We start from the raw sequence: 215,728 nt of genomic DNA, 5'->3' as shown, positions 1-215,728 counted from the left end.
GCAGGCCGCCTTCAGAGGAGCGGGGCCTCAGGCGAGGGTAGGAGCAGTGTTCTCCAGTGGCCACCCCTGGCTTGCTGCCCAGAAAGGCCCCTTGCACAGACCAGATCGGCCAGTTCAGAAACAGTCACTGTGCATTGAGGTGGACAGAGACCAGGTGCCTAGGGCTGAGTCCCCAGGCAGGTGGGAGGTCGGGTGTACCCGGGAGAGAACCTTGTGGGCTTTTCCTCTGGAGGGTTCTGCTGGACATCCCTGTAACCAACAAAGTAAGCAGGCAAAACAAGACGCCTCCATCCTTAACTTGGTGCCACCTTGACCTGGAGAAGTCTCCCAATAAAATCTTCCCACTGCCCAGAAATTCCTTGCTAGTCGGGTTTTCCGTTCTTTAAAAAATCCGGCTGGTCCGCTCCCTGATGTTTTTTCCACCTGGTCCTGCTTCTTTCTATTGCTGCCTGGCTCTCCTTACTGCCTCATCTCTCTGGGATGAGGCCTAATGGAGGAGACCCTCCCACCCCCACTCCTGAGTTTTCAATATGAGGTTGTTGATGGTAGGATAGGACCAGTGACTCCCATCGACCCACACTTTATCTTGGGTTGTGGGTCCCCTTAGGAGTTACCCGCCCCCCTACTCCCCATGGCTTCCAGATAGGTGGGTGAAGGATAACAGGAGACTGGACAGCTGCAGACCTCTGTCCTGCCAAGCTGCCGATGACCAGCCATTTAATCACCCACAATCAGCTGCTGAAGTTCATGGCAAAGAAGGGGCAGGGCCCTCCAGGAACCCCGGCTCTACCTCATCCCTATCCTTCTCTCCTCCTCGCCTCCTTTCCCAATTTCCATCTCCATCTCCACACCCTAGTCCTTCTCCCTGATTATTGGAATCACCTCTCCTGCTGGCTGCCCCTCCGGCCCCTCCTACTAAACTCCATCATTCATTTATTTATTTTGAGATATATTCTCCACTGTGCCAGGCTGTTCCCTCCCCTAAGTCCTTCTCTTGGTTTATTTCCCTTCATTGATCTCTTCCAGCCTTGCCTTTCTATTGTCTTCCTTTTCCCCATCCCTCTCCTCTCTATTCTTAGCCTCCACTCTTTCATGCTTTCGGAGACCAGAGGCCAGCCTTCCAGATGCATCTCTTCACTTTTCTTTCTCTCCTCCTGCTCTGACTCACTTTTGCTGTTTGCTCCAGTTCCCACTCCCTCTTCGCCTCTTCCTCCAGGCCCCGGTGTGTGCTGTTCATCTCCAGAGTCAGACCTACTTAGTTGTCCACAGGTTGTTTTGGCCTGGGACACTGTTGCTCTCACATCTACATGCACACAGTAGGTGCTCAATAAATGTTATTGAACGAACTGCTGTCACATCTCTCTCTTTTGCTCTGGTCTCTCTCTTCTCTCTTTTTTATGAGATGGGTCTCACTATGTTGTCCAGGCTCGATTCCTGGACTCAGGTGATCATTCTGCCTCAGCCTCTCAAGTAACTGGGACACCAGGCATGTGCTGCTGCATCCAGCTCCCCATGACTCTTTATTAGGCCCTCAGGTTTTCCTATCCCAATGTTTCCTAATTTCAGGCTCATTCTACCATTATTTCCAATTCTTCCTTCAACAGACTTTCTCTGAGCATCCACTCTGTTGTGAGCACTTCGGCTAAGCTCTGAGAACACACTGAATGTTTACTGAGCACTTGCTGTGTGCCATAGTTTTGCTTTTAAGTCCTCACAATAACCAGGTACTAGTATTAGCCCATTTTACAAATGAGGAAACTGAGACACAGCGTTGAAATAGCAAGATCATTCAGATGGCAAGTAGGGAGATCAGGTTGATGCATTGGGCCTGGCTCAGATCTCTTACTCTGGTCTGGGAGAAGGTAAGCTGGGACTTCTGCTGCAGTGTGGAAGGTGCAGCAAGAGGCAGCGTGGTGTGACAGAGGAAGAACTGGGCAAACCGGGGCTCTGAGAGCAGCTCTGCCACATGCAGACTGTGTGACCCATGGGCAAGCCACTTCCCCCAGCGTTGATGTGAAGAGAAAATGAGATGATAGTAACAATAGTTAGCATTTAGTGAACCTGTGCCATGTATCAAGCCTTCTCCTAAACATTTTACACAGATTAGTTCCTTTTGCTCTCAACAAATTTATAAATTTAAAATGGGGAAACTGAGCACAGAGCAACTATGAAATGTGCCCAAGGTCACACAATTAGTTTGTGGCAGAGCTGGGATTCAAACCAAGGCAGGCTGGGACCAAAGCCTGCACACTGAACTAGTGTGCAGTACTGCCTCTGGGCAAATAAAATGCCGAGTGCTTTGTAGTTAGAGCTTGAACCTGTGCTTTTTTATATCGTGTGGTGAGTCTACAAACAAGGGAGACACCACTCCTCCAGGGACTGGGTAGGGTAAGGAAGGACTTGGGGAGAGAAGCATGGCGAGGGAAGGATTCCAGGAGGAGGCGCATGTGAGAATTCTCCTTCCCAATCCATCAGAAGGGCACACAGCCCTGTCTTGGCACACGGGACATGTTTTCCCCTGGAGTAGTCATCTGGGTGCATGGCCATCTCTCTCTCTCTAGCCCAGGGTCACTCCACTTTGGCCCAATTGACATTTGGGCCAGATAATTCTCTGTCATTGGGCATGTCCCGTGTAGGATGCTTAGCAGCATCCCCAGCTTCTACCCACTAGATGCCAGCAGCACACCCCCTCCCCAGTTGTGACAACTAAAAATGTGTCCTGACATTGCCAAATGTCTCCTGAAGGGCAAAGTCACCCCCAGTTGAGAGCCCCTGCTCTAGTCTGAGCGCCCTAACAGCAGGGTCTGCTCCAGGGAGTCTGTGAGTTTGAGCAGGTGTCAGTGAAGGGTGTGTGTATGCGTGTGTATTGGGGGTGGGGAGGCTGCTCTTAGCTCCAGGCTCTGCTATTCTCCCTGGCTCTTTTCCTCTTCTTCTCTACACTTCTCTGTCATCTCTTTATCTGTCTGTCACCTTCTCATTCACTGTCCATCTATCCTCCCTTCTCTGACTCCCTCCACTCCTGTCTCTGTCTTCTCCCTCTCAGTGTCTCTGGTCTCTCTGACTGTTTCTGAATGGGTGTCAGTCTCTTGTTACCTGCCCCTACATCTTCTCTAGCACCCTTCTCCCCTCCCCCGATCTGCTTATCTCCTAGCTGTGTCCCTGCATCTGTCTTTCTCTTTCCCTTTCCCCCCTCTCTGTCCTGTTCTCTCTGCCGCCGTGTCTGTCTCCCTCTCTCTGTTTCTCTGTCTCTTCTCATCTCTGTTTCTTCGGGGCACCCAATCTCCCTCTGTCTCCTCTTGCCTGTCCTACTCTGATTCTCTCTGTCCTCATCCCGCCCCATACCCCGCCCCCCGCCCCCGCCCCTTTTCCCTTTATCTCTTCTCCCCACACTTCCTTCTCCTCTTCCTCCTTCCCTCCTTCCTTCCCACTCCCCTCCTCCCCCTCCCTTCCTCTACGCTCCCCACTCTGTGCTTCCCCTCCCTTCCCTCCCTTCCTCCCCCTCCTCCCGCTTTGTCTGTGGGAGCTGGAAGTTAAAAGCTTTTCCGAACTTGCTCTCCAGTCGTTGTTCCCGGCGCCTTTCATCTCGCCAGCACATTTGTAAAACTGCGCAGACTGAAGGGCCGTGACATGAACAACCAAAGAAATGTCAGCGCGGGGACGGGGCCGTCAGCCCGCCGGGGGGCATGGGGAGCAGCCGGGGCACACCCCAGCCCCTCCCCAGAGGGACCCGGGACCCGAACGAGGGCGCCCACCGGGGACTCCCGGCGCTCTACGCCTCTGCGGAGCCGGCTTCCTCCGCCGGGGCCGACGGGAGCGCAGGGAGGGGGAGGGGACTCCGTGGGGACGGGGAAGCCGCCCATGGCTGGGGGCTCCAGGAGGGGAAGAGGCGAGCCTGCGGCAGCCACAGGGGCTGAGGCCACTGCGCCCTTAAACACCTCCACCTCATCGCGTTAATCCTCGCAGACCCCGCAGCCAGACTGCCTGGGTTCAAATCCCATCACGGCCCCTTGCCACTGTGTCACCCTGGGCAAGTGACTTCACCTCTCCACGTCTCAGTTTCCTTATAGTAAAATAGAGATGGTGAAGACTGGATGAGCAAATCCTTGTAAGGCACTTAGGATAAGTGTTTGCTCTAATTAATAAGAAGAACAGCAGCAACAACTCACAAAACAGGGTTATCATCCCCATGCTACCGCTGGGGAAACCAGCAGTAGAAAGTGGACTTGCTGGACGGGAGAGAAAATGCCTTGCTGGACGACTCAGACCAAGTCAGGGGACGAACAGGAATTTAAGGCCAGCTCCTTCCTCTCCTTTCCCCTCTTTCTCCTGAAGGAAGTGGGTGCAGGGATGGAACACAAGTTCTAGGAGCTTAAGAACTGAGTCTGTTTTGTTCACTGCACTATCCTCCCAATGCAGCACATAGTAGATGCTCAATAAATACTTGTTAAATGTATGCGTGAATAAATGAATGCAAATGCTGGAAAGGTGCCGAAGTTAGAAAATGGGAAGGCTACTTTGTCTGTGGTGGGCTGGGGTGGGGCCGGGTGGGAAAAGTAGGAGGCCAGCGCCTGCCAAGTTGCAAGCTTTGTGAACTTGGCACTCCATCCAGGGCCCGAGCACAACGGCAGCACCATGGACAGTGGCTATGGCCCAGGCCAGGATCCAGCTTTACACCAGGAGCTCTTCTGGGCATGCACATCTCAGCCCACATCCCAGGTCCCTAACCCTACTCCTGTCACCTCTGTTTGGGGCTAGGTCCCAACCTTCTGCCTCCTATACACACTCTGTCTCTTTTCTGTCTCTCTCTTTGGACCCAGATCCAAAGCCACTGGGAAAGACGTGCCTCCCCCCTTTCCCTCTCCCTTCCTGTCAGCCCTAGACAGCTTCTGCAGCCCTGAGGCCTGACACTGCAGGTGGCTGCGTGGAGATGGGAATAAGAGTCCCCTGAGCTTCCCTGAAAGGCCCTAAAGACAGAGCAGAGTAGAGCAGAAACTGAGCACTTGGACCTTCCCTCCTGAACCCCCTTCCCTGGGGTGGTGGGGTGAGACAGCCCTGCCACACTCCCCACACACACTTCAAACACCGACTCTCCCTGAATTATTCACCTGCCTCTCCTCAGGGCTGCTGCAGAGCGCCCAGCCCAGGTGCTGAGGAAGAAAAAAGCAGAAAGGCCCATTAAATTTAAACACCGCTGAGGATTGTCAGATGTGAGGTTCTATTCCTGGCCTGGAGAAGACCCGCCAGTGGGAAGCGAAAGGGGATCTGCAAGGGGATGAGGATGAGGGACCCACCCCGGGCCGAGTGACCTGCTGAGCACCAGAAGGGCTGGGGCCAACATGCCACAGAACCCAGGCCTTCCCTCACCTGCAGGTTCTCACCCATGAGGAAGTGGACTTTGCCGGACGATTTCATTCATCTGGTTCTAGCAAGAGGGGGGTACCCATCTAAAAATAGCTTCTCTGCAGCTACCTGAAAGCCCACCATTATGGCTTCAGCATGAGGAACAGGGCATTGCCTCTCCAGCTTCCTCTCCCACTGTTTCCTTCTTGCACCTTATATTCTGGTAGTGCCAAACTCTTTTAGCTTCTATCCACTCTGAGCTTTTTTAATGTTGTCCCTGCCACTTGGAGCTCCCTCTCCTCCTTTGTTTTGCTGGAAAACTCCTATTTATCTTTTGAAATCCAGCTTAAGTACTAAACCAGCAGGTGGCATGAAGTTCTCCCACCTCCATTGGACCTACAACACATGTCCCTGTTTGCTTCCCTCCTCCCGCCTCTCATGGGTAGCAGATTCCTTGACTCTCAAGCCTGATGGGGCCATCACAGATGACGACTTCTTAGGAACAGGCAGTTGGATGCCACGGAGAAAGTGCTAGATATCCTGAGAAGCCTAAGATCTTTCGGCTGTGGCTCCGACCTCAACTCTCTCTGTGTTTTGGGCACGTCTCTAGTTCTTTCTTTTCTTGGCCTTGGTTTTCTGTTGCATAAAATAAAGGAGGAGTGGTGGGGGAAAATGTCATGATGACCAAGAGCCCTTCCGGGATCCAGGACTCTCTGCTCCACACGTACTTTTCCAAACCATGTCTTGCTTCTTCCCTGTGTGGATGCTGCCTGGCCACCCTCTGATTGACACCTGAAGCAGTGGTGTGCTGGAACTGGTTTGTGTTGGCTTATCAAAGCCAATTGTTAGAGTCTTTTCCCAGGAATTTTGCAAGCCAGGTTGGCAAGCCCTTGAAATTGGCCAGGTTGAGAATATTTACACCACAAAAAAGAAATGATAAACAATACAAATCAGGGCTTGCTCCCTGCCTCCCCTAGAGCCAGCTCACCTCTGCCTGAAGGTCTCATTCCTACCTCCAGGCCTTTCACCTCCAGGCCTCTGCCCCTGTGGTCTCTGGCTGAGCCACCTCTGCTCCATCCCTTGCTATCTGTTCTCTCTCACCGAGGTTTCAGACTTCAACTCATACCTCACCCACTCAGAGCTGAGTGCTTCTTCCTTCACCCGATAGTGCTCCTTACTGCCAGGAATGCTCATTTTTAGTGGGGAAAAATACACGCTTTGGAGCAGACAGATCCAAGTGGAAGTCCCGGTCCTGTTCTGTGCTCACAAGGTTGTCTCCTTCTTGTCAGTGGTGCTCCTGCTCAACTGTTACCTGTTTACAGAGAACATCCCTGACCAACCCACGGCAAATGGCACTTCACCTCTATTCCATCTTGCCGTGACATCACACGATCTTTTCACCCTGCTTTAAATTCTGAGCTGTTACCACTTCCTAACATTTACATTTATTTATTAACTCACCCAATGCCAGTTTCTCTCTCTAGGATGTGAGTTCTGGGAGGGCAGAGATCTTTTCTGCCCTGATTGCTGCTACATCCTCGTCTCCTAGAACCTTGCCTGGGACATATTAGGTACTCAATCATTTTGGTGATTAAATGAGTGTGACCTTGGGCAAGTCACGTCACCTCCCTGAGTTTCAGTTGCCTCAACACCCCACCTGGAAGGACGTTTGGGAGGTGTATTCCTGGCCTGAGCTGCCTTAGAGAAGGGCCAAGGACTGGGATCCTAGTACCAGCCCTGCCACTAACTCGCTGTGTCATCTTGGGCAAGTCTCGCCTCCCCTAGCCTCAGTTTTGCCATCTCTCAGGGGTCAGATGAGATGACGAGAAGTAAGGTGTCATTTCAATCTGTGGCTCCCATCTGCTGCTCCCTCCCACTCCCTCCCCAACTCATTCATTCATTCAACAAATATTAATGAGCATCTACTACATGCCAAGCACTGAGAATATAGCACCAAATGTGGGGATGACCTCAGGGGCTCTTACATTCCAGTTGGGGAGGAAAATAGACAAGATAAATTCACAAAATACATATAATGTCAGAGGGTGATGGTACCAAGGAAAAATTAAAAGCTGGAAAGGAGCATGGGGAGAGTTGAAGAGGGGGTGTCAGTTTTAGGAAGGGGGGGTGGTCAGGGAAATATCTCACTGGGAAGGTGAAACATGAAGAAAGATGCAAAGAATGCCAGGCGTGGTGGCTCACACCTGTAATCCCAGCACTTTGGGAGGCCGAGGCAGGCCTCTTTGAGGTTAGGAGTTCGAGACCAGCTTGGCCAACAAGGTGAAACCCTGTCTCTACTAAAAATACAAAATTAGCTGGGCATGGTGGCATGTGTCTATAATCCCAGCTACTCGGGACACTATGGCGGGAGAATCGCTTGAACCTGAGAGGCAGAGATTGCACCACTGCACTCCAGCCTGGGTGACAGAGTGAGACTCAGAAATTTAAAAAATGATGTAAAGGAGTCATTCCCTGGGGTAGAGGGAATGGCAAGTGCAAAAGCTTGAAGCAGAGTGGGCCTGGTGTGTCTGGAACCCAGCGGGCTGAGGCTACAGATGGGAGGAAGCATCTTATGCCTCCCTCCATCCCTCATTAGGAAGATGGTCACCACACCAAAGAGTGTGACACAGGAGTCTCAAAAGGAGGATGGAGGGACTCCCCTGTGCCTCCCTCCCTCCCTCCCCGCCTGGGCGTCTCCTGAGTGGGGAGCCCGGGCTTGCTGCGGGTGTTGGCAGCTTTTGGATCGGCAATTTATCTCCTGATGCCTCGAGTTTCCTGGAGCTGGGCACTTCCTCCCCACTCAGCCCTGCTCCCCTGAGCGGCAAAGACAGGTGTGAGGAATTAGCTGTGGGGACTAATGCCATGACAGGAACCGGCACAAAAGAAGGGGACAGAGTGTAATGTTTATTACGTTTGAAGCAAAGCAAACATGCGGCCTATTTATGTATCTATAGAGAATTAATTGGCGAGTGGCAGCAAGAAGCAGATTATAAATTAGAATCATTTTCGCCAACTGAAACCCATTCATCTTGCTTCAGAATGGGCCTGTCACCTCCTCCTGACTAATTCCTTTTAAATTCGCTGCTTTTTCTCACCAGCCCCCTGCAGCTCTCACCTTGAGACCTGAACCCCACGAGGTTGCCAGCACCTCCGGGAAAGGCCATGGTCAAGCTCTGTGCTTCTCAGAGCCCACGCTCTTCCCCCTCCAGCCTCCTGGAACTCCCCCTGACCCCCTACAACTGGTCCTGGGCCTGAACCCATGCTTTGCACTGCTGTCCCTCCTTCCCCTCTGCCCCAGAGCATCCCTCAGCCTCTCTCTGGCTCTGGCCTGTCCCCTGAGAATCTCACAGGTTGGGACCCCCACCAGCCTCACCTTGCAGAGGCTCAGGCCAGGCTGGTGGTTAAGGGAAAAGGGCAGCATGGGGCTGCCATCCGGGGGATGTTGAGGCACTGGCCACTGCCACCTGCTTTTGATTCTGGGCTCCATGGGAATCAAAGGGAAGCCACGCTGCTGGGTCCCTGGCAGGTCTGACTCTGGCTTCTCTCACCTGGAGCCTGTGGAGATGAAAGGCCAGGGCAGGTGCCAGAGGCTGCCAGGCCCGTGAGTGGTGCTGTGCCTGCCCTGGGCTGTGGCCCAATTAACCCTTCCCTTCCTCCTGCCTGAGCTGCCATTGGCCCTTTGAGTCCAGAAGCTGCAGGGAAACCTTTGGGGAGAAGAGAAAGTAGCCAGAATGTGAGTGCCTGGGCCTGGGACAAGGTAGTTAAACATTAGAAGCGTAATGGTTCAAGGTGCAGACCCTGGAGCGAAGCCTCCCTAGGTCTGAATTCAGGTAGCACCTCCCCACTAGAGGTGGCACCTCTCTGAGCCTCAGTTTCCTTGACTGTAAAATGGAACAGATGGTAGTAGTGCCTATGACCTGAACCAATATTCAGCCGGGCTTGTTAAAATATGGCAATACGGGGCCGGGCATGGTGGCTCATGCCTGTAAACCCAGCACTTTGGGAGGTCAAGGTGGGCAGATCATTTGAGGTCAGGATTTTGAGACCAGCCCTACCAACATGGTGAAACCTCGTCTCTACTAAAAATTTAAAAAAAAAAAAAAATTAGTCAGGCATCGTGGCAGGCATCTGTAATCCCAGCTACTTAGGAGGCTGAGGCAAGAGAATCTCTTGAACCCAGGAGACGGAGGCTGCAGTGAGCTGAGATCATGCCACTGCACTCCAGCCTGGGTGACAGAGCGAGACTCTGTCACACACACACACAGATTGCAATATGTTTGTCCTGGCCAACCCATGGACCAAATGTTCTCTCCTGCTCCCATTTTACCTAGGGACACCTCCTCTCGCCAAGGTCCAAAAACTAAAGGTTGGCTCCTCTGGGGGCCATGAGGACCTGCTGCAGCCTCAGTGGTGAATGTTCTGATTGATCCTACGTGCTGTACTAAAGGTTAAATATTTTGTTTATCTGCCCTGTTTGAATCCCACAGATGTCATGAAGATTAAACAAGATAAGAGTATGGTGCTTGGCATCCAGTAGGTGCTTAACAGAGGTAGGTATCATTGGCGTTATTATTAATTTGGACCAAGGCCCTAAGCCTGGAATCCTGGCATTCCAGGTCCCCACTTTACCCCACCTCCCCACCTTTTAAAAAGATTCACCAATAACTTCCAGCCTCCCCCCAATGAATGCACTGTTCCCACCCCCTGTTGGGCCTGAGACTCTCTCTGTGCTGAGCTCCTGAAACCTGCCAGAGCACAGACCTCCTGCGATGGGGAACCTTCTTCTTTGGGGATGTCGAGTCTCAGAGGCAGACCTGAGGTCCTTAAGGAGAGCACCTCAGCCAACTGATCTTTGTGCTCCCTTCTCCACAGATTGGCCACAGCCTAAGGGTCTCCAAAAGTCCCAAGACTGAGACAGAGAGATAGGACTTGGCCCTGTACCACAGGGAGCATTCAAGCAGTTGTCAAGGGCCTATGAAAAAGTTTGACATGTGAAAAGGAAAAAAGAAAAGATAAGCTCCAAAATACAAAAAGAAAACTGCAAAATCAAAATTAATGGGTGTTTAATTAAATGTCTACAAAATCTAGCATTGTGCCAACTAGTCAGCACCAATTCTGTTCACCTCTCCTCTACTCATGCATAGGAGAGGTCTGAAGCGGGAGTTGGTGCATTTTACTGCATGTGGTGTGGTGTGGTGTGGTGTGGTGTGGGGACCTTCAGAGCAGGAGTGTGTTGGGTTCACCTTGGTCTTCAATCTCTTGGGTCACAGCTCTGTTCCTTGCTCACTGTGTGACCTTGGGCGAGTCACCTCCGCTCTCTGGGCCTGTTTCTTCTTTCTTCATCTGTCAAATGAGGAGAACCACTTCCCAGCTCCCAGAATGGCTAAGAGGCTGTAGAAGAATGTTTCAGGAAAGTCTGGCGAGTGCTGATCTTGCGTTGTGGGAATCCAGCAAGCGGAGGGGGCTTGCCAAGGCTGGCTGAAGAGGACTTGAATCTCAACCTCTGAGCCCCTCTCTGCCTCGTTCCCCTGCACAGGGTTATGGATAAGGATGATATTCAAAATGTGTAATAGTTAATAATGGCCATTGGAGCAAGACCCTGGGGGCCCTGCTGGGCAACTTGTAACCCGTTAGTTGCTGGATCCTGGGAAGACTCAGGTGTTCTGGGGTAGAGCTGGGTGTCAACGAGGTAGGCTGAGCCCTTGGGAAACTCTACACAGGTAAGTACCTATTTGCCCACCAGAATGGAAAGATGTCAACATTTAAACACCTGGCATAGCCCTAGTGGCATGTGCTGGCTCCACCCAGCCTGTTATGGGTCATCTTCCAAGATGGGCCAGGACACTCTTGTGAGTGACACGGCATTTAGAGATCATTATTTATATGATACCCCTATGGCCCAAAGATTCTGCTCCTGGTGTAAATCTCAGTGAAATTATCAGCATGACTGGGAGGAACAAGTCTGAGGATTCTCGTGCCCACATCGTGGTGAGGGGAGTTGGAGGCAACCCACCTCTTCTCCCTGGGGGAGTGGAGAGGAAGACATGGGAGACACACCCTGCAGAGGTCCTGGCAACTGTTAGACAAGTGCGGAGACGGCCATAGATGGATCTTTAAAACATGAGATGAAAGGAATGAGGAACCAACTGGGATCTATAGCATAATGCCATCTATTTGAATTAAATGTGCATTCAGATGGTGGTCTATGAATTTATATATGTGTTGAAATTTATAGAGCTATACACCCAAAGAAAGTCAATGTTACTTTATGATAATTGAAATAAAATAAAACAATATAAAATAAGACAAGTGACCACTTTCAGAGGGCTCATAGTCTAGGAGGGGAGATACATACGAAAAACTGCATTTATACAAAATCATGCTCATTTGCAAGAACACATACAAAACAAAGGATCTCTTGTGATCTTGCTCTGTTATCTTGCTCCAGGAGCTCCCAGGTTAATACAGAAGACAGACAGAAAAAACCTTACTCCAGTATCATCAGGGCTGTGCATCCATATGAGGCACTCTGGGACCACAGAGGAAGGAACAATTTATTCTGTCTGGAGGAACCCCAGAAAGCTGCCCCTGAAAACAATGATATGTAACTTGAGTCCTCAATGCTGTCTCCAAAGAGTTCATGGTATGATATGATCTCCCTACCAGAGAACAGGCAATGCTTAATCCAAGGGAATGAAATTGAAATGGTGGGTTTCAGGTGCCACGGGAGAAGATATAGTTGGCCAGGTGGCCTTTCAGGCTGGGGGCACTTCTTGCCTTATCAGCTCCTGGTGTCTGGCCCCTCTGCAGCTCAAGCTGGGATTGAATAGGCAGGCTGTGTCCCCATCCCGAGATGCCTAGCGTGTCTCCCTGAGGAGGAGAAGAAAGGTGGCCCTCCTCGTATCTTCCTAAGAGCCTGCTGTGGCCTTCCTGGTCTCCTCCATCCTGCTTCCACTTTCAATCCATCAGCTTTTGCTTGCTCCCCTTCCATCCCAGTAGCACACGGCCCCAGTGCAATCCCTGGCCAGCCCTTTCCTTCTTTATCACCAGTCTCCCTTGTCTGTCCTTCTCACAATTTCCTCCATCCTGTAGTCCAGAGGGAGCGTCCTGAAGTCAGGTCTTCTCTGCTGCTCTCCTTGTATGGATCTTCATGGCCCTCGGTGCGGTTCCAGCCCCTCTCCCGGGCTCCCCAGAGTGATCTCTCCCCATTCTCACTGCACTCCTTACCCTCAGATATCGCTAGACCACCTGAGCGCTGCCCTGCTTTGCTCACAATGTCCCATCTTTTGGAATTCCTTTCTACTTTCCCTCCTACTTCCCCTAGCTAACTCCTATGCACCCCTCAAGAACCAGACCTCACCCCCTCCTGGAAGCCTCACTCATCACCCAGGACTACAACCCCCAAACCTCTCCTATTCCAGACTGGTGCACACTGAATGAAAATCGTCTTCTTACTTCTCTGTTAAAGGGCTTGGGTTCAAAGAGCTGGCTTTAGATCCAGGTGCCTGAGTTCACATACTGATTCTGCTGTATTGCGCTCTTAGACCAGTTATTTGACCTTTCTGTGCCTTCTATTTCTCATCCGTACAATGGAAAAAAAAAAAAAAGACTACCTATCAGAAGAATAAAAACAAACAAAAACGCTCCAAACCACACAAGTACCCAGCTCATGGGGATTTGGGGAGGAATAAGTGAAGCAGTGGGCATAAATTCTTGGCTCAGTGCCCAGCACATAGTAAGTGATCGATAAATGTTGGCCATTGTTGTCTGTCTCCCTGCACCAAGCTAGGCGTTCCTGGAGATCAAGGCAGAGTCTGATCTGCGTTTGGGGACCCAGCACCTCCCCAGGGTCTACTTGTTGAACAGTCGTCTGCCGGACCCTCTCCTACTGTGTACTAAGAGGTTCCACATGGGTGCACCATTCGCATATTTGAGCCCTGGGTCTTAGAACTGGCACTCAGATTGGAGTTGTTCCATGCTTTTGATCTGGGGCCTGGCAGTGTCTATGATGGGGCTGAAGGGACCACCACTAGCCAGATCTCTTTCCCTGGCCTCCACTCACCTGCCCCCTGCCCAAGTTCCAGCCTCCCACTCAAGTCATCCTCTCTGGGTGATGTAGCATGTGAGGCAAAGGACAGGGTCTTGCCAGGGGCCTCCTTGGTGCCCGCCTGCCTGGCTCCTGCCTGGCTCCCAGCTGAGCTGCAACCTTTTCCAACTAGGCTTTCCTGCCTGGGTGGCCCTTGGCCTCATTAACAAAGAAGTTTTCCTTGGCAGCATTACTAATTAGCAGCAAAAGACGATTAGTGTCATTAACAGACTCAAAACATTTGTATTATGAGCTCCTTGGTGGTTTGGGGGTTGCCTGAACTGAGGTAGGGGTGGGAGCCTCCAGGGCGGAGAGCGGACTTGAGAGGGAGCTGGCAGGAGAGGCAGTGAGACAGAGGTGGCAGGAAGGGAGCCGGTGAGAAAAAAAAAAAAAACCACGAAATTTAAAGTGATTGAATTATTTACTGCAGGAAACAATCCCAGACTCACTCACTCTCACTCAGAACATCCCAAACTGTAATCTGCGCCATTTTTCACATCTCCCTAGTGTGCTGAGTGATTTTCTTTACGATTGGATACCAGAGGCTGGGGGAATCTTGTAAGAGATTGGCTTAGTATTGATCATGTGTGTCTTCCTGGGTCCCCGGCTCCCACCCACTCTCGAGGCTGGCATCTCCAGCTTGGATGACACCCCAAGGCTGGCCAGGGCCAGAGTCAGCCCCAGGTGGGAGCTAATGAGGGAGCCATGATCCTGGTGAGCATTTGGAGTCATGAGATTAGGCCCCTTGCCCAAAAATGAGCTGAATGTCCCTGTTTCAGAGTCATCTCGCCCCAGTGTGGTCACTAAAGGAGCCCCTGCTATGTTGCCATATGTTTCAGATGCATTATGTCATTATCCCTTCCAAGAATCCTAGGCTAGATATTATTAATCCCATTTTTCAGATAACAATAAGAGCTAATCTTTATCGACCTCTGCCTAGGTCCTAGGCACTGTGCTAATACCTTTCATTTATTATCTAATTGTTTCCTTACAACAGCCCTGGTTATGGAGAGACTCAGAGAGGTGACATGGCTTGCCTAGAGTCACACAGTAAGTGGCAGAATTGGCCCCAAATCCTGATCTCCCCATTGCCATCACGGGGTACACACTGACCCCCCCTCCCCCCAGGAGCAATGGAAGGAGGGTTGAAAGATAAGAGACATAAAACACATGGAAAGGAAAGACAGTAGGTGCTCCCTGCTACTCGGGTACCCCTCCCGGTGACTTCGTGACAGGACCATGCTTCACCTGGAAGGCCGTGTCTCCCACAGCGAGCATCAGGGGGCGTGGAGCACGTGGAATGCAGCATTGCTCACTCAGGGCCAGAGGCTGTCTTCAGAGCAGAGATGAGGAGTCTGGCTGACTGGGAGGACCAGGAGGACCCCGCTGGGCTGACAAGTTTCTCCTGCTGCAAGGTGCTTCTGGCCCTGAGGGTGGGGGATCTCCATGGAGTCAAGGAGGAGGAGAGAGGCAGCGCTGAGTGCGAGGAGCAGATAAAGCTTCCCAGCAACTGCAAAATCCAGGCTCTGGATCTGCCTCTGGCCTCTCTGCTTCCCTTCCAAGGAGGGAGGGAAGGAACCTGAGTCCCAGGCTCTGGTCCTGACGAGGCTAGGCAACTTTAAGTGGGTGCCTGCTCTTCTCTGGGCTTTTGACTTTTCATCTGTAAGTTGAAATCTTTGTTGCTTAAAAGGGATCCTTACTTGAGTTCCAGTTAATGAGGTCAGCAGTTGCCCTATGGTGTAAAGGTGGGGACATGAGAGATAGTAGGTGCCAAATCTCCTCCCACCACTCCCTACACCCCCACCCTCACCCCGGGATGCTAGCCTGTTGGTGTGGCAGTGACCTCCAATACCACTGGTGCCAACCCACCCATTTTATAAATGGGGAAACTGATTTATAGAGATGAGAGTGGAGGTCACACAGGGCCAGAGCCAGGATCCAAGCCTATGCATTCTGACCACTGGCCAGACTCCTCTTTAGTCGGCCTTACCCAAGCTGCAGGGGCAATTTGGCTCTAAGGCCTCTTTGTTTGGGACTGGGGGACCAAAGGCACAGAACTGGCAGAGGGAGCAAGAAGTGGATCCCACAACAGGGTTGTCACTCTGGCATTCAGCCACTTTTCTCTGTCATTGTAACTGTAAATAAGGCATCTGGGAGGACTCCCAGCACTTTAACAGATTTAACAAGCAGTAGCATGCGACCCACAGTCCAAATGGATTTTTTAATAATGAATAAGCATTTATTTAATAAGTAATAACAGTTTTACTACCCTCAGGATCCTCCGAAGTCCAAAGCTCTCGCATTAACTCCTTACACTGGCATCTTTTGCTGGTATCTTTTGTCCCTTTTTTGGGTTGTTTTTCTCTTATTGATTGGCAAAAGCTCTTTGTATATTAAGGCTATTAACCCTTTACCTGTGATATGCAAATATTTTCTCTTAAGTCTCTATAATTATTAATTTTTCCTTAGTTCATATAGAAGTTTAAATACTTTATGTTGCAAGATTTTTTTGTTGTTTGTTTTTGTTTTAATTTAGAGACTTCTGAGTTTTCAGAATGCTTGTGAGCCTGAGGAATTCTGTGGCCCTGTTGGAGAAATCTTTGGCTGAGTTCAAACACGAGAGCCCTGGCCATGGAGTGAACTGTGGGTGAATGCCTCTCTTGAGGCCTCGGTGGCCTCCATATAATAATGTGTTGAAATAGATAACCTCTCAGCTGCCCCCCTGCATGAATGTCCTATGATTATAAGATGGGATTTTGCAGGGAAGAGGCTACAGCGCACTCTGGGAGAGGTCCCAGCCATACAGCCTTTCACAGATCTATCTCCCCTACCACTTCCAGCCCCTTTGAGAACAAGAACTGTGTCTTTTCATTGCACTGTCCTAAGCACCTTGCAGAAGGCTGCCTGCCTCATAGTATGCCCTCAGGAGAAATTTACCCAACTGCACTGCTGATTGTACCTAGAAGTGAGCCCTGGCTCCATTTCATGCCCCTATCTGAGGCAGTAGAATGGAGTAGATAAGGCAGTGTGCTCTCTGGGTTTGGATATTGACTCTTTTGTTTGCTGGCTGTGTGGCCTTGGGTAAGTCGCTTCACCTCTCTGAGCATGTTTCTTCATCTGTAAAACTGGGACAAGTCCTCCCAGAGCTGTCTGGCAGCATGAATGAAAAATGGATCTAGGAGCCAAAACACATGATTCCTGCCATGTAGTGGGCAATCAATACACGTCAGGCCTCTTGTATCTCCACTGCTTAGTAGAGTGCATTCCATCTTGAGATGCTAAAAAATCTTCGGTGTTCCCACAGTTTGGGTTCCCACAGTAGACCCTGAGAAATGGATTCAAGGGCAAGTAATTTATTTAGGAAATGATCCCAGGAAGCACCAGTAGGACAGTGGGAAAGTGAGACAGAAAAGGCAGGCAGCCAATACTGGGTGCTTTATCAAGCCTGTTACTACTGTGGGCAACTGGAGCTCAACTCTGCTGGGGAATTCTGGGAGGGAGAAGAGAACTCACATCACAGAGTAATCCACTCCCACTCCCCCAACAAAGGGTAAGGGATCTGCGGTACCTATATTCTGGCTTCAAAGAGTCATCAGTTAAGAGCTGGACATTAATTTCCTGACTCTTTCAGTCTGCCCACTGGGCAGCAAAGTGGCTCTGGAGGCCTGAGAAAGTAAGTCAGCCAGGCATGCCCTGAAAGGCTAAAGACGAGGTCCTGACACCTTTTTGGAAGGGCAGGTGAAGCAGACATCTCAAGTGGGCGGGCCCCAAAAGGTTTAAAGGAAGGATTTGGTGGCAGAAGGGGAGTTAATGGGGCCTGATTCTTCGTTGCTCTCCACTCTGATGGCCGCCTGAAATTGATAGCTGGTACCAAAGGGCAGAAGTGTCACCTTTCAATAAGATGAAATCTATGTCTCGAGCGGATGGAGACGACAGGAAGATTTATCAAGGCCCTGGCAAAATTAACATTTGGACGGGGGACACGGCAAGAGCAGCCTCCAGAGGGGGTCTCTTTGCATTTATTCCGGCTGGTTCCTGCCAGCGGCTGGACTAGAAAGAGCTGCAGGGGTCAGCCATCCAGCTGGCCTCTCAGGGAGGGACGCCTGGACAGACAGATGCGGACACCCAGGGCAAAAGGAGACTGGAAGGAGAACTGTCACCCTTGCTGAGCAGGGAGGCCACCAGGGCACTTGGAGCTGAGTCCTTGCCCTGCCACTCACTTGTTGCAACCCTGTGCCTCAGTTTCCCCATTTGCAAGGCAGGGGCATTGTGCTCAATGCTTCTAGCTCTGGCAGTCTCTGAGACCATGACAAAGAGCAAAGCTCTGCCCAGGTGCTACCTTGGGAGGTGAGCATGAATACGTCCACAGAATGATGGCTAGCCTGGGTTGAGTACCTATTACGTGTCAGGCACTGTGATAAGTGCTTTGCTTGTACTTCCTGTAACACAACAGCCCCATAAGTTAGGCACTGTGGTTTCTGCATTTTACCCTTGAGCTCAGAGAAGCCAAGTGACTCACCCAGGACTACACAGTGAGTCTGGGGCCAGGTAGAGATCGAAACCCAGGTCTACCAGTTCCCAGTGCGGGACTCCTTCCACTGTAGTCATCCTGGGCTCCAGTTCCAGGCCCTCTGACACTGAACTTCCGGAGGAGTCTCAGCTTCTCTCTTGCACAGGAGGATGTATCCAGAGCTCAGGTTCTGGATCAAGATAAACCTGGGTTTGAATCTCAGCTCAATCAGGTCCTTGCCATGTGGCCTGGCCTGGAACGTTCCACGGGAGCCTCTGTTTCTTTGTAAAATGGGCATTGGAGCTGCACTGGCTTGTGGGTCTATCATGAAGATGACATGAGGCAACATGTGTAAAGGGCCTGGCTCTAGGGTCACTGGGGAACAGGCTCCCATGGACGGCCTCCTCCTGTCTCCATTATTCCACTGTGGACCTGCAGAGCTGTGTGGTTTGCATCTGGGGTACATCTGGGAATTAATTTGTGCTAAGGAGGTGAGGTTCTCCCTCCAGATGAGCAGTGTGGGACAAGGGACCCCAGCAGGGCTGGAGGATGCTGGGACAGAGGCCTCCGCTCAGAAAAGGAGAAAAGCGGGGCCTATGGAGGAAAGGCAGGTGTGTTGGGAGCAAGTTCCCCTGCCCCACCTCAGACTCTTGCACTGAACGCACCCTCTGAAGCCCCAGTCTCCTACCCTGGAAATGCCCTGGGCCCTGGGGTGGAGGAGAGGGAAGGGAGCCCTTGGTGGGAGTCGCAGAAAATTAAAGCTAAAAATACGTATGGGTCAGACCTCAGTTTCCCCATCTGTGAAATGGGTGCAGGCAGTAATACCCCCACCTCAGGTCTATTTGATTATAACTGGGATTTTAAAGTTGGGATTCTAGGCCTCTCACAAACCTGAAAGACATTCACCGAGAGCGCTGTCTGTACTCTGAGCAACTTACTTAACCCCTCCATGCCTCAGTTTACTCATCTGTGCAATGAACGTAATCATACTTAATGCACTGGGCTGTTGTTATGATGAGGGGGTGAGGAGTGCTGTCCTGAATAGCACTAAGAACAGTGTCTACATCTAGGAAATGCTATGCAAATCATGGTTGTTGTTTTTTATTATTAATAATATTAACATCATTATCATCATCTCAGATGAGGGAATGCAGGGACCGGAGAGGGGCAGAGGCTTAGGAAGGCCACGTGGTGGTCAGGACTGTAGCCCAGGAGTCTGGCCTTGGACCACAGCCTCAGCCCAAGTCCTCAAACATCCCCTCCCCCATCAAGGCTGCCACATCCCCCTCCCTCACCAGGGAGTGAGAGGAGGCCCAAATCCAATTAGCCTGGGAGCCAACTGCAGAGCGTCGCCCCTTTAATATCACAGGAGAAGCTGCAGAGATAAATGAGAAATTAGAATTCTGCTGGGGTCCCTGAGACCCGCCTGCCGGCCCGCCCTGAGCTGGGGCTGCGGCAATTCTCCTAGGGACCCATGGAGCTGTGTGAGCCCCAGTGGAGGAGATGCCCCTGAGGGGCCCTGGGCCAGTGCCTGGGTTTCTCCTTAGGCCTGCCAGCCTCCCATCGTCCACCCACCTTCCCTGCTGTTGCCGTCCCACTCCCCTCCCCCTCAACCATAGAATTCGCCTTTCCTCTCAAGAGACCCCTTCCTCTTCTCCTTTCACAGCCCCTCCCTCCCAGTATCTGAGGGCATCAGGCCAAGGTCTGACCCCATTCTTGGTACTCCCCTTTCTACTTCCCACTCCCCTCCTCTCAGTCCTGACAAAACCCAGGATCCTTCTCTCTTTGGGCTAGGACTGACTCTGTAGCTGAGGCCTCTCTTGGGCCTGGGGGATTCTGGGGAGGACACCACTAGTCCCCCTCAAGGAAGAGGAGGCTCAGGGTCTGCAACAGGAGCTCCTCCTGAGCGTACCAGAGCAGGTGTGCAAATAAGGCATCTGTGGCACTCTCTTCTAGAGGGTAATGGGCTGTCATACAAAGCCCCCAGGTCACCACCACAGCCCTGCTGTGGCCTTCCATAGCTCCCTGTCTTGCAGTGGACTCAGTTTCCCCTTCTGTACAATGGGGGAGGGGCCGACATAGGTGCAGGCCTAAGATCTTGGCTTAGACACTTGGCCCAACCCTGGGAAGCAGGCAGGCCCCCCTATCATCAGCCCAGCCCACTCGCCTCCCTTCCTCCCTCCCTCCCTCCCTCGGGGGACATATTTGCTGCTGGGAAAGTTAATCCATTACAGTTTAAAGGCTCCGTTCCTCGCTGGCAGTAAATTACCTGCTTTGCATTTTGCAGCAACAACTTAACGGTATTAATTTATTGTGCTCTGTCTTTAACAAACATCATTATCATATTGCCAGCCAGGATTATGCAAATGGGAGGGACAAGGGAGAAAGAGGCCGATTCTTGTCCCCAAAGTCACCTTGATTTATTAACTTTGGGGCCCTGCCATTGGCCAGGTCTGGGAGGCGCAGGTGAGTGCAGAGGCCAGGAGAACCCACAAAGTCTGGGCAGAGAGAGTCCTGAGGCTAGAGGGGGACTCCCAGGGGAGGACACCCTTGGAGGCTGGCTGGAGTTTAGAGGGATTCCCTTGTCATGTGACTTTGGACAAGTCCATTCTGTCTTGAGCTTCAGCTTCCCCACCTGTAAATGGAGGTTGAATTAAGAGGTCCCTGGAGCTGATAACATGTGAATTTGAGATTCAGCAATACATTGTGAATGAATGAGAGACAGAGAGTGTTTATGTGTTTGGGGAGGGTGGGCTGAGTAGAGAAGAAGCCACGTGGTCCTGGGGCTGTGGTCCCCCCATGCTGGGCTCCCTGGCTGCTGCAGCTCCTGCGCACCAGGCTAGTCACAGGTGGGCACCTGGCGGGAGACGGGTGAGCTGGGGCTGAGAAGAGAGGGCTTTGAGGGAAGGGGCTACTTCTGGGCTGAGGGTCTAAAGGCTGAAGGCAGGGGTCAGTTCATGAAAGGGTCTGAGAGTTTTAGGCTATACACCAAGATGCTGGGTTGGGAAGGGGAGGCAGGACCATGCCAGGCTGGGAGACAGCAGCCTTTAGCTCCTGATTTTGCATCTGGCCTGGGGACTGAGCTGACTGGAGGTCTACTCATGGGGTCCTAGCCCCCTGCACAGCCTCCGGCAGCTCATCCTGAGCCTCCTGGACTCTGAGGTCCCCTCCGAGAGACTCCAGGTTGGGCTGCCAGGGGAGCTGGAGGCAGGTGGGCCAGGCCCCCCTCTTCCCCTCCTGTGCGCCTCCTCGCTTGGGCTGGCTGTGGTGAGAACCCGCCTGATTACACAGCTGGCTGCCCCTGGCCACTGGGCCTGCTCCCCACCACCTGCAGCCGGGCTCTGCCAGGAACTCACTGGGACTACATCCAAGCACCTGTGGGCGCCAGCCCAGGGTTCTGCCCTGGCCATCAGGGCCCTTCCCGGGCCCTGCAGAGGCGCCAAGGTGGGAGCTGGAGAGGGGCCAACAGAGAGGAGATGACACCAACCTGGCTGGCCAAAGCTCGGGTCTGGTGGGTGCAGGATGGCACAGGAGTCCATGGGGAGGGTGGCACCCCCCGTCTACTGAATTCCTGAGTGGCCCCCTCTGTGGCCGCATCCCTGCCTTGCCTCTGGCTCATTGCCAACCCTGCCCTTGCCTCCTGGTCCCCCAATCTCTGCCCCAGTCTCTGAGCACCCCCACTGCCCCCTGTAATTGCTCTATCCTGCATCTCTGTCTCTGGGTCTCTCCCTGTCATGGGGGATAGGGCTAGGGAGGGAGCAGGAAGCAGAGGGAAGAGGTATTGAGGGGGCATGGAGTCGGGGAGCAATTCAATTTCCAGAGTTGGCCCTGGCAATCCCGGTTGTGTCGTGATAAGAAAGCCATTTCCCGCGATGGCTCCTAATCCACACCCTCCTGCCTTTGCATGCAGCAGCTCCCTTCATCTGCCTGTGGCCAGAGGCTGGAAGGGATCCCTGTCCACTATGGAAGGGGCCACGTTTGCTCCAAATGAACCATACTGAGCAGCATCCGTGTGGCCGTGACAAAGACCCATGCGGAAATCTACAAGCCCAGGAGAAACCGTCATCCCCGATGAATAACCCCTCGGACTGTTCTAAATTCACATGGGCAGGCACAGCTGTGATCTAATTTGAGCCATACATCCGCCCTTGAGAGAAGTAGGGATCACTCCCATTTTGCAGATGGGGAAAGTGAGGCTCAAAGTGGTTCGGTGATTTGCCCGAAGCTACACAGCAAGCACGTGTAGAGAGAAGCGCAATTTGATGTGTGCAGGGCTGAAGTGTGAGGTGAGGGTGCAGTGTGGCAGCCAGCAGCCTGGGCTTCGAAGGTCGGGGGAGTAGGGGAAGAAGGGGAGAGATACAGGCAGGGAGTACGAGGACAGCTGAGGAGAGGTACATGCTGGGCAGCGGCTTGGTGGGAGCCCAGCTAGGAAGGGAGCCTCGGGGTGGCCTCGAGAGGATTTTGGTGCTGGCTGGGCAGGGGGTCTGTGGGATAGAGACCTGGGAAGGATGGGGGCATGGCGGTCAGAGAGAGAAGCTGCTGGCGCACACAGGCGAGCCAGGACCACAGCCGGGGAGGCATCGGTGGCTGTCAGCAGGAACAGGGGAATCCTCTATGAGACACCCACACCTGAGTCCTGACATCAAAGGGGTTTCTCGCCTCTCCGGTCGCCTGGTTGGGAGCTCAGCTTTCCTGAAAACTCTCTTCCTGCCGGTCTCCTGCACAGACCCTGGACACTTCCTGGGGCTGTACTGGGCCCCTTTCCCTGCCACACCCTTCATTGACTGGGAGGGTTGCAGGGAGGCCTGGGGCTGAGCGAGGCCCCTCTGCTGGCTCCCCTGTGGCCCATGGGGGCAGAGGAGGGAGGGCAGCCGGGCTGGGGATTCAACAGGAGGGGCAGTCTGGATGAAGCCAGCCAGGCCCTTCTTCTGATTTGCTCCCCACCAGGAAGTTTTCTTCGTTTGTTTTATTGAGACAAGGTCTTGCTCTGTCGCCCTGGCTGGAGTGCAGTGGTGCGATCATAGCTCACTGCAGCCTTGACCTCCCAGGCTCAAGCAATCCTCTGGCCTCAGCCTCTGAGTAGCTGGAACTACAGGCATGTGCCACCCCGCCTGGCTAATTTTTAAACTTTGTAGAGACGAGGTCCCACTGTGTTGCCCAGGCTGATCTCAAACGCCTGGCCTCGAGATCAAAGTTTTGGCTTCAAGTGATCCTCCTGCCTGCGCCTCCCAAAGTGCTGGGATTACAGGCGTGAGGAGGAGAACTGGCCAGCAATACAAGCAAGGACGGATCCTGAATCCTGTTTGTCTCCCTCTGCATCCCCACCCCCAACTGCTGACTCCAGAAGGCCTGGCAGGGAGTGGTGGTGGGTCTGGGGGCTACAAAGTCGGCAGGATTGTTTACCCTCTCCCCACCTTCCCCTCACTGGCCCAATTGTGATGGGGGTGAGATGGCAGGCTGGGGCTGTGGGAGGCTCCTGGAACAGCTGGCGGCTGTGCAGGGCCGTGGGTGGTGGCAAGTGGGGACCTGCTGGAGCAGGCAAGCTAATCTCATTTGGTTGCTGCAGTCGCACAACCAGGGCTGCATGCTAAGTGGCCAGAGGCAGCAGCGGGACTCAGGGCCGACCCAGAGAGGGGACAGGCCCCACGCATACCCAGGAGCACCCAGAGGCCAGCCCTGGTTTGGATGAGGAGCCACGTTGGGCAGGGGCTGGGGAATAGGGAGGGGGAGGGTGTGTCCTGTGGGGTAAGAGGTTACTCCCTGGGGAATACCTGCTGGGAGACAGGGTGCCAGGGTCAGCCAGCTCCTCCCAATCCTCTGGCCTCTCCCGCTCTAGCCCTCCTCCTGTGGGGTCCTGAATCAGATGCTACTGGGCAGGAGGCATCTGGAGAGCAAGCTTCATCCCCTTTGCCTGCAGAGTTGTGATTGGAGAGATGGACCCACCTGCTCACAGCAGAGCATGAGGGAGGCATCGGGGAAGGTGCTGGAAGAGGGGAGGGGAGGGGGCTAGGGGAGACTTGAGCCTTGAGCCTTGAGGCCCTGCCCAGTCACCCCACTCCTCTGAGCCACTAGGAGCTTGTTTAGAGGCAGGGCCAGGGAGGTCCAAGAAGGTGCCCCGGCTGTAAAAAGGTGACTGGGCTTGGGACTCTTGTGAAATCATCTGAAACTATCTTTAGCTTAGATGGGAGTGCCAGACTTGCAGGGCCTGGGTTTGGCAGATGAGCCAGGCCAGAAGCCAGTGCCCTGAGGGCCTCCTGACTGCCACCCACACTCCCCGCCCGGCTACCACCTCTCGGAGCAGCTGGTACCGTCAGCTCCCAGGGTGAATCTGAAATCACACAGGTAGCTCTGGTCTTTGGGCAAAGGCTTGTGCTCTAGACGGGGGTGGCCTGAACTTGGGGCTGCATCACGGTGACAGATGGAGTTGAAGCCAGAGCTTGCAAGTGAGTCCAGATGGCCACAGCCACCATCCAGGTCTGTTTTTGGTACTTGCTGGGCCCCTGTGGGCAGCTCAATTTGCAACCCCTTTGGAGCTCCTTAGTTCAGGTCTTGCTGATAAAAATAAGCCCTGCCGGTCACAGGGGGCTTGAATCACTCTGTGACTCAGCTTCCCCATCTACCCTGAGGGGCTGCTAATGAAATGAAGTGAGGCATCTCAAGTGTCCTGCGCAGGAGCCAGTGCAAAGGAAGTTCTGTTTTCGTTTTGCAGCATCTCAGCCCAGTGGACCACCATGTTCTATCATTAGAGTCTGATGGGCCTTTAGAAAAATGGCTCTGCCTCACTTGCTGCGTGACTGTGGGCAAATATCTTTACCTCTCTGAACCTCAGATTCTCCATCTGTAAAGTGGGAACAATAATACGTACTTTATAGGAATGTTGTGAGGAGCTAAAGAAGAATATAAGCAAACATGAATAAGGCAATAAATACAAACATAGAACAGTATCCAGCTGGCAGTAGGTGCTTGATCAATATCTGTTGCCTGCCCAACACTTTGCTTTTCAGGGGCATACACTGAGGTCCAGAGAGGGGAAAGGGTTCATCCAGGATCCCAGCTGGATCAAAGGTCTCCTGATGTCTGCTGGAAGAACAAGACAGAGGAAATCCCTGGCCTTTTGTTTCACCAACTGTAAAACAAGAGGGCTCCACCGATCTATGGTTTCCAGCTGGGATCTGGGCTCTCAGGGGCCACCACTGGAGTCAACACCAAGCCCGCGGAGCTCCGGGACCACCTTTTCTGGTTCTCAGCCCACGTCTCTTTCACTGGTGGAGGGCTGCGGAAGGTCACTGGTGGAGGGCTGCGGCGGGCTCACTGGTGGAGGGCTGCGGCGGGCTCACTGGTGGAGGGCTGCTTCGGGCTCACTGGTGGAGGGCTGCGGACGGCTCACTGGTGGAGGGCTGCGGACGGCTCACTGGTGGAGGGCTGCGGAAGGCTCCATGTGAGCAAAGCTTCCTGCTGCTCAGCCTTGAATGTGTGAAAGCCCCGACTTGTTTATTTTCAGGGGTCCTGGCAGCGAAGACTCTCTGGGACGGGGATTCCTCCCAAGACCCCTGCCCACGTAGACCCCCTGTGTCCAGGCCTGGGTCAGGGTTGGCTCAGCTGCCTGGAGTGGGTGAGCAGACCAGAAGCGTGACCCTGCCCTACCCCCAGCCAGCTGCAGCCCAGGCCTGGGATGCTGGTTCTGCCAGCAGTTAAAGTCCCCCTGGTTGTCTAATTTAATCACAGCTGTGTGCACGGTGACTCTATAAATAATTTTTAGTGCGACATAACCATTATTTCACTAATTGCTTCACGCGCACCCCTGGCCTGTGAGATAAATTAAGGTTTGCTGAGTCAGCACCTTTGGCTGATGCCACTTTGGGGCTTGGAAGTGCAGCCCCAACAACTGGGCTGTTTCCACACCAGCCTCAGCCCAGCACTGAGGGGAGGGCGCCCCTCATATGAAGTGGCCAAGGGTGGAATGAGTGAGGAGGAACGAAGAGAAAGGGTCTAATAAGGGTGGCCATGTACAGTTGCACAGGTTGTGTCCTGCACCAGGGTGCTTGGCCAAGGGTTAGGGGGCTGAAATCCAGCCCATACTACACTTTTGCAATCCACGTGCCGTGACATGGGATTTTGTTGGCCCAGAAGAGGGTGGTACCTTCTTGTAATTTGCACAAAGGCTAGGAACGAATCAGCTGCTCCAGAACGAACTCTCACGTGGCAGGTTGTTAGGGCCACTCCTCTCAGAGAGGAGGCCAGGGAAGATATGCTTTAAGGATCCTTCTCATGATAGCAACAGTATGGAGACCCAGGCTCTAGATCTGACGCTGAGTAACCTTGGGCAAGTGACCTTCCCTCCTCTGGGTTTTAATATCTTGACAGTTTGATCCCATCCAAAGCCTGTGGTTCTTTCCTCTGCCTATCATACTCCAAATTCAGTAGGTGTGGCTGGAAAAAAAGGTTCACATGGTCAAGTACGTTTGGGAAACGTTGAGTTAAGTGGTTTCTTTCTGTAGAAATTTCCAGAGAGCCTACAGTGTGTTCAGGACCAGCAGACTTGCAGGGAGGGGTGGAGATGGTATAGCTTTTCCCAATGCATTTGGCTATGGAATCCTTCATTTTAGGACTCTTATTCATCCTGGGATCCCAGTGTCTATCTCTGGGCTTATCAGTGAGTGGATGTCATCCCCAAGGACAGAGAACGCTCCTATTCATGGCCATAACTCTAGACTTGAGGCACTTCCCTATCTGTCATCTAGATTTGATGCTGAGTGACCTTGGGCAAGTGACGCAAGATTGCAAGTGGGCAAGATTGCTAGATTTTGGCTTCCTTCTTTGATGGAAAGTCTAGCAAATATAGATCTTCCTTCAAATCGGTGAAGTGTGGGGGGAGCATCCTGAGTCCACAGGACTCGAAGTTCCTTCAGGGCAGGTGCTATGTCTGCCTTATTTATTGCCAGTTCCCTGGGGCTTAGCTTGGGACCATCTCTTGAGTGAATGAATGAGTGTCTATTTTGAAAAGAGACAGGAAAGGAGATAACTGGCTTCACATCCTGCCCCAAACCTTACTGACTGAGTGACCTTTGAGCAGACTGCTTCTGAGAGTCCATCGCCACCACAGCTCTGTGTCTCTTTTGTCAAATGTAGATCAAGGGCCAGACATGGTGGTTCACGCCTGTAATCCCAGCACTTTGGGAGGCCGAGGCAGGTGAATCACCTGAGGTCAGGAGTTCGAAACTAGCCTGGCCAACATGGTGAAACTCTGTCTCTACTAAAAATACAAAAAATTAGCGGGGCACGGTGGTGCACATTTGTAATCCCAGCTACTTGGGAGGCTGAGGCAGAAAAATTGCTTGAACCCGGGAGATGGAGGTTGCAGTGAGCCAAGATCACTCCACTGCACTCCAGCCTGGGCAGCAGAGTGCGACTCCATCTCAAAAAAAAAAAAAAAAGTAAATTAAACTCTCCGTCCTTCAGCCATAAAAAAGGAACGAGATCATATCCTTTGCAGGGATATGAATGGAACTGAAGGCCATCATCCTTAGCAGAATAACTAACACAGGACCAGAAAACCAAATACTGCATGTTCTCACTGGGAGCTAAATGATGAGAACACATGGACACAAAGGGGGAACAATACACACTGGGGCCTGTTGGAGGGTGGAGGGTGGGAGGAGGGACAGGACCAGGGGAAAATAACTAATGGGTACTAGGCTTAGTATCTGGGTGACGAAATAATCTGCACAACAAACCCTCATGACATGGGTTTACCTGTATAACAGATCTGCACTTGTAACTCCTGAACTTAAAAGTTAAAAACTCTCCATCCTCTCATTCCTAAAGTGCTGAAATTAGGCTCAGATGCAATGATGGTTGTGAGCGAGTGCTCTTTCTACAGTGTGAAACGCTTGACAAATGCAAGGCATTAATCCTGTGAGCTGTATCCTCCTTGGCTCCCTCTCTGGGCTGGGCTGTGATCACCTATTCCAGGCTGCTGTTGACTGAGTGCTGACCTCGGGTCAGGGCTTGTCCCAGGGGTCTTTCACACATCCTGTGCACACTTGTCCAGTAACTCTCACAGCACTATGAGAAGAAGGGATTATCTTTGTTTTATGAAAAAGAAAAGTGAGGTTCAGAGAGGTGATGTGCTTTACCTGAGGTCACACAGCTGTAACCTGCAGAACTTGGGATTTGAATCCAGACATGGTTCCAAAACATGTCTTTTCTCTTCACTCTCAGCTTATTGGCTCCCAGGTTACCTCCTTATTCTCCCCCTACTCCTTTGTGGACAGGGTGTTGAGGCTGGTTATGAGGGGATGCTGGCTTCAGAGGGACTGCTGGTCTCCTTGTCAAGTCATTTTGCTATTTTCACAAGGACAAGGGCAACCATTTGTTGAGCATCTACCATGCATCTGGCATTGAGCTGGCTGCTTTAGATCTGTTATTTTCCCACATTAAATCCTCACTCAACATCTATGATGTAGAAAAAACCACTCTCATTTTAGAAAGGGAGACTGAGGCTGGGCGCGGTGGCTCACACCTGTAATGGAAAGCCTGCTTTGGAAAGCCCAGGTAGGAAGATCACTTGAGTCCAGGAGTTATAGACCAGCCTGGGTAACATAGGGAGACCCTGGCTGTACAAAAAGCTAAAAAATTAGGCAGGCCTGGTGGTGCATGCCTGTAGTCCCAGCTACTTGGGAGGCTGAGTGGAAGGATCGCTTGAGCCCTGGAGGTTGAGGCTGCAGTGGACCAAGATTGCACCACTGCACTCCAGCCTGGGAGACAGAGTGAGACCCTGTCTCAAGGAAAAAAAATGGAGACCAAGGCTTGGAGCAGTTATGTGACCTGCTCAACCGCACGCAATTAGGAAACAAGCAGCCAAGCTGAAATTCCACCCAAGTGGGTCTGATCCCAGAAGCTGGTCATTTCCCTGGCTTCTCATTCATGACCCTGAATACCCAGCCCCAGTCTGGGAGGGGTGACCTGTGGCTCCTGGGTCCAACACACCAGGTCTGTCTGCAATAGCTGCCATGGAGACGTCCCGGCGGTGCATCATGACCTCTGGGGCTCTCCTTTCCCAAAGCCCCATGGGCCCTGCCCTTGGTGCCTGACACACTATTACTGCCTGGGAAAGGCTGAAGAATGATGACAGGGCTTTGAGTCTGGCTTCTCCAAGGTTCCTGCTTCACCTCCAGGGGACCAGAGGAGGAGCTGGGAGACGGGGGAGTGGAGTGGATGCCAACATCCACAGCTGATGCAGGGACTCGTGTGTGCCTGGGCCTCCCTCTGAAAGCTGCCTCTGGAACGTGGTAACAGCCAGTCTGCTCATGGCCCTAGTCACCCCACCTATTAGCCTGGCTGCCCTGGGCACAGTGACCTCTTCCAGGCTGGTGTCCCCTCCCAGGGTGAGTCCAGTCGAGCTCCCTGTGCGTGGCTTTCAAGGCCCCTCGCACCTGCCTCCAACCTCCCTGTTTTTCCAATCTCCTCTATTGCTTATTCATTTATTTAAAAAATATTTGTTGATCAACTATGTGCCTGGCAGGTGTTCTAGGTCCTGAAAATACAGCAGAGAACAGAACAGATAAAATCTCTGCTCTTCTGGGAAAAATTGACAGAAAGCAAGTTGACGAATAAATGTTTGATGTCGGGCAGTGAAAGGGACTTACAAAAAAAAAAAAAAAAAAAAGAGGCAGATCTTCCCCCTGCCCCAAGGGTTCTAGAGATAGAATTCAGGGGGTCAGTGAGGTTAGATGAGGAAAAAATTACATTTTTATTTCTCTAACCCGTAACTAAAATATTGCATTTTTCTTCAATTATAAATGTTGGCAACATACCACGGTAGTATTAGCAGTGCCTGTGACTTTGTCACCAATAGAAATCAGATATTTCCTATCACATTACAGTTGTTGCATACATTGTGAAATATCATTGACACTCATCATTGCTTCAAAATTGTGGTGGTTAATAGAACTGCCACTAGATCTTGTTATTTAATGCATTAATAAAGAAGTGCATCTGGTACTGTATCACTCATTTGTTTTGTACATATTTTGAAAACGATTTCTATATAATTGGCTGCCTTTGTAAATCTATGTATTTTCGTCTATGCCTTTAAAATCATTATTCTGAGAAGGACTTTGTAGGCTTCACCAGGGCCAAAGGGTACATGGCCCCAGATGCATTAACTCCTGGAGTGGAGATGGGTGGGGAGGAGGGGCGGGTTTTAACTGGAGTGGCCAAGGAAGCCTCTCTGGGGAGGCGATATTTGATCAGCAACCTAAAGTGGGCAAAGGAGCTGCTATGCGAAGATTTGAGTCAAATTCATTGCAGGCAGAGGGAACAGCAAGTCCAAGGGCTCCAGGGTAAGAAGGAACGATGAGGCCAAGGTGGCTGGAGCAAAGTGACCAGCAATGGGAGAGAACAGAGAGGCACAGGGACCACACATGATGTAAGACCTGGCTTTGGTGAGGACTTGGGATTGTATTCCCATTGAGGTGGGATGCTGTGGAAAGGTTCTGAGGCTGGGAGTGATGCATTCAGATTTATCGATTAGAAGGATCCCTTTGGCTGTGGGGCAGAGAATGAGGCACTGAGCAGTGGGTAGGAGGGGAAGCAGGGAGACCAGGAGCTAGAGGTCTACAACCATCCAGTGAAAGATCACGTGGCTTGGAGCAGGGTGAGACTGGAGAAGTGGCCCCATTCGGGATGCATCTTGAGACTGGAGCCTGCAGAGATTATGAGGAACTAAAAGAACCATTAACTTTCATCCTTTTGCTTTGGCTTATGCCACTCCTGGAACTCGCTTTCCTGCCATCTCCATCCTCCAGCCAGCTCTCTCCCCAGATTCTTCACCCATGTGGCAAAGACTGCTAGTAGCCTCCTCTTTTTCCATTTCCTTACTAATAATCTCCCAATATTACCTGAGGGAGCAATGTGCCCAGCTCAGAGGCCAATTCTCCCAGCCTCCTTTGAAGTGAGGGGTTGCTTTGGAGATACCGGAGCTGTCATCTGGTGAACAGGCTTTTTATAGGAAGCTGACTCCTCCTTTTGCTCCTCTTTTTCCTCCCTGGAACATGAACAGGATGGCTGAAGGCCACTTTCCCCAAAAGCATTTTGGGACGATGATATTCTTGATATCAAGGAGGGGCTTTATGGATTCAAGAAATTCTAGGCCGGGCGCGGTGGCTCAAGCCTGTAATCCCAGCACTTTGGGAGGCCGAGACGGGTGGATCACGAGGTCAGGAGATCGAGACCATCCTGGCTAACACAGTGAAACCCCGTCTCTACTAAAAAATACAAAAAAACTAGCCGGGCGAGGTGGCGGGCGCCTGTAGTCCCAGCTACTCGGGAGGCTGAGGCAGGAGAATGGCCTGAACCCGGGAGGCGGAGCTTGCAGTGAGCTGAGATCCGGCCACTGCACTCCAGCAAGGGGGACAGAGTGAGACTCCGTCTCAAAAAAAAAAAAAAAAAAAAAAAAGAAATTCTAATTTGCTTTTGTTATTAGCAGTACAATAAAATTCCCACTGGGTACAACTACAAATTCAACTGCTTATTGGACATCTCCTTCCAAATAACATAGCCCCCCAGACTCAGTGTGTCTAACTCTGGGTCTGCCGTCTTTGTCTCAAGTAATTTCTTTTCGGGGAACCCAGATATCTGTAAGAAAAGATAACTAATAGTGTAAGAGCTGCAACTATTTACCTATCCACCACCCACCCACCCATCCCTCCTTCATCCACCTCTGTTCATCTGGGCATCCATCCACTCAACATGCTTTTATTGAGCACCTACTATGCACTGGGCCCTGTGCTAGATAGAGGGGCTGGAGGTATGAATAACATATTTTTTTTTTTTTTTTTTTTTTTTTTTTGGAGACAGAATCTCACTCTGTCGCCAAGGCTGGAGTGCAATGGTTTGATCTTGGCTCACTGCAGCCTCTGCCTCCCAGGTTCAAGCAATTCCCATGCCTCAGCCTCCTCAGTAACTGGGTTACAGGCATGTGCCACCACACCCAGCTAATTTTTGTATTTTTAGTAGAGATGGGGGTTTTGCCATATTGGCCAGGCTGGTCTTGAACTCCTGACCTCAGGTGATCCACCTGCCTCGGTCTCCCAAAGTGCTGGGATTACAGGTGTGGGTCACCGCACCGGCCAACATATCTTATTTGATGCCCATCTGTGTCTATATGAGCAGAATATCTCTAGAAGAATCCACCAGATGCTGGGAACCAGGAGTGCCCCCACGGAGGGAAACTGGGCACATGGGTTTTTATTCCTTTCGAATCTTCTGAATTCTGTATTATGTGTATGTTTTCACCCTCTAAACGTTTTTAATTAAAAATATATGTACATCTCATTCAGCTCTTCAGAATTTGCCTTCTCCTGAAAGGATTTGAGGTAGCTTGTAAGAATACACAGAGATGGATAGACGCAGCCCTGCTGTCAGGGAGCTGACAGTCTCGTGGGGAAGAGAGATGAATAAACAATTCCAATACAGCATTGCAGGAGGGGCAGAGGGGCGCAGACACCAGGCCACTTGGCATGCTCTTGAGTGAGCGCGGGGCTGCATTTAGCCACTGCGTCTGAGTAATGACCTGACATGGCCACCTTCTCCTTATCCCTGTCTAGGCTTGAAAACCAAGATGCCCACATTTGGAACATATGTGATGGAGACACTCCCGTCCCTTCCTGCCTGCTCCCAAGTTCAGGCACTTGTGCTGAGCTGACCCCTAAGTCACCAGGCACCACAGTGCCCCTGTGCCCACATGTCCAGGTCGCGGGTGGCTGCAGTAGCACGGCGTGTTGTCTCTGTGTTTCTGCTTGCCCTGGGGATGAACGCACAGAGCGCATGAGGGAGGCTGTCTCTAGCGCCCTGATGTCCAGCACAGCTACAACCCCTTCTGCAGCCTCAGGCTGGCAAGTGGGGATGGGGGCTGAGGGAGGGCAGGAGCTGGGATGGCATGGCGGGGACGGCGGAGAGGACCAGCCGTGCTGCTTGGAGAATGTGGTCTTTTCAGAGCAGCCCTTTGAAATCGAGCAAGAATAACTTTAAACAATAAGATGCTTCTCTCTCCCCCTCAGCTGTTGCCCAGGCAACGCCAGAGTGCTCAACAACTGTTTAGTTTTTTAAGAAACCAAATCTCCCTCCCTTTGGTCAGCTACCGCCAGGAAGATGAAGAGGCGGTGACGCTGCCCCTTGCAGCCCATTGTGTGGGACCCGGGTCAGCTGCCTGCAGCAGTGACATTTAAATCTGACGCTACATATTATATATGAACCCCGAGCCGCACTCCTTCACGACTTGTGCTCCCTAACCAGGGAGGCTTCAGTCTCCCGCCCCAGACTTCTTGCCCGCCTGTGGTTCTGGCAGTCCCGGGGAGTCACAGCTGAGAGACTGATCTCTGCCTGGCAAAGCAGCTGGGAGCTGAGGAGGGCACTGGGTGGTGATCTGTCCCCAACCCTCTGCATCACGGATCCACGAGAGACCTCATCAAGCCAGCAGTCACCTCATCCACCCGGGCAGTGTTTAACCCCCAGCAGCTCTACTAAACTGTTTTTGAGGGGCCTTGACCTCTGCAGCCCACCTGTTTTACATTTGCCTGCTCGAAAGGCAGATTGGTGCCCTTTATCTCTGTGGGGTCTTCCACAATCCAGCAAGGGACTTTTTTGTTATCCCCAGTTACAGATAAAGCAGCCCAGGTGCAGAGAGCTCTGAAAGCTGACTACGAGATGTCAGGCACTTTCAAACGGAAGCCCTGATGGCCGCCCAAGGAGCCAGGTGCTACCTTGAGCCCATTCTTCTAGAAATGGAAACTGAGGCTCCAGGGGTTAAAGTGATGGCTAGTGGGTATGGCAGGATTTGCACCTGGGCCAGCCCAACTGCAGGGCCTTGCATCTCATCCTACACTACCTTGGTGAGACCCTGTGACTCAAGGACAGATGGGCATATCTCTCCTGGCTCCTGGGCTTGGCCAATGTGCCCTCCTAGAGTGGGGATCGGGGCTCCACTTTGCCTCTAAGGAAGGAACATGATAAACTTTGGCAACAGGAAGTTCTGGGTTGTGTGTCCTTAGGCAAGTTCAAAGAAGGTATTTAAATCCTCACTTTGCTTATCTGTAGAATGGGGACGGTCTCCAACTGGCAGCATGCTTGTGAAGAAGCAAGTAATGACAGCTGCCCCGTAGAGAGAGAGCTGACATGTTTTGAGCAGTGTCTAACCACTCCATTTAATCATCACAGTGACTCCAGACTCAGGTCCTATGATCATCTCCATTTTCAGATGAAGAAATGGACACCCCAGGAGGTGGAGTCACACGGCTAGAAATTAAAGCCAGTGAACATAACCCACAGGGGCAGGTCCTGGCACATAGTAGGTTCAAAGCGGACATTGGCTGTCTTCTCCTAGGAAGATAAATAGAGGGGATTCTGTCTCCTGGGAAACAAAACCTGGGAGAAAGTTAAATTTAGAAAAACCAAACCAGGTTAGCGCAAGCCCCTTGTCCAGCTCAGCAGCAGAATCAGGATGGGAAATCGGCTTCAGACACAACAAAAACTAGAAGGGGAAGTCTCGACATTTGTGAAATGAGAGAGCAGGGGTAGGGGAGGCAGGGGCCTGGATTCTGAGGAGGGAGGGCCTGGGATCTGCTCTTCACCACCCAGGGCTTGATGAGCAGCATGAGGGGGGACACCACCAGCAGAGGCTGGGGCAGGGCCAGTTCCAGGCCCAGATGGGGTGAGGGAGTCCCACACCTGAGACAGACAGCTTTGCCCTGTCTGGGAATCCCTGGAGGCTGTGAGTCCCTAGCAGTGACAGGGAACACAGGCAGATGACAAGCTACCAAGGTGCAGGGATCACATTTCCTAGCTGACGCTTCCGCCCCATCTCCTAGGGCCCTTTCTCTCCTAGGAAACCGGTGGACACTCATCCTCCAGTTCCCGCCTCCCCTTGCAGAAGGTCCTTGTCCCCGCGTGTCTCCCCTTCCCGCCCCCGCCAGCACATCTCGTTTAGCACTGCTAAATGGCAAACCCAGAGGTACAATGTCGGAAGGGGCTGGGGTAATGAACTCCCATTGGCCTCCTTCACGAGATCACTGCCTTAATTTACGAGGCCTGAGTGAGTCTCATTTCCCCAGTGCGCGTTGAGTAATTAACTATTAATAAAAGCATTACTGAGTTAACCACGGGGGCATGTTTAATTCATGGGGCAGCCCAGGAACAGGATGGGAGGCTTGAGCTCAGTGGGGGATTCCTCACAGAGCAAAATATTGTCAGCAGGATGCCGCCAGGCCCTGGGCCCCCCGCAGTGGGCCATCTTTTCTGTCCCTAGCCAGAGTAACCTAATCCCAGGAGGGTAGTGAGGCTGCCTGCCATCCCAACCGCAGGGCTGCTGAGCTCTGGGAGGTGTAAGCCCCTGCTGGGCTAGAGGGCTGTCTGCTTGGTGGCTAATGAGCTGAGTGACCTTGGGCAAGTCATTTAGCCTCTCTGAGCCTGTTTCATATCTGGAAAGCAGGGCTGCTCACAACCAATGGCTTCCCAGAGTGGACTGCAGGACTAAGGAACTCAAGCATGGAAAAGGATGTGGTAAATGACCCAATGCTCTTCACTTGCATGAAATTATTTTAGGACCTCCCTCTTCCCCCTCCTCATGCTAGAGATACCACTGTTGAGTGTTGTGGGGTGGGGAGGGGATCTACTTACTTGTTCAAAATAACATGATGGAACAATCCTATCAGGATACCTCCTCTTTTCAAAAGTGGGTCAGTAGCTCCCCTCCCCCTCCTCTTTCCAGCCACCTGGCCAGCCACGGTGAACAAATTCTCACAGCACCCAAACACACCATCCTGAAGCTCACGCACATCTCTGCACCTTCGCATCTGCTTTCCCCTTGCAGGGTACACCTTTCTTCTTTTGCCTGCTTAGCAAACTTCTATTTAGTCTTCAAGACTCAATTCAAAAGGGTCAGCTCTTCCTGGAGCTCTGCTCTTCTCCTGACCCAGACGGTTGCTCCCTTTCCTGCAGCCCCCATACATTCAACTATTATGGCATCTGTCCATCCACCCGCCCATTCATCCATCCATCATCCGTCTACCCATCCATCCACCCATCCATCTATACATCCATTATCCATCCATCCTGCCATCCATCATCCATCTACCCCTCCATTCACCCACCCATCCATCAATTATCCATCCATCTGTCCTTTTAGATTTATTGAGCAACTACCATGTGCATCTCTGATCACATGGTTTTGAATGAGTCTGGCTTTCCATAGACCAATGATTCTTAATCTTTTGGGGGTCAAGGTCAATGTCTCCCAGAAAAACATGTATATGCACACACATGCTGGATGTTGCTTTCTTCTTCAAAGATTTTTGAAGCCAGACCCTGGTTGTGGTAGACACTGTGATGTGGTGTTGAGATCTCCAGTTGGGAGTCAAGGACTTACCTCCTCAGTTGCTGGGAGTTCGGCTAACAGACAGCCCTTAGCAGTCAGCCTTCTTTGGGGGTTGTCTTGAAGACACTGCCTTATCCAAAGTCACATCTCCTTCCAGGGGCAGGCTCACTCCCAATGACAGGTCAATGCTGTGGTGTAAGGCCATGAGCCTCTCACCCGAACTCGGGACAACTCTGAAAGGCATCTTAGCTTTAGAGCTCCCTGTGGGGTTGGCTGAGGCTTTTGGCAGGACTGCCGTGAAGCTTAACTTCCCCTCTGCCCTAACCTGCCACCTTCTCCTTTCCACAGGTAATTTTTCCAAGACCACTTTCTAATAAATGTCCTGCACTCTAATCTCCATCTCTGAATCTACTTCCCAGGGAATCCACTGGATTAAAAAGCCCTGCAGAAGCCAGGCATGGTGGCACAAGCCTGCAGTCCCAGCAACTCAGGTGGCTAAGGTGGGAGGATCACTTGAGCCCAGGAGGTCAAGGTCACAGTGAGCTATGATTGTACCACTGCACTCCAGCCTGGAAGACACAGGAAGACCCCATCTCTAATAAATAAAATAAAAAGCCCTACAGAAGTTCCTTGAGGACAGAGACTGTTTTAATGACTTCTATATCTCCAGCAGCGATCACTGGGCAGGGCACATTGTAGATGGTCCAGAAACACTGACGGGATGCATTTGAATGCATTTTCCTCTGGTTCTGTGTTCTGTCCTTCTGTTGTTCCCCAGCAGGAGAGTTCTCATCCGACATCCAGAAGAAGATGGCCCCACCAGCAGGATGGTGGTGGGACTGGGGGCTGCTGGCTTGTTTCTGGGAAATATGTTAGTTGCCAACGAAACTAAATAACCATGGGAACAGACGTCAAGCAAATTGGTTACTACAAAGCAGGGGTGAAGGGACCTGGCTGATGTCAGGGCTGTGCAGTTAGGGTGAAGACTCCATGGGATGGCTGGGAGACTGGAGACCGGCAGGAATGGGTGGCAGTGGGAGGGAGCAGCCCCTTCTTACAGGGCAAGTCATTTGGAAGTTAGAACCTGTAAAATCCCCCACTTTAGTTTCCACTAGTGGAAATTCCTACAAAAAACAAGCATCTGGGCCAGGCGCGATGGCTCACACCTGTAATCCCAGCACTTTGGGAGGCTGAGGCAGGTGAATTACCTGAGGTCAGGAGTTCAAGACCAGCCTGGCCAACATGTACTAAAATACGAAAATACAAAATACTAAAAATACAAAAAATGCTGTGGTGTAAAGCCATGAACCTCGCACCCCAACCCGGGACAACTCTGAAAGGCATCTCAGCTTTAGAGCTCCCTGTACTAAAAATACAAAAAAGTAGCCAGGCATTGTGGTGGGTGCCTGTAATACCAGCTACTTGGGAAGCTGAGGCAGGAGAATTGCTTGAACCCGGGAGGTGGAGGTTGCAGCGAGCCAAGATCAAACCATTGCACTCCAGCCTGAGCAATAAGAGCAAAACTCCATCTCAAAAAAAAAAAAAAAAAAAAAAAAAAGCATCTGTTAGGTCCATGCTCAGTACCAGACATTGCAGCAGAGATGGGGCTCTCGGAAGGCCAGAGCTCCAACACTGGCTCTTCCTCTCATCTGGGCGAGTTATGTGACATTCTTCCCGCTCCACTTCCTGAGTGGTGATGACTATGAGCCCAGCACTGTGTGTTTTACCTACATTATTTTATTTCACCTTCACAGTAGCTTCCTTCAGGTATATATATTATTATTCCTTCTGTAGAGACAAGGAAACAGGCTCAGAGAAGATCAGCAACGTGTCCAAAAGCACACAGCTAATCACAGCACAGAGAGACATGTCTCTCAGTCTACGGCATCTGGAGGCTGTATCTTTAGCCACTGTTATGCTTACCCACTTGGAGCTTAGTTGCCACAGCTAGGAAAGAAATACAATGAGTCCTTACTGCACCGGGCTGTTACAGATTAAATAACCTATGGCAAAGGCCTAGATGGTGCCCAGTGAACACTCTGTTCTGTTCTTTCTTCCCCATTCCCCAGCCCACTGCCTCATCACTTCCCTGGGCTGGGAGGAAGGCTGACTCCAAAAACGAATGTCTCTGTCCCCTAGTCCAGCAGTGTCTGCCATGTGGCCAGCACTCACTGAATGCTGTCGACCTAAATGGATGGCCTGGGAGTTCCCACCCTCAGTCCATCACTAGTGTGTGATGCAGGAAGCTGCAGCAAGTACCATGAGAATTCTCTTGGTGCCATATTAACTACTCTTAAGCCACTGGGATTTGCAGGTTTTTCACAGCAGGATAGAGCAGAAACAGATGGAGACAATCCCTTGAGCCCTTAAGGCAGAAAAGGGTACTGGAGTGAAGATGAAGGTATGCCGGGGCCTGCCTGATGGCTCAGGTCCCTCCCACAGGCAAACTGCAGCCTGTTCTCACAGCCACCACAGCACCAACTGTGGACGTCCTCACATATTGGGGGCATTAACCTTCCTTCCACTGTGGGCTCCTGGGAGAGGCGGTGGTCATGTAAGCACTTAAAACTCGAATCTGCAGGTCAGCCCTCCTCTCTCCGCCCCCTTCTGCAGAAGCCTTGGAGCTGGGGGGCTGTGTGGGGACAGACACCACAGCCTTGGAGAGACAAGTCACATCCTCAGATTCCCTCAACCTGTGCAAGCACCGCGTTGCCATGGTGATGCTGCAGCCCTGAGATGCAATGACTGCAGACAGCATGGGTGGTTCTAGGGCTCAGTACCGAGGTGGACGCTGTCTGGCCTGTGAGGCCAGGTGATTGGGTGGGCCCGGTGCGGGAGGAGAAGGAGCCCTCCTTTGGGTTTGGCTGGTAATTGCTGCTAAATGAAGGGCTGTCACTGAACCCAACATGTGCGAGGTAAGGGCCCCAGCTCTGCACCTTGTAATTACTGCACCAGACAGCAGCGCTTTCTCCATGTGCTGGGAGGCGGGCAGTGGGGGAGCAGACAGGAAGCTCTCATCCACCTGAGCCAGCAGGGCTCTGGCAGGCTCCCCCCACTGCCCAAGCGGCCTGCATCCCAAGCAGCCTCTCAGACGGAGGAGGCCCTGGCCCCCCTCCTTGGCTGGCTCTCCCCACGTCATCCAGCTGGAGCACGAGCCTCCTTTAATCTTGGCCTCTGAGCTTGTGGAATCCAAGGGGGGCAGAGGTGCAGGAGCCAGATAACGGGCCGCTTCCGAGCGCCCTTGGTGCTCCACCTCCGCCTGCTGAGTCTGTGCTGGGAATCTGAATTAGAGACAGATCTCGGTCTGACTCCTCCTGAGCACAGAAGCTCTGAGGGCCTCGGGCTAGTCACCGCCCCCTCCTGGCTCTAGCCTCCTGCTGCAGAAGTGGAAGTTGGACTCGAGAATTCTTGAGGGTTCTCTGGCTGGCAAACTTCAGCCGGCAAGCTGGATCCTACTTTTGTAAATGAGGTTTCACTGGGAGAGCCACACCCTGGGTCTGTGTCATCTATGGCTGCTTTTGTGCTACAATAGCAGAGCAGCTCCAACAGATGCCATATGCTATGCTCCCCAAACCCCAAACACTAACTGGCCCTTTACAGGAAGTTTGCAGACCCATTTTTAAAGTATTAAAGTTCTCCTGCGCTTAACTGAGCGAGCTTTAGTGACTCCAACCTGTGGAAACAATTTTAGAACAAGTCCCATCCTTGTCCCCACCCATGGACACCCACTGTCCTCTTCCAAGCACCCCTTTTCTGCCTGTGTCTGGAGAGCCGTGGCAGGGCAGCTGGGCTCTGGGAGCCAGTGTGGTGCAATGGCGCCACCTGCTGTGAGTGCCTAGGAGCACTGCGCCTGGAAAGCTGTCTCCAATGGCTGGTGGGGTCTCCCAAGGCCCGGGAACCAGCTTACAGCAGACTCAGTCCACAGCACATCAGAATCGGGGTCTTGCCCCCTCCCTTCCTCATTTGAGACAGGCCTGTAGTCTAGAGAAGAGGTGTGACTTGGCCAAGGAGGAGTGGAAGGCCCAGGCCCCGGGGCCCATAAACCCTTCCAGGAGGCAGTGTGGACGTCACGTGTGGCACGTGCATGCAGAGGTACACAGGCCTGGATGTGAATCCCAGCCCAGCCACTTAGGCAGCTCTTTATCTTTTCCAGGCTTTAGTCTCTTAGTTGTTAAAAGGATTAAAAGAAACGCTTATATAGCATTTAATCTGTTACTAATAATGACTCAATCTTCAAAAGGACTCTCAGATAGGTATTATTATCCCCAGTTCACAGATTAAAAAACTACGGCACAGACACATTAGGTCATTTGCTTAGGGTCACACAGCTAGTGGCAGCCAGGATTCAAACTAGGCTGTGAAAACATGTAAAGTCTCCAGAATGCAGTGCTCAGTAAATATTCATTTATTTCCCGCCAGCAGGTGCAGTGGGGCCCCATGCGGAGGGCACTGGTGTTCCAACATAAGCAAGAAACGAAGGAGGCCTGGCCTAAGACCAGTCATTTGAAGGCGGCCCCAGGCAGGGAAAGGAAAGGAGAGGCCAGGCCCACACTGTCCCTCCCTGCCCCATCTCCAGCAACACGAGGTGGCCAGTGGACCGTGAACCATTTATTTCCAAACTATAAAGAAACCTGCTCTCTGAGAAAAGATGCCACCCAGGTGATGAGGCTCCAGTCCCTCGAGATCCAAAACCCAGTCCAAACCCAGTCCCCTTAGAAAGCTGCGGTGCCTTGGAGATGAGTCTTGGCTGTCAGAGCCTGGGAAGTGGTTGGGAAGAACCAGCCCACTCCCCTCTCCTGCAGTGACTCCAACTCCAGCGCAGCTTGGGCCCAGCTCTGGCCAGGTCCCAGGCTGGCCTGGTGCTCGCCCCTTGTGTGACCAAGCTCTGAAGGGAGGGACAAGAGTCAGGAGTCCCTGGCTTGGCCCCACCACCTTTGACTCTCGTCCACAGCTCCCAGCTACCATGAAGAGCCCCGGGGGCTTGAGCACAGTGAGTGCTGGCAGCAGGCTGGAGAGCGGCCTGCTTCTAAGCCATTTGCCCTGGCCGGTCACTGCTGCCCCTGGGCCACAAAGTACTCCTCCTCCTCATTGTCACCTTCCTCCCGCTGGCTGCTCCGGAGCAGCAGCTCCAGGTCGGGGCTGGAGCCCAGCCCCTTCAAGGCCTTGGGGCCACCATCACCTTGGGATAGAGAGAGATCACAGTTACAGGCCCAGTCGTTGTTTTCTTGGTTTGCTCTGATTTGCATGTGTGCTGAGTCACCCAGGCCCCACCCACCCATTCTGGAGATGACCCCGGTATCTTTCTAGAGAAGAGACGGCAGCAGAGCCACCGCGCACACTTCCTGCATCAGAATCACTAAGAGTCACAGGGAGAAGAACAGAAACCAGAGGCTTCTGGAAGGGGCTCCGGGTTACCTCTGGAATGCAAGGCTTTGAGGGCAACATGGAGGGATATTCCCGAGAGGCAGAGGGCAAAGCCTAGCCAGTTCAGGAGGCTGATCTGATCGCCCAGCAGATGAGCTGCCAACAGCAAAGTGCAGACTTCCTGGGGGCAGAGAAGCAGGAGGGAGTGTGATCAACAGGAGGATTTGGCCACTTGGCCAGGAGAGTGGAAGGTGGGGGTACTGGGTACACTCAGGTGGGTAGATCAAGATCTGTCTGAAATCCTGGGCCCAAGCAGGCAGAGAGGTCAGGGGACCCTGCCGGCTTGCGGCGCTGTCCCACCAGCCTCCCTCTGTGAGATGCAACAAAGGAGGTGCTTGTCACGGAATTCTGTCAGGAATAAAAGAGGCAAACCGGATCCCACGCTGGGGACCAGGGTGTCCAGATCGTGCTGTATCCACAAGGATAAAGGAGGCAGTTACAGAAGGGAGCCCTGAGCCTCTGCATGAGAATGCTGCATTACCCTGGGCTGAAGACACACACTGGTCCCGGGGCTCTCTATAAACAGAGACTGCAAAAGGGACTGGCGAGGCCGTTCATCCAAGAACCACAGCCATGCCTCGGCATGCAGCTGGCTGCCAGAAGACACTCAGAGAGGCCTGCATTTCTGGGTTTAGGCAACACTGTTTCGGTATTGGTGTGTGCCTGGCCAAAGAGAAAAGTAAATGTGTGGGAGGGAGAGGCAGAAGTGAGAAGAGGTGTGAGAGGGAAGGACAGGCCTGCGAGGCGGAGGTACAGCGAGGTTGGCCACAGGGGTGCTTGCTGAGGGTCTCACTAGCCCTGACTGTGGCCCTGGAGGACACCGCCAGTCAATCATGGAACTCTTTCCTGATGAGTCTGGATAGGAGCTGTTCAACCTGTGGCTCCAGGCCACTGCCCAATGCCAGAGTTGGCAGTCAAGGTAAAATGTGAATGCGCCCCAGGCCTAGGGGAGTCAGAGCTGGCTCTCCATCTGTGTCCCTGTCTGTGGGGTGCAGGTGATCACACCCTCTCAAAGGGCTGTAGTCAAGGCGGAAGGAGGGGCCAGCACAGCAGTCAGCAAAGTGCCTGGCACCTAATGGGGCACTTCCGTCTCTTCTCTGCAGGGCCCTGAGGTGCAGGAGCTGCTAGTGAGAAATCCCTGGGGGCTCCCCCTCTAAGACAGGAATGGCATCACCCCCGAGTCTGTACCTTAAAAATGCCAGCAATGGAGAGAGTGAGGCTGGAGGTTCTGGAGACCAGGAGGAACTCAGAGAAGCCCAAACCAAAGGCGAGAATCCCGCCAAGGAAGAGGCTCCCAAGTACCCGCAGGAGCAGCCCTGTGTCCTGGAAACGGAAGATTTTCTCAGATGTGGACAAATGGAGACCTGAAATCAATGGGGAGAGAGAGTGGGAGGCTGGGCCCTGGGCTGCCTCGGCCAGCCCAATGCCAACCACATGAGATCTTCCATTATCATAGTGAGTCCTTACTGAGACCTGCTAACTGTCTGCAGCCCAGAGAAAAAGCATGGGAGGTATAAAGTGATCCCACACAGATGGCCTGAGACCTGGAGAAACCAGGGAAGCAGTGATGGCTGCCAGAGAGCCTGGGGGCAATAGAAGCCAGATCCTGGCAGGATGATGGGTTCCTAGTGGGATGACGAGGATCCTAGCGGGACGATGGGGATATTAGCGGGATGATGGGGATCCTAACGGGATGATGGGATCCTAGCAGGATGATGGGATCCTAGCGGGATGACAGGATCCCAGCGGGATGATGGGGATCCCAGCGGGATGATGGGGATCCTAGCGGGATGATAGGATCCCAGCGGGATGATGGGGATCCTAGCGGGATGATGGGATCTAGCGGGATGATGGAGATCCTAGCAGGATGATGGGATCCAAGCGGGATGATGGGGATCCTAACAGAATGACGGGGAGGGCTCGTCTGAGCCTCTGGGGTAAAGAAGAGGGGGTAGCACTGCATGGAAAGACGGACGGAAGTGCCCTCAGCCTTTGGACGGTATTCACTTACTGGTCTGGGGGAAGGGGCGCAAGGCTGCTGACTTCATGGGGTCTTTGGAGCTGTGGTAACCAATGGGCTAAAGAAGGGAGGGCAGCCACCAAGTGAGGAAGGACCAACAGTGCCCCAGCCCACTCACGGAGCTCCTTGGTCTACAATTCAGCCAGGTTACCTACAAACAGGGTCAAAATTCTATCCCTACAAACATTCATTTTAATCTAGGTCTTGCTAGTACAAAGCTGAGGAACCTGGGCTGAGATGTGTCCCCTTTCTGGACCTTAGTTTCTCTACTGATAAAATGAGAGGCCTGGGACCAGACTGGTATTTCTCCAACCTGCAGTGCCACTTGATGAACATTTCCCAAAAAGAAAATGCAAACACATATAGCCATGGCCCCTTGCTCCAGAAACACAGGCATGCACACCCCCTACCCCAAATTTGGCTTAGACTTTCAGAGTCGTCATGGTCCTTCCAACACTGTCCATCTGGGAGAATGACTCCTGGCGTCCCTCCCACAGGAAAGTCCTTGTGGTGTATTAGCACAGGGTGAAGGGGGGCCCAGAACTGCGCACAGGAGACACCTGTGGTAGCTGGAAGTTGGTCGAGTATTTTGAGATTTTTGGAGGGAAGCACCAAAGAAATGCTGAGTGACAGTCCCCCCCAGGCACAACAGCCTCACATTGTAGGACATCTTGTTTGGTGCTGGGCTCAGCAGTACTGCAAAGGCGTCGGCAAATTGAAGGGAATTCGGGGAAAAGCAACATAAGTAATGAAGGCGCTTGGGGGATTAATTTACCAGAAAAGATTAAAGGAGCTAAATCCATGCAGCTTTGCTAAGTGACGACTACCAGGGGCTTTCAGATGAGGTTTTGCAGAGATGGGGCATGGTGTAAACACCCGGGAGGGGAGACTGTGGCGTTTGATACGAGGGGGCATAATGAAGGAATGGGGAGAGATTTTAAAGAGGGAAAAAAATGAGGCCCTGAATAGAAGTTTCCTGGACAACGGGGCTTCAAAATAATTTTCTTAGGGAGGTTCAAGATGCTTCACCGCTTGAAACTTAAATGGATGTGGGACAGAATTTTCTGTAATGACCCTGAAGGTATTACAGAGGGGACTCTGGGAGGAAGGATAAACAGAAAGGGGACAAAGGCTAATCCCAAAACATCAAAGAAAGGAAGGTGGCGCCACACCTCCCAGCCTACACAACTCTCCAGGGCTCTCCTCTTTCTTGGACAACGACAGTGGAGGAACAACTGACCATGTCCCCAGGCTCCTGTGTGCTGGCTCCTGGCCTTCAGCCCCCAGCTCTGGAAGCCCACCCTCTGCCGATCCCGCACGGTCCACACTCCCTGAACACACATCCCAATGTTATATGCCTGGACATGGCTGAACCTCCTATTCCCACTTCCCAGATGCCTTGCTCCCTGCAGCCTGCCACAATCCCACTCACCCTCCAAAACCACGGCCAGGAAAGCCTTTCTGACTTGCTTGATTACTCCAGCATCTTGGAACAATCCCTGATTCCCCACTCCTTAGAGGCAGGATAGGGTGGTTAAGAGGAGGGCTGGAACACTTGGAGCCAGGCTGCTGGCTTCAAATTCTGGCTCATTTATGAGCTATGGGACCTTGGGCAAGTTATCTTTACTTCTCTGTGCCTCACTTTGTTCTACCTGCAAAATGGGGAATAATAGTACTGCCACACAGGGTTTTTGGAAGGATGAAATAAGTTCGCATGTTTAAAAAGATCAGAACAGCCCTGGTGCACTTTCAGGGCTCTGTACACACTTACTGTTGTTACTGTTCCCTGGATTTTATGTGCTTTCTCTGTAGCATTTATCATGCTGGACTCCAGCCATTTTGTTTACGTCTGACCGTCCCCCAAACCACACGCTTCCGGGGAGGGACTGCATCTTTGATCTCAATAATCTCTGCAGCTCCCACTGTGCTGGGCTCAGGGCAGGGATCTGTGGTCTGCTGCACTGAGGTGCCCTCGAGAGGGAAGGCCCAACGTACCTTCAAATACAGCAAAGAGAGGGAAGAGCCCCAGGAACATGAGTGGCTGCAGGTGGAACATGGTGTCGATGGGATTCTGGAGGCCTGCAGGGCGGGGGACGGTTACCATCAGGTCTGGCCTGGCCCTGCCCTGCCTCCGCCCTGCCTGTGCCGCGGTTCCTCTCTCTGGAGGGTGAGTGGCATGTGCTCACCAAGTTCAGCCTTCTGCAGGAGCATCTGGGTGAGGGTCCAGCGAATGCCACCGATGAATGAGGCCCCCAGCACCAAGGCAAAGCCCTCCACGTTGAACTGTGTGGACTTGTAGGTGAACATGAAGAGACCCCCGGCGATGAGGAGGACCACCAGGACCAGTGCCGCGCGCTGGTAGGATGGGGAGCAGTGGCAGCTAACTCGGGGGTCTTGAGGGTCAACGGTTCGTCACATTTGGAGCCTGGGGTCAGCAGCCATCTTGGCTGCCCCTGGGGCAGGAAATCCTCCCACCCTCCAGCTCTACCCCAGGGGGTCCTGGACAGTCCTTGCCCACTAATGTCAGCATGCAGGGCTGACGGTCAGCTGGTATGCCAACAGCCCTGCCTGCTCTGCCACACTGACGGCTGTCCTAGGCCCCCAAGAGGTCCCACCTCCCCCTCTGGGCCTAACACACACGGCTATTGCCTCCCACAGCAGGGAGCTTCCTAGACCAGGCTCTGCTGGGACCCGCATCCTGCAGTGCTTTCACCTTTGGTCATTACCCTGCCACACTGGTTTCTAAATACTCCGAATATTGCCCATGTCTAGGTCCCTTCTCAGAAAGGGATCTACTGCCACCTGGACTGGGCTTATCTCTTCTGTCGCACAGCGGGACAAGTCACTGCTCGGACTCCTGCTTTATTCTTAGCATCTGTGGGGGCAGGAGGGACAAAAGAGACACTGGGCCCTCACCAGCTCCTCCAGCTTGAAGATCAGAGAGAAGATCAAGATGAAGAGGACAGCTGAGGATTTGGTCATTGTGTACCTGGAAGCAAAATTACCCACAATGCACTGATGGAGCCCAGGGCTCAGACCCATCACCAAGAAAGGAGCAGGAGCACAAATCACTGGGCAAAATGACCAAACAGAGCTGGGCTAAGTCATCTGAGCTGATAAGCGACCTTTAACCAGAAGGAATCTCTGACTAAGGGGCCTCTGGTTATCACCAGGGAAAAGAGGTTGCAGGTCTGACGCTGAGCTCCCTGAGTCCTGTTCTTTACCTGACCCTCAGCGGAGCAGGAGCGGGAAGGAAGGATGAGAAGTGGGAGGACGAGAAGTGGGAGGACGAGAAGTGGGAGGACGAGAAGTGGGAGGACGAGGAGTGGGAGGACGAGGAGTGGGAGGACGAGAAGTGGGAGGACGAGGAGTGGGAGGACGAGGAGTGGGAGGATGAGGAGTGGGAGGACGAGGAGTGGGAGGATGAGAGGTGGGAGGATGAGAAGTGGGAGGATGAGAAGTGGGAGGATGAGGAGTGGGAGGATGAGGAGGCAGGAACTGTGCTCTCTGAAGCGAAACATCAGAGGGAAGAAGAAACTCTTGTGCAGTCCCCAAGCCACACAGGGCTCTGCTGCGACTGCGTGTACCACCCGCCAGTGGCTGCCTGTCTATGGCCCTGCGGCCTGCCCTCCCCTACTCTGATGATGGGGTTCTGGGTGAGCTCCCTGGCTTCCCCATGCTGCCTGGCAGGTGGGCACAGCATCCCCTCTGCGCTGGGCTTACAGAAGAGGCTGGTAAATTCCCGGAGAGCTGCTGGGTGCCAGAGAGAGGCTGAGAGAGCAAGGGCTGGTCCCAGAGAGTAATGGAGTGGCTGGCCTGGCAGCCGGGTGTGCAGACAGCCCGCTGGACAGACAGAGAGCTTGAGCCTGAAGGGAGGCAGCAGAGCATGGCCGGTACTCACAGAGAGACGGTGACATAGAGGAAGCTCCAGTTGGACAAGCCCACGTCAAGCGCCGTGGCCAGAGCTGTGGAGACAAAGGCACCCACAGGACGGTGTGGGAGGTCCACACTCTGCTGGGTTGGGCTGGCACCCTGAGGCACCTGAGTGTCCCCCACTTCTGAACCATCCCGGGGCCTCCTCTGGGGCCCTCAGGCCTTTTTTTCCACCAGCAACTAAAGGGCTAATACCCAGCCCCAAAGCGGTGGGGGGCTGCTCTAGCACTAGGGCTGGGCCCATTCCAACTGGCTGGGCCAGCGTGGTTTGTACAAACACTCCGGCTGGCCCGAGCAGAGGTATTAACCCGATCTGGTTGATCCCTTACTGGAAACCCTTTTTTCCTCAGGATGGAACACCAACTCCTCCAAGGGGAACCCGGCCTCCAGGATGTGAGCCCCACCCACCCTCTCAGTTCTCATTTCTCCCACTTCCTCTGACCAGCACCGGGTTCTCAGCATCCTGAAACACTTTGAGTTCCCTTCCAGACTCCACAGCTGGCACTAAATCTCCCTCTGGCCACAAGGGCCCCTCCTCCCAGGGCCAATCAGTCCCATGCATCCTTCAGCCCTCGGCCTACTCAGCACCTGGCCTAGGAAATCTTCCTCCACCAGCCATGGGCCCCGGCCTTGGGTCGGTCCCCCTCCCTGGGCTCCGTAGTGCCCTCCATGTCCGTGTCACAGCCCTGCGAGGGCAGGGACCCTAACTGCTCACCACTCATCTCCAGGCCCGAGGCCACACTCCAGGCTCGGTGTCTGCTGCCAGGTGAGGGAGCTGTGGGGCCGTGGGTGCAGCAGGGGTTTTGTGGGTGTGTGGTGGGGCAGTGGGAAGGCACGCAGTGTGCAAGAGGCAGCAGCGTGGGTGGAGGGAGGCCAGGTCAAGAGGGCAGAGGAGGAACAGTGCAGGAAGAGGGGACGGACTCGGCTTCCAGACACGCGGGTGTCTCTCTTGTTCTCATCCTATGGTTCCCCAGCCCCTCTTCCTGCCCCGCCCTCACCGAGGTACCCCACCTACCTGTGGGAGCCACTCTTCTGAGGTAGTCGGCCCAGCTCAGCACCACACGGGCCCTGTGGCTGGAGCACTGAACCAGCGCCCTGGACAGGGCGGAGAAGAGGAAGATCACGGCCAGGTGCAGCATCGTCATGAAGAGGGGGAAATGGAAGCTCTGTACGGAGCCCAAAGCAGACACCCCGGCTCGGTTTAGACAGCCTGCCGCCCAACAGCTCCCTCTTCCTCTTCGCCCCTCTGCGGGAGTGGGGTTCATTTGGTGGTTCATGAGGACCTTGCTATGTGTGAAGGGCCCTTAGGTACAGTATCATCGCTTGGAATGACAGACTCCTAGGTCACAAAGACAAGTGGCAGCCAAGGGGCTCAATTCTAGCCTGGTGCTGTCTCCACCAGTTCAACACACCTGTGAGCTACCTGCCCAGCCCTCCTCACAGCCCATTCTCAGGTGAGAGCCACTGCGGCCCACTACGTTGTATCACTTATTAAAATATTGAAATACTTCTCTACTGGGGTAAACAGTTGCTGCTTGAGCCCGTTTCCCCAGCTCATCCCTTCACACCTCCCACTCTCCTTGGTTTCCCTGGATCCAAACATTGAAGGGGAACCCCGGCATGGCGGGCTTGGAGGGCCCTGTTCCAGCCCAGCTGTAACTGGCTTCCAGTTAGACTGGCTGAAGCTTGTGCCTTCCTGTTAAACGTGAAGGGCACTATAGCCACGGCTCCAGCCACCTTCATCCCAGCACCCTGCCCCAGCAAGGCCTCCCGGTACCTTTGTCAGCCATTTGTTGTAGAAGGTGATGCCGATGGAGAAGCAGTAGTAGAGAAGCACCAGCCCCAGCGTCAATACCGCCTTCCACACAAAGGCCACATCGAGGGCCCACCTCCCCATTCGTGGCAGCTGCAGCACCCGAGCTCCTGAGTCAGCGGGGGCAGGCACCTTTCTTGAAGACAATGTGTGGGAAGAGCCGGTGCAGCTGGACCACAGCTTTCACCAAGAACGTCTCCTGGCTGGAGGAGCTTTCTGCAGCTCCATGATTTGGAACCATCAGCGGAGCCCCAGGCAGAGTCCTCACCTAAGGGGCTGGTGGCTGGTGCTGGCCCTTCCCATGGTTAACTGGATGCAACGCTCACAGGTCCCGAGGTCTGCTGCTGGGGAAAAAGGGCAGCTTTGGAGCCTTGGGCAGAGACTGCGCTTCTCGTAGCCATGGGTGCCTCTGAAGGCTGCGTGACTCAGGGCTCCGGAGGGGCTGCCCACAATGGCACAAGGCACTCCCAGAGACCCATGTCATGTCTGCTCTCTTGTCGCCTCAAGTAAATCTCCATGAACTGCCACCAAAGTGACCTTTTAAAACACAAATCTGATCATGTCGGGCCACTGCTTAAAACCCTTCAGCAGTTTCCAGTGCTTTTCTCATAAAGACCAGGACCCTTCTTTGGGCTCCCATGGCCTGATTTGGCCCTGCTGGTCTTCCCAGTCTCAGCCACAGGCTCTCCAGGACCTGGCCCCACTGGGTGCCTTTCAGCTTCTCAAACACACCAGCTTTCTTCCCGTTGTCCAAAGGAACTGAACGAACACTGCACCCACCCTTCAGTCCTTCATCCATCCTACCTATCTTCAGCTCAGAGGTCACTTCTTCAGGGACCCTCCCCCCATCCCCTTCATCAGTCCCCTGAGATACAGGTGGCTTTCACGGCTCTCCTCCTCCTCCTTCATAGCACTTGTGCAGGGTGTGATTTGAGTAATGTCTGTGTCCACTGAGAGACTACGAGAGGCACAAAGATAGGGAACAGTGTGTCCACACTGGCCTTATGCACACCTGGCATACTTTAAGTTCTCCGTTTGGTTTGATGACTGACAGACAGCAGGCATGCGATTTTCAGGGGACTGGTCTGGTCTTTAGGGGTTAAAAGTGGAGAAGGAAACCACTCTAACAGTTGGAACACTCCAAGACCAGGCTCTAACCACTACTGCCTGGAAGCGGTGCCTGCCTTACAGTCTTGCCAAATGAAACCACTCCCAGCCTCCCTGGCAATCCAGCCAACCCGGATGACTGCCCGGAGCATGCCAGGTAGACCTGTCTGTGCCTGGAGGAGCCTCAGGTCCAGCGTTATGTGATACCTGCTGCTTCATCTGTGTGCCCCCAACCACAGCTCCTCCTCTGAGACATTCCCATCCTATTGAAACGCCACCTTCTTCTTGAAGCCTTCCTAGGCTTCAAGATCAGAAACACTCTCCATCTCCCACCCCACCATTTCCGAAGGGAGCCATTACATTCTGTTCTGCACTCTGGAACCCATGTTACTATTTCCCCTCTCCGGGGCAAACAGGGAGCTGGCTGTGTCCAAATGAATCTCCAGGGCTACAGTTGTCTTCAGAGTAGCTTTGGAAACCTGTGGTGGTATTTTGGGGATATGCTCCTGGCATTCAGTGAGCAGGGATAAAGAAGGGGCAGTCCACATAGCCAATTACTGCTCTGCATCCCGCATGACTTTCACATTCATATAGGTGAAAGATTAGCTTATAATCAGCTGAACCTAGAAAGTAACTGTTTACATGTAAACACAGGGCAGTGTTTCCATGGTTCTGCTGTGAACTAACATTTCCAAGAATACGATGCCTATGTACAATGAAGGGAGACTGAAAATGGTCAAAATTGGTCTCAAAATGGCACCAAAGTTCCCATTCTGGAAAAACCACATCATCTACGGCAATGGCACTAGTGGTTTTTGAGTTGTGACACAACACGACTGTGTCAGTCTGCGCCTGTGGAAATCACACTCCTAGAGCGTCCACACAGAAGGGACAGCTTCACTGCGACTTCCAGCATTGTTGTGCCCAGGAACTTACATACTGAAACTTACTTTGTTTTACTATTAATTACTTTCCTTTTTCATAGGCCTTTGTTGATTTATTTTTATTTTATTTTACTATTTTTTTTCTTTGAGACGAAGTTTTGCTCTTGAAGCCCAGGCTGGAGTGCAATGGTGCAATCTCGGCTCACTGCAATCTCCGCCTCCCAGGTTCAACACATTCTCCTGCCTCAGGCTCCCAAGCAGCTGGGATTACAGGCATGCGCCACCACGCCCAGCTAATTTTTTATATTTTTAGTAGAGACGGGGTTTCTCCATGTTGGTCAGGCTGGTCTCGAACTCCCAACCTCAGGAGATCCGCCCACCTTGGCCTCCCAAAGTGCTGGGATTACAGGCTTGAGCCACCATGCCCGGTCGCATTGTTGATTTTTCAAAAATTATGTGTAGGCTGTTTTTTTTTTTTTTTTTTTTGAGACGGAGTCTCACGCTGTTGCCCAGGCTGGAGTGCAGTGGCGCGATCTCGGCTCACTGCAAGCTCCGCCTCCCGGGTTCCCGCCATTCTCCTGCCTCAGCCTCCTGAGTAGCTGGGACTACAGGCGCCCGCCACCGCGCCCGGCTAATTTTTTTTTTTTTTTGTATTTTTAGTAGAGACGGGGTTTCACTGTGGTCTCGATCTCCTGACCTTGTGATCCGCCCGCCTCGGCCTCCCAAAGTGCTGGGATTACAGGCTTGAGCCACGGCGCCCGGCCGTGTAGGCTGTTTTTATTAATCATATGTTTCATTTTAGGGTAATAAAAGGGACTGTTACAAAATATTTGTAATAAAAAAGAGGTTCAATGCTGACTTTCCTTCACAGACCTGGCCCAGGTCCCTTGCCTCCAAGAAGCCCCTATGGCTACCCCGCCTACAAGAAGCACGTCTCAAAGTTAACTCATTTTCTTATTGGGATTCAGAAGGTCACCTGTGCACAGACACAAAGCCAAATCTCAGCTAGAAGGGTCCTTGGAGATCATCTAGGCACTTAATGGGCATTTATTAAGCGCTCCTGTAGGCCTACCACTGGAGACACAGACATGAAACTGAAGGTCCCCACCCTTATTTTATAAGGGAAACAAGATTTAAAGGAGTAAATCCTCTTTTTGAAATCTCATTTGCTCAGGAAACAAAGTCCATATTCTGCCCCACTTTCCACAGAGAGCAGCTTAGCTGGAGGCAGCAGTCACATCAAGGTAAGGCTGGCTGGTGCATCACTGTTGCACCTGCTTCCCTCAATCTTCCTAACTGTAACTTGGGCAGCATGGTTTAGCGCTTAAGAGTGTGGGCTTTGGAGTTAGAGACTGATAATCAAATCCTGGTGTCCCTGTGACCCTAAGTTACTTGACCACTGGACTCAGTTTTTCCAACTGTAAAGTGGCATCAGGTACAGCATTAAATGCTGGCTCATGATAGAGGCTTACTCCCCTCCTGGTCCCCTTAAGAGTGAAACTTCCCCAGAAGGCCTCGCACTGCCAGCCCCACTCATGCACTCCCTGCCCTCACTTCAGCCCATCTCTACTGCTCCACTGAGTCACCACACCCTCCTCTCTGCTGCCCCTTCAAAGGCGTAGTCTCTATTCTTTTTTTTTTTTGAGATGGAGTTTCATTCTTTGTTGCCCAGGCTGGAGTGCAATGGCACGATCTCAGCTCACCACAACCTCCACCTCCCAGGTTCAAGTGATTCACCTGCCTCAGTCTCCTGAGTAGCTGGGATTACAGGCATGTGCCACCACGCCTGGCTAATTTTGTATTTTTAGTTGGAGACGGGGTTTCTCCATGTTGGTCAGGCTGGTCTTGAACTCCCGACCTCAGGTGATCCACTCACCTTGGCCTCCCAAAGTGCTGCAATTACAAGCGTGAGCCACCTCGCCCACCGGCTTAGTCTCTATTCTTATCTTACACAATGGATCACTTCCTTCTCCTAGAAAAAATCTTCTCTTAGGTGCTACGATACCACACTCTCCTGGTTTTTCTTCTGCTTTTCTGGACTCTTTCTTGGCCTTTTTTGCTGGCACCTTCTTGTCAACTCAATCTATAAAAATTGGGTGCCTAAAGCTTGGAACCTGGCTTCTCTTCTCTCTTAAATCTTACCCTATATAATCTTATCCTACCCAATCCACTTGCCAATGATTTCTAAATTCTTTACATCAGCCCTGACCTTTTCTGCATCAGACTAGTATTATCTAACTGCCTATTTGGTAGCTGCACTCCAAATATCTAAAACTTAAGATGCCCTAAGAAGATTTCATAATTATTTCTCACGCTCCCAATCTATCCCAGAGCCATTTAGTAAATGCCAGCATAATACACTCGGTTACTTAAGCCAAAACCAAAAATCTATGATGAAATCATCTTTGGCCACTTATTTCCGTCATTTCTCAAATCCTGCCCTGTCAGTTCCACCTTCAATACACTTCTTGACCCCTCTACTTCTCTTCCTCTCCATTCCCACTACCACAGTCTGCTGACTGCCACTCGTCTAGCTGGTCTCCCTGTTTCCACTTTCGCCTCTAAGGCCTGGAAACTATAAAGCAGCCAGAAAGATGGCCTAAGCACACAGAATAGACCATGCCCTAAGGCTAAGCCCAGCTCCTCAGCCTGGTCCACAAGGAAGGCCTCTGCAACCTCATTCTTCTGCCACTGGCCCCAGCACCCGCCACAGCGGCCCCCTGCCACGTGTCAAACACATCAAGCCTGCGTATTTCTTTACTTGCTGTTCTTTATGTCTTCAGTACACTTCCGCAGACCTCCGCTGGGCTGAATACTTTCCCCAATGCCCCACCCCTCCCAATCCTCGTGGCACTTCCCACCTCTGACGTTTCCTTGTTTGCTCACGTGTTTACTGCCCGCCCCAATCCCACCGCGGGAAGCAGCCTCTCAGAAGGCAGAGCCGTGTCCGATTTCGGCCTGGGTCCCGCACCCCAGCACGTCGCACGTACTCAAGAAATACCAGATGAGCCGGCGTCGGGCAGAAGCACGGCAGGAGAGCGCTTGGAGACCCCTGCCCCCTCCACAGACGGCGAAACTAAGGCCCGGGGAGGGGCAGGGGCGTGGCGTGCCCCATGCCAACCCGCGCAGAGCCCGGGCGGGGAGCCCGCTTCCCGTCTCCAGCCCCGGCCCCCCAGCCCCTGGGAGTGCGCCGGGAGGCCTGCCGCGCACACACTCACCTCGGCCTGGTGAGCTCCCGGCCGGAATCTTCCCACCGGAAGTGCGAGGCCGGATGCCACCGCCGAACCGCGGCAGGGGCGGTAACTTCCGCCGGAAGCTACCCAGGGGCTGGGCGGAGCCGGGGCGAAAAGGCAGCACGGGGGCGGGGCGGGGCAGCACGGGGGCGGGGCGTCTGCTGTGGTCCGGTTCTGAGGTGGTCGGGTCCTTCTGGGGTACATCGCAGTTTTGTCCTCCGCGGAGTCTCTCAGGCTCAGAGCACAGCAGTGTGATTGCGTCTCTCCTGCGCTCAATCAGGGGCTTGCTTTGGAACCCTGGTACCTGCTAGTGTTCTGCATACAGTGGGCATCCAAAAAATGGTCACTTGTTTACTTTTACTGAACAAATTGTTTTTCTTATGTCCAGTCTAGTGCTAGGCAACCATGGAATGAACCACGAAGATAAGTATCTCATGGGCTTTTTCTTCTGGGAGCTCAGGCCGGCTGGGGCCGTTACAACTTAAAACTTAGGCGATCCAGAAGTAATACGAAACATTTGTGAAATATTTTCTGTATGAAACTTTCTAAGAATTATCTCAACTTCAATAGGTTGAGTAGGGGGAGAGCATCCCAGAAAGAGGAAATGGCAGAATCCTAAAAGAGGGTGAGAAGCCTCCAGCCGTGCCTGGGGCTCAGGTTGTTTATAACTGTGGTGGTTAAAGTAGTCAAGAGGAAGGTTGCAGTGGCCCCAAAATGCCAGCCTAGGGCGTTCATATTTTCTTCATCTTGCGGGATGGATTAAAAGGGCAGCATTTGCAGTCAAGGAGAACATTGGGCCAGGGCAAGCTAGGGTTGCACATTCAGACCCAGTTTTGTGCCTTTTGCCCTCCTCTAGCCGCCTCCTGGGCTCTCCGGCAGTAAGACCAGCTGCAAACATGGCTCCTTACAAGTGACTCAGCTGGGATCCCTGGCCTCTCTGAACAGAAGGCTCAAGGCCAGAGTGTAAGTGTTTTGTGCAAACTGCTGCTGTCACCGCCGCCAGCTGGCATCATGCAGGCATAGTTCATTCAGTGCTTACCAAGCACCTACAATGGTACCCATCACTGCCCAAGGTCTTGGCTTTATTCAGTCCTCAAGGCTTGTATTGCATACACTTTCTATGCCTTTTGAAATAGCTTGTCCTCACACCCTTCTCTCTTAGGGGCAAGAGAAAGTATCCATTTTCATCACCACCCTCATTCAAGTCTCCCAGCTACCAAGGCCAAGGTTTGCAGCAACAGCCTAAAACACCAGCTGGAAGGCTGGGCACTAAGCACAGGCAACACACAGGGTAAAGAGCATGTCTTCTTTGTAAGGCACAAGTACTCGAGCTGTTCCCTGGCTGTGTCCCTGGCAGGGAGAAGAGGGAGGATGTGTTCATGGGGGTGTACAGTATGCCTTACCCTGCTGTACCCGGCAGGGTTGAGCAGAAAACGCTTTGTCCCAGTGCAGCAATCTGTGAACACTGTTAACCAGCAGGTGTGTGTCTGTGTGTGTGTGTGTGTGTGTGTGTGTGTATGTGTGGGAGGAGCGAATGATAAGAAGGAAGGGACTCTTGGAAGGTGACTAAGGGCTCCAGCTGGAGCTCTCCAGAGTCTCCCGGACACACTGAGATCAAGTCTTGTCAAGGTGAAATCTTCACCATTGGGCAGGGGCAAGTACAAACAGCTGTTAACAGGAACCACAGTTTGTACATGAAAGAGTATTTATTGAAAACATGGTTACTGACAGGAAGCTCCTGGCTGCTCTCTGGTTACAATCTTGGCTCACAACTGGAAGCGTTACATACTTTTTACTTCCCCTCAATTTTATTTTTCCCCAAGGTTCCATCCTAAGATAGGTAGATCTTATATAAATATATATACATGTCTGTATAAGTATGGCCTATAGTAATGAAAATATATAGTACACTCTTCATTGGGTAGTACCTACCATGCCAGGCCACCAATACTGAATGCCAATGTGCTAACGTATGTCCAGGGAGAGAGGCTGTGTGTGTGGTTTACAAGTGCTTCAGCACCAGGGAAGCCCCACTGGCACAGGTGTGGCCTCAGCTGGCCTCAGCCAGCTCCCTGAAATCATGGCCAATGGCAGAAACCATAGCTCTAAGAAGGAAAGGCAAACTTCCTGGGGTCTGGAAGGCCAAAGGAAAGCAAACTGGAGGGGGCTACGATTCAGGTTAGGTGGGAGATTTCTCTCTGAGGAAGGAAAAGGTATTAATGTGGGGGGAGAGGGGTAGAATCTAGTGACCTAACCACAGTCTAGGCCCAGGCCTCAGCTGGGTTTTCCCTGCAGCGTTCCTGGAGACTTAAGAGGGCAGGACTTGGCCTGGAGGTCTTTGACTTGCCAGGATGAGACTGAGCGCTTGTAGGGAAAAATTTCCATCTGCTCTGATATCTGTATGGGCCATAGAGATCTGGTGGCTCTAAAGACCAGAGATGTTAGAGCCAACCTCAGAAGCAGCAACATCTTGGCACCATATGAAGCTGGAGTGAGCCCTCATCAAAAAAGACAAAAGCAAAGGCCCCAGGCCTGTACTCAGATTTGAGATACAGGCAGTCACTCCAAGGCTCTCAACACGCCCAGCATACCTGTCCTCTGCAGGCAGCCTTTCTTGGGCCAGCTCTTGCTTACGTGGGGATTCAGCTGATCAGAGAGCAGGTTCAGGAGGAAAAGGTGAGTGGCTGTTGTTAAATCCATTTCAAGAAGCAATTTCTTGGACTGGAAGGCAAGGGCATCTGCTGTTTGTTCCTCGTGGCCCAATCCCAGGCTTCATGGTGATGGAGTGGGCAGAGCACCCTGCCTTCATGACTCTTAGTAGACAGGGACCAAGAGGAAACTCTGGGTGGTCCGAGGTGGGTTTGAGAAATGGCTGGCATTTACTGGCCACCAAAATCACTACAGATTCTGTACAAGCAAAAGACAAGGCACCAGACTTTAAGCGTTTCTCCTGGGCCCAAAATCCCTTCTCCTGGGTACCGTCGTTTCTGGCTCCAGGCTCAGCCATAGTGATAGACAAAGTCATAGCTGCTGGGCTCCTTGGGGATGGGGGGTGGGGCTTCGGGAATCTGGATGTTCTCCAGGTCCAGGAGCCGCAGCTTCATCTCCATGCTCAGCAGGGTGTCCAGGTCACTCTTGGTCAGCTCGCTGGACATGTCCTTCCCCAGAAGGGCACTGAGGCCATCAATCCAGATGCAGTACTGTGGGGAGCAAGTTGCAAAATGTCACATCGTGACCCCTGGTCAGCAGGAGATCCTGCCAAGGTCTCTATTCTGATGGGGCTCACAACAGTTCCTTTTGGAACTAATCAGTATAGGCAAAACTGATTTGGAATGATAGCAAAGATAAATTGGGAGGTGATCCTTCACTTTCTCAAGATACCTGGTTTTTATAAGGGGTTTTATATTACAACTCCTTAAAATAATATGAAATAGAACCTAAAAATGCAATGAATGAATACAGCAAAATGAGATCTGAGTACTGGGGCATCATCTACCTGAAGTTACCCCAAAATCAGAAGCGAGAGAAGGGAAATATGTATTAGGTGAAAAGAAGCAAGACACAAACAGGAGTCATTGCAGGATCTCAATTTTGTTTCCCCTGCCCCCCAAAAAAAAGTAAATTAAAATCAATCAAGTCAATACATATTAAAGAGTAAATACTAAAGAAATGGAACTGGTGGGTCTCATGCTAAGAGGGGGTAACCAGGAAGCCTTCTGATCCCACTGCTCCCTAACTCTTTCTGCTTCCTCTGCTGCCATTTTCCTTTTTCCACATCGTTGCTTGCCTGGTTCCCCACTTGCTTGTTCTTCATTTCCTCCCAATAAAATTCCACTAGCAGCAGCTCAGGCCCTGCCCAAGTGTCTCCTCTTTCATAAGCCCTACTTCTAGTTCCCAGTGATGGCTCTCAGAGCTCACCAGGCACTAGGGTCTCAAATGCAATCACTCATTTAATATCTAGTATCTTCCAGTGCTGGAGATGGAACTACAGGGCCCTTGTCAGAAGGACCAGTTCCATCTGGCTTCAAAGTCCACACTGGATCCACTACAACATGTGACCAGAAGCCCCTGGGAGGAAGGATCTGTCAAGTTCTCTTGGGTAGTTGACCACAGAGAAACTGAAAAGGGGAGAATTTTCCTAGTCCCAAGTAAATGAGTCATTCCTAGTTGACCTTGTCTTTGTAATGACAACCTACGGCTGCTGCTGAAGAGTAATGTGGACAGCCCAGCTCACGGATAAACAATCCAGAGTGTGACAGATCCTTGGCATTCTACAGCCTTCATGATACACTGCAGCCACCCACCGCAGGGGACGTTCCTGATCTGTTCATTCCTGGCACCAATGAAAGAGTTACAGAAATGGCTCTGTTGTCCAAGGTAGCACCACACTGCTCACCTCATATTTATTAGGTGCAATGAAGTTTAAGGTCTCATCAGGGTCATACAGGATGGAGAAGGCCAATTCCAACACCTCCTGAAGGAGAAACGGTTTAAATTAGAGCGATGGAACAGCCTGGGGTCTGCACATCAAGATCTGGGCCAAAGTCCTAGTGACTCGGCATCATCACCAAACATGCTGATTCAAATGAATGTCATCAGTGCTCCTAGGCAGCCACAAGTGTGGCTGGAGATTAGGCCCAGCATAAATCAACCTTAACTTACCCACTCCCTGCCCAAGTCACATCAAAGATGTTGTGATATTTTTAAGATTGGAAAAAAGTCATTTTCAACACTCAGAACCCTGGAAGGTCACAATCCATGACTGTAAGTTATCCTAAAAGTTTTTAATTACCAAGATGACTAACAACTTCTATCATGATGTATTTGGCATAGGAATATCTTAACAATTAAAAAACAAAACAAAACATACACACACATGGTAAACTGGTCACTGTTGCATGATACCAGGGAACTAACTCATTATTTTGAAAGTAAGTACATAAAAGAAGAATCAGCATTTATTCTCATTTTCTATATAAACTGTACCACTGGGAAACCAATAGTAGATAAGGGCAAGTTTCGTGGTTCAGCTCATAAATGAAAAGCAATGACTGCATCAAAATATCATGAGTTTGCAAACCTTAGTTGACTAATGGAATGAGGCACTGAGCTTCAACAGTCTGCTAATATCACAAAAGGAGAGACCACCAGACATTATGTGCCTCTTGATAGAACATAATACCACTGATGACATTGGCCAGAAAAAAAGTTAAACCTGAACTGGATCAAACCTCTAGATCCCACTGCCGATTTACAGATCTGGGACAGAGGAACAAGTTAAACTGTACCATGGGGAAACAATCAGCAAAATTCAGATGCTAGGAAACTACCAAACAAGCAATCTGATTCTTCAACTAATAAACTGCAAAGGAAAAGATGGTGGGGGGCGGGGGGAACTTAGGAATTAAGAAACTTAAAAGACCAGTCTTAGATTCTGGTTTAAACAAGATGGGTGTGTGTGTGTGTGTATGCATATAAACATTTATATATCTGTAGAGAAATTACGACATTTATGAGACAACTGGTAGAAAGTCAACATCAGTGGAGTATTTGATCTGAAATAACTACTTTCATTTCCTGTTACGTGTGCTAATGGACTGGTGGTAATGTTATATACTATATGATGTACACTAAATATTTACAGATGAAACAGTGTGATACTTGGGACTTTCTTCAAAGTGATAAAGGAGAGAAACAAGTGGATGGGCAGAATTGGCCATGGTTGCTGAGTCTGGGTGATGCATATACAGAGGTTCCATCTATTTTTGTGTATGTTCAAAATTCTTAATAAAACATTCAGGAATAGAGAGGGGAAGATGGTAAGAATGCACCTGGAAATAAACACCACCAATGGCACTCTCCAAGTATCATTGGGCTAGCTACTCAAACTGGCCTCTCCACTCACCTTGTTCTGTTTCAGAGCACTTTTCTCTTTCATGTGGGGACAATCTTTCCCAGTGACAATGGCCTTAATGTCTGCAACAGGAACTGATAAATGATGGGAATTAGTCTCTGGAAGTTCATGCTGCAAGCTGGTCAGTGCCTGCATCAGTGCTGGAACGGAGGTACTGGGGCAGATGCACAGGAAGCCTCAGCCCCAAACTCCAAGCGCTGCTGTATGAGCTCAGTGAGGGTGGTGGGGAGGGTGGCCTTGTACCGTTCCCTCCTTCTTGTAGACCATGGCCCAGTGAGGCTGTGTCAAAGCTAACTGAGGTTCACTTCAGGGCTCTTAGATTTATATCCCCAAGGAATGGGACCTTGGTGACTCCCCTCTCCTCCCCTTCACAATAATGGCAGTGATGATGCTATCATCGCCAACAGCAGTGGCAGCTGCTAACAGTTATGCTGACTACCGGCCAACCACTCTTCTAAGTGCTTTGCATACATTACTCATGCAGTCCTCTTAGGAGGAAAGTGTGGCTATTATTCCCACTTTACAGGAGAAGAAACCAAGGCACAGGGGAGAACTAACTTGCAATTAATTATGATTCAAGTTAATTAGGAGCAAAGCCAGGATTTGAATGTGGGCAGTCTGGCTTCATAGCTTCTCCTCTTAACTGCTGCCTTTCTACTTAGTCATGTACCACCCTTTACACAACACATTCACACCTGTGAACTCATTATTTCTCCAAACCACCCCACCGAGTAGGCCAGGTAGAGGCGATCACTGACAGATAAGGAAACAGGTCCAGAAAGGTGACAGGTACAAGCCCAGATGATCAGCTAGAAACAGCCCGGACTAGAACTCCTGTCTCCTGACAAGTCCAGTGACCATGACACATCAACAGAGAAGTGAACCTACTTTTCTCTTGCAGGGATTCGAATGTCACCTCCCCTTGTGGGTTGTCATCCAAGTCACCATAGTGAAGGACCTTGTGGTTCAGTGCCAACCGGCAGTACCAGAACCGTTCTGGAACACAAGGGAAACCAAACAGGTGAGCAACGACAGTACTGGGAAAGGCCTGGGCACAAAAGGGGCCATCCAGGCAGGCTCTTTCTGGCAGCAAGGATTGCCCTGTCTCCTCTCACCTTGCCTTCGGCGGTTCCCAATCTTTCGGAAGCTGCTGCCCTCACAGAGCCGGTTCAGGCGCTGTTGCTTGATCAGCTCAAGGATCTCGGGCTGGATCTTCTCCCTCAGCTCCCTGGGGCAGACACACACTGGAGTGAGCGGAAGGTCATGGGGACAGTGGAGCTCTGGAAGGAAAGCAGAGCTGGCAGCCACCTCCCCCGCCAGCCTCCCCTGAAATGGAGCTTACACAATTGGTGGGGACTGGAAGTCATCCTGACTCATCCTCTCAGACTGGCGCAGTCGTAGAATCTCAGAGTAACTCAGGCTACGCAGTTTGCTCTTGAACTGATCCAAAGAGTTGGGTTTGGATGGCAAAGCTCGAGTGATTTGCTCTCGGACGACTTGCATAACCTAAGAGAAGAAGAACCCAGCCAACTCACACCATTATTCTTGAGAAATGGACAGGCCTATTATGGAGCACCAAGGCTCTTTCCTACCCCAGAGTCTTGAGCAGGGCAGGCACTACAGACATCTGCTGGGTGAAATAGGTATACCTTCATCTAAGGATGAATAACCATCTAAGGTTATTCAGGTCACATGACTGACACCGATAGATGCTTTATTTCCCATATATTTCAATTGGTCAATGGTGTGGGGAAATGAGCATGGATTTTTGTAGTCAGAAAGAAATGGGTTCGCATCTTGACTCTGTCCCTTCAGCAAGTCACTTAACATCCTTAGGTGTGATCTACTCATCTCTAAACCAAGAGAAAGGAAGACACATCTCCTGATAGGTGTTGTCATAAAGAATATGAGATACCAGCTGGTTGCAGTAGCTCATGCCTATAGTCCCAGCACTTTGGGAGGCAGAGGCAGGCAGATCACCTGAGGTCAGGAGTTTGAGACCAGCCTGGCCAACATGTTGAAACCCTGTCTCTACTAAAAATACAAAAATTAGCCAAGTGTGGTGGCTCATGCCTGTAGTCCCAGCTACTCAGGAGGCTGAGGTAGGAGGATCACTTGAACCTTGGAGGTGGAGATTGCAGTGAGCCGAGAGAGTGCCACTGCACTCCAGCCTGGGTGACAAGAGTGCAACTAGGTCTTGGGGAAAAAAAAAAAAGAATATGAAACACCACATAAAAGGCAGACACAGTGCCTGGCACGCTGTGGTGATTTTAAAAAATGCACTGGTCCCCTTAAAACAACTGTTAAAGAAAACAACAGGATACCACACTGCATGTGCCGTATGATCTCGGTAATGAAGGAAAAACCCATAGGCAAAAAAAAAGACTAGAGGAAAACAAAAATGTTTGTCACTGGATGGTGTAAATACAGGTAATTTTTTATTCTTTATACTTTCCACATTTTTTATAATGAGATGATCAACTTCAAAACACTCAACCCCTAAATGATCAGCTTTTGAGGGCCTGGCACAACAGTGCTCTGCATAGAGTGGGAACTGAAAGCACCGAGGGATAACAATTGATTAAGTACCCAGGGTGTCCACTCTTCTCTCTGCTAACATTCCCAGTTCACAAAACTACAGCAGTGCCTGCAGAGTAAGCACTCAATAAACCAGTGAGTCTTCTGTGCTTATCCTCCTGACCTCTATGGAGGACCGGAGGGACAGGTGCTAACTTCAATGGACAAATGAGGGCCTAAGGCACCAAGTGGAAGACAAGCTCAAGATCACAGAGGGAGCAACAACCAGATGGGGCTGAGCTCTCCAATGCCTCAGTCTTGTGACTCAGCTCTGCAGACCAAGCTGCTTTTCCAGCTCAGGGATTCTCCAGGTGCCAGCCAGCTGTCAGAGGCTGTCGTGTGATGGTCTCCTCCCGTGGGCCTCAGAGCAGCCTGGAGACACTGACCTTGTTGAAGTCCTCTGCTGTTGCCCTCATCTCCTTCCAGGTCTTGTTCAACAGCTGGATGCAGATTCCAAAGAGCTCTTCAAAGGCTCGGTCATGGGTAAAGAACATCGGGTGGTAGTCGTTGCGTCCTTCATTTGCTGTGGAAGTGAAAAAACAGGGAGAAGATGAAGCCTCTGTCCACAAGGGCCTGGGAGCTCATGTCCGGAAACTTTGCACCAAAGTCCTGAGGAACAACAGCAGACCAAGGAGCCCAGCTAATGGGGAGTGTGGGATGGGCGTTTCTCACTTCCTTAGCTTTCTTCTCCAGGGTGCATTTTCTTGCCCTCCCTCTACCCTGTTATAGACTCAGCCAGCCCTTACCTACAGGCTTGGGGTAGCTTTGGAATATGATTCAAATTGCCAGCTCAAACAGAGCAACAACCATGATTCCCATAAACAAGGATAAGATGGAAATTATCAGCTGATGCAGTGATTTAAAACAAAAACAAAATTAAAAACCCACCTAAGGTTGTCTAGTCCCACTGACAATTTTTTTTTTTTTTTTTTTTAGATAGAGTCTCACTCTGTCACCCAGGCTGGAATGCAGTAGCACGACTATGCTCACTATAGCCTTGACCTCCTGACACAAGCAATCCTCCTGCCTCAGTTTCCCAAGTAGTTGGGACTAGAGGCATGCACTACCAGCTGGCTAATTTTTTGATTTTTTTTTTTTTTTTTTAGAGACAGGGGTCTCACTATGTTGCCCAGGCTGGTTTTAGACTCCTGGGCTCAAGTGATCCTCCTGTCTCAGCCTCCCAGAGTGCTGAGATTATAAGTGTGAACCACCACGCCCGGCCCCACTGACATTTAACTGTTTATAATAATTTCCAGTCTCACTGAGCTCTTGATGACAAGGAATGGCTGAAGAAGAGGGAGCTGCAGAGACTTACGTAGTTCCCCAACCTGTAGGATTTCACAGAGCATTTTGGTGAGCTCAATGGCACTGCGGCCAAAGGGGCATTCATGTTTGTCTTCCCGGCTGCTGTTCTCCAAGACAATCTGTCAGGAGAAGAGAAAGGGAGGATTAGGGAGATGAGGGAGGAAGGCAGGAGATGTGGCACCAGGACTGAGGCCAGCTCCCCTGCCTTTACCCGGATGTAGGTGTCCTGGTGGACTTTAGCCAAGTACAGCATGTTGTCCAAGGCCAGCATTCCAGGAGGAGTCTGGGTAAAGTCCATGGCTGGATTGATGTGGTTCTAGAGAAATAAAGACACACAATTTGAGATGTAGTAGTCTCCCTGTGTGCAGGGACCTGAGGGGATGCCCTCTCACCTCTCCTCTTGATGCTGCTACCATTCAGCACCCACCTCTGTCCTAGCTCTTTTCACAGCCATCACCACCACTGAACTGTGAGCTCTTGAGTGCTGGATGGTAGCCGCCTCACCATGCATCCCGGAACCTACTTCGCATGATGCTGCACACCAAGTAGGTATGCAAGAAATACTTCTTTCGGTTAACTCCATCCTCAAGCCCTTACTCTATCACAAAATATTCACACTAGCTTTGCAAAGAACCTAGCAGTTTGGGTAGGAGGACAGGTCCCCTCTCTACCCACTCTAGCTGACCCCAACCTCCCTACAGATGGATTCGTTTCACAGGGCCAAACTTTGCACATAAACTCAGACTCACCATCAACAAAGCAAAGCAAACATTAAAGTCCCACCAGCTTCCTAACTGTCATCTATTCCAGGGTCACCATGGGGTTGCTTGTCAGGGCTCTGGCTGGGTGGCACCACTGACTTCCCATCAAGGGGGAGGGCCTACAACCGTCTATGCCCTGAGGTACTTACAGTAAATCCCAGCATTTTGTAGTCCTTGGTGTACATGGCTTTGCGTTTTTCCGTCCCACTCCCAGGGACATTGCTAGGATCAGACTCTGCGTCAAATGCAATCCTCCTCAGTTCAAATATGATGTCTCTTTGAGCCTGTGAGGTGAAACAGACAGTCAGCAGGTAAATCAGCTAACCAAGGGAGCAAGGAAAAAAAACAGTGGGTCAGGCTTTTCCGGGTCAAACTCTGGCCCCAATCAGTCCCTTAGGAGGCATCACCTCTACCACAGCAGGACAGAAATGGGCTTGGCTCATGGTACAGATCATGCTAGATTTTCTAGGGCAGATGCAAACTACTTCTGCAGACAAAGACCAAGCACAGTGCCTGGCACACAGACTAAGGCTGGACTGCACCACAGCCATGAGAAAACAGCTGCCCCACTTAGCACCTACCTGGTCATTGGGGTCCATCTTGGTCATCATCCTTTCTTCCAGAAGGTTAAAGGTTAGGACTTGAAGGACATACAGCTGATGGGCCATCTCAGTTTTGATGGGGCGGTTCCCTCGGATCACATGCTAGAAAAAGCACAGGTAGGGAGCAGGGGACTGAACTGATCTCTTTTAATGAAGGGTCACATCCATGCTAAGGAAAAGGAATGAATGCTTGGGAAGGGAACAGAACTTTCCTCCAACACACGAGGACTTCATATTCTAGAAGGCGATAGGAGCATGAATGGGCTTGGTTCAGGCAGAGATGACTCACTGCAGGCCTGAAAGGCACCATCCCTTCCTCTGCATTCCCCTGGGCAGGGGAAGTAGAGTGAAGGCAGGGGCTATACCCAACCACACCAGAAATGGGGGAGGCTATGATACAGAACATTGGTGGCTGGACCTTCCTCCAATCAGGCACTTCACAGGCCTACTAAATGCAAAACAGTAGATGGTGTGCATGGAGGCAGAGTTGTTTTTCCCTTAGAAAAATAAAATGTTTTGGATGGCTTCACTAAGCAGAGAGGCTTTGGGAAAGGCCATTTTCTTTCAGTGATACTGAGATAGCTACACAAAGGAGGAACAGTTCACTCTCCCACCAGCTCCCTCCCACGGCCCTCTCTCCTTCCTTCCTTTTGCTTGTCCTCTCCGCTCTCCTATCACTCTGTCCCTGCTCCCTGTGCCGCCCACACCATGTCCCTCTCCCTCCTGACTCTCCCTCCCCACTGTCTCTGTGCCCCCACATTCCCCTAAGGGTCCATCACCTCCTCCTTTGTCCCTCTGATGCCCACCCCTCACTTTAGGTCCCCTGGTCCTATCTCATGTTCTGTCTCTGTCTTTCTTTCGCATGCTGTGTCTCCCTCTGTCTGTCCTAGCTGATCAACCCTTGATTATGTTCCTGTCTCTCACTATCCTGTTCTCACTCCCACAATATCGTGCTTCCCTTCTTGCTCCCTTGTATTTCTCACTCCCCCTGTCTCACCCACCATCATGAATCCTGTCCCTCTTGGTTCTTTCTTGCCGAAATGAGACTCTCCCCCATTTCCCACATGTACCACCACTATGTCCTTCAATTTCCCTACTCAGTAGCCCTGTCTTTAGGGCTGTGCTGTCCAGTATAGCAGCCACTAGCCATATGCGGCTATTTGCATTTAAATCAGTTAAAACAAATTTAAGTTGAAAATTTGGTTCCTTAGTTGCACCAGCCACATTTGAAGTGCTCAGTAGTCACCGTGGCTGCGGCTACAGAGATGCAGATATGGAACACTTCCATTAACAGAGTTCTACTGAATAGCAATGCTCTGGAGCACTCTGACTTTAGGCAGGTATCTGACTCAGTGTCTTTTTAAAGCTTCCTCTAACTTTGGATCAGCTCTCCCTAGAGTTTGCTCTGACTCTAGATCAATCTCTTTAGACCTGTGAGGTCCAGTTTGGTAGCCACCAGGCCCATGAAATGTGGTTAGGCCAAACTGAGAGGTGCTGTGAGTGTAAATGCATACCAGATCTTGAACCCTTAGTAGGAAAAAAGAAAATGTAAAATGTCTTATTAGTAATATTTCACATTTATTACTTGTTGAAATGGTAACGTTTTGGATATCATGGGTCCAAAAAAATATATTACTGAACTGAATTTCCCTATTCCTTTTTCATGCTGCTACTAAAACGTTTAAAATCATGTGCATGGTTTGGGTTCTGTGTCCACTGGATGGTCCTGCTCTAGACCTCTTCCCCTACTGTGACTCCAGTGGTCTCTCCTTTTTCTAGCTGTTTCTCTAGATCTACACTTCCTAATACAGCAGCCATGAGCCACATATGGATATTTAAATTAAAATGAAATTAAAATTACAAATTAGGTCCTCAGTCACAACAGACTTATTTAAAGTACCACACATGACTAGTGGCCACCATTGTGGACAGCACTTCCATAGCATGTGCTAACATGCTGGAGTTAGGCCTCTGCCTGCATCCTTCCCTCCCTCTGAATCGGTGACCATGTCCTGTCCTCTAGCTCCTGCCCTGTCACAGGCACACCCTCTGTCTCTTAAGCGCGAGATCGCTCTTCTTAGCTAAGTCTCACTGTTTCTTTCATCTCCCCAGCCTTACTCTCTTGTTCTCTGCTCTGTGGCCCCTGCCCCGTAACTTCCCTTCCTTCCCACTTCCCCCAGTTTCTCTTATGGCCAGGGGTTCTTCACTGCCATCGCCACTTCTTTTCCCCTCCATACCTCTTCCTTTGCCTCACTCTGAGGCTTTTCTTCTCTACTGTTCCCTCTATCTCCCTGTCTATCCTATTCCTCTCTCTTCACTTTTCTCCCTAATTTATAAAACAGCTTTGAATAGAGGTGGAAATCATTCTCTTTAATCCTCTTTCTCAAACTTAAGAAACATCAGGGCAGGAAGGTAATTAATTATCCTAGCATCAATGGCTTAAAGAAGTACAGCTCCAGTTTGATGAGTGACAGTTTGAGGTTTTACCTGAAGTCTCACTTGACTGTCAAGTATCTCAGTGTCTTAGTTCTCTGGCTTGACTCAGTGAAGTCTCTGGACTGCAGTGACCATGCATTAGACCATGCATTAGCCATTTCCTGCCAGGCCACTTAAGTCCTGAGTCCTGAAGCTGAACTGCCTTCTATAGTGAAATCTTTACTTGTTCACAAGGTTTGTCCAGAAATGAGTTGAACTTCTAACACGATTAAATTTTAAGTCTCAAATATAATTAAATTTCCCTCAGAAGGGCACTCTCATCCCCACACATGCAGAAGAGGGTGACCAGGACAGCTGCTGAGGAGTGTAGACAGGAATGTGTGGGAACCTGTGTACTCCTGTGGGCTTGGGGCCCCTCCTGCCAGGTTGGTAGCTGGGTGTGACCAGGGAAGCAGCCAGCAGGGAGAAGCTGGTTCTGCAAGGTGAAGTCTGGCAGACTCTGCATGTTCAGAGCAGCTGACTGCTCAGCTTCACAAGTGCTCAGAGCTTACTTCTTCAATCCTGTCACCTCTGCATCCTGTTCTGCCAATATGAGCAGAGTGCCTACTGAGTGCCAGACACCCTGCTAGGCGTGGTATGTACATTACCTCACTTAGTCCTCATATCCAGATGAGCAAACTGAAGTCCAGAGAAGTTAATGTGAAATGCTCAAGATCAAAGATTGAAAAATGGCAGACTCCAAAGTCCATGTTTAGCTTAAGTCTTACACTTGACTTCTAATTTTTCATTTTATTCCCTTCACTGTGGTCTCCCAGGTTTCCCTTGTTTCTGACAATTGATAAAGTTGCCTACTTGTTTTTTGAGACGGAGTTTCGCTCTTGTTGCCCAGGCTAGAGTGCAACGGCCCCATCTCGGCTCACTGCAACCTCCACCTCCCGGGTTCAAGCGATTCTCCTGCCTTAGCCTCCTGAGTAGCTGGGATTACAGGCACCTGCCACCACGCCCAGCTAATTTTTGTATTTTTAGTAGAGACCAGGTTTCACCATGTTGGTCAGGCTGGTCTTGAACTCCTGACCTCAGGCAATCCACCCGCCTCGGCCTCCCAAAGTGCTGGGATTACAGGTGTGAACCACCACACCTGACCAAAGTTGCCTCCTTTTAATTCAGATCCTTGGCTCTCCTCCTCCACTCCGACCGGCCTCACCTCCCAACATCGGCCCTACTCCACCCTACAGGTGGTAACAGGGATTTACACTTCTTTCCAGATCCCCCTGCCAACTCCTGCTCTGCTCTCCTCCCTCAGGCACCCCTTAGCAAATACATGTCTTTCATGTGCTCTTTCTAAAATGCAAATCTGGTCTGGTTATTTCACCAGCTTAATTATATGCCCTCAGCTGTCCTTAGGAATGAGACTAACCTTTCCTGATCTGGTCCTCGCTACCTCTCTAGCCTCCTCACCCACTTGCTCTTTGCTCTGTGCCTAATCACACCCTCCTTCTGGGTTCTGACTACCCTCTGGCTGAAATTTCTGTTATTCTCGGTCTGCCTACTCATCCTCCAAGGCTCACCTGAAGACATTCCTCTAAAAGTTTCCGGAAACACTCTTCTTCAAGGCAGAACTCACTGCTCCTCCTCCATCCTTTCCTAGACCACAAACCGGGATCACACCGCACTATGATCACTAGTCTTTCCTACCGGGCCAGAAGGTCTTTGAGAGCAAATACACTTGCTTACTTAGTCCTGTCAGTGCCATACACAAGTCAGGTTTTTTTTGTTTTCTTTTTTTTTTTGGGACGGAGTCTGGCTCTGTCGCCCCGGCTGGAGTGCAGTGGCCGGATCTCAGCTCACTGCAAGCTCCGCCTCCCGGGTTTACGCCATTCTCCTGCCTCAGCCTCCCAAGTAGCTGGGACTACAGGCGCCCGCCACCTCGCCCGGCTAGTTTTTTGCATTTTTTAGTAGAGACGGGGTTTCACCGTGTTAGCCAGGATGGTCTCGAACTCCTGACCTCGTGATCCGCCCGTCTCGGCCTCCCAAAGTGCTGGGATTACAGGCTTGAGCCACCGCGCCCGGCCACAATTCAGGTTTTTAATCAGTGTCAGCTGGATGAGTTATTTTCCCTGTTTGTGCCTTTTTTAACATATTCCCTCTGGATAAAAATTCTGGAGTTGCAGGGCAACAAACAGTAGAGCTGGCCTTGGTCCCTCTCTGGAGTCACTGCAATTGCTGGTGAGATGGCCGCCTAGAGGCAACTCTGCTCACAGAGGATCACAGGAAAAAGCTCTACGGTTCGAGAGGTATTTACTTATTGATAAGGTTCCTCTGTGTGTCCTCCTCACTCATTAATAATTTCAATAATAATATAATAACAATAACAGTAATAATTGCGATTAATAGTAACAAAATAGTAGCAAAATACACCGTGTTCCGGGAACTCACATTCAGGATTATAGACCGGAGATGCTTCTGTGCAAATGCATTGGCCATATCCTATGGAGGAAAATAAGCAAATATAAGGCAGGGTGGCAGGCACACACCTGTGACTACTTCGAGAGGAAGGTGATGTCGTAATTCTGAGCCTTTTTGGCTTTCTTAAATTTTTTTCCTCCCAAATGAAAAGTGGGTGAATGAATGACAATCCACTGACCATGAAATGTATTTCACACTCTGAAACATTCCCTATTTCTGTGAGTGCAAATTAATTCAAATAGGATTTCCCTTCCTAATGGCACAATCAACTGCACTGTCTTCAAAGAGAGATGTGGACTGCTTGAAGATGAGACACTTGTGTCACAAGGACATTGCACGTGGACACACAGCAGCGTGATGGTTTCCAAGCCACATGCATCATGCCAGGCAGACTCCACCGCTAAGGCTAGAAGGAACTCTAGTGAAGCACTGACTCCAAACTTTGGAAGAGCTTTGGTCCAGCAACCCCCTCCCACCCTACAGCAGACGGCTGGGGCCTGGACACTCTACAACAGTAAGTAGTCTAGGATTCAGTTCTAACTGGATTAGAGAACAATAGGTCCGGTGTTTTGGGTAATTTTTTATAACAGGCTCACCTTTTTTATAATATTTGATCCAGATTTTGATAGTTATGCTTTATTTATTTATTTAGCACCCCCCCCTCCCCGGAAATCAAGTATCCTACATAAATGAATCTTCCAGGGAGCAAAGCTTTAACGGTTCTCTCAGAACCATTATTTTAACCATTCTTATGCAAATCTTTTAAAGCTATATTTTATATATATATATATATATATATATATATATATATATATATATATATATATCTTTACTTCTGAAGTGACTACAGTGATAATTTAATCACTGCTAAGGAGTCAGCTTCATCAAAAAGAACAACAGTGATTATTCTGTATTGTGTTTGTGACACTGTGATACCCTGAGGAGCTATTGAGATGTGAAGCTATTTTCCCATAAACAAAATGGTCCCAGATTACAATGCCTTTAATTTTTCTGGCAGCTTTTCATAATTCTTGTCTACTCCTTCCAGTGTCTACCATCACTTCTTCCTAATGTTAATTACTATGACTTCATTTTCTAAACTGCTGCTTTCATTTAATTTTATAGAGAATCCTAAATCAGTGGGCCTGAGGGAGCTGTCACACCTCTCCTATGGAGTAGTATCTGTGAGCTCTGTGTCATTTTTCTCAGAGCTTAAAGGCCCCTCTCTCACACTTCTGGATTTCTAGCCATATTCCAAATGGCTGATGCTGCCAGGAACATTAAATTAATTTTACTTTGCATTCACTGAATACATTCTGGCTAGCAGAGGAGGACAGTGGCCTAGAAACTTCTTTGGTAACTATAGGAAGTCGACTGAGATTAAATCTTGCTGTGGACAACTCACGAAGTGGGTAATTGACAGTGGTCTGCAGCTAGAATATAAAGGTCTTAGACCAAAAGCTTCTCTGTGGTGTCAGGGGGAGGCATTTATCCCCTTTCATCTCCTCGCAAAGCTGACCTCTCTAAAGCTCCCTATAACGAAGAAATGAGCATCCAAATTCCCTTTTGTCGATTGTCTAAACCTTTTCAGATTCCTACGGTCTAGTAAGAGTCCAAAAAGGGCATGGATACCTTTTCTCTTCCACTAAAGCAAGTAAGAAGGTGACGCATCCATGGTATTGTCTAGATCAAAGTCACAAGCTGTTTCTGAGTCTGGTCTTCCCTAGTTGAACCACAGACCCATGCAAAGGCAAGTTATAAAGGAAGGCTGGGGCCACACTCCCTGGGGCAGGTACCCCCTTAATCCTTTCTGTGACTCTAATCTGCAGTACTTCCCTAAGTGTCCTGACAAAGGAGATTCACGGCACACAACCTTTCCCTGGGTCTTGGCATGCCCTGAACATCTAGATCAGACTATGAGCTTCTTGCCCAGCTTTGACTTCCCCACCTGGAAGAGCCGGGGCCCTTTCCACATGGCGGTGCTACTTACAGTGACAGGCAGGTCTAGAGGATTAAGGTGCTTGTCCTGCCGGCAGAAAGCAAAAGCACAGAGAGAAGCAGACAGAATGAGCTTTCAGCTTACATTCAAACAAGGACCGGGAAGGCAGATTAACAGAGCCAAGCCATCCAAGAAAGACAAGGACAGACAGAACCACAGATGCTTCTGGTCTTCCCTCTAGAATCTACCAAGAGCTAGGTACATACATGATCCCACTTGGATTTCATCTTACTGAGCCCATGAGATTGTCAGAAAACGAAAATGTCTTACTTTTAACACCACTTAGGCTTTTCTCAGCGAAATCTAGAATGTTAGTGTTGGCAGGGCTGTCAGAGATCATTTAAACTGGCCCCTTCATTTTACAGAAAGAGAAACCGAGACCCAAAGAGGTTACAAACACTTGCCCAGCCAGCAGCAGGGAGAATACTTGGTCCCAGGCCCCTTGACTCTTAGGTCAGTGCTTGTTCCACCACCCAGCTGATTCTTAGTTTCCTCATTTGTGAAACAGGGATCTTGTTTTTCCTCAGACATCCTTGTGAGGTAAACAAGGCAGACGTTGTTGCTCCCATATGACAGGTGAGGAAACTAAGGTTCACAGAGGCAGAGCTATCTACATAATGTCACAGTCAATGAACAGGGGAAGGAAGATGTTTAGAATCTGCATCCAGAGAACCTTTAAACATAAAACTTAGTGCAAAGTCCCATTCATATTGGACCCCTTTACCCACAGGGTCTCCTCTTCCTTATTCTTGATCCTGTAACCCAAGACTTGGCAAACTATGGCCATATTAGGCTTGTTGCCTGTTTTTGTAAATAAGATTTTATTGGAAGACAGCCATACCCATTCATTTACCTACTGGCTGAGGCTGCTTTTGGCTACAATGGCAAGGTTGAGTATGGCCCATAAAGTCAAACATATTTATTCTCTGGCCCTTTAGAGGAAAAAGTTTGAAGGGCCCTGCTCTCATCTAAGACCCAGCTGGTTTCCCCTCATAGTTCTTCCCTGGGTCTTCCTTAGCAAAGCCACCCTGCTGGGCTCCAGACCAGATGGCTAGGAAGAAGGACTCTTGGGAAAATGGCTGGATTTGTGCTTTCTGCACAGCAAAGAGTACATGGGGTGAGAATTCTCTCAGAAAAGCCCAGATGAAAAATATGAAAAGGCAGCCACAGACCTGTCTCTTGTCTTCAGGAGCCTTCAGAAAGAGTGCATTAATCAGTGCAATGGCGTAGGTCTGAATCTCCTGGTTGGAGCTGTGTCAATGGAGAAAGAAGGCAGAGGGAGATTAGAAGACTGAACAGCAAGATGATGCTTAGAGATGGTTTAAAACAATCACTCACAGATTATAAGCAAAGTGATCATGCTCTTGACCCAGCAATTTCACTAATAGGAATTTATCCTAAGACAGTAATCAGAGAGCTGTGCAAGATTTACTGATAAGGCGTTTCATTAAAGTACTACTTAAAAAACAATGGGAAGTAATCCAAATGATCACATTAGCTAACTGTTTATACATATGAGAATCTTAAGTAGTTATTAAAAGTCATGTTTTAGGGTCAAGATTCTCAACCTGGGATTCAGGGATGGGCTTAGAGTGTTTGTGAACTCCAGGAATGATACAGAAATTGTTCTATGCAGTTTGCTAACTAAGTGGTATTTTTTTCCAAACTGGTGAGAGTACATACTTGTTACCAGATTTTCAAAGGTGTCTAGGTTTCAAAAAAGACTCAGAACTACCCTTTTAGAAAAATCTTTGACATGGAGAAATGTTCAAGATATATTATTCAGCTAAAAAAAACAAGGTCCACATAGTATATATAATGAGATCCCGATTTTGTTAAAAATACTGAAGGGACATTCAATTTAATGTTTAACAGTGGGTATGTCTGGAGGTGAAATAATGGGCAAATAATTTACTTTTTGGGTTTTTCTGTATTTTTAAAGTCTTTGACTATAAACTTCTTTTATTATGAACAAACAAAATAACTACAATCATTCTCTGGAATCTTACAATCCTGGTACTTGACATCTCCACCTGCCATGTCTTGGGTGCATTCTGTGGCTGTCTTTCCAGAGGGTCTGACAGGCTTCCTGGTTAGTCACATGGTACCCAGGGAGTCTAACAGAGGGCACTAAGTGTTCCTCAGCCCAAATATAAGTTCTGGTAACAGCTGTGGGCTGAAAGTATTCATGATTGGCCCCTATGAAACGCCATGTTCCCCTATCATCCCTCGGGAGGCAACTGGGGCCACTTGAATTCAGAGACAAAAAAAAACAGCGAGGTAGATGTGAGGTTACAGGAAGATCAGAATTCTCTATCTGGAGTTTATAATGTCCCTCTCACCTTAATCAACCTTGGTGGCTCACTGGGTATGAAAGCTGAGGCTAGACCAGGCATGGTGGCTCACACCTGTAGTCCCAGCTACTCAGGAGGCTGGGGTGGGAGGACTGCTTGAGCCCAACAGTTTGAGACCAGTCTGGACAACACGGCAAGACCTTGTCTCTACAAAAATGAAAAAAAAAAAACTAGCCAGGTGTGATGGAGTGTGCCTGTGATTCCAGCTACTCGGGAGGCTGAGATGGGGAGGATCGCCTAAGCCTGCAGTGAGTTATGATCATGCCACTGTGCTCCAGCCTGGGTGACAGAGTGAGAGCCTGTCTCAAAAAAGAAAAGCAAAGAAAGCTGAGGCTGAAAATTCCTTAAAAGTGACAAGGAGAGGCCGGGCGCAGTGGCTCAAGCCTGTAATCCCAGCACTTTGGGAGGCTGAGACGGGCAGATCACGAGGTCAGGTGATCGAGACCACCCTGGCTAACACGGTGAAATCCCGTCTCTACTAAAAATACAAAAAAAAATTAGCCGGGCGAGGTGGCGGGCGCCTGTAGTCCCAGCTACTCAGGAGGCTGAGGCAGGAGAATGGCATGAACCCGGGAGGCAGAGCTTGCAGTGAGCTGAGATCCGACCACTGCACTCCAGCCTGGGTGACAGAGCGAGACTCGAGACTCCGTCTCAAAAAAAAAAAAAAAAAAGTGATAAGGAGAAATCAGAGTTGCAAAGAAATAATTGTGCTTTCTGTTTACTTGGATTAGTGGGGAGAAGCAAGTTGGGAGCATAGCTGAGCGAAGACAGGGCCACTATAAACTCCCAAATCTGGGAGCTATGACTTCCCCTTGAACTGGTGGGGGATTCTGGCAACATTCTGACAATGTCCAAAAAGACAGAAGTGAGCAACAGTCAGAAGAGAATCAGCAGGAGTGCCACTGCTGTTTTGCAAAGTCCAGCTTCCTTACATGGTGTAGGTTGGTTGGAAGTGAAGTAAAAACAACGGAGATGGGAGAAACATTACTCCAGTAGGTTCATTTGTCATATGGTCTCATTATCTGGCAAAATGTTTTAGGATGTGATAAGAGTCCTAACAAACAAAGGAAAAAAGTCCCTGAATTTACTGAATACCTAACCCATACTGGCCACTATGCTGGACCTTTTAAAAATCTCCTTTGATCGTCACAGGGTGAGAGGTGAAGATGATTAACCTATTCTAGAGATGAAGAAACTGAGGCCAGAAGAGACTAGGTTACTTGCTGATGGCAGTGACCCAGTATGCACAAGAGCCTGGATTTGAACTGATATTCCAAACTCACGCCCTGTGTGATACTTCTTACAAATCACCCACAGCGCATCATCAGTTCAGTGAGCATTCATTCAACAAGTACTAATTGAGCCTCTACTTAAATCAAAACAGGGGATACAACGATTGGTCTGTTTCCAGGGGGCTCTATGTTCAAAATGGGCAACAGATAATAAAAATCCAGTATTTTATCCAATTATCATAGGTACAAACAGAGACTATTGGGCCCATGTGGGAGAAAGCATGTAATTTTGCCTGGTACCAGGGTAGTATGGGAAGACTGGGAAAATCTTCATTTTAACCTAAGGGGCAGAGAGAGTTACAGAGGATGTTAGGCAGGAGCATGACATGATCAGGTCTGAATGATGGGAGAAATTCTGGCAGGAGTGTGGAAGAGGTGATGAATGAATGTAGAAGCCAATCAGCAGCTTGGAATATAAGCAAAGCAGAGTAGGATTGGAAGACTTAAAATAAGAGGAGAGAAGAAGACATACAAGTGAAGGGAGGGAGGTGTAGGGTCTTTTACTCACACCTGGAGGTGTGAGATGAGCTGTCCCACGGTGATTTCCTCGGCTATCTTCTGATACAGGCTCTGGCTGTTCAAGACCATGCTCTCCAGAATGGCCAGGGACCTCTGAAGGATTGACACATCCACCATGGGCTGGCTCACATACCCTGCAATCTAGACCCAGAGATGGTACATCAATTGAGAAGCTCAGGGCCCAAGAAAGATAGAAGATAAGCATCTGATGCTAGCCCTTGAAGCTCTCTCTGCTTCACATTTGGGCAGCTGTTGCTAGGTGGATAGTGGTATCTGGTTTATAGCTACCCTGGCCAATGTGCCAGGGATTCCCTTGGCATGGATACCTTAATCTCAGATTATAGTATCCACTTAATCGTGATTCTTCAGAATCTAAAAGCTTAATTCTTTTTATCAAAATAAGGGTTCCAGCTTGAGAAAGTGGTATACAAAAGCAGAGAATTTTACTGATACTGGGATCTCATTTTATCTCCATGTACCTCCACTGACACACATTCTCCCTAAACACACTTAGACTTCTGAGAGGTAGAAAGGACCTTGAAGCCTTTTCCTCTAATCCTTCTTCTCAGTCCTCATTATAATATCCTTGACACGTGGTCATTTCACTTGTGTCCAGTGTCGGGGAGTCCCAATGTCCTAAGCCAATGATAGGTGAAGCTCTAGGGCAGCAGATAGAATATTATTCATTGGTTTTAGTTCAGTTTTCTGAATTGACACTGCTCCTTTGTGTAAAAGAAAGGAGGGTAAAACCAGAAGTCACCCCTCTTACCCACTGAGCTTAGTCTGACAATCCAAACAGGCTACCTTGCAGATTTGTAAATAGAAGGCAGAATTACAAATGAAATGTACTTTTTTTTTTTTTTTTTAATACAAAGAGAAGAGAGAGCTCAGGAAGTCGGTCAAAAGACTCAGGGCTAGTACTGGTTGACTGGCTGGCTTTATCCCCAGTCTCACTGATGATCTAATTCTACTCTGATCATATTTAGTTCTGACGGTTCAGTTCCATCTCAGTGCAGGCCCTGAGAGTATAACAAAATGCAAATCTTTCAGAAGCCACAGAAGACCAGAGCTTGAGGATGAAAAATCTGGCCCCAGGGGATATAAAGCTGGTCTCACCAGAATGGCGATATTGCCTGTATCTCCCCTTAAGCCCTGTGAACTGGCAGCTGAGGGAGGAAAGAAAGACAGAATATTGGAGGCCTCACCTGCTTAATAAAGGTGATTGAAACCATGTCCCAGGAGACAATGCCATGGTCCATGAGCTCTAGGAAGGCAGTCAGGGTGAATGCCAGCATTTCACTGTAGCTGAGACACGTGCAACACACACACAAAATAGACAAGGATTCAGATTGGGAAACACAGGTGTGAGGGCAGCCACAAAAAAGATGAATTTTAATGTGAACACCCCATGGGAAATCAGTCGATGCAACTGTAACTGTAAGTGCCTGTGTGCACACCTAGCCAGATGTAGAGCAGATTCAGCCCAGGTATCTATCGCTGCAAAAAAAAAAAAAGAAAAGAAAAAAAGTGCTGCTGGGTAATTAGATCTTCTATCTCCATATGCTTCATCCCAGAGACACAGAATCCCTTATCTATTTCCCAAGACCAAAGAAGACATTGGACCTTTGTCAAACTCCAACAACACCTGTCGGGGGAACCTAAGGAAGCGTACATGCCATGTTAACCTTTGGGCCAAGAGGCAGTAGAGTGCAAGAGATGGGTTCAGTTCCTGTCCACCTTACTAACCAAGCAAATTTTATCTTTTCAAAATTCAATTTCTTCCTCTGTAAAATCAAATTAGTCTCACAGTGTTAACCTCGCAGGGTTGTAGAGAGGGCAAGATGATGATGTATGCAAAGCTTATTCTAGTGCTGGTAGAGAATAAGGATTAAAATGTTTTCTCTTCTCCTTATACATTTAATCCTTTATATATCTGTACAGTGCTCTAGAATTAACAGATGATATTCCTATTTACAAAGCATGTTCAGACGCATTCTCATTAACAATACTTCTCACAATAATACTGCAAGGTATTATCCTCAGGCTAAAGAGAGAGAAACTAAGGCCAGTCTAACCCTGCACTCTCGGGAGACTGTAGAACTATGTCAGTGCTGATGACAGCTGAAGGCTTCAGGACTTCAGTACACCTGGAAGATCCAATATGTAAAACAAATATCTCTGATTAGTTACTCGATTTGGCTGAAAATTTCAATAGTTGATCTATGGGCTGAGAAGATTTCTGATTCCCTCTTCGGCAGGTTAGGCTCCAAGCACCAGTTTACTGACTGCTGCTCATAAGGCACAGCTGCCCACCACATGCATGTCAACTCTGAGGTATGATGAAGATGCTTGTGGGTATCACAAAGTTCTGGTCTCTTCCTCCCTGTGCAAAAGTGGTGATGGTGAATGGGTAGGTTGAAACCTGTGGTAAACACAAAGGAAGGCCTCTGTGTGTGTGTGTGTGTGTTTGTATGGGATGGGAGGTGACTGGAGAGGGAGGAGCAGGGGATGATTACAAACAGATACCTGGGAGATACTGGAGCATCTGCTCGCTAACCCTCATCGGACCAATCATTTCCGGCAATTAACAGGTCTGTCACCACCTGACCGCTCTCCTCCTGACTTCTCTAGCCCCTATTTTTACTGCTCACTTGGCACAGTACTGTTTTGTACTATTATTTGTGAGAGCCCAAATAGACTACACGATTTAGAACCACAATATGGAATTCTGTCTCTCGGTATGGACTCTAGTGCTTGGCACACTGCTCTGTATGCAGGTGATATTCAATAAACTCCTTATTTGACTCAAGGGAAATGAGACTAGGATGCTCTGTGGGATGTAGTAAATTATCAAAGTCCTTAGAACGAGACCTTAGTCATACTCACTGGGACAAGAGCTTGGTTCCACTTTCCACGAGCCTTGTCAGCACAATGATGCCATCCATGTTGATGAACTCAGTAGCGAAAGTCACGTCGGCAGAGAGCTTGGCCAGCTCCTTCATGGCATCCAGCCGGGTCTCCATGTTGGATGACTGGGTCCTCTCCATCAGCTGGCGTGCAGCCCGGGACTAGGAGGCCAGGGACAACATATGTGCCATCTGCTCCTTGGAGAAGGTTACTACTCTGTGGATAGCTCACAGAGGCCCTTCTGTGGACATCCAAACCTGAGGCAGAACTAGTTTTCTCACACTGCTTAGGAGTTGCTAAATAAATGTTTGTGGGATCAATCAGGGAGTTATTAGTATGCCAAAACCAATCTATAGTTATCTATATCTTTTCTGTACCACTTTGGTCTGTGGATTTAAAAAATTCCTACCAAGGGAAGACCAGAGACATCTGGGAGGCCCACTAACGATGGTAAATCACAGAGAAACAGATATTGGTTTAATAGAAGAAGGTTTTCTATTAATTAAAGCTGTCTGGCTGGGTGCAGTGGCTCATGCCTGTAATCCCATGACTCTGAAAGGTCAAGGCAGGATTGCTTGAGGCCAGGAATTAGACACCAACCTGGGCAACAGAGTGACACCCTGTCTCCACGAAAAAATTTTTAAAATGAGCCAGGTGTGGTGGTGCACACCTATAGTCCTAGCTACTCAGGAGGCTGAGGTGGGAAGACTGCTTGAGCCCAGGAGTTCAAGGTTGCAGTGAGCTAGGACTGTGCCACTGCACTGCAGCCTGGGTAACAAAATAAGACTCTCTCTCAAAAATAAAAAATAGGCCGGGCACGGTGGCTCATGCCTGTAATCCCAGCACTTTGGGAGGCCGAGGCGGGCGGATCACGAGGTCAGGAGATCGAGACTATCCTGGCTAACACTGTGAAACCCCGTCTCTACTAAAACTACAAAAAAATTAGCTGGGCGTGGTGGCGGGCGCTTGTAGTCCCAGCTACTCGGGAGGCTGAGGCAGGAGAATGGCATGAACCTGGGAGGTGGAGCTTGTAGTGAGCTGAGATCGTGCCACTGCACTCCAGCCTGGGAGACAGAGGGAGACTCTGTCTCAAAAAAAAATAAAAAATAAATAAAATAAATAAAAAATAAAAAATAAAATAAAATTGGCCAGGCACGGTGGCTTACACCTGTAATCCCAGTACTTTGGGAGGCCGAGGTGGGCAGATCACGTGGTCAGGAGTTCGAGACCAACCTGACTAACATGGTAAAACCCCGTCTCTATTAAAAATACAAAAATTAGCTGGGCATGGTGGCATGCGCCTGTAATCCCAGCTACTCAGGAGGCTGAGGGAGGAGAATTGCTTGAACCCAGGAGGCGGAGGCTGCGGTGAGCCGAGATCGTGCCACTGTACTCTAGCCTGGGCAACACAGCAAGACTCCATCTCAAAAAATAAATAAATAAATAAAATAAAATGAAATTTATAAAACTGTTAGACAGCAGAAGAGGTTTCTCTTGAGGTATGAAGCTCCCTGTCACCAGGAGCAATCAAGGAGAATCTGGACAACCATCTGTCAAAGACGCTGTAGAAGGGATTCTTGCATTGGGTGAAGAATTTAATCTGATGTCCTCTAAGGTCCCTTTTAATCTGAAAATGTGAAAAGCCTGGCAATGTTTTAAAAACTTTCTCTCAAAATCCGTATGATTGTTCCTCAAAGTGAGAGTTCTGGGGAAACTTTAAGAACATCAAGGAGCCAGAAACAATTTTCCAATCATTTTTTGAAAATGCAGTCTGGTGAAGACAAAACCTCCTCCTAGCACATGAACTTTTCCTAGCGGGATGTCCGCCTCCTTTTCTGCAAGCTGCGGCTAAAATCCCTCCTCTAGCATTCACTGGGCTTTCCTTCTGCTGAGCTTGTTACTATATAGTGCCTCACAATTTATTGTTTCATCATTCTCTGTTTTTTGGGTGTTAATTTAATGTTCTCCACTAGAAAGCAAGAGACTTAAGAGCAAAAACACTCCTGTCTTCTTTCCTTTTTCTCAGTGTTAAGCAAATGACTGGAGCCCAATTCCTGCTACTGCCAAGGAGTCGGGCCTGCTGGCCCTCTCCCCTTTCTTTGCCTCTCTTTTACTATTACAAAGATGGCCCTTCAAAGCACAATGCTCTCTGCGATACAGAAGCCCTCACTATCTCTACAGTGGACAAAATGTGCGCCACGGGAAAAGGGCACAGCATAGAACAATCTGAAGAGCACTGGTCTGCATCCCACTTAGAAACTTCCAACTCCAAATGTCAATTTTCCTCCTGAGACAGCATTTCTGGGCTGCTGCCTCCCGCTCCAGAAAGATGTGCTTCTGGGAAAGTCAACTACACTGTGCAAGAGGTCTGTGAAATGTGTTGGCACTTCCATAAAAGTGAGTAACTCCCAGGCTGTCGTATTAAATTACCAGAGCTTAGGAGGGAAGAATGAAGTCCTTAAGATGAGAAGAGTTCAGGAGAAGAGGGGGAGGCAGAAGAACATGATGGGACGAATATGGGCCTAGAGTCAGACAGACCTGGGTCTGAGAGCGAGCTTGGCTACTTTATTAGCTATGTGACACGTGGCAAGTAATTTAACCTCTGTAAGCCGCAGTTTCCTTGTCTACAGAATGCGGCTATCAAGAGTACCTATCTCGTGGGATGTTTGTAAAGATTAGGTGATTTAATTACACAAAGTATTTAGCAAAATACAGGCATTCAGTAAACGTTGGCTGATACCACTTCGTATCTCTTCTCCTCTCAGATGAACCAGTCTCTCTGCACCAAGAAAAGAGGTGACACCATGCCCTTAATTTTCTGGCTGCCCTTCTACAAATGTAACCAAAGGTGCAACCATATTGGCTGTCTTCCTCATGGGCCTAGCAGTCAAGGTGATTCCCTCTACCTGGGCTTTGAGTCCTTCCTCTCCTGGTCCACTAAGGTCCTGTTCTATTGATTACCTGCTTTCCTGCACCTTCAACCTTCCTCTCTTCCATCTGAACACATTCTTAAGGGCACATAAAACATTGCAACAGAAACAAGAACCATGAAGGGTCAGAAAGGTGGGGAACTGGGCAGATGGGGGCAGGAGTTGGGGGGAGACCTTTTGCTACATCTCTGTGAAAATTTTTGATTTGTGAAACACATGAATGCTTTACCTGCTTTTAAAAAGCACATCTTTTTGACTCCATGTCCCCTTCGTGTTATCACCTTCTCTGTGTTTTCTTTTAAAACCAAGCTTCTTGATACAGCAGTAGACTCAAAGTCCTTACTGTTTTACCTTTCTTTTACTTGACCCACTTCAGTCTGGCCACCTGGCCTCCCTACATCACTATTTTGTGAATATCACATGTCCTCTTCACCTCCCAAGTCATTAGACAGCTTTTTTGTTCTCAGTTTACTAAATCTCTCTGCCCATTAAAAACTGCAGACCATACTTTCCTCAGTCTTGACACTCTCCCTGCCCAAAGCTCCTCAGTCACTTCACATTCTTGGTGTTCTTTCTACCCTCTGGTTGCTTCCTTAGTGACCTTTAAGGGCTGCTCTTGCAGAAACCAGGCTCATCCTCCATTCTCCCCTTTCCTTCCACATCCAGCATATCACCATACTCATAAAGCTTACCTCCTAGATACTCTTCAAATCCATCCTTTCATCTCCATTACCATTTGCCTTCACTGGGCTTTTAACATTCCTCCTTAGCCTTTTCAAAGGTTCCTACTACCACCAACCTTCTTCTTAAGGCCCATCTTCCACACGGTCACTCAAGTGATCTTTCTAAAACTTAAAATCTAAACATAAAATATCTTCCTGCTTAAAATCCTTCAATGTCCCTAGTTTCCTTCTGGACAGAGTTCAAAGCTATGAGCAGGCCATCAAGGAACCTTGAATATCTGGCTTCTCAATGTTTGCTAAAAGCCTCCAGCCACCCAGCACTCCTGCTTTTCCCAAACACAGCACACCTCTGTGCCTTGGCATATGCTGATTTCTCTGATTGGAATACTTTTCCTTTTCTTATTTCTCAAGCTAATTCTTGCTCATCCTTTAACATCTGAGCTAAGTGACCCCTTCTCTGGCAAGGCTTTCTGGAAATCTCCAGGCTGAGTTAGGTGGTCCCTTTTGTGAGTTCCCACAGCTCCCTAAGCAACTTTCTCTCAAGACCCTTGAGACAGGCCTTCTATTGCATTTGTTTACTCCCCACTAGGTGATGAGAACCAAGACAGACTTATTTTCCTGCACTATTTCCTGATACAAAAAGACTGACTTTCTCATCTCCAGAGTCCTTGTTTCTAGAACATAACCTGGCCCATGATAGGTGCCCATATTTGTTTGTGACATGAATAAACTCCTAAGGAAGGAAGAATACGTACCGGGGAGATAGCCAGTTGTAAGATTGTCCCATTCTTAATGTCACTGCGAGTCTAGGTAGTGAAAAACAAACAAAAAAAGTAACTAAGATAAAATGTTAAAGTGGTACGAGCAAGTTGAATCAACAATAATGTTGTCTTTTTTATAGTAGATGTAACTGAAGCTCTTCAGTTGGGCCCTCTTCTCCTGCTTGTTCCTTGGCAAAGAGCTTCTAAGATCCTCTTCTAGCACCCTGGGCCCTCACGAAGTAAAAGTCACCTTTTTCCAGCCACTAGGGAGGAACAAGGGCTGGTGCTTCCCAGTCTGTCCAGAGAGTGACTCTTTACCCAACACATGAAAGCTACCTGGATGCTGAGTGAAGATAAATAGTGTGTCTCCTTGGGTCGTTTACTTCCAAGCAAGGCCCATAGTGATTTTGCCTCTCCCTGTACTAACCTGTTCGGTGATGTACAGCTGAGGACCATCTGCGTAACGGAGGGTATAATACTCTGGGTTTGGCAACGACCACCTATGCAAGAGAAAAACAGTATATCCCACTTGGCCACTCTCTTGTCCAGAAGCTGCTCATAAATAATTTTCAATAGAGTTGCTCAAGGGATTGGGTGGCCTATTTGGAATACAGTGGGAAAAAACAAAGCTTTAGGTTGTCACGTTGAAAAAATCATGGCCTCAGCCTTTTGTAAAGATGAGCACCACAAAAGGAGGTGTGCAGAACTGAGGAGGGGTCTCAGATCCTACCAGGACCTCAAGCAGAGCAATGCTAGACTTTAAGGAAAAAATTAAGAAGTATAAACGTCTTAGGGGTATTGTTGTCAACTGTACTTCCTTCCCAAGACAATGATTCCCAAGACACCCATGCTGGGGACCTGCCTAACTGGAGATCCTTCCCAGAACTCCCCTCGAGGTGTGGCAGTGCTCCTTCAGTCGGAGCTGCTACTGTCGAAAACGAGGTCATTTCAACCTACCCATCACAAACTTCCTTGATAATGGATGCCAGGGGCCGTTTCTGAAAGAGAGAGAGAGAAAGCCTTCAACAGCAGCAACATCCTACTCATGCCAAGGTTCTGACAAGAGGGCTGCCAAGTAGGGTCAAGCTGGGGCATGAGAATGAACTTCTTTCCTAATAGCTTTTGTTGAAGAGGAAGCCTCTCCCAAGCCATGGTGACCGACCTTCCCTAGGGTAGGCCAGGCCCAAAGCTTAGCCTTCCTGTTGCTGGTTCTTATTCTTGATTGCCAGTGGTCCCCATCCCTCAAGATGTCCTCTGCCATGCGCTCCCCAGGTGCCTTTCCTTGAACCACTGCTTCTCACTTCAGGAGCGTACCTGGTCGATTTCAAGGAGCTGGGCGTTAGCACCTGGCCACTCAATGGCCACTTTGACAATGTCTGATGGTGGTGGCATCGTTCCCAATGGGCTCTAATTCTGTGAGACAAAAACAGACACAGCTGCCTGGGGAGAAAGAATCAGAAAGGTAGAAAAAGTCAGAGTATTTCTTCATTTTTCACTCTTGTTACATGTTTTGAAGAGTCTGAAGACAGACACTGCATAAAGTAACACATGAAACTACTTGGTTTGAATTTTTCTAGATCATACCATAACCTCTCCTTGGGGTTTTGTTTCTTGAGATTTTATCAGCAAGAAGAAATGGGACAAACAATCTATCATCCATAGATCAGCCAGCAGCAGGATGTGCCAGTGTGGCGCTTCAGTTTAAGAGTCAAGAGGACTCAGTGCTAGAAGAACGTATTTACTGCAAATTTCTGTCTTGAGACCTTGGGAGGAGAGAAGCATATGCTCCGAGACAGATAAGAATAGACAGCCTTTCTTGGTTGAGTGGTTAGCTGGAGGAGCCAGGCTACTTCTTTCTGCAGTCACCCTAGGAAGATCCCAGCGTCAGCGGGGCCCAGCCTCATGCTCTCTTGCTTCCCCCACACTCATCGATGCCACTCCTTTCCCCTCAAAGGACACAATGCAAAGCCTCCTCTGTGTGGGACGACATCAGAAAATGGGGAAGAGAACTGGGACAGGAAATGCTATTTTTGTCCCTATTGCCAAGGGCAAGGGCGGCTGACAACTCAAGTGGAGGGAGGTAAGCATATCCTCACATAAGGGCCCCTCTTACAAGGACAAGGCTTTGCAAGTACCTCTGACCCCCTCCCCCACTTCTCTCCAAAATAAAGGAAAATAAATCATCTTGAGCAAGTCTGGAAGATGGGCCCATGTGACTGGTATCCTAGGCAACTCTGATAGCTTACTGGTATTCCAAGCAGTAACTAAAGCATTCTCTCTCCAAGGTCTGACGAAGGAAAGTCACTTGGCTGATGGATTATTTCAATGTATATTTATACTCCTTGCCTACAGGTTCAGGAGAGGCCTCTCTCTTAATGAAAAAGACCTTTCTGCATCCTCCAGGTTTAGCCATTCACCCACAATTCATGCCTCGCTAATGGGGACCACCTGCCTCTCCTGGCGTACAAAGCATAACTGTCGCGAGGCTATTATGCATGTATGCTATCAATTTTTCAGCCCAAACACAGATGTCAGTTCTCACAGCCTGGTAAGTATAAACCTCTTTGATAAAAAGGAGTAAAAGTCCTGTTCCTGACAAGCCCACCGGCCTCAGAAAGAGGGATGCTTTCATGACCATTTCCTAGTCAGGATGGGATGCTTCAGAAGTCTGCTGTCATAAAAAGCCAACATTTCCAGACCATGACAATGTAAAGGAACTAGCTTTCCAAGTGCTTTCATTTATTTTATTGTGTCCTCCCAGCAGCCCCATGGATTAGGCAGAAGAGGATTATCACCTCCATTGGAAGATGGCACAACTAGAGCTCAGTGTTTTGTTAAGTGCCCAAGGTCACCCAGCTAGTAAGTCATAATGGGGGGACAGAACTTGGACTGGCTTCGGCCAATGCTTCCCCCTTTTCCTCTGAGCCAGCCTCAACTTCTGTCCACTGCAATTAAACACGGCCTAAAGGGATTGAAGTGGGTTGGTCTTACGGCCCCAAAAGGTTCCGTAACTTCTGCAGCTCATGGCAGAATTTTTCACATGTGATTTTTATGTGCCTAGACACACAACAAACCTCAGAAAAGACACTGGCCCTATCTGCACAATTTCTGGGGAAAATGCTCTGCTCCAGTTACAGGAAGGCAGGGACCTCTCATTCCAGGGGTGGCGCCATCAATCTCTGGATGCCTCGAGATGCATCCTTATCCTTATCGGCAAAGCTCCTGCAATTAGTAGACAGGACTGCACGGCTGTGAGGTCAATTTTAAAAACTGAGGGATAATTTACATACAATAAAATTCAGAGGGCTAAAGGTACATATGTTTGTATATATAAATATACACATGCATCTCCTTGTAACCACCACTCAAAACAAGACACTGAACATTTTCATCACCCTAGAAAATTACTTCATACTTCCTCTTCCCGTCAATCCTTCCAGTCCTTTAAAGGGGAATTTCTGACTTCTTATCATCATCCATAAGTTTTGCCTGTTTTTGTACTTCATATAAATGGAACTATACAATATGACTTTTTAGATCATTTGTTTAGTTTGGCTTCTTCTTATTTTTAAAATAAGCAGGCACAAAAGGTACAACAGAAAGAGCACTGGGCTGGAATAATTGTCCCTGCTGAAAAAAGTGACTGGATTTATAGCCAAAGGCCTCAGAACCCAATCCTAGGTCTTTCACAATGTATACCCCATGCCCCTTTAACAAAATCTCAGCTTTCTTCTATTGAAAGATGTGAGTGTAGAACTAAAGCATGTCTCAGGTGCCTTCTAAGTCTAAAAGTCCATGATTTGTAAGTGGAATTTAAAAAATCCAAGTGAGGATGCCCATTTTAAAGTCCTTACCAAATGAAGTTACACGCTTCCTTAATTTCGATGATGCTGCTAAGAAACAAACCACATGATTTTTAACTCCTTTCCGAACACCATCTTTGGAGATAAATAAGCTAAAGCTCATTAGGTTATAGCTATTATTTTCTGTTGACCCCATATGACATATCCTAGATTGACTCTCTTCATTAAAGTTAGCCCTGAATGATTCTCGGCTGTTCAAAAATTCATACACATTTTAAAGCATGGAGATTTGCAACCACCAAACTATTTGAAAGATATTAATAAGCCCCCATTCTCAGTGACTCTGTCCTTCCCAGAAAGCCCAGGCAGCCTCTCTGAACTGAATGACACTCTCCACAACCCTGCCATAGCTGATGGGACCAAAGTGAATACCCAACTTTAGCTAAACTATTCCAATTCTTTCTCTTGAATTTAAAAGACACAGACTGGCCAAAAGACACAGACACCACATGGGCGTGGTGGCGCATGTCTGTAATCCCAGCACTTTGGGAGGCCGAGGCGGGTGGATCACCTGAGGTCAGGAGTTTGAGACCAGCCTGGCCAACATGGCAAAACCCCGTCTCTAGTAAAAATACAAAAAGTAGCCGGGCGTGGTGGCAGGCACCTGTAATCCCAACTATTTGGGAGGCTGAGGCAGGGAGGATCGCTTGAACCTGGGAGGTGGAGGTTGCAGTGAGCATAGATTGCACCATTACGCTCCAGCCTGGGCGACGGAATGAGACTCCATCACAAATACATACATACATACATACATACATACATACATACATAAGACACAGACTAAGGAAACTGGGTGATAATGGCCCTGGAGAAGTAAGATCATAGTAAGCTTCAGAGTGAATACCATGGCAAGCCAAAGATTCGCATGAGCCAAAGATATGGAGAATAAAAAACCAAGAGCCTTTCAGAGGAAGTTATTCTGCAGGAGGAATCCAGAAATATCTAAATGAGCTGAGGCCAGAAATCAGAAAGAGATGGGAAAAGCCATTACCTGCTAACTTTCCAGATTACGTGGCTATACTTTCTATGCTTGGGGTACCTGAAAGTCCACCTGTATCCTGCCAATAAAACTCCTATAAATTAAGCTAGTCTATATTTCTACTCATTGCAACTAATAAGCCTAAGACCAAAACTGCCCCAAGCTCTGCAGGAACTCTAAAATGGAGGTCCGAGCAGACAGCAGCATCACTGGCATACGATGATGGTACTGGGTAAGCACTTAATTAACGATGGCTGAATTAACGAGAGCAAAACCCATGGGTTTGCTCTGGTTTGCTCTTACCCACTAGATAAGTCTGATTTGTTTGAAACAGATCGGTTATATGGTAACTTCATAGTAATCATATATCTAATAGTAACGTACAGGTAGCCTATTTATTTATTTATTTATTTATTTATTTATTTATTTTTAAGATGGAGTCTTGCTCTTTTCACCCAGGCTGAAGTGCATGGTGTGATTTCGACTCACTCCAACCTCTGCCTCCTGGGTTCAAGCGATTCTCCTGCCTCAGCCTCCCGAGTAGCTGGGATTACACTCACTACCATGCCCAGCTAATTTTTGTATTTTTAGTAGAGACGGGGTTTCACCATGTTGGCCAGGCTGGTCTTGAACTCCTGACCTCAGGTGATCCACCCGCCTCAGCCTCCCAAAGTGCTGGGATTACAGGGGTGAGCCACTGCCAGCCCAGGTAGCCTCTTTATAGTTGATTGCTCACTTCTATATCATTATTATAGTTGATGCTCATAAGAACTCTGAAAAACATTCCTATCTTACAGGTAAGGCAACTAAAGTTCAAATGGATTGACAAACTTGTTCTCCATCTCCCTCCCAAAAGAAGGAAGGAAGAAAAAAAAGGAAGGGAGGGATAAGAAATAAAACAATAAATCAACCCAACACATCAGAACTGGGTCTCAAGCTTAGGTCTTAGGACTCTAAAGCTAGTTCTCATCCCTCTACCTAATACTTCCTTAGAGATGATGACATTAGCTAGCAATTACATAATGCTAAGGCACTATTTTAAGGCTTTACATATATTAATTCATTTAATCCACACAGTAATGCTGTGTGGTATGTTATTATCCCCACTTTAGAGATAAGAAAATGGAGGCACAGAAGAGTTAAGTAGAAGGCTCAGTGTCACACAGCTAGCAAGTGGCACAGCTAGAATTTGATCCCAGGTTGTCTGGTGTTGCTGGAAAGCCATGAGAAAGCAGGTGGCTCTGCACTGACCTGCAGCAGGTGCTTTGTGGAGATTTCTGGTTTGTGTATCTGAAACCAGAGCACACTGAGGCTCAGAAACCTTCACAACAAGAACTCATCATTGTAACAGAAGACAGCACTCCACTGTCTACAGGTGGGCCACACTCCCTCATGTGCTATTTGGTCCTTTACAGTCAACCACTCTTCCCTGGACTACCTGCTATTTCTATAAGGCAGGCCATGTTCTTTCAATTCCTCTGTACTTCTGCACATTCTCTTCCTCCTACTGATTGTCAGAAGAGCTCCTATTCAAGCATCAAAGCCTAGTTCAGATATTACCTCCTCCTTGTACTAGTCTTAGCTTTCTCTACTTTCCCTGGCAAAAGTAAATAAGATAGGGGCCTCTGTGTTCTCATAGCATCCTGTTCATACTTCCATTAATGAGTATGATTTTGTCATACTCTATTACAGTTACATATTTACATATCTCCACTAGCTCCTCCTCCAGGACAGGTATAACTCTGCAGTCTCATAACCTAGCACAGCACTTGGTGTCCAGTGAAGGCTCAGTAAGCACCTGTGTCTGCTTAAACCCAATGGCTCTGACTTCTTCCACTCCTGTGAACCAGGCTGGCTCCAAACGGACAGACAGACATGAACTGTGCAGGTTGTCTGGTGTTCCCTCTGTGTCCCAATACCCTTTAACTACAAAGTATTTCCATTGTTTAACAGTTTGTTTTGGCTGGGCGCAGTGGCTCACACCTGTAATCCCAATGCTTTGGGAGGTCAAGGCAGGAGGATCACTTCAGGCCAGGAGTTCAAGACCTGTCTCTACAAAAACTAAAAAATTAGCTGGGCATGGTGGCATGTGCCTGTAGGAGGCTGAGGCAGGAGAGTTGCTTGAGTCCAGGAGTTTGAGGCTGCAGTGAACTATGATCATGTCACTGAACTCTAGCCTGAGTGACAGAGTGAGATCCTGTCTCTATTAAAAAATAAAAATAAAATAAAAAACTGTTGTTTTCATATCAAACATCAGAATAAGTCTTACTGAAAAATCAGGGCTAGCACCCCTAACTCTAGTTAAAAGAAAGAGGAAAACATCCCTCTGCTTTTCTCCCTATGGAAAAGAAACATCAGGAGATAGGAGACTAGAAATAATTCTGTTCTCCAGATAATATTCCCAGCATAAAGGATCTCCTTATAGGGAACCCTTCCAGCACGTGTTTGCTTACTCCCTTCATTTTCATTCTAGAAAGGAAGTGGAAATTAGGTCAAAGGAATTCAATAACATTGCAAAATTCTCAGGGTTATAAATAGCCTCTTGCTCCGCCACTCAGCAGTACTGTAGCTCAATTGCAAACCACCAGCATGAGGGACCTGTAGTTCCACATCCAGGCCCAGAGGGCCCCTTCCGGATTAAACAACTCTCCACCCTTCTCCCTTCCACTCCTCTTTAAGCATTACAGTTATAAGGATGATTTGGAAAACTCAAAATGCTACAAAACAAGAGATAGGCACACACTGACCTGAAGACAATTTTACTGTAAGTCATAAGAATGAAAGACCAGGTTTTCAAACATAGAGCTGGGAAAAGTAGAGAAAAATAGGAACATTAGTGTCTCCAATGGAGCAGTCTCTAAGTGGCTTCTAGAAGGTATGATTATAAAATCAGCACTGTTACAGAAGCCCCATGGAGCTTATCAATCACCCATGCAGTGACTGCTGCTTCACAGAGCTGGATTCTGACAGCAGGGTTGGAAAACCCATCTTAAGGAAGGAAGTGAAAGATGATCCCCTCCTATTAGTAAGGAATTTGGGATGAAGAATGCCAGGTTTCCAGTTCCCCTCCTTTCCCCTATTCGTTTAAGGATAAGAATGGATGTGTGCTTTTTGTTCAGTTATTTTGCTTTTGATTTGGTGAAGGAGGCATGGGTTAAGTTTGGTTTATGTTTCCTGCAACAGAATGCAACCTCATCAGGAAGGCAAGTTGGAGTCACGCCCTCTTTCTAATCGAGAACACAATCTCTATAAAGGCTTCCCCCTCTGCAATCTTCTCATCTGAGAAGTGACTTAATTTCCCTTAGTTCAGTCCACTGAATGAGGATGAGACTCTGAAGTACAGAAAAGGGAGGATTTGACTGGCAGAGATTAAGGTTCTTATGTTTACTGCTGGAAACCCTGGGAAGGACCACCGTACTAACAGCAGCTGAAGTGTCCCCTTTGTTGAAGTGTGTTAGACACAGGACTCATTCAAACACGGTTAAAAGCCACAAACTTACATAGAGGGAAAAGTGTGGTGAGAAGGGGTATGGGGGCAGGGGAACTGTTTGGGTTTCTTCATCTTGATTCCTGCTGTGAGAACGGCCTGGGTTTTCTCTTATCCTGCATAGACACCTTCTGTAGTGTTCCTATACTTAAAGAATAGTGCTTAAGTAAGCTCCTTAGCAGAGCATTCAACTTACTTCAGTTCCACCGTGGCTCTGTGGTGGAACTGGCTTTCAGACTCACTTTTGCAGATGCCATGTTCTCGCCAGACCACCTGTTCCCTGAAAAACCATGCTCTTCTGAGTCTGTATGTTTGCTTGTGCTATTATTTCCTCTTCCTTGTCCAGCTGGCAAACTTCTACTCAACCTTCAAGGCCCAGCTAAGATAATCACTCTTCTATGTGGCTTTCCTAATCCTCTTACCTCAGGGAAATTTAATTGCAGCCTCATCTGTGATCCCAGTCTTTTATACATACCTTCATGATCCTACTGATTTACAATTCTCTATGTGCAGTCTCTTCCCTGGCTACCATAGGTGTGATGTGCACACCAGCAGCGGCAGTATCCCTGGGAGCCTGTAGTAATGGGGAAGCACCTCTCCAGCCTAGACCCACCCAATCAGAATCTGTCTTCACATAAGATCCTGGGGATGGGTTCAAGCCTGACGTAGGCTCTAGATCTGATAAAGTCCGAGAAACAGTGGTTCTCAACTCTGGCTGTGAATGCACACCCCAGGTCATTTATAAACTCTAGATGATGTTAACAGGTGGCCAGGTCGACCCCCAGCTCCAGGAAAGTTGACAACCTGAGGGCAAGGACTCAAGAAGCCTGAGTCTATTCCCCCATCTATTCTTCCCCCAGTTTGCAGCACACTGCCTGCCACATAGCTGTGTCCATAGAATTCTACAGGAAAACTCCCTCCAGGGTGCTTCCAGACCTAACTAAATGCCTTTAAAAGAAATTGCCTAGAAATTTCCAAATCCCTAACTACAATGACTGAGGAGATGAATTTACAGAAAGTCAGTGTTTACAAACCACTTGGCTCGGTTTTTGGAAATGAGAGGAAACAGAAACTGAGATGGAAAATACAGATGAACTTCAGAATTAAACTTCAGAAAACGGTGGCTACACAAGGAGATGGACCTTGGGTAGGGAGAGAGTGTGGTGTGTTGGGAGGAGTCCTGGGTTATGACTAAAACCTCAGGCTGTGAACTCCTTCAATACCGACCATAACAGCACAGCATTGTTCTCAGCGTAAAATCAGGCCAAGCCCTTTCATTATATAAATAAGGGAACTGAAGTCCAGAGAAGCTGGCAAGGCCATGCCACCAGTTAGGGACAAAAGAAGGCCTAGGTCCTCCACTTCTGGTTTAGTCCTCCTCCTGCAGCACAGCTTTGCCACAAGCACAAGCCTTTCTGGACCTCAGGTCCTGATCTACAGGGGGTCTGGACTAGATGTTTTTGAGCTCTCTTCCAACTCTGGCCTTCTAGTGAGGCAGTGTAACTTAACAGTTAGGAGCTGTGTTCTGGAGTGGGAAAGGCCTGAACTTGGATCCTAGCACTAACAATTTCCTTACCTATAAAATGGGGATTAGCATCAACCCTACCCTGTAAAGCTGTTGTGAGCATCAAGTGGGATAATAAAGCACTAAGCATAATAGCAGATTTCTAACTGTGTGAACCTGAAGAAACTGCAAAAGCTCTGAAACCACGTTTCCCCAACACAGAAAGCCCTACCTGCTAGGCAGGTATATTGTGTATTGTTGACACAATGAGAGAGCAAATGTGAAGGCAGTCCAGGAGGAAAGTCAATACAAAAGGCAAAGCATTTGTTGGTGTTCCACTATTATTATTACTGTTTCCCAGTGGAAGAACTTTGGAAAATGTTATGATCAGTTCCGAAGCAGCAGCCAATGCAATGCCTGGCAAATAATAAGTGCTTAACAAATATTTTCTAGTGACTCACAGTAAACCAGCATAGCATGCCTAATAGGGTTAAAAATTCAAATATCTTAGGCAGCCAAGCAGGTAAGTAAATAAACCAAGCAGCCTCCACGTAGGGTCTGTAACACTGCAAAGTACCACCTTGCCTAGAGGAGTTTAAATCCAACATTTTTAAAAACACATCAGGCAGCTGGGCCAAGACAGCCCCTTTGCAGCCTCTAGCCCATATTGTGATTCTGGCTCTTCATTACACCACATGATGCCTTGCATGCCATCTAGTCATTTTATGTGATCCAGTCTTGTCTTTCCAAGTATACCTGAAGCATCCTGAAGATGAAGGCTATGACATACACCGCCCAATCACCAAAAATGGCCTAGAACAGTGCTGGTCACATGGTGGATACTCAGTGAACAATTGCTGAACTGGGGCTGTAGGCCGGGTGTGCTGGCTTATGCCTGTAATCTCAGAACTTTGGGAGGCCGAGTTGGGTGGGTCACTTGAGATCAGGAGTTCAATACCAGTCTGGCCAAAATGGTGAAACCTTGTCTCTACTAAAAATACAAAAATCAGCCGGGCATGGTGGCGTATGCCTGTAATCCCAGCTACTCAGGAGGATGAGGCACAAGAATCACTTGAACTCAGGAGGTGGAGGTTGCAGTGAGCCGAGATGGCACCACTGCACTCCAGCCTGGGCAACAAGAGTGAAACTCCGTCTCAAAAAAAAAAAAAAAAAAAAAGAGAGAAAGAAGCCAGGCTGTAAACTCAAGCCTAGTATTCCCAGCACCTCTGAGATGCTGCATGGTATGTATGTTTTTCTGTCCAGGTCCTGGGACCAGACTTAGTCCAGGCTGGGCCGAGGTGTGGTGATGGTCAAAGAAGGACTTGCCTTGCAGGGTTTTCTTCAACTGCACCAAATATGCTTCTTGCTGAGCCACCTTGGCAGGTGATACTGCTACATCTGGACACATTATCTCAGCACAGAACAAGCTAGAATATGCTGTACACTGAAGTTTTTAAAGAAGTTTGGTCCCTACTTCCTGTACCCTCAAACTTCCTTTGCACCTCCCTAGAGTAAGCATGAGGTATACAGAAAGACCAGATGGAAGATAACAGATAGAGGTCCTAATCCCACCTCCTCCACTTACAAACTCTAGAATTATCCCTGGCAGGCAACCTCTTTTAGAAACTTCACTATTGATAGGAGTAAAGTGCAGATAACAATAGTTATCTCAGAATACGCTAGAGGGTATATAAAGTGTGTGACACTGTACAGCCCAATACCACAATCCCTGGCCATAGGTGGCTTCTATGCACTTGAAAAGTGGCACAGGCTGCCCTCAGTGTAAAATACAAACCAGGTTTCAAAAACAGTACAAAAACCAAGAACATAAAATATCCCATTAATAATTTTATATTGATTATGTTATAATATAATTTTGGAATATATTGTGTTAAATATATTACTAAAATAATTTCAGCTGTTTCATTTTTTAATGTGGCTACTATAAAATTTAAAATTATATCTATAACTCACATTACATTTCTATTGGACAGCAGCATCACTCTAGCATAGGGCCTGGCACACAAAAAGCATTCCAATTGTCAGTTTCATTCCCCTACAGGTAGGACATCGGTGACCACCATTCACATCCCCTTCCTCTTGCCAAATTCAAACCCTGCCTTTATTTATTTGGTAAATATTTATAGTGCCTGGCCCTGTGTGAGATGCTAGAGATACAACATGAAGCAAAACCAGACACTATCTTTTTCGTGGACCTTACAATCTGGTGGGATGGGCAGAGAAATATCAACACTTTTGTAAATAAATGTAAAACTGCAGTTGTACAAGTGTTGCTAAGGACAAGTACCCAGGGTGATAAAGTGGGGTACTGGTCCAAGAGTCAGGGACAGGGATGCCTTCCCTGCAGAAGTGATGCTTAAGTGGAGATTTGAAGGATGAAGAAGAGTTTACAAGACTAAGCCGGGGGAGGAAGAGCAGACCAGGGAGGAAGAATACTCAATAAAAGGCCCCAAGGAAGGCAAGAGCTTGCGATGTAGAAGGAACAGAAAGAGGCCAGTGTGTGGAGAGCACTGAGCAAGCGGACGGACGAATAGACAGACGGGAGAGGTCAGCGGGACCAGATACCAAGGGCCTGGGTGAGGTTCTGGATCTGACCCTACAAAGGGGTGGGACGCCGGGCCACTTTCATGCCTTAAGTATCCAGATTTGCTCTGCATTTCTCGGCTGGGCGCGGTGGCTCACGCCTGTAATCCCAGCACTCTGGGAGGCCGCGACGGGCGGATCACTTGAGGTCAGGAGTTCGAGACCAGCCTAACACGGTGAAACCTCGTCTCTATTAAAAATACAAAAATTAGCTGGGCGTGGTGGTAGGCGCCCGTAATCCGAGCTACTTGGGAGGCTGAGGCAGGAGAATAGCTGGAACCTGGGAGGCGGAGGTTGCAGTGAGCCGAGATCGCGCCATTGCACTCCAGCCTGGGTGGCAGAGCGAGACTCCGTCGCAAAAAGGTTTCCAAAAAAAAAAAGGAAAGGTTTCTCTGGGCACAGTGAGAGGCCGACAGGAGAGGGCCCCTGTGCCTGCGGCCAGACCACTTAGGACACTGCAACTGTCCAGGCAGGAAGCGAGAGGGGCCTGAACTGAAGCGAGTGAGCGCAGGAGGTGGAAAGTACATGCACTGGGGGGGCTACTGAGCCGGCAGGATTCACAGGGCGAACTGGTGGACGCGGGCAGCGGAGTCCAGGTCGAGTATGACCCCGGGCTTTCAAGTCGTGCGGGTCCGCCCCGAGCGCTCTCCGGCTTCTTCCAGACCCTCTCCTTGCCCTCCTTCCCCGATCTTCCCACCCAACGCCTCCCTCCTTCTCCCTCCGACCGCTGCCCGGCCCAGCCCCCGCGCCTGACTGCCTGGCCCGCCCTCTTCCGCCACGCGACGCCCCTTCTGGGTCCAGGACCCTGTCTCGCCTCCCCTCCTAAGGCCCCGGCCGGGGCCGCCACCCCTCACTGACCTGACGAACCGGCGCGGTCCAGCCCAGGCCCGCCCTCTCAGCCCCTCAGCCACCCGGGCAGACGCAGGCCGCAACGCTCGGCCCGGCCTCTCTTCCCTGCGTCTTTCAGGCCAGGCCCCTCTCCACCGCCTGCCGCGCCCCATCCCCCAGCGCACCCCTCACTCACCAGGGCGCCGACCTAGGCCCAGCTCCCGGTCCTGGGTCTCCCCTCGGCTGCTCCTCCAGCCTCCGCCCGCCCCGCCTTCTTGGGACCCCGCCCCGCACAGGCCGGGCCGGGCTCCTATTGCTCCGACTCGCCGTCACGCTGAACTCTCTTTCTTCAATTGGGTTGCTTGTCTGTCACTCAAGCAGGGGCGGGCACAGCTGCCGGTAGAGGGGAAAAACGCCGGCCGTCCCCGCCCCCCAGTGGAGGCCTCTTAAAGAAACAGGACGCCTTTCCCCTGCGGGCTACAGGGTCTGAAGAAACTAAATTTCCCAACAAACCCAAGAGGCAGCTTTCTTTTTCCCCTAAACTTTTTTTTTTCTTTTTGGTATGCAGTCCTAGAGTGAAGGAAAAGGCTTTTGTTCCCTGTGTCAAATCATAGGTTGTGAGCTCTCAGCGGGCCTCTGGTGGCACTCCGCCCTGTGCCCAGCGGGCACTTAACCGCACACTCAACAGTAGGGATAGCTGTGGTTTGGGGAACTGAGTGGGAGGTGACAGTCGTGTCAGAGGCTGTGAGCAGCCGCGCTGCTCACCACCGAGTTGGAGCTAATTATACCGGCACCCAGGGCTGACCGTGGGCGCTGAGCAGAGGCAGAAGGGTACAACTCAGCTGTGCTGTTGGAAGGGATCCGTGGGAGGTGGCATTCGTCACTGCACCTGCGGATCGGAACAAGGCCAGGCACCGCGCCAAGGACTCACTCCTGCTGTCTCTCTTCATGCTTACAGCAGCCCTGTGGTGGAGGGAGCATCGTGATCCCTTCGCTGCAGATGAGGAAACTGAGGCGCAGAGAAGGTCCGAGATCTTACAGCTGGTGAGGGGCAGAGCAAGATGCCAACCTATGCCTGTTGGATTCCAAAGTTTATACTTTAATCGTTCGTCTAGCAGATTCTTACAACAATCCTGGGAGGTGCGTATTCAGTTGTCCGTTTACAGATAAAGAAACTGATACTCAGCAAAGAGACGATGTAATGACATAGGGCACTGCGCAGTCTGCAAAGCAGTTTTACATATGTTGTTTCCTTTGATGCTCAAAACATCTTGGAATTAAATATTATTTTTGTTTGTTAGTCCTATTTTACAGGTGAATAAAGTGAGGCTTGGGGAGGTTGAGGCTTAGCCATAACTAACATTGCTAAGGCTCTGGCAGGAGTTACTCTTTCTCCTTCTCACTGGCTGGACCCAGCCTTGACCTTGTGATGATGATGATGATGTGCTAGGGGACAGGGCCACAGCACAGAAGGCGCCAAATGCTACCTGCCTACTTGGGACACTCACTTCATACTCTTATGGAAAGAGAAATGATCTTCTCCGTTCCTTTTATTATTAACTTTGATAGTAGAGAGGGCTGTTAGAGTCAATCTTGCACTCACACAACACTGAAGATGAAAGCCTTAAATCTGTACCCTGGGTGCCTCACTTTGCTTCATCCTAGTCCTGGCCCTGCGTAATACACATTTATCCAAGGAATGAATCACTCACTTTAGCTTTACAAGACTGTGTCATTTTTTTTTTTTCCTGATATTGCCAGTGCAGGTTCTTTGATTGCTAGTCTTAGGAATCAATTCTGGCTAACTTTACCCAAAAAAGATTTTATTGGCAGGCTAGTGTTTAACTCACAGAGGTAACAGGAAGCTGGAGAATCAGGCTTAGAAAAGGACAGAAAGTGGAGATGCTTTGAGAGTTTAGGCAGGCAAGTGAATCAATTCTATGTTTTTCTTCCCTTTCTTGACCAGAGTTTTCTTTGATGAGTCAAAGTCCCTGGAGCAAGGGTTTGACTGGCTGAGCTCAGGTAACACATCCACACTTTAGCTAAGGAGGGCAGGCACCTTGATGGACAGCTCCACGAAGACTGCACAGAAGTGCAGAGTTCTAGATCCCTCTTCCTCCATCCACCTCAGCTGCTCCCAGTGGGCAACTAGGTTCAGGTGCCCTGTTTTCAGGCTGGGATCAAATAGGAGGAGTACCTGCAACTGAATGTCATGATTACACAAATGCAATTGTGTCTGGCACGTGGGAGAGGATAGCAGAGATTCTGAGCTTTGGAACCTTATAGACCTTTGTGCTATTTACCAGCTGTTTGTCCCTGGGTAAGTTACTAGATCTCTCTGAGCCTGTCTCCTCATGTGTACAATGGGAAGAATAACAGTACCAGCCTTAATGGATTGTTATGAGAAGTGAGATCACTATAAATGTACAACAGTTAGCAAAATGTCTGCATTTAAGTGCTCAATAAATTGTAAATTATAAAATTGTAAAATTATAGTAGGTCTTCCATAAGTACGTATTGTATCAGTGAATTATCTACCCCTCTCAGTTCTCTAATACATTTGACTTTTGTTTATTTTTTGTTTTTGAGACACAGTCTCCCTCTGTCACTTGGGCTGGAGTGCAGCGGCATGATCTTGGTTCACTGAAACCTCCGCCTCCCAGTTTCAAGAGATTCTCCTGCCTCAGCCTCCCAAGTAGCTGGGACTACAGGTGTGCACCACCACGTCTGGCTAATATTTGTATTTTTAGTAGAGATGGGGTTTCCCCATGTTGACCAGGCTGGTCTCAAACTCCTAACCTCAAGTGATCTGCCTGCCTCAGCCTCCCAAAGTACTGGAATTATAGGCATGAGCCACCGCACCCGGCCTATATGGCCCATCTTTAGAGTGGTGGGGAGCTTAGAGACAAAATCTTTACCATGGTCTACAAGACCCTAGATGATCTGGCACTTTACTTCTCAGACTTAATCTATTCCTACTCTCCTGCTAACTTACTGTTTGAGTCTTACATACTAATTTCCCATTCTCTGAACACACAGTTTCTTCTCTTCTCTGTGCCTTTGCACTTGCCGTTCCCTCTCCCAGAATGCTCTTCCCCCAGCTCATCACATGGCTTCCATCTTCACTTTATTCAGGCCATGCTCTGTTATCTCCTCTTCCAAGTGTTCTCTGACAACTTTGTCTCCTATCATCCAGCCCTTCCACCCCTCTCTTCCCTTAACCTGCTCTAGCCTTCTCCCTAGCACTGCATGTCATATTACTTTGTTTTGTTTTCTGACTTCTCCATTAGTTGTAAGCTCCATGATGGCAGAGATCTTGACTGTCCTGTTCATAGCTGTATCTCTACTACCTAGAACATATCTATTGTATCTATTATAGTACATAATATGCGGTCAATATCTTATTTTGACCTTGTAAAATAATGGTTGCATCATTGAATAAACAAAAATGACCTGTGGGTAAATGGAAGGTTTCTATGAACTTGACTTATACTTAAATCTCTCTAAACACTTACAGATTAATCATGGCCCTTCTCACATAGAATTATTGTCAAATACAATCCCTGCCACCACACCAAAAGGCCCTTTTTTTTTTTTTTTTTTTTTTTTTTTTGAGATGGAATCTTGCTCTGTTGCCTAGGCTGAAGTGCAGTGGTGTGATGTTGGCTCACTGCAACTTCCACCCACTAGGTTCAAGCAATTCTTCCACCTCAGCCTCCCAAGTAGCTGGGATTACAGGTACCTGCTGCCACGCCTGGCTAATTTTTTTTTTTTTTTTGTATTTTTATTAGAGACAGGTCTTCACCATGTTGGCCAGACTGGTCTCAAACTCCTGACCTCAAGTGATCTGCCCACCTTGGCCTCCCAAAGTGCTGGAATTACAGGCATGAGCCACTGTGCCCGTCCCAAAAGGATTTTTACATGGTAGCTCATACATGTCAAAACCTTCATTTATCTGCTAAAGGAAATAGAACTAGCATTTATCATGGGTTTACTATGTGCCAAGGGTTATACTGGAGGCTGTTATACATATTATCACACTTAAAACTGTCAATTTTCTATGGCATATTAGTGTGCCCATTTTGCAGATGAGGAAGATTGAAGACTAGAGATGTGAAAAACTTGCTAAGGCACCTCAGCCTGGCTGGTACCCAGTCAGTCTGACTTTCTCTTTATACCACTCAGTGGAAACAGCATTCCACTGTGCATTTAATTCTTCATTTTTTTCACACTTATTAATCCTGGATATAGATGACACTGTGTATTAAGGTCTTTACATGATTTATCTCATTTGATCCTCATGTTTCTACAAAACACATACTGCTGTCACCTTTACAAACAAGGAAACTGAGGCACAGAGACTTTAGACATTTGCCCACGGTTACCTGGTTGAGTGGTGAAGCCAGTATTTAAACCTGGCTCTGTTTAATTTCAAGGCCTCTGTCTTTTCTGCAATAGCACGCTGTCTCCCTTAAGACCACTCTCTGCCTCAGATAGAAAGAGAAAAAAGTGGCTAAAACAGGAGAATAAAAGTATCATTAAGAAAATTCATGGTGACTTGGTTCTTGAAACGGGAAGCAAAAGGGCAGGAGGCAGACAGCCAGTCTAGCACCAGCGATTGCAGGCTAGGGGTTCACATAACTCACAATAACTTAATTTGCGAAGATCGTTCTTCCAGGAAGTGGGTGGCGGAGGGGTGGGGGTGGGGGGGGTGGGGGGGTGGGGGGGTGGGTGGCGGGTGGGGGGGTGGGGGGGGTGGGTGGCGGGTGGGTGGTGGTGGTTATGGTGTATTTGTGTGAGTGGAGCCCAGGAAGGGGCCGCACTTTCTTGGTGAGCAGTGGCTGTCAGCCTGGGGAGGGCGTGCTCAAGCCGCCTGCAGGAGACCAGCGCCCTCTGCTGGCATCAGAAGCCACCTTCCAAAATCAAGCAAGCTGGTTGTGTGTGTGTGGGGGGGTGTGTGTGTGGGGGGGGGGGGGTGTGTGTGTGTGTGGCACTGGAGAAGCAATGAGATTTGAAAATTTTCATTATTATTATTTTTTTTTCTGATACAGGGTCTCACTCTGTCTCCCAGGCTGGAGTGCAGTGGTGCGATCATGGCTCACTGTAGCTTCAACCTCCTGGGCAGCGATCCTCCTGCCTTAGCCTCCCGAGTAGCTGTGACTACAGGCATGCGCCACCATTCCTGGGTAATTTTAAAGTTTTTTTGTAGAGATGGGGGCCTCCCTATGTTGCCCAGGCTGGTCTCGAACTCCTGGGCTCAAGTGATCCTCCTGCCTTAGCCTCCCAAAGTTTTGGGATTACAGGCAGGAGCCACTGCAGCTGGCTGAGATTTGCAAAATTTCTAATGCACACAGTAAATAAAAATAATAGCTGCCACTTAGCAATATAATATTGGAGTGGGGATCAGGGGCTGTTTTAAGGATTTTGCATTAATTTATTTACTCCTAGGGACTTTACGTACTGCATCTAATTTAACCTTTACCCCGACCCCCTGAATTAGGAATTATTGTTATGACTTTGATTTTTCACACGAGGAAGCTGACGGAGAGATTAGGTCATTTGCTGTACTGCTATTAAGTGGCAGATCTGGGGCTTGAACAAGTGGACTCTGACCAGGTCTGTGCCCTGGAAATGACCACACTGCCCTTCTTTGGGTCTGCAGTGCCCCCTGGCAAGTCTCCTCGTACAGAGCCTCACTCAGAGCAGACACACAGCAAGGGCTCAGTGCTTCTGAAAATGGTAACCAGGCTGGGACTTGGTGGTGAGTTTGCTGCTTTTTGTATTCAAGCTCAGGGAGGCTGTAGACTTGCTGGGTGGCTGGCCTTAGAATACCCTGCATCTGTCTGAACCAGAGATAAGCCTCCAGCCACTGCTCAGCTTGGCCCCCCGGAATCTGCTTGTCCAATAGTAACCACATTACAATAGTACAATATTTTGTTTGGCTACAACAAAGCAGACAGTCCTAATGAACAATGCAAAACATTTAGCACCCAGGGAGGTACCAGTACTGACAGATCAGAACAGAAAGCCCCTCCCCACAGGGTCCCAGGAGACAGTCCCTCTGCCTCCCCCACAGTATGGCCAAGGCTTTAACCCTTTTACTTACTGGAATGTGGGCCATTGGAGATGGAAGATGAGGTCAGGGTTGCTGGGGAAGAGTGGTTTGAGGCAGCTACTATTTACCAATGAATATGGAATAATTTCAATATTTTAACAGTTGGCGTGGCTATGCTGGCTGAATACTGCCATTCTTACTGTGGGTCCTGGGGTAGTAGTAGGAACTCACTCGTGGGTCTGGTGCAGGGGTTACACAAACAAAAGCAAGTAAAGGTCCTGCTTCTACTTTAGAGAGGTATTCAGTCAATGAGAGTTGGTGTTAATGGCCTGAACAGATATGTGTGTGTGTTGGCGGGGGGCGTTGTTGGGGTGGGGAGAATGAGCTAGTCTTGCTGACTCCAGACCCCATCTCGCCATCCATTGCTTTCATTCTCTTCAATTGTAGCTGAGTCATGGAACCCAGAGCCTGGGGTGGGTTGGGGGTTCCTTAACCGGTCTGTGGTCACTTTGCTTCACTAGACACCTCCCTGAGTTTTACAGAACTGGCTCAGTTTGTCCAGAGCAGCTGCCCATTTGTTGAAAAACTGAGGCAGCCATGATACAGGAAGTGAAGGGTTGGCTGTGGAGGGTTGGCTGCCGGAAGTGACCATGAGGTGAGGCTCTGGTTAATCTAGGAAGACCTCTACATATGATCATCTGTCTATTCTTTCCAGAAACATCTGTTGAGTGTTCCGTGTCTGCTAGCTAGTGGCTGTATGTTAGTGATCAAAACAAACATGGTCCCTGTCCTCCTGGCATTCACAGTGACACAGGGGAGACAGACAGCATATAAAGAAGCAAACAAGCATATCAGTGTGATTATAAACTGTGATAAATGTAATAGGAAAATGATTAGGCTTACCTCCCCACATTCCAGCAATCAAAGCAGGAGGAGAGTGTAGTCATGGAGGTCCTCCCTGGGGAGGTGATGATTCTGTTGAGACCTGGTGGATGAATAGGAGTTTTCCAAGTAAGAAGTGAAGGGTAGGGTGTTCCAGGTAGAAGGAACAGCAAAAAAAAAAAAAAAAAAAAAAAAAAAAAAAAAAAATCATGACTTCACCTGGGTGGTTGGATTACAAAAGCAGAGAGAAGAGAAGAGAAGAGAAGGGTTAAGGAGAAGGCAGCTACTACTAAGGGCCTTGTTGGCCCTGCTGTGGTGAGGGTTAGTTTTATTCTATATATAATAGGAATCCACTGGAAGATTGCAAACAGGGGAATGACAAAATCTGATTTAAGTTTTGAAAAATATCTAGTTGGTTGCTGTGACCAGATTGTGTTGAGACTAGCTTGTAGAATACAAAGATGGAAGCAAGAAGTCCAAATGGGATGCGAATATTAAAAAGCCCCCACCCTCATAGGAAAAGACTGATTGTTCTATGGCCTTAGTAATAAGCAACCACCAGAACTGGTCTTAAACCTAATAGGTTAACGGCAACTCATCTCACTGAATCTGCATCTGAAACCAACCAATCAGTGATAGTCTGTGCTTTCAGAATCAGCCAAGCTGCCCCAGATTCACTGCAGTGAGTAGGTTTCTCAGGCTGGTGTCACTCCTCTCTCTGCTTGGAAACCAACCTCATCCCCAAACGAATTCTTCCCCAAACCTATATAAGATTAACAGTTTGTTTTGCTCATCCAGACTATTCCTGACCATCAAAGGGCTCCTGTGCTTAAAGAAGCAAGAAATGCATCTCATTGCAGACACTAAGGGGTGGTTTTATCCTCCAGTAGAGGTTGCTTTTATAAGGGTGGTTTTATAAGGGTGCTTTTATAAGGGGTGGTTTTATCCTCCAGTAGAGGCTGGTCAGGCTGCTACAACAAAATACCATAGGCTGGGTGGCTTATAAACAGCAAATATTTATTTCTTACAGTTCTCGGGGCTGCGAAGTCCAAGATTGAAATGTCATCAGATTTGATGTCTAATGAGGGCTGCCTTATTGGTTCACAGAGAGCCATCTTCTCACTGTGTCCTCACATGGCAGAAGGGGAAAGGAGCTCTCTGAAGTCTCTTTTATGAGGGCACCAATCCCATTCATGATGGCTCCACACTCATGACCTAATCACCCCCTAAAGGCCCCACTCTAAATACAATCACATTGAGCATTAGTTTCCAACACATGAATGGATGGTGGGGCAGAGGGTAGGGGGCACATGGAGCAGCTATTCAGTCTGTAGCAGGGGTCTTTATAGTCATCCAGGCTATCCATGGTGATGGTCTGTTCTCTTGTCACTGCTGAGGATGCCATCCTGGGGTTTATTCTCTGACCCTCCCTGGGCCAGGCGCCTATGGCTGACAAACCCTTTGCTGAAGGACATTATCTTTCTTTTGAAGATTTTGTGTCTTTATTTAGGTGTACAGTTGCATCTTGTCTCAGGGGATGTTCTGCCCCTTCAAGGGAATGTGTCAATCAGGGTTGAGTCAGGAGAGAGAAGCAATACCAGTTATTTGAACAGATGTAAGTCAATATAAAGAATTGTTAACAGGGTATAAAGTTGTTAAGTAGGTCCCCCGGAAAGGATCAAAAGAACTCTAAGCTCTCATGGGGGTAGTGACTGCAGAAAGCATCTACCACCTCTAGGGCTGAAAGGAATGAAGGAAAGACATTGGAATTATCAAGACTTAGAATCTGGTCTACAAGTTTTGAAGAAACTTGCAAACTGGACTCAGCTGGTGCTACAAGAAGACACTGCACCACTGTTGCCACAGTGAATAAGTGATGCTCAAAACAACTCCACAAAAAGCAAACAGGAAAGAGCAAAGCCTTTTCCTCTTCCAGACTTGTAGCTCCCTTGAGCACCCGCATTAGCAGAGACTAAGAGAGCTGCTGGTGAAGCAAAAGTGCAGTTTTTCAGAATTCCAGCCAGCACCACAGAGCAGGGTATGGAAAGGTGGGTTTGGAGCTGAGAACCAGCAGTTTAATAACTGGAACAGGGGACATTATATTTCTCTGTTTCTATCCTGCTTTTATAAAACATTTAATTATCAGAGGCCAGCCTCATTTCTAAGATTTGGGGAAGTCATCTCATTGTCATCTCAAGTGCTTCTCTTAAGTTGCTTTCTGTTTGGTTGTGGGGGCAGATGCATGTACAATCAGCTGATTCTTAGCAACATGTGATGCTTTTGGTGAATGAAGGGCCAGAGGAAGTGGCGGAATGTGGGGACATGTGGGGACAGTTCAGCCTGAATGGTTCTAATCCTTAGAAGTGGCACAATGCATTTGTACTAGGCATTAAAGGATGAGTGATGAGTAGAATTCCAACTGAGTTGACAAAAGAGTCACTGTAAGATCCATTTTACAGAAGAAGAAACTGAGGCCCAGAGAGTTCGTTTCTGGAATCACAAAGTACCACATACATCCATCCGACTGCTTAGCCTGGAGTCCTAAACCACTGCCCTGTGACCACAGCTTGCAATTTCTTCAGGCTTATCATCCTATAAAACTGGAATAATGACACTTGCCTTTTGGGGTAGTGGTGACGGTTAACTGGTGTCATATATTAAAAACATAAAGCCATTTTGGAAGACAGATGCTGGGCACATTTCCACTCCCACTCACAAGCCTTGCTACTTGTAGTTCAAATTTGTACCTCAGCAAAGTTATAAATCAGTCCATGTCATAGATCTGGAGGTGGGAGGGGTGGTGGCGTTCTTACATAGTTGAAACCAAGAACATAAAATCCTTGAATGTCATTATCTCAGTGAATGCTAATAATAAGGATAATGATAAGAATGGTAATATGATTCCACTTAATGAATACCTACTATGTATGTGCCAGGTATTTTACATATATTATATCACTTTTGCCTATTCAGCAAATAGGTATTTAGTGTGCAACACATGCCTGGCATTATGTTAATGCTAATTGCCATAATGAAACTGAGTGGTAGGTCTTATCATTCCTGTTTAACAGATGATGAAGTTGAGACTCACCCCTCTGGCCTCTTTTCTCATTTGTACAACAGGGACAATAATAATCCTACCTCTAGGATGCATCAGGGATTACAGTTCATATAGCATATTGCCTGGGACATAGCAGATACTCAATATATGCTTGTTACTTAATAGATTAACACTACTATTGCTGCTAGTGCAACCTCTGCTCAGGGTCACAGAGCTAGCAAATGGCCTATCTGACTCCACAGCCTCTGCTCTGTCCCCTCTGTCATGTTCTTTATGCTAAGTTAGTCTTTCTACTGTGGCTGCCTTCCCACAAAGGCAGGCCTGGCTTTACTATAAATTCTGTTGGAAGAAAAGGAGGAGCAGCCAGAGGGCACCAAGTCACAGCAGAAACAGCTGTTTTGAAACAGAGGCGGGTCCCAGGAGTAGCTATTATCATTTTTTTCTCATAAAAGTGATCTATGGATGATTGGGTCAAGATGGCAGATGGGACACTTAACAGCAGCCTCGCCCCACCCCTAAATATCTAGAAATAACAGAAATATGTGTGTGTGTGTATTCCAAAACCATATGGAAATTCAGGAAGGCACGCCTCCAGTGGTTTAGAAACTACAAAAGATGAGATTAAAGAGAAGAGAAAACAGCCTCAAACACACCAAGGCAGTACATAATGGGTGTCATTCCAAGGATGGTAGATACCTAGAGCCAAGAGGTTGGGGACATAGGGGATTGATTTGGAGCGATGCAATAGAAGCCATCAGGCATGGTGACCAGCTCCCTCCCATCCACCCTGCTTTGGCTAAATAGTAAGTTACATAGGTGTCTCCCCACAGATGGCAGCAGTAAGTCTCAATGCAAAACTGTATCCTGGGTGGGTGGGTTGAGAAACAGAGGTCTCCAAGTCCAGAAAACAAATTTATATTCTACCCCTGGAGTTAGAATGTGGTGAACAGAGAAAGCACTTTCAGACAGGCTGACAAGAAATTTTAAACTTCAAAATAAAAACATAGCCAAGAGTTACCAGATATTTGGAAAATCCAACACATGAAACAGTAACATCAAAAACAACAAACCAAAGAACTTACACCTGAGGAAATAAAGAGAGCAAATAGAACCAGACTATGGAATAAGTATCATTATATACCTCGGACAAATGGTACCGCCTACTGTATTCATTTTTTTAAAAAATAAAAATATGCATCGAGGTTTTAGAAATTAAAAAATTATTCTTGAAATAAAAATCTCAATAGATGGGTTGAATAGCAAAATGGATTGAAGAGTACATCAGTGAACCAGAATATCATGCTAAGTAATTCTCCCAGAATGCAGTGCAAAACAATAAATAGATGGGTAGAATGAACAAAATGTTATGAGATATGAATGACAGACATAAAAGTTCCACTCTCTACTTAATGTGAATTAGAGGAGAGAAGAAAATTAAGGAAGGAGAGTACCTAAAACAAGGAAAAAATTTAAGACAATTTCTTAGAAATTGGAAATACTCATATTGAGAGGAACCAGTGAATATTTACAGGAAGAATGTAAAAAGACTGACATGTAAGTAAATCATGATGAAATTTCAGGACACTAAGGATAAGGAGGAAACTATGAATGTTTTCAGAGTGAAAAAAATTATGCAGGATGGAATAAGAGTAAGATTGATATCAGACATTTGCAACATAGTAAGTAAGAAAACAGAATAACATCTTTAAAGTTTTCTGGTGAAAATACTTGTGAAGTTAGGATTCTTGTTAAAGTGAACTAAATATGGCCTGAGAAGGACTCCATACTTGTGGACTAACCATAACCTAACTTAATAGACAAGATTGAAAACCTAGCTTAGGAGTATGCATCTGTAACAGTAGCTGAGTCTTGGCCAATCCCAGCAGCCATACTCCAATCACTCATACACTGCTGAGTGTTCAAACTGTGTTCAAATAAGTCAAATGCCAACTTGTAACCAATCCAGCTGTTTCTTTACCTCACTTCCAGTTTCTGTGTGTCAGTTTCCTTTTTTTGTCTATAAATTTGTTCTGATCATGAGGCATCCCTGAAGTATCTCTGAATCTACTGTGGTTCTGGAGGCTGCCCAACTTGTGAATTGTTTTTTCTTCTTGCTCAATTAAACTCCATTAAGTTTAATTTGAAGTGTTCTTTTAACATTCTTTAACCAGCCAAACTGCAAGTGAATGTGAGGACATCATAAAGACATTTTAAGACACACAAACAGATTCAAAAAGTGTATAATTCACTGTCCACATAGAGTAACCTTTCTCAACAGAGTACCATTGGCATTTGGGGTGGAACAGTTCTTCATTGTGTAAGACTGATCCACACATTGCAGGTTGCTTAATGTCCTTGACCATCATCCATTAAATGCCAGTAGCATTTCTCCTCTCCGTGACAATATACAACAGCCCCACATTTGGAGGGGGTGCTGTATCACCTCTGGTTGAGAAACCACTGTCTAGAAAATATATTCAAAGAGAAAATAAATCTAGGAAGAAAAAAAGGGATATAAGAAGCACAGGGGAGCAAGATAATCGGTAAAGTTTACTTTTAAGTCTAAATAAATTATAACAATAAACCTATAATAATAAATTAAAATCTGAGATAACTCAGGATGGAGAGTTATGAAGTCTGCAAAGGAGGTAGGAGAGAGAAGTAAAAGCATGCTAGGAGCCTCATTTTATTTATACAATTAGCTCTGGATGTCAATTAATAATATGCGTAACTATGTGTATAAAAATATAAAGATACAGGAACTAAACATATACTTTTCAAGTCATTAGAAGAAAAATTAGTTGGGAAGAAGTAAAATGCCAGCAGCTAACTGAAGATCAGGGATGAAAAAGAAACACAAGAACAGCATATAAAATAGAAAGCACAAGGTAAATTGGTAGAAAATGTGCAAATATATCAGTAACCACAATAAATATGACTATGTCAAATTCACTGCTAAAAGACAGAGATTTTGAATTGAGTTTTAAAAGAGTCAAGCCATGTGTTGTTGTATAAGACACAGTAAAACAGAGTAATACAGAAAGATTGAAAATAAAGAGATGGAAAAGGTAACTGAGAAAATGCCAGGAAAAGGAAAGCAAGTGGTACAAGCAATCTTACCATTTGACAAAATGGATTTTAAGGCAAAAATAATCATTGTTACTCAAAAAGACAAAAAGTAATATTTCATAGTGATAAAATACTCAATCTACTAATCAGTTTAACCTTATGCTTATGTGTGCCTAGTAACATAGGATTGAAATGTGTAATACAAAAACTGAGAATTATAAGGAGAAAACAAATCCGTGGCTTCGTGGGAAACTTTGCCTTTAGAAATCTACCAAACAAGGAGTCAAAAATCAAGTAAGAAACATAAAGATCTAGTACCACAATCAAGGTTTTATTATTACTATATATATATTTATTACTATTTTATTTCTTTTATTTACTATTTTATTTTATTTATTACTATTGTTCTATCACCCAGGCTGGAGTGCAGTGGTGCCATCTCAGCTCACTGCAGTCTCAACTTCCCAGGCTCCAGTGATCCTCCCATCACAGCCTCCCAAGTAGCTGGGACCACAAGTGTACACCACCATGCCTGGCTAATTTTTGTATTTTTTGGTAGAAATGGGGTTTTACCATGTTGCCTGGGCTGGTCTCAAACTCCTGAACTCAAGTGATTTACCCACCTCGGCCTCCCAAAGTGCTGAAATCACAAACATGAGCCACTGCAGCCAGCACACCAAGTTTAATCAAATCAATTTATATAGAGATAAATGTTTGCCTTTTTCAATCACACGCTAGTTTTACAAAAATTGTCATGACTTGAAATAATAGCTTTTTTTCCTTTTAGCCTTTTCTTTCCCCCCTTTTCTCTCCAATTATACAACCTGCTTCTCCTCTTCCCAGGTAACGCTGCCAGCAGAGTGACTGTATCCATCTATATCTTTCTTCATGCTCATAAAATCATATCTAAATATATACATATATATGTAAATTTCTCTTCCTATAGCTTACAAAAATAGAACCATAGTTTATAAATTTCTCTGCATCTTTCAGAAATGGAAGATGGAAGTGCTCTCAAGTCAGTAGACAGAGGTTTAAGTTATTCTTGTTAAATGGCTGCATTATGTCATGATATAAATGTATTGCAATTTACTCAATAATTCTTCTATCTATGGGCATTCACGTTGTTTTCAGGTTTTTTCCCCCAATTGCAATCATGATCACTGTTGTTGGGAACATCCATATACACATATATTCTGGTGTTTTTATTTCTATGGGATGAATTCCCATGCGTGGGATTGCCGGGTGAAATAATGTGTGGAGTTGTTTTCTTTTGATATATGTTGCCAGATTGCTCTCCAACAAGGTCACAGCTGCTGGCGATGTGGTGAAGAGCGTCCCTTTCCAGCCTGTAGTAGGTGTTATCATGTTCCCAATTTGCTAGTCTGATGTGAGTAAAGTGATAACTGATTGTTGTATAATTTACATTTCCTTAACTCTTAGGGAGACTGAACATCTTTTTACATTTATTTGACATTTGGACTTGTTCTTTCGGGAATTGCCTAAGACAGTTTTTGATCATTTTTATTCTGATACCATTTTTATTCTGATATGCACATAGGTATTAACCCTTTATCTGCCATCTGATTTGCAGATAGATGGAAAGATCTCATCAAGTACTAGGTTGATATAATGTCATGTTTTCTTCTAAAATTATAATGATTTCATTTTTAAGTCTTTAATTCATCCGGATGCATTAGAGTAAATAAAATGTTATGTAAATTAACTTTGTATATTTATTTTTACTTCTTAATGTGTCTACTAGAAAAATTTTAGGCCAGGCATGGTGCCTCACGCCTGTAATCTCAGCACTTTGGGAGGCTGAGGTGGGAGGATTGCTTGAGCCCAGGAGTTGGAGACAAGCCTGGACAACATAGTGAGACCCCATCTTAAAAAAATTTTTTTAATTAACCAGGCATGGCGATGTATGCCTGTGGTCCCAGCTACATGGGAGGCTGAGGCAGGAGGATCGCTTGATACTGGAAGGTTGAGGCTACAGTGAGCCATGTTAGAGACACAGCACTCCAACTTGGGTGACAGAATAAGAGCCTGTCTAAAAAAAAAAGACATTTTAATTACATGCATAGTTTACATTATATTTCTATTGGACAGCTCTATTTCAGATTATCAGTTGTGCCAGAGCTATTTCTTAAACATTTTTGCTCTCTTTCACTTATCTTTTATCTGCCTCGTGAGAAGTATATCTATTTTATTTTTCATACTAGACATCTGTCTTATTCATCACTTCCCATCATCTTTGAATAGCCCTTTTCTCTTGGGGGAAATTCACAATCATGAGTTTCACCTCTCCAGGGTAGGAGTTAGACCTCAAATTCCCAGTCTCTCTCACAGTTAAGATGTGCATATTTGACGTTTGTGGAAAGAATTGGAAGTCAGTTACATGAGGGATCAGGTTCTGCATGGAGTGTTTATTTCCATAGGCCCAGGTGGCACACGCAACCAGCCTTGATGGTGGCAGTTCCAGAAGAGGTTGCAAGGTCAAGGCCCTGCCTTTGGTGGATTGTGATAGCAGTGGCAGTTTCTTTATCAGGCCAGCACTGGGTATGCTTTGGGCAATGCTTAACCTTGAATCTGACTTTTCAGCCCTCCCAATAATACTGTGAGCTACTTGGCCAGGCGTGGTAGTTCACTCCTATAATCCCAGCATTTTGGGAGGCTGAGGTGGGTGGATCACTTGAGGTCAGGAGTTTGAGACCAGCCTGACCAACATGGTGAACCCCACAAAAATTAGCCAGGCATGGTAATGTGTGCCTGTAGTCCCAGCTACTTGGGTGGCTGAAGCAGGAGAACTGCTTGAACCTGGGAGGCAGAGGCTTGCAGTGAGCTGAAATCACGCCACTGTACTCCAGCCTGGGCAATAGAGCTAAACTCCTTCTCAAAAATAACAATAATAATAATAATAATAATAATAATAATACTGTGAGCTACTCAATATCTTTTTAATAAACTTGCTTTCTGCTTAATCATCCAAATCAGCTTCTGTTGCTTGCAATACAGAATCCTGACTGATACACTGGAATTTTTTTCCTTTAAAGACATAAATTTTGGATTTATTTTTTCCTGCTATTTCCCCCTACTATTTCTAAAATATTATCTTTCATCTTAATGAGTTTCCCCTTCCCCTAGCTTATTTTCTTGTCCTTTTCCTATTTCTCAAGAATATTGTTTTAGCCTGCATTCTCCAGAAAACAGAGCCTTTGGCAAGTTTGTATGCTAACACCTCGCTGGGGAGTGCAACCTTGGAGAAACCAGATTGAGAGAAAAATGAGGCAAGAAGAAGTGCAAAGATAAGAGGCATTACTGAGAGGACCCAAGTTTTGTAATTAATGAAGCTAACTGCTTGGACTCACAGTACATCCTCAGATCTTCAGAGAAGTTGTACGAACTACCCTGTCTTGGAACATCCTCAGGAGGAGAAAGTGAGTAGAATTTAACCATGGTTCCTTCCTGGTCTCTTGTCTCACCCCCTGTGGCTCAAAGTCTCCCCCACAGGGCATTAACCCTCCAGCCCATTCAGGCTATATTACCTGGTCTCTCCAGACAGCAGCTGGGGAAGCCAGAGCTTTCAAGACCAATCTAGCTAGTGCAGGTAGTAGCTTGTCTCTCCTTTTCTGACAGTGCCACTGTGGGGATCCTCCATCTATAGTGTAGTCCATGGCAGAGGCATTGACCTGGCTCCATGACCAGGTACTAGCTTGCTGTCCCCTGTAGATCTCTTCTATCTAGGATTGAAGGCAAGGGGTTTAGGCCTGAGGTTGGTGAGTATGGGGCTTAGGGAGAAGATACCACAGAGAGATCTACGGCAGTGCACACCAAATCTGGTACATTCCACTTTGCACCATTCAGACCTACTTTCACCCTCTTACAGTATCTTGAGCACATACAAGAACGATGCCTTCATTTCGTCCCCTAGGGGAGAGATGCAAGTCAGTCCTCCAAGGTGGTGACTTGTTGCAGTTCCTGGCAATTTTAGAGGGCTGGCAAACCAAGTACAGTTTTTGCTGCTGTAACCTCTTCCAGGATAGTAATTCCAATTCATTGTCTTCCTCCTCTGCTACCCATTCTGGATTTCTATCCCTCTTGGCTATCATTCAACTGAAATGGGTTGCTTCCTGGTGGAGTGACTCAGATCTTCCTCCTCAAGGGATCTGAGGGATCTGAACCCTTGCTGTTGTCTAACTGTAGTTGCTGCAAGGGATTTAGGACTGTCCTTTGCATGGAAGTCCTAAGAGATGCCCAGGGATTCCCTGGATTCTCATTGTGTAGCAGCTACCCTAGCTCTTCATGTTGTAGGGTAGATTATCCCAGGGTGGATTATCTCAGCAGGTAAAACCATCCTTTCTTTATCTGCTAGTCAACTGGCATGAATGGCCAAAATGGCCCCAAATGGCCAGCTGGTTTGAGAGAGGTGAATCTTACTTCCAATCTTGTGCTCCTGGGGATATCACACCATATATTGGCCATTAATTCAGTGTATGTACCATATTCTGGAGGAAAGCACCTCATCCTCAAAAGATGTTGTCTCCAAGCTGGTACCCTAAACCTTGGAGAGGCCATTTCTGTCAGTCTGATTGCTTTTGGGTGATGATGTATAGCCTTGCTACTTAAAGTTTGTGTGTGTGTGTGTGTGTGTGTGTGTGTGTGTGTAGGGGACCGGTAGCAGCAGAAGAACCTGGGAGCATTTTAGAAGTGCAAATTCTTGGCCAGGTGTGGTGGCTTATACCTGTAATCCCAGCACTTTGGAGGCCAACGCAGGAAGATTGCCCAAGCTCAGAGTTCAAGACCAGCCTGCACAACATAGTGAGGTTTTACAAAAACAAAAAAATTAGCCAGGCTCAGTGGTGTGCACCGGCAGTGAGCCAAGCCATTATTGCAACACTGCACTCTATCCTGGGTGACAGAGCAAGACCCTGTCTTAAAAAAAATGGCAAATTCTCAGGTTCCCCTCCAGATCTACTGGAGCAGAATCTGCATTTTGACAAGATTCCTAGGTGATCTGTATGCACATTAAAGTTTGATACCTGGTTTATATGGTAAGATGTTTGTGATGTTCACTGAAGCAGGGCAATGGTTGATGTCAGAGGAGGAAGTGCGGGGTATAGGGTTGCTATGGATCTGTAGCAATACATAAACTGAGTCATATACAAGTATTAAGTTCATTTATTGACAGAGTCACTTAAGCCTATACAACTTCCATTGTCTGCAGCTTTTTCTGTCTTCCATTAGCTTTTGAATGACGAGGTCTCCTTTCCATTGTTTTCCAGATAATTTGTAATTTTATTTTTTATTTCCTTTGATCCAAGGGTTACCTAACACTGTATTTCTTACACTTAATTTCCAAATCATTAGCATATTTTGGTAATATTTTAAATTATTTACTTCTTTTTTATTGGATGATGAATGGAAAAGATAGCCTATAAAATATCTAATTTACTTAATTTTTCAAGATTTTCCTTATGACCCAATAGAAGATAAATTTTGGTAAATACTCCACGTATATATAAAAATCTATATTCTGTAGTTGAAGAAATACTTATTTGAGTTTGCTGATTCTATTTTTAATCCTTCTATGCATCTTTTCCTACTAGACCTACTGATTTTGAAACAGACATGTTGAAGTCTCCCATCGAAATTGTATTTTTACGAGGCTCTCTTTATACTTCTAATACTTTTTCTTTCTATATTTATTTGCTATGTCGTTTGGTGCATAAAGTTTTATGCTCATTAAGTCCTCTTCATAAATTTTGTAGTAATTTGGAATTTTATTCTTAAAATCCAACCCATGTGATGTGGATATTGCTACTCAAATTCTTTGTTTGTTTCCAGATGAAAACTAATTTTTGGATCCTGAACACACTGACTGAGCAAGAATATCAGTTGTGGCTTTAAGACCAGCTGCATTGGCAGGGTTCGTAGTGTCTCCCTCTAACCTCCCTTTTAAGTTTCTCCCAGGAAAGATGACCATGGGAATCCTGGAGTTGTAGCTCCTGGAACCTAAATGAAAAAGTGCTCTGTGTGGCAAAGGGGCAGACTGTAGTGGACACTTGGTGTACTGCCCAGATTCCCCCTCAAGAGTGAAGGACTGGCCGGGCACGGTGGCTCAAACCTGTAATCCCAGCACTTTGGGAGGCCAAGACGGGCGGACCACGAGGTCAGGAGATCAAGACCATCCTGGCTAACACGGTGAAACCCCGTCTCTACTAAAAAAATACAAAAAAACTAGCCCTAGGGGCGAGGTGGCGGGCGCCTGTAGTCCCAGCTACTTGGGAGGCTGAGGCAGGAGAATGGCATGAACCCAGGAGGTGGAGCTTGCAGTGAGCTGAGATCCGGCCACTGCACTTCAGCCTGGGCAACAGAGCGAGACTCCGTCTCAAAAAAAAAAAAAAAAAAAAAAGAGTGAGGGACTTATTTCTATAGCTGCTGGCAGTGTTGTTAGCAAATAACCATCAGATATCAGTGCTCTTCAGGAAGTGCCTGGGTTGAAGAGTCCTGGCTCACCCAAGGTCATGCCCTCTCCCAAGGCAGTTCATGCCTTATTACTGGTGTAAGGCACAAAGGCCCAGTTCCGCTCACTCCAACTTGGGACAACCCTGAAGTGCCATTACAGCTTCAAAGCTCCTCAAGGAGATGGCTACTGCTTTTATTGAATCTGTATCTGTATCACAGTCAACTTCCTCACTTTGCCTAATCCTTCTTCCTTCCCTTTCCAAGATGTTGATCCCAAGAGCTCTCCTTAGTAAATTTCCTGCATGCACATATCTGAGTCTTCCTTCTACAGAAGCCAGTTTATGACAATAGGAGGTTGTCCTTATTCTTAGGGGATGTATACTTAGGAGTGAAGTGTCATAACATGGGTAACTTATTTTCAAATTATTCAGGAAAATGTGTATGCATATATGTATAAAAAGGAGACAAAGAGATAAAGCAAGTATGGTAGCATCTTAACAACTGGTGAATCTGGATGATTCATATATGGATGTTTATTGTAGCATTCTTCTGCCTTTTCTGAGGATTTGACATTTACAAAATATCAAGGTGAAAACAAAATCCCTTTCCTCTATTTTTAATAGGTGTTTCAGTGGGAACAAAATTAGGCTTGTATATTCAATCTGTATCTTTACCTGGGATCTCTTCATTATTTTTAAACCTTCGTTTTGCTTTTCTAATACAATTATTGAAATCTGTACAGTCATACCTTGTTTTACTGCACTTTCCAGGTATTGTGTTTTCATAAATTGAAGAACTGTGGCAACTCTGCATAGAGCAACTCCACCATTTTTTTCTAACAACATGTCCTCACTTCATGTCTCTGTGTCACATTTTGGTAATTCTCACAATATTTCAAACTTTTTCATGATGATTTTATCTGTTATGGTGATTTGTGATCAGTAACCTCTGATGTTACTATTTTAATTGTTTTGGGGTATGAATGTGCCCATATGACAGTGAATTTGATCCATAAATATTGTATGTGTTCTGAATGCTCCACTTACCAGCCGTCCCCTTATCTCTCTACTTCTCCTTGGGCCTCCTTATTCCCTGAGACACAGAATATTGAAATTAGGCCAATTAATGACCCTACAATGGCTTCTATGTGTTCAAGTGAAAGGAAGTGTTGCACATATCTCATTTTAAATCAAAGGCTAGAAATGATCTCCACAAGCACAGGTAACTAAAGCAAAAATGGACAAATGGGATCGCATTAAGTTAAAAGGCTTCTGCCCAGCAAAAGAAACAACAACATGAAGAGACAACCCAAAGAATGGGTGAAAATACTTGCAAACTATCCATATGACAAGGGATCAATAACCAAAATATATAAAGAGCTCAAACAACTCTATAGGAAAAAAATCCAAGAATCCAATTTAAAAATGGGCAAAAGACCTGAATAGACATTTCTCAAAAGAGGACATACAAATGGCAAACAGGTGTGTGAAAAGGTTCTCAACATCATTGATCCTCAGAGAAATGCAAACCAAAACTACAATGAAACATCATCTCACCTCAGTTAAAATGGCATTTATCCAAAAGACAGACAATAACAAGTGCTGGTGAGGATGTGGAAAAATGAGAACCCTCATACACTGTTGGTGGGAATGTAAATTAGTACAATCACTATGGAGAACAATTTGGAGGTTCCTCAAAAAACTAAAAATAGAGCTACCACATGATTCAGCAATCCCACTGCCAAGTATATACACAAAAGAATGGAAATCAGTATATTGAAGAGATATCTGCATTCCCATGTTTGTTGAAGCACTATTCACAATAGCCAAGATTTAGAAACAACCTAAGTGTCCGTCAGCAGATGAATGGATAAAGAAAACGTGGTTGATATATACAATGGAGTACTATTCAGTCATAAAAATGAATGAGATCCTGTCATTTGCAATGACATAGATGGAACTGGCAGTCAGTACGTTAAGTGAAATAAGCCAGGAACAGAAAGACAAACTTGGCATGTTCTCACTTATTTGTGGGAGCTAAAAATTAAAACAATTGAACTCATGGAGATAGAGAGTCGAATGATGGTTACCAGAGGCTGGGAAGGGTAATTGGGAGAGGGATGGGGGAGTGAGGATGGTTAATGGGTCAAAAAAAAAAAAAATAGAAAGAATGAGTAACACCTAATTAATATTTGACAGCACAACAGGGTGACAAAAGTCAATAATAATTTAATTATACATTTAAAAGTAACTAAAAGAGTATAATTGGGTTGTCTGCAACACAAAGGAAAAGTGCTTGAAGTGATGGATACCTGGTTTGCCCTGATGTGATTATTACACATTGTTTGCTGGTATCAAAATATCTTATGCAGCCCATACATATACACAACTACTATGTCTCCACAAAAATTAGAAATTAAAATTAAACAAAGAGAAGTGATTGAGCTTAGTGAGGGAGGCATGTTGAAAGCCAAGATAGGTCAAAAGCTAGACGTCTTGTGCCAAACAGCCAGGTGGTGAATGCAAGGAAAAACTTCTCGAAGGAAATTCAAAGTGCTACTTCAGATCGCATGAATGATAAGAAAACAAAAGAGACTTATTGCTGATATAGAGAAAGTTTGAGTGGTCTTGATAGAAGATCAAACCAGCTGCAACATTCCCATAAACCAAAACTGAATCCAGAGCAAGCCCCTAACTCTCTTCAATTCTATGAAGACAGAGAGGTGAAGAAGCTGCAGAAGAGAAGTTTGAAGATACCAGAGGTTGGTTTATGAGGGTTAAGGAAAGAAGGCAACTCTATAACATGAAAATGCAAGGTGAAGCAGCAAGTGCTGATGGAGAAGCTGCAGCAAGTTCTCCAGAAGATCTAGCTAAGATCATTGATGAAGGTGGCTACACCAAAAAAACAGATCTTCAATGTAGGCGAAACACCCTTCTATTGCGAGATGATGCCATTAAGGACTTTTACAGATAGAAGTCAATGCTTGCCTTCAAAGCTTCAAATGATAGGCTGACTCTCTTGTTAGGAGCTAAGGTAGTTGGTGACTTTAAGTTGAAGCCAATGCATATTTCCCATTCCTCAAGTCTTAGAGTCCTTTAGAATTATGTTACATCCATTCGGCCTGTGCTCCATAAATATAACAACAAAGTCTGGATGACAGCACATCTGTTTATAGCAAGGTTTACTGATTATTTTAAGCCCACTGTTGAGAACTCTGCTCAGAATAAAAAAGATTCCTTTCAAAAGATTACTGCTCATCGACAAAGCACCAGGTTACCCAGAAACACTGATGAAGAGGTACAAGGTGACAAATGTTGTTTCCATGCCTGCTAACACAACATCCATTCTGTAACCCATGGATCAAAGAGTAACTTTGACTTTCAAATTTTATTATTTAAGAAATACATTTTGTAAGGCTATAGCTGCCATAAATAGTAATTCCTCTGATGGGTCTGGGAAAAATACATTGAAAACCTCCTAGAAAGAACTTACTATTCTAGATTACATCAAGAATGCTCGTGATTCAGGAGAAGAGGTCAAAATATCAACATTAATAAGAGTTTGGAAGAAGTTGATTCCAACTTCTTTGGATAACTTTGAGAGACTCAAAGCTTCAGTGGAGGAATTAACTGCAGATGTGATAGAAATAGCAAGAAAACTAGAATTAGAAGTGGAACCTGAAGGTGTGCCTGAATTGCTGCAATCTCATGAGAAAACTTTAACGAGTGTGGAGTTAGTTCTTATGAATGCTCAAAGAAAGCAATTTATTGAGATGGCAACTATTTCTGGTGAAGAGTCTATGAACATCATTAAAGTGACAACAAAGGATTTAGAATATTACATACATTTAGTTGACAAAGCAACTGCAGAGTTTGAGAGGACTGACTCCAATTTTGAAAGTTCTACTGTGGGATAAATGCTATCAAACAGCATCACATGCTACAAAGAAAGCTTTTGTGAAAGGAAGAGTTGGTTGATGCAGCCAACTTTATTGTTGTTTTATTTTAAGAAATTGCCACAGCCACCCCAAACTTCAGCAAACTACCACTCGGATGAGTCAGTAGCCATCAACACTGAGGTTAACACCCTCTGCCAGCAAAAAGATTATGACTCACTGAAAGCTCAGATGATCATCAACATTTTTTAGCAACAAAGTATTTTAAAATTAAGGTATGTACATTTATAGACAGAATGCTATTGCACACTTAATAGATGACAGTATAGAGGAAACATAACTTTCATATGCACTGAGAAACCAAAAAATTCATATGACTCACTTTATTGCAATATTAGCTTTATGGTGGTGGTCTGATACTGAAGTTGCATTATCTCTGAGATATGTCTGTATATCTTGCTTTGAATTCGTCTTCTGTTATAGTTCATAGATTTTTTATTTTTTGTGCCCTCATTGTTATTCATTAGAAATAATTCATAATTTCTACTTTAATTTTTCTTTTGAACCCAATAGATAGTTAAAAGAGTAGGTTTTGAATATTCATGTCTATAGGGGTTTTGTTGGTAATGAGGTTTTTGTTTGTTTGGTTATTCTTTGGCGATTTCTAGTTTTATTGCATTGTGGTCTGTGAACATATTTCTGCCATTTAGAATATAGTGAAATTTCCTCGGAGAATTCTGCAGAGATGGTTGTTGAATACATCTGTGCTGCCTTCATCCTTCAATTTAAAACCAGCTACTGAACCTTTTGTGAGCCAAGCAGCTTCTGGGGTTTAGAGATCTAGTGCATCTCCGGGATCCAGAAGAAGGGAGTTGGCAGAGCAACTTTCTGCTTCTGAGCCCCACGACAGCCCGGGGACTGGAGGTGCAGAGTCCAGGAGTAATGGTCAGAAGAAAAGTGAAATCAGGAACACTTGACCTACAGAAATCCAAGGACCTCCCAAGGGAGAGGCTGCAGCTGCCCCCGTGAGCATTCTTTGGGCTCATTGCTCCAGCTCACACAAAGCTGTAGGGGAAAACAAAAGTGCTAAATCCTCTCCTCACTGGGAAAATGCCAGTCTTTGCAGCTGAAGAGACTAGAGGGCAGAGGGAGACCTTTTGGGACCGACCACTTGCCAGCGGACCCAGCAAGTCAAAGACTGCTGCACCATCCATTACTTGAGAGACTGGCCTTGCTCTAGATCCCCAGCAGCTGAACATGGGCCCCAGTGGGTCAGAAAAGGAAAATACCAACTCATCCTGGGGGATCCAGAAGTAAGAAAGTGAAAGAACCAGCATATTGCAGAGAACAACAGCTACAAACCTACTGGGGGAGACAGAGGATAGCCTGAACCAAAAACAATGATGACAACAACACGTAAGGAACCACAAATACAGTGTGCATAAACGCACGCACATATACACACACATGCATGCACACACATGCGCACACACACGTGCACACACATACACATGCATGCACACACGCACACACACGCATGGCACACACGGACACACATGCACACGCAGACGCACACACATGTACACACACGCACACACACGCGCATGTACACACACGCACACACACACGTTCTGGATCTAAAGAATCTCATTTTCAGACTAGAAATTTCAAGAGATGAATCAAAGGATTGCAGAGTCACTGTTGAAACCTGACCTAGAATACCAAATGGAGAAATGAAACAAAACACAAATCAAAAATGCAAAGAGAGGAAAATTATGAGGTGAAATAAACAGAGTTTGAGGAAATGATGCAGGCAATCAAATACTTGCATATTTGGATTATTCTATGTTGGAATTATTATTATTAGGATAATGGAAATTTGTAAAATGAAGCAGATGGAAGACAGGCAATAATTAAACAAATAATAGAGGAAATTGTCCTTGAAAATTTTCCAATAAAGACTTGATCTGCTGATTTGAAGGACCCAGTGAATTCCAAACAGAACTTACACAAAATAATACTCATTTTTAGCCATGTCCTGAAAACAATGACTGAAATCTCAAGTGTTAATATAAAAGCTTATTCATTTCTAGAGAGGGAAAATAAGTAACTTACAAAGAAACAATGAGATGGCATTTGACTTCTCATCTGCATCCCTGGAAGCAAACTATGCTGTAAGTATATCTACAGATTTCTGACAGAAGAGGAATCCTAAGAGAAAGACTAATGGTAACTTCAGACTGTAAGTCCTGAAGGACTCAGCCTAGTATTTAGGGAAGTGGCAGAAGAAGATGGAGAATAAAAGTGTTTCAATATCTTTGCGGGCTGAGGAGATATAAAAATATTACAAATAGGTAACTTTAATGTGGGGAAATAGATGCTTTTCTCACATAATGGAGGATTATATAATTGCAATTGTGTATTTTATTCTGAATGTGGAAAAAAAAATAAAAATAACCACTCATGGCCTGGAAAAGTATAGGGCTTCTCTAAGAAACCTGTAAGAATCTATAAGAAAATCTAAAAGAAAAAGATCTACAAGAAAATAAAAATTGAATAAATGGCCATGTTACCAAGCCATCAAAAACAAGACAAGAGAGAAAGGACAAAGTAAAATAAATAATGAACCTGAGTTAAAATGGAAGAAATAAAATAAATTATATCCAGGTTTACACAAACCTCAAGTGAGCTGAATTCTCACATTAAAACTCAAAGTTCGTTAAACAGGATTGAAGAACAAAAACCAGCCATATACTATTGTTAGAAATACTATATCAGTCAGAATTGGTGTAACAGAAACCCAACTTACAGTGGTTTAAATATGTAAGAAATTTAATTTTCCTTGCAGCAGAGAGCTGCTAATATAGGCAGCTGCTCAGAAAACCTCTACCCTCTTCCAGCTTCCCTCATCCTCAGCACCTCTGCCGGGCTTGGTAGCTTACCTGGTGGTGTGACCCCAACCTTCACTCCTAAGCGATCTGAGCCCTTCTTGGTCACCATGCCTCTCATGTATGAAGCCATGTACGTGTCCATTTACCATCAAAACTGGGCACCTGATCCATATACCAAGCTCAGGCTCCTTCCTCTTCTGTGGGCTGGTCATAAAGGACCCATCTCTCCGCCCCATGCGTATGATGGCCTTTCTTGGCCATCAGTATGAGCCGAGAGCAAAGGCAACAGGTGGATGAAATGGGGGTCTGGTTACCTGCTCACGCAGCTCGCTTATGCCATCTGGTCCTCCTTCTGCTCAATCCTCCGTGTCCCACTTCTATCCTGGCATGCTGCTGGGCCCACCTGATCTTACGACTTGGTCGATCTGACAAATATCTGACTCATTGTGTAACGTTCTGGCTGTACAATCGTTTGCTCTCCCGTGATCAGGTGTTTCCTCCCTCTGAGGCCAAGTAACCCTTAGGAGCTTGTGATGGTTAATTTTAGGTGTCAGCTGGACTGGATTAAGGAACAGCTAGATAATTTGTAAAGCATCACTTCTGGGTGTGTCTGTGAGGGTGTTTCCAGAGGACACTGGCCTGGGACTTGGCAGACTGAGAGGAGGAGATCTGCCCTCATTGTGGGCAGGCACCATCCAATCAACTGGCATCGAGATAGAACAAAAAAGGCAGAAAAACAAAGCAATTCTCTCTCTCTCTCCCCTGCCTCCCTTCCTCTTTCTCCTGGAGCTGGAACACACTTTTTTCTCCTGCCTTTGGACGTCGGAACTCTAGGCTCTCCAGGCTTTCCAGCCTCTGGACTTAACACCAGTCTCTGGACTTAACACCAGTCTCTGGATTCTCAAGCCTTTGGCCTCAGACTGAGAATTATACCAGCAACTTCCTGGTTCTGAGGCTTTTGGGCAGCCATGCTACCAGCATCCCAGTGTTTCCAGCAGAAGGCCTGTTGTGGGAGTTCTCAGCTTCCATGAGCATGTGAGCCAATTCTCCTAATACATCTATCTCTTTCTAGATTGATTTATTGATCTAGAAAGACTGAACCTATTGATTCTATCTCTCTGGAGAACTCTAACACACAGCTATTTATCAAAGAGTGTGTAATTCTCTGATGCAGATGACATGACTTGCTCCAGAATGCTGGGGATCTGAATTGTGATTTTCCCAGTGAGACTTGCCATATATTTTATTCAATGTCTTTTCTGGCCACCAATATCTCTAATACTATAGGGGCTGCTAGGTCGTGTGGCCAAAACTTCAAGGATACTTGCTTTGCAGCCTGGACCTGCTGCAGAGCTCTTTTCTGCTCTTGGTGCCTCTCAAAAGCAGCAGCCTTTCCTTTTACCAGATACTTGGATCAGAACAGTATTCTCATGTTTGGAATATGCTGCCTCTAGAACCCAAAGAAGTCTATAGGTATGGCACTTTCTTCTTGGTGGTGGTGGGAGATGAAAGATAAAAAAGTTTTGCCCTTACTTTTGAGGGAATGTTCTAGCATGCTTCAGAACATTGGAACTCAACTTTCTCACCTATTTGGAAGTCCTTGCACTTTTGAAGGGTTTAGTTTTGTACCCTCTGAAGTGCTTGTGTCATACCAAGGCCTCCATGTTCTATTCACTTCGCCCAGTCCAATTAGCATATGTCATCGATAGAGGGGACCAGTGTGATGTTCTGTGGATGTCCAGCCAGTTCAGGTCTCTTCATAATGTGTCATGATAGCACCAAAGAGTTGAGATAACCCTTGGGAAAGATTGTACATGTGTACTGTTGTCCACTCCACCAAATGTGAACTGCTTCTGATACTGTTTTTTGATAGGCATGGAACAGAACACATTAGCTGCATTGACAGCTGCATGCCAGGTGCCCAAGGCTGTGCTCATCTGCTCTAGCAAAGGTACCACACCTGGCACAGAAGCTGCATTGAGGCTACTGTTTAGCAGAGTTTGCAGCAGTCCACTGTCATCCTCCAGAATTATTTGGGTTTTGCAGGGGCCAGACTGGTGAATTACACAAGCTATGAGGTGACTAGCGCCTCAGCATCATTTAGGTTTTTAAGGATAGCTCCAATCTCTAATATTCCTCTTTGGATGGATGTGACATTTTAAAAACTTTACTCTCTTGGTTGAGTTGGGGTGTTGGGCTATTTCAGAGGCTTCCACTAATCTTTATTCTGATAGCTCTTACCCCATGGGCCAAGGGACCAGTGTGGGAGCTGTGCCAATTGCCAACATGTCTATTCCAATTGAGGACTGGAGAGATGGCCATGGGATTGTCCCATGAGTCTAGTGAACCCACTGTAACCCAGACTTGGGCCAGGATCCCATTTATTTCCTGCCCTTCATATGCCCTCAATTTAATAGGGAGGCTACGATGATGCTTTGGGTTCCTGGGTAAATGTCAATCTGGATCCTGCGCCAATAGTTCTTGATGTTTGAGTGTTCCTCTTTCTCCAGCATGTGGCCATCTCTCATGGTATCGCAGGGTCCTCCTAGGAAGCAGCCTCTCCTTCAATTGATGTGTTTTAAACACTAAAACTGGTTCAGGTCTGGAAACTGAGTGAAGGATTGTGACTTTTTTTTTGAGGAGTGATGACCCTCAACTACCTGACCAAGAATGTTAAATTGTAGAAAATGTGTATCTTAGTGGTCAGACATTTCTATGTGTAATATGCACAAGAGAAAGACTCGCTAGGCACACAGCCGACTGTCAGACATACCTACCTCTCTGTGGCAGTATTATGGGCCATTTAACTTTATCCTTCTTTGTTTGTTTAATTTTTTTTTTTTTTTTTGAGATGGAGTCTCGCTCTGTCGCCCAGGCTGGAGTGCAGTGGCCGGATCTCAGCTCACTGCAAGCTCCGCCTCCCGGGTTTGCGCCATTCTCCTGCCTCAGCCTCCCGAGTAGCTGGGACTACAGGTGCCCGCCACCTCGCCCGGCTAGTTTTTTGTATTTTTTTAGTAGAGACGGGGTTTCACCGTGTTAGCCAGGATGGTCTCGATCTCCTGACCTTGTGATCCGCCCGTCTCGGCCTCCCAAAGTGCTGGGATTACAGGCTTGAGCCACCGCGCCCGGCCTGTTTGTTTAATTTTTTAAGACAGAGTCTCACTCTGTTGCCCAGGCCAGAGTACAGTGGCATGATCCTAACTCACTGCAACCTCTGCCTCCTGGGTTCAAGTGATTCTCCTGCCTAAGCCTCCCAAGTAGCTGGGACTACAGGTGCACACCACCATGCTTGGCTAATTTTTATATTTTTAGTGGAGGTGGGATTTCACCATGTTGGTCAGGCTGGTCTCAAACTCCTGACCTCAATGGATCTACCTGCCTCGGCCTTCCAAAGTGCTGGGATTACAGGCATGAGCCACTGTGCCCAGCCTAACTTTATTCTTTATACTGAAGGAGTTAAAAATATGCCACTTTGGCATAGTGACTATTTTGAGTTAAAGGCCCTTGAAAAACAGCAGGTACGAGAAGATTGCCTTGATCTTCCTTCTGTTTCTTAAAAGCAGGAGATAAAATTCCCATGTGAAAGATGCCCTCCCTATAGCAGAAAGAAAGTAACATTCTTATCATCAAGGACAGGAAGGTGAGACCTTGGGAAACCTATACACACAGATCCGGTTCGACTAATTCCTATCTTCCTAGTCACTTCTCCACCCGATCAACCACCCTAGCCCCAGCCTCTTTGCCTCATCTCATTTTCATGACTTACGATACTTTGTCCATTTCAGTTTATAAGCATTCTTCTCTAACAGCATCTTTGGGCCTTTGTTTCCTTATGAAGGCTCCTGTGCAGGTAAAACTTGCATTAAATAACTGTGTGTGCTTTTCCCCTGTTGATCTGTCTTATGTCAATTTCATTCTCAGGCCCAGTTAGAAAAAAAACTCTAAAATGGTAAGGTAAAATTTTGCATCTCCTACAATACTTTAATGTATTTTTCATATTTTTATATTATAGCAAATGTATTCTGTCATGCCAGAGATTACATGTGTAATATGTGTTTTCTGTCCTCTGGAGAGAGGTTCCAGAAAATCGTCTTGGCATAACTGGATGTGGTTGTCAACTCCCTGCTCTCTGAAGGATGAATATGAATATGTGACATCTCTTAAGAAGTCTTCCTAGGAAAGAATCCTTTTGAATTACAGATGGTGGCTCCCTCCCCCAGGGGGGGCCCACTGCCTGGGGAAAGATACTTTAATCAGCCCCTTTGTTAAAAAGTCAAACAAACACTTGTCATAAAACCCAGTGATTCTATTCCTAGGTACTTACTCAAGAGAAATAATTTTAAAAAATTATTCAGGTTTGGTGATCTATACCTGTAGTTCCAGCTACTTGGGAGGCTGAGGTGGGAAGATCGTTTGAGTCCGGGAGGTTGAGGCTGCAGTGAGCTGTGACCCCATCACTGCGTTCCTGCCTGGGCAACAGAGTGAGATCCTGTCTCTAAAAAACCAATAATAAAAAAAGAGAAGTGAGCACATATGTCCACACAAAAACTTACTGCTATGACTTACATTCATAGTCATAGCAGCTTTATTCACAACAGCCCCAAGCTGGACACAACCCAAATATCCACCAAGTGAATGAAAGAATAAATTGGGCTATGATTCCACTTATAAAACACCCTCTAGAAAATGCTCACTAATCTAGAGTGACACAAAATAGATCAGTGGTTCCTTGGGGATGGGGGATGGGATGGGGAGATGGGAAGGAGGGAGTATGAAGGAGCAAGAGGAAACTTTAGGGTTGATGAGAGCAGAGCACTGGAACTTAAGTTCTCCCAGGGGTGGGGGTGAGGTGCGTGGGAGGTTTTAAACAATGACAGGATCTCCAGTTAGAACTACTGAGGTTGGACAGTGTCATGCGTACCCCACGTTCTGGGAAAGGCTTGTCTTATGTGTCCCTAACTCCAAGTGTGTGACAATGATGGTATCTTCTCTTGATTCATCTTCCCTCATTCCAGTATTGTTCAACTCTTATTTTTAAACTTACAGCTCCTCCAAGGAACCATTTTACATTTGTTTTTCTAATTGTCCACGTCCCCATGAAAATATACTACTACAGATATACCGTGTGTCTGTTTACGTACTGTGGTATTCTGGAGGGCCACAAATAGACGTAACAGCTAAGATGTTGGGGGCATCCTAAGAACCAATATTCATTGCTTTGGGGGCTCTCTTGCCCTGTTGAGAAATCATGACTTATTCCCATCAGAAAAAAATCCAAGTAGGCAGGGAAAAAGCAGTATTGTAATGAAAATGTAAAGCTATCTGATTTGACTCTTTGACGGAAGCGTAGTGACACACATAACTGCAAAAAAGTGTTTCCCCAGAGCTATGCATTAATGTAGGTTCATGAAAATGGGGGCCCGAAATGAGGCAAAGGGGTTTGGCAGGCAGAGAGCTTTCAACCCAGGCAGAGTAGTGGACGAGTCTTTTCTGTGCAACCAGAGCCCTCTGCTGGGCATTTCAGGAACATCCTCCAATAAATTGAACGCAGCCCATTCATTTAGCAGCTGTTTGCCCAGCATTCATCACAGCCGCGCACTGAGAGCTAGACTTGGGTTTGCGGCCCAGCATGGTTTAATAACTGAGTCAGAACCACACAGTGGTGAGGAGTCACAATGGCATTCCGAGTCAGTTTTCTCTGACTCCAAAGCCCACAGTCCCCTCCTCTGGAGTTCCCAAGCCAGGTTCTTACTGGCTTTAGAGGGGAGTCCCCTCCCTGGCCTCTGAGACAGAAAGGAAGATGAGGGGCAGGTAGAGGTAGGGTAGAAGTTCGGGATATTTAGGGCATTATTACCTGATGATTTCCCTTTTCTCCTGGAAGTTGGAGCAGAAGAGGAGTGAGGATGACTTGGGTTAAGTCTTGCAGTGCTAGCCTTCTGCAAAGCGCTGTTCCACACAGATTGAGAAAAAAATCTCAGGCTCTGTAAAACAGAGGCATAAGTGGCAGAAGAAAATCCTGATGCTTCCCCAGTAAATTCCCATCAATGATAGAGCTTAAAGAAAATGTGGTACATACCATGGAATATTATGTAGCCATAAAAAGGAACAAGATCCTGTCCTTTGCAGGGACATGGATGGAGCTGGAGGCCATTATCCTTAGCAAACTAACGCAGGAAGAGAAAACCAAATACTGCATATTCTCACTTATAAGTGGAAGCTAAGTGATGAGAACACATGGGCACATGGAGGGGAAAAACACACACTGGGGTGGGGTCAAAGGGCGGGGGTGGGAAGAAGGAGAGCATCAGGAAGAATAGCTAATGGATGATGGATGGGCTTAATACCTGGGTGATGGGATGCTCTGTGCAGCAAACCACCATGGCACATGTTTGCCTATGTAACAAACCTGCACATCCTGCACGTGTACCCCTGAACTTAAGATAAAAGTTGGAAAAAAAGAAAGAGATACTCAGGTAAGACTAAACACACATGAGGGATTGGAACCAGGGTCCTGTGAGTCTAACATGCATGGCTCAGGAGGGTTGGTTCTCCTAGGGAGCTGCTCCTTCCCTTTGGTGTGGTGTAGACAGGGTGTTAGGGAAAAGCCCCAGGCTCACTGAGGATAGCCAGGAATAAACCTTCCATGGCTCTAGAGGTGCCCAAAGCAGGCAACGGATGAGAGCAAGACAGTTTCTCACTCCAAGCGCAGCAAGCAGCATGTATATCTGCAGAGCTGTGCTGGTTTCCCTGCCCTCAGGTCCCACGGGTGACGCCATGGGCTCGGATGGATGCTACCCACTCCATAGGCTGTCGTGAAGCTGTGGCACTCAAGGCCAAAGGTTCAGCATACTTTGAGAAAGCAGCAAACACTGTGGCAAGCAGAAAATAAGCCAGTCTCTCCCCTAGGGAGCAAGTGGTGACACAGGAATCACACAGAGGTAGTGTACAGGGGCCTGCATGACTAGCTGCTAGTTGTTTATTACCTACGAGCAACCAGAGACATTATGAAGACTGCCTGAGGTCTCATCCAAGGGCAAGGGAAGAACTAGCCCTACAGAACAGATTCAAAGGGATAGTGGAAAAGAAAAATAAAGCTGCTTTATGATTTTGTACCTTGAGTCATGTTTGGTCAGGACATGGCTGGGACAGCCTTGCTGGGAAGCAGTGGATGATGTGGTTCCACACCATGGACGAGCACCCTAGTGGGCTAGCACGCACTGAGTCAATGCCTGGGGTCCATGCAAGCACTATCCACGGAACCCATGCAACACCAGTGCCAAGGACCAGCTTCTCCCAGGAGCAGGAGGCCAGATAAAGATGGAGACAATCTCTAACCAAGATGGGATGGAGAAACAGCACCCCATCTCTCCCCACCACTGCCTCTGTGCACCCCTCTGTCCCCCAAGTTCAGCGTTCATTCTAAAGAGGAGGAGGCGAAAGGAGAAAAAACTATTCTGACTGTGTCCGAGTTCTCCATATGAAAGGACTCAGAAGTCTCTGAATTTGATTTAGTTTATCAGCATGGGACTAGATTAGGTCTTCTTCATCAAGCACAATGGGGACGCAGAGTCAGATATGCAGCTGCTTGTATAACTAGCTACTAGTTGTTTATTACCTAAGAGCAATCAGAGAGGTTATGGCGGCTGCCTGGCTGAGGTCCCATCCAGGTGCAGGGCGAGAGCTAGCCCTATTGTACAGATTTAAAGGGATAATGGAAAATACCACACCAATCGCACTCCTGGACATGTATCCCAGAGAAATGAAGATGTATGTTCACTCCAAAAGATGGACATGAATGTCCATAGCAGCTTTATTTGTAACAGCCAAAACCAAAACAACCTAGATGTGCTTCACTGGGCAAATGGTTGGTTAAACAAACGGTAGTGCACACGTACCGGGGAACACCACTCAGTGATAAAAAGGAAAGTTATGTGGTGGAAAGTCACTTTTAGGGGGGCATGCTTTTGAAAATCTGTATTCACTACAAACATAAGGTAGATGCCTCAGTTCCTTAGGTGATTTATTTCTTTTCTTTTCCTCTTCCCTTCTCCATCCCAGTAGTAACAGCTAACCTACATTGTGTGTGGATCACTGCTAAGATCCTTCTTAATAAATTAAATTTCACTTTTAAATAATTGTAGATTCACATCCATTTGTATGAAATGATACAGGGAGATCCTGTGTACCCTTAACCCAGTATGCTCCAGTGGTAACATCTTGCAAAACAATATCACAGCCAAGATATTGACAATGATACAGTCAGGATACAGAACATGTCAATCAGCACCAGCATCCCCCATGGTGCTCTGTTGTAGCCACCCTCCCTTCCTTCCAATCACACCCCCTCTTTAGCTCCTGCAACAACTTATCTGTTCTCCATTTGTAAAATTTTGTCATTTCAAGAATGCTATACCAACAGAATGATGTTGAGATGGGAACAGCACTGGGTGGTCACAGGAGGATGGAAAAACTCAAATAAGAACTAGCCAAAGGCCAGGTGCGGTGGCTTATGCCTGTAATCCCAGCACTTTGGGAGGCTGAGGCAGACAGATCACTTGAGGTCAGGAGTTTGAGACCAGCCTGGCCAACATGATGAAACCCCTGCCCCTACTAAAAATACAAAAATTAGTCGAGCGTGGTGGCGGGTACCTGTAGTCTCAGCTACTCAGGAGGCTGAGGCAGGAGAATCACTTGAACCTGGGAGGCAGCAGTTGCAGTGAGCTGAGATCATGCCACTGCACTCCACTCTGGGCAACAGAGTGAGACTGTTTTTTTAAAAAAAAAAAAAGAAAGAGAGAGAGAAAGAAAGAGAGAGAGAAAGAGAGAAAGAGAAAGAAAGAAAGAAAGAGAAAGAAAGAAAGAAAGAAAGAAAGAAAAAGAAAGAAAGAAAAGAAAAGAAAAGAAAGAAAGAGAAAGAAAGAGAGAAAAAAAGAAGAGAAAGAAAGAAAAAAAGAAAGGAAGGAAGGAAGGAAAGAAAGAAAGAAAGAAAGAGAGAACAGAAAGAAGAACCAGTCAAATAAACAAGAACTAGGTAAAGAAACCATAGCATAACAGAAAACCCAAAATAAGGGAAATAAAATGGCTGAAACTCTGGTCAGGGCGACAATGTCCATGACTCTTCTAGGCAAATCCAAGTAATGCAGAAACGTGGTAATAACTGGAGTGGAGGGGGGATGTCCCTGAAATCCCCTCCTTTTCCAGGATATTCCACCCCTTAATTAAAGAAACACTCATAAAATTAGACACCCAAACTCCATTATGTGTGACTTATTCTCTCAAGCAGGCTCACACTTCTAAGTGTGTACTTTCAATTTGCAATAAAAGCTTCTTGCCTTTGGCTTTATTCTGACTCATCCCTGAACTCTTTCTTGTGATGGTGCCAAGAATCTGGACACCAGCTGGAAATGGGGCCTTAGTGGCATCTGGAGACCCTCCTGAGCCCTCAAGCACCAATACAGTATGTAACTTTTTTGACTCAGCACAATTCTCTGGCGATTCATCCAGGCTGTTGCATGTATCAGTAGCTCATTCCTTTTGATCACTGAGTGGCATTCTATGGTATCCATGCACCACAGTTTAACCACTTGCCCAGTGAAGGGCATCTAGACTGTTTTCAGTTTTTGGTTATTACAAGTAAAGCTGTTATGTACATCCATGTCCATTTTTCAGAGTGAACACAAATTTTTATTTCTCTGGAATAAATGCCCAGGATTGCAATTGCTGGATCTTATGGTAGTTGCATATTTAATTTTTTAAGAAATTGTCAAACTGTTTTCCAGAGTGGTGGTACCATTTTTCATTTTCATTAGCAATGTACAATGGTCCTGTTTCTCCACATCCTCACCAGCATTTGGTGTTGTCACTATTTTTGATTTTAGTCATTCTGATGGGAATGCAGTGATAGCTCATTGTGTTTTTAATTTTTACTTCGCTAATGGATGTTAAACATCTTTTCATGTGCTTACTTACTATCTGTATATCTTTTTTTGATAACATCTTTTGCCCATTTTCTAATTTGATTTTTTTTTTCTGTTAAACTTTGAGAATTCCTTATATCAGGGGATATATAATAATATTTGCAACCCATTTATACAACAAAACACTGGTACATTTTAGGTACTAGTTCTTTTTTTTTTTTTTTTTTTTTTTGAGACGGAGTCTTGCTCTGTCGCCCAAGCTGGAGTGCAGTGGCCGGATCTCAGCTCACTGCAGCTCCGCCTTCCGGGTTCCCACCATTCTCCTGCCTCAGCCTCCTGAGTAGCTGGGACTACAGGCGCCCGCCACCTCGCCCGGCTAGTTTTTTTTTTTGTATTTTTTAGTAGAGACGGGGTTTCACCGTGTTAGCCAGGATGGTCTCGATCTCCTGACCTCGTGATCCACCCATCTCGGCCTCCCAAAGTGCTGGGATTACAGGCTTGAGCCACCGCGCCCGGCCTAGGTACTAGTTCTTTGTGGTATGAATGGTTTGCAAATATTTTCTCCCAGTGTGTAGCTTGTCTTTTCATCCTTGTAGCAAGGTCTTCTGCAGAACAAAAATTTTTAATTTTGATGAAGTCCAAAGTTTCCTTTTATGGATTGTGCTTTTGTTTTCAATTATTTGCCTCAGTATCTAAATCCCAAATATTTTCTTGTATTTTTTTTTCTGAAAGTTTTATCTCTTACAATTTAAACCTGAGATTTATTTTAAGTTAATTTTAATGTAAGGTGTGAGACCTAGGGTGAGGTTCTGTTCTTTCTTTTCTTTCTTCTTCCTTCTTTTTTTACTTATAGATGTCTTACTGTTCCAGAACCATTTTTTTTTTTTGTTGAAAAGACTGTCTTTTGTCCACTGAATTGCTCTTGCACTTTTGCAAAATGTCAGTTGGACATATTTCTGTGGGTCTATTTCTGGATTCTTTGTTGTATTCCATTGATCTATGTGTCTATCCATCCTCCAATACCACATAGTCTTGATTACTGGAAACTGATTCCTCCCATTTTGTTATTCTTTTTCAAAATTGTGTTAGCTATTCCAGTGCCTTTGCCTTTCCATACAAACTTTCAAATAATGTTGCCTATATCTACAAAAAATCCTGCTGGGATTTTGATAGTGTTACTAGGGCAGCCCTGGAGATACAGCCGAGAAAGCTCATTATTTTCTTTAACAGTAGATAACTGAAAAAACTCATTATTCTTTTCTTAAACAGATTTTTCTATTTCTTTATCTATAGGTAAGCTTGGTTAAAAGAACTCCAGATGGCCCGGGGGCTGCAGGACTCCTTGCCAATTATCAGAGGAAGATAAGGCCTGTGTGAAACCGGGGCAAACCTGAACCAGCGACCCCGTGTTACCTTTAGATCATTAACATATCATCATAATGCTAAAACCTCACCCATAGAAGATAATTGCTGCCATTTTCTGAATATACATTATGTGAAGAAGCATGTTCATGATCTGCACCTGCACGTCTGGAGTTCCTCCCCACATGTGTTTACCTACCTCCCTGCCCCACATCTAACGCCTTAAAATCCCCCAGCTTCTCATATCTCAGGGAGAAGGAATCTTTAGAGAAAGAGCTCCCTCCTCCGTTCCTGGCCAGGAATAAAACCTGCTTGCCCTTTTTCCCATTAGGTGTTACAGTAGAACTCAGTTAGCCTGTAACAATAAGAATTGCATTAAATCCTTATATCAACTTGGGAAGAATTGACAGATTTACCATATTAAGTCTTCTAATCCATAAGTAAGTATGGTCATTCTTTTTTTAGATTTTTGAAATTTCTTTCATCAGCAATTTTGTAGTTCTTTCCCTCACTATCTAGATCCCAAATATTTTCTATTTTTTTTTTTCCTGAAAGTTCTATCTCTTACAATTTAAACCTGAGTAGTTATCAGCATGCAAGCCCTGTACCTGTTTTGTTGGATTTAAATTTAAGTATTTTGTTTTTTGATACATTGTAAATGCTACTGTATTTTAAATTTCAGTGCCCATGTGTTCATTGCTAGTATAAAGAAATACAACATATTCCAGCAGTCTAGCTGAAGTCACTTATCAGCTCTAGGAGTTTTTGTTTTTGATTCTATTTTTTGTAGATCTTTGAGTTTTCCCACTTAGATAAGCATGTTATCTGCAAATAGGGACAGTTTTATTACTACCTTTCTGATCTATATGCCTTTTATTTCCTTTTCTTACCTTATTGCATTGGGTAGAACTTCTAACACTGTTTAACAATAATGGTAAGAGCAATCATCCTTGCCCTGTTCCTGTTCTCAGGGTACATTCATTCATTCTTTCACTGTTAAGTATGATGCTGGCTGTGGAGTTGTTATAGATGCTCTTTAACAAGTTAGGACAAATTCCCTCTATTTCTATTTTTCTGAGCATTTTTAAACCCATGAATGGGTGTTTTGTCAAATGCTTTTTCTGTATTGATTGGTAAGATCAATTTTCTTTTGTATCAATTTTCTTTTGTTAATATGTTGGATTATGTTGACTGATTTGTGAATAGTAAAACAGCCCTGCATTCCTGCAGTAAGCCTCACTTTGTTACAAGATCTTTGGGGTGTTGCTTTTCTGGCCAGAAACCTCTGTGGCCAGTGGCCCCTTTGCCCAAGTTTTGTTTGGGCCCACTGGGCTCCTTCTGCCCACTTGGCCTGGCAGGCTGTGCTCAGCTCATGTTACCAGCCTGGATCCCACGTCTGCCAAAGGCAAGTCAGGCATGGCGTGGCAAGGGGTGTGTGAGCAAGCGTGGGGTCTGGTCACTGTGCAGTCAGATATGTCAGCTGCTGCAGTGGGGTGGGCAGCTCCAGGTGCTGGCATAGGCACTAGTTCTCTGTGAGGCTGTGGCTGGGCCAGGCACACTGCACGCAGCTTCCACAGCAGGAACCGGGGAACACAGTGGTGCCTGGAAGCTTGGAGATGCCAGGAACCACGGGGCTCCCAAAAAGGAGTCATAGACCGGGCTTGGGGAGCTCCAAGGTCTGGGATCCCCTAAGGGCCACAGCTGTTCTTTCTTTCTCTTCACCCTCAATGTAGCGAGCAAGGGACATATTTCAACCCTGTTTGTGTTACAGCCCTTTTAGCCCTGCCATTCAATGGGTCCCAAGTTCTTGTCCTATAACCAGGAAGAAGGAGGTACGCAGACAAGTGGAGGCTCTGAGCAAGATGAAAAGGAGCTTTACTGAGTGATAGGACAGTTCAGAGGAAACCTGCAGTGGGTAGCTCCTTTCCACAGCCAGGGTGTCCTGATGAGTGTTCAGCTCCTAGCAAAGAGGAGACCCTGGAGTGGGAAGCTCCTCTTTGCTTGCAGGTGGTCCCATTGTCTCTGCAGCTCTCAGCAGAGAGTAGGCTCTGGAGTGGGTAGCTCCTCTCTGCTGTTGGTCATCCCAGTGTCTGCTCAGCTCTGGTTGAGCCCAGGGGTATCATGGGCTTCAGAGGGGGGAAAGTGTATGCCAGCTGGTCCATGGGTAGCCATGGGCAGGCCCAGAAAAGGCACCACAAGCTCCCACTCTGGTCTGTGGGGCTGGTAGCCCGACCCCAGCCTTCAGGCCCTCCTTGGCCTGAAGGTGGGGCCTCACTGGGGATCTGCCCCCTTCTGCCCCAGAGCCTATCGCCCTCCTGCCACTGTCCATGGCACCCAGGCTGCTCACAGCAAGGGGCACCTGCAGGCCAGCACAAGCCACCCTCAACTTGGTCATTGTGTATACTTTTTTTTTACATTGTTGAATTCTACTTGCTAATTTAAAAAAAAGTTGCATCTATATTCATGATGTTAGTCTTTTGTTTTCTGTACTATCTATCTTTTTTTTGGTTTGAGTATCAGATTTAGTACTAGCTTCATAAAATAAATGGGAAAGTCTACCCTCATCTTCAATTTTCTGGAAGAGATTTTGTAGAATTAGTGTTAATTCTTTTTTAAACTTTTGGCAGAATTCTCCATGAACTCTCTTGGTCTAGGAGATGTTTTTAAATTTTAGTTTTAAAATTACAAATTCAGTTTTAAAATTCCATTTCATATTGGGTGAGTTATAGTTTTTGAGGAATTAGCTTGTTTAATCTAAGCTGTCAAATGTGTGTACGTAGAGTTGTTTGTAGTATTCCCTCCTATCCTTCTGATGTATACAGAGTCTGTAGTGATATCCCATTTCATCCTTGATGTTTCATTCCATTTCACCCGCTTTCTTTTCTCTCCTCGTTACTGGTTGTGGGAATGGGAATTCCATCTTCTCCGTAGGCCTCTACTAAGACCTCCATGACTTGGGGGACAATTGGGTGGGATGGCTTATGACTGCTCCCCAAGGGGCCTCCACTGACACCACAGTGGTGGTGGCCTCATTACCACTAGTTGGTGGTGAAAGTCCTGACCCTCCTCTGGGTTTTCTGGGACACTGCCCCAGCAGAGCAGAGAGGGGCACCTCGTAACTGCTGGATGGGAGTGGAAGTCCAGGCTCCCCGACTGTCTTCACTGATATTGCAGGGAGCCCATGGGGAGAGTTGAGGTGCCTCTTTACAGCCTGGTGTGGGTGGAATTCTAGGATCTCCACTCTGCCTTTGCTTGTGTGAATGTGGGTGGGCCACAGTCTTTTCTGTGGTGTTTGGCTGGAGTAGAAAGGTTATTGTCTCAAGGGTTTCTATCTTGTAAGGCTGCCCCTTTTCTGCTTTCTGATTTGTTTTTGCTTTGTCTAGAGGGAGTAGGTTTTTGTTGGGACTTTTCCCCCCATCTCAAACACTAGAGTTTCCAGGTCATGAACTTCTTCAAGTCTGGGATATATGAGACAAAATGAAAGCCAGGAGAACACACTATGATGGTCCCAAGTATCCTAGCTGGGCTGCCTTCTTTCCCCCACTTTTCAGAATATTCTTATACTTGCTTTATATACAAACTAAATCTACTGAAAAAATACAATAACCAAAATAAATGGATGGGCTCAATAGCCAAATAGAGGAGAGAGAGGGGAAAAAAATCACTGAATTGGGAACTATAACTAGAGAAACCACCCAGACTGAAAAACAGAGAGAAAATAAATGGAAAACAATGAACGGAGCTTCAGGGACCTGTGAGACTATCACAAGACCCAGTGTTTGTGTCACTGAAGTTGCAGAAGAAGAAAAGAAAGAAGACAAGGCTGAAAAGGTATTCAAAGAAATAATGGCTGAAAGTTTCCCAAATGTCCAGAGTGTTTAGTTGTCCTTACTGGGAGGAATAGGGAGAAGTGTGTCTACTCCATCTTCCTGAAAGCTGAAGAACCAAGCACTCCCGGATGGGGAAGCTGGGAAGAATACTGATAAGCTATGCACAGAAGCAGTCCTGGGAGGACCCTGCCACAGGCAGAAACACACTGGACACTCAAAGCCATACTGCTGGGTGCTGGAGTCCATTGCTTCTTCTGAGAAGAATCGCTAACTTTTCTGGGGTCTTCGTACCTTTAGCACCTGATTCAAATTCTTGGGAAGGCTAACCTGAGTGGCCAGTCGCAGGGAGCGGGCCCAGGCCCTGCCTGTCAGCAGGTGTGGAAAGAAAATGTACAGCATCCTGCAGCATCCCTGGTGGAAGCTGGAGCCTGTTTTCCATCAAGCCACACACACTGGGGGATTCCTCAATTTGTCCAATTAGGAGGTCAGTGCATGAGGTTGCTGTAATCCCACATCCCCGCAACACTCAGTTTTACTGAACTTCCTAATATTTGCCAATCTAATAGGTGTAAAATTGTATCTCATTGTTGCATCAATTTGCATTTCCTGGATTATTAACATTTGTGAGCACCTCTCATATGAGTGTTAGTTTTTGAGAGTTGTCATTCTGCAAATTGCCTGTTTATATCCTCTGGTGCTTCACCCAGGTATATTTATGTTTACTACGCTTTTGAATGGGAGCTTATTTCCCTGAGTGTTACAGACATTTGAGACAGTTACATTATAAAAATATATTACTGAGTGAAGAGATAATCATAAGATGTAGTTCTTTAATAATTCCAGATTTGAAAAACAACCACATTAAATGTTATTATTTCCGGGAAGTGAGATTATCTGACATTTGTTTCCTCCCCCTCCTCCTCCTCCTCTTCTTCTTCTTCCTCCTCTTCCTCTTCTTCTTGTTTTCTTCTTATTTATTTATTTTTGACAGAGTCTTACTCTGTCGCCAGGCTGGAGTACAGTGTTGTTTCTTCTTTTGAATGGATGCATTCAACTTTACCTGAGCTATTCACTCCAGGAAAATAGGAATGGATAAGAAATGCCCCACTCTTGTGTGTTTCAGGAAATGGCTAATTGCAAAACACATGCCTTCCCTATATGACTTAGACCACCCTTCCCTTAATGACTCCCTTGTGTTATAAAACCCCAAGTCCTCTTTTTAAAACATGTTTCTAATTAATGAACTTCTCTCTACTGCAGTAGCCTACATACAACCATCTCCTTAGTTGTCAGGTGCATATGTCCTACACACATTTTCTTATGTTTTTAAATATAATTTTCATACATATGATTGTAGTTTCTATAAACTTTTGAAAAGTACTGGTCAAGTATTTTGTAGAATGTCCCTCAATTTGGGTCTGCCTGATGTTTTCTCATGATTAGACTAGAGTTATACATTTTGGGAAAGAATATCATGGAGGTGATGTATGCTTTTAATCACTTCGTATCAGGGAGCGTATGATATCCATGTGACTTGTCACTGGTGTCGTTAACCTTATCACTTGGTTCTGGTAGTGTCTGCCAGGTCTCTTCACTATGAAGGTACTATTTTCCTCTTTTCATACTCTATTCACTAAATATAAGTCACCAAGTGCAGCCCATACTCAAGGGGAGGGAATGAAGCTCCTCCTCCTTGTATCAGAATGTGTAAAGATCTCTGAGGCTTTAAAATCTATATATTATTCAGTTGCTTTTCCTGTTGCCCTTTTTATTTGTTAAGGAACCAGATCCTTTGTCCTACTTCCCCACACCTAGGCTTGCTGATTACATCTCTGAGAAGTCACACAACATGTTCCTTTGTTCCTGTCATTTCATGTAAATTGGTACCAGAGGCTTGATCAGATTTATTTATTTATTTATGAGGGAGTCTCACTCTGTCACCCAGGCTGGAGTTGCAGTGGTATGACCTTGGCTCACTGCAACCTCTGCCTTCCAGATTGAAGTGATCCTCCATCCTCAGCCTCCCAAGTAGCTGGGATTACAGGCATGTGCCATCACGCCTGGCTAATTTTTGTATTTTTGGTAGAGATGGGGTTTGGCCATGTTGACCAGGCCGCTCTCGAACTCCTGACCTCAGGTGATCCGCCCACCTCAGGTGATCCCAAAGTGCTGGGATTACAGGTGTGAACCATCACACCTGGCCTTGATCAGATTTAGATGCAAGTTTTGAACATGAATATATGGTGGTACATTCTTTCATCAGAAGGTACGTAATTATTGTTGCCTCCCCCACGTTTTTCGAGACAAATTGCTTTTGAGACATCTGTAGCCAGGGCTGGAGTACAGTGGCCTTGGCTTACAGCAGCTTTGACTTCCTGGGTTCAGGTGGTTCTCCCACCTCAGCCTCTCAAGCAGCTGAGACCACAGGTGTGCACCACCACGCCCAGCTAATTTTTTTTGTATTTTTAGCAGAGACAGTATTTTGCCATGTTGCCTGGGCTTGTCCTGAACTCCTGGCCTCAAGTGATTCGCCTGCCTCGGCCTCCCAAAGTGCTAGGATTACAGGTGTGAGCCACTGTACGTGGCCTCCCACATTTTTTTTTTTTTTAATGTTAGCAGCTGTTGATGATCATTGCCCAGCTCCACTAATGCATTAGGGATTACAAAATGGTAATATACTTATTTTAACATGATTTCTTCATTTGCTGGTTGTAATACTTCTGGCAAGAGAAACATTCCCTCACAATTATTTGGTTACCCTAAGGAACAGTTCATACAAGAAAGGCAGAATTCATGATTCTTTCCCTTTATTTTCCAGTTTTCAAAGCATCCTCCAAAGGTGACCAATGCTTTCCTTTTGAATGATTGCTTTTGTTGTTGTTTTGCATTCCCAAAAGAAATGCTACTGATTATGGTTATTATTCTTTCAGTACCTTGTTGGATTCCATTTCCTAGAGTTTTATTTAAGTGTCTCATGTATATTAATAGATGAATTGATTTATACCTTGTGGCAACTTCCTGATTTTACACACACACACACACACAGAGAGAGACACACACAGAGATTGTGTTTAAACCATTTCTAATTATAATCTCTGTGGGTACTGAAAGAATCCTGCATTTATGGGAAAGAAAAAAAAAATACCTTGAGAGCAAGCGTTCAGTGTACCCAATAAAGCAGAAACTCTTGCATAATCACAAATAAAGGTGCCACAGAAATTTATGGGAAATGGGGTCTTGCATTGCCCAGAGGAAGTCACCAGGGACAGATATTCAGTAGCTCCTTCTGCACACATACAGTTCCATTTTAGGAAAAGAGGTTGCTCTTGCTCTGTCTACAGCCTTATGGGGGAGACTCCACATCTTTGTTCGTCAAAAGTATTGGTCCTAGGAACCAAACTGAAAGTGTCTTGCAAAGTACCTTTGCCGAGAGATTGGGGGTGGAATGGGGAGAATGTCAGGTGGAATTGACCTGTGCTGCTGTAAGGTAGAAACAAAACATTGAGGAATCTTATTAAGTGTTCCCAGGCTGTCCTAGACTTGGTCTCAAGGGAATGGCAGGCAAGAGAAGGCCTTGGCTCCCTATGTGCTGGGTCCAGGGCTGGAGAGTGGGCATTTGCTTCCTTCTCCGGAATAGAGTGCTGGATGGGAGGCCAGGAATGTGCATCAAAGTGCACAAGAGATGATTCTAGAAACTCTGCTCTTGCCAAGTATAGCCTGGTCACCATGCAGCCTGGTACTCTAAGAGGTAAGTTCCTTGAGAGCAACTAGGAAGAACATGAATATTTTGTGCTGATTTGGAAGAGGCAAGGAGAGTAAAAACTCTCTATGGGATCTGGGCTTCTCGATAACTCCAGTAATTTTTTTTTTTTTTTGAGATGGAGTCTTACTCTGTTGCCCAGGCTGGAGTGCAATGGCACGACATCGGCTCACTGCAACCTCTGCCTCCCAGGTTCAAGTGATTCTCCTGTCTCAGCCTCCAGAGTAGCTGGGATTACAGGCATGCGCCATCACACCTGGCTAATTTTTGTATTTTTAGTAGAGCCAGGTTTCACCATGTTGGCCAGGCTGGTCTTGAACTCCTGACCTAGGTGATCTGCCCGCCTCAGTCTCCCAAAGTGCTGGGATTACAAAAGTGAGCCACCATGCCTGGTCTAACTCCAGTAATTTTAAGGAATATCTATCAGCCTTGTTATCCTCATCTTTAAGATGAGCATGGAAAGAGAACTTATCCTGTAGGCCTGTTTTGGAGATTAAATGTGATATGGCATGTATACCCTTGCTTGCTGCATAACAAGATCCTAATAAAAGCCATTGCTTCTATTACACAAGATACTTTGCTAGGTTCTTTTAATTAAGTGTACCAATTAACATATTTATTGTAAGGTTAGTATTGATATCTTATTATTTTATGTCATCTTTATTTTAATAAGAAAATGGATGCTCAGAGAAGTGAAGTCAGTCATCCAACATCAACAGGTAGGTGGCAGAAGTGCTGGGGTTAAATCCCAGAATTGCTTTCCATCGCACGTTGTGCTTTGCCAATACGCCATATTGCCAAAAAACCCAGACTTGGATGCTAACTGTCTTTGAATTATTCACAGCACTCAGTCCCACGAAATGACCTTAATGACTCCACAAGAAATAAATGTTAAATAAAAATGGACTCCAGCCTCCTAGGCCCAGGATTTCTTGATGTTTCTTTGGTGTTTTGGAGGACACTAGATTTCTGCAGCTTCTGGATGTCTTATGTACTCTCTGGCCTGTATTTGTTCCTAGCACCCCTGGTTCGAGTTTACCAGAAGCCAGTGTGAGATTCAGGGGCCAATGGGTACCATCAGAGACAAATAGGTTATCAGGTGGGAGGTCCTGTCTAAAGTGAAGCTGTGCTTGGGGCTCAGATACTGACTCCATGTGAATGCAATGGATCTTGTGTGTTACGAGGACAAAACTCCAGGAATAGAAATTCAGTGAGACCTCATACCAGAGCTCTAGGCAGGTGTGGAAAAGCCCCAGGCAAGGAGCTGGGCTATAAGCAATTCTTGATCCTTCTGTTCAGAGTGTGCAAAATTTGCGTGGTGTTACCCCATGCAGAGACCCACTGAGTTGTGTGCCAATGGACGTTTCAGGGCAATTCTCAAAGCAGGGAGCTAAGCTGAGGGGCTTGGCAGGGGGAAGACTCCACAAGAAAAGGCTTATTGGATGTCTGTGAGGGCACACTCAAGACAGGAGAGAGTCAGCAGGTGCAGCTGAGAAAATTCAGTCTCCACCTTCTCTAAAGACATTCTCTGAAGACACATGCTTTATTTATTTTCCACTCATTCTTTCCCGACCTAAGCTGGCGCTACACTCATACTATATCCATCATTGCCTTCGGCCTCTAAGGATGTGCTGATTGCCCTATAGATTGACATACAAAGTTCAGAATGATAAAAATGGAAAGGCATTATAGTATTATCTAAATATGCCTCCTCAATTTAAGGATTAATAAAATTGGGCTAGACTAGGTCACACAGTTGGTTAGAGGCAATGTCAAGATTAGAAGTTGCCCCATGCTCAGTGCCCTGTTCATCATTCCAAATAAAATCAAAACAAGGTATCTTTAAAAGTTTCTCACTAGAAATGACAATGAAGAGAGCACCATCAATAAAAAAGACAGACGTACCTGAAAGCCCCTTCCCTGCCCTGCCCTTTTCAGTTTCCTGTGGATTCTCAGACCATGAAAGGTTAGAAATGTTAACTGCAGATAGAAAAGAAACATAACATGAATATACTTTCCTATCAGTGGATTTTCCCCTACAAGATCACTTTTGATGAGCAGTGAAGAAGCTAATGGTTAGGAGCATGGCCTCTGGTGTCAGACTTCCTGGACTCAAATCCTGGCTCCATGTCTTACTAGGTATATGCCCTTGGGCAAATTAACCTCTGTGCTTTGGTTTACCCATCTGTAAAATGGGGATAACAGTATCTACTTCATAGGTTGTTATGAGGATTAAATAACATTTTTATCATATCAATATATCTATCTGTATCTATATCTATATTCTAGAATAGTGCTTGGCACGTAGTAAACTCTGCTATAGCAGAGTTTTCTATTATTGACATATAGCAAGATATTCTGTCCTTTGGATGTGTGATAATCCCTTTAGCCAATCCATTATTGTTGTATATTTGATGGCCTTTTTGCTGTTATTCAAAGGAGGATAAATTCTCAATAAATCCATTGGAAATAAATGTCTACACTCTCCAAATAATCCATGTGAGAGTTACAATGGACAGGTAGGTGCCATTTCCTTCTTGTTTTTTCTGGTAGCGAAATAGGATAGGAAATGTAGTCTAGTTGGGTGGCCATATGCCCTGCCAGCATTCACTAGGGAGTACTACTATTAAAGGAAGAAGGGAACCATGGCTACTGCAGGGTGATTAGCAGGCCCTGCCACAGCTTTTAACATCCATCCTATTCCCTAGACTACAACTCCATGGAAGTTTGGTTAAACAAGGTAATCACAGCACTACCCTTATGTTGTCACACTTTAGCAGATAAATGTTTAAAAAAACCTGGATCTATTTTTGTCATCCCTTAAATTTCAAACTCCCTTTGTCACCTGGTTTTAGGTACATTTTTTTTTTTACAAGCCATACATAGTTGGATTTAGTTTTTCAACTCACTGTTAAACTATCTGTGTCTTTGATGTAGGAATTCAATTTGTTCATATTATTTGTGATAACTTTTATTATTGATTCTTTTTTGTTTCTACTTGTTTAAAGTCTACTGTACTTTGCTTTGCTTTTCCACTTTCCTTACTTCTTCTATCTTGGTCAGTGTTCACTTTATCATTTTAAAAAATTTAGGAGAAATCCTACTAGGAAACAAATGGAAAAAGACCATCAAGAAAATCAAGGGTAGGCTTAAATGACTAGTGGTATGGATACTTGAAAACAGTCATTAAAGAGATTTGAACTACAGAAAAATAGACAAATGTAAAAAAAAAAATCTTAACTACAACTCTTACTACAAAACATCACCTCTGTTAATGTTCTAATGCATTATTTTAAGGCTTTTCTTGAAAATAAGATATTCTATTAACAGATACACATATGAATATAAATATGCATACACATGATACAAATAAAAATAAAAGAAATACCTGTGTATCCATAACCCATTTAAGAAACATGAAGGCTCTCTTTTCTCTCCATAAATGTAAGCCCCTCCTTCCTCCTAAAATGTAACTGATATTGTAGATTTTGTGTTAATCATCCATTTGCTTTCTTTTCTAATTTTACTACTTATATATGTATTCCTGAACAATGTATTCTTGGTTTGTTTTTGAACTTTACATAAATAACATAACATAGTATCTATATTTTTCCCTTTTTTAAATTCAACATTACTTTAAGATATAACTATGCTGATGTGTTTAATAGAGTTTCATTTTCATTGATGTATATTATTTCTACCATATGACTGTGCCAACACTTATTTAGTTTATTGTTAATCAACATCTGGATATTTTCTGTAAATTTTTTTTTAAAAAAACTATTGCAATGTTGCAGTGAACATTCTTGTACACATTTGTGGGTGCAGATGTGCAAGAGTTTCTATAGGGCAAATTTTTTTTTTTGCAGTGAAACTACTGGTATTGTGGATAAGACTATTTCCTGTCCTTTCACTGATACATTGTAGGGAAGTTCGCATCTCTGGCCTCCCATCTACCAAGAGCCTGTAGCACATCAATCATGTTGACAATCAAAACAACATATTTCCAAACACACATTAGGAAACCCAGTTGAGAATTATTGTTTTATGGTATGTATCTAGAATTGGAATTGTTGGGCCACAGGTTGTGTGACTGTTCAATTTTCACTTATAAAATATGTTGTATTGTTGTGATTCAGAGACAGTGGTGGGTTCCCATGTGTAAATCTAACATACACATAATTTATGTTATACAGCACACTCATATCCTATGTAATCATATATAGCCCAATATACTTCAGGAAATCTTCACACATATTTAACGCTATTGTCAATGACTTAAATAATTCATAGTTTTATGAAAGGATCATGTTTCACATTCTATTAAGAACAAGACATTTTCTAATCTTTTAATTACTCTGATATTACATCAGAAAGATGACTTCTACTTAAACATTTTATGCACAAGAATATTTTTGTATTCATATATCTTAAAATTAATTTTTCCTCCTCAGCTCTGAATACTTGCTGAAAGCTTTCACATGTTCAAAGCATTCATGTGGTTTCACTCCTATGCTAATTTTCTAATTCCTATTCATTATAACCTATAAATAAATACTTTCCTACATATATTAACACCTTAGGGTTTCTGCCCTGTGATTTTGCTGATGTTTGACAAATTTGGCTTGAAGATGCAGGTTTCTGCACATGGAGGGTATTGATGGGAGTTTTCTTCTTGTGTATTTTCCTTTGATGTTTGGTGAGGGAGGACCTCTGGCGGAAGGTTTTTCTACATTTATTACACTCATAGGGGTTTTCCCCTGTGTGATTTAGCTCATATTTTGTGAGGGCTGACTTTTCATAGAAGGTTTTCCCACACTCAGGACATCTGTAGGGTTTTTCTCCTGTATGAGTTCTCTGATGCACGACAAGGTTGGATTTCACACAGAAAGATCTCCAGCACTCATTACACTTATAGGGTTTCTCACCTGTGTGAGTCCTTTGATGTTGAGTAAGGTTTGATTTCACACAGAAGGTTTTCCCACATTCATTACTTTTATATGGTTTTGCTCCCGTGTGAATTCTCTGATGTACTGAGAAGGCTGATTTTTGGCAGAAGGAGTTTCCACATTCATTACATTTATATGGTTTTTCTCCTGTGTGAATTCTCTGATGTTCACTGTAGTTGGACTTCACAAAGAAGGATTTTTCACATTCATTACATTCATAGGTTTGTTTTTTTTTTTTCCCCTCTGTGTGTGCTCTGATGCTGTCTGAGATCTGTTTTCTTATGGAAGCTTTCTCCACATTTATTACAGTCACAGATTTTCTCTTTTTTTTGTGAGCTCTCTGGCTTTGTGTAAGTTGTGACTTCCTACTTGAGGCACCCCCACTTTCATTACACCCATTGGTTTTCTTCCCTGAGTGCCTTCTCTGATGTTGAGTGTGTTTCAACTTCTCAAAGAAAGGTTTCTCACATTTATTACCTTTACAGTTTTTCTCTCTTGTTTTAATTATCTGATTGGGAGTGAGGCAAGATTCCTTCTTTAAGACTCTTTCACTATCATTACACTTGCTGGGTTTTCCTGTTGTGTGGGCTCTCTTATGTTGAGTAAGGCATGCTTTTTCATGAAAGAATTTCCCACATTTCTTACACTGATAGATTTTTCTCCCCTGCACGAGTTCTCTCATTTTGAGTATGGTATAACTTCTTCAAGGCTTTCTCATTTTCTTTACACTAATCAGGTTTTTCTCCTGTGTACATTCTTTGATGTTGGGTAAAGTTTGATTTCATAGTGTTTTTGCCCTGTGTGAATTTCTTGAGTGCATGTTTTGACTTCATGCATGAGGATTTCACATTTTTACCGGGCTCATATGGCTTCCTTTCCCTAAGGGTTCTTGGATGAGAATTGAGCCTTAACTTTGAGATAAAACTTGTCCATATTTGTTTCTTTCTGAAGGTTTCTCTACCATGAGAGCTCTCTTACATGTAACAAAGACTATCTTTCTGTGAAAGCCTTTCCCACGATTATTATATTCAAGAAGTTGCTCCAAAGATGAATCCTTCGGATGTTGAACAAAATCCTAATTATGACTGGGGGACTTCTTCTTTTGATCATTTTCACAGGGTTTATTCTCTGCATGAGTTTTATTATGCTTAATATCAAGGAAGTCACACCTACTGAATTCAACTGACTTCTTTTATTACATGGTTTATATCATTAATAATGATTTCTGAAACACTTTTCAAGCTTGTTCCAAATGAGTCACATTTATGGGACATTTTTCTTGAGGGCACTGTGTTTGTGGCCATATTAAATGCTTCCCTTAAGGTTTTACTTCTCTTAGTCAGTATTTTGTTGTTGATTAATAAAGCTTGCCTCAATTATTTGTCTTTATTTTCTTGACTTCTTTCATGTTATTGGCTTTCTGGACTTCTAAACATAGGAAAAATTAACCATACATTATAAATCTTAACACATTTCTTAAGAAGGGGGTTGTATGCAAGTGCTGTATTCTGAGTTGATTCTTCAGTTTCAGGCACAATATCCTGGGATAACAGAAGTCCTAAACAAATATTTATTCTAGTCTTTGGATGGATAATATGAAAGCAAAGATAAAACATGCACTATTGTAAAAAAAGGAGACAAAGTCAAAAATTAATACAAATAGCTTTGGCTTATTACAATATGACCTTAAGATGGATAAATCTTGGAATAAAATAAGATATAGTGAACTGAGAACAAAGGAAGTCAGGAAAATGATTAATCCAATAGAGGATAATCAAAGCATGGGGTAAAGACAGGGGACACAATAGGGAGACAATGAAGACTAAAGGGTGATTAAAGGAAGTGTCAGAGCACAGATTATGTTTGGAGGCAAATCAAAGATTAGATCCTTCTCTCTCTCTCTTCCCTATACCTTAATTACTTAAGGAGAATTCTTACTTCACTCTACATGCCTCTAATCTTTCTCTTCTTTTCCATTATGCACACCAATTAAAAATACAAATCATTCATTTCCTCAGGACTAAAGCTCAGTCCTATAGTTCAGGCCCCATCTCTCCATGCAGTTTTGATACGGAAAAACAATGTCCAAACAGAATGTTAAAATATATGAGAGGACAAGCATGCTTGCAACAGGATCCATTTCACCTCATATCCTGATTGTTGGTGCTACCACCTGATTCTATCAGAGTTAATCAATAGTAATCTGTCCTGTTGGCCTATCGTACTTTTCCCTCTTTCAATCTGCTGATTTACTTTACCAATTGTTTGTGCCCTGTCTTAATACTGTTTTTTAATACACTATATTTAGATCAGTTTTACATTCATAACAAAATTGAGTGGGAAGTGCAGAGTTCCCACGTACCCCCTGCCCCCACATATGCACAAAGTTCCCAACTATTAACATCTCCCACAAGAGAGGTATATAGTTTTAAATGATCCAACCTACATTAACAGATCATAATCACTCAAAGTTAATAGTTTACATTAGAATTCACTCTTGGTGTTGTACATTATATAGGTTTGGACAAATGTGTGTATATATATATGTCTCCACTATTACAATACTAGGGAGCATAGTTTCACTGCCCTAAAAATCTATGCTCTGCCTAGTCATCCTTCCCTCCCTTTTGACTCTTGGCAACCACTAATCTCTTTACTGTCTCCATAGTTTTGCCTTTTTCCAAATGTCATATAGCCTTTCATTTCAGATTAGCTGTTTTACTTAGTGATATACATGTAAGGTTCCTCCATGTTTTTTCATGGCTTGGTAGTTCATTCCTATTTAGTGCTGAATAACATTCCATTATCTGGAGGTACTACACAGTTTATTTATCCATTCGTCTACTGAAAGATGTCTTGGTTGCTTCCAGGTTTTGCCAGTTATGAATAAAGCTGCTATATATCTCTATGGGCACGTTTTTATATGGACATAAATTTTCAACTCTTAATTTTATTTTATTTTTTATTTGAGACAGGATATGGCTCTGTCACCCAGGCTGTAATGCAATGGTACAATCAGCTCATTGCCTCGAACTCCTGGGCTCAAGAAATCCTCCCACTTCAGTCTCCTGAGTAGCTGAGAGTACAGATGTGTGCCACAACATTCAGCTAATTTTCGCTTTGTTTTGTTTTGTTTTGTTTTTTTGGTACAGGATCTTGCTATGTCGCCCAGGCTGATCTCGAACTCCTGGCCTCAAGTGATCCTCCCACCTTGGCCTCCAAAAATGCTAGGATTACAGGAATGAGCCACTGTGCCTGGTCTTAATTTTATTTAGAGACAGGATCTCACTCTGTTGCTCAGGCTAGAGTGCAATGGTGCAATCATAGCTCATTGCAGCCTCCAACTCCTGGGCTCCAGTGACCCTCCCACCTCAGCCTCCCAAGTACCCAAGTAGCTAAGACTGCAGGTGTGCACCAGGATGCCCAGCTAATTAATTTTTTTTTCCAGAGGCAGATTTCACTATACTGCCCAGGTTAGTCTTCAATCCTTGGCCTCAAGTGATCCTGTAGCCTTGGCTTCCCAAAGTGTTGAGCCACTGTGCCTGGCCAACTCTTAATTTTTAATTCTGCTCTCACATGTTTTATTTCTCTTTGGTTTCTCTTTTCTGTGAGAAAGCAAACACCTGGCTACCTAACACAGTCCAAGGACCCTTTTTGATCTTTGTCTTAACAATTTTGTCTATGGGTGCTGTTATCCTCTGCAATTCACACTGTATGCAATAATACCAATTGTGTGCTTAAGAGCTTAGGATTTTTCTGTAGTAGATAAAACAAACAGAAGTCAATATGCTAACAAAAAAAATTGATATTAGATTTTAATGCTTAGATTTGATACTAGATTCTTACACCTAAATTCACAATACATGTTCAAATGACCATCCCGTAAGTCTACAGTATTAGCTCCTATCAGATCAGGCTATATAATTCCAAAACTGTTCATTTTCAACCACAAACCTCCCCTCATGTTTTCCACTTAGTACACATTCTGTCCTTAGCCCTCCTCAGAACCTAGATATCCTTCAAAACAATGCTACTACTGTCCCATTGTTTAAAAAGTAATCCCTCACCACTTTTAAGTTTCACTGAAGGAAAATTTTCTAAGTAAATATTGTCTGTACAAGATATCTAACACTGTTTTCCACAGTGCTGGTTTGCATAGTATTTTTTTCTCTACCTCTTCTTTTATAAGCAAGCCTGATTTTCATTGCTTTGGGCAGATTTTCCACCTTAAAATATATATGTTATAAGGATTTCAGCTGCCTTAGCATTTCAGCTGCCTCCAACTTCCAGTTGGACATCTTGTTTTATATTTTCCTTGTGGTTTGTGGATACCTCTCAGGAAAAGATGAGGCAATGCTGAACTCTACACATCCATCTGCATATCAGATCTCACTCCTTTCTTCTTAAAACACCTTGTTTATGCTCTCCTGGTTCTCCCTGTACCATGCTGGATAGTCCTTCTCAGTCTCCCTTGCTAGAGGCCTGTGTTTTCCTGGCTTCCAAATGTAGTGCTTAAAGGTATAGCTTTGGCCAGACGCGGTGGCTCATGCCTGTAATCCCAGCACTTTGGGAGGCTGAGGCAAGCGAATCACAAGGTCAGGAGTTCGAGACCAGTCTGGCCAATATGGTAAAACCCCATCTCTACTAAAAATACAAAAATTAGTTGGGCATGGTGGCAAGCACCTGTAGTTCCAGCTACTCAGGAGGCCGAGGCAGGAGAATCACTTGAACCCAGGAGGCGGAGGTTGCAGTGAGCTGAGATCACACCACTGCACTCCAGCCCGGGTGACAGAGCGAGACTCCATCTCAAAAAAAAAAAAAAAAAAAAAAAATCCAAAAAACAAACAAACAAAAAAGGTATAGCCTTTGCCATATTCTCTTACCTATTATCTCACTCAGTGAAACTGAAAGTCTTACTCGGCTTATAAAGCTTTCCCTCCAGCTAACTCTCTCACCTTATCTGCTTCTTTCTCCTTGCTGGATGCCCTCTGGTCCCACTGACTTCCTTGCTGTTCTCTAATTACTACAAACACACTCTTTTCTCAGAATCTTGGCACCTGCTATTCCCCTGGCTTGGAAATCTCTCCGACAATCCATGGCTCAGTCCATCCCTTCATTGAAAACTCTCTTTCACTGTTCCTTTTCAAATGTTCACCTCCACAAAGAGGCCTCCCCTGTCTCCTCTTGCTAAAACAATACTCTCTAGGAGTCTGTATCTTTTTCATCGGACTTTTTCAGCATGTTGATCACTACCTGGCTTAATATGTATTCATTTGCTGATTGGATCTACTGATAGGAGTAGAGATGTTGCTTCTGTATCCCCTGTGCTTAGAATGTGACTGGTACGTAGCAGGTCCCGAATAAATATTTGTCAAATAAAGGAATGCATGAACAAATGCATGTTTACAGGGTGTTTGACACCAGAGAGAAGGTGAATAATGGCCATTGTTGGACAGAGAGAAACACAGACATAAAGGTCTAGGATGAGGAAGACAGCAACTGGATTCTATAAAAAACAAGAAAGTCTCTTCCTAAAAGTCAGACAGAAAAACAAAAAACCTTTATATATGAGAATATTTGGAGGTTTGATATCTAAGATATGGTGGTCATCTTTCTTCTGTTACTTTTAAAAGCCTGGAGCCTCTAAAAGAGATTTCTAAAATATATTTCAAAGATACCAACACCTGGACTGACCACCTGGGATCTAATTCCCCCAGCTTCTTTCTACCTGACCTCAACTCACCTGAGTGGCTCTGACTTGGTGGTTCTCTCTTTAATATCCATGATTCTTCTCCTTGCTTCAACTTGACTATCAGCTCAGGTTTGGTAACACAGTGCCCTGTTATGGGAAATAACAGGAGACTTGGAAAAATTGCTTAGGGTTCAGGCTTTCTGAAGGAGAACAAGAATGGAGAAGCTCTAGAAGCTACACAATAATGGTGTCCCAATGTGCTTCATCAGAGTAGACCCTTTCACCATGGAAGTAAGAATACAATATTCTTCAAAGTACCCTCAAAGAGTCTTGACTCCCAAATCTCAAACATGAAATTCATCATTCTCTACAATAATTTGCTTCCTAAGATAGGAACTGCATGCTGTTGGGAGTTGCATGGGGGAAGCTGGGCTTACCCATTGACACCAGGTGCCTGTAGTTCTCCAGCATCACATCCCTGTACAGGAGCCTCTGGGCAGGGTTCAGGAGCTGCCACTCCTTCTGGGTGAAGTTCACAGATACATCCTCAAACAGCACTGAGCCCTGTAATAGTCCAATCCTGCTCCATCTGAAGTGCCCAAGACTCAATGCCATGGAAAATATGTATGGGAACTAATCCCTACCATGTTCACTGTTAAAAGTTTACAAGGAAGTGTTACAAAGGCTGTCTGACATGTACCTTCCTTCAGTTATATTTTATGGGGGAAACAGAAATCATAATAAAAACACTAGGCCTTTATGCTTATTTACAAATCCACTTATTAATTCATAAAACAATTGGAGTTTCCTCTACATGTCTGGAACTGTTATAGCTGCAGAGGAGACCAAGGCAAAGAAGACGTTGGTCCTGTTTTTAAGACTCTTTAGACTGATGAAGAGACTTTCTATACAAACATACACATGCAACAATGAATTATGGAAGCCACGAAAAAATGGGTGGTCAAGGTAGAAGGAGGTCACAAAGAGGGGAAAAAATTAATTCTCAGGTCATTCTTCATCAAGGAGAGTAACATTTGATTGTACACAAGCAGTGAGTTTTGTGTGAACACAGGGCAACAGCATAAGCCAAGGTGCAGATCATGAACACACACCTCAAATGAAAGGAATTATAAGGTAGTACCATGGGTTAGAAGAATAAGGTTGGGGACTTCGGAGATAAAGAACAATAGAGGTGCTGTGTGGTCAGAGGGATTTTAGACTTTCTCCTATAGACCAGTGGCCTCCAAAGTATTTAGTCACCCATTAGTAAAAATCCCTGAGCATCCCTCAGTGTATTTGTAAATTATTTATGTACACAACTCTCAGCCATTCACCAAAAGTAAAGCTTAACAACTTTCTTAGTTTTTTTAGATACAAAACAAATTTAAATGGATATTCCAATACTTTCTTTCCATGCATAATTTGATTGTCTTGTGCAGTTCTCTAGAGTATATACACCTTTACTTATATTACTTCCATGGACAATGGGGACATACAAATAAGTAATGTAACTAGATTTACATTTTGAAAGTAATGCTCCAGGGGCAGAATGGAGAATGCTTTAAGGCAGTGGTTGTCAATTAGTGGCAATTTTGCCTCCCCGGGAGCATCTGGCAATGTCTGGAAGCAAGTTTTGTTGTCATGGCTAAGAGGGGTGGGGTTGGGATCTAGTGAGTAGAGGCCAGAGATGCTGCTAAACATCCTACAGTGCACAGAGCAGCCCCTACAACAACGCATTACCTGGCCCAAAGTGTCAATGGTCAAGGTCAGGAAGCTCAGTTTTTTGTTGTTGTGTGTGTGTTTGTTTTTGACAGAGTCGCGCTCTGTCGCTAGGCTGGAGTGCAGTGGCATGATCTCAGCTTACTGCAACCACTGCCTATGGGTTCAAGCAATTCTCCTGCCTCAGCCTCCTGAGTAGCTGAGACTATAGGCATGCGCCACCATGCCTGGCTAATTTTTTTGTATGTTTAGTAGAGACGGAGTTTCATCATGTTGGCCAGGATGGTCTTGATCTCTTCACCTCGTGATCCACCCGTCTCAGCCTCCCAAAGTGCTGGGACTACAGGAAACTCAGTTTTAAAGGGAAGTTCGAGAGGAAGATAGTAGACTGGTGTGAGAGGTGACCACCTGTCTTCATGTAGTAGCAGTGGGGATTGAGAAGCCTGAACTAATTCTACATGGAATTAACTAGTGAAGAGCAAATGGAGCATTGTTCTCAGATTATCATGACAGCAGCTGGGCTGATGCTGGCACCATACACTAGGATTGCCACAACAGGAGAAAGAATTGGGGGGGTAGGGGGGAGAGAGAGAGAGAGAGAGAAAGAGACAGCTGGGACATGTTATATATACTTAAGGTATGTGTGAAACATACAGGTGGACACGTCCAGGTAACAGCTGCATATAATAAGGTCTTGGAGCTCAGGAGAGAGAGCTAGTATAAAGATGAATCTTTGGGCCAGGGGCGGGGGCTCATACCTCTAATCCCAGCACTTTGGGAGGCCGAGGTGGGCGAATTGCTTGAGGCCAGGAGTTTGAGACCAGCCTGGCCAATGTGGTGAAACCCCATCTCTACTAAAAATATAAAAATTAGCCAGGCATGGTGGCAGGCAACTATAATCCCAGCTACTTGGGAAGCTGAGGCAGGAGAATTGCTTGAATCTGGGAGGCAGAGGTTGCAGTGAGCCGAGATCACTCCACTGCACTCCTGCCTGGGTGACAGAGTGAGCATCCATCTTAAAATAAAAACTCAAAGAAGTCACTGAAATCTTTGTGCCCTCAGTAAATAGGGTGAAATAAAAGTACCTAATTCATAATATGGTTGCCAGAATTACATGAGCTAATCCAAGTAAGGAATTTAACAGTGACTGGAACATAATATGCAGACCTAAATTGTAGGTAATAGTAGAGCTGACCGACTGTTAGAATTTTGCCACTCTGTCTTCAAACTTGGAACAAGAAAAATGACCGGAATGCTGGGCACGGTGGCTCATGCCTATAATCCCAACATTTGGGAGGTCGAGGCAGGCAAATCACCTGAGGTCAGGAGTTCAAGACCAGCCTGACGAACATGGAGAAACCCTGTCTTTACTAAAAATACAAAAAATTAGCTAGGCATGGTGGCACACGCCTATAATCCCAGCTACTTGGGAGGCTGAGGCAGGAGAATCGCTTGAACCCGGGAGGTGGAGGTTACAGTGAGCTGAGGTTGTGCCATTGCACTCCAGTCTGGGCAACAAGAGCAAAACTCCATCTCAAAAACAAAAGAAAACAAAACAAAACAAAAAAACAGAAAATATATATTCTAATACAAATTATTAATGTTCTAGTAGCTGGAAGGCATGATGCAATAATTAGCAGAGGATTCAAAAAAATATTTATCATATAAAAAGAAGATGAAAAAGAAAAGTATTTAAATGATTTCCACAAAACCTGAGAAGACAGAAGAGTGTATCTTGTTTAGGTATATTATCGATGAAAAAAATTCTGATGTTGATAGAAAAATATGTTAAACACATCAACAGTAATCAATGATAACCAATTATAGAATAAAAATAAAATGTAGACTTTCAAAACCACTGGAAGAGAGAAAAAGAAAGTAAAATAATGCAGGAAAAAAGTCAGGAAGTAAAAAAAATGAAGAAAAAATGGTCAAAAAAGCATGGTTACTAAAAAGGTAAAGTAGCTCTTAAGTTTCACTGGAAAAATCGAATGAGTAAATAATTTACCAGGGATGTGTTCATTTTCTTCTGCTCCTGCAAAAGTTTAGAGAAGTGTGAAGGCAGAGCTGGAGGAGGGAGAAGGAGCAAAGAAGTCATGAGAAATACGCTTCACTTTGAAGGTCCTCATAGCACATGCCTAGAAATCCACAGACATCTGCTGGCAAATTGCTGAACTATGGGAAAATTTCTCTTGAGCCTTCAGAAGGGGCAGGTAGAAGTTTGCACAGGGGACTCTTATAACCCTGGTATCACCACTGGAAGCTAACAGAATCAGGGTTTTCACTGGGGAAAGTAAGTATTTGTTTCCTACAAACCTCCTTGGATTTAACAGCAGACAAATATAAACCACACGAAATCCAACTAAAAAGACCTGGTTGAACAATCATGTTACAACAAAGGATGAGATGTCATGCCATCAGTCTTATTACCACACATATTACAGGCTAAATTGTCTGTTGTCTGACTGATTGATATTTTACTTTACAATAATCCAGTAGAGGCAGGTAGTAATGGGGAAAGTGTATATGTGTGTGTGTATGTGTGTGAGAGAGAGAGAGTGTGTGTGGGTGTGTGTTGGGGTAGTGGTATATAGAAGAAATAAAATTGTCCATATGCTGGAGCTGTGACAAGTACCTGGGAGTCATTATATCATTTGACTTTTCTATGTTTTGAATATTTCCATAATAAAAAGCATAAAAAATGACACAGCAAAAACTTACAAAGGTGTGCTCATTTACTTTTCTATGTATATTTTTAATTCCTGGAGGTTAAAGAATTAACAGGAACCTCTGACAACAAAAATAAGTGTGCTTTAAGGGAGTCTATTTTAAAAAGAAAAAGATTTGTTCTCCTTTGGTTTCAACGTCTCCGAATTTTTTTTTTTTTTTTTTTTTTTACTAAGAAACTTGTTTCCACTTAACTGAGACAGGTGGACAATGGCCTGGCAGTCATGGGGCCTGGGTTCTTTTTTTGGTTCTGCCACTAACATATAATGCAAGCCTAGATTATATTAACCTAGTTATAATAATATTAAAATACTGGCCGGGTGCGGTGGTTCACGCCTGTAATCCCAACACAAACGGAGGCCTAGACGGATCACGAGGCCGAGTTTGAGACCAGTTTGGCCAACACAGTAAAACCCTGTCTCTACTAAAAAACCAAAAAATTAGCCAGGCATGGTGGCAGGCTTCTGTAATCCCAGCTGAGACAATCCTGAGGCAGGAGAATTGCTTGAACCTGGGAGGCGGAGGTTGCAGTGAGCTGAGATCGTGCCATTTCACTCCAGCCCAGGCGACACTTCGAGACTCAGTCTCAAAAAAAAAAAAAGACACTGACAATACTTGTATAGTAGTTACTATATAACAGGACTTGTTCTAAGTACTTTGCATGTCTTCCTTAATTTAATCTTTAAAGTTCAGCTGGGAGCATCGGCAAGCTACTGCCTTAAAATCCGAGCTCCCCGAGTGCACAATTTCTGTCCCTTTTAAGGGCTCACAACACTAAAGATTTCACATGAAAGGGTCGTGATTGATTTGAGCAAGCAGGGGGTATGTGACAGGGGCTGCATGCGCCGGTGGTCAGAGAGAAACAGAACAGGGCTGGGAGTTTCACAGTGTTCTTCTATACAATGTCAGGAACATCGGTTTCTAAGTCATGAGTTGATTTTTAACTACTGGGTTTAGGCCAGGCAGACCCGGGCCCGGTTCCGGGCCTGGCCCCGGGCTGCCTGTCTTTGGTTTTACTTGTTTTTTTCTTAAAACAGGTACTGAATATAAAACAATATGAGAGGGTCTCTTTCTTTCCTCACCCAGACTGGCAGCATCAGTATCACCTAGGAACTAAATAGAAAGGCAAATTCTTGGCCGGGCGCGGTGGCTCAAGCCTGTAATCCCAGCACTTTGGGAGGCCGAGACGGGCGGATCACGAGGTCAGGAGATCGAGACCATCCTGGCTAACACGGTGAAACCCCGTCTCTACTAAAAAGTACAAAAAACTAGCCGGGCGAGGTGGCGGGCGCCTGTAGTCCCAGCTACTCAGGAGGCTGAGGCAGGAGAATGGCGTAAACCCGGGAGGCGGAGCTTGCAGTGAGCTGAGATCTGGCCACTGCACCCCAGCCTGGGCGACAGAGCGAGACTCCGTCTCAAAAAAAAAAAAAAAAAGAAAGAAAGGCAAATTCTTGGGCTTCTCCCCAGACCCACTGAATCAGAAACGCTGGGGGTGGGGCGCAGTCGTGGGGTGGGGTTTAACAGGCCCTCCAGGTGATGCTGATACATGCGAGTCTGAGAACCACTGCCTGCAAATCTCCCTTGGGAACCTGAGAACTGCGGAGGGCACAGACAGATGGACTTCGAGGTTCCCAGAGGCCTCAGTCACACAGTATCCCCAGGGTTCTGCAGAAACACCAAGAAATCTCCAAGAGCCTTAAGGGAAGGCTCAGTCCTTACACACTCCGGTTGGCCCATAGAGACATGCCACTCTGCTAAGTGCTGTGAAGCATGCGATCTGGAAATAAAACTGGGGCTTGCATCCCAGATCCTTCACTTGCTAGCCATGTGACTTCACATCCAGAGTGTTGGTTTTCTTCTCAGTTAAAATGGGGTGGGTAACACCGACTTTACAGAGGGTCTTTGAGAATCAAATGATACGCCGCATGAAAAGAACAGTGGGAAAGGCGGGCCACATTTCCAGAGTGCTTAGAAAATGCCACGAGCTGTGCGGAGTGCTTTAGAGGTGCTCTCTTATTCAAGACTCAGAACGACCCTGAGGCAGGTTTTAGAAATCACTTCATTTTACAGATGGGGAAACTGAGTCTTAGAGGTTAGGTTCATCGCTGCGTTCATGGAGATCCAGTGACAGAGCTAGGATGCGAACTGGTCTTACTTTCAAACTCAGACTCTGTAATGGGCTTGCTAAGGTAGGAATGATAGTATAGCATAAAGTAAACGTTGTAAGAATTGTTCTCACCCCCGCTGGAGTCGTGGGTTTGACCAGCTGATAATGGTTGCCCAGGGCACCTGCGAATTAGAGGCGCTTCTGGAAACAGCTCTTTAACATGTGAATGCCTTTTCCTGGAGCCCTTTATTCTGCTCAGGAAACCTGCTCCCTCAGCCCTTATCTTCTTCGTGGAACCAGCAGATCCGCAGCGGATCTCCTCCTCCGTCACTTGTTTTCTAGACGGACAGATGCAGAGCAGACTCGGGAACAAATGCCATGGGGTCTGAATCCGCGTAGGATTTGCGCAAATTTTTGCTTCCACAGGCTGTGAACACAAACCTACCTCAAGCCCCGCAAAGCAACCCTCCAAGCTAGCCTCTCGCCCGCGGAGCACAGCCTTAGTGCAGCACCTGGTCGCTGAGTTACGCGTAGACGCGGAGGCTCCACGCTGATCCGAGACAGGAGTAAGGAACAATGAGGAAGAACTGCACATGCGCAGACAGGGCTGCCAAGGACCGGTTGCCCCCCCGGGGCGATCCATCAAATTCCAGACTCCGTTTCCCACAAGTCTCCGCGCCCCCTTCCTGAGGGAACTTCTTTTTTTTTTTTTTTTTTTTTTTTTGAGACGGAGTCTCGATCAGTCGTCCAGGCTGGGGTGCAGTGGCCGGATCTCAGCTCACTGCAAGCTCCGCCTCCCGGGTTTACGCCATTCTCCTGCCTCAGCCTCCCGAGTAGCTGGGACTACAGGCGCCCGCCACCTAGTTTTTTGTATTTTTTTTTTTAGTAGAGACGGGGTTTCACCATGTTAGCCAGGATGGTCTCGATTTCCTGACCTCGTGATCCGCCCGTCTCGGCCTCCCAAAGTGCTGGGATTACAGGCTTGAGCCACCGCGCCCGGCCAGGGAACTTCTTAAAAGTTTCTGGCTTATTTGGCGAGTTGGGGGATTTGTGGTCCAAAGTCACCACCGAGCTCGGCCAGGGAACTTCTTAAAAGCTTCTGGCTTATTTGGCGAGTTGGGGGATTTGTGGTCCAAAGTCACTTCTACTTTTGTTTGGAGCCCTAGTTCCCTTCCTCATAACCCACCAGGTAGGGGATTTGAACGCGCTCCACGTATAATCAGTGTCACTTTAGATGCAAAGGTACCGTGAGAAGGAAAGGTGTTTGTCAACTGCACATCCGAAAACAAAATTAATGAAAGCCAAGCAACATAGTGGAATATTTATAGAAAATAAAGCAAAGCAATAAGTAAAAGATTAATAACCACGACCAGCAAGCTTTCTCCCCAGAATGCAAATATTACCTCCACCTGAAACTGGATTTCAAAAGTAAAAATCTCACGTAATGGCAAATACACATAAATCAAAGGAAAATTTCATCTAAGAAGCACACTCAGAATCTCCCCTTCCAGAGATGACCATGGTCAATGTTAGGTGATATTGAAATGGGACCCCAAAATCTCAATGAGCTATTTGGGTCTTTTCATTGAACATGTTGTTAAAAATTTTCTTACCCTTTTACACTTTTTACTTTGAAATATTTTAAACTTACAGAAAAGTTTCAGGGATGATTTATTCTGAATGATCATCTGTAAACCATTTACTCAGATTCACCATCAGCAAATAATCTGCCTCCCCACCTTCTGTCTCTCTTCTCATCCTTATCACTATTTGAGGGTAAGTTACAAATATGAACTGTCACACCTAAAACTTTAGCATGTATCTCCTAGAACAAGGGCATTTTTAAAACATAACCACAATTATCAAAATTGTTTAAACATAACCACAATTATCAAATCCAAGAACTCAGATATAATATTATTATCTAAAATCTAGGTCATACTCAAATTTTACCCATTGTTCTAATAATATCCTTTATAATTTTTTTTCTGATCTGGGTTCAATTGAGGATCATTTTTACATAGAGTTGTCATATCATTTAGACCACTTTAATCTAGTTCCTTGGCCTTTCTCTGTCTTTCAAGACATTGTTAATTTTGAAGAGGACGCATCAGTTGTTTTGAAGAATGTTCCTTTATTTGGGTTTGTCTGATTGTTTCTGTCAGGCCTCTGAGCCCAAGATAAGCCATCATATCCCCTGGGCCTGCACGTACATATCCAGATGGCCTGAAGTAACTGAAGAATCACAAAAAAAGTGAAAATGGCCTGTTCCTGCCTTAACCGATGACATTACCTTGTGAAATTCCTTCTCCTGGCTCATCCTGGCTCAAAAGCTCCCCTGAGCACCTTGTGACCCCTACCCCTGCCCACCAGAGAACAACGCCCTTTGACTGTAATTTTCCTCTACCTACCCAAATCCTATAAAACAGCCCCACTCCTATCTCCCTTCACTGACTCTTTTCGGACTCAGCCTGCCTGCACGCTGGTGAAATAAACAGCCTTGTTGCCCACGCAAAGCCTGTTTGGTGGTCTCTTCAGACGGAAAGTTTCCTCATAATGCGACTCAGGTTATACATTTCTTGGCAGGAATCCTACATAAGGAATGTTGTGTTGTTCTTGGTGTATCATGCTAGGTCAGTGGGATAATGTCAGTTTATCCCACTTCTGGTAAAAAAAATTTTTGGCACAGCTCTCCTTTATTAATCTACCCTTTTGGTAACAATTCCTTGATCACAAATCTAGCACAGGTAGCCGAAAGATACAAAAGTACCATAGACTTTGTATTGACTCAAGTTGGATGATGACTTTTATGCTAAAATTAACTCATACTGAAGAGATAAAAAGTTCCCAAAGTTTACACACGTATAGGAATACAAAGTGAGTACAATTTTAAATAAAGGATGATTACTTTTCAAATTATTTAAAGGGAAGCCTATCTTCAAACACCCTAGGAACAAGCCACTCAACACTACGTAACCTTGGAAGAGCTCTGAAAGAGTATTTTTTCCACCAGCAAACCAAAACACACACCAATTGGTAGTAGACAGATGCATGTCTTTTTACTAAGAAATGGATATTACACAAATGCATATTTATGGCATAATTTTACTTCATGTGAATAACTGCTAAAGCATGACACCAGGCCGGGCGCGGTGGCTCAGGCCTGTAATCCTAGCACTTTGGGAGGTCGAGGTGGGCGGATCACGAGGTCAGGAGATCGAGACCATCCTGGCTAACACGGAGAAACCCTGTCTCTACTAAAAATGCAAAAAATTAGCCGGGCATGGTGGCGGGTGCCTGTAGTCCCCACTGCTGGGGAGGCTGAGGCAGAAGAATGGCGTGAACCCAGAAGGCGGAGTTGCAGTGAGCCGAGAGCACACCACTGCATGCTAGCCTGGGCGACAGAGTGAGACTCCGTCTCAAAAAAAAAAAAAAAAAAAAAGGCATGACACCATATGAAGTAATGGTAAATAATTAAAAGCTTATTTAATGAACATAAATAAATTGAAACTAAGAAGTGCAAAACTAAAACGGTAATAGAAAAATAAAGAATTTAATAAAACACAGTTAGAAGAATTACAAAATACTCTTCTGAATACCTGCTATGAAATTATCTATACCCATGAAGAACAGGCATTTTCCAATATTAAATTGGTGCATTGTGGTCATACTCCATAATAGATACTGAAAAGCATCATCTGTAAAAATGATTTTTTGTTTTACCTGGGAAATGTGCTTCTTACAAAAAGGTGGCTGCAAAATACAACAGACTTTGGCAACTGTTAGTCCAAACTGCACCATTTTGTAAGCCCCCTGCCATTTTGCAGACCTTGGTCAAAGTGAAACATTCCATGGGGGTTCAGGTCATGAGAAATATTCTTATCATTCCCTGCCGGGCAAGGGCCCAACTGAAGACACATCCCTATCATATCCTGCTGGACAAAGGTCCAAGGAACATCTTATCACATCCCACTGGAAAAAGGGCCAAACTGCTTGACCATAGGTACATCTTACCAATATCCTGCCGGGCAGCAAGTCAGATGGCCCAGACCCCTCCTGCCCATACCTATAAGTACCCCAGCCTGTAAGCGGTCAGACTCTGGCTTTAAGCTGACCCCCCATCTCTGCAGGTTTCTGCAATATGCCTGTGTTGCTGTTGAGCCCCCCTCTCTCTCTGTGTCTTTCTTTAACCCTCACCTTCCCTTCAAAGCCAAACAGCAACAATTACTTGTTTTTTACTTAAAGTTAAAGAACGAGTGGGATCCAAGGAACCAAGTGGTAGACCAGGAGCATGTCCAAGTTATTTTCAGGAAACAGAGCAACAAAGCACAAAGGCAATAGAAATCCTTTTAATAACTTAGCTTGTCTCAGGGATTACCATCTCCTCCCCTTTAGTAGAAAAGTGTGACTTATTACTGTAGACCAATTACTCCACTACAGTAAACACCTTAGAATGTAGTTTTGAATCACATCTGTCTACCTGAAAGCTCAGAGGTAAAATTAGGCAAGTACCCACAAAAACAAACACAACACACTCAACAACAAAATATCTCGAATGGGGACAAAGGTTTTTCAAAAAGTGCCTAGACTAAAAAGCCTAGATTGTAAACAGTAAATACAATTCTGTATCCACCCCCAGTTTGTGTTAATATGTAGGATAACCAGATAGTTTTAACTGTATGGCTAAGCCATTTCTTTATTTATATAGACAGACAGAGCTAGCACTGCTTTGTCCTTTAAAATTTATCTGCCACACAAGGCTTAAACCACTAAACCAAGTGTCTCTACTAAGGCTAAGAATACTGCATCTATGCAGGGATGAGAAGCTTATCACATACTCACACTCACACACACCAAGCTCTTGGGAGTCAACTTTCAACTCTCCATTGATTTTATGCCCCTCTATCTTTTATTTGCATTCTTTCTCAATTTTCCTATCATACAAAACATGGTAGGGCTGGGCACGGCGGCTCATACCTGTAATGCCAGCACTTTGGGAGGTCGAGGTGCGAGGATCAGCTGAGATCAGGAGTTCAAGACCAGCCTGGCCAACATGGTGAAACCCTGTCTCTACCAAAAATACAAAAATTAGCCAGGCGTGGTGGTGCATGCCTGTAGTCCCAGCTAATTGGGAGGCTGAGGCAGGAGAATTGCTTGAACCTGGGAGGGGGAGGTTGCAGTGAGCCGAGATCGTGTGACTGTTCTCCAGCCTGGGAGCCTGGGTGGCAGAGTGAGACTCCATCTAAAACAAACAACAAACAAAACACATAATAGAAATCTCAACACATTCGCACCTCGTTCTGGTGACCCAGTAGTATTACTTGTGTACAATTAAGCAAGAGACCAAAATCACAGAGCAAGTGGACAGGGTGGGAATCACAGGGTAGGGAACAGATATAAAAACACAGATGTGCAGATTTCAGCAGAAAACTCAAGGATCCACACCCTGTGTTGGAGCAGAAGACTCTTTACAAGTGCACATCCCTTCAGCCATCGCTCCTATCCTTGGACCGGAAAGCAGGGACACAGCTTTTGCTTTTGAACCTAGGGTCCTCAAAACGAGCGTGTGGAGTCCATAAATACAATCTGGTTGAAAACAGATGACACAACACACCTACATGAACTGTCTGACTGTTAAATTCATGTTACAAAACACTAACTTCAGGATTTATTTTTGAATCTTTTTTCCACAGAGAAAGTAACACACCTCTTGGGGAAAGGTCACAGATTGAGAAGACAGGCCCTGGGTAAAAATTAAGACAGCACCTGGAGTTGATAGGCCTGCCTAGGAGAGAAACACGGGCACTGTCACACTGCCACAGGGGGCTGCTGCTGAGGTCAGCAGGCCAGTCCACATGCCACGCAAGGTGGCTATTGAGCCAAGTCATAAAAATCTTCCAAATCAACATGGAACAAGTCCCACTCATTTTCAAAGTCTGTCAGTTCATCGTCCCCATCTGCCACGAGCATAAGCAACATCTCACCCAGCTCAAAGGTGACAACCTCTTCTTCATTGTTGTCAAAGGGGTCATTGTTCTCTCTTTCCTCAATGAACTCCTAGAAGTGGTTCCTTCACTGGGCCCAGTATCTGCTTGCCTGTCTCTGTGTATCCTTTCTATGGCCATCAGGGAATACCTGCTTGTAAAAACACATCCCCCAAGATAGGCAGCTCCCCCGTCCTTCATCAAAATCCCTGCACGCCTGGCTGCTCATTGCCTCCTTAACTTTCTGGATGAGTTTCTGCTTCTCTTCTTTCTCCCACCCGGTGCTCACTGGGAATGACAAAGTTAGATGTGATCCAGTATTCTGGGTAGGACACTATGATCTTGCTCTCAAATAGCTTAGTGCCCTTCCACTCGTGAATACACTTGAGACAGTAGGTGTGGCTGCAGCTGGAGAGGATCCCAAAGCCACGCTCACCGGTGCTGGCTTTCTCACAGGCCACCTTCATGCAGATCCCACACACCATATCCTTGCTGCACTGCACAGCCAGTGAGAGCTCTGTTTCCTTCTCATGGGCCTCAGAGCAAGATTTTTACATGCTGTGGTCTCTGGGCAGCATCCATTGGAGGTAGGACCTGCAGCTTACATGATCACATGACTCTCTGTGGAGACACACACAGTTCTACCCATTTCCATCTCTCCCACTGCAGCCTAGGGGCAAAGTGGCTTCTTTGTTATCACAGCTGTTTGCTCTTTCTCTGATTCTCCCTTGGTCACTGCAGAAAGAGGCAGCATGGCTGCAGTAGAGTTGCCTGGGAACAAACTGAACAGCATCCACCAGTCCTCTGAACACGCTCCTACAGTTGCAAAGTTTGAATTGGACTCAGCTTCGCCTGTATTCGTTTCAACAAGCGGTCCAACTATGAACGAGAGACTTGAGGAAGCAGCAAGGGATGATTTTGTAGTTAGATCTGTAGCAGTTGCTTCTTTCCGTTTCAGTGGCTTGCTGAGTTCACGTCTGCAGCGGCCTCCATAAACACGCACCCTGGCTGAAAATACGTGCCCACTACGCCATGTGGACTGTCAGAGAGGGAGTGCAAGTAGCGACAGTTATCTCCTTCCTTACAAATCCCATGCACAAAACACCAGTAGGTGACCTGTTCAGTTCAGCCGTTGCTGCAGCTACTGCCACTCCTTCTTCCCAACCCCAGGGACGGGGGTGGTGACTGTGGGATAGGGGTGGGATAGCTGACAATGCAGGTCCTGCTCCTGATATTGTGGCTGTTGTTTTGGGAGCTGCAGCCTCCACTGTGACTGTTTATCCCACACGCCCATTTTTGGCAAGATTAACTTTGATCCCATGGTTAAGATGATGTGTAGGCCAATATACTTTTATATCAATTGTTTCTTTTCTGCTGCTGCTGATAATAATAACTTTAAAATAGTAAGCTCCAGCCAGGCACGGTGGCTCAGGCCTATAATCCCAGTTCTTTGGGAAGCCAAGGCAGCAGATTCACTTGAGACCAGGAGTTTGAGACCATCCTGGGCAACACAGTATAACCCCCTCTCTAAAAAACAAAACAAACACAAAAACACTAGAAAAAATTAGCTGGGTATGATGGTGCACACCTATAGTCCCAGCTACTCAGGGAGCTGAGGTAGGAGGATCATGTGAGTCTGAGTGGTCAAGGCTGTAGTGAGCTATGATCGTGCCACTGCACTCCAGCCTGTCCCAGCACTTTGAGAGGCTGAGGCAGTCGGATCATGAGATCAGGAGATTGAGACCATCTTGGCTAACATGGTGAAACCCCATCTCTACTGAAATACAAAAAAAAATTGCCAGGCGTGGTGGCAAGTGCCTGTAGTCTCAGCTTCTCAGGAGGCTGAGGCAGGAGAATGGCATGAACCCAGGAGATGGAGTTTGCAGTGAGCCGAGATCGTGCCACTGCACTCCAGCCTGGGCGACAGAGCGAGACTCTGTCAAAAAAAAAAAAAAAAAAAAAAAAAAAGCTGGGCGCGGTGGCTCACGCCTGTAATCCCAGCACTTTGGGAGGCCGAGGCAGGTGGATCATCTGAGGTCGGGAGTTTGAGACTAGCCTGACCAACATGGAGAAACCCCATCTCTACTAAAAATACAAAATTAGCTGGGCATGGTGGTGCATGCCCATAATCCCAGCTACTCAGGAAGGCTGAGGCAGGAGAATCGCTTGAACCCGGGAGGCGGAGGTTGCAGTGAGCTGAGATCACGCCATTGCACTCCAGCCTGGGCAACAAGAGGAAAACTCCGTCTAAAAAAAAAAAAATTAGACTATGAAAAAGATGAAATTTCTGGGAAAGAGGGGGAAATCATGTTAGGAAACTAGAGGTGTTGGTGGGAGAGAGGATTATCTGTCTAGCACATACAGCCTATAACACATAAATTTCATGTAGACTTTTGGCTTAACATTTTTAACAGTAAACCAGCAGGATTCTAGAGAAAATATAAAAAAATTTTCTTGCCTAATCTCTAGGTAAGAATACCAAGCCATCAAAGGCAGTGGCCACAAAAGAAATGACTGCCGAATTTTACTCTAGACAATTTAAAATCTTGCTTTTAGAAACAAACAAGTAAAAAGACACTTAGAAAATACATTTGTTAAGTATATGAAAGAAATGGTTTGTTGACTTCATTTAATTATCTCTTACACATTTATAAGAAGATTACACTACCATAAAAATGATCTATGAATATGAAGGGTAATAAAAGGGAAATGCAAATGAAGAATAAATATGTGAAAAGAGCCCATAAACTACAAATTAAAAATGCAAATGTTTACTTATTTATTTATTTTTTGAGACAGAGTCTCACTCTGTCACCCAGGCTTGAGTGCAGTGGCTCCATCTAAGCTCATTACAAACTCTGCCTCCTGGGTTCATGCAATTCTCCTGCCTCAGCCTCCCGAGTAGCTGAGATTACAGGTGCGTGCCAGCAAACCTGGATAATTTTTGTATTTTTAGTAGAAATGAGGTTTGCCATTTTGGCCAAGCTGGTCTTGAACTCCTGACCTCAGGTGACCCGTCTGCCTCAGCCTCCCAAAGTGCTGGGATTACAGGTGTGAGCCACCACACCTGGCCAAAAATGCAAATGTTTACATACACTTTTTGGCCTTTATAGTTGGCAGATTATAAAGAAAAATGATACATAGGATGGGTATCAGTTTGGGAAAATGTTAATTCTGATAATTTTTTTGGAATATAATTTCTAAAACAAATTATATTTGTTGGAGGCCACTCCACACCAAGTTGGAAACCACTCCACACCAGATTTAAAATGAGCATGCACTTTAATAGAGCAATTCTATTTCTATTAATGTGCCCTAAGGAAATAGCTGTCCAAAGATAAGTGTGTAGGTACCTTTCTCACAGTTCATGTTAACGGCAATACGCTGTAAAAAATCTAAATGTGAAAAAAGGATAAAATAACTTGTAGGAATCTATAAGGTGAGATGCTAGGTACCCGTTAAAAATTATAATGCAGGTGACTTCCTGCTGACAAGGATATAAAAGAAAAAACACATAATGTAGGGATATTCTAAGTGATATGGGTGGAGTTTACAATATTTTTAAATAAAATGTACTTTACACACAAAAGTAAGGCATTGGGTTTTTTTTTTTTGTAAAAATAACACATATTTCCTAAGGGTTTAAATATATATGTAAATACTAAACACAGGGAAAAAATTGTACCAAAAGAAAAATTAAAAATCGACTTCATCCTCACACATAACAATAGTGCAGTCTATGCCAGGATTTTGTTTACAAAGGCCTAGGAAATTCAAAACTTGCATCATTCAACACTAATATCCCCCTAGGAATAGACATGGAATAGAGAGGAGGCGTTCTCAGGGGCATAAATTTACATTATTTGTGGAATATATGTACGCTAATGCTGCCTTTTAAATATTCTCAGCTTTAGATCTGATGTTGTATTGAGTGTTCTCTACTAAATTAACTGCACAGTGCATTGCGGTGTTGGTTTAAGTATCTTTGTAGTATATTATAACATCTAATTTCCACTTCAAAGTAATTGATCTTCATGAATTTTTTTTTAAACCCTCTAAAAGCTCCACTGTTTAATGAATATTTGGATGGGACTGGTGTAGTAATTAAAATACTTAACATTTTAATAAAAGTAAATGTTAAAATAACTACGTTACAAAATCATTTAGAATATTCTAAAGCATTAGTAACAATGTGTTCATCACAGGATGCTACCAGTCATGGATCTGAATGTTAAATGAGTCTATTGTAGTTTATATGCTAAAGTGATATGGCCAAGTGTCACTGAAGTAACCAAAGTTCACAATTAGTGTTCTTTACTGCTTATAAGTGATATGACTCCTTACAAATTTTGGAAACTTTGGGAGATCTGTATGATATTGAAATTCGTATCTAATATTGATGTCGGGCAGGCAAGCCACCAGATTAGGGCTTAGCCCAGGATGGTTTTTGGTGAGCTGGTGGTGTTGGACAGCAACTTTTACTGAGGTGGCAGTGCACAGCTGCAGCAGAAATACTGCTTGTGGAGTGGGGTTCCCTGATAGATGGTGTGCGCAGAGTAGCAGCTCAGGGGCACTTCCACAGTTGTGTTTATACCCACAGTTTTTTTTTTTTTTTTGAGACAGAGTCTTGCTCTGTCGCCCAGGCTGGAGTGCAATGGTGCAATCTCGGCTCACTACAACCTCCGCCTCCCAGGTTCAAGTGATTCTTCCACCTCAGCCTCCTGAGTAGCTGAGATTACAGGCACCCGCCATCATGCCTGGCTAATTTTTTTTTTTTTTTTTTTTTTTTGTAGAGAGGGGGTTTCAGCATGTTGACCAGGGTGGTCTTGAACTCCTGACCTCAGGTGATTTGCCCGCCTCAGCCTCCCAAAGTATTGGGATTATGGGCGTGAGCCACCGCCCCGGGCCTATAGCCATTTTTAATTATATGCACATTAACAGTCAGATTATGCAGAGATATTTAGAAAAACGGTGGTAATCTCCAGGTTGTCAGGCCGTTGCCATGGAAAGAGGCTGTAACTTCCAGTGTTGCATGGCAACAGTAAACTGACATGGCACTCACTGGTAGGCATGTCTTATGGAGAGGGGCTTCTGCTTCTTCCCTGTTTCTTTAACCTGGTCTGCAGTCTGAACCTGCCTCTGGAGTCAAATCCCACCTCCTACCTCAATATGAGACATAATTATGAATATGATCATTCTTTGGCCTCATTTCAAATTTGTATAATTGAAATTCCTGTACTATAGGTGGCACTGTACTAAGTATTTTCGATAGTTTCACTTGAAATGTATAGATATAAACACTTGGAAATAAAGTCAAGAATACACGCTAACCTGATGACAGTACTTATTTCTCTAGAGATGATCAACGTAAATGGGACTTCTTGCTAATATTTTACTCTTTTTATCAACAAAAACATGTATTCATTTTATTTGATACATAATTAAAAATTGACCATGTGAAAATAATGGTATCAGTAGACAACACTATACCTGTAATAAGAAAAACCCAGAATCATAATTGAAAACTATCCCCCAAACTGGGAGGGAGCCAAGAGACCAAAAAATGAGTTAGGCAAGTCCAGTTTGGCAAGTAGATGAGTTTATTAGGACTTACATATATGGCACTCCTGGACAGCAGGGGGACAGCTTTAGAGATCCACCCTGCCTCCCAGCCCTAAGCTACTTTTTCATTTTTTGAGACGGAGTCTCGCTCTGTCGCCCAGGCTGAAGTGCAGTAGTGCGATCTCAGCTCACTGCAAGCTCCGCCTCCCGGGTTCACGCCATTCTCCTGCCTGAGCTTCCCGAGTAGCTGGGACTACAGGTGCCCGCCACCACACCTGGCTAATTTTTTTGTATTGTTTAGTAGAGACAGGGTTTCACCCTGTTAACCAGGATGGTCTCAATCTCCTGACCTTGTGATCCGCCTACCTCGGCCTCCCAAAGTGCTGGGATTACAGACGTGAGCCACCGCGCCCGGCCCCAGGCTACTTTTAAGCAAATTTTCTGGCTTTTTGCCGACCATGTGTGCAATAAGACTGTTTTCTTGTAGATTCTTAGATACTTTCTGGGATGCTTGGGTTCATAGGGACACCTGCTCCTTGGCTGGGCACCATGACCTTGGCTCACCGGCTGGCCTTCAGGGTTCAGGCAGCAGACATACACCCTTAAGCAAACTGATGGGGGACCCATCACACTAGAGTACCACACTTGCTTAACCATATTATGAATGGGTTGGAGAATTCTAAGCTGTCTTTGCCCTTGGCTGGTGACTTCTCATATCTCATCCTCACAATTGCTACCCTTAAAATAGGGACAAGATTCACCTCACTCAGGCTTTTGTATGTAAAATAGTAGAGCTCCCAGAGCTCCTAGGATAATGCCCATCTAATATAAAATAGGTGCTCCACAAAAGACAGTTAATTTCAACTTCTCTCATTTTACAGAGAAAGAAACTAGGGCCAAAGAGGGACAGTGAGTTTTTCAAGGCCCTACAGTAATTTTTATGAGTTGAGACTGAAGCGTAGGTCCCCTGGCTGGCTGCCAATTCTCTCCCACTAGGAGATCTCCCACCACTCCCTTATTGGCTCCATCTTTCCTCCTCCTACCTCGCCTTCCACCCAAATGGTCCTTCAAGTGAAGCAAGCACTAATTCCAGGTCTCAGTTATTTCCTTCCATTTTACCAGAGAGGAACCCAAGGGACAGAGTCGGTTGAGACAAGTCCAAAGATTAAACACTACCCTTTTATGCCAATTATATTTTACCTTTTCTTTACACTTTAACCACCCAAGCATGCATTCATAAACACTCTATTTTATGCATCTGTAAACACTCTATTTTAGCTTTGCCTGTTACTTGAAGTCCAGGTACATGAAAACACACTTCACATGTTCCCTTGTGTCCATGTTTGTGACATTTGTTCATGTTACCATGTTTAGCATGTTATTTTTATTACTGTACAATATTTCAGTATATGAGTATATTGCCATGTAATTATCCATTCTACTTCTAATGGATGTTTGAATTTTTCCAGTTTATAGACATTATAGTGCTGCTATGAACATTCTTGTACACAAATTCTGGTGAACAAAAGCATGACTTTCCATAAGATATTACCTAGGACTGTAATTGCTAAGTTATAGGGTACAGATATCTTCAATTTTAGTAGATAATGCTAAAATGTCTTCTTTTTGGAAATTGTAAAAATATACTCTTCACCAACAATGTGTGTGATTCCAGTTGTTCCACATTCTTGCCAAAACTTGGTATTGTCAATCATTTTAGTTTTAGCCAATCCTTTTAATTTTAGGTGGTTGTGTGGTACCATGTCATTTTGAGATTAATTAGATTTCTCACAATTACTGATAAGGTTGAGCACCTTTTCTACACCTATTGCCCATGTTGATATTGGGTGTGTGTGACGTGCCGATTCAAGTATTTTGCTGATTTTTAAAATTGGGTTGTCTGCTATCAATTCAAAAAGGTTTTGTGTATATACAGTGTAAGAACACTGTGTCAGGTGTATTTATTGCCAATACTTTCTTCCATTCTTTGGCTTGCCTCTTTTACTCTTAAAGGTGTCTTTTGAGAACAGGAGTTCTTAATTTTAATGTAGTCAAATTTATCAATCTTTTCCTTTTTGGTTAATGTGGTTTTGTCCTATTTAAGACATAATTTCCTACTTCAGATTCATGAAAATATTGTCCTATTATATCAGCGAATGCTTTGTTTTACTTTTCACAATTAGACATGAATTCACATGTGATTGATTTAAGTATATGGTGAAAGGTAGATTTATTTTTCTCTCATATAATTTCCCAGATGACTCAACACCATCTATTGAAAAGACCATTCCTTCCTCACTGCTCTGCAGTATGGCTTTTTTTCATAAGCTATATAGGTTTATTTCTGGGTTCTATATTTTGTTTCTGTCCTTTGATTATCTGTTCTTATGCCAATACCATACTTAATTACTGTAATTTAAAAATAAGTCTTAATATCTGGTAGTATAAGTCTCAACTTTGTTCTTCAAGATTGGCTGGGCTATTCTTGGCCTTTTGCATTTCTAGGTACATTGTAATGTCAGCTTATCAATTTCCACTAAAAACCTTGCTAGGAGTTTGATAGGGATTGCATTGAATTTATCAATTAACTTGTCAAATCTTGACATCTTTACAGTATTTAGTTTTTCAATTCATGGACATAGTAATCACATTTATTTAGGTCTTTAGTTTTCCTAAGCCCTCCAAGTGCCCACTCATGTCTTTCTGGCATAATAGCAAAGTCCTCACTTTGACTTATGAGGCCCTAAATGATCTGTTTCCTGTTAACTCTTTTGACCTTCTCCCCTGCTACTCCACCCCTTGTGAATGTAGTCCAGCTATGGTGGCCTTCTTGCTGTTCTAGACCCTGAGGAGACAGCAGTGAACATATGCAAAAAGCTCTCCCTTTACGAAGTTCCCCATTCCAGTAAGGAAAACAGATAACAAACCATATCAATAAATAAAATACATAGTAAGTTAAATGGTGATGTGTAGAAGAGAAAAACATATACAGTACGGAGAAGAAATACGAAATGGCAGGAGGTTAACATTTTAGATAGAGTGGCCAAGGAAGAGCTGAGAAGATGGCTTTTAAGTCGATATTTTAAGAAAGCGAGAAAAATAACCATGTGGATTCCAGGAGGAAGGGTCTCCCAGGCAGAGAAATCAGAAAGTGTAAAAACTCTAGGACAGCCTAAATAGCTCCTTGTGTTCAAGGATCGGTAAGAAAGCTACTGAAGCTGAAAAAGAAGAGGGGTAAAGGATTAACAGGAGAATAGCTCAAGTACGTAGTGTCTCATAAGGAAGAGTGAAGATTTAGGCTTTTAATCTGGCTCACGTCGGGGCCACCAGAATGCTTAGAGCAGTGAGTAACTCTGTCTGAACTCTGTTTTAAAGGGATTGCCCTGACTGCATGGGGGCAAGGGTAGAACCAGTAATCCAGATGAGAGACGATGGTGGCTTGGATCAGAGTCGTATCAGTGAAATCATGGGAAGAGGTCAAATTCTTAATATATTTGGCAGGTAATCTGACAGGATTTGTTGATTACTAGATGTGGATATATTAGAAACAGAGAAGTCAGGGTTGACGCCTCAGCCTAAGCAACTGATTTAATTCTTTTGGTAGTTGTAGAGCTATGCATATTTTCTATTTCTTTCTGGATCAGTCAGTCAATTTTAGTAACTTCTATTTTCTAAAAGTTTATCTATTTGGTCCACCTTTACTGGCATAAATTGTTCATCCCTCTCTTTTATGGTGTTTTAAATGTATGCATCATTTATAAATAAAACTTATTTTTATTTGAAAGGATTCATTTCTTCTGTTTATTAGGCTACCCTCATATTCCAGTATTCATTATTTGTACCTTTCCTTTTCTGTTCTAAGTAAGTTTCAATAGTGTTAATTTTATTAGTCTTTTTAAATAACTGAATTTTGACTTTGTTGCTTCCTTGCATTGTATGTTTTCTATTTCAGATTGCTATTTGGTATTCTTTGTTTATACTTTGTTTTGTTGTTCCAATATCTTGAGATAAGTGCTTCATTATTACTTTTTTCTTGTATTCTTTTCAATTGTATGCATGTAAGATGATAAACTTCTCCCTAAGAACTGCTCTAACTGTACCTTGATAGACAGTTCTTTCTTATGATTCAGTTCAAATTATCTTTTTATTTCCTTTAGTTTGATAATCCCATTCAAGATCATTCATTCTTCATCTCCTTCTTTCCTCACTTTCCCAGATTTTAATCGTGCATTTAAAAATGGAGAACATATTATCTAAATACAGGCTCCTACCTGCTAAGGATACATTCGTCAATGAACAAGATAGACAAATCCTGGTCCCTCATGGAGTGTACATTCTAGTGAGGAAGACAAACCAATTACAAATGTATAGGGTAGCTATAAAGTTGGGAAACATGAGTAAATATTTTACTTTATGTGAGCATGTTTTATAATCAATTAACACCTGCACTTGACAGAGTAGGGGAAGGTCACCCAAAGTGAGTCTACTGTGATTGTATGTTACCCCATTATGCCAGAATGCAGAGGGACTGGTTTGATGATTAATTTTCAAAGATGGATTGGGTGATATGGCCACATGGAATTGGCTGTGGATTCTCCAGATCTTAAACTCATCAATTACTTCTTCTGAGGGATGCTAAATGCACTGGTGAGTCTTGTGAAAATCAGAGTCAAGGCCGGGCGCTGTGGCTCATACCTGTAATCCCAGCACTCTGGGAGGCTAAGGTGGGTGGATCACGACGTCAAGAGTTCGAGACCAGCCTGGCCAACATGGCGAAACCCTGTCTCTACAAAAAGTACAAAAATTAGCTGGGTATGGTGGCACATGCCTGTAGTCCCAGCTACTTGGGAGGCTGAGGCAGAACAATCATTTGAACCCAAGAGGTGGAGGTTGCAGTGAGCCAAGACCGTGCCACTGCACTCCAGCCTGGGCAACAGAGTGAGACTCTGCCTCAAAAAAAAACAAAAAAACAAAAAAAACAAAAAAACACGGGGAAATCAGAGTCAATGCACACTGAACCACACATTGCTAACTAGGGAGAAGAATCTGAATATATTGTAACATCGGTAAACAATTTTACATATATATATATATACACACACACACATACTCACCTATATCCAGGATTTATGGCCATCATGTAGATTGATGAGGAGTCAACGGCCAGAATAATTTGATCATGCTGATTCAAGGCCACATCTGTAGGAGTTTAAAGTCCTGTATAGAGGCCTACCACCTCTGCAAGATGCCTTGAAGTCTTTTTGCTCAAATTCTCCCTTTGTATATTGGGGCTAAAGCAAATCTAGAACAAAGAATTACTGTCAAGGCTAAGTGTAAAGTATGTGAAGTATAAAGAGTAAAATGCTAAACAGACAAAGTCTTCAATAGATACAATGACTGCATAATGTATTGCTCTAACCAGGGCACCTTTGGGGGCAAATCGGGGTGCAAATAATTTCTCTAATTGGCACAAGCTTCTATCACCTTGGTTAAATTAGGAGCTATGGTAACCCACATCAAAAATGGTAGTTTAATGAGAGAGATAGAGAAAAGAGAAGAGGGGGTGAAGGGACAGAAAGGAACAGAAAGAGAGGCATAGATAGATTATCAAAGCTGACAGGAGCTTCCAGTATCATCCAGTACTTATTCTCACCCTGTGGTTTACATGCCCTAAGGAAACTGTGGGTCTATTCCAACAAGGAAACCACAGGATTTACTTGGCATATCTCCTTGGAGGACAAATTATACTTAATGTCACATAATAGAAGCCATTACTATTCTATGAAAAATATAAATACAGAGCAAATCACAAAATCATTTATTAAAAAAAAAAAAACTAACCTTTTCAATAAATGGTGCTGGAGCAATTGGATATCCACAGACTTAAAAAACCAAACCTTGACTTAAACCTCAAACTTTATACAAAAATGAACTCAAAATGAATCAAAGACATAAATGTAAAACTACAAAACTTTTAGGAAAAGTTAAAATCTTTAGACTGGAAACAAAAACGTGATCCATAAAAGAAGATATTTATAAATTAGACCTCATCAAAATTAAAAACTTTTGCTCTGTGAAAGACAAGTGAAGAGAATGAAATGACAAACTACAAAGTGGGAGAACATATTTGCAAACTACACATTTGACGAAGGGTTGGTATCTAATATATACAAAGACCTCTTGACACTCAACAGCAGGCCAGGCGCGGTGGCTCATGCCTGTAATCCCAGCACTTTGGGAGGCCGAGGCGGGCAGATCACCAGGTCAGGAGATTAAGACCATCCTGGCTAACACGGTGAAACCCTGTCTCTACTAAAAACACAAAAAATTAGCCGGGCGTGGCGTCGGGCGCCTGTAGTCCCAGCTACTCTGCAGGCTGAGGCAGGAGAACGGCGTGAACCCAGGAGGCAGAGCTTGCAGTGAGCCGAGATCCCACTACTGCATTCTAGCCTGGACAACAGAGTGAGACTCTGTCTCAAAAAAAAAAATCCAATTAGAAAGTGGGAAAAAGACATGAGAGGATATTTCACTGACAAGGACACACAGATGGAAAATAAGCACATGAAAAATGTTCAACATCATTAGCCAGTAAGGAAATGCAAATTAAAACCATAGTGTGATATCACTACATGCCTATCAAAATGGCTAAAATAAAAAACAGTAACACCACTAAGTGCTGGCAAGGATGTGGTGAGACTGGATCACTCACACATTGCTGGTGGGAATGTAAAATGGTACAACCACTCTGGAAAACAGTTTGGCAGTATCTTATGTGCAATTACTCTACAACCTGGCAATTTTACTACTGGGCATTTATCCCAGAAAATAAAAACATATGTTAACACAAAAACCTATACACTAATTTTCATAGTAGCTTCATTTGTAATAGCCCCAAACAGGAAGCAGCTCAGATGTCTTTCAAGGGTAAATCATTAAACAAATGGCATACATCCATACCATGGAATACTTCTCGGCAATAACAAGAAGCAAATTATCAATACATATAGTGACTTGGATGAATCTCCAGGGAATTATGTTGATGATAAAAACCAATCCCAGAAGTTATATACTGTATGATAATATTTATATAACATTCTTGAAACGATAACATTTTAGAAATGGAGAAGAGATTAGCAGTTAGTTGGGACAGGAGAGAGGGTGGGGGGACAGTGGTTGTGGTTATTGAAGAAGCAAATGTGGGTAACACCAGAGATCCTGGAGGTGATGAAAATGTTCTGTAACATGACAATGGTGGTGAATACTAGAACCTACACATGATAAAACTGTATAGAATTAACACACACATACAAATGAAGTAAAGCTAAGGAAATCTGAATAAGATTGGAGAATTTTATCAACCTCAATATCCTGGTTTTGATATTGTACTATAATTTTGCAGATAACTGCAGAGAATAAAATGTGAAAAATAGGAGGGTACAGGGAATTGGTGGTTGAAGCTGGATAGGTAAATGTGGCAGGTGGGGAAGGCACCGTTTTAGGAATCTGCACTTTGGCTAGGTGTATGTCGTCAAAGAGCCTAACAGTCTAGTCTTTTTTTTTTTTTTTTTTTTAAAGCGACAGGGTCTTACTCTGTTGCCCAGGCTAGAGTGCAGTGATGTGATCATAGCTCACTGCTGCCTCGAATGCTGGGGCTCAAGTGATCTCACCTCAGCCTCCCAAGAAGCTCGGACTATAGGCACATGCCACCATACCTGGAATTTTAAAATTGTTTGTAGAGACAAGGTCTTGTTATGTTGCCCAGGATGGTCTCAAACTTCTGGCCTCAGGAAATCCTCCTGCCTCAGCCTTGTAAAGTGCTAGGATTACAGGTATGAGCCACCATGGCTGGCCTAGAGTCTGGTCTTTTAGAGTCTGATGGATTTGAGGATGGAGCTCAGTGCTATCCCTCACCAGCTGTGTTACTGTGGGCAAAATTGCTTATTTTTTTAATCCTCCCTTTTCTCATCTCCAGAATAACAAGATTGCAAAATAATAATTCCCTCTAGGGTGCCTGTGTCAGTTAATGAGATCGTGAATAGGGACACGCTTAGCACTCAGTATCTTCCTGCAGCTTGCCAAAATAGCCACAGTGTATACAAAAATGTAAGTATCTTTCTGTATAACTGGGCTACAAACGATGGTAGAAAACATAATCATACCACTCCAAGGTCATTTCACATCTTCATGTTTACAACAGGCTATTCTGAAATAGTCATTCGATTGAGAAATTAAATTCTGTTTTCAACATTCACATGTGCTCTCTGGTACATTCTCTCCTCTCAAGCACTCCCTCTCCCTTTCCTCTGATTTTGCCTCAGAATTACGGTTGTCAATGAAAAGAGTCAAACTCTGTAAAATATTTGAAGAGATGTATTCTGAGCCAAATATGAGTAACCAATGGCCCATAACACAGCCTTCAGGAGATCCCAAAAACATGTGCCCAAGGTGGTCAGGCTACAACTTGGTTTTACACATTTTAGGGGCATAAAAGACATTAATCAATACAAATAAGATGTACATTGGTTCAGTCTGGGAAGGTAGGACAACTGGAAGCCAGGGGCTTCCAGGTCATAAGCAGATTCAAATACTTTCTGAGTGGCAATTGGTTGAAAGGGTTAAGTTATTGTCTAAAGACTTAGAATCAATGGAAAGGAATGTCTGGGCTAAGATAAGGGATTATGGACACCAAGTTTTTATCATGCAGGCAAAGTCTCCAGATAGCTGGCTTCAGAGAGAATACATTATAAATGCTTCTTATCAGACTTAAAGAGTCTTCTCTCAGTAATTTCAAAAGGCAGGAGGGTATAATGAGGCATGTCCGACCCCACTTCCCATCATGGCCTGAACTAGTTTTTCAGGTTAACTTCGGAATTTACTTTGCCAAGAGGAGGGGTCCATTCCAGCGGTTGGAGGGCTTAGAATTTTATTTTTGGTTTACACAGTCTTCGTGCAGGGAAGCACTTAAAAAAAAAAAAATGAAGGAACAAGGGAATGTGTGTCAGGTCTGGGTGCTGGTGGCTGGGCCCTGCTGGCCTCTGTAGGGGCATTTCACCCCTTTGGGTCTTTGGTTTAGGCTTCAGTCCTGCTGCATCCTCTGCTGGGGTCGTTTAGTCACTCCCGCCTTTGGATGCAAGTGAGCATCTGGGCCCACTGTCCTCCTATGAGGCCTCTGGTCCAGATGTCCTCACCCTATGCTCACCTCATCCCATCCCTGGCCACTCTCAGTCTCTGGCTCTCTGTATCACTTATCTATTACTGCTAGAACAAATGCCTGCAAACTTAGTGGCTCAAAATAAAAACTTTTCTTAGAGGTCTAGATGTTAGAAGTCCAAAGCAGGTCTCATGGGGCTAAAATCAAGGTGCTGGCAAGACTTGGTTTTATACATTTTAGGGACACAAAAGACATTAATCAATACAAATAAGATGTACATTGGTTCAGTCTTTCTGAAGGCTCTAGGGGGGAACCTGTCTCCCTGCCTTTTCCTGCTTCTGGAGGCTCTTACTTGTCTTTTATTATCTGATTTTCTTGCCTCCCTCTTTTAAGGACCCTTTTGATTATATCAGACCCACCCGGATAATCCAGGATAATTGCCCCAACTCAGGATTCTGTAAGCCAAAACAAAACTCCCAGGCCCCCCAACAGACTGAACAGGGAGTCAAGTGAAACCTGAAAAATGATATTCACAATCATGATGGGAAGGAAGGGAGGTTGGACACACCTCGTTATACCCTCTCCCTTTTGGAGTTCAGCAGAACTAACCAGCATTAACACTAAAATAGAGATCACGAGACTGACAAAACAGACTACGGCAATAAGAGATCAAATTCCATCCTGACTCTGGTGTAGCATCATATGACAGATATCAGACCCTGAAGGAAATCAAAATATTTTACCCCAAAATACATTTCTCTGACATTTTGAAATGGCCCTGCAAAGCTGTCTTTTGTGGGGAACATTCTGCATCTGTAGAGAACTTCCATTAATGCAGCCCAGTCTTTCTGGGATCTAGGAGAGATTAACTAAGAGTCTGACAACTTTAAGGTCTGAAAAGAGACATTTACCATCTATTCTCGCTGAAGCCTGCTGCCTGGAGGCTTCATCTACATAGTAAGAACCTTGGCTTTCACAACTCCCCCCACCCACTTATCTTAACTAAAGCATTTCTTTCTACTAACTTCAAGTCTGTAGTTTAACTCTTTCAACCCATTGCCAATCAGACAATTTTTGAATCCACCTATGACCTGTAAGCTCCCCAACTCTTTGAGATGTCTCACCTTTCCAGGCCAAATCAATCTATTCCTTACATGTATTGATCTATGTCTTTGCCTGTAACTTTTGTCTCCCTTAACCATATAAAACCAAACTGTAACCTGACCTCCTTGAGCACACTTTCTCAGGACCCCCTGAGACTCTTCCTGGAGCCACGGTCACTCATATTGGCTTAGAATAAACTCCTTTACATATTTTACAGTTTGGGTTTTTCGTTTACAATTATTAATCACGTTTGCCAAGTAAGGTCACATATTCACAGGTTCTGGGGGTTAGGATGTGGACATCTTTGGGGGGGCAATTGTTCCGCCTTCCATACCATCCTATTATTCCCAATCCCTTTCTGGGACAAGCAGCACACACTCGATTCCCCCAGGTCACTGATGGGTCATGGGGAAGTGGAGGTGCTACTTTACGCTGTCCTACTGCTCAAAGTGCCAAACTGCCTCTCCTCTTCCATGCAGCTGCCTCGTGGGGGTGAGAGGCAGCAGGTGAGGCCTCTTATCTCAGATATTCAAGTGGAAAGAGTGGCACAAGCCTATCTGGGGTGTGTGTTATATGACATCATGCCTGGGGTACATAGTAGGCATGAATAAAGAGCACTGGGGAATTTTCAGGCTAAGCCTTGATGTGACAATCCTGCATTCCCCAATCCTTCCCTGTTCCCACTATAATCAGGACCAACAGAGCTGAATCCTACAGGTAGTGAGCTGGGCTTGATTAGGAAATGAGAAGGTTCTGGGTGTGATGATCTAGGTTCTATATAGGTAGGCTCAGATGCGCGCTGGGCCTGCTAGCTGTATTGGAGTTGATCTGAGAAGGTGAGTTCAAGCTCTGTTTCAGTGGGTGGCAGGGAAAGTTTTGTTCAAGACAGATCTGGAAAACAGAGTCTCACACTTTGACACATAGGGAGAGACACCAATATCCAAAATCCCAGCTGCTGTAGCACACCCGTGGGCTCTCCTGAGGGCCCAGAAGGAGAGAGAACCTGAAGGCCAAGGTTGGTATGCTGTTACGGATTTCTGGTTTCCTCTGTGTGTGTGGTTGGGCGTGGGGGTTGCGGTACCTGATGTCACATACTTCTGTCCTCAATTTTAAGGTGTGGCTTCTCAGGAGTCTGTGCTCCCCGAGAACAGGAGGTGAAGAATGAAAAGGAAAATGGCTCGGTCATTTCTAGAGGTGATATCACAGGTGAATTGCTTACTTCTGATTTCCTTCCTAAAATACCAATTTACAGCGCAGAAGACATTTTGCATTTGTTCCACAAGGGTGCAGTTCCCCATTCTGGTGATGAGGTGACAGTTAGAGGGGCAACAGAGGGGACCTAAATAACCCAGAAGCTTTCTTTAGTGACCCAAGATTTAGTATTCATTCAACAAACTGCTCAAGCGCTGACCCAAGATTTAGTATTCATTCAACAAACTGCTCAAGCGCTGACCCAAGATTTAGTATTCATTCAACAAACTGCTCAATGACTGCCCCAAGATTGAGGATTCATTCAACAAACTACTAAAGGACTGACTGACCAAGGGGAGTCATCAGAGCAGGTCTTCTAGGCATGAATTTGTTTGAAAATTTTCAGGCTGAAAAATAGGAGTCCCCGGGGATAGTGAGTTCAGGCTGAAGTCGAACAGCTTGCACGTGTTGGGGGTGCAGGGAGCAATGGCTTAACTTGGTGTCAAATCTATGGGAGAGCTGGAGCAGTGCACAGGCAGTCAGGTGGCTGGGATGAAGGTGGAGGGATGCCCCCATATTTCTGGGTAACAAGAGGGCACTGGTCCTGACAGACTTAAAATCCAACACATCAAACTATGCTAATTAAAATAACATAGAAATGATAATACATTGATGGATAAACAGAAGAAAACAGAAGGCCAGATACACATTGTGGTAGAATGAACAATCTCCCCCACTCATTGCAAGATGTCCCCATCCTAGTCCCCATCCTGGAAGCTGCGAATGTGTTATTTTACATGGAAAAAGGGACTTTGCAGGTATGATTAAGTTGAGGATTTTCAGATGGAGGTTTCTCTTGGGTTGTCCGGGTGGGCCTGAAATGTAATCACTGGGTCTTTGTAAGAAACACAGGGGGATGCTAAGTTGCTGGCTTTGAAGACAGGATAGGGCTGGCCACAAGCCAAGGAATGCAGGTGGTTTCTAGAAAGCTAGAAAAGTTGAGGAATCAGATTCTTCCTAGAGCCTGCAGTGGGGACACAGCACTGCTAACCCATATTGTACTTCTGAACTCCAGAACTGTAAGATTATAAATTTGTGTTGTTTTAAGCCATGAAGTTGGTAGTAATTTGTTACGGCAGCAGTAAGAAACATTCATTTCCCACTAATCCACATATTTAGGGCCACATATTTAAAAGAACTGAGTAAATGACGGAGATCATGTTTACATTAGAGGACAGGCTGATTTAATCGTGGCATTAAATAACAATGTCCAAATATAATAGCTAGAATTCCACTGAATCATAAATGAATTTACCAAAACATCTTTTAAAATGAAGTCTGAAGACATTTTCATCCCTCAGGCAGACCTGAGTTAAATTTTACTTCTGTAATTTTTAATTTTTGAAATTATATAAGAAATCTATCAATGTATGATGTTCTTTTTAACTATGCAGATGAAGAATTTTTTCAAAGTCCTTTTTAATCGCTAACCCTACTCACCACTGTCCTCAGTTTTATACACAGTAGATCTTTTTTTATTGGTATGTCTATATTCTTTAACTTTTTAAGTTTTGTAATTTATTTTGGAGATGTTTCCATAGCAGTACACATAGATGGCCCTTATTCTCAACATCTGCAATGTGTTCTGCAGCGTGAATTGTCTTGTTTTTGGACCTTTCTCCTGTTTACAGATCTCTATGTTTGCAGTATTTCAGTGGTAGACATAATGTCGCCATGAAGTCTGCATATTCTTGAACTTTAAGAAAGCTATCTAGACTTAGAATTTCTGAGTCAAGGGCATTCACCTCTAACCATCTGAGATGTTAACAAGTCATGCTCCAAAAGTACTATGCAGACTTTGAAGTCCACAAATCAGTGTGACTGATGGCTTGGTTCCATCCCTTAGAAACACTGCATAGTATCCAGGTTTTAAATGTTGTGACTGTCTTGCCAAAACAAGCATGACTTGCTGCTAATATTATGTGCATTTAATTGAGAACAGTTTATCGACTTATTATTTGTATGCTTTCTTCAGTGAACTTTTCATTCATATACTTTAGGCATTTGTCTAGTCTGCAGCTTCTATTTTTTTTCTTATTGATCTGTATAAATTCCGAATTAGTTCCTTGTTGGTTGTACAACATACTAATTTGTTTTTTCTGTGTCCCTTTTATTTTTTCAGAGAGCTTTCTTTCTCTTTATAAGGTCGATTTTATTATTTCCTTTTATCTGGCACTTGAGTCTTTAAGAAATTTTTCTATTGTAAGTTTGAAAATCCTCATTTTGAAACATTTTGATAGTTTCAATAATTCTCTTTTATTTCATCTGGAACATATTCTCATAGTCAGGGAGGGATCTTGCTCTCCCCCTACTAATGGATGTTCAGTTATTACCTCAGTATTCATTGAACTGTTTCCCAACAGACTTGCAGGTCATCTTTTTTAGGTAGTAAACATTTCTATATTTGCATCTGTTTCTGGGCTCTTTCTTTGTTCTCATCTGTGCTGATGACATTCCTAACCCACTCGAATTACTACAACTTGACTCCACACTATGGCAAGAACAAGACCTTCATTAACTTTTCATGTAAAAACTAGTCTGTCACATTTTTCCCTTGTGTGAAAATCATGTATCCATTTATCACATTTTACAAAAATAATCTTAATGGATTTTTTTAAATGGAGAGACTATTGAATTTATGTATATACTTGGGAGACCTGACATGGTTCTAGTATTACTTGCAAAGAACTTTTGACTGCTCATATTGAGAGACTCTGTCAAATCTTTAGTTTTGACTGATTTATAATACCGGTCCAAAACCCAGTAGGTTCAAGACTCAAGAAGAGCTGCTGCTTAAGTTTCAGTCTGAAGCAGAAAGAGAACGATGTCCCAGCTCACACTGTCAGGCAGGACAAATTCCCTTATCATTCTGCCTGGGTGCGATTCTGACTTAGAGGTATTTGGTCATAATCCCACAGATGGTAGCTCTACCCTACTGACTCAGCCATGCATGTACACCAAATGTCTGTTTCCTTAGCTGTTACTTTATCATGAGGATAAGTAATTTTGTCTTCCTAAACTCTACAAGAGTAAATAATACTTTTATTGTTTGCACTTTGTTATAGTTTTTTGGCTACATACTCGAACGTATCCTTATATCCTGTCTGCCTCCTTAGAATGCCCAATTTGAAAGATATCTACCGGGGCCATGTGGAGGCATGTATACATACAAAATACAAATTGTTATTTCAGGAGTTGGTGAAATTTAGAGATGTGGCCGTGGTCTTCTCACCAGATGAGTGGGATCATCTGAACCCTGAAGAGAGAAACCTGCATAGAGATGTGATGCTGGATAACTGTAAATACCTTGCGTCTTTGGGTAAGGAAGGTCTTGTTAGTTCATAATTGCCCATGGGAGGATTTTTTTCCTTCTGTGCAAATATCTGCAAAACTCCCTGAAAATGTTCAGTTGAATTTTATAACTTCATATTCTTCAGTAAAGCATTGTAGCTCTGTTTTAAGAGAAGACATTTTCGTCTTGGGATGATACAAGCTTCCTATTCCCCATTGTCTTCAAAATCATCACACCATTCTCCAAAACTATAGTCTGAGGCTGTCATATGCCTAAGAAACAGCTGGGGAATGGTTTAAAATGTAGATGGTCTTTTATATAAAAACACTGCTTTAGAGGTTCTGGGAAGATTGAGATGTTAACAAGATTCCTCATCACCAAAAATGTGGGTCTAAATTCTGTAATAACCACAGCATGGTCAATATCATTTATTTTTCTTAGGAAACTGGACTTATAAGGCACACGTGATGTCCTCTTTGAAGCAAGGGAAAGAGCCCTGGATGATGGAGAGAGAGGTGACAGGTGTTCCCTGCCCAGGTAAGAAGCAGATGGAAGTCATCACAGCTCACACCTCAGCTCAGAGTAACCTGGACACTCCCCCTCCAACCCCCACCAAGAGGTGATAGGAGAAGAGCTTTCCCCTCGGCTTCTGTCCTTGAGTTTCCAAAGGAATCTTTATCCTACATTTATCACTCTCCCTGTACCCTTTTTGTTATAACTCTAGTCTTAGGACAGTAAGTGGTGTGCTGGTAAAAGTTTGGAATTTAAGTTACTACCCAAATGGATAAAAGGATGAATAGCTGAATTGGTCAGAAAGCTTGTCAGTGATTACAATGAATGAACGGGTTAGCTCGGAAAAGTATTATGGGAGGTTTTTTTTTTTAAAGAAAATTCTGGAGAGAGACTTTTTCTCTTTAGATTATTAGGTTAGAGAATGACAAATGAGAAAAACAAATTTACCATCTAGTTGGAAAGAGATGACTACCTTCATTAACAGAAGGTAGAAATTGCCAGAATGTAAGATGATCCAGAGATTTCAGAGAAACTTGTTTCTCGAGTTTCAGTGCTGACATCAGGGAAGGCAGCTCATTCATAGGCTCCTGAAAGGGGATAAAAAGCTGGGTTAGATGATGATGAATTTCGGTCTGGAGTACCATCTGATCTGAAGAATAAAATACCAAATGCATTTAAGCTATGGCCATTTTGGAAAGTGGACTGGAATCCACTTATTAAAGATTTTGTAAGACTTGTTCACAAGAATTCCACATAACCCTGCTTATTCTTTAAATACTTAATAACTTGGTCCAAACTCCTCTCCTACCCCCAAACTACTTTTCTCTCCCTTAAACTTCCACTTTTTAATGCACCCCTGAACATTTTTCTATCAAGTTATAGTCGCTTTCACATTTACTGCAAGACGTTTTTCTGACCTCTCTACTGCCGCCTTGTGGCTTTAGAACGCAAATCCGTTTACTTTGTTTTGTGACATATTTGAACAAAACCATGTATCCTGTTTAGGGCTGGCAATGTGATAGTGGAAGGGCTGGAAATGGGATATAAAAATTGAGTCAATCAATTGTCACTGTTGCTCTAGTCAAGACTCCATGATCATTTTGTATAACCTTCATTTCTAATTCATTATGTCATTCTCTATGTGCTAGACAGCTGGTCTAATATCTTTTCTACACTGTTAAATAGCTAGGTGTGGTGACACATGCCTGTAGTCCCAGCTGCTTGGGAGGCTGAGACAGGAGAATCGCCTGAACCTGGGAGGCAGAGGTTACAGTGAGCCAAAATCGTGTCACTGCACTCCAGCCTGAGCAACAGAGTGAAACTCTGTCTTAAAAAATAAATAAATAAATAATGCATATACTAATTGTAAAATATGCACCATTTTATATATGGCTGCACTCTTACTTAAACAGCACACTGCAAACATCTAACTTCTTACCTTTCTACTTGGCTGTTTCTAAAATCTTTACATGTGATGTCTAAATGTCTTTTTAGTGCAATATAGCATTCTTTAATATGCATCCATCACACAGCCAGTTTTATGGAAAAAATTTCCTAAGTCTCTACAGTTCCTTCTGACCCAAATCTCACATGTTCCCTTTAGAATCTATAACAATTTTCTAGGTCACAGGGCATATTATAAATAGTTTGATAAAACATACCCAGATTACTTTCTGGACATCTGTGAATTTTACACTGGACCCACATAACTTCTCTTTCCTGCATCTCACCACTGCTTGCTAACATTTGCATTTTAGTTGGCTCCATTTTGGTAGTTTTGCTTCTTTGTTTTACTTCTCATTTCCCTAACAGTAAGATGAAGCTCACATGATATTCTTGTCATCCACTCACTATTCAGCTTTTTTGAATTGCTTCATGTTCTTTGCTCATTTTCTAATTTTTTTTTTCTTTGTGGAATTGAAGAATTATATGTTATATATAAGGTATTTTTTGGCTTAAAATGTATGATTACTCCTGTCAATCTGTCATTTGCCTGTTGACTCTGGTGCTTCTCTTGATCAGAAATCCTTCATTTTTGATCACATCCATAATATTTTTGACTTATAGTGTTTGCTTATTGTCTTTTTGTTGTTAAGAAGCCTGCTGCATCCTAGACCACAAAGACATTCCCCTATCAGCATTACGGGTTTAAAATTCACATTTTAATCTGTCTATATTTGTATATGGCATAATGGACAACCAGCCCCATTTTCTCTGAACAATGAGCCAGTTTTTACAATACCACCCACCAAAGCATCCATCCTGTCCTCACTGACTTATGATGCCATCCTTACACACAAGCCATCAGAAATATATATCTACAGAAATCATCTTCTGAAATTTTTTATTCTATTCGTGTATTTGTCTGTTCTGTATGAGTATATTCTTTTTTATACTAGTAAAAATATTCTTTTTTATACTAGTGTGGTTTTCTAGTTATCCATCATAGTGGGTTCTTTTATTTAAAATTAGTTTCCTATTCTTGGAGTATATTCTTTCACTGGTAATCTTGCTTCAAGTATTTTGAAGTTCTGTGGGTGCATAAACACTTAGAATTATGCTCTGTTAATTCCTTATTCTTATGAAATAAACTTCTTTATCCCTAGAAATACTTATTACTCTAAAATGTATTTTGTCTGATATTAATACAGCTACTCTAGCTTTCTTTTAACTGTTAGCATGGTATATATTTTCCATCCATTTACTTTTTAACCAATTGTGTCTCTAAAGTGAGTTTCTTGTAGTTAGCAAACAATTTGGTTTTACTTTCTCATACAAGCTTGATAATCTCCACCTTTTCGTTGAGGTGCTTATACCACTGGGTCTCAATGGGAAGAAGGGAAGACCTTGCCCTCTAAGGGCAACTGGCAATGTCTGGGTGATCTTTTTGGTGGTAATAACTGGGTATGTAGGCATGCTGCTGGTATCTAGGGTGTAATAGCCAGGGATGCCAAGATCCTACATGCACATGACGGCCCCTATAACAAAGAATTCTCTGATACAAAGGCTCAGATTGTGAAACCTTGTGTTTTTATTTTTACATTTACTGTGATTATTGATATGGTTAGGCTTGAGCCTAAATCAAATAGATTTCTATTTGTCATATCTGTTCTTCCCCCTTTTCTCCTTTATTCTGCTTTATTATCCTTACCCTATTTTGGATTGATTCTTTTTTGTTGTTGTTGTTGTTGTTGTTTTTAGGATTCTATTTTACCACCTTTGTTGGATTATTAGCTGTAACTCTATTTTAGTGGTTGTGTTAGGATTTGAGTTTACAGTATCTGTCTTTAACTTATCACAATCTACCTGCAAGTGATAGTATACTCTTTCATGTGGAGTATAAGAATTATACTGTAGTTCTTGTAATTCTTACACTATATATATTATACTATAATTTATCTCCACCTGCCTTTATGGCGTTGCTGTCATACATTTTACTTTCACTTGTTATAAGCCCCATAATACATTATTTGTGTTTAATCAGTCAACCTTTTAAAGAGATTTAATAATAAACCCATACATATTTACCAGTTACAATTTCAGTTACTTTTCATTCCTTGGTGCAGGGCCAAATTCCCATCTGGCATCCCTTTTCTTCTGCCCTGCAGGACTTCCTTTAAAATTACTTGTAGTGCAGCTCTGCTGGTAATGAATTCTTTCAGTCTCTGTATTTCTGAAAAGGTCTTTTGTCTTCATTTTTGAAAGCCATATGCTGGGCATAGAATTCTAGTTAATAGGTGGTTGTTGTTGTTTTTCTTTTAGTACCTTAAAGATTTTGTTCCATTATCTTTTTTGCTTGCAGTGTTTCCAGTGAGAAATCTGATGTCATCTCTGTCTTTGTGCATGTACAAAATGTCTTTTTCCCCCCTCTGGTTGCTTTTACAGTTTTCTCTTTATCGCTGGCTTTGAACAATTTCATTATAATGTGCCTCAGTGTAATTCTCTTCATGTTTCTTATTGCGTGATTTGGGCTTCTTGGATATGTGAGTTTATAGTTTTTACTGTGTTTGAGAATTTTTTGCCCATTATTTCTTCAAATATTTTTCTGGTCCCTGCCGCCCACCCTCTTTCCTCCTCTATTTCAGAGACTCTAGTTGCCCAGATTATTAGGCCACATGATGAAGTTGGTAAATTTTCTACACATTTTTAATAGGACTCACACTTAAGGGATGGTAGTACTTTCTTTTAATCCTGACTTTTCTTTTATATATTCTATTTCTCCAGTTCCTTCCCTCTAAAAGAATTCTCCAACCAGGTTTTTCATGCTGCTATTTCATCTTTGGCTATATAATGTTGCTATAAATGCCAACCATTAAGTCCATTTAAACATATCTTCAGGGTGGGCATGGTGACTCATACCTGTAATGTCACCACTTTGGGAGGCCGAGGCAGTTGGACCACTTGAGGTCAGGAGTTTGAGACCAGCCTGGCCAACATAGCGAAACCCGTCTCTACTAAAAGTACAAGAATTAGCCGGACGTGATGGTTTGGCCAGCTATTTGAGAGGCTGAGGGAGGAGAATCACTTGAGCCTGGGAGATGGGGCTTGAAATGAGCTGAGATCATGCCATTGCAGCCTGGGTGACAGAGTGAGACTCCGTCTCAAAAAAAAAAAAAAAAAAAAAAAAAAATTAAAAACCATATCTTCAAACCAACTGTTCCCACTTTGTCCCTTTTATTACCACTGATTCTGTCCCACGTTGAAATATTTGTTTTTGAAAATATTACTCATGTATATTTAGAAATATTCCACTATATCTATACATTTTTCTAAGCACTTCAGTAGCATTTCAGACTAGAATGAGGAAGATAACAGAAACCCATGCTGGTTCTCCATCTTATCAGTGGCAGATGTTTTTGTCTGTATTAACATATATTTTGTATGTGTATAGAAATGCTCAATCTATAATTCATATGTATATAGGAATGCTCAAATTTCTTTCTTCAGTTAACCAGTTTCTAGATGTTTTTTATTACAAAAAAATGCTAGAACTCATGACACCATAGTTTTATATAAAGGTAAGTTTGATAGTCTAGGGTTATCAAGATACTGGAAAATAATGGTGTGTTCATGCAATATGAGAACTTGAGTGCGGTGCATGTATATACCAAAAATATAATTGGGACTCTCATTTCTAAGCATCAGTACTAGAATATACTAGAATATATTTCAAATTAACAAATATGTAGATTTAAGATTGTTCTTAATGTTCTTAGCAACAACAAAAATAAGTACAACTCAAATATCCAAATAGAACACTGGCCCAATCAATAATGACCCTGTCGCACAGTAAAACATTAAATATCAAATTGATAAGACAGATGTATATTTACTCACAAGTATCCCCAATTTTGATGTTCAAAGGAAAATATTTAAAGTGTAATCACTTTCACAAATTGCTATACCACACAGAAATATTTTAAAGGGCATTAATGAAAACAAAACTTTAATCCATGCTTAGGATTTCACGTGATTCTTTTTAGGTTCTTTAAGCTTTTCTGCTTTGGTTATTAAAATTTCATTGAGCCATTTTTGCAATCACAAGTATAATTATTTCAAGTTTAAAGAAATAGAAAAAAATTCAACCGCCACTGTTGATCACTTAAATCATTCTTGTACTTGGAGAAGCAATTATCTGCCTCTCCACCTCCACAAACTCCTACTCCTCATCCTACCCCTCTAAAGTCTCCAGTAACTACACTCTTCTTTCCCTCACTTTCCTGATTAACTTGGTATATGTTGCAGTGTCCAGTTCTGATTTTTTTTTCTCATATTGTTTTCCTAACAGCGTGTCAACCAGCATTGGCAACGTTTCGTGCCCTCAGTGAATCTGGGAATGCCTTCAGACAAAGCTTTCACCATGGAGAATACCGAACACATCGTACTTTTGTCCGGCGTTATGAATGTGATGACTGTGGCATGGCTTTTGGGCATATCTCACAACTTACTAGACATCAGAAAATCCACAAGGTAGGGGAAGCCCACAAATATGGTGAAAATACAAAGGGCTTTAGGCATCGCTCATCATTTACAATACTCCAGAGAATTTGTACGCTATATAAACACTTTGAATGTAACCAATGTGGTGAAACTTTTAACAGACCTTCACAGGTTATTCAACATCAGAGCATGCACCGTGGACTGAAGCCATACAAATGTGATGCATGTCAAAAGGCCTTTAGGTTTCTCTCATCCCTCTCTATACATCAGAGGTTTCATGTTGGCAACAGACTAAACCTGACTCGGCAACAAAAAACTCATTCTCAAAGGAAGCCCTTTTCCTGTAACTTTTGTGGAAAAACCTTTCACTGTTTCTCAGAAAAAACTCGACATCGATCAATTCATACTAGAAAGAAATACTATCCATGTAATTATTGTGAAAAGGAATTCAATCCATACTCCAAATTTATTCTACATCAAAGAACTCACACAGGAGAGAAACCCCACAAGTGTGATGTTTGTGAGAAATCCTTTAAAAGCATCTCAAATCTTAATAAACATCAGAAAACTCACACTGGAGAGAAGCCCTTTTCATGTAATGAATGTAAAAAAACCTTTGCCCAGCGCACGGATCTTGCTCGCCACCAACAAATCCATACCGGAAAGAAACCTTTTATTTGTAGTAGTTGTAAAAAGACCTTTGTCCGTCTGTCAGATCTAACACAACATCAAAGAACTCATACCGGAGAGAGACCTTACCAATGTACGACTTGTGGAAAAGCCTTTAAATTTCGGTCAAACTTTGCCAAACATCAGAAAACTCATTCTATAGGGAGGCCCTTTGCATGTAATGAATGTGGAAAGACCTTTCGCCTTAATGGGGATCTTAATCAACATAAAAAAATTCATACTGGAGAGAAACCCTATGAATGTGGTGAATGTGGGAAGCGTTTTAACAATAATTCAAATCTTAATAAACACAAGAAAACCCATACAGGAGAGAAACACTTTGTATGTAATCAATGTGGAAAAGCTTTTAGCTTAAACTCAAAGCTTTCTCGACATCAGACAACTCACAATAAAAAGGGGAACTCCTTTAAAAGCATCTCAAATCTTAATAAACATCAGAAAACTCATGCTGGAGAGAAGCTCTTTTCATGTAATGCATGTAAGAAAGCCTTTGCCCAGCGCATGGATCTTGCTCGCCACCAACAAATCCATACTGGAAGAAAACCTTTTATTTGTAGTAGTTGTAAAAAAACCTTTGTCCGTCTGTCAGATCTAACACAACATCAAGGAACTCATACAGGAGAGAGACCTTACCAATGTACGACTTGTGAAAAAACCTTTAAAAATCAGTCAAACTTTACTAAACATCAGACTCTTTCTGTAGGGAGGTCCTTTACATGTAATGAATGTGGAAAGACCTTTTGCCTTAACTGGAAACTTAATCAACATAAAAAAATTCATACTGGAGAGAAACCCTATGAATGTGGTGAATGTGGGAAGCGTTTTAACAATAATTCAAATCTTAATAAACACAAGAAAATCCATACAGGAGAGAAACACTTTGTATGTAATCAATGTGGAAAAGCTTTTAGCTTAAACTCAAAGCTTTCTCGACATCAGACAACTCACAATAAAAAGAAACCCTAAAAAAAGAGGAAGATGAAGAAATATATTTAGAGATGACTTACCCTTTGCTAAAAACTTAAGAGAGCAATGTAGAAAGATTCTTAGTTGAAGCCTAATTCTTCACGGATTCATGCTGTATGGAATATCTTGGAAATACAAATATGTAAATGTTGATGAAATGGAGATGTGATCAGAAATATACTTTTTTTTTATTGCACTGACTTGAGTCTTTGGCCAGGCGTGGTGGCTCACACCTGTAATCCCAGCACTTTGGGAGGCCGAGGCAAGTGGATCATGAGGTCAGGAGTTTGAAACCAGCCTGGCCAACATAGTGAAACCCCATCTCTACTAAACATACCAAAAAAAAAAAAAAAAAAAAAAAAAAAACAATTAGCAGGGCATGGTGGTGCACACCTGTAATCCCAGCTACTTGGGAGGCTGAGGCAGGAGAATCACTTGAACCCAGGAGGCAGAAGTTGCAGTGAGCTGAGATCATGCCATTGCACACCAGCCTGGGCGACAGGGTGAGACTCCGAATTAAAAAAAAAAAAAAATTGTTAAATATGTTCAATTAAATTTGAAATTGGACAAGGCAGTTCCTGTGGTAAGCAGTGATAAGCTAAGAGGCAGCTAGAAGGCTGCAGTGAACATTCATTTTGCTGTTTGTCCATAATCTACTTTCACTGAATTAAATAGAGGTAGCTATCTAAAGATGCCAACTTTTGTAGGTTAGATGATACAACCCTAATTTAAGCATAAGTAAGGAAAACAAAAGCCATCTCTTCTGAATGAATTAGAAGTTTTGGAGAACTTTGCTTGTAGACAGGGGAAAGCAAAAAGCTGATCATGAATCTGAACTAAAGGGCAAAGAGTTAGGAGGGGGGACATGAGAAATCCAAAGGTCTTGGGTCTGTGGATAAGATGGTTTCTGCTGCCTTGTCTAAATGGCTGGGTGCGGTGGCTCACACTTGTAATCCTAGCACTTGGGGAGGCTGAGGTGGGTGGATCACTTGAGGTCAGGAGTTTGAGCCCAGCCTGGCCAACATGATGAAACCCTGTCTGTACTAAAAATACAAAAATTAGCATGGCATGGTGGCGTGCGCCTGTAATACCAGCTACTACGGAGGCTGAGGCATGAGAATCACTTGCAGTGAGCCGAGATCATGCCACTGCACTCCTGCCTGGGTGACAGAGTGAGACTCCGTCTCCAAAAAAAAAAAAAAAATTCAAAAAATAAATGGATATAACTGAGACACCCAGCTTCCCTGAATAGTTTGCACCGCTCTTATGTTTCTAAAGAATCAAGAAAAAATGGAAAAATTGCAACAATTCTAGGCCTTAGATTCAAAATATGGAGAACCTATTACTGGGAATATTATGTTATTTGAAATTGATTTCTTGTTGTATGTCTTAAAAGCTAAGCTTTCTAGTACATGCAAACACTAGCATGTAATATTGAATACACTTGAGCCCTGTATCAGAAGTCGAATTACACTTTCCCGAATTTGTTCTCATACACACTGGTGGCAACTTGCCTGTGTTTAGCCAAGTGGGATGGGCATAGTTAGGATTGGCCTTAATCCATAGACACTATTCAGTTTCTTCATGCTCTCATCTTTCTTTGCTTTCTCAGATATGACAAGAGCTGCTGCAGAGCTCAATTGTTGTATAATCCCCAGCTGTGCCTCCTTTTCATCTACCTCATTACTTGTATGTTGAGGTATCAGTGTGTTTGTCTCTAAGGAAAGGTGTATGTATACATAGCTCACTTTTTACAAATAACAGACACATTAGTTTTATAGATCTCAAGTTATATATAAGCCAAAAATGCAACTGAAATAATTTAGCTGAGTACAAAGAAAATATTGTTATGAGTATTATAAAAATGGGAATGGCTATTGGGATAAAGACAAATTATGCACAGGACCTGTCATCCCTAGTTTTGGTGCTTAAAACCTTCGGTGAAAACAAAACAAAACAAAACAAAAAACCTTGGATTAAAGTTAAACAGGAACCATTTCATATGTTTCAAATATATAAAGACTTTCCAACACGGCTCCTATCTGGGTCAAACTGCTAACTAAAGTCTATAGTGAGAAGAGAAAAGATTTCTAGGACACACCAGAACAACTTGTTCTGAAAAGCCTGGTATCCCAAATTTGCCATCACCAAACTCAAAAATTTAATTTTCTATTGACGTCTAACACTTTCTTCTTTGTATCTCTGCCGTATTTCTTAGGAACTATCACTAATTCCTAACCGTAATGTCTCCAGTTGTGTAAAAAAGATAAAAGAATAGCCATTAGGTAAACGTTAGGTTAAAAGAATAGCCATCAAGTAGACTTTAGGCCATTCATAACATTCTCATTGGAAAGTTTCAGCAGAAAGTTTTATATTTTCATTGGGGTTTTAATATTAAAATCACATGACAGTTCTATTGTTTAAGCAAAAATAACAGATTGGAGAGAGAAGTTAAATACTTCAATTTAGGCTTAAAATGTCATCTGCACACTAATGTAAATGATGCACCTTTTGCATTTAATAATTAATTCCTTATATTTTTTTTCATTCTCACATATTTGAGGAGATACAAATCTAAAAGAGCGTTTGTGGATTGAGTATCTCTCCCTAAAGATATGTTGAAGTTTTAATGCCGGTGCTCATGAATGTGACCCTATTTAAAAATAGGATCATTTTGAAGATGTAATCAAGATCAAATGCCAGATTAGGGTGGTCCTAAGTTCAATCACTGTCTTCATAAGAGGGGACACAAGATAATGGCTGTTGAATGAATGCTTTAACTCTTTTAAAGATTAAATTCTCTCTTAACTTCCATAGAATGCAAAATTGGAGTCAGCACAGAATATGATCCATGTACCTCATATAAACAATGTTAGGTATCTGCATCAAATCACTGGCTATCTCTTATCCCCCACCTTTTGACCTAAAACATATCTAGTCTGGATAACTTTTAAATTATCATGGGCTACAAGAGTATTCCCTCCATTGTCAGGGAACCAATACAAGGATTCTGCCACTAAGTCTGTGGCATTCTGGGACTAAAACTATAGGATTGGTGTGTGTTTCCACTGGCAGAAGCAAACCCTCTGGGAGTTGGATTCAGGCCCAGACTCATCTATCTCCCGACCTTCATAAGTCTCCACTCTGTTTATGGGCCACTGTAGTGTTTGGGAATGGCAAGAATTCATATAATCAAGGCCAATATCCAAATCCCCATAGAAGTCTGGGTATGTCCTCCCTCATGCATGGCCATGGTGGTAAGTGACCACAGATACCCCTGGGAAGGCCTGGAGGAAGAGCTGCACAATGCTTCTATGGCTACACTGCAGGAACCTTCTTAAAAGGTCTTCCTGTAGCCACTTTGGTTCTAGGAATTGGCTTAAGTCTCAAAGTTGAGTAAGGTGCTATGAATTCCCCATATAATCCCTTAAGTCATATTTCTGCCCAGGAGACTCAAATTGTTCACCTATATGTCAAGCTGCTCCTTCAAAGGAGGCCCATGTGATTTCATTATAGGGTCTCCATGATGCACTAGCTGTACTGCCAGGCCAAAACCTGATTACCACTCTTTCCTAAGGCATGTTACAACAGTGTCTGCTTTGTCTCCAAAGGTGAGGTGCTGCTGCATGGCCTCTTCCACTCCCCAGAATCTCATCTTCATTTTGAGGATCTCTTTCCTGGGGCCATTTCTGGTACCAGTTACAGAATCAGTCCCATTAAGAAATAGCTCACTTGAAAGGAGTGAAAGAAAATTGAAGAGACTCTCTACAAAAGTGTGGGAAGAGTTGCGGGAAACCAACAAGGGATTTACCATCCCTAGCCCTGAAGGGAAAGCAGGAGTGTGGTGCCTTTGAAATGTGTCACTTTTGGCTTAGCTGATTCTATGTTCCCTAGAACTCCCTTCCCTGTATGTTTCCAGTGAGGGTCACAGAGGACATTTTGGTGTGAGATCTGGAGGGTGGTGGCAGAGGAGAAATCATTTTGTTTTTAGGCTTAGAAAGGCTTCTGCCCCCAACACGTTTCTTACCTGCTGGTTCTTGGTGGCGTGGCTCAGTAGACAAGCCTGTGGCTGCTCTCTTTTCCCCAAGGATCTCCTCCAGGTCTTCCAGCTCCTGGGCTACATGTGTGCTTAGCAACACCACAAATGGCACCAACCTCTGTAGGACACCCACATTGTTTAGGTAGAAGACAGTAAAAACTGCCACAGCTTTGTCTGGGGCTTCCAGCTTGTCTTTGTTCTCTCTCTTAGTGTTCACTTTCCCTACTTGCTTGGCCTGCAGAATTAAAGTGCCAGCATCAGCCATGAAGACAGTCACATAACAGGCTTCCCATAATAGCCTGGAGTCAAATCTTGATAACAATTTTATCATCTATAGAACATACATATGGCTCTGCTGCTCTGATTGAACTCTAAGTGATGCAGGAAGGAAATGACTTTTGGGATCTGGGAATAGCTCTAGCTGCAGAAGAAGAGAGCCACAAATAAGGTCTCAATCAGACACTTGATGGTAAGAGACCTCAGTTGATGCAGTTCATAGAGGTCTGCCCCAAGCATGAGGAGTGGTTCTGGAGGGACAGAGTATCCAGGAGCATCAGGTTTTTGAAGAATAACACTTGGTCTAGACATGATGGAACAATGTGTTTCAGGATATGCAAATAAAGTTAGCTGGGGATTTCTAACCAGTCATATTGATCTTCAAATATACAAAAAGTCCATAGGCAAACTGTGAACATATAATTCAGAGACTGATATGTCTATATTAAAGAATAAGTTCTCATTTTAAATTAGATTCCAGGTGAACAAGGAGAGAAGACGGAAGAAGAGATTACCAACTAATTTCATTATTGACTGACAGTAAGAAACTAATATACTATCTTCCCCTTATTCCCTGCAAATAACAGGGATATTAAGGCACTATATAAAGATATCAGTATATTAGTAACTGACAGAACAAAAATACAATGCTCCGCAACACTGTAGTGAAAGACAAATGGGAAGATAAAATAATCTGGCAAAACAAACTAAATGTGTCATAATCAGTGATACCGATTTATAACTCTCCCATTCTCTCATATAATCTTATCCCCCATTTCACTGAAAAATAGAAACACTTCTAAAATAAATTCACAACTTTTACCACATCAACCCATATGTGTGAGCCGGCATGGCATGACCATTGCCTATTCTCTTAAAAAGGCTACTCTTTCCCCTTACAAACAGATTCCAACCTATCTCACCTATGCAGAACATTACTCCAACATCTCCCCCTCTCTATGGAAGATTTCCCATAAGTGTATAAACATGCATTTATCTCTAGCTATAGAAAGAAGCCTCCTTTGACTATACTTTACTCTCGAGCTACAATGCTATTTCTCTTGCCTTTAGTATGACTCCTTGAAAAGGCTGTTTGTACTAACTCTTTTCAGTGCATCTCCTCTCACCTTTCTTGAAACCACTCCATGCTTAGTGGTGGTTGCCTGTGGTAGCTAGCCTATGACATGGCTCCAGAGGTCTCTACCTCCTGGCACTCATGCTCCCGTGTGATCCCCTTCGGCACTGTATCAAGGTTGGTCTGTGTGACTAATTAAATACAGTGAAAGTGATAGTTTTCCAAAGCTAGGTTATAAGGGAAACTGGCTTTGGATCACTCACTCTGAGGAATGAATGCCGGCTGCCACGTTGTGAGAAACTCAAGAAACCCTACGGAGAGGTCGATGTGATGAAGAACTGAGGTCTCCTGCTAACAACTGTGGGAGACAGCCATGGTGGAAGTGGATCCTTCAGCCCCGTCAAGTCTTTACACAACTGCATCCCTGGTCAACTTCTTGACAGCAACCTCAAAGGCCTTGAGCCTCAACCACCTAGCCAAGTTACTCTACAATTCCTAAACCACAAAAACAATGAGATAGTAAATGTTTATTGTTTTAAGTTGCTAATTTTGCGGATAATTTGTTACACAACAATAAATAATACATTAACCTGTTACGGGTTGAATTGTCTCCCCAAAATGTGTGTTGAAGTCCTACCCCTGAGTACCTTATTTGGAAATAGGATTGTTGCAGATGTAATTATTGAAGATGCAGTCATACTGGAGTAGGACAGGCCCTTAATCCCATGACTAGTATCCTTATAAAAAGGGGAAATTTGGACACAAATAGGCACACTTAGAACACCATGTGAAGTTATGCTGCCACAAGCTACAGAATTATCAGAAGCCAGGGGAGAGGCCTGGAACAGATCCTTCAGAAGAGAGTATAGCCCTGCCAACACCACCCCAACCTGACTTCTGGCCTCCAGAACTATCAGATAGATCTGTTGTTCTAGAACATCCAGTCTGAGGTACTGTGTTAGGGCAGCCCTAGGAGATGAATACACTCTATATCATGTCTTTGTTCTTTGGCTACTTTTAAGATATTCTTTATTAAACTAGTTTTGATTTATGTCTTGAAATTTGGTGTCTGGTTGTGCTCTTCATTTTTATCCTGCTTGGGGTTCATTAAACTTCTTGGACTTCTGAATTTACATTTTTCATAAGATTTGAAAAGATTGTTCCAACATTAAGGGATAAATTTAGATAAATTTGGCACAAAAATTAGGTATTTTTGTTTTTCTTTACTCCATTAGTGTCAAAGTGAAAGGTAACATAATTCCTTTCACAATAGCAACCAAATCTTTGAAGTGACTATGAATACATTTTACAAGAGCAAGATCAGTATATGCACACACATACATTTAAACATATGTATGTACTTATATATATTAACATATGTATATGTGTGTACACATACATTTATCTGTACTGAAGGACATAAAAACTGAATAAACTGATAAGTCATGTTCATATTGGGTTCTCTGAAGGGCCCCAAATAAATAGCACAATTTCCACCCCCATCTAAACAATAAAAAATTAAGTAGTAGACAGGGGACAGGATGAAACTTTTATTACTGATCAAATTGAGTTGGAGGATGCAACTTATTGTGACCATTCAGCTAATGGGCCAATTAGCTGAATGACAGAATTAGACCAATTTACCAATCACAGGCAATACCTGTGACAAGAAATTGTGCTTGCAGAACAGCCCACAATGAACAGTGAGTTCAGCTGAGCAAACCCAGTTACGTCCATCACTGTCTTACCAATTAGATAAGCCCACTTCATCTTCCCTGGGGCAGAATGCATAATGTGGCAGAGAGGCTAGGAATGGGTATAGGGAAAACCCCACTCATGGAAATCAGGACTTAAAAGGTAAACATTTTCCAATAACCCCATAAAAGTGGCAATCCTACCTCATCACATATATCCATACAATGTAATCCTAATCAGCATCCCAGAGGCCTTTTGTTCTCAGAATTTGATCAGTGACTTCTAAAGAATAACTCTAATGAACATGTTGATTAGGAAATCCAAGAGATTTTTGAAAACGTACTAATTGACATAATCAAACCACTGGTAGATGGGGTTGAGTGGATATCAGAGAATACTAAAACCAGAGAAACAAACACTTTTTGGATTCAACCATCACCCAAATTCTCTTTGTTGTTCAAGAATACTTATTTTTCCATGTTTTTCCTACTGCAATTGCTGTTTTCTTGACTTGGCTGAAAGCTTCAGGATAACGAACTAGTTATCCTGTGCCTATATTCCATTAGAAAGGTCTTAGGAAGGGCTTTCATTGGCTCAGCTTTACCAAAGGCTCACCTGGGGTATAATTACCATGGGTGCATAGAGTACCATGGTTAGTGCTCCTGAGTTGTCACCTTTGCAGATAAAGGTATATAGTCTGCTACTAGAAGACTATGGAGTTAGCAGACAACAAAAAGTCTGCCAAATCTGAAAATACACCATAAATTGAGAAACTGCAAGTTACTCAACTATCAAAAAATGGTATTGATTTGAAATGAAGGTCAGATCCTCACACCTCATAACATACACTATCAAGTAACACTGGGGAGGAACCAAGTAATAATTTAACTTAAATAATGTTTGTTTCATTATTTTAAAAGGGAGGCACATTTGGCATAACCTTTGAATTGCTGTTGAATATTTTCATAGTTCACAATGAATAATACATTTATTAAACAAAGTATTTCTTTCCTACATGATTTCTCTGATGTTATGGTGAGGATGGACTTATGGCAGAAAATTTTTCCATACTAAGATTTTACTCCTCTATACATACTCACAGTTTCGCATTGTGTAAGTTATTTGATTTGTTGCTTTGTTGGAATTTATTACTTTGCTGGAACTTATTCCTTGTGGGATTTCTGATGTAAAAGGAAGTTTGATTTGTGGCGAAATGTTTTCTCACATTTGTTACATTCATAAGGTTTCTCTCCTGTGTGTATTTTCTGATGTTCAGTGAGAGTCCACAGGCGACGGTAGGTTTTCCCACATTGATTACATTCATATGGTTTCTCTCCTGTGTGAATTCTTCTATGGACTCTGAAGGCTGACTTATGGCAGAAGGATTTCCCACATTCATTACATTCATATGGTTTCTCCCCAGTGTGAGTTCGCTGATGTTCAACAAAGGAGAACTTCTGACAGAAGGTTTTCCCACATTCATTACACTCATAGGGTCTCTCTCCTGTGTGTGTTCTCTGATGGTGAGTGAGGGCTGACTTCCTGCAGTAGGTTCTCCCACATTCATTGCATTCATATGGTCTCTCCCATATAGTTCTCTGATGTACAATGAGGTGTGAGTTTTTGCTGATGGCATGCCCATGTTCACTACACTCATAAAGATTCTCCTTTGTGTTCATTCTCTTACACTGACTGCAGTTTGACTTCATGATGGATATTCTACCACATTTATTAAACACACCATGTTTGTCTCCTGTGTGTGTTCTCTGATGTATAGTGAGTGTTGACTTATGGCAGAAAAATTTCCCACATTCATTACATTCATAAGACTTCTTTCCTCTATGAGTTATCTGATGTGCAATGAGGGCTGATTTCGTACATAAAAATTTTCCACATTGACTGCATTCATAGGGCTTCTCTCCTGTATGACTTCTTCGATGCACATTGAGGGCTGATTGACAAAAAAAGGTTTTCTCACATTCACTACATTCATAGGGTTTTTCCCCTGTGTGAATTCTCTGATGTGCAGTAAGGGCCGACTGACAGAAGAAGGTTTTCCCACATTCCTTACATTCATTTGGCTTCTCTCCTCTGTGAGTTCTTTGATGTACAACAAGATACGATTTCTTACTGAAGGCGTTTCCACATTCCTTGCATTCATAAGGCTTCTCCCCTGTGTGTGACCTGAAATGTTCAGCCAGGGCTGACTTCCGAAAAAAGGTCTTTCCACATTCATTACACTCATAGGATTTCTCCCCTCCATGAATTTTCTGGTGTACAATGAGGGCAGATTTGTCAATGAAGGTTTTCCCGCATTCACTGCATTCATAGGGTCTCTCTCCAGTATGAATTCTTTGGTGTCGAGTGAGGCTTGTCTTCACACGAAAAGTCTTCCTACAATCATTACAAACATACGGTTTCTCCCCTGTATGAATTCTCTGATGTACAATAAGGGTAGATCTCTTAGAAAAGGTTTTCCTACATTCACTACATTCATTTGGTTTCCTTTCAGTCTGTCTCCCTTTCTGTGTAACGAGAATTGCCCTCTTGAAGAAGGTTTTCCCACATTTATTATAGTCAAAAGGTTGTTTCAAAATCTGTATGTTCTGGTGAAGAATAAGACTTTCATTTTGATTGCTGGCTTTCCTCATTGGATTGTATCTGTAACTTTTCATTCCCGAATGACTTTTTTCATGCTTAGTATGAAGCAGTGGCTTCCCAAATCCACTGTATTCATCAGGAATCTTTCTGTTTTCTTTGCTTTTCTTTGCAACAATTACTTCTGAATTAGTTTTCAAACTGTTTCCTCCTGGATTACATTTATAGGGCATTTTTCTTGAGGGAACACTATTCATGCCCAGATTAAGTGTTTTCCCAAATACATTCTCTCTTTCTGTAATCAGTGTTTTGTTGCCGAAGAATACAGTTTGTGTCAAATGTTTATCCTGGATTTCCTTGTTCTTCTCTACGGCATCATTAACTTCTAGAAAAAGGAACACAATTAACAGTAATTGGTGAGTCTTTATATATTTGCTATGAAATGAGAATTCCTTAGAAATGCACTGTTTTGGGGGTTAGACTTCAGGCCCAGCCTCCCAAGATTAAACAAATTTCAAGTGCAAATATCTCTTACTTGGTTGATTTGAAGAAAAACAAAAACAAAAAATACTAAATACTAAAAAGCAAATCCATCCGTACCAGCCACTATTTAACAGGGGAAAAGGAAGAGGAAACTAGCAAAGAATACAAGTACCTTTGACACTTTACAAATACCACTAAAACATTGAGTGGAAAAAGTAAGCAGTCACAAGGAATAGTACACAAAGTATGCTGGAAGTGTGGCTGATGGAGTGTTGAATAAAACAGACAAGAGTCAAGTAACCACTTATAGAAAGAGAGTCATACAGTGAGACCAGGTAAAACAGATGTCAGAAAGATGGGTCAGTTATTATCAAAACACACAAGAAGGAAGGGGTGAATGTGAAATTTTTGCAGTGACATGGAACTCTTGAATTTGTACAATGCAAAGGGAAGTAAGATTGCAGGCTGAGCAGAGCTGGGACTAGAGGAAGGCAAGCAGGATACCCAGGGCACCTGCACAATCCTGAGAGTTGAGTGTCTTCCTAAATTTTGCATGCCAGGCACCTTGTTTGCCTCACCCTACTCTGGATCCTGGTGAAGCTTAGAATGGAAAGGGAAACCGTGTTACTTCTGTTAAGTGATGTAGAGAAAAATGGAAGACAATTAAAAAGATTATGACAGATCTCTGAATGTCTGAAATATAAACCATGCCTATGACAATGGTGGGTGGGGCAAGGGAGGCAACAGAGAATGCTACAGAAATAAAGTTTAAGGTGTGATAAAAGAGGAACTTGAATTCTGGGGATAGGTAACTTAGTGGCAAAAATCTTTATAAATTTCAGTTATTTACTTGGGGAGAATGTTTCAGATGTCCACAGCATGACAGTTAATAACCTCAATCACTTCTAAAGGTCTGGGGCCAACAAAAAGAAATTCATGAAAAACATTACCATGCCAACTATTACCACTGACCAACACGGAACTCTCATTTCCATTGGTTCCACCTGCTCAGTTATCATTTACTTACCTGGGTAGTTCTGATTTGAGAATTCCTCCACTATCCATGGTTCTTCTCCTTGCTCCAATTTGAAAATCACATCCGGTTTGCTAACATGATACCCTGTTAATGGGAAATTACAGAACTTGGACCAAGGTCTTTGGACATCAGGGACTCTGAAGAATGCAGAAAGTACAGCTTCAGAAGCTGTGCAATGAAGATTCCCAACAATAGCTCAGTAAAGCTAGAACATTTTGGTGAAGGGTAAGGGAAGGGCAGTGAATACATACACAAACTTTACTGTCTAAAAGGGTTTAATCATCTTGCTCCCCTGATGCTCAAAGCTAAATAATTAAATTCTAGACATCAACATGTTTTTGTAACACAGAAAAAATGTATGCTCTTGGGAGTTGTACAAGGAAACCGTCCTTACCCACGGAGACCAAGTTGCTGTAGTTCTCCAGCATCACATCCCTGTACAGGAGCCTCTGAGCAGGGTCCAGTTGCTGCCATTCCTCCTGGGTGAAGTTCACAGTCAGGTCCTGGAATGAAACTGATCTCTGAAAGAAAATGTTTAATCTGGGGTGACCAAAACTGAGTGATATCAAATGTATGGTAACATAAACTATAAGCAGACCACTGCCATGGCTAATGGAAAACTATAAAGAGATACAATTGTAGGAGGGCAGAAAATTAAAAATATGTCACTGTGTTCATTTTTAAAATGAATTTTAAAAATGTACTGAGCTTATACCATGTCCTGGAGCTATTCCAATTGCTTGGATTACTAATCACATAAAATACTAATCTTGCTCTCAAGGAGCATACATTCTGACAGGGTGACAAAAATAGAAATGTACATCTTTAAAGAGCAATGCTGGACATACACACAAGATGAAGGGTGATCACAAAAGAAGAAAGTTTGCTCCATTTTTGTTACCCCTTCTTTGAGGGCATAATAATTTTAGTCCTGAAATATAAACAGTATGCTGTATTATAGGACTGTAGCTGTTAAGAAAATACACAAACACCAAACACACATGGGGAGTTCGAGAACTACAATCTCTCCACAGGAAAGGCTAGTGAGGAGTGGGACAGAGGCCAGAGAATAGAGGCACTCTTTTTTCTAATTAGTAGTCTTGAAATTCAGATAGTACAACACATCAGCAAAACATTCTTGCATATAAGCTAACGTACATTTACTTAGGAATTGTAGTATATTTCCAAGTTAGTTCCAGCTATACATTAATATCAATAAAGCTTCATTATTTTTTCATTCTTTTGGCTGAAATACTAACAAGAATAGAAGTACAGTGAATTGCTGGGGTGTTCCCTATCCTCCACTTTGGAGACCACTGTTGTAAATAATGGAAATCCATAAAGAGGTATTTGTAAGCAAGGACTGGAGATTTGTGACCAAATGTGTGTTTTGAAACAATGCTCTAGAGCACAGGGGTTGGCAAACTACAGTCCGTGGGCAAAATCTAGGCCACTGGAAGCCAAATGTGGTCATGCTCATTTGTTACACACAGTCTGTGATGGCTTTCGTGTCACAACAGCTGTGCTGAGGAAATCTGACAGAGACCACAGGGCCAGCAAAGCCAAAAATTTTGACCTTGTACTCTAAAGAAAACATTTGCTGTCCCCTACTCTAGAAAAATGGAAACTGGCTTAAAGGTCAAATTAGAGGGGAAGAAAACTAAGACACCACTACAGGACATGAGCACAGATAGTTCCTGGGAAATGGGAAGGAGAAAATCAGTCCTACACAACGGGAGGCAAGGAGAGTTGACCACTACTTGATGTGCAGATGTAATGTGTAGATTATTTCACATGATCAGCTGGGCTGATGCTAGTAGTATATGTGGAGATTACGAAAACAAAACAGAAAAGAGAATTGAGCACAGGAAACGAAGGCACTGATGTTCACCATGCTGTGCTTGAAGTATCTATTGAGTAAAGAAGTAGAGATGTCTAGCTGGTAGTTGGATACATCGTTCTGGAGCTCAAAGGAGAGATACCATAGTGATCAGAAGCAATATTTGAAAGCATAAATAATGAGGAAGGTCTCCACGAACTGATATGAAGTGAAAAAAGTAAAGTATTAAAGAATATCTATAATATTCTACCTTTTATGTAAGAAAGGAGATGTAAGAAAACACACATGGCCAGGTGTGGTGGCTCACACCTATAATCCCAGCACTCTTGAGCGGTTGAGGTAGGCAGATCACTGGAGCTCAGAAGTTCAAGATCAGTCTGGGCAACATGGCAAAACCCCATCTCTACAAAAAAAAAAAAAAAAATTAGCCGGGCATGGTGGCATGTGCTACTCGGGTGGCTGAGGCAAGAGGATCACTTGAGTCTGGGAGGCAGAGGTTGCAGTGAGCTGAGATTGTGCCACTGCACTCCATCAACTTGGGTTGACAGTGCAAGACCTCATCTCAAAAAAACAAAAAAACCCCACCACATATAACCACTACATGTGCAAAGAAAATTATGGAAAGGATACACCAGAAACTCATGAAACTGGTTACATTCAGGGGAGAGGTGGAGACAGATGGAAAGAATGGATGGATGGGAACAGAGTAGAAGAGATGAGAAGGAGTGACACTTCTCTAAAGTATCTTTCTATATGGTTTTGATTCTTAGAAATATGGTAGGCCAGGTGTGGTGCCTTACGTCTGTAATCACAGCACTTTGGGAGGCTGAGGTGGGAGGATTGCTTGAACTCAGGAGTTCAAGACCAGCTCAGGCCACATAGTGAGACCTCATGTCTCAATTTTTTTTTTTTTTTTTTTTTGCCAGGAGTGGTGGTGCATGCCTGTAGTCCCAGCTACTTGGGAGGCTAAGACAGGAGGATTGCTTGAGCTGAGGAGATCAAGGCTTTAGTGAGCTATGATTGCACTACTGCACTCCAGCTTGGGTGACACAGCAAAACCTAGTTTCAAAAATTATGCAAGTTAAATAAGTTTAAGTACGTAAAAAGGAAAGAAAAAAAAGAAAGAGGAAAGGAAAAGAAAGGAGAAATTAAAGGAGGGAGGAAGGAAAAGGAAAAGAAAACAAAGGAAAAGGAAAACAAGGGAAAGGGAAGGGGAAGAAGAAAGGAAAGAAGGGCTAGGATGAACCCTGCAAAATAGCCAGCAAAGTGTCAAGGTTGTAAGTGACAAAGAAGGACCATTGTGGGTTGCAAGAGGCTAAGGAGACAGGACATTTAATGCAACTTGGGTTCCTAGGTTGGATCCTTGAACTGAAAAAGGATATTCATGGAAAATAATTAGCAGAATTTGAGTAAGATAGATAATAGTACTGTATTCATGTGAATTTCCCAGTTCTGATCACTATAATATAGTTTTGAAAGATCAGGGGAAGCTAGGTGAAGGAAACACAGGTATTTTGTGTATGATTTTTCTCATTCTTCATATTTAAAAATAAAGCAGTAAAAAATAGGCATGCTGCCTCCACCTTCGCAGACACCTGGGCTTTGGCCTGCTGTATGTTTCACCTCACCTACATGACCATTCTAGCTCACCCCAGTCTTTCTTTTCTTTGATCTTTGATCTGCTATACATCTTTCTACTGACATACTTTATTAGGTAATTCAATGAGGCCTTTCCCGCTATCACCACTTAACTGTCTCTTATACATAAACTAGAAGTCGTTACATTATCCATTTTATTTCCTCCATGAATTACTTCCTCTAAAGGACCTATAAGCTTATTTTATTTTATTTTATTTTATTATTTTATTTTTTAGATGGAGTCTCGCTCTGTCTCCCAGGGCCTGGAGTGCAGTGGCGCAATCTCAGCTCACTGCAAGCTCCACCTCCCGGGTTCACGCCATTCTCCTGCCTCAGCCTCCCCAGCAGCTGGGACTATAGGTGCCCGCCACCACGCCCGGCTAATTTTTTTGTATTTTTAGTAGAGATGGGGTTTCACCGTGTTAGCCAGGATGGTCTCGATCTCCTGACCTCGTGATCCGCCCGCCTTGGCCTCCCAAAGTGCTGGGGTTACAGGCGTGAGGCACCGCACCCGGCCTAAAGGACCTATAAGCTTCTTGAAGATAAAGAGTATGTTATAATTATAGGCACAACAATAGACATATAAGGTCTTAATGACTAGAAAGAATGGCAAAAATACTACAAACAAAACGCCAGGGGAAAGAGTGCCAGGGAAGAGCCTTCACTAAAAAGTTCTGTACTCGCTAAGGCAGACCCAGTGCACTTCACAGCAGAAAGTCCAAAGTAAGAACAGTGAATGTGTTCACTTTGTGAGAAACTGAAAGGTGCTTATGACAAAGAAAAAGAAACTCGATTCTCCCGGTGACTCAGGTCCACTCTGTAAGCAACACTGTAAGTAGAACGATGATCCATTCAGAGCAGAGGAGAGTTCACTGTTTCACACAAAACAAGATTACCCACAAAAAAGAAATGATGAGCACTACTATGAGTAGGCATACGGCAACAGAGGAGATATGCCTACACCTTTAAAGGCCAATAGTCTTACTTGTGAGGTAGACAGATAATGACCAGACCCTATATGTAATGCAGAGATGAAGAGGGCCAGCATTGCTCTGTAAACACACAGTCTGTGGACACAGAATATGGGGACAGGAATGGGTCCTATGATGAGATGGCTCCTGGCTATGGTCCCAATGTAGACAGAAAAGGGGTAGAAAGTCAAGGAGCAAACAGTGGAAACACGATTAAAAGCAAGAAGTGTAAAATTTGGGGCATGTTCAGGAGACTAAATGCAGACCACCATCATTCTTCAGAGGGGCTCAGTGTGGGTGGTCCCTCCCACTGGGGGCATGAAGCACATCTGTGGAGACATTTTTGGCCATCAGGGTTCTGTGGGATGCTGCTGGCATTTGGTGGAGGGAGAGGGAAGGAGGGATGGTAGAGACACTGCAACATGCAATACCTTCTCCTACAGTAGAAAAATGCCACAAGTCCTGTATAACTTTCTAATCTTAAATATTCATATAAGTGAAAAATCTGTTTATAATGATCTGAGCCTAGAACCTTATTCCATTTGGCACTTGAACACATAATATTTTTATATATATATATATATTTTTTTATGTATATTAAATTTTCTTCAATGTAATAGTGGGTATATCAAGGACAATTTGTATTTGATTTGAACTGGAACTTTAGGGATTTTCACTCTTGAAAAATATCACAAATGTCAATGTTATGTACAGTATTCAAATCACAACACATCGCTCCTGTATCAGTGAGAACCTGTAACTACATTCATAGAGATTTAACCTAAAAGTAGTCTGTATAAACATCAGACTCCTCTTTTGACTTTTACTATAGTTATATCTGGGCAAGTCTGTATTAAGATACATATCATTTTTAATTACTTTATGTTTTTACTTTTCCTCTATATTCGAGTTCTATCGATTTTTTAAAAATTACACAAGTAGGTTAAATTATCTATAATCTTCAAAACAGGATAAAGGGAGGATGGCGTTTAGTTCGGATTTCTAGAAAACAGAGCCTAAGGCAAGGACTCAGTCTGTATCATTTTATCTGGGAACTCCAAGCCAGGGCAGTGAGGGTGAGGGAAGTAAGGAAGGGAGGAAAGAAAGGATGTAAACAATGAGACATGAGAGACATTAGCATGCTGCCCACCACCTCACTACAAGCCCCAAAGAGGGGCAAGTTTCCTCAGCAGGAGCATGGGGTCAGCACATGGGACACCTCTGGGAGAACCACCAGGAGAAACTAATCTTGAAATAGTGCACAGAAGAGAGAAAGGATGGTGAATTCATCTGCCCACCTCCTTCTCATTTTCCATTTCCCTTCATTCAAGGTTCACCCAGTGAGTTAACCTGCCCACACTTCCAGGTTGCATCATCTGGCTCCACCATCTGGCCCCTCAGGAAGCTGGTACCACACCTTATGGTGTGTGGTTTCATCCAAGGCTAAAAGAGGAGGCAGCCTGGTGTGGGTGGGTGGCATTAACTAAGAGAGATAAAGGAGATGGCTGAATATGGAAGGTTTGCATCCCAATATAGCTCATAAGAAAGTATGTTCTGTAAATAGATATGGGTCTGGCAGAGTTGAGAACCACCTCAGCACAGTTTGAACTGTTGGTGTAATATCTTTCTCTTTCACTAGCATGTGAGCTCCATGAGGACAGAGACAGTATCTCCTTCATTCAAGTTGAATGTAGACCATCTAGCATAGCGTATGACACACAATTGTTGGATCAATATACAGTTGTTGAGTGAAAGGTCCAGAGTGGTAGGAATTAAGAAGAGGCAGGAAACGGTCATGACATAAATAGCCTTCCACATCATACCAAGGATGCTGAACTTGTATTATGTAAGTGGTGTGGAACCTCTTAAGTCATTTCTGTATTAAGACATGATCACGTTGGCATTTTGGAGGAACTGGTCAGTGTGAACAACAGCCTTGAGGTGGGAAGAGGAAGGGGCCAGGCAGACTGCTGAGAAAGCTACTAATATTATGACAACCCACGAGAAACTGAGGCAGGAGAAGGAAGTGAAAGGACAAATTCAAGAAATGTTATTAGCAAGCTCGACAAACAGGTATGGTAGGAGGTGAGGAAAAGGAGAATTAAGATGGACTTCAGGCTGGGCGCAATGGCTCACGCCTGTAATCCCAGCACTTTGGGAGGCTGAGGCGGGCAGATCACAAGGTCAGGAGATCAAGACCATCCTGGCTAACACGGTGAAACCCCGTCTCTACTAAAAATACAAAAAAATTAGCCGGGTGTTGTGGTGGGCGCCTATAGTCCCAGCAACTCAGGAGGCTGAAGCAGGAGAATGGTGTGAACCCAGGAGGCAGAGTTTGCAGTGAGCCGAGATCGCACCACTGCACTCCAGCCTGGGCAATAGAGCGAGACCCCCATCTCAAAAAAAAAAAAATAGACTTCATTTTCTGGCTTGATGGAAGCAGCACTGATAGGGAATCAAGAAGCAGCAGTACATTGAGCAAGTTGTAAATATTATTTCCATGTTGGATACGAGGACTCCATGTGCCTTCTGGACATCCTTGTAGAGATGTTCAGCAAGAATCTCAAGCTGAGGTTCTCAGAGGCAGAAATATTTCAGAGCATAAAGACTCACAAGTTAAAAACCACAAAGGGCAAGAAAAAAAAATCAGAAAGAATAATGGGCTAACAATGGAATAGCAATGTTCATGAAACAAAAGAGAAGATTGTATAAAAGATATAAAAAAGACATGATTACAGGCTGGGCATGGCAGCTCACACCTATAATCACAGCACTTTGGGAGGCCAAGGTGGGAGGATCACTCGAACCCAGGAGTTCGAGACCAGCCCGGGCAACATAGTGAGACCTCATCTCAATTAAAAAAAAAAAAAAAAAAAAAAAAAAGATTGTAGAGCTACAAAGAGAATCAAGTGAGGGATACCACAGACATTATCAGAGGTGCATATTAGGGAGGGGGCAGTCATACTGTCAAATGCAACAAAGAGTTTGGTAAAGTATGAACTGAAAAATACTCATTGGGTTTGAAAACATTTAGGTTACTGGTAACTTTTTCCAGAACAGATCCATCAGAGTGGTGGGGGCAGACATAAGACTGTATCAAGTGGGTTGAAATGAGACAGGCAAGTGAAGTTTTACCTACAGAATACTGAATTGTCCCCTCTAGAACTTGTTTTATAAGTACAGCTGCAATAAAGTTATAGGGCATTATTTGAAGAATATTATTCTATTTGTTACAGGTTTTATCCATTTATTCTAGGTCTTATCACTGGATCATAGACATCACAGAGAACCATCTGAATGCTGCCTGTTCGGATGACACTGGATTGGTTCCCTGTAATTACTGTGCTCTGCCTGGGTATAGAAGTCACAGGAAACCCATAGCATTTCTTTCCCAGCTGTTTTTGGCAGAGCTGCCTCTACTTCACTTACTCAAAGATCATCCAAGAAAATTTTTAGATAATTGATGGGAAAACCACACAAAATCCAGTGTAAGGGCTATCTCATATGGTCTGGGCCTTTCTGGAACCATTTGAGTAAGTCTATAGGAATATATGATTTCTGTATATCTATGTCCACTTTTCTAGTACTGATCGAATACTCTGATGCTGAATTTTATACATTTCAGTTTCATCTGCAAACTACTCTAAACCTCTTGAAGTTCACTGTATAATGTGAGAAGTAAATCCCTGAGCAACTTACCTGAAATTTGTTCATTTTCAGGTTCTCTTGAGAAAGGGCCAAGAGTGTTGAAAGCAGAGCTGGGTAAGGAAGAATGGGGAATGGAATGAGCAATCTGGCTCACACAGCAGCTCTACAGTTACCTACAAAGACAGCCACACACCCATTTAAAAACACGGTCCTTTGACCAGTCTGGTTCAGGAAGCAACAGCTTGAGGAAACGTTCACTTGTCCATTTATAGTTCTAGAATAGTCACATAGAGCTTTTCTTACTGTCAACAAATGTTTTCTACTGAATTACTGAGAATTTATGCCTCCTTTGAAAAAAACTGAAAACCTCTGAGTCCAATTAATAGAAGACTAGGTCAACCAAAGTTAGTATACACAAAGCCTGGAACACTATTTTGGTATTAAAGTGGATTCTAGGATTAAAAGATTTCTTGGAATAGGAAAATGATATTTTGTCACCTACCTACTTTCCTACTAATGTGTTTAGCCACTTGAGATGAGAGAATCCAGAGAGAATGAATGAAAGTGTTTAAGGTGTTTGTCTTTTTGACAGTTTGGTCTTCCTTAGCTGCAGTTTCACAAGAGGACCTTTTACTAAGAAACTTCTTGTGGTAGGTAACTTAAATGTGGTAGATGACAAAGCCCTGACGGTTACTCAAAGGACCAGAACTCAGTTATTGGCTCTGTTGCTAGCAAACTGCATTACTGAATAAAATCTTTACGAAGTCGTAATTTTAAAATAAGATAAATTGGTTTTTAGTCTTTCCTTTACCCCATTGTGTAGCTCTGTAAGGGGTAAACTCAGTAAATCCCACGTGAGGTGATGAACATGGTTGGTGCAGCTCAGAATAAACAGAGGATGGAGATGGTAGGGAATGACATGTATGTGTTTAGGAAGTGATGAAGAGATCATTTCCTTATTTATAACTAGTACGCCTTCCTTCCAACCCAGGACTCTCGCAGATACCTCCAGTGAAGTGTCTTTTCCTGTCAAATCTGGACCCTGCCCATTCCAGCTCACATCCTTCTTCCGAAACGTGATATGAACTTTGCTGAGCTATAGTAATCAATGGTTGCAGGACTAAGTGCATCAGCAGAAGTTCTGGAAAGAGGCTCTGGCTACTTGGATGCGCAAACCTTTCACTTTCACTCTGGCTACTTGGATGCGCAAACCTTTCACTTCCTCAGGCAAATCAGGGCCCTAGAGAGAGCCCGCCCCGTGGCCTGCAGGTCAGGAGCCCAATCCTGTCCTAGCTGCCTCGCCTCGCCTCCCGACAACAGGAAACCCTCCCTCCAAAGACAGGGAGAGCGCGCGTCCACCCTCCGCTGACCCGAGGACAGCTCCGCCCGGCCCCACCGTTCCCTCCGACGCCCGAGTGCTCGGAGCTCGCCGCCAGCCCTTCCTATAGGTTGTGGGTGCACCCGCTTCGCCTGCAGTTCGCACCAGGTCCAAGTCACGGCGGGACCAGGTATTCACGGGCTGAAAGACCCTCACCCGGAAGAGTCTGTCGAACCGGAAGCGCGTCCGGGTGAAAAACAGGAACGGCACATGCGCAGAAAGGCCCCCGGGCCGCCTTTCCCGGGGCTCTCCCGAGGCCCGCGCCGGCTTCCCGGACCACAGTCCCCAGAAGGCGTCGCGGCCGCCGCCCTACCCTGAAGGATCTTTGAAGAGCTTATGCTTTAACAACAGAACTTGGGTGACTGCTGTGAATCACCAATACGAAAAGTAAAGTTTCATATCCGTTTCACCGAAGGCTGTAGATGAGAAAGGAAAATTATGCGAAATGAAAATGACTGCGAAAGATACTCCAGCGGAATGTTAAGGGAATAATACTAACGACCTGCAGAAAATTTCTCGCCAACAGTATACAAAATCGTTGCTGGCTTTCAATACGTGAAAGTTGAAGATAAATCAGAATATCTCTGAAGAAAACGATCTATTAGCTGTAACCCCAATTCCCAGAGATACCCGAGTTTAACATTAGGTGCACATTCTTCTGACAGTTTTACAAAGAGGAACTCATATGGGTCTAATAATAATATTATATGGGTCTAATAT

General features: G+C 45.0%; 3 protein-coding genes, 3 long non-coding RNA genes and 1 pseudogene across 38 annotated transcripts; 3 read left to right on the top strand and 4 right to left on the bottom strand.

Moving 5' to 3' along the window:
• Positions 1-40,698: 40,698 nt before the first annotated feature.
• On the bottom strand, positions 40,699-54,810 carry LOC105496479 (solute carrier family 35 member C2). 10 transcript variants are annotated; one of them, XM_011766943.2, is made up of 10 exons: positions 54,709-54,810; positions 49,464-49,840; positions 48,702-48,852; positions 47,655-47,718; positions 46,670-46,742; positions 45,940-46,108; positions 45,749-45,832; positions 42,922-43,097; positions 41,725-41,854; positions 40,699-41,488 (listed from the first exon to the last, which is right to left on the bottom strand). In XM_011766943.2, exons 2-10 carry the CDS (start codon positions 49,581-49,583, stop codon positions 41,358-41,360), a joined length of 1,098 nt encoding a protein of 365 aa, XP_011765245.1. In that variant the 5' UTR covers positions 49,584-49,840; positions 54,709-54,810; the 3' UTR covers positions 40,699-41,357. The 10 variants fall into 10 exon arrangements, 9 of the variants coding, with proteins under 9 accessions (XP_011765245.1, XP_011765247.1, XP_011765250.1 ...); XM_011766945.2 differs by having other exon boundaries at positions 45,940-46,045; XM_011766948.2 differs by having other exon boundaries at positions 48,702-48,781.
• Positions 54,811-56,410: 1,600 nt separating this feature from the next.
• LOC105496478 (engulfment and cell motility 2) lies at positions 56,411-154,709 on the bottom strand. Of its 5 annotated transcripts, XM_071079199.1 has the most exons (27): positions 153,377-154,709; positions 129,670-129,796; positions 128,187-128,310; positions 127,582-127,657; positions 104,453-104,534; positions 101,880-101,978; positions 85,544-85,669; positions 85,187-85,227; positions 84,657-84,729; positions 84,224-84,274; positions 79,835-80,016; positions 78,154-78,253; positions 76,938-77,089; positions 73,956-74,034; positions 72,775-72,810; positions 70,755-70,805; positions 65,862-65,984; positions 65,430-65,564; positions 64,731-64,835; positions 64,530-64,638; positions 63,601-63,737; positions 61,980-62,143; positions 61,753-61,865; positions 61,526-61,633; positions 60,629-60,711; positions 59,120-59,197; positions 57,723-57,923 (listed from the first exon to the last, which is right to left on the bottom strand). In XM_071079199.1, the coding sequence occupies exons 7-27, from the start codon at positions 85,619-85,621 to the stop codon at positions 57,723-57,725; spliced, it is 2,199 nt and encodes a 732-aa protein (XP_070935300.1). In that variant the 5' UTR covers positions 85,622-85,669; positions 101,880-101,978; positions 104,453-104,534; positions 127,582-127,657; positions 128,187-128,310; positions 129,670-129,796; positions 153,377-154,709. The 5 variants fall into 5 exon arrangements, with proteins under 5 accessions (XP_011765244.1, XP_070935300.1, XP_011765242.1 ...); XM_011766940.3 differs by lacking the exons at positions 101,880-101,978; positions 127,582-127,657; positions 128,187-128,310; positions 129,670-129,796; positions 153,377-154,709 and adding an exon at positions 124,130-125,239; XM_071079198.1 differs by lacking the exons at positions 101,880-101,978; positions 104,453-104,534; positions 127,582-127,657; ... (1 more) ...; positions 129,670-129,796; positions 153,377-154,709 and adding an exon at positions 97,691-97,841.
• On the top strand, positions 70,794-82,564 carry LOC139358440 (uncharacterized). The gene is made up of 3 exons (XR_011613282.1): positions 70,794-71,298; positions 79,207-79,282; positions 81,882-82,564. It is a non-coding gene; the product is annotated as an uncharacterized lncRNA (long non-coding RNA).
• On the top strand, positions 97,935-116,918 carry LOC139358441 (uncharacterized). Its single transcript, XR_011613283.1, has 3 exons — positions 97,935-98,634; positions 113,741-114,001; positions 116,409-116,918. It is a non-coding gene; the product is annotated as an uncharacterized lncRNA (long non-coding RNA).
• An 8,688-nt stretch (positions 154,710-163,397) lies between the features above and the next one.
• On the bottom strand, positions 163,398-215,204 carry LOC105496473 (zinc finger protein 334). 20 transcript variants are annotated; one of them, XM_071079186.1, is made up of 9 exons: positions 213,682-214,974; positions 205,928-206,054; positions 205,525-205,617; positions 202,517-204,399; positions 198,359-198,605; positions 187,183-187,322; positions 176,539-176,726; positions 175,696-175,760; positions 163,398-165,120 (listed from the first exon to the last, which is right to left on the bottom strand). In XM_071079186.1, the coding sequence occupies exons 1-4, from the start codon at positions 213,694-213,696 to the stop codon at positions 202,580-202,582; spliced, it is 2,055 nt and encodes a 684-aa protein (XP_070935287.1). In that variant the 5' UTR covers positions 213,697-214,974; the 3' UTR covers positions 163,398-165,120; positions 175,696-175,760; positions 176,539-176,726; positions 187,183-187,322; positions 198,359-198,605; positions 202,517-202,579. The 20 variants fall into 20 exon arrangements, with proteins under 20 accessions (XP_070935287.1, XP_070935288.1, XP_070935291.1 ...); XM_011766930.3 differs by lacking the exon at positions 163,398-165,120 and adding an exon at positions 215,114-215,188 and having other exon boundaries at positions 171,253-175,760; positions 213,682-213,740; XM_011766933.3 differs by lacking the exon at positions 163,398-165,120 and adding an exon at positions 215,165-215,183 and having other exon boundaries at positions 171,253-175,760; positions 213,682-213,740.
• LOC105496538 (E3 ubiquitin-protein ligase makorin-1 pseudogene) lies at positions 165,137-166,987 on the bottom strand (annotated as a pseudogene).
• LOC139358439 (uncharacterized) lies at positions 182,632-186,191 on the top strand. The gene is made up of 3 exons (XR_011613280.1): positions 182,632-182,694; positions 182,794-182,885; positions 186,123-186,191. It is a non-coding gene; the product is annotated as an uncharacterized lncRNA (long non-coding RNA).
• Positions 215,205-215,728: the final 524 nt, after the last annotated feature.

The sequence above is a fragment of the Macaca nemestrina genome, chromosome 15 (genome assembly GCF_043159975.1).
Source record: "Macaca nemestrina isolate mMacNem1 chromosome 15, mMacNem.hap1, whole genome shotgun sequence".
NCBI classification, from domain to species: Eukaryota; Metazoa; Chordata; class Mammalia; order Primates; family Cercopithecidae; genus Macaca; species Macaca nemestrina.
This window is presented reverse-complemented; position numbering and strand designations above follow the sequence as displayed.

What these genes read in the sequence shown, in the direction of transcription:
- LOC105496479 (XM_011766943.2), bottom strand. Translation starts at nt 49,583, where the DNA reads ATGGGGAGGTGGGCCCTCGATGTGGCCTTTGTGTGGAAGGCGGTATTG. An exon ending in TCTCTTTGCTGTATTTGAAG is followed by an intron (nt 43,098 to 45,748) that starts GTACGTTGGGCC and finishes CATTGATTTCAG; the next exon opens with GTCTCCATTTGTCCACATCT. An exon ending in CCATTGCTGGCATTTTTAAG is followed by an intron (nt 41,855 to 42,921) that starts GTACAGACTCGG and finishes CTCTGCCCCCAG; the next exon opens with GAAGTCTGCACTTTGCTGTT.
- LOC105496478 (XM_071079199.1), bottom strand. Translation starts at nt 85,621, where the DNA reads ATGCCACCACCATCAGACATTGTCAAAGTGGCCATTGAGTGGCCAGGT. An exon ending in ATCAAGGAAGTTTGTGATGG is followed by an intron (nt 84,730 to 85,186) that starts GTAGGTTGAAAT and finishes TCTCTTGCATAG; the next exon opens with GTGGTCGTTGCCAAACCCAG. An exon ending in TACAACTGGCTATCTCCCCG is followed by an intron (nt 80,017 to 84,223) that starts GTACGTATTCTT and finishes CTGGCCTCCTAG; the next exon opens with TCCCGGGCTGCACGCCAGCT.
- LOC105496473 (XM_011766930.3), bottom strand. An exon ending in CAGCAACTTGGTCTCCGTGG is followed by an intron (nt 205,618 to 205,927) that starts GTAAGGACGGTT and finishes TCCCATTAACAG; the next exon opens with GGTATCATGTTAGCAAACCG. An exon ending in CTCAAATCAGAACTACCCAG is followed by an intron (nt 204,400 to 205,524) that starts GTAAGTAAATGA and finishes TCCTTTTTCTAG; the next exon opens with AAGTTAATGATGCCGTAGAG.